The sequence below is a fragment of the Sminthopsis crassicaudata genome, chromosome 6 (genome assembly GCF_048593235.1).
Source record: "Sminthopsis crassicaudata isolate SCR6 chromosome 6, ASM4859323v1, whole genome shotgun sequence".
Lineage (NCBI taxonomy): Eukaryota > Metazoa > Chordata > Mammalia > Dasyuromorphia > Dasyuridae > Sminthopsis > Sminthopsis crassicaudata.
The window spans coordinates 81,359,169-81,647,526 of NC_133622.1; the positions used below are offsets into that span (position 1 = coordinate 81,359,169).

Sequence of the window (288,358 nt, forward strand, 5' to 3'; positions counted from 1 at the left end):
TATAGTAATAGAAATGGAGAGGCCACTTCTATGGGGACAGAATTTAATTAAACCTCAAAGAAAAACAAGATGAAAGATGTAGACATCAATATTGTAAGCTATTTGATGAATCATTATTAAAATCTGCTAATTGATGAAAACAGGATAATACTAATAGGTTACTATAACATCTAAATCACTTGTACTAAATTCTCTCCCATAATTCCCCCAATCCCTCCTGATGACATAAGTTTTCTACCCACTATTTCCACTATTGGTTGTAATTTTTTTTTGATAGGCATGTTTTATTCATCCTTTTCTTTAAACAGGTTAACCAAAGATACAGACAATATTCAATAAAATAAAATAAAATAGGTGAAGTGAATTTTCAAGAGACTGAGATGTCACATGCTACATTTAACCTAATTTTATTCATGCTTGCTTTGAGATGGGGAATAGATCATTCAGTAAAAAACATACACTAAAAACAAAATATGTCTTACCATATACAACTTTTAACCTACAATAATGATGTAATTTAATCACGTCCATGCACACAAGTCTAACATTACAAATTTTTAAAAAAGTAAACACAATTAAGACTTCTAAGAGCATTTTATAATAAAGTAATTCCTAATTTTTCCTTGTAGATAGATCAAGCACCTCCAAAATACAAATTCCTATACACAGTGAGCACTTTACTTAACATAAACACTTAGGTAATTGAGTATGTGAACAGCCTCAGAACAAGCTGACATTATAATATTCAGCTAGGTAGGCAACAAACCATAGTGCCAAATGGAAAAACTTTATTTGCAAATAAATTTCAAAAAACTAAGTTTATTTTTTATAATTAAATGCAGAAAATATGCTGATTTGCTAAAATAAATAAGATGTGGTGTATTAACACTTCACTATAAAGAATGCATACCAGAACACTTATAAACAGAGAATAATTCTTATTAACACTGGCTAAATAGAAGTGCATATTGTGAAGCACTATGGGCGGTACATGTTTTGCCAAATACTTCTGTTACCTTGAGGTAGATAACACATGTATACCAAATTCGGCATTCATTTTCAGTTGCTGCTGGTATCATGTGTTTTAAGAAATGTGTACAGCACATATATTGTATCTAGGTTATATTGTAACACATGTAAAATGTATGGGATTACCTGCCATGGTGGGGAGGGAGTGGAGGGAGGGAGGGGATAATTTGGAAAAATGAAAAAAAAAAAAAAAGAAATGTGTACAGTATGAAAAACTTGAAAATACTCATGAATGAAAAATTTCTTAGGAAAAAATAGATATTTTCATGCAATTAAGTACAATCTCACTGTGTAAATTTCAAGGCAAGATTTTTTTTTCCCTGTAAAACAGATAACTGTTTTACTGAGAGAATGTTTTTACTTGGCTTAGTGCATTTCTTTTGTCTCCTCCTGCATTGCATTATTTTGCTCTATTCTTTAATTTTGTGTGCAAACGACATGCCAGTTTAAAATGAAAACTATTTCATGTATAAAAAGTAATTCTGGATTTTTAAAAACCAAGAATTAATGAAATCCATACTAAAATGACACCATCTGATTCAAGTAAAAAATGACTTATACTAGTAATAAAAAAGACAAAACACATTTCATGAATACAAAAAAGAACTGTCTGCTGAGTGTTTTAGTTCAGATGTTTCAGAATGCTGCTGTATGTTTTATGGGGAATCTGGTGAGAAGATTTCATAGCAGAAGGTATTAATGTGGCCTGTATTGATTTAAGTGGTAAACCAACTGGACTATGGAGCTGTGGGATACCTACAGACTCAAGCTGTTTGTTAAAGAGGAACTCCCCACTGTTGTTAAGAAAACCCTCCTCACTTTCTCTTTCCCCAAACTTGCCACCCTCTACTGGCTCAGTTTCTAGCATTTCAGTATCTTCCTTCCTGCTAAAGAACTTGTCCCAGTAACTGGTGTATGTGTTTTCCTTCTCAATTTGCTCATCTTTTCTTACTTCACAACAAAACTGATCTATGAGAAAACATTCCTCCCCACCACTTACATACTGGCTTTCCCAAGAAGACTGATACAAAGCTTCTCTAACTGTGCCAAATTTGCCATTCCTTTTTCTTGCTTTTCCTGGCTTACTGACTTTGATATCAAAGTTTTCAATTCTAGTTGGGACACTGAGCTATTCAAGTCATTTAATTTATCAACAACATCAGTAGACAAATGTTGTGAAGTAAGTTGAATAGTTCCTGCAATAAAGGAATCAAAATCAAATCCTTGATTCTTCTCCTTTCTTTTTCAACCAGTTGCTGTGATGCTTCCTCAAGAGCTATTTGAGCTTTAACCAATCCATTCCTTTCACATTTTGACTTGCCTTTCTTATCAGATTTTTCTTTGCTTTGTTCTTTCCAATTAGAAAGAGCTATAATAATTTTGGGTTCATAGTAATGATTAACTTCACTCTCTCTCCAAACTAAATTATCTAAATATGATGATGACCTCATATTGTAGTTACAAGTGTAGCTGCATTCCAGATCACAATACTTATTTTCATGATTATCTGAATACTGCCAACAAGGCTCAGTAGAGAAATGGGTATCAAAGGCAGGATCCTTCAGATACTTTTCACAATCTCCATCCAAATATTTCTGAGGATCTATCCACTTGTACTTCCTCTTCATTAGTGACATCAGAAAGAGCCCTTGGGTCATGCTGAACTTCATCAATATCAAAATTGTTGTGTATAGTCCAGTCATGGTCTGAAAATTGACAATCATGGTACTTCTCCCAATTATACATGTGACTATGAGTTTCATCCATGAGCAAAATATCAACTTCATCTTCAATGTGAAAAGGATGGCTTGAAATTGGTTCATCCATTGGAAAGGAATAAATGCTCATATAAGGATGGGACAGAGCTTCTTCTGCTGTCAATTGATCCATGGGACTAAATGTCAAAATTTGCTCCAGGAAGTCCAGTGCTTCATAACTAATTCCTGGAAGCAGCTGAATTAAAGATTTGTGTGGCTCAGTCATATCATTTTTTATGTAAACCAGGATTACACTGAAAAGTTCCTAACAATCTTCCTCATGTACAATAGGAATAGATTCTAATATCAGCTACATTTGTTCAAGTTCATGTGCACCTGCAAAGAGGGTTTTCCCAGTCAGCATTTCAGCAAAGATGCATCCTGCAGCCCACATGTCAATGGCTTAATATAGTTAGTAGGAGAAAGTAAAAGTTGTGGAGATCTGTACCATTTAGTAACCAATCCTTCAGAAAGATGACTCTTATGTAAATAATGGGGATCCATAATCCGGGCAAGACCAAAATCACCTATCTTCAGCACCAAGTCTTCAGTATTAATGAAAAGATTTGCTGGTTTGAGATCTCTGTGCAGTACATTTGCAGAATGAATATACTTGATACCCACATAGCAGCTGATTCATGAAAAGCCTGGCATGCTCCTCAAGTAAAGGGTCCTGCTCTAGCACATTAGCCAAGGATGTCTCCATGTACTCCTGAACAATGTAAACACTGTTCAGCTCTGTCAGAGAGCCCACATCATCTGTTAACTGACTTCCACTGGGACCAAGAATTTCAAATACTTTCACAATGTTATCGTAGTTGAGTCTTCTAATAATTTTGATTTCTCATAAAGCATGTTTAACACTCTGGGGATCTGTAAGTACAATTTTCTTGACAGCCACTCTTTTGTCACAGTCATTATCGACAGCAGAAAAAACTAAGCCATTGCCACCACAACCCAGCGGTTTTAAGTCCATATATCGAGAGCCCAGATCAAAACCATGAATGTTCATGAGACTTTCAAACTTTTCTGCCATTTTGAGACACTTAGTATTATTTTTCCTTTCAAACTGATGAACTTGTGTAAACACGGAAGGAAACTGGCATCAAAAAGAAAGATCTTTCCAAAAGGGAGAAAAATAATTCTGCTTCCACTGCAAGATGGTTTCTTGATACTCAATGCATATGTGCCAACCAGGCCTAGTGAGTTCCCTTCAAATTTACAACTTTTAAGCTCTAACTCATACTGAGAATTAGAAAGATTGCAGTATCCATAACTCAAGATAGGGGCAGCAACTCTGCAAACATTTAAAGAAAACACTCAAGAAACTCAAACAGAATGAATTGACATACTATGCACTCAGCTTTACTGTGCTAAAGGAGTTAACATTTAACAAAAAAGTGAATAAATATGCACACAATAGGCTTCTCTGAACATTCTCCTCACAGTGTAGATACATTCAGTGTTAGACTGGTCCTGAGCAGCAACATTTCTAGGGTGCCAGTAAGCACTACGTTAGTTTTGTTTCTTTTCCTCCTTTGTTTGTTTACTGTTTATTTGACCAGGAAGCTCTGGCAGCTGTTGGTTTACAGACGATGTCTTTTGTTAGTGATCAGGTGGCTCCAGCTCAACACAATCACAATCTAAGCTACCATCCATCTTATTTTGTGACAACGGGACTTCTTCAACTCATCGAGGCAGTGCAGGGGCCACAGACAGCCCCTAAGGTCGGCTCTGGTCTCCAGAGGTGTTGGCGGCAGCAGCGTGTCCAAGGCTCTCACTTTGCCGCAGTCGCCACCATGTAATCCCACCCAAGAGAGAGGTACAGGTTGTAATTTTACTTGTGACCTACTCCATCTCACTGGCCAAGGTGAGGGAATTAAAATATTTCTTGACCCTCATTTTCATTTTCAGATTTCTTCTACCCTTATTATTTGGCCATCTTTCCTGCTTTGAGGTTTATTCAATAAATATTTATCATCCAATCAAAATTCTTGTAACTGTTTTCCACCAATCTCCAGAACATCTAATTTTCCACAATAGGTTCAGTGCCTGGTTTACAATCCTTCTTCTGTAAGTTTTGCCCTCTGGCAGTTGAATATACCTATAGATACTCCTCGAAACACTATAACTTTATAGTTCCTCAATTTCCTAATTTTCTATGATCTACTTCTTTGATTTGTTATGCCACAGTCTCCTTGAGATGTTCTACCTCAGTTTCCTTGCACTAGTTTCCCTTATTGTCCTGACTGAGTTTCCCTGAATTATTCTATCTCAGTTTCCTTAACTGTTCTGCCTCAGTCCCTTAAGTTGTAAACCCCCCCTGGTTCATTTGCTCTAAGGTTATAAATTGTCAATGGGAGATGAGGAGCAGATCAGACTTTCTGGCTCCTAGCTCCATCTGCCCTCAAGAATTTATGACATTTCCCCTCTAAAATATTCTAAAAGATAAGATTATCTCCGATACTTCACTGACATCTTTACTTCTGTTTATTCGAACTTCCTGACTCTGGCTTTTAGTAAGAATTTACAGCCTCCCCCCATCCTGACAGAACCAAGTGGTTCTAACTTTTCCCGCTCTTCTTCTTTTCTTTGTCTGAAAAGCTATAAAAGGGTTTTTCATTCCCCCATTCATTACTGGATACTTAGAGACGAGAGTCCTGTCCAGTCAATTAAACTCTCCAATTAATAAAATATTAAAAACTCTCTAATCTCTATCTTGCCTCAGTTTCTCCAGCATTACAGATTCAATCTCAACTGCATACAGAGATTGTTATATCCATGATTTTACCATCACCCACAAATATACTTTCATATTCATGAAAACTGAAATTCTTTCTCTGATAGCAATTACTATCCTACTTCTCCCTTTACCTTTTAATCTTTAACACAAATGAGAATTTCAATACCTACTCTGTCAGTAATTAAAAAAAAATAACTTGCAGTTAATGTTTTTCATCAGCAAAAATCTGCCTTTCTGCTCTTCCCCTATTTTTCCTACCTTCATATGAGAATTAAGGAAAAACAAATCTATTGTTACAACATGTATGGAGAAGCTAAATTGCCACATTACATGTTAAAAAATTATGACTGATTTTGTGCTCTGAGCTTTTCATTTCTCTCTCCAGAAGTATGGAGCATACTTTATCATCACTTACTCTTTATATAAATAAATAAGTGAATAAAGTGTGTGTGTGTGTGTGTGTGTGTGTGTGTGTGTGTGTGTGTGTATGTATGTGTGTGTGTGTGTGTGTGTGTGAATTATAATCATGGTTAGTCATTACAATGATCAAAATTCCTAATTTTTCAAAGCTGTTTGTCTTTACCATATTGTTATCTTTGTATAAATGGTCATCCTGCTATGTCTCATATGAACTGGTAAATCATCTTCACATAGATCTTCACATAGAATAAGAATCATATTTATCCTTGTTTAGTTCTTTATCAATCCATATTTAACTTTTTATGTTTCTCTTTATTCCTGTGTTCAGAACTGCTACATAATTCAAGTTTTTTTTTAATCAGAAATGTTTGAAAAGCTCTCTATTTCATTTTAAAGTTGCATTTCCTACAATGTAGGATTGTACTAAGTTTTCCTAGCTAAATTATCCTCCCTATAAGCCTATATGTCTTTGCCATGTGAAATATGCTACTCCAAGCTCTCTGCTCCTTTATGGTAGTGGATGCTAAATCATATGTCATACTGACTGTGATTCCTTAGCAATTGAAGTCTTTCTTTCTTGCTGCTTTCAGTATTGTTATCTTACTTGGAAGTTCTGAATTTTCACTAGAAAATACTGGCAGTTTTCATTTTCTGATTTCTTTGAAGTAGTGAGAAGTGAATTATTTCTATAATTTTAGCTTTTCCTTTGGATCTAATATATATTGGTGCACTTCTTTTTTTTTTTTTTTTTTTTTAAGATTCCTTGAAATAGAATGTCTAGGCCTTTTTAAAACCATGGCATTAAACAGGTGCATTAAACATGGCATTAAAAAGATGCTATTGGATAGAACTATAAAACAAAATAACTAAATACGAAGGCATAAAAGGTCAAGAATATCATGGAAAATAATGAATAGAAGTATGAATAGAGGAGACTTAGTAGAATTCCCAAACTTATCTACAAAATGTAAATCATTAAAATGGTATTAGTTAAAAAGAGAAAGCTTTATTAGTGTAACAGTTTAGCTATACAATATACGGAAATAAATATATCTAGTATACCTAGTTACCTAGTATCTAGTATCTAGTAGTATATATAAACTGGTATCTAGTATCTAGTATAAAAATCTCAGCTGCTAGTATAGGGTATCATTGGTAAACAGAAATCTATTGTGAAATTTGGAAACATTATGAAAGGGATTAGATTTAGACTAGTACTTCACTTATATTAATATGAAGCATATATATATATATAAATACACATATACATATACATATACATATACATAAATGCACACATATACACATATATATGCCTCTAGATATAAAGATCATAATATAAGTAGATTAAAGAAACAAAACTTGCCTATCAAATATTTGATAGAAGGTAAAGGACAAAGAATCGTAGAAGATAAAATCAATAATTTTCATCACATAAAATCTTAAAGATTGTTTTGTATTAATTCAATAAGTGAAAATTAAAAAGAAAAAACATGGAGGAAAGCAAAACTGTTAAGGGACAGGTCAATTCTCCAAGACCCTCCATAGCTGTGGATCATAACATCTGAAGGAGTTGCATCTAAAGGGCTGAAACTCTGAATAGGTGCACTGGAATCAGACAACCAAGCACTTAAGGCTAATTACCTATTGGACAATGACTCTAGTAGCACGTGTTTGCAATTGCTCTTCTCTCAGTTAATGTTGGCTCACTGTTTGGGGTTAAGAGAATTGTAGGTAAAGATTAGAGGGTAGAATGAGAGAGGCAAGAGTACTTCACTTGGCTGCAAGAAGAGGAGGAGAAAAATGTGAAGATTCTGAACTCTAGAATCAAGGAGGGATCCTTGGCAAAACTCCTGGCAGTTTTGTCCATCTCCTTCACTTCTCCCCCTAAAGACCAAGGACTTTTGTTTATCCTGACTCTGGCTGATCCTGAGGCCTCTTATAAGACAAACAGGAAACTTGCTTTGTTAAGAGCTAAACTAATAGCTCTCATTTTCTAGCTGAAATGGGGCAGAAATTAGGAAACGATTCTCCCCAATCCCAACCCCACTCTGAAGGAGATCTACAGGAAGTATACTCAGACTGATATGTAATGTGGGAGCAGATTGATTGACTTGTGGATACATTAGAATGTATGTCCCCTTGGTTCTTCATGGAAGAAGAAACAGAGGGAGATAATTGGAAACTAATAGTAGATCAACTATGTGAATGTTATATGGTAATGGTCCTGATTCAATTTCTAAGGAAACATTCTATATTTATAATTTAATACAATTGGCCTTAACAAATCCTACAAGTTCTAGAAAAAAGAAAAGTTTTAAGAATAGTCAGATGAGAAAGTGTGAGGAAAAAGAGGAAGACAAAGGAGAGATTAATGGCAATATTGCCAGAGGGCATGAGGACTTATGTGAATTTGTAGGATATGGTAATTCTCTCTCTCAGAGCCCAGCTTCAACTGTGCCTACACCAGAGCAGACTCTTGCCCCCCCCCCCCCATCAACTTCATCAATAGGAGGGAGGAGGAGGAGTGAGAGGGGCAGTGATATCACCAGCACCTCCCCCACCCCAGCAATCACCCCCTGCTATGACTAGATTGCAAAAGGCACTACTTAAAGACACAGAAGAAGGGCAGAATACAGCTGATTTGAGAATAGAAATGTATACTGTAATTCACAGTTTAACTCTTCAGGTCAAGAAAGTAGAAGATACACTCCTTTTGATCTAGAAATCATCAAAGACTTGAAAAAGGCTTGCATTCCTTATGAGGCTACATCATCTTATGTTAAGATGTTATTACAGAATTTGGCCTACTATGTGTCAAATGTGACTGGAAATCTATAGCAAGGACATGCTTAGAACCTGGACAAAACTTGTTGTGGCTTTCTGAATATAGTGAGCTCTGTAGGATACAAGCCCAAGGAAATAGTCAAAATAGAGGTAATACTCCAATCACCTATGACCAACTAACAGGTGTAGGTTTTTTTGCAGACACTTCAATACAGATTAATTACAGCATAATTACTTCTGCTGCTACAAAAGCATGGGGTTTTATTCAGGTAAACAGGACAAAGGAGAGACCTTCATGAAAATAGCATGAGGGCCAAATAAATCCTTTGCTAATTTTGTGCCATATTTGCAGACAGCTGTCATATGAACTATTGATGAAAATGCAGCAACAGAAATTATGATAAGACAACTTGCTAAAGAAAATGCTAATAAGGTTTATAAAAGAATTATACTAGGACTACACAATGATGCTCCTTTAGAAGAGATCATAAGACACTGTGCCACAATGGGCACAAATATTTTTTATAGCTAAGCTATGATGCAGACTTCCCAAGATCCGAAAATGGGAAGACAGGGCCCCTTTTGGCAAGGGCATTGCAGAGAGACTCGATAATGCTTTCAATATGGTAAAGTAGGGCATCTGAAAGGTCAATGTTGGCATACAGAAAGAGTGAGAAAATAGGGTGGGAGAACAACACCCAATACCCCATGTCAAAAATGAACAGAGGTTTCTATTGGGCATCAAAATGTAGACTGATTCAGGGAATCAAGATGAAGTGCCCAGCCCCAGGGCCCAAGGCAAAAAATACTTGGGGCATGATGGCAGCCAATGCTACACCCAGAGTCTTTAGAAGTTCAATAGCCAGGTATGATCAATCGGCCAGGAAGAAATCTGATGAGACAAAGGGATTACACAATCAATCAGCCAGGAAGCAACCCGATGGGAAAAAGGGATTACAATTGGGGAGAACAGAGTTGCATGCATCTGGGACAACTAAAATACCCCCTGGAGAGGTGAACTCTGTTCCTCTCCAACCTATGGATCCCTTGCCTCCAGGCACAGTAGGCTTGACCATTTTACCTCCTGAGAGTACTTACATAACAGTGTTCATCCATGTACTGATTTGGGAAACTGGAGAATGTGTAGATAATATTCCAGTCACTAATACAGGTAGACAATGTGTGACTGATCAACCAGGAGAAGTAGTAGCATCAGGTTTACTGATACAGACTCCTAATAGGCAATTTTCTGATAGTTGCCCAGATTCTGACACTAAGCAACAGAATCCAGGAATATTCGGACAGCAGCTATGACAGCTGACTGACCTATACTCACTATCTATATAAATGGCATACCATTAAAAGGACTGGTGGACATAGGTGCAGATCACACAATCATTAGAGGTGTCAACTGGTACAATCACTGGGCAAAGATTAAAGCAGACACCTACATGTCTGGTGTAGGAGGATCAATGCCAGCTGAAGTTAGTGCTACTCCTTTGAGATGAATTTTTGAAGGCAAAATAGGAGTTTTTACTCCTTTTATAGTTTAAAAAATCCCCATCAATTTGTGGGGAAGAGTCATTTTATAAGTTAGGATTACAAATGAGTACTTCAGTTTTTTAGGCAGGGCTGCTGTTGAAGGCCTGCAAATACTCTCACCTGTTCCTATTCAGTGGAAAACTGATACAGTTGTATAGATAGAAGAGTGGCCCTTGGCCAAAGATAAAATTAAGGCCTTATTAGATATAGTTCAGAAGCAACTTGACCAAGGACACTTACAACCTTCTCTATGTCCTTGGATTTCCCCAGTATTGTTGTAACAAAGAAATCTGAAAAATGGAGGATGTTGATTGATTTAAGAAAAGTAAATGAACAGATAGAAACTATGGGAACTCTTCAGCCTGGACTTCCATCTCCTACTCAGTTGCCTAGAAAATGGCCTCTTTGGGTTATAGACAGTAAGGATTGCTTCTATTCTATCCCTCAAGATAAGGAGGATATGAAAAGATTTGCCTTTTCATTGCCCAGCATTAATTTAACTGAGCCTTATAAAAGATATGAATGGATAGTTTTGACACAGGGAATGAAAAGCATCCCTACTATGTGTCAAATGTATGTTGCTGCTGCTCTTACTCAAGTAAGAAAAGCATTTCCAAAAGTAAAGTTATTACATTACATGGATGATATATTGGGATGTGCACCTGAGAAACAAATGTTAGAAGCATGTCTACAAAAGACCATAGAAATGCTAAGGAACTACAAATTGCATATAGCTCCAGAAAAAATTCAAATACATGCTCCTTTTTAATATTTGGGATATGAAGTATACCCTAAGGTGCTTACAGTACAAAAACTTTCTTTAAGAACAGACAAGTTGAACACCTTAAATGACTTTCAGAAATTGATAGGAGATGTCCAGTGGATGCATCCAGTGTTAAGCTTAACTACCTATCAATTACAACAATTATATGACATTTTAAGGAAAGATACTGCTTTAAACTCACATACCAGCTTACAAAAGGAGATCAAGAGGCTTTGAGAGAAGTTGAATTGGCTTTCTCCAATGTGTTTGAAAGAGTCACTCAGAAACCCTTGGAAATATCAGTTTTTGCTAAAAAAAAAAAAAAAAAAAAAAAGAGGCCCCCACAGCAGTCCTTCATCAAGGAGACAGTGTGATAGAGTGGGTGAATCTCCCAGTACAACCAGAACAAAGCCTTACTCCTTACCCAGTGCTTGTGGCTAGAATTTTACTAAAGGCCATTAATAGAGTAGTACAATTATCTGGATAAGACCTGACAAGATATACACCTTTTATACTAATGCACAAATTAATATATGCTGTGAAACTATCCCAGAGTGGCAAATTTTATTAGCCATGGCTCCAAATTTTACACATGGGTCTCCATTAAAGATAACCAGACTATTACATAATTGGCTATGGATTTTTGAACAAAAGGTTTCTAAATTTCCTCTTAAAGGACCAACTATCTTTAGAGATACATCCAAATGTAATATTTGTGCTGTATGCTCTCATGCCTTAATTAGAAAGAGAATAGTCAGAATTCCTTTTCAGTTCACTCAGCAGAATGAATTGCATATAATCATTCTAGCTCTTGCTTATTATCCAGGAGATATAAATATAAATATAATATCTGATTCAGCCTATTCAGTAGGTGTGGTACAAAGAATTGCCACAACCCAAATAAAATTTGTAGCTTCCAATACATATCAGCTCTTTAAGGAACTTCAAGAGCAAGTGAGAAAGCATTTAGGTAAGATTTATATCTTGCATGTCCACTCACATAGTGGACTTCCAGGTCCTATTTTGATGGTAATTCAAAGACAGATAGTATTCTAACCATGTTGGCCAATACTCCTTTATTTCAAGACAAGAATCTTATTTTAAATATCATCAGGCGGCTGGAGCTTTACATTTACAATTTAGAATAACAAAAGAAGAAGCTAGGATTATAGTAAAAACCTATACAGCTTGCCTTCCTTTTCATGCTCCTAAGCTCCCTCCAGGGAAAAACTCTCATGGTTTGAGACCCAATGAAATTTGGCAAATGGATGTGACCCATTATAAATCTTTTGGTCCTCTGTCTTTTATCCATGTTTTAGTAGACACCTTTTCAGGATTCACTTTTGCAATACCAGCAGCAAAAGAGACAGCCGAATGGTCACTCAATTCCTTATACAAGCATTTACAATTAAAGGTGTTATACAAGCAGATAATATACCTGCATATACTTCTTTTTTATATAGCTTTTTAATTTACAAGATATATGCAGAGGTAATTTTTCAACATTGACAACTGCAAAACCTCTTGTTCCAACTTTTTCTCTCCTTCTCCCCACCCCTTCCCCCAAATGGGAGGCTGACCAATGCATGTTAAATATGTTAAAGTATACATTAATACAATATATGTATACATGTCCAAACAGTTATTTTGCTGAACAAAAAGAATCAGACTTTGAAATACTGTATAATTAGCCTGTGAAGGAAATAAAAAATACAGGTGGACAAAAATAGAGGGATTGGGAATTCTACATAGTGGTTCATAATCATCTCCCAGCATTCTTTCTTTGCATATACTTCTAAACATTTTGCACACTCTTGTGCCCAGTATCAGATTGTACACACCACTGGCATACCCTTTAATCGTCAAGGAGAGGGAATTGTAGAGAGCAGAAACAGAGACATTAAAAAAACTCCTCTAAAAATAAAAGAAAGGGGGAGTCAGAGGTAAATCTAGAGAACTTCTAAATCTAGCTCTTTATACTATTAACTTTTTGATTTTTGAGAAAGATGCACTGGCTCTGGCAGACAGGTTTTATAAGCCACCAGAAGGGCAATGTCCAGTGTGAGCAGCTCCACTATCTTTAGATAATTGCAAAGCTGTGTGGAGAGATTCAGAAAGTGGTGAATGGAAGGGACCAGATAGGTTAACTGCTTGGGGGAGAGGGTTTGCTTGCATCTCTACAGATGGAGAAGGAATCAGATGGGTGCTAACGAGACATATTCACCTTGTCCATCAGAAAGAGATGGAGCAGACCCTTGAAATGAAGGAGAAGATCCAAGAAGCATCCATTGGTTCCATAGTTGACTGTGCCATCACTGAAGGGAAATCCCAGTTATGGCATTTGACTCATGGACATCAAAAATTGTTGGTCTTCAAAACCCTCAGGAATCATTGCAATCGCTGAGACATTGTTATAGGACTTGAAGAGCCTCAGGAATCATTGGATTCTCTGAAAAATAAGACTGTTGCAGGATTTCAAAATCTGCAAAAATCATTGAATTCCCTAAAACATAAAAAGACCATTGAAGGACTTCAAAAACTTTCAGGGATCATTGGATTCTCTGACATGTGAAGTAATGGACAATAGATTGGTTTTGGACTATCTTTTGGCTGCTGAAGAAGGCATATGTATGATTGTTATTTACATATCCTCCTTCTAGGACTTCTGAAAATCTTTTAAAAGACCATGTTGATTTATATTGTTTGTTATATTATTACTTTCTTGTACAATTCATATTTGTTACACCACATTGAGCCTGCACTGGCTGTGGGGAGAGTTACCACTAATAGCCTGTGTGTTATTGCTATGTGCTTGTGTAATACCTCCCATGCTGATGGGTTTGTGCATACCTGTTTCTAGTAAGACCCTTCAGCCCAGAAACCTACTAACAATATCTGGTTTGACTCCCCAATTCCCTTTGGAGTTTTTCATCTATCTTCCTGAGAAGTCTGGGAGGGCATGATCATCTCCTTTTTAGCGCTTTCACCTCCCTTCCTGAGATGTCAGGGGGTGTGATCACCTCCTTTTGGGGGTTCTCACTTTCCTGAGAAAGCAGGGATGGCATGACGCCTATATTCTAAAACAAAAGAAAGTAGGAGATGTAAAGGGCTGAAACTCTGAATAGGTGCACTTGAATTAGATAAACAAGTACTTAAGGCTAATTACCTATCAGACAATGACTCTATTATTATATGTTTGGAATTGCTCTTCTCTCAGTTAATGCTGGCTCAATGTTTGGGGTTAAGATAATTTTAGGTAAAGATTAGAGGGTGGAGTGAGAGAGGCAAGAGAACTTCACTTGGCTGCAGGATGAGGAGGAGAAAAGTGTAGAGATTCTGGACTCTAGAATCAAAGAGGGTTCCTTGGCAAAACTCCTGGAAGTTTTGTGCATCTCCTTCACTTCTTCCTCTAAAGACCAAGAACTTTTGCTTATCCTGACTCTGGCTGATCCTGAGGCCACCAGGGAATTAGCTTGGACTTTATAGTTTCAAGGCAGCCTTTGCTGACACACAGGTGTTGCAGACTGGGAATGAAATAAATTGGAGGCAGAGAGCAGAGGAGAGAGGTCAGAAAATGCAACAGCCTCTCAGTCAGAGAGGTCAGATAACAACAACTGCCTCTCAATCTCCTTGTATCATCTTCTCACATGAGAAGATCCATTCTGGGTTGGATCTCCAGCAGCCACTGTCAGGTGGCTCCCATGCATTCCAACAGTTCTCCCATGTATTACAACATATAGTGACTAAATGTGAGGCAAGAATTACAAGAAGAACCAGAGCTGTTCATGAGAAGGATCCTTCCAGAGTTAAGGAAGTTGAGCCCTGGTAAGACTTTTTTAGTCGGGGTAATTAAATGGGGCTGCACATCAAAGGGCTGAGCCAGGAGACTGATGAAAGATTTAAATGCCTGTTCTGAATACAGTCCTCTTCTCCATTTGAAAGTTTTCCTCCTTGATATTTCATAAGATCAACACCTATTACAACCATCCAGAAGTGATAGTGCTGCTTACATTCTCAGTGTGCAGACCATGCTGTGGGGGGTAAATAACAGCACACACACACACACACACACACACACACACACACACACACATAAATATATATATGTATATATACATATATATATATATTTATGTGTGTGTATATATATGTATATATGTATATATATTTATGTGTATATATATATGTGTATATATATATATACATATATATATATATATGTATATATATATACACATACATACATACATATATACATATGGGGAATTGTTAAGGAACAGGTAAATTCTCTGAGAGCCTCCACAACTGTGGATCATAGCATCTGATACAAGGCAGCCTTTGCTGACACAGGCATTGTGGATTGGGAATGAGATAAATTGGAGGTAGAGGGAAGAGGAGAGAGATCAGACAATGCAATGGCCTCAAGAGGAGATCCATTCTGGGTTGGATCTCCACCAGCCATTATTAGGCGGCTTCTGTGTATTCCAACAGCTCTCCCATGTATTCTAACACAAAACCATGAAAATTTATAGCAAGTATTTCAGAAAAAAAGGTTTTATTTCTAATATTCATATATATATATATGAAAATGACTCTGTTTTACAAGAATAAGAATCATTATAGAATTCAGAATTATCTAAGATGATGGCTAGGTAGTCCTGAAGGAAAGTAATTGAATGTATCTAAAGACATTTGAAAAAGTCTCTACTACTAATCAGAGAAATGCAAATTAAATTGATTCTGAGATTTCACTTCACACACATCAAATTTGTAAAGATGGACCCTCCCTGTGCTACAAAAAAAATCATGTTGGATAAAATATGGGGAAAAAAAAGATATTAACCTATTTTTGATGGATGTAATAATTCTGGAGAAGAATGTGGAAATACGCACAGAAAATTACTAAAAAGCATTTGTGCTTTGACCCACATACAATGAAACACACACACACACACACCCAAAAAAATTTATAGCCATTTTATAGTTTAAAATACTGTAAACTAGAGAAATAGCTATTGAGAAATAATTGAATAGTGGTTTGTGAATTAACATAATAATATTGAGCTATAGTAAATGAGACAATAGATTATTTTGGAGAGAAATGGAAACATATATGAATTGTTCAAAATAAAGTGAACTGTCCCAGAGGAAGAATTTATATGATAAAATCAGCATTATAAAAATTAATATTTAGAATTTTAATAAACTAATGAAAAATCGAAATTAGTAGAACCTGGAGAATGATACATATAGTAATAACAAAGTAAAGACAAACAACTTTGAAAAATTTTAAAACTATTATTTACTTAATGACTATCCATAATTCCAGAAGCCTAACTAATAATATAAAATTATTCACCTCCTGAAAGATCTAATCAATTTATTGTACAGAATGAAACACATTGAATGAAAGTTTTTAATCTAAGAAATAAATTATGAATAATTCTTGGTTGTTATTCACTTTTGACCACACTTTACTGTGTGCTTCAGTGTAACTAATCCCATCTCATTTGGGGATGGAATAATCCTGAACATGCTTAATTTTCCTACATTCACATGCTACAAAATCTTTAGAAGTTATTGAAGCATGCTCTTCATTAACCACAACTTTAAAAATTTTTTGAGTAATATCCATTCTCAAAAATCACAGAATCAAAAACAACAGAAAACCTATGAAACATGAATATGACATGAAATCCATCATTCAATGAACAGAGAATGATATATACTTGAATAACCTAATTCAATAGTTTCTTCTAGTAAACATCAGACCTTTGAATCAGCTTATTTCCAAAAGTATTCAAGAATGACCTTTGAATTCACAAAATGAATCCATTTCTAATTTATTATCTATTCAAAATATTTGTCCACTATTGTTGTACATTTCCAAAAATAAGTACTTGATATCTAAATCAATTATTCATTGATAGTTTACTGATTCATAATTTAATTTTAAAATATTAAAAATAAAGTGATTTAGTGATAATAGACTGTTAAGGACCATCCCAAGGTGAAGGGGCAGACTGGCCATAATATCTGGAGGAATTGCAAATTACTGACACAGATGTTGTTTGTAGACTGGGAATGAAATAAATTGGAGGCAGAGGGATGAGGTCAGAGATCAGACAACTCAACTGCTTTTCAATGGAGAGGTCAGAGAACAGCAACTGCCACTCAGTCTCCTTGTATCATCATCATCCTCTCACATGAAGAGATCCATTCTATAGGCTTGAGTTAGACCTCTAGCAGCCACTGGCAGGTGGCTCCTGTATCGCAATATGTGGTGCCCGAACAGGGAATAAGAAGCAGCATCTGAGAGCTACTTGTGTGATAGGATCCTCCCAAAGTTCCTTTGGTTACCCAGGAGAAGGAAAGGGAAAAGAGACCTGGTAAAGCCTTTTTTAGTTGGGGTAATTCCAGGAGACTAATGAGAGGCTTAAATTTTTTTGAAAATTTGCCTTCATGATATCTCACAAGATCAACACCTGCTATAGTTTTTCACCCTACAACCATCCAGAGGTGAAATTGCTGCTTGCATTTCTCAATGTGTGGACTCAGATAACAGCAAGTACACAAACTTACTATGCTGTGTATGGGAGAAATAAAACAAAAAAAAAAAAAGGGGGAATTGTTAAGAACCATGCCTGGATGAAGGGGCAGGTCAATTCTCTGAGAGCCTCCACAGCTGTGAATCATAACATCTGAAGGAATTGCAAAGCAGTCTTTACTGACATAGATGTTGCGGACTGGGAATAAATAAATTGTAGGCAGAGGGAAGAGGTCAGTGGTCAGAGAACAGCAACTGCCTCTCATTCTCCTTATATCATCATCATCCTCTCACATGAAGAGATCCATTCTACAGGTATGAGTTAGAACTCCAGCAGCCACTGACAGGTGGCTCCCATATCACAACAATAGACCAAATGTACATGGGAAAAACTCACAAATAATTTGAAATTGACTTTCTAAGAGAGCAGTTTTGTAATGATATGGCCCCTAAACTCTTAAAAATTATTATACCACCTGTTTGGGTAGGTTGAAATGGGAACACTGAAACTATTCTACCTGATCAGTGATTTTTGTAGTTAAAGACTAAGATTTTCTATATCAAAACAAGTGAAAAAATTAAAAAAAACTTACTTAATACAAATGCATAAACAGAGTTGGATTACAAAAGAAGATATGAAATACATATATGTTATGGGATTATCCAATTGGAAAAGTGAGCCATTATTTTCTGCCTCAATGCTTACTTGTATCATGTCTATCCAAAAATATATAAGCTATTGAAAGATTAATTAAATAATTTATACAGAATATTTTGTTTGTATATGGATGAATGAATCATCCTCTTTAGTTAACAGTGATAAAGGACCAATTTAATCTAAAACAGAAATATTTTGGGATGATAAGTAAGACTAGCTCATCTAATTGACATAAAATCCTGCATGTACGTGTCTCAATATAAGAAAACACATATTGCAAATAAAATAGAATATGCATTTGTACATTTCTTATTGCTTTATTTTATGCTTCCATTAGAGGAAATATTACTTTCACACATGACTAACTCATCTAAGCTTAGAGCAGGTTTGTTGTGAAAGGGTCATGGTGGAAATTTTGGAAAGCAGGAGAATGTCATTTTTGATCCTATTTCATGAGGTGCTGCAGGTTTTAGAATCCTGTTGATTTAGAAATTCTGCAGAGAGTGTGAACGAAGTGACAGATTAAAGAGAACTGCTTTTTAAAGTGCTGGAAACTTACTGGTGTGCTGCTATTCTCTGTTGTATCTTGTTGCCATAGAAACTAGTGTCTGCTTTGTTAAAAAGGAGTTCCGTTGTTGTGAGTCCCTACTGTTTCCAAAGATCATCCTGGTGCTGCAAGGAACAAGATGTTACTCCATGGGCAACAGGGCACAGTTGAATTCAGACTTTACTGGAGAGGATATTAATATCTGCTACTCTCAGAGCTTTGACTTCATTACACATATATGCAAAGTCAGTGTACCAATGTACCAATCTCAGAATTGAACCAGCAAAAGGGAGGAAATTAAACACAAACTCTTGCCTTTTGTATATTAACTAATATTTCTAGCACTATTTTTTATTGAGTTCTCACTCAATATTCAAATGGAAAAATGCTATCAGTTATTCCCTTGAGGGAAAAATAGCATAATGCTCCATTTTGCCACAGAAGATAAGTGAATTCATGGCCCTTTCAGATGGCAACTCAAGGCCATATCTGTACTGTAGTAGGTTTGACCATCTGCCTAGCAAAAAAAAAGAATTGTAGTACAATGAACGTTGGAGAAAGAATATTTGCTTATGTCCAGTGTGTTTATTTTTGATATACATACCAATAGTTTCTTATGATATTTCTCATGTATTATTCTGTCCAATTTTATAAAAATCCAATTTTTTTACTAGCTACTCTCAACGTTCTGAAAACTTATAGAGAAGTATGTGTCACAGATCTCATTATTATACCATAACCCTCCTCTTCCTACTATCTCTCTACATTCCATCATTTATAGTGTATCAATGTGAAGTGACTCATTGTTGATATCTAGTCTCAAATATTGTTATTTGACTCTATTATTATTAATTGTAATTTATTATATAATACACATTATTATTAAGACTATTGTGTTATCCGAATGTAACTCTCTTACTCTAAACATTAAGCTTTGTTTGAACCATATTTTAAAATGATACTTTTACGAATGGCAATCATGTTGCTGTTTGAATACTGTTGCTGCTAATAATTACTTATTTAATATTCTGAGGCATCTGGGAGTTGTGGTAATATTAGATTGGTATCAGGTAGATCTGCATCCGGATTCCTTCCTCTGAAACTTCCTTCATGGCTCAATACAAATGATTTTAACTCTTTTTTCATATAATAATACAATTTATGTTCTATGCTATATCTAGGACCCTAGGAAAATAATTACTGTAGCATTGTATTTTATGTTAACTAGAAGTTTTTGTGCCATATGACATATAAAGAAGGCTTAACTCACATATAACATGCTTATATATTTGATCTGGGATTTTGTCCTCCATATCTCCAAGGGAGACTGCAATTTCCACTTTTGATGAGAACTGGAGTAGCGCCATGTTACCATTGCCAACAGCTTAGTTGGGTAGAAGTTGGCAGATTGTAGGACTTCAGTAGGTGGGAAATTTCTCCTTCACTCTCCTATGTCCAAGAGAGATAATGGGTGATATTCATATCTACCTCACATCAAATATATTTTATTCTAAAGGATATGATAAGAGATTTAGAATGAAAAAGGCACTATCCTTGATCTTTCCCAGAAGGAAGATAATTATATTGACAAAATTAGTTTAGATCCTTCTCACAAAAATACTGGTATATTTAATCTCTGTATTTCCTGCTTCCCCTCCCCCTGCACCTTTATCTTTGTCTCTTGGTTGTCTTCACTTCTTTAAAATGCCATTTAAAATTTAATCTAATATGAGAAATATTTCCTGATCCCTCTTAATGTTTTTACATTCCTTCCAATTATCTTCAATTTATCCTTTATAAATGTTATTTGTACTAAATTATTGACATGTCATTTCCCCCATTAGAGTATAAGCTCCTTGAGAGCAAGGACTCTTTTATCTTTCTATGCATCCCTGGTATTCACCATAATGCCTGGCACATGATAAGCACTTAAATGATATTATCTGACTGATCACACAAAAGACCCTTGAAAATAGCATTTATGTCCATTTATCTAAGCCAACAATAAGCAGAAGTCAGGAAGTGATTCAGATTAGAACTGACCAAAGAATACACAGTGGTAAGGAAGCTCTTCAGTATGAAGTGAGATAAATATTTAAGCTGAACCAGAGAGGGAACACTTTTACAATGGAAAGAGGGGATTATTTTGAGAAGTCTTTAGTTTTCAGAAACTGAAAGTCAAAGACTAGGTTTTTCTCTTCATATCAATGTACACCTAACAATGGAGTAGCCTACCTTAAAAGCCCTTTAATATTCTTAACAATATCTTTTCTTTAGGAATCCAGGTTTGCAGCATCACAGGATTTCATTCTATTAGTCAAGGAAGAGTCACATTCCATTGCCATACTAAAGATGCACTAAAATCTGGCAACCTTTAGAGAATGGAGGTGATATATTTATAATCTCATTTCAAACTCCTATCAACTTGCCAAAACATGTAATCCAAAAACTTGTCATTTCCCTCTTCTGGTGGAGAAAACTGAAGTTCAGACCAGTTAAGCAATATACTTAAATTTATGAACCTTGTAAATGATTGTTCCATTCTTTGAATCATTTCTTCTGAAACCGTAATCATTCAAAAAAAGAAAATATGTATAAGTATACAGTGTCATATAGAATTCTTTTTTTCTCAAAACCAACTACAATAACAACAACAACAAACATGTGGCTCATTGGGAACTTTGCTTTTGAATATAAATAAATCAGGTAGAAAATGTCTGATATAATTTCCATTTAATAGGATTGTTTATGCATTTGAAATTACTTTTCACAATTTGGAGTTTAAGGGCTAATAAATATTTTCCTTGATTTCATATTCATTCTACTACTTTGGAGCAGTATGTGTGGGAAAAATACCCTATATGTATGTATGTATGTGTGGGAAAATGTCCTATTTGGAGATTTTGAAGTAAGTTTTCATTGTTGAAAATGATTTATATGGATTCTTCCCAAAAAAGAGAACTTTATATTCTTCAATTTCTTTTCTCTTCAGTGTAAGTCAAGACCACTCTAATAATTTATTATTTATTTAGTAAGTTATAGTCCCTTTGTATCCTGCTTAGATCAACCAATATTGGGGATATTTTATTCAATTCTGTGCATGACAGTTTGAGAAGGAAATTAATAGTCTGAAGAGAACCTATTGAAAGAAACTGAAATATTTATAGCCTGTGAAGGTATATATACATGAAGGTATGAGAGTTGTCTTCATGTATTTGAAGAGCTATTCTTTAGGCAAGGGATCTGACTTGTCCTATTTGGTCCTATGAATGCAGAACTATGAGGAATGAGAAGTTACAAGGACGCAAATGTACATTTAATTTCAGGGAAAATACAAAACAAAATCTTTTTTCAAAGCAATTTTTACTACCTCACAGGACAATAGAATATTTTGGGAGGTAATTAATTCTCCCTCTTGGAAGTCTTCAAACAGGCTGTATGATCATATGTTAGATACTTATAGAGGAAACACTTTTAGGGAAAGAATTGGACCAAATGAGTGCTCTTCCAACTCTCTTCTAAGATTCTGTAATTTCATCATTGCATATATGTATATATCCAGAGAGATAAGAAAGAGTTTATATCCGCAAGGAAATTATAATTTAGAAGGGAATTGTGTACATGTGTGTAATCAATTAAGAAGCTATACTGTGATTAGAACATGAATGAATTTTAAGCAAAACCACCCCAGGCAGAAGAAAACAAAATAAGTTTTATAGTCAAATACTCTCTGAGCTGAGTATAGAAGAATATATCGAATTTCTGCAAATGAAAGAAGTCTCAGATGTTACCTCTGATATGGATATCGTTTTCTCAATTTTTAACAGAAACCAATTTTCTGCTACTATCACATTCCCTGGATTCTGAATAGTTATAGACCAGTATATGCTCATGGTAGAAGAGTATTTAGTAAATTTTTGAAATCACAAACTACCTATTATATATAAAAAACTACTTGTTAATCACTAGTCTTACAAACTTCTTTCCTTTTCAAAAATTTTTTGCTAGTCAGGGATATGGAAATTTATGTGAAAGTGAGTATGGTAAAGTAGAATAGCATGGTACATTAATAGGATGTATTTACATGAGGAAATCTATGGGCAAAAGCGGGGAAGTATGGTGAAAGACATTTGGACAAAGATTGATAAAGACCAAAATAGAAGACATATTGGCATCAGAGCAGTGGAATAGTTTAGAAGTTCAGAGTGTGGAATAGTTTAGAAGTTTGGGAACCAATTCACAAGCTATCCATAGGGGCGTAATACACATAATAGTGATTAGTTGCTTTCTTTTTATCTCTTCTGCCCAATGTAGTTATCAATTGTTTGATTTGTTTTAAAATAAATTTTATTCTTGAAAGGAAGAAGGAGCAAATAAGGAAGACTGCTATTCTGTCCTTGATCCATATTACCAACAAAGAAAAAGTCGTTGATGGTGTAAAAAATGAAGGAGAATTTTGTGGCTACCTGATTATAGAAGTTGTGATAGATGACAAGAGCAATGCTGAGATTAGTATTACATGTATTCTACATATGTAAGAGAGTTGATATTAGGGGAAGAAGAGGTAAAATGATAATAATTAAAATTCTACAGGGTAAGTCATGTCAATAGGGATGGGAAACTTTAAAAAAGAGAACCCCAGGGAAAAAAAAAAAAGAATTCTGAGAAAGAAAAAAAAAAGGACCTGTTTGAAAAGAATGAAACGTATGGAGAGGGGAAATCTCTAGGTTAAATATTTCAAAGGTATCTTCAGAAGTTGGAAACAGAATAAATACAGAAATGTAGCAAGAGTATTGAAGTATGCCTGAGATGGGTATGCTTATATCAGAGGAAGAATAACCTTCTTGATGCTGGAGTTAATCAGAGTTAAACCTTAATGCTGACCTCCATGTTTGAGTCTTGTGACCTAATATTATCAACATTCATTTTTCTTCTAAACTTGAACTCACAAATAGCCCTTACTACTCATTCATTTATTTATCTATCTATTTATTCTTGTGTGCTGCCAAATACATTGGGGGAAATTTAATAGCCATACTGACTGGACTCATTACTAATGAATGTTATCACAGGTGTCCAAAAACATTTACTATATTTGTGTTGATTCCTTGCCATGTTGCTTAGACTTTCTTTCTTTTCTCACATCAAGCCAATCATATTATTCCATTACTCTCAGTCTTAGCAATGAACCTGACCACCTATTTTACAAAAAACAAAACAAAACTAAAACATGGAGAGATTCTATATGTGTTCTGCTCTCTTGTTTTATTCCTTAAACTTTTCAACATTATGTCTGATTTTCCCCTCCAATAATGAGTCCATATAGGGGAAAATAGTATTTTCTTCTCTAAAGCCTGTACATCTATTTGTCCCTTTAGTGACTGTCCTTTTGTGAGGGAGAAATTCCAATGTTTCCATCCAACATGCTAATTAGCTCTCTTGTTTTTAGTCATTTTTAAATTTGAGAAGTGTTCCTCTCCATTTCCTCTGATAATTTATATATTTGATCATTCCCTCTTTTTCTAATATTCAAGTTCTTTTTATCCACTGGCTTTATCACAAAAGCCTATGCAAATGTTTAGATCTCCCTTAAAATGCCTCTATTCATCTCTCCTATTCACTGATATTGTCCTTTATCTCATCTCTTTTTTTATAGCTAGAAAAAGGGAGCTATATTGCTCAGTTTCGTGAACTTCTCATTACTTTGCAAACTGGCTTCCAAGTCTAACCACTCAAGTCCAACTGCTCTCTTCATGTTATTGGCAATTTCATAATTTTTAAATTCAGCAGGCCTTTCTCAGAACTCATTCATTCTGACATTTCTGTAGTATTTAAAACCATGCATAACCACTTGTTTTGGACACTCTCTTCTCCATCGTTCTCAACTGGTTTTCATCATATTTGTACTCCTTAGTTTCTTTTGATGAATCCGCATGATCCTGGATCTATTTTTATACCATACATGGGGATTGCCTAGAACGCTTGTCTTGGGCCCTCTTCTTTTTTCTTTTACCCTTTCTCAGCTTTTTATATTCTTTCACAACTCCACCAACAAGTCATCAGTGTCCCAGTTTTCCCACATCCCCTCCAACATTCATCATCATTTGTTCCTGTCATCTTATCCAATCTGACTGGAGTTCAGTGGTATCTCAGAGTTCTTTTAATTTGCATTTCTCTGATCAGTAGTGATTTGGAACACTCTTTCATATGAGTGGATATAGTTTCAATTTCATCATCTGAGAATTGTCTGTTCATATCCTTTGACTATTTATCAATTGGAGAATGGTTTGATTTCTTATAAATTAGAGTCAGTTCTCTATATATTTTGGAAATGAGGCCTTTTTCAGAACTTTTAACTATAAATATATTTTCCCAATTAGTTACTTCCCTTCTAATCTTGTTTGCACTAGTTTTGTTTGTACAAAAGCTTTTTAATTTGGTGTAATCAAAATCCTCTATTTTATGATCAATAATGATCTCTAGTTCTCCTCTGGTCATAAATTCCTTCCTCCTCCACAAGTCTGAGAAGTAAACTATCCTATGTTCCTCTAAACTATTTATGATCTCATTCTTTATGCTTAAATCATGGACCCATCTTGATCTTATCTTGGTATAAGGTGTTAAGTGTGGGTCCATATCTAATTTCTGCCATACTAATTTCCAGTTTTCCCACCAGTTTTTTTTTTTCAAATAATGAATTCTTATCCCAAAAGTTGGTATCTTTAGGTTTGTCAAACACTAGATTCTGATTGGTATAGCACTAAATAAATAGATTAGTTTAGGGAGTATTGTGATCTTGAGTATATTCACTCAGCCTATCCACAAGCACTTAATGTTTTTCCAATTATTTAAATCTGACTTTATTTTTGTGACAAGTGTTTTGTAATTTTGCTCATATAATTCCTGACTTTTCTATGGTAGATGGATTCCCAAATATCTTATACTCTCAACATTTGTTTTGAATGGAATTTCTCTTTGTGTCTCTTGTTGCATTTTGTTGCTGATGTTTAAAAATGCTGAGGATTCATGTGGATTTATTTTATATCCAGCAACTTGGCTAAAGTTGTGAATTATTTCTAATAACTTCTTATTAGAATCTCTGGAGTTGTCTAAGTATACCATCATATAATTTGCAAAGAGTGATAGTTTGATTTACTCATTACCTACTCTTATTCCTTTAATCTCTTTCTCAACTCTTATTGCCGAGGCTAGCATTTCTAATACAATATTGAATAGTAATGGTGATAGTGGGCAACCTTGTTTCACTCCTGATCTTACTGGGAAAGATTCTAGCTTATCTCCATTGCATATGATGCTTACTAACGGTTTTAAATATATGCTCCTTTTTAAGGAATAGTCCATTTATTCCTATACTCTCAAGTGTTTTTCGTAGGAATGGATGTTGGATTTTATCAAATGCTTTTTCTGCATCTATTGAGATGATCATATGGTTTTTATTAATTTAATTATTAATATGGTCAATTATACTAATAGTTTTCCTAATATTAAACCAGCCCTGCATTCCTGGTATAAATCCTACTTGATGATAATGTATTATCCTGGGGGTGATTTTCTGAAGTCTTTTTGCTAATATCTTATTTAAGATTTTAGCAGCAATATTCATTAAGGAGATTGGTCTATAGTTTTCTTTCTCAGTTTTCAATCTACCTGGTTTAGGTATCAGTACCATGTCTGTGTCATAAAAGGAATTTCGTAGGACTCCTACAATCCCTATTTTTTTCAAATAGTTTATATAGCATTGGAGTTCATTGTTCTTTAAATGTTTGGTAGAATTCACATGTAAATCCATCTGGTCCTGGGGATATTTTCTTGGGGAGTTGGTTAATAGCTTGTTCTATTTCTTTTTCTGAAATGGGACTATTTAAGTAATTGACTTCCTCCTCTGTTAATCTAGGAAGCCTATATTTTTGGAGGCAGTCATCCATTTCACTTAAATTATCAAATTTATTGGCATAAAGTTGGGCAAAATAACTCCTCATTATTGCTCTAATTTCCTCTTCATTGGTGGAAAGATCCCCCTTTTCATTTATAAGACTAACAATTGATTTTCCTCTTTCCTTTTTCTGATCAGATTTACCAAAGGCTTATCTATTTTATTTGCTTTTTTCACAAAACCAACTCTTAGTTTTACTTATTAATTCAATTTTTTTTACTTTCAATATTATTGATTTCTCCTTTTAATTTTAGAAATTTCAAGTTTAGTATTTGGTTGGGGGTTTTTAATTTGGTCGTTTTCTAGCTTTTTAAGTTGCAGGCCCAATTCATTGATCTTCTCTTTCTCTGTTTTATTCAAGTAAGCCTCTCAAAATATAAAATTTCCCCTTATTACCACTTTAGCTGCATCCCACAAATTTTGGTATGATGTCTCATCATTGTCATTATCTTGGGTGAAATTATTAATAGTTTCTATAATTTGCTGCTTCACCCAATCATTCTTTAAGATGAGATTATTTAATTTCCAATTACTTTTTGGTCTATTTTCCATTAACTTCTTGTTGAATATGGTTTTTATAGCATTGTGATCTGAGAAGAAAGCATTTACTAGTTCTGCCTTCCTGCATTTAATTTTGAGATCTTTATGCCCTAATATATGGTCAATTTTTGTATAGGTTCCATGTACTGCTGAAAAGAAAGTATAATCCTTCCTATCACCATTCAGTTTTCTCCAAAGATCTATCATACCTAATTTTTCTAATGTTCTATTTACCTCCGTAAATTCTTTCTTATTTGTTTTGTGGTTTGATTTATCTAGTTCTGAGAGTGCAATGTTGAGATCTCCCACTATTATAGTTTTGCTGTCTATTTCTTCTTGCAACTCTCTTAACTTCTCCTTTAGGAAGTTAGATGCTATATTACTTGGTGCATATATATTTAATATTGATATGGCTTCATTGTCTATGCTACCTGTTAGCAGGATATAGTTTGCTTCCTTATCTCTTTTAATTAGATCAATTTCTGCTTTTGGTTGGTCTGAGATAAGAATGGCCACCCCTGCTTTTTTGCCTTTACCTGAAGCATAATAGATTCTGTTTCAGCCTTTTACCTTTACTCTGTAAGTATCTCCCTGCTTTAAATGTGTTTCCTGTAAGCAACATATTGTAGGGTTCTGACTTTTGATCCAATCTACTATCTGCCCCTGCTTAATAGGAGAGTTCATCCCATTCACATTTACAGTTAAGGTTACTAATTCTGTATTTCCTGCCATCTTATTATCTCCAGATTATACTTCCCCCCCCCCCCCCTTGTCCCACCTGAACCCTTTCCCCAATATTAAACTTGTGGGCCCCACTTGTGTCACACAGCCCTCCCTTTTTAGTGTCCCTCCCCCCTCCTTCCAAGTCCCTTCCCTTTTCTTGTGCCCTTCCCTTATTCCCTTTTTAATTTTCCCTTTTCCTCTCTCCCCTTTTAATGAGGTGAGAGAGAATTCTCTGAAAAACAAATATGTTAATTATTTCCTCTTTGAGCCTACTCTGATGTAGTAAATTTTCTTTGCTTGTTCCTGAGATGTATTTTCCCTCTTTTCATCTCCCCTTTACCTGTTTTCTGATACTATCACTTCCCTTTCTACTTCCCTTTTTTATATTTGTAAAATCAAATTATACATGTGGACTTTCTGTATATCCACAACAGAAATACTGTTCTCAAGAGTTCCTTTTACCTTTTTATGCTTCTCTTGAGTCTTGTGGATATTATTTAAGTCTGGTTTTTTTCTTAGAAACAAATGGAATTCCTCTGTTTCATTAAATGCCCATCTTCTTCCATGGAAGAAAATGCTAAACTTAGCTGAGAAGTTTATTCCTGGCTACATTCCAAGTTCTCTTGTCTTTTGGACTATCAGATCCCAGGCCCTTTGATCCTTTAATGTGGATGCAGCCAGGTCTTGATTGATCCTTATTTACGTACCTCAATATTTGAATTGTTTTTTTTTTTTTCCTGGCTGCTTGCATTATTTTTTTCTTTAGTTTGATAGTTTTGCAGCTTAGCCACAATATTTCGTGGAGGTTTTTTTTTTTTTGGGGGGGGGTGGTCTTTTTCAGAAAGTGTTCAATGAATTCTTTCAATGCCTATTTTCCCTTCTGTTTCTATTATCTCTGGACAATTCTCTTTGATGATTTCCTGTAAAATAAAATCTAGACTCTTTTTTTCATCATAACTTTCAGGAAGTTCAATGATCCTCAAATTATCTCTCCTAGATCTGTTTTCCAGGTCTAGAGATTTTCCCAATAAATATTTGACGTTATTCTTCAGCTTTTCCTTTTTGTTTTATTTTGTTTGAATGATTCTTAATAAATCATTCATTTCTATTTGTTCAGTCCTAATTTTCAATGAGTTATTGTCTTCATTCACTTTTTTAAAAATTTCTTTTTGTATATGACTAAATGAGTTTTTAAATGAATTATTTTGCTCTGTGGAATTTTTTTCCATTTCACTAATTTTTTTTTTTTAGCGAGTTATTTTCTTTTTCCAATTCACAAATCCTACTTTCTTGAGAATTCTTTATCTTTTCCAATTCAGAAATCCTACTTTCCTGTGATTTTTAAACTTTTTCCAATTCACAAATTTTGTTTCCCTGCATTTCCTGTGAATTCTTTATCTTTTCCAATTCAAATTTCAGGACATTGTTACTCTCTAACATAGCTTCTCTTTCCTTTGCTCATTTATCTTCTAACTCTTTTTCCAGGTCTTTAATATTCTCTTCTAGAAGAGAGTTATGTGATGGGGGCCAGGTAACATTCCCCTTCAGGGCATTATATGGAGACTGTCTGCTGTTAGCCTCCTCGGGTTAGAGATCAGTTCTTTTTCTATACAGAAGCTGTCAATCATTCTCTTCAATTTCTTACTCATTTTTTATAATTTGAGGGGTCTGCTTTCTGATTAAGGGGTTCCCAGCTTCCTCTACAGAACAGAGATATGAAAGGCCACTATCTTGTGAACCAGATGGAAAAGGTATGAGGGTGCTGTGGAAGAGAGTTCCCTCCTCCTCCTCTGGAAGTGGTTCAGAGCTGGCTTTAGGTGTGCCTAGTAAAGGACCCCCGTTTTGTAGCCTAGCAACTGCCCTAAGGCTAGAGGCTGAACAGTGAAAGGGTCACAATCCCAGGCCAAAGCCCCCCCTTTTTTGCAGGATAAAAAATAAATCCACCTAAATCCTCAGCATTTTTATATATTACCAACACAATCCAACAGCAAGAGATACAAAGAGAAATTCCATTCAAAATAACGGTTGATAGTATAAAATATTTGGGAATATATCTGCCAAAGGAGAGTCAGGAATTATATGAGCAATATTACAAAACACTTGCCACAAAAATAAAGTCAGATTTAAATAATTGGAAAGACATTCAGTGCTCTTGGATAGGCCGAGCGAATATAATTAAGATGACAATACTCCCTAAACTAATCTACTTATTTAGTGCTATACCAATCAGACTTCCAAGAAACTATTTTAATGACCTAGAAAAAATAACAACAGAATTTATATGGAACAACAAAAAGTCGAGAATTTCAAGGGAAGTAATGAAAAAAAAAATTAAGTGAAGGTGGTCTAGCTGTACCTGATCTAGAACTGTATTATAAAGCAACAGTAACCAAAACCATTTGGTATTGGCTAAGAAATAGACTAGTTGATCAGTGGCATAGGTTAGGTTCACAGGGCAAGATAGTGAATAAAAATAGCAATTTAGTGTTTGACAAACCCAAAGATCCCAAATTTTGGGATAAGAATTCATTATTTGACAAAAACTAGTGGGAAAACTGTAAATTAGTATGGCAGAAACTAGGCATGGACCCACATTTAACACCACATACTAAGATAAGATTAAAATGGGTCCAAGATTTAGGCATAAGGAACGAGATAATAAATATATTGGAGGAACATGGGATGTTTTACCTCTCAGACTTGTGAAGGAGGAAGGAGTTTGTGTCCAAGGGAGAACTAGAGACCATTATTGATCACAAAATAGAACATTTTCATTACACCAAATTAAAAAGTTTCTGCACAAACAAAACTAATGCAAACAAGATTAGAAGGGAAGTAACAAATTGGGAAAACATTTTTACAGTTAAAGGTTCTGATAAAGGCCTCATCTTCAAAATATACAGAGAATTGACTTTAATTTATAAGAAATCAAGCCATTTTCCAATTGATAAATGGTCAAAGGATATGAACAGACTATTTTCAGATGATGAAATTAAAACTATTTCCACTCATATGAAAGAGTGTTCCAAATCATTATTGATCAGAGAAATGCAAATTAAGACAACTCTGAGATATCATTACACACCTGTCAGATTGGCTAAGATGACAGGAATAAATTACGCTGAATGTTGGAGGGGCTGTGGGAAAACTGGGACACTGATGCATTGTTGGTGGAGTTGTGAAAGAATCCAACCATTCTGGAGAGAGCAATCTGGAATTATGCCCAAAAAGTTATAAAAATGTGCATACCCTTTGACCCAACCATACTACTACTGGGCTTATATCCCAAGGAAATACTAAAGAAGGGAAAGGGACCTGCATGTGCCAAAATGTTTGTGGCAGCCCTTTTCTTAGTGGCTAGAAGCTGGAAGATGAATGGATGTCCATCAATTGGAGAATGGTTGGGTAAATTATGGTATATGAATGTTATGGAATATTATTGTTCTGTAAGAAATGACCAACAGGAGAAATACAGAGAGCCTTGGAGAGACTTACATCAACTGATGCTGAGTAAAACGAGCAGAACCGGAAGATCATTATACACTTCAACAATGATACTGTATGAGGATGTATTCTGATGGAAGTGGATATCTTCAACATAGAGAAGAGCTAATCCAATTCCAATTGATCAATGATGGACAGAATCAGCTACATCCAGAAAAGGAACACTGGGAAATGAGTGTAAACTGTTAATTTTACCTTCTGAATCCAATTTTTCTTGTGTAACAAGAGAACTGTATAGATCTGCACACATATATTGTATCTAGGAAATACTTTAACATGTTTAACATGTATATGACTACCTGCCATCTAGGGGAGGGGGTGGAGGGAGGGATGGGAAAAGTTGTAATAGAAGTGAGTGCAAGGAACAATGGTGTAAAATTTACCCATGACTTTATTCTGTCAATAAAAAGCTATTAAAAAAAAAAAAGAATTTAGCTGCTGCACCACTTGGTGCATATATGTTTAATATTGATTCTGCTTCATTATTGATGCTACCCTTTAGCAGGATATAATGCCCTTTCTTATCTCTTTTAATTAGATCAATTTTTATTTTTGCTAGATCTGAAATGAGGATGGCTACCCCTGCTTTTTTGGCTTTGCTTGAAGCATAGTAGATTCTGCTCCACCCTTTTACTTTTAGTTTGAATGTATCACCCTGTTTCAGGTGTATTTCTTGTAAACAACATACAGTAGGATTCTGACTTTTAATCCAGTCTGCTAACTGCTTCCTCTTTATGAGGGGGTTTACCCCATTCACATTTATGGTTAGAATGACTAATTCTATATTGCTTGCCATCCTGTTAACCCCTTTCTCCTTTCCTTACCTCTTACCCCCCCTACCCAGTATTAACCTTGTGAACACCACTTGCTTTTCACAGCCCTCCCTTTTTAGTTTCCCTCCCCCACCTTAAAGTTCCTCCCCTTATTTTACCCCTTTTCCTAACAATTTCTGTATTCCCTTTGCCTTAGCTTACTCCTTCCCTCTCACTTTTCAATGAAGTGGAAGAAGTTTCACCATAAATCGAATATGTCTATTGATACACCCTATGTTCATCTCCCTCCTTTCTTTCTCTCAGATATAATAGTTTATCTTTGCCTCTTCATGAGATATAGTACCACCACTTTACACTTTTTTATGATATAATTTCCTTTCTACCTCTAGTTTCTAGGACAAATTATACATGTGTTCTTTACATATCTTTATGGCAGAAATATTGTTCTCAAGATTTCTTTTTACCTTTTTAGAAATCTCTTGAGTTTTGTATTTGAAGATCAAACATTTCATGTAGGTCTGGTTTTTTCATCAAGAATAGATGGAATTCATTTATTTCGTTAAATGTCCATCTTCTTCCCTGGAAAAGGATGCTCATTTTTGCTGGGTAAGTTATTCTTGGCTGCGTACCAAATTCCTTAGCCTTTTGGAATATCTTGTTCCAGGCCCTTCCTTCTTTTAATGTGGACTCTGCTAGATCCTAGGTTATCCTTATTGTGGCTCCTCCTTATCTGAGTTGCTTTTTTCTAGCAGCTTCCAATATTTTTTTCTTTGTCTGATAGTTCTTGAACTTGGCCACTATATTTCTTGGCATTTTGATTTTAGGATCCCTTTCAGTAGGTGACCGATGAATTTTTTCAATGTCTATTTTACCCTCTGTTTCCAAAATATCTGGGCAATTCTCTTTGATAATTTCCTCGAAAATAGTGTCCAAGCTCTTTTTTTCCTCACATTTTTCAGGGAGTCCAATTATTCTCAAATTGTCTCTCCTGGATCTGTTTTCCAGGTCTGTTGTCTTTCTAATAAGGTACTTGACATTTTTTCAATTGTTTCATTTCTCTGGTTTTGCTTGACTATTTCTTGGTTTCTTGATTCATTCATTTCTACTTGTTCGAGTCTAATTTTTAATGATGTATTTTCTTCACTCACTTTTTAAATATCTTTTTGTAATTGCCCAATTGTGTTTTTAAGTGAGTTTTTTCCTTCTATGGAATTTTTTTCCATTTTATCCATTTTATTTTTTAGAGAGCTGTTTTCTTTATCCAGCTCACTAATCCTATTTTCCTTGGTGTTGTTTACCATTTCTAATTCACTAATTTTATTTCTCAATGATTTGTTTTCTTTATCCACTCTGTCTTTAAATGCATGGAATGACTTCTCCAGGCTCTCTTGCCAAGCTTCCCTTTCCTTTTTCCATTTCTCTTCTAGCTCTCTTGTGAGAGCCTTTTTGATTTCCTCTATGAGATTCTTTTGTATTGAGGAGCAGATTATATCCTCCTTAGGGGATTCCTCTGGGGACAGTCTGTTTTTAGTCTCCTCAGTATTTGAAGCCTGCTCTCTCTCCATACAGAAGCTGTCAATGGTTAGAGCCCTTTTGAATTTTTTCTTCATTTTGTCAGAGCAGGAATTTAAGAAAACAATTTGACAAGAGAAACAATTGGTCTGTTTTTTGGGGGATGGGCCTGGATGGTGTTAATGGGCTTCTTCTACAGACTGGGGGGGGAGGGCAGCAGCAAGCCACTAACATGACAGTGATGGCTGTGCTGCGTCTGCGCTCTGAGCCTCTGAGAACTCACTGAGTCACTCTGGGTGAGGGTGGGGGTGGCCGGTTTCGAAAGATGCTAGCTTTTCTGGATTTTATTCTTCACCTAGGGGTTTACACCCTCTCCACTGCTCCTGGCTTGCTGCCAAGATGAAATATCCACACTGGGGTAATAGTCTTTTTGCAGAAATGGCAGAGATAGTACCTCTCCCCCCTCTGGTCTGAGCTGTGTGAGCTGCCTGTCTCGCCCTGGCTTGCCTGCCCTCAGTCTGTATCCAGTCTGTTTGCCCCTCCCCCGAGCAAACACAGACTTTCTCTGGCGAATTTCAAGGATGTCTTCAATTGGTGATTATTTGTGGGTTTCTTTTCTGGTCAAGCATTAATTCCGAGGCTTGTCATGAATTAAGTCCTGAGAGAAAACACAGAGCTCAAGCAGCTGTCTGCCTCCACACCACCATCTTGGCCAGAAGTCCAGCTTCTTTCATTTTAGATTTCATTTAGAGGCTTGAATCAATTTTGTTTTCAAGAAAAATAGGAGGTGGGAGATCTCAGGCTTCTTTATGCCTTTTCTCTCCTTTCTTGGCTCTGCCCCCACAAATGATCTATTTTTAGAGAAGATGCCATGATTATGTTGGTGACAATGGTGCCTGCCAGATATACTTTTAGTGAATGGTTATCATAGCAACAATTGCTCACAAGATATCACAGATTTTGTGATGTCTTATTTCCCTTGGCTTTCCTTTATGATTTCCTGTAAAAAATGTGTAGGTTCTTTTTTTCATAATGGCTTTCTGTAATATTCTCTCTAAAATGTAATGTTCTCTAGAAAAATGTTTCTTAGGGGCTTCTGGGAGCAGCTTTCATTTCAGTTCAGTAATCACCACACGAGTAGCCAAGGTTAAAATGCAAATCCTTTTTTGCGTCCTTCAAAGTCTTGTCTCCTTTCCTGGTGCCTAGTTAGTTTTCTTATAATCCAGATCCTTTATTACCTCCTTCCTGGGGCTGGGCAGCTTTCTGGAGAGCCTTCCAGAATCTTGGTTTCAGTGGAGAAGTGAAGGAAGAGAGCCTGCCACAACTGTTCTGTCTTCCCTCATTCTGATTCTGGCTGAGTTTGTTTGAACTTATATCCTCTCTAATCAAAGGTGTGAATCTTGTAGAATTATAGTAAGTACTAAACATGTACTGAACTAGAGAACTGTTAAACACCATGCTAAATACCCATTGTCTCTATTAATTCCACTGACTTAGTACCTTGTAAGAATCCTTTATTTCAAGTTCAGAGTTCTGGCCCATGGCAGTTATCAGGAAGCCCAATAATCCTTATATTATCTCTCTTAGGTCTATTTTCCAGGTCAGTTGTTTTGCCTAGGAAGTAGTTCATATTTTCTTCTATTTTTTTTCATTTTTTTGTTTTTGTTTGACTGATTCTTGAAGTCTTTTTTGTCATTCACATCCATTTGTTCAATTCTAATTTTTAGTGTGTTATTTTCTTCAGTTACCTTTTTTAGCTTTTTTTTGGCTAATTGAATTGTTTTGGTCATTGAATTTTTTTTCCATTTTACAAATTTTGTTTTTCAATGAATTGGTATCTTTTTCATACTTTTTTTGTAGGTATTATATTCTTGTTTCCATTCCTTCTTGCAACGATCTCATTTCCTTTCCCCGTTTTTCTTCTAACTATATTTTAAGATACCTTATACAATCTTCCAAGAAAGAGTTGTGAAATAGGGACCAGCTCATATCTCCCTTTGGGGCTTCATCTGGAGTTGATTTGCCTTTAGGAATCTCAGGATTTAAGGTCTGTTCTTTTCTCTCCATAAAAGCTGTCTATAGTGAGAGTTCTTTTGGGTCTTTTGCTCATTTTTTTAAGGCTCGAGTTCTGCTCAATTCAAAGGAGTGACAGCTGTTATAATTTGCCCTGGGGCAGGTCTGCTGATTGACTTTTGGTGCTGGGTAATGGCAGCTAGGTTCAGTGTTCTTCTGGGGCTCTGTGGTTTACAACTCCCCTTTTGTAGCAAATCTGCCAAATTACCAGCTTGCAACCAGGACAAAGTAGCCTAAGAGGCTCACAGAAGATTCTGAGGTACATGGAAGCTACAACACTCTGACTCCCCATTCCAACTTCTTGCCTAGGTCTCCTTGTGCTGCAGTCTGGGCTTGGCTTCCCCTTGCCCATTTGAAACAGTTCTGTTCTGAAGTTCTTCCAGGGTATCGTCTTCTGGGAGTGTATAGTGTTGTACTCCAAATATTTTTAGGTTCTTTGACTCCAAAACCAATTTAGAGGCTTTACCTGCTGTTGGTTTGAGAAAAGGTTAGAGGAGGCCACAGAAAGTCATGTCTACTCTCTGTCATCTTGGCTCCACTCCCATTTCCCTTCACTGATAAGACTAGGCTTCCGTCTAAGTATTATACATCTGTTCTATATGGTTCCAATTTGTTATCTTCACTCATGGCTATAAGGTCTGTAAAAATTATTTGAATTAGCAGTGCCTTACTCTGTATAAATTCATTTCCCTTTTAACTGTCTTCCTTTTTAAAGGCAATGTTTTTCCATCCTTCTTTATGGTGTTACAATTGAATTCTTATCTTAAACCATTATTGCTCTTTACTGCTTGAAAAGAACATCATGTGTTTGATGACTGAGTTTCTTTAGTCTCCTCCTAGGGATTGTTATATATAAATTAAGCTTTCCAAAAGATGGTGGCATTCAAAATCAATGTCTTTATCTTTGTTCCTTTATTTTTCAATTGAAAATGTATTTAAACAGATTGGTTTGCTATATTCTCATGCAGTATGTTCTCATCTTTATCTTTTCTTCTAATTTAGTATTGATTTTGAATTCTATTCTTCCTGGTCAATAATCTAAATTTGCATAGCTGAATGTAAAATGTCAACAACATTGGTAATCTGCTGGGTTTTATCCAACTATGAGTCAATTTCATCTTATGTGATTTTTTTTTTTTGCCTCTTTTTATGGCCATAACTTCTAACCCTATTTTAAAAAATAATCTGTTGTGATGATATATCCATTTAATTTTATATCTATTGGTATATTTATATTTAATTTTATATCTATTGGTATATATATATGTATATAGATATATCTATTTACTTTTATGTTTTTTTTTTTTTACATTTACCACTTTTGTTTTTTTTTATCCACATCTATATTTCCCTTCTTACTCTAAATATAAATAATGAAATTTAAACAATATGTCAACCATTTTAGAAATTTCTCCACTTTTCTTCACAGTATATTTTGTTGCAATTAAATTAAATTAAATTTCAATTATAGACATTGATCTGTTTACTTATAGATTTCATTGTATTATTAGTCAGTCATCGTTGATTCTTTGTGATCCTATTTGGGTTTTTTTTAGTTAAGTTATTAGAGTGATTTGCCATTTCCTTCTCTAGCTCATTTTAGAGATAAAGAAAAAATATGCAATGTTAAATGACTTCCCCAGGGTTACACAGCTATTAAGTGGCTGAGGCTAATCATTGTAAGTCAAAGTCACCAAAAATTCTATTAAATGCTGTTTCTATTTACCTTTGAATTTAGAATGAAATCAATTCTTTTATTGCTACTTTGAGGTAATTCATGAGCTGTAACTGCCTGGATATATTATTTGAAAACATAGCCTTTTCGATTTTTTGAAAAACAGAAAATAGAAAGTAAATGTCTGATTTCAATTAGTTTATTGATAGTGACTGCTAGGGAAACTGAGAATTTACAAGATCATGTCCATCAAATTAGCTTGATTAAAATCTCAGAAAAAGACTCTCAACATCAAGATTATTATTTTTTCACGTCTAATGTAAATGAGTGGACTACAGTTTACCATAATTGTCTTTTTTCACTTTATCAACATCTTTGATCATATCCAAAATTTTGTTAGGGTTTGGAGAACCTAGTTATACAGTTTCCATTAGAATAGTCTGTTGAATACAGGCTTCATGGCAGTAGGAAACTATTATTTCTTGTCTGTCTTTGATTTGTTAAAAAATACATTTTTATGTATCACTGGATAAATACTCTGCTCATTATAGTTATCATTAAAGACATGCTATTATGTTTCTACTATGTAATTGGTTTTATTGAACAGATATCAATTTCTGTGAGTGAACCTTTGATACTGAATTGCTATGAAAAAAACCAAAAATCCTCACTTTCCATATAATCATCTGAATTTTCATTTCTACCTACAAATTAGTAATCCCCAGTCTTGGTTAATCAAGTATAGTCAAATAGACTTATTTGGATGACTAACAGGAAAAGTGAAGTGAGTCATGACAATATAATTGGTACATTCTAGACCTCTGGGGGTAATATAGTTAGTCAGACATACTCTGTATCTGTAAGTGGATAAAGTGACTGATTCCTGATTGTTGTACTACTCTATCAGAACTAAATTTCACCATGTTAATCTGTCTTTTAAAAAAAATCAGCTTGACATTTTTTAAGCACAAGTTAATGGTAGGTATAAATAGCTTATCTGTCTAGCTATCATACTGTGCTCTTCCTAGACTGAAGACTTTCTCTAAATACTGAGAAACTATTACATTGCCTTTACTCAGAGCATAGGAATATGAGATAATATCATCATAAAGTTATTATTGAAACTGAATACTTAATAGTCTAAAGAAACATGATGTATAATGAAATTTTCAGGAGAAAAAAGCCCACTTTCCTCAATGGAAGAAATAACATGTTCTAAATATAAGAAACGCTTGTCTTAATGAAAATTATAATAATATAATGGCAAAGAGAAAGATACTGGTTGATTTTCAATAGGAATTTTAATGATTTCAGTGTTAGGATAAGAAGTAAAAATTTTCAAAGTGGTATTGTTACGTTCCTTTAATGCTTATAAATTTAGATAGCATTCAGGAAATAGTGGTTGAATATTCTTTGAAAGGATATTTAAGCTTATGCTTAAAAATTCAATTTAATTTAACAAGTATTTATTAAGTTTCCATTGGTTTTAAGTCATATTCTTATCTACATAATATATGTTTCATGTAACTAATGGGACTTGGAAACAGAACAACCTTGGACTCAATTCTCTTTTGCCATTATGAACTCAACCAAACCATGTGATCATAGGAATCAGTTCATTGTAATTCAATTCAATAACTATTTATTAGGTTCCTGCCATATAACAGACACTCTGCTAGGCCCAATTGAGTGTAAAGTGTCAAAATTAAACAGTCCTCACCCTCAAGGAACTTATAGACTACTAGACCATAGTTTGAGTTCAGCTTTTAAACTGGCTTCCACATTTTTAAAAATAATCTTCTAAGACAACCTTCTCACTTTTTTTTTTGAAAATTACTAGTAATTCTGTTATGCTTGATGAGAACCAGGTTGGAAAGCCAATTTTTATTTCAGCTCTGAATTCAATTTTCTTTTCTACTATACCATGTCTTGATTATCTCTGAACCTCAGTTTCTTCATTGGTAAAAAGATTATACCTATTTTTTTCTTCTTTTTTATACTAATGGCTTTTTTTATTTTTTGAAAATACATGCAAAGATTGTTTTAAACATTCACCTTTGCAAAACATTGTGTTCCAAAATTTTCTCCTTCCCTCCCCACTTCGCCACTCCTCTAGACAGCAAATAATCTAATATAGGTTAAACATGCAACTCTTCCAAACGTATTTCCACATTTCTCATGCTGCACCAAAAAGATTAGATCAAAAGAGAAAGAATGAGAAAGAAAGAAAAAAATCAAGCAAGCAAATAACAACAACAAAAATGAAAATACTATGTTGTGATCCAGACTCAGTTTCCATAGTCTTCTTTCTAGGTATAGATGGCTCTCTTCATCACAAGACTATAAGAACTGTCTGAATTAGCTCATTATTGAAAAGAGCCACATCCATCAGAATTGATCACTATATAATCTTCTTGTTGACATGTACAGTGACATCCAATATCTTCTCATTTTATTTAGAATCAGTTGATGTAAGCCTTTCTAAAAATCATCCCGCTGGTCATTTCTTACAAAACAATAATGTTCCATAACATACATATACTATAATTTATTCAGCCATTCTCCAGTTGATATGCATCCACTCTGTTTCTATTTCCTTGCCACTAGAAAAAGGGCTGCTACAAATATTTTTCCACATATAGGTCCTTTTCACTTATGATCTCTTAGAAACACTAATGGATCAAATGATATGCATAATTTGATAATCCTTTGTGCTTAGTTTCAAACTGATCTTCATAATGATTGGATCAGTTCACAACTCCACCAATCAGTGTCCTAGTTTTCCCACATCCCCTCCAACATTTTTCATTATCTTTTCCTATTATCTTAACCATTCTGAGAGGTGTGAGGTAGTATTCTAGAGTTATCTTAATTTGTATTTCTCTAATCAATAGTGATTTAGAGCATTTTTTCATATAAAGAGGAAAGGCTTCAATTTCTTCATTTAAAGTGTCTATTCATATGCTTTGAGCTTTTATCAATTGGAGAATGGATTGTATTCTTATAAATTTGAGTTACCTCTTCTTATATTTTAGAAATGAGGCCTTTATCAGAACCTGTGGATATAATCCCCCTCCCCAGTTTTCTGCTTTTCTTCTATTCTTGTCTGCATTAGTTTTATTTGTACAAAAACTTTAATTTAATATAATCAAAATTATCCATGTTGTATTTCATAATGTTCTCTAATTCTTTTTTGGCCATAAATTTTTTCCTTGTGTACAGATCTGAGAAACAGATTATTTCTTCTAATTTGCTCATAATATCATCCTTGATATCTAAATCATGAATTCATTTCAACTCTATCTTGGTAAAGGGTATAAGATGTTGGTCAATGCTTAGCTTCTGCCATATTACTTTCCAGTTTCCCAGCAATTTTTGTCGTATTGTAAATTCTTATCCCAGAAGCTAGAGTTGCTGGGTTTATCAAATACTACAATACAGTAGTCACTAATTATGGTGTCTTATGAACTTAACTTATTTCACTGATCCACTACTCTATTTCTTATGGAGTACCAAATGGTTTTGATGATCACTGCTGTATAATAGAGTTTTAGTTATGGAACAGCTAGCCACCTTCATTTTCAATTATTTTTCATTAATTCCCTTGAAATTCTTGAACTTTTGTTGTTGCAGATGAATTTTGTTATTGTTTTTTTCTAGCACTATAAATTAATTTCTTGAGAATTTGATTGGTATGCCACTGAATAAGTAGATTGTTAGAATTGCCATTTTTATTATATTAGCTCAGTCTATCCTTGAGTGCTTGATATTCTTCCAGTTCTTTAGATGTTTTTATTTGTTTTTATTTTATTTGTTTGAAAAATGTTTTGTAATTGTATTCATATAGTTCCTAGGTTTATCTTGGAAAGTAGACTCCCATATTATTTTTATAATTACAGTTATTTTAAATGGAATTAAAATCTCTTGCTGGACTTTGTTGATAACATATAGAAAAACCAATGATTTATTTGGATTTATTTTGTATACTGCAATTTTACTAAAGTTGTTAATTGTTTCAAATAATTTTTAGTGTATTCGCTAAGTATGCCATCATGTCATTGGCTAAGAGTGATAATTTTATTTCCTCATTATCTACTATAATTCCTTCAAGTTCCCTTTCTTCTCTTATTGAAAAGGTAACATTTCTAATCCAATGTTGAATAGTAATGGTGATAGTGGGCAACCTTATTTCAGCCCTGACCTTATTGAGAATGCTTATAGTTTATTCCCAATTTTGCACTTATTTTTCACAATTGTTTTGAAGATTTAATGTAATAGTTCACATGGCGGTCTTAGCACCATAAAATTTCATATGAATTGTAAACTACTGCTACTGCTATTACTACTATGGTTGTTATTTCTACAACTACAACAAAAACATGACTATCATTATTTTAATTATAATTATTTCTATAATTAAATGAAGAGATAAACAGAACTAATAACTAAAGTATGAACTTGCCCTAATGCCACTAAGTAAAGGCAACTGTAGCATAGTATATCCCTAAATGTAGATTACTTAAAATTACATTTTCTATTTTGTTGTCTATTAAAATATATATTGTCTTTACTGGGAAAAACATTCATTGTATATTGTAGTCCCTACTAGCTTCTTTAAATGATAATTGTTATAGGTGGATTATGTTTTCTGATTTTTTTTTAGAAGGGCCCTATCCTGAGTCAGTATTATCATAAATGAGGATTCTTAGGAAGGTCCATTGATTTATTCTGCTATAGATTATCCTTCATAATCAAGTTATGAAAAGCAAACAGTGACTCATTATTCCCTAAACATATGAGTTAAAAATCTTCATTTGTAGATAGTCATTTATTATTCTAATAAAGCCAATGTATCTGTGATTTTATTCATTTGGATAGACACTTCAAAATGATGTCCCTTGGATCGTGATATCCAATTTTTGTCATGGAAAGATTTAAAAATTTCTGAAAATCTTTCATATTTTCTTAACATTGTGCATGTATATAGAGCAAACAAATACCTCAAATAGTAAAAAGAAGAAGTATTTTAGTTTTTACAGAACACAAACAAGTGTTATTGAAGTGGAGTGGGAGAAGGGAAGCTGATAAATTAAGATGATAAAGCACTAATTCTATAGAAATGGGTAAATCCACGTGCATGGTGATATGTTCTATAGAGGAAATGGGTCATATTGGATGGGGTTCATCAGTTATACAGTTGCTAAGCAACAAATCAGTGAGCTGAGAATGAATTGCTTTGTTGAAAACGCATCACAAAATATGACTGAAGAAAATTTCAGCTAAAATAATTATTAAGTATTCTAATTAGGAGGATAAGGATGACAAATCCAGAATAATGAAGTGTAGAATACTAAAATGTATTCTTAATAATTTAGATGTAGTTTGGCTTTGTAGCATCAATGGAGTACAATAGAAGGAGCCCTGAACTTAGAGTTAGGAGAGACCTGGGTTCAAATATTTTCTCTAATACTGACTAGCATGTGTGACTAGAGTCTAGTCAAGCCAGGGCCAAAACAAACCAAAACATGTATTACATGGCAGATATTAAACTGAGCATTGGTCAAAACACAACTTCCTGATTGTCACTCTGCCAACTAGAAGTGGAGATAATAAAACTTATATATATCCTAAAAGGTTGATATCAAACTCAGATGAGACAATAGATGTAAAGTGCTTCCAGCATCTTCAAATGCTCTCCAAATGTCAGGTATTATTACTGAAATATGCAGAATCCTAGATCTCTTGAAGAGGTTGCAGATCTGGTCCCTCAGATCAGAAATAAGGTATAAAACTACTTTCCTTATCTCATAAGGGATACTTTTCTTTGAATAAATATTATTTCTCAAGTATGGATAAATAATTTGAAGGCATAAGGTAAGCAGTATTTTGAACAGCTCTGAGGTGATCCACACCTGTGGTAACTATAAACCATTGTGACTGATGTAGATAGTCCTGAAGTTTTAGTTTTTAACTTTATTTTTCATTTAGCTATCTTATTTTGGTCCCTTGTTATAAAAAAGATTGTAATCCTTTCATGTAAGTTTGTTTTGAAGGGAACAACAGGAAAAAAGCATGAAGTCATTTGTTGCCTCTGGAATTTGTGATAGACACACTAGGGGAAGGTAGAAAGGGAGAAGGTAGAGAAATGTGAGGTTAGGGATGATGAAATCAAATGTTATCTTTCTACTTTCAATATATTTACTAATGCTACTCTTGCTGATTATCACTCTACACTTATCAGCAAATGACTACTGAAATATTTATTCAAGTTAATACTGCTTTTGTTTAAAAAGCAAAAACCTATCACCCTAGCAATACTAGCAGTGGCAAATTTTGCCCATATAATTATTTTGACCTTTTTATAGCTAGAGCTAGAGTTATCATCTGAATCCAAGGTATTCACAGGTTCTTTCTCATGCTCCTTTTCTCTCCTTCCCTCCCTCCCTTCCTACTTTTCCCCTCCCTTTCCCTCATGTATGCCTGTCTGTCAGTTTCTCTGTGTTTTCTGTCTGTCTGTCTCTGTTTTTATCTCTATCTTTCTCTGTCTGCATCTCTGTCTCTTTGTGTTCTTCTATGTCTCTCTATCTCTTTATCTCTCTCCCTATCTGTCTCTTTCACTCTTTGCCAAATAATATTCCTATTTTGCAACCTAATTCCATCCTCAATGGTATTACTTAATACCAAAAATAAAGATACTATTTTAAAAGCCAAAATAAATGAAGAAAGTTCTTATTGTTTTTCTTGTTGGTGCTTTTATAACTTGGTCAATTTGGGAATTTATCTACACATTGATATAAATTACTTATAAGAACCTAAGGATAAAATTGAAAGCTAAATTTAAACCCTTTTCTCCAAGGTATTTGCATTTTAGCAATTATTACATTTTTTACATAAAGAATTATATGCTCAAGGGTAGGATTTCAGTAATGAGTTGTGTCTTGGGGTTTGAATACCCCCTGAAGTCGCAATTATAGACTGTTAGACCTAGAGGGTATCTTAGAGATCATTTATGTACAGCAATTTTGTTAGGACAGTTCTAGGACTTTATAAACCAGCTGCCTACAAGAAGGGACATTTTCTGCCAAAACAGCTAATTAATTGTTAATTTAGACAGTGAAGTTGATCACACACTTTATTTATGTGCTGCATCCAATTAATCTATCCTGACCCAGCAGACAGCTGTCAACTATCAATGACCATATGTCATAAAATGAAGTTCCAAGTCAATATGTTTTGCCTTGTCCCCTTGGGGACGGTCATTGCAAAAGAATGGAAATAGGAGATAGAGATTTTGTGTGAGGAAAAAAATAAGGATAGATCCTAGGCCTTTGTCTTACTACTAGATTTCAGTTGCTCTGGACGACAGAGTGACAGTCATTACTTTGCCAAGATCTTCTTCACTTCAGTTCCTCACTTGAATTCCTCACTTCCTTACACATCACTCTTGTGATATCATTGATCCTCTTAGAGAATAAAAGATGAACAGTAGTAGCAAGGATGGATAACAGTGCATAAAGAGTGCAGTAACATAAAAATAAGCCATCTAGATGGCACAGTAGATAGAGCACTAGCCCTGGAGTCAGGAACACCTGAGTTCAAATCTGGGCTTCAGACATTAGTTATATGATCCTCCTGAAGTCACTTAATCTTTTTTGCCTCAGTTTCTCATCTCTAAAATGAGTTGGAGAAGGGAAAGCAAATACTTCTGTAATTTTGCCAAGAAAAGTCTAAATAGGGTCAAAAAGTGGGACAAGAATGAAATGACTCAACAACTGAGAAAAATTATCTTATTTTAAAATAACTAATTTTATATGTAGGACCCAGAGATTTTCTTTTTGCTTTTCATTCAAAACCCAATTTCTTTTTTTGTTGTTTTATTTTATTAAAGCTTTTTTTTTTTATTTTCGAACATATGCATGGATAATTTTTCAACATTGACCCTTATAAAAAATTGTGTTATGAATTTTCTCCTCCTCCCCACCACATCCCCTAGATGGCAAGTAATCTAATATTTGATAAACAGGTTAAAATATATTAAATCCAATATATGTATACATATTCATCCAATTATCTTGCTGCGCAAGAAAAAACAGATCAAAAAGCAAAAAATAAAAAAGAGTAAGAAAAGAAAATGCAAGCAAACAACAATAAAAAGAGTGAAAAAGCTATGTTGTGGTCTATATTCAGTTCCCATAGTCCTTTCTCTGGGTGCAGATGGCTCTCTTCACAAGATCATTGGAACTGGCCTTAATCATTTCATTGTTGGAAAGAACAAAGTCCATCAGAATTGATCATCATATAATCTTATTGTTGCTGTATATAATGGTCTCCAGGATCTCCTCATTTCACTTAGCTTCAATTAATGTAAGTCTCTCAAAGTCTCTCTAAAATCATCCTGCTGATTGTTTCTTACAAAACAATAATATTCCATAACAATTATATACCATAATTTATTCAGCCATTCTTCAGTGATGGGCATCCACTCAGTTTTCAGTTTCTTGCCACTACAAAAACAGCTGCCACAAATATTTTTGCACTTGTGGGTCCCTTTCCTTCATTTAAGATCTCTTTGGGACATAAACCCAGTAGAAACACTGCTAAATACTGTACATGTATATGTTCATGTAACACTGTACATAAAGGGTATGTACAATTTGATAACTTTCTGAGCAAAGTTCCAAATTGTTCTCCATAATGGCTGGATCCATTCACAATGTCACCATCCATGTTAGTGTCCCAGTTTTCCCACATTCTCTCCAAAATTCATCATTATTTTTTCACATAATTTTAGCCAATCTGAAACGTGTGTAGTGTTGTCTTAATTTGCATAGAATCCAGTTTTCTTAACCGTGCCAAAAATTCCTCTCACACAATCTTATCTAGGTGGAATTCTTACCATAACCTTACTATTCTTCAACTTAAGTAGGGTAGAGTGAAGAAGAGATTCTTTTATATAGCTTGCTGGGAGTGCTGACATGATCAAAGTCACATACCTATCCATTCATTAGAAAAATTCCACTTCTCATAACTACAATCAATTTCTTATTAATTGTTAATCAATTAGAGTTGATTTCTAGCCATCAGAGATACACCCCCTTTCCAAAGTTATTTAAATATTCAGCAAATTCCATGCATAGACTTTGGTTGTTAAGAGAAATCACAGACTTTAATTTATTGATTATTCAGTGGTATAACTAATAAAGTGGGCATAATTAAAAGTGGTTATAATTACCCAGAGATGCTGTCTCACAAACTTTTCATTTATCCCACAACAAATTGCATAAAAGTTCTGGTAAGGTAGAGTTGGATAAGTTTGTCAAGAACTTAAGATGCTAAAGAAATTACAAATCATACAAATGTATTTTGATTCTAGAGGCAATAGGGAGCTTCTGAAGTAATGGAATGAAAACTGTACCTTAGGAAAATCTCTTTGGCAATTGAGTGCAGGATGGATAGAGGAAGGAAGAGACTTGAAGAAGTAGACCAATTTAGTGGCTATTATTAAGTATCCATGAACAACATAAATCTAATGACAATAGGAACAAAGTGGTAGACTGGGAATTTTTTGTTGATTTGTTTTGAATTCTTGACTTCTGTTGCTTTCAAAGAATTTCATTATTTTTAGTTTTGTAAAGTAATTATTTGGTAATTTGCTTGATGACAATGAATAAACAAATCAATTAACTTAGTAAAGAGAAGAGATAAAGAAAGGAGGACATAGACAAAGAGATAAAGGAACAGAGAGAAAGAGAGGGAAAGAGAAAGAGAAAGAGAAGGAGGGATGGAGAGAGGGAGAGAGAGAGAGTTTTACTATGAAACAGGTAAGTGGTGAAATCTTAAACGCTCTTACTTTTTTTACAGAAAAGTTTCTCAAGCTGGAGATATGACCACATATTAAATGTATGTAAGGCCATGAAAAACTTAGCAACCGTAAAAGTTATCAAATTTTCCATTAATATTTATTTCTTTGTATTAAAATAAATAATTACATTCATCTCAGTAGTTTGCAAATTTTGTCTTTACTAAATGATAAAATTATAGGTCTATTTTTTAAATATTAGATTGATTAATTAATAAACTCTTAAAATAATAGCTTTTATTTTCAAAATATTTGCAAAGTTAGTTTTCAATGTTCATTCTTGCAAAAAACCTTGTGTTCCAAATTTTTGTTCCTTTCCTTACCTTTACTCACTTCTTAGGCAGTAAGTAACCCAATATATGTTTTAAAAAATGCAATTCTTATTTTTGTCTCTTCTTTTTTCTAGTAAATTTATTTTTTTTAATACATATTACTTGATGAATCATGTTGAGAGAGAAAAAATCAGAGCAAAAGGGAAAATCCAGGGGAGAGATTAAACACACACACACACACACACACACACACACACACACAGGAAAAAGAAGTAAACATGGCAAGCGTTGATTCACATTCAGTTTCCTTAGTTATTTTTCTGGATGCAGGTAATTTTCTGTTCAAAGTCTATTGGGATTGCTTTGAATCACTGAACCACTAAGAAGAACCAAGTCTTTCATAGTTGATCATCACACATTCTTGCTGTTATATTGTACAATGTGTTCCTGGTTCTGCTTGTTTCACTCAGCATCAGTTCATTTAAATTTGTCCAGGCTGTTTTAAGATCAGTTTGTTCATCCTTTTTATAGAACAATAATATTCCATTATCTTCATATATCACAACTTGTTCAGCCAATCCCCAACTGATAAGCATCTACATATTTTCTTTTTTTTTTCAATGATTTATTTTTTTTCAAGATAACAAGGTAAATTTTTATTTTTTTATTTTTTTAATTTATTTTTTAAATTTTATAATTATAAATTTTTTGACAGTATCTATGCATGAGTACTTTTATAACATTATCCTTTGTATTCATTTTTCCAAATTTCCAAATTTTCCCCTTCCTCCCCCTACTCCCTCCCCTAAATGACAGGCAATCCCATACATTTTTACATGTGTTACAGTATAACCTAGATACAATATATGTGTGTAAATCCAATTTTCTTGTTGCACGTTAAGTATTAGATTCCGAAGGTATGAGTAACCTGGGTAGATAGACATTAGTGCTAATAATTTACATTCACTTCCCAGTGCTCCTTCTCTGGGTATAGTTGTTTCTGTCCATCATTGATCAACTGGAAGTGAGTTGGATCTTCTTTATGTTGAAGATATCCACTTCCATCAGAATACATCTTCATACAGCATTGTTGTTAAAGTGCATCTACATAGTTTCTAATTCTTTGCTACCACAAAAAGAGATGCTACAAACATTGTTGCACATCTGTATCCTATTTCATCCTTTAAGATTTCCTTGGGGTACAGACCTTATAATGGCATTGTTGGATCAAACAGTATGCTCAGTTTTATAACCCTTTGAGTATAGTTCCAAATTGCTCTTCAGAATGATTGGATCACTTCACAACTCTACCAAAAATGCATTAGTGTATCACTTTTCCCACTTCCTCTCCAACTTTTATCATTATCTTTTCCTGCCTTCATAGTCAACATCAAAGGTATAAGATGATACCTCAGAATTGTTTTAATTTGCATTTCACTAATAAATAGTGATTTAGAGCATTTATTATATAAGTATAGATGGCTTTAATTTCATCCTCTAAATATTTTCTGCTCATATCTTTTGATCATTTAGCAATTGGGAAATGAACTTGTGTTCTTATAAATTTGACACTTTTCTTTATATATTTTAGAAATGAGCCCTTTATAAAAAACTGGCTGTAAAGATTTTTTCCTAGCTTTGTACTTCCCTTTTATTCTTGTTTCTGTTGGTTTTGTTTATGTAAAACATTTTTAATTTAGTGTAATCTAAATTGTCAATTTTGCCCTTCTTAATATTTTGTAATTCATTTTTGGTCATAAATATCTCCTTTCCAAAGATCTAATAGGTAAATTATCCCATTTTCTCTTAATTGTTTATGGTATCAACCTTTATGCCCAAATAATATATTCATTTTGACCTTATTTTGGTATGAAGTTGAAATGTAGATCTCTGCCTATATTCTGACATATTATTTTCCTATATAATAATAATAATAATAATAATAATAATAAGTTTCCAGCAATTTTTGTAAAATAGTGAGGTCTTATTCCTGGAGTTTGGGGATATACCAAATACCAGAGTGCTATAGGCCTTGTTTCCTGTGGCATGCGTATATAATCTATTCCACTGATTCACCCCTCTATTTTTCAATGAGTTTCAAATGGTTTTCATGACTGCTGCTTCATAATATCATTTTAGATTTGGTATTGCTAAGCTACCATTCTTTTTATTTTTTTCATTAATTCCCTTGATCTTCTTGACCTTTTGTTTTTCCAGATGATTTTTTTTTTTTTACTATTTTTTTCTTAGTTCTATAAAATAATGTTTTGGCAGTTTGATTGGTATGGCATTGAACAAGTAAATCAGTTCAGGCAGAATTGTCATTTTTATTATATTAGTTTGTCTTAGCCATGAACAATTAATATTTTCCCAATTGTTTTGATCTGATTTTACTTGTGTGAGAAGTGTTTTGTAATTGTGCTTATATAGCTCTTGGGCTTTTCTGGCTATGTAGACCTTCAATTATTTTATTTTGTCTACAATCATTTTAAATGGGATTTCTCTTTCTATCTCTTGCTGATGGGCTTTGTCAGTAATATTTAGAAATGGTGATGGTTTATGTGGGTTTATTTTATATTCTGCAACTTTGTTAAAGATGTGAATTATTTTCAGTAGGTTTGGATGATTTTCTAGGATTCTCTAAGTATAGTATAATATCATGTGCAAAGAGTTATTAATTTCCTCATTGCCTATTCAAATTACTTTTATTTCTTTTTCTTTTTTTTTAATTGCTAAAGTCAACATTTCCAGTACAATGTCGAATAATAGTGCTAACAATGGACATCCCTGATCTTGGGTATGCATCCAGCTTCTCTCCATTACAAATTATGTTTCCTGTATTATTATTTTAATTATTTTTTTATTATTTTAAGGAAAACTCCTTTTATCTCTATACTCTTTAGTGCTTTTTATAGGAAGGGATGCTATATTTTTTCAAAAGCTTTTTCTATTGAGATTCTCATATGATTTCTGTTGTTATTTTTATAGATAAGGTCAATTATGGTAATAGTTTTTTTTTTTTTTCTGATATTGAACCAGCCCTGCATTCCTGGTATAAATCCCAGTTGGTTATAGTGTATTATCCTGCTGATAAGTTTCTGTAATCTCATTGCTAAAATTTTATTTAAAAATTTGTCTCAATATTCATTCAGGGTGATAGGTTTGTAATCTTTCTCTGGTTTTTGGCCCTTCCTGGTTTATGTATCCATGCCATATTTGTGTCATAGAAGGAATTTGGGAGTACTCTTTCTTTACCTATTTTTGCAAATAATTTATATATTATTGGAATTAATTATTCTTTATATGTTTGGTAGAATTCCCTTGTTAATCCATCTGGCATTGGGTATTTTTTTCTTAGAAAGTTCATTAATGACATTTTCAATTTCTTTTTCTATAATGGGACTATTTGAGTATTTTATTTCTTCTTTGCTTAACCTGAGTAATTTATATTTTTTGTAAATATTCATCCATTTTGATTAGATTGCCAGAACTTGCTGCCATAGAGTTGAACAAACTAGTTCCTGATTATTGCTTTAATTCCTTTTTTTTATTGTGGTAAGTTCATCCTTTTTGTTTTTGATGCTGTTAATTTGTATTTTTTCTTTCATTTTTCTGATCAAATTAACCCAAAGTTTTATCTCTTTTGTTAGTTTTTTTCCCCCCATAAAACCACCTCAGTTTTGTTTGTTCTATAGTTTTCTTAGTCTCTATTTGATAAATCTCTTCTTGAGTTCCAAGATTTCTAATTTGGTCTTTAATTGAGGGTTTTGAATTTGTTCTTTTTCTACCTTTTTCTGCCTAATTCATTGATCTTCTCTTTCTCTATTTTATTCATGTAGCTATTTAGAGATATAAAATTTTCCCAAAGAACTGCTTTGGCTGCATCCCATAGGTTTTGGTAGGTTGTCTCATTATTATAATTTTCTTAAATGAAATTGTGGATTGTTTCTGTGATTTTTTTGTTTGACTCATTCCTTCTTTAGAATTATATTATTTAGTTTCTGATTGGTTTTTAATCTACCTTTTCTTGCTCCTTTATTGGATATTAGTTTATTAGATTGTGGTTTGAAAAGGAAGCATTTACTATTTCAGTCCTTTTTGCATTTGATTGTGAGGTTTTTATTCCCTAATACATGGTCAATCTTTGTGTAGGTGCCATGTACTGCTGAGAAAAAGGTGTATTTCTTTCTGTCCCTATTCAATTTTCTCTATAGGTTTTATATGACATCCCTCTCTTATTTCCTTCTTGTTTATTTTTTAGTTAAATTAGTCTGATTCTAAAAGGTGAAGGTTGAGGTCCCCCACTAGAATAGTTTTGCTATCTATTTCTTCCTGTAACTGGCTTAAAAGCTTCTCCAGGAATTTGCCTGCTCTACCACTTGGTGCCTATATATTTAGTATCATAATTACTTCATTATTCACTATACCTTTTATCAAAATGGACTTTCCTTATCTCTTTTAATAAGATCAAATTTCACTTTTGCTTTATCTGAGATCAGAATGGCTACCCCTGCTTTTTTGCTTCAGCTGAAGCATAATAAATTCTGTTCCAGCCTTTTATCTTTATTCTGTATGTGTCTCCCTGTATCAAATGTGTTTCTTGTAAACAACATATTGTAGAATTCTGTTTTTGAATCCACTCTAGTATTTACTTTGGTTTTATGAGGGAGTTTATCCCATTAACATGAAAAGTTATGATTACAAACTTTGTATTTTCCTCCATCATATTATCTCCCCTGTATACACGTTTATTCTATCCTTTCACTTTGTACTTAGTAATGTTTTTTTTTTTTTTTTTTATCAACCCCTGCCTCTTATTAGTGGTTGTTTTTCTTTTTTATTTATTTATTTATTTATTTGTTTGTTTGTTTGTTTATTTATTTATTTATTTTTTACCCACTACAACCACTACCTTATAGCTCCTATTACCTTTCTCCTTTCTCTTAAGAGCTTTTTTTTTTTTTTTTTTAGTCCACTTTTATATATATCTTCTATAATACATTCCCCCTTCTCTTACTTTTTTGCCTACAGTTTCTGCCCTGGCTTCTATCCTGCATGGCCCTTTTCTTTTGCTCTTTCTCCTACTACTTCTTTATAGGATTAAGTTATTACTTCTTAGAGCCAAAACTGATGAGATCAAACTTCAGACAATACTCACTCCTCTCCATTTTTTCCTCCCTATTGTGATTTGTCTTTTGAGCCTTTTGGTGTGAATTAATTATCTTATTATACCTTTTCTTTCCTTATTTATCAATACAGACATTTTCCCCATCCCTTAATATCTTTTTCTTTAATATCATTACATCAGAGTTCATTCATAACCAGGCTTTCAATCCATGTGAAGCCCTTTTTGTCTGATCTAGTGTCAGACACAGTTTTGAAGAATTACAGATATTGTTTTCCCATGTAGGGATATAAATATTTTAATCATTATATATATATATATATATATATATATATATATATATATATATATATATATATATATATATATATATATATATATATATATATATATATATATATATATATATGCATATAGATTTTTCCCTGCCTGTTTACCTTGCTGTAATTCTCATGATTCCTGTGTTCATAGATTAAAATTTCTGTGCAGTTATGTTTTTTTTTCAATAGAAATGACTGAAAAGTCTCTCACTTCATTGAAGTCTCATCTCCTCCCCTGAAAGATGAATCTCCTGCATACTTAGTTCTTGGTATAATTCCAGGTCCTTTGCTTCCTGGAATATGTCATTTTACTGTAAAACCTTCCAATTCCTGGATAATCTTGACTGTTGTTCTATAATGTTCTCTTTAAAATGTAATGTTCTCTGTTGAAATATTCTTGGGGTCTCTGGGAACAGCCTTCCTTTCAGTTCAGTAATCACCACAAGTGCAGCCAGGTGTTAAAGTCCAAGTCCTTTATCATCTCTTTCAAAGTCCTATTTCCTTCACTTGGGGCTTGGCTAGTTTTCTGGAGGCCTTCCAGAATCTTGCTTTCAGTGGGGAAGTGAAGGAGGAGAGCCTTCCACCAAGGTAGTGTGAGATGGGATGAATCTGTCTGAGTTCAAGGACTTGCGCTCCAGCCTTCAGTCTCCAGCCTTCTGTCTGCTTGTCTCTGAATCTCTCTGGCTGAAGATTCTAGCTTATAAGCTCCACATTGAGTACAAACCAATCATTTTATTACTAAGAAACCATTATTTGTTGTAGGATTAAATCAATGTTAAACTAAATTTAACCATTGTCTTCTCAATTCCACTTAATTCCTTGTTTCAAGTTCTGGCCCATAACATCTCCTTTTAGGGTTAAATCAATCATACTGAACCATGCCAAATTATATAACTATTGTCTCTATCAATTCCACTGACTTAGTACTTTGTAAGAATCCTTTGTTTCAGAGTTCTGGCCCATAACATTGTTTCTTAATATATAAATTGTTTTTGTCTGGCATCTTGCAGTACTTTTTTTCCTTGAGAGTATAGTTTTGGAGTTTTGCAATATTGTTCTTAGGAGTTTTCTTTGTGGAATTTTTTTCAGAGTTGATTTATGCATTCATTCAGTGAGTATTTCCCCTCTGTTTCTAAAATATTGGGACAGTTTTCCTTCAGGATCTCTTTTAGCATGCTATCCAGGCTCTTTTTTTTTTGGTCATGGCCTTTAGGTAGGACAATAATTTTACAATTATCTCTTCTGGATGTAAAACAGGACCACTATTTTGCCAATGAGGTATTTCACATTTTTTTCCTTTTTTTATTCCTTTTAGTTTTTTTTTTTTTTTTTTGACTAATTGTTGCTGTCTCAGAAAGTTGAGTGAAAGTGGGAGAGCTAGAGCAGCTTCCTGGATTTACTCCACCATCTTGATTTCACCCCTGAAAGTCCATGTGCAAATCTTCTATACATATTTTTGCAATTTTGTTGCACAAGAAAAGAGATTAAAAAGGGAAAAAATGAGAAAGAAACAAAATGTAAACAAACAACAAAAAAGTGACAACACTAGGTTGGGATCCACATTCAGTCCCTATGGTCCTCTTTTTTAATGCAGATGGCTCTCTCCATTAGAAATCTATTGGACCTTCCATGAATCACCTCATTGTCTCCTGGTTCTACTCACTTCATTTAGCATCCATTCATGTAAGTCTCTCTAAGGTATTTCTGAAATCATTCAGCTGATCATTTGTTATAGAACAAAAATATTCCATAACATTCATATACCATAAATTATTCAGCTATTCTCCAGCTGACAGGCATCCACTCAATTTTTAATTCCTTGCCACTACAAAAAAGGGCTATAACAAACATTTTTTGAATATTTAGGTCTCTCTCTCTCTCTCTTTCTCTCTCTCTCTTTCTCTCTCTCTCTCTCTCTCTCTCTCTCTCTCTCTCTCTCTCTCTCTCTCTCTCTCCCTCTCTCTCTCTCTCTCTTCTCTTTTGATCTCTTTGAGATACAGGCCCAATAGAGACACTGCTGGATCAAAGGGTATGCATAATTTTATACTACTTTGTGTCTAGTTCCAAATTGCTCTCCAGAATAGTTTGAACAATGTATTACTATCCCAGTTTTCCCACATGCTCTCCAACATTCAGCATTATCTTTCTTGTCATCTTAGCCAATCTGAGAGATGTATAGTGATATTTCAGAGTTCTCTTGATTTGCATTTAGCTAATCATTACTGATTTATGGTACATTTTAATATGACTAGAAATGGTTTTAATTTCTGCATCTGAAAATTGTCTGTTCATATACTTTGACCATTTATCAGTTGGACAATGGCTTAAATTCTTATAAATTTGAGTCAAAACTCTATATATTTTATGAGAATCTTGGTTATACTTTTTCCTTAGTTTTCTACTTCCCTTATAATCTTTTCTCTGTTGGTTTTGTTTATACAAAATTTTTAAACTTAATATAATCAAAATTATTGATTTTTATTTCATAATGTACTTTGATTTTGGCCATAAATCCCTTCCTTCTCCTCAGATATGAGAGGTAGACTATCCTTTGTTCTTTTACTTTACTTATAGTATCATTCTGTATGATCATTATGGGTTCATGATTTAGATATACACAGTGTTACAAATAAGTTTCTCTATCAAACTAAATATAGCTGATAATCTCTCTTTGAGCCAATCTGATGATATTAATGTTCATACAATGCTCACCACCTTCCTTCTTTCCCTCAGTTGTAATAATTTTGTATTTACTTTTCTTGAAGAAAAACCCCATTTTATCTCCCCTTTCTTCTTCCAGTATAATCCCTTTTCCATCCCTAGTTTCTTTTTATATCATCATACTAAAATCAAAATATGCCTACACCCTCTAAGAATACTCTAAGGATTCTCAAAAATTAAACATATCATATTCTCATTAGGGAAGTAAATATTTTCACATTTTTACAGTTTTTTTTTCTTTCCTTTTTACCTTTTTATGCTTGTCTTGAGTTTTGTATTTGATGATCAAATTTTCTGTGCAATTCACTTAATGTCCATCTTTTGCTCCGAAAGGTAATGTGTAATTTTACTGGACAGTTGATTCTTGGCTGCAATCCCACTTCCTTTGCCTTTCAGAATATCAGATTCCTGGCCATTAGATCCTATAAAGGTGTTAAGTCTTGGGTGATCCTGATTGTGGCTCCTTGATATTTTAAGTGTTTCTGGCTGCTTGTAGTATTTTCTCTCTAATCTGATAATTCTAGAATTAATTACAATATTTCTTGTAATTTTCATTTTGGCATCTCTTTTATAAAGTGATTGGTGGATTCTTTCCATCACTATTTTACCTTCTGATCCTAGGACATCAAGACAGTTTTCCTTGGTAATTTCCTGAAAGATGTTGTCTAGGCTCTTTTTTTTCTTTATGGTTTTTAGGCAGTCCAATAATTCTTAGATAGTCTCTCCAGGATCTATTTTCCAGGTCAATTGTTTTTCAGATGAAGTATTTTACATTTTCTTCTATGTTTTTTTCATTTTTTGGGTTTTGTTTGACTGATTCTTGATGCCTTATTTAGTCATTCACTTCCACTTAATCAATTCTAATTTTTAGTGATTTATTTTGTTCAGTTAGCATTTTTATCTCCTTTTGCATTTGGCCTATTGAACTTTAAAATTAGTTATTGTGTTCATTGGATTTTTTTTCCATTTCATCAATTTTATTTTTAGGGAGTTCTTTTCTTTTTTCATTTTGGCAAATCTATTTTTTAAGGAGTGATTTTCTTCAGACAATTTATGTGTTTCCTTTTCCAAAGCTCTCAATTTTTTCCTCTATTTTTCTTGTAATTTTCTTTTAAGAATCTTTTTGAATTCCTCCAAGAAAATTTGTTTAGTTGAATAGCAACTCATCACTCTTTGAGGTTTGATCTGGCAATATTTTGCCTTTTTTGAGGTCTGTTCTTCCTTTTCTTCATAGCAGCTATTTATGATCAGAGCTCTTTTTTCTTTCTTTGTTTATTTTTAAAGGTTAAGTTCTGCTACTAGAGCAAAGGAAATATTATCTCAAGCTTCCTCTACAGCCAACAGCAGCTTCCTGCTGCAGTGGGGCTGATGTAGGCAGTTTCCTTTTTGTGCTGGGTGTGTATGGTCAAGTCCAGCTTATTATTCTGGATTCAGAAGCTCACTATTTGCTTTCCATTAGAGGTCTCCCATTTAGTTTGTTAATCTAGTGACTTCTCAATCAGAGCAGAGTAGCCAATGCTGCTGTAGTTTGGCTAAAAGCTTCACAGTGCATTTCTCAGGGTGAAGAGGCTTCTCCACCCTGGATTTCCCTGGACTGTGCCTATACTGGACTGCCAACTCTTTGCTTAATTTTTTTTTTTTTTTTTTTTTTTGGCATTCCAGCATTTTATTTTATTTTTTTTATTTTTTTATTTTTTTTATTTTTTTTTATTTTTTTATTATATATATATATATTTTATAATATTATCCCTTGTATTCATTTTTCCAAATTACCCCCCCTCCCTCTATTCCCTCCCCCCGATGACAGGCAATCCCATACATTTTACATGTGTTACAATATAGTCTAGGTACAATACATGTGTGTGAATATCATTTTCTTGTTACACAATAAACATTAGAATCCGAAGGTACATGCAACCTGGGCAGACAGATATTAGTGCTAACAATTTACATTCACTTCCCAGTGTTTCTTCTCTGGGTGTAGCTACCTCTGTCCATCATTGATCAACTGGAAGTGAGTTGGATCTTCTTTATATTGAAGATTTCCACTTCCATCAGAATACATCCTCATACAGTATTGTTGTTGAAGTGTACAGTGATCTTCTGGTTCTGCTCATTTCACTCAGCATCAGTTGATTTAAGTCTCTCCAGGCCTCTCTGTATTCCTCCTGCTGGTCATTTCCTACAGAGCAATAATATTCCATAAGCTTCATATACCACAATTTACCCAACCATTCTCCAACTGATGGACATCCATTCATCTTCCAGTTTCTAGCTACAACAAAAAGAGCTGCCACAAACATTTTGGCACATATATGTCTCTTTCCGCTCTTTAGTATTTCTTTGGGATATAATCCCAGTAGTAGCGCTGCTGGGTCAAAGGGTATGCACAGTTTGATAACTTTTTGGGCATAATTCCAGATTGCTCTCCAGAATGGCTGGATTCTTTCGCAACTCCACCAGCAATGTATTAGTGTCCCAATTTCCCCACATCCCCTCCAACATTTATCATTATTTGTTCCTGTCATCTTAGCCAATCTGACAGGTGTGTAGTGGCATCTCAGAGTGGTCTTAATTTGCATTTCTCTGATCAGTAGTGATTTGGAACACTCCTTCATGTGAGTGGATATAGTTTCAATCTCTTCCCCCGAGAACCGTCTGTTCATATCCTTTGACCATTTATCAATTGGAGAATGGTTCGGTTTCTTATAAATTAGGGTCAGTTCTCTATATATTTTGGAAATGAGACCTTTGTCAGAACCTTTGTTTTTAAAAATATTTTCCCAATTTGTTACTTCCCTTCTAATCTTGTTTGCAATAGTATTATTTGTACAGAAACTTTTCAGTTTGATGTAATCAAAATCTTCTATTTTGTGATCAATAATGATCTCTAGTTCTCCTCTGGTCATAAATTCCTTCCTCCTCCACAAGTCTGAGAGGTAGATTATCCTCTGTTCCTCTAATCTATTTATTATCTCCCTCTTTATGCCTAAATCATGGACCCATTTTGATCTTATCTTGGTATATGGTGTTAAGTGTGGATCCATATCTAATTTCTGCCATACTAATTTCCAGTTTTCCCAACAGTTTTTTCCGAATAATGAATTCTTATCCCTAATGTTGGAATCTTTGGGTTTGTCAAAGATTAGATTGCTATAGATGTACCCTTTTTTGTCCTTTGTATCTAATCTGTTCCACTGATCTACCGGTCTATTTCTTAGCCAATACCAAATGGTTTTGGTGACTGCTGCTATATAATATAGCTTTAGATCAGGTACACTTAGACCACCTTCCTCTGAGTTTTTTTTTTCATTAGTTCCCTTGCAATTCTCCACCTTTTATTCTTCCATATGAATTTTGTTGTTATTTTTTCTAGGTCATTGAAATAGTTTCTTGGGAGTCTGATTGGTATAGCACTAAATAAATAGATTAGTTTGGGGAGTATTGTCATCTTTATTATATTCGCTCGGCCTATCCAAGAGCACTGAATGTCTTTCCAATTATTTAAATCTGATTTTATTTTTGTGGCAAGTGTTTTGTAATTTTTCTCATATAATTCCTGACTTTTCTTTGGTAGATGGATTCCCAAATATTTTATACTCTCAACATTTGTTTGGAATGGAATTTCTCTTTGTATCTCTTGCTGTTGCATTCTGTTAGTGATATATAAAAATTCCGAGGATTTATGTGGATTTATTTTGTATCCTGCCACTTTGCTGAAATTTTGAATTATTTCTAGTAGCTTTTTAGCAGAGTCTTTGGGGTTCTCTAAGTATACCATCATGTCATCTGCAAAAAGTGATAGTTTAATTTCCTCATTTCCTACTCTAATTCCTTGAATCTCTTTCTCGGCTCTTATTGCCGAGGCTAGCGTTTCTAGTACTATATTGAATAGTAATGGTGATAGTGGGCAACCTTGTTTCACTCCTGATCTTACTGGGAAAGGTTGCAGTTTATTTCTATTGCATATTATGCTTACTGAAGGTCTTAAATATATGCTCCTGATTATTCTAAGGAATAGTCCATTTATTCCTATACTCTCAAGAGTTTTTAGTAGGAATGGATGTTGGATTTTGTCAAATGCTTTTTCTGCATCTATTGAGATGATCATATGGTTCTTATTAATTTGATTATTAATATGGTCAATTATATTAATAGTTTTCCTAATATTAAACCAGCCCTGCATTCCTGGAATAAATCCTACTTGATCATAGTGTATTATCTTGGAGATGATTTTCTGAAGTCTTTTTCCTAATATCTTATTTAAGATTTTAGCATCAATATTCATTAAGGAGATTGGTCTATAATTTTCTTTCTCAGTTTTCGATCTACCTGGTTTAGGTATCAGTACCATGTCTGTGTCATAAAAGGAGTTTGGTAGGACTCCTTCATCCCCTATTTTTTCAAATAATTTATATAACATTGGGGCTAATTGTTCTTTAAATGTTTGGTAGAATTCACATATGAATCCATCTGGCCCTGGGGATTTTTTCCTGGGGAGTTGATTAATAGCTTGTTCTATTTCTTTTTCTGAAATGGGACTATTTAAGCAATTTATCTCCTCCTCTGTTAATCTAGGGAGCCTATATTTTTGGAGGAAGTCATCCATTTCACTTAAGTTATCAAATTTATTATTATTTCTCTAATTTCCTCTTCATTGGTGGAAAGATCCCCCTTTTCATTTGTAAGACTATCAATTTGATTTTCCTCTTTCTTTTTTTTGATCAAATTTACCAAAGGTTTATCTATTTTATTGGCTTTTTCATAAAACCAACTCTTGGTTTTATTTATTAATTCAATAGTTTTGTTACTTTCAATTTTATTGATTTCTCCTTTTAATTTTTGTATTTCAAGTTTAATTTTTTGTTGGGGGTTTATAATTTGGTCTTTTTCTAGCCTTTTAAGTTGTAAGCCCAATTCGTTAATCTTTTCTTTCTCTATTTTCTTCAAATAAGCCTCTAAAGATATAAAATTTCCGCTTATTACTGCTTTAGCTGCATCCCAAAGATTTTGATATGATGTCTCATCATTGTCATTATCTTGGGTGAAATTGTTAATTGATTCTATAATTTGCTCTTTCACCCAGTCATTCTTTAAGATGAGATTATTCAGTTTCCAATTACTTTTTGGTCTATTTACCCCTAACTTTTTACTGAATGTAGCTTTTATTGCATTGTGATCTGAGAAGAAGGCATTTATTATTTCTGCCTTCCTACATTTAATTTTGAGATCTTTATGTCCTAATATATGGTCAATTTTTGTATAGGATCCATGAACTGCTGAGAAGAAAGTATATTCCTTTCTATTGCCATTCAGTTTTCTCCAAAGGTCTATCATACCTAGTTTTTCTAATATTCTATTTACTTTTTTAATTTCTTTCTTGTTTGTTTTGTGGTTTGATTTGTCTAAATCTGAGAGTGCAAGGTTGAGATCTCCCACTATTACTGTCTATTTCTTCTTGCAGTTCTCTTAACTTTTTCTTTAGAAAGTTAGATGCTACACCACTTGGTGCATATATGTTTAGTATTGATATGGCTTCATTATTTATGCTACCTTTCAGCAGGATATAGTTTCCTTCCTTATCTTTTTTAACGAGATCTACTTCTGCTTTTGCTTGATCTGAGATAAGGATAGCTACCCCTGCTTTTTTGGCTTTACCTGAAGCATAATAGGATCTGTTCCAACCTTTTACCTTTATTCTGTATGTATCTCCCTGCTTTAAGTGTGTTTCCTGTAGGCAACATATTATAGGGTTCTGCTTTTTGATCCAATCTGCTATCCGTCTGTATTTCCTGCCATCGTATTATCCCCAGATTATGCTTTTTTCCCTTGACCCCCCTGATCCCCCTCCCCGATATTTAATTTACAGACCCCCCTTGTGACGCGCAACCCTCCCTCTTTTTTTTTTTTTAGGATCCCTCCCCCCTCCCTCCAAGTCCCTTCACTTATTCTCCTTTTCCTTTTCCCTTTTCCTCTCCCCCCTTTTAATGAGGTGAGAGAAAATTCTCTGAAAAACAAATATGTTAATTATTTACTCTTTGAGCCTCTCCTGATGAGAGTAAGATTCACACATGATTCTCCCCCTCACTAAGTTCCCTCAGATATGGTGTATTTTCTATGCCTCTTCCTGGGATGTAGTTTCCCTCTTTTTATCACTCCTTCCCCTTTTTCTGAACCAACCTCCTACCCTTTACTACACCCCCCTTTTTTTCTTTTATATCAGTAAAATCAAATTATCCTTGAGTGTTTTTTATATACCCACAACAGAGTTACAGTTCTCAAGGGTTCTGTGTACCTTTTTCTGTTTCTCTTCAGTCTTGTGGATGTAGATCAAATTTTTTGTTTAAGTCTGGTTTTTTTCTTAGAAACATATAGAATTCCTCTGTTTCATTGAATGACCATCTTCTTCCATGGAAAAAGATGCTAAACTTAGCTGGGTAGTTCATTCTTGGTTGCAGTCCTTGATCTTTTGCCTTACGGAATATCAGGTTCCAGGCCCTTCTTTTAATGTGGAGGCAGCCAGATCTTGGGTGACCCTTATTGTGGCACCTTGGTATTTAAATTGTTTTTTTCTAGCTGCTTGCAGGATTTTCTCCTTTGTGTGGTAATTCTGCAGCTTAGCCACTATATTCCGTGGTGTTCTTTTTTTAGGGTCTATTTCAGAAGGAGTTCGATGAATTCTTTCAACATCTACTTTCCCCTCTGTTTCTATTATCTCTGGACAGTTCTCCTTGATAATTTCCTGTAAAATAGAATCTAGGCTCTTTTTTTGGTCATAGTTTTCTGGAAGTCCAATAATCCGCAGATTATCTCTCCTAGATCTATTTTCCAGGTCTATAGATTTTCCCAGTAAGTATTTGACGTTGTTCTCCAGCTTCTCATTTTTTTTTTTTGTTTTGTTTGACTGATTCTTGGGTTCTCTGTGAATCATTCATTTCTATTTGTTCCATCCTTACTTTTAAGGAGTTATTTTCTTCTTTCACAGTTTTTAGTTCTTTTTGTAAATGCCCAATTTCATTTTTAAATGAATTATTTTGCTCTATTGATTTTTTTTCCATTTCCCTATTTTTTTTTTGAGAATTATTTTCTTTTTCCAATTCAGAAATTCTATTTTCTTGAGACTTTTTTATCTTTTCCAATTCAGAAATCCTACTTTCCTGTGTTTTTTTAACCTTTTCTAATTCATAAATTTTGTTTCCCTGCATCTCCTGTGTATTCTTTATTTTTTCCAACTCCAATTTCAGGACGTTGTTATTCTCTATCATAGCTTCCCTTTCCTTTCCCCATTTTTCTTCAATCTCCCTCAATTTTTTAAGAGTTTCTTCTAGGAGAGAGTTATGTGATGGGGGGCAGGAATCGTTCCCCTTTAGGTTGTTATCTGCTGTCTCTCTGCTGTTAATTTCCTCGGGGTTGGATACCCGCTCTTTCTCTGTATAGAAGGAATCTATGGTTTTTCTAGCTTTTTTGCTCATACTTAAAAAATCTTTTGGGGTCTGTCCCTGGGGTAGGAAATTATTTATTTACTTCTTTACCAGCTTTCTCCCAGACCAGATGGATGCAGCGGCTCCTGCTCCTGAGCTAAGATAGAGCTCTGGGAGAGAGTTCCCCACCCCCTCCCTGGAAGTGCCTCAGAGGTGATTAGCACTACTGTGCTTCGAGGGCGTAGAATAGTAAAGACAGCACAAAGCCCAGCCTATGTGTCCGGGTGGGGCGTGGATGTCTGCAGCAGGTGACGTGAAAAGCCCCTGCGCTCAAACTGGAAGTGTCTGCCAGAGACCGCGGTCCCTAGTTCAAAGGTTCCGCTTCTCTGGGACTTCCTGGAGCTGAGTTCCACTCCCTCCAGCTAAACTAGGCAGTGTGTGTTGCCTTGGGCCGTATCCACCCACTTGTCAATCTCTTAACTATTCTCAGGTGGGAGCTGAGGCCACACCCCCTGGTGCCGAGATCTGCTGAGTCACCCCCAGGGTCCGGGGAAAATCTAATCTGAGTTTTAAAATATTTTGGCTTTCTCTTCTGAACTGCTAAATAATTAGCAGAGAAGAGCTAACAGCCCGTGCCAGACTCCTTTACCTCAGTGGCTTCTCTGATCCCAGAGCCCTTCCCAGTGCAATGGGCACAGTGTGCCACTACCCCACCGTCTGTGCTGGTCTCTCTTATTCCTCCCCTGAGAACTGACCTTTCCTGTTGAAACTCCAGATTCTCTTCAGCTGGTAAGTCGTGCTTCCAGTCCTTATGGTATCTATCAGTCCTGAGCTAATTCTGAGACTTAATTTATCTAATTGGTTGTGAGGGAGTGAGGACGTTCACTGAGTCGTGTGTTTCTTCTCCGCCATCTTCCAACTCTTTGCTTAATTGAAGCATATTTTTTGAAGCTCTTCTAAAACATCTTCTGCTAGAAATTTATTATACTGCAAATATTTTTGGTCACTCCAAAACCTATTCAGAGGTTTGGTTTGGTATTGATTCTGAGGGATGCAAAGAAGAGCTCAGACAGAGACATATCTACTTTCTGCTCTCACAGAGTCATGAAGAGTTGGACATAATTGGACAATGGAAAAACAACCTTTTAGTAAGCTACCATAATCATCCACTTGGGATAATAATGATGGCAGAGTCTAATTGGATTGTTACCATTGAGAATACAGAGAATGGTGATAGATGAGAGAAATATTTCAAAAGTAAAAATCTTTTTGATTGATTATTTCTAAGGTGAAGCAGAAGGAAGAATTAAAGATAATTTTAAGGTATTAAGGGTAAAAGCCTTGGTGAATGAATATATATTTGATAGAAAAAGGAAAGTGGAAGTGATTAGCAGTTCTTGCAGATAAGAGAGGAAGTATATACGTATCTAAATGTTCTTGAATCAGCATTTTTTTTTTTGTAGAGCTAATGATTTCAAATTTTTTTTCTATCCTGAATATATGTTATACTTTTAACTTATATGAAAGTTCATTAAACCTTTTTTAGCTACAGTTAAGAACACTTAAAATTTTAATGGGAAATGTTGCTTCAAAGTGTTTCTCCGACTTACATCAACTGATGCTGAGTGAAATGAGCAGAACTAGGAGATCATTATAAACTTCAACAATGATACTGTATGAGGATGTATTCTGATGGAAGTAGATATCTTCAACATAGAGAAGAGCTAATCCAATTCCAAGTGATCAATGATAGACAGAATCAGCTACACCCAGAAAAGGAACACTGGGAAATGAGTGTAAACTGCGAGCATTTTTTTTTGTTTTTCTTCCCAGATTATTTTTACCTTCTGAATACAATTCTTCCTTTGCAACAACACACAACAACAAAATTCGGTTCTGCACATATATGTTGTACCTAGGATATACTATTAGATATTTAATATGTATGGGAATGCCTGCCATCTAGGGGAGGGGGTGGAGGGAAGGAGGGGAAAAATTCAGAACAGAAAGGAGTAAAAGGGATAATGTTGTAAAAAAAAAATTACCTATGCATATGTACTGTCAAAAAAAGTTATAATTATAAAATTAATTTAAAAAAAAAGAAAAGAAAGTGTTTCTCCAAAATGTCCATAAACACAACACTGTATTTTAAGAGCTACAAAATGATTTATCTGAAAAAATACACAGGAGATATTCAGTGAGCTGTTGGGACCCTGTCTTCCCAGAATCAGCAGGAGTCAGGATAATCTAAAGTCTTTATTCTTGGTCTTTTGCAGTAGTGGTCAGGGGATTAGATCTAGCAGTCTCCACACCTCCTTCCTCTCTCTCCACTGGCAGGAGAATGCCTCAATTTCCTATGCCTACTCCACCCACTCATGTCATTTCCCCTTCTTTGTCCATACCCCCCTATATAGCCAGCACAGAATAGTTGGGGAGGGTTATCCTTCAAACATGTTAATCGAGAATTGTCCAATTGGCAATTAGTCTCATGTGCTCCATTATCCAAATGCATTTGCTCAGTTCTAGCCCTTTACAATGATCTATAACTATGGAGAGACATTGGTAATTCATTAATTGTGACAAATGCATTTACTTTTAATGTAACTTTAATGACAAATTTGTTCTTCTGCTGGATATTAGCTATTTAGCAATTTTGTGGAGGTAACATTGCTCATTGGAAAATAATCATCTGAATAGTAATATAGAACACATAACAAAATCTTCTTTTAAAATAATACATAAAACTGGTTAACTGGGAAAAATTACAATCAGAAATTTACAATAAATCTTCATCCTACCATCAACCTAGACTCTAGTCCTTCAAAATAAGATTCATTATTGATGTTAAATCCTTTTCAAAATGAATGTATAATTAAGACAAGCGCACATGTCAATGATTAAACTTGTTTGTTAATCAAAAGTAAACCTGTAAAATATAAGAAACTATTTTATAAAAGAAAAAAGAGGAATGGGAGTGGGACATTTGTGTATTCATTCTCATCTTCAACCCTCAAGGACAACAGCATTTGGTTATTCTGCTTTTGTTGTTATTGGAAGTATTGGCCTGTTTTACTAGCACAGAAACATAAAAGCCTCCTTCCAGGGAAAATATCATTTCTTTCTAGGGTCCCATCTGTTAGTTCATACAAAAGAATAGCTTTTTTTGTTTGTTTTTCATTTTAAAGTGAAACTGATAACATAGCATTATATTTCAGTTAACCATTCTTTATTAAAATTCAGGGGATTAACACTACCACCACAACAATATAATTTAGTTTTTGAGAAAGACTTTTGTGCCTGAAGAAGAGGATCAGGCTCATGCTAAATAAAATATGAATGAATCCAAGTGACATTTTAAAGGAGAAGTGCCCTTTCCTTTCTTGTCTTAATGGTAAGATTATGGGATTATTGCTATATCCTGGTCCTTTCTTTCATTATCCACATATACATATGTACATAGGCATATCCATTCATTTTCCAGTTTCTAGCCACTACAAAAAGGGCTGCCACAAACATTTTGGCACATGCAGGTCCCTTTCCCTTCTTTGGTATTTCCTTGGGATATAAACCCAGTAGTAGCACTACTGGATCAAAGGGTATGCACAGCTTGATAACTTTTTGGGCATAATTCCAGATTGCTTTCCAGAATGGTTGGATTCTTTCAAAATTCCACCAACAATGCATCAGTGTCCTAGTTTTCCCACATCCCCTCCAACATTCATCATTATTTGTTTCTGTCAGATTAGCCAATCTGACAGGTGTGTAGTGGTATTTCAGAGTTGTCTTAATTTGCATTTCTCTGATCAGTAGTGATTTGAAGCACTCTTTCATATGAGTGGAAATAGTTTCAATTTCATCATCTGAAAATTGTCTGTTCATATCCTTTGATCATTTATCAATTGGAGAATGGCTTGATTTCTTATAGAGTCAATTCTCAGAATATTTTGGAGAGGAGGCCTTTATCAGAACCTTTAACTGTAAACATGTTTTCCCAATTTATTACTTCCCTTCTAATCTTGTTTGCATTAGTTTTGTTTATACAAAAACTTCTTAATTTGATATAATCAAAATTTTCTATTTTATGATCAATAATGATCTCTAGTTCTCCTTTGGTCACAAATTCCTTCCTCCTCCACAAGTCTGAGAGGTAAATGATCCTATGTTCCTCTAATTTATTTATGATCTCGTTCTTTATGCCTAAATCATGGACTCATTTTGATCTTATCTTAGTATGTGGTGTTAAGTGTGGGTCCATGCCTAGTTTCTGCCATACTAATTTCCAGTTTACCTAGCAGTTTTTGTCAAATAATGAATTCTTATCCCAAAAGTTGGGATCTTTGGGTTTGTCAAACACTAGATTGCTATTTTTATTCACTATCTTGCCCTGTGAACCTAACCTATTCCACTGATCAACTAGTCTATTTCTTAGCCAATTACCAAATGGTTTTGGTGACTGCTGATTTATAATATAATATAATTCTAGATAAGTACAGCTAGGCCACCTTCATTTGATTTTTTTTCCCATTACTTCCCTTGAAATTCTCGACTTTTTGTTGTTCCATATGAATTCTGTTGTTATTTTTTCTAGGCCATTAAAATAGTTTCTTGGGAGTCTGATTGGTATAGCACTAAATAAATAGATTAGTTTAGGGAGTATTGTCATCTTAAATATATTTGCTCGGCCTATCCAAGAGCACTGAATGTCTTTCCAATTATTTAAATCTGACTTTATTTTTGTGGCAAATGTTTTGTAATTTTGCTCATATAATTCCTGACTTTCCTTTGGTAGATATATTCCCAAATATTTTATACTATCAACCGTTATTTTGAATGGAATTTCTCTTTGTATTTCTTGCTGTTGGATTGTGTTGGTAATGTATAAAAATGCTGAGGATTTATGTGGATTTATTTTGTATCCTGCAACTTTGCTAAAGTTCTGAATTATTTTTAATAGCTTTTTAGCAGAGTGCAAAGAGTGATAGTTTGATTTCCTCATTACCTACTCTAATTCCTTGAATCTCTTTCTTGGCTCTTATTGACTAGGCTAGCATTTCTAGTACAATGTTCAGTAGTAATGGTGATAGTGGGCAACCGTGTTTAACTTCTGATTTTACTTGGAAAGGTTCCAGTTTATCGGAATTACATATGATATTTACTGATGGTTTTAATTATATGCTCCTTATTATTTTAAGGAATAGTCCATTTATTCCTATACTCTCAAGTGTTTATAGTAGGAATAGATGTTAGATTTTATTAAATGCTTTTTCTGCATCTATTGAGATGATCATATGGTTTTTGTTAATTTGGTTATTGATATAGTCGATTATGCTAATAGTTTTCCTAATAATGAACCAGCCTTGCATTCCTGGTATAAATCCCACTTGGTCATAGTGTATTATACTGGGGATGATTTTCTGTAGTCTTTTTGCTAATATTTTATTTAAGATTTTAGCATCACTATTCATTAGGGAGATTGGTCTATAATTTTATTTCTGTTTTCAGCCAAACTGGTTTAGGTATCAGTACCATGTCTAAAAGGAATTTGGTAGGACTCCTTCAATCCCTATTTTTTCAAATAGTTTATATAGCATTGGAGTTAGTTGTTCTTTAAATGTTTGGTAGAATTCACATGTGAATCCATCTGGTCCGGGGATTTTTTTTAGGGAGTTGATTATAGCTTGTTCTATTTCTTTTTCTGAAATGGGACTATTTAGACTATTTACTTCTTCCTCCGTTAATCTGGGCAAGCTATATTTTTGAAAGTATTCTTCCATTTCATTTAAGTTATCAAATTTATTGGTATAAAGTTAGGCAAAATAGCTCCTAACTATTGTTCTAATTTCTTCTTCATTAGTGGTGAGTTCTCCCTTTTTATTTTTAAGACTAACAATTTGCTTTTTCTCTTTCCTTTTTTTAATCAGATTTACTAAGGGTTTGTCTATTTTGTTGGTTTTTTCATAGAACTAACTCTTAGTTTTATTAATTAATTCAATAGTTTTTTTTTTTTTACTTTCAGTTTTATTAATCTCATCGTTTATTTTTAAAGTTTCAAGTTTCATGTTTAAGACAACAAAACAAGTTTTGTTTATTGAGGAGCATATCATATTCCCCCTTAGGGAATTCCTCTGGAGACAGTCTGGTTTTAGTCTCCTCAGGGTTTGAAGTCTGCTCTCTGTCCATACACAAGCTGTCAATGGTTAAAGCCCTTTTAAATTTTTGGTTCATTTTGTCAGAGTGGGAATCAAAGAAAACAAATTGACAAGAGAAACAATTGGTCTGTTTTTTGGGGGGGTGGATGGGGCTGGACGGTGTTTCTGGGCTTCTTCTTCAGACTGTGGGATACATCAGTGAGGCACTAACAGGACAGAGATGGTTGTGCTGTGTTTATGCTCTGAGGCTCTAAGAACTTGCTGAGTCACTCCGGGTGGGAGTGGGGGGGGTCCCAAGACCTTTCCTGGGTTTTATTCTTTACCTTTGGTGTTTACACCTTCTCTGATGATCCTGGCTTGCTGCCAAGATGGAATATCCACACTGGGTTAAAGGTCGTTTTGCTGAAGAGATCACACCCCTCCCCCCTCAGATATGCACAGTGTGACCTGCCTGCCTCGCTCTGGCTGCTTTCCCTCTGTCTGCACCCAGTCTGTTTGTCCCCTCCCCTGAGCAAACACAGACCTTTTGTGGCAAATTTCAAGTTTGTCTTCTGTTGGTGATTATTTGTGGGTTTCTTTTCCGGTCAAGCTTTTATTCTGAGGCTTGTCATGAAGTAAATTCTGAGAGAAAATGGGGAGCTCAAGCAGCTGTCTGCCTCCACGCCGCCATCTTGGCTGGAAGTCCATTCTTCTCTTTTTAAAATTCTGGGCCCATCTTATTACCTATATATAGTGGATAAACTAGGGATGTATGCCCCATCTTTTTGGCACCTATAATCCCTTAAATTTTTAGTAAACTTTCATATACCCTTTATTGAGTATTATATAAAAAAATATAGTATTGATTACATATAGGTATTATATTAATGAGATCAATTATTTTTCCTTCCACAAAATTAAAGACCAAATAGTATACTGAGCTTGAAGTTATAAAGATTTGAATTTAGATTTGCCTTCTTATATACAATGAACAAGTCACTTACGCTCAGTTCTGTAGTCACTGACACAAATAGATCATGATCTAGGATCTAAGATCTAAGATCTAAGATCATGATCTATTGATAAATTGCATTAGTACAAAGAGTTTTCTCATCTGGAAATTTCCTAAGCCAATGAAATCACTGTTCTAGCCCCTGATAATATGATTACTTGCCTGTATTCCCTTGAGAAACTTTTCATATGTCCTGTGAATATGCAAATCCTAAACTGAGAACTTGGTTCTAAATATCTTGATGGACCATTTGCATGAATTTTCCATTCTATTACATGCCTGCAACTGGACAACATATGTTCTTTATTCCCTCTTTTCACTACTCTCAGGATAGGTTTAACTTGTTTGAAAAAGTTATGGCTCTCTGTAGTGTTTTGGGGCTTGATAGTTTGTATAGATGAGGAACTTAAGTGATTTTTCCCATTGTCATACAATTAATAAATGCCTGAGACAGGCCTTAAAATCAAGCTTCCTAACTCCAAGTACTATGTCTCCATATATTACACCAAAATACATCTCATTAGAAAGAAAATAATAGTCTCTGAAGCTTGCTTAGAAAGTTGATCATGGAATTGAACCCTTAACAAGGTGATACAACAGAACAATACCAGTCATTAAAAATAAATGTTCCTTTTGGTTAAATAGGTATCTCTGCTAAGGATTTGATTTATGTAGTCACAGGAACCTTAAACATTTTCAGTGAAGAAATATTGTTCTTGTACTATACTAATTTACATTTGTACATATCAGTATTATTTACATCAGCAGTTGTGAAGACAAACTATTTGAGTCTGGTATCTTGCCCTGATTGGGGTAAATGAATAATAAGCTATCAACAAGGAAAAGAAGAAAAATGCTAAGAGAGGTTATCAGCATTATCTCAACAGTTGGCCTATTTTTTATGACCTGCAGAAGTTTAATATTTTAACAGGTATTGAGAAAGTAATCTTGTCCCCTAGTAATTTGTAGAAAATACTATAAAGGAGTGTCCCTTAGTACTTTCAAAAAAGATTCAATTTAGCAAAATATGAAATTAATTTATATCCCACTTTTACAGAAGGTACTCATAGAATAAAGGAAAACACCTTGTTTTCTACTAGCCCAATTTTTAGCAACTTTTCAGGTCCTTTAATAGTCTTTCTTGACCTGTTCGTATCCATGTGCAGACATCCTGTTTTACATCTCCATAATAACCTTCATTTCGATATCAAGAATTGATGTTTAGATCACATAGTTCCCCATAAACATAATCTTTTTTCCTCTTCCTCAAATCTTGAATCTAACTGAAATTACATACCTTAAGAAGACTGAAGATCAAGAGTTGAACATTGCTAGTGAACAAAGACACATAAAGTAATAATGATGAAAAAACTCATTATCTACTAAGAGTAAATTGCTAAAGAGGGAATAAAGAGGCATTTTCTTATTTTAATTCTTTTTTAGTAAAATAAATGATTTAACATAGACTCCTGTACTTAATGAGGAATCTGCCCTATTTGAACAGAAAACTACCAATGGGGAATCAGTGGTTTCTGTAGCCTGACAATATATCTTCTATTTAGTCATAAGAGTCTCTTCTAAGGGGATTACAAGGACATTCATATAAATAAATACTATGAATACATCCATATGATAAGCATGACATCTGTATTTCTAGTTAAATATTTGAATATTCATAGCAAAAAGGCAAGCCAGTTCACTGGTGTTGTGTTCCTTGTCCAGCTTTTGCTCAGGGGGTGAGTGATTTTCTTTAAGGACCACTTTCCCTTTTAGAAAGCCTATATATATCTTTCCCTCAGAAACAGAGATTTTAAATGATTTTCTTTGAGTTTGTGAAAATTTGTGATAAGAAAAGTTTAAAAAAACTTATTGAAGTAGTTTTACAGATCAAAGAGGTACTGTGGAATTTAAATATGAGATATATTTAAGTTTGCCAAAAGGCTTTCTTGCTTTCTCCAGCCAGTTTTAAGTCACATGTCTGACATATACTACATTGAATCAGCTGGGGAATGCCTTGGTAACCTCTTGGGTCATATAATAAGAGGGAGGAGAATGATGAAAGATAATCATGAGAATAATAGGCAATAATACATACATACTGGCTCTTGATCAAGGAGATTTATATTGCTAAAAGGTTTACAGAAAAAGAAAATAAATTTCTTAATAGAGAAAAATTGAGACCCAGAATGATGTTCATAGAATCATAAAATTTTACACTGAACAGAGAAATTAGAGATCACTTGCTTCAATACTTTCATTCTACAGATAAAGATGTGAAGCCCCTCAAATAAGTGCTAGGATGAAAATGTAATTGGATTTTTTTTTTTCTGAGACAGTTGGGGTTAAATGACTTGCCCAGGTTCACACAGCTGGAAGTGTTAAGTGTTTGAGGTCAGATTTGAACTCAGATCCTTCTGACTTCAGGGCTATTGCTCTATCCACTTAACCACCTAGCTACCCAGAAAATATTTTTAAAATAAAAATATAATACAATATAGGTAATATAAATCTATGGTTTCCTAAGTTAATATGCACTCAAAGGTAAATATATATATATATATACATATATATGCATATATAACATGTAAAATGTATATAAAATATGTAAAATGAATCTCTTAGGAGAAATTTGTGCAAAAGGTGACATGGGACAGGGAAGTTTAAAAAATTATGCTCAAATTATGCTACATAAGTGACTTTACAAGTTAAGATTAACTTTGATCTCTTTCCTTTGAGAGTTTTCATTCTGTAGTTTTTAGTGTATGTTAATGTTTTGTAAGAGACCTATTCTATCTATTCTACCAACCCTCAGATTGCCCCAAGAGAAATAAAAACCCAAAAGAAAATCTGCTCTTTGGGTAACTAGACACTTGCTTACAATCTTCATGCAAAGACCTTGAGGGCAGTTCTGTTTTCACTGGAGAGGTCAGGAATCCCATTTTTAAAATTAGCTGATTAAGCTACTGCCATATCACCAGTTAAGATGGAAACCAGTTTATTCATGAAAGTAGTTGGTCACAAGAGTTACAAACAGGAAATAAAAGAACACCCACCCAGCATCTTTCTTCTACTAAGCATGGAAAGTGAAAGTATTTTTAGGAATTTAAGTAAAAGGGCTAAATTTCTGTTTCTGCCAGTAGCAAGCAATAGCTAAGTAAAACTACCAGTTATCCACCTTATTAGAAGAGTGAATAAAAGAGTTAGAAGAATATGTCTCTATTATCTATCTGGGTTAGCAGGAAGGAAATATTCTTTGGAAGAACAAAAGAATTGTAATTGCTCCAGAGAAAATTGAGAAGAAAAAGAATCTGAAGAGACATAGAGAACTCCCATCCCATGATAGATTTAAAGGGTAGAAGAATGTGAAAAAAAGAAGAAAAAAATACCAGTGCACACTTCAAAATACACAATAGTTATAAAGCTATTCTCATAATGTGTGCAACTGAGCATGGAGAAAGTGGCTTCTTATGTGCTAGTTAATAATTGCAAGAATCCCTGAGAAAGATTAGCAAGTAGTGGTTAGAGGTAGAAATGAAATGTGTGTGGGTAGTTTCATAACTTTCTGCTAAGTTGGCATATGCAGAATATTAAGGAAAGACTAGTATCTCTCTGTCTGGTATGAGAGCTACTGAGATTTTTTTTAAGGTCTGCTATCTACTTTTGGTTTCTGTATGGTTTAATGCTGGTTAAACCATTTCAACAGATGGGTAAAACAGGTTAAAGGTAACTGATGGGTCTCAAATCTCTTGGTGAGTTATCGGGGTGACTCCTCTAATCAGGTGAAGACTTGCCTGGAAGGATGGGAGGATAGGAGCAATGTGTTTCATTCGGCCATGAAAGTGGGAGAATCAGGCACTGTGGAAAAACTTAGAGCTTGCAAGGTTAGATCATGAAGACACTAAGGTAATTTATTGCATACTGAGCTTTCTCAATTATCTTTACTTTTGTCTTGCCCTTGGTCCCTGATGATTCTGGGAGAGAGATAGAAAGGCTGACAACTTGGGATAATTTTTTCTCGATTAAATACAAATTAAATACAAGTCAAAAGATATCACCCATATCTTTTTACTTGCCTTAAAGTTCTTTTATGACTGGCAAGTGATAAAGTAGTAGGTGTGGTTATATTAGGATCAATAGGCACAAGCCTGTATGTATATGGCTCATAGCATAGGGTCATCTTCTCTCTGGTCTGAAGCAGCGGTGAGATTTGGCAGCTCCCTACATTTCTGAGTCTTTAAAGATGACATTGCTCAACTTCTGTTGTGAGAAACAGGTTAGAAGAGGTGCCCTAAAAATGCTTGCTTCATCTAACCTAACCCTGCTGTACTGCAGTATGGTGAAATTCTACCCTGTGGTTTAAACACATAAACACACAAACACACAAACACAAACTATACAAAAACTTTTGTGACAATGATTCCACTCTTGATACATGAAATGTATGTCCACACTTAAAAACAGCACATAATGCAGCAGGAACAAAGTGGTTGTAGTGGTAGGTGGGGCACCATGAAGCTGCTTGAGGTTTCTCAACCAAATATAATATATTTAGCAAATTCTTATTTCTTTGAAAAGGAGAAAAGGAGTGAACGACAGGCTCATGACAATGTGATTGTCATTTGCAAAAAAAAAAAAAAAAATGCCACATCATCAGCAGCATATATGTTCTTATCATGATGAACCCTAAGGAGGTCAAAGAAAATTTTTATAAAAACCTCATCATCAATATGCTAAAAGAGGGCAAATGTGTAATAGTAAGTGATTTAATGCTAGAATAAGCACTGTTGGTCAGACATGGAGGCAAGTCCTTGGGAGGAATGGTCAAAAACAGCAACATCAATGATCAATTATTACTGAAAATTTGTGCATTTTTTTACCTTCTCATTGCTAACCCTGTCTTTCATTTACCTGAATTCAATAAAATTTCATAGATATACTTTAGCAGCAAAGACATTCAAAGACATTTAATAGACTAGTATTTTAAGAAGAGAAAAGATGTGAGAAAGACACTATGTGGTGCAGAGTGCTGGACTGATTATAGATTTATCCTCTCCAAACTAAACATTCACATTCAATAAAAGGCAACAAAAAGGCCTAAGGCAAGATGACTATGAGAAGACTTAATGTCAACAGATTATAATATTTCTGGGAATGTGACACAATTTATTGCTAAGTTGAAAGGAAAGCTTATCTAATTCATGACTTGCAACAGTGGAGCAAAAAAGGAGTGAGTAACTTTCACAAATTTGGTGTACAGCACTGCATTTATTCATTTGGGCCAGAACACTTAGGAAACAGAAGTGTTGGAATGCAGCTATGGAGGCTCTCGGAGAATTGACCCATCCCTTAACACAGCAGGATTGATTTGATTAAAAGGATGGGGAATTTCAAAAGTTGCTAAAAGAAAATGAGAACTCCAGAAGGTTTACCAGCAGGATTATTTATCCATATCTAAGAAGGTAGCATTTAACTCCAACAAAAGTAAAGTTCAAGCAAAGCTTAGAGACATGTAAGATTCTTGGCTCAGTAAGAAGGCAGATGAAATCAGTTTTACACTGATAGTAATAATTCAAAACACTTTCCTGATGCAGTGTAGGCTACTTATGGGGCAAAGACTTATGGTGCATCTTATCTCCTCAGTGCTAATGGAGTCACATTGTAACAATAAGGACATAATCTTGAAGAGATGGGTTGAGCAGTTCTATGTTATCAGTAGATACCATTGAGCAATCAATAAATCAATGCTGAAGTCATTGATTATATACCATAGATTGAAGTCAAGCACTCTCTAGTTGAACTTTCAACTGAAAAGTAGCTCTTGAAGGTTATAGGCTTCTCACCTATGGTAAAGTACTTGAACCTAATTCTATACCAGCTGAGATTTACAAGACAGGGCTTCCACTACTCATTCTAATGCCAACTCATATCTTTGGGGTTAAATGGCAAAAGAAGATTATATTTTTGAAGATCAAGATTTTTAAACTAATAGTTTTTTTTTTCAAAAAAACCTGCAAAGATAGTTTTCAGCATTCGCCCTTGCAAAACCTTGTGTTCCTAATTTTTCTTCCTCCCTCCCTACTTTACCTCTCCCCTAGACAGCCAGTAATTCAATATATATTAAATACATGCAACTCTTCTAAACATATTTCCACATTTATCATTTATATACCATAATTTATTCAGCCATTGCCTGACTGATGGACATCCATTCAGTTTCCAGTTCCTTAACACTACAACAAGGGCTGTCACAAACATTTTTGCACATATGGGTCCTTTTCCTTTTCTTCATGATCTCTGTGGGACAGAGACCCAGTAGAGATATTACTTATCTTTCACTTAGAAAATGGTGATATAAGGAAACTACTCGAGCTCAACCAGTTTTCCTTGAAAACCACATGAAACCAAGTCTTTGGACAGAGTCTGATGGAATGAAACCACTCTCCAGCTCAAGATAGACTGGAAAAATAGTTTATAGCCACATCATAGAAAACATCATGTCAAGTAGAAGATTGCCCACAAAAAAAAGAAAAAAAAAAGAAAATGTCACACATATATTGTTGTTGTTGTTGTTATTCATTATCATTATTATTGCTTTTACTATTGACAGTGTAACATAATGAATAGATAAATGGTGTCAGAGACAAGAAGACTAGTTCTCATTTAAACTGGCTGTATAACCTTGGATTAGTCAAATTTAAATTCTTAGTATTCTGAACTATATATAGTGATTTAGAAAATTAACTTTACTTAATTATTTTTATTTTAAGCAATATTTTACAGTAGCAGTTCTCACTCAGAGTGTGATATAAAGATATCTTGAAGTCCCGAATATCCTTTTAAGGAGTCCACACAGTCAAAATATTTTTTATAATGGTACTAAGAAATTATTTGCCTATAAAATAATCCTACTTCCATCTACATTTATATGCAAGGTCAGATTTTTTTGTTCATATATTTTAATCAAAAGAACTTATCATAACAGTTTAAATAAGTAGATGTGAGAATCCAGTAGACTTTTATTAAGCCAAATGTGAAGAGGAGCTGCAAAAATATATAAAACAGTGCTATTTTTCCTTCCATTTTTGAAAATGTAGCTATTTTTCATCAACTATTTACATTAACATATAATGGGTTTATCATTGTTGTTTTTAAACAAATCAATAAAACTTTTAAAGCATTTGGCAGTCATAATATCATAAATATTGATTAATATAACCCACATATAACCCACTTGAGGCAGCTGGTAGTGCAATGAATAAAGGATATAGGGTTGGGCCTGTAGTCAAATATATTTGATTTATATCTGGCTTCAGATGTTTTCTATCTATGTGACTCTAGGTACCACTTAATTTCTGTTTTCTTCTGTTTCTTCAACTGTAAAATGGGAATAGTAATAGCACCTATCTTCCAGAGTTTATTGTGAGAATCAATGACATAGTATTCATATAAATAGCTTAGCATTATGCCTTGCACATAATATAAAGATGCTTATTTCCTTTTTTCCACACCCCAAAATAAAAAAAAAAACTCTCTGGGGGTGCTGAATGATTTTTAAGAGTGTAAAGGGGTCTTGAGACCAAAACTGATGGAAAATTATCAGTTATAGGGAACATTCTGACTTACATAGGTCAGTGCACTTACATAGGAAGGGCACTTGGAGCAAGCTACCTGCTATGTGCGAGGTACTGTGTTAAATTAAAATACAATCTCCCCAAGTACAGTTTTTTTTTTTTTTTTTTGTGTTCTTGTATTCCCAACACTCAGTTTAGTGATTTGCAGATAATAGGCACATGCCAAAGTGTTTATATATTCAAAATAAAGTTCAGGGTGCAGAACAGGAGGGGAGAAACATCAAACTAAGTTCAACAAAATTAGTTTATTTTAGGTATTTGTTCTTAATCACAACTGCAGACTATTAATGCTGTAAGAAGAACACGTGTCAATACTGGGTTAAAGGTAATAAAACAATTATGCTATTTAGAAAGCTGCCATTTGGGGCTCCCAGATTTCTATATAGTTTGTTGGTCTTTGAAATACTCAGTGCCCAGTCTTTCTAAAACTGCCCTTCTTAAATATTCAGAATCTCATTTAGATAGCTTCATTGACAGATCCTAGCATTATTTTTTTTTCCTTCCCCCCAACCTTAAAATATCCTTTCTGGACCATCTCAAGGGCATTTCAAACATCTTGACCTAAATCATTCATTTCACATGGGAGCACAATTTCATTATTGTTCAAATTAATTAGCAATCTGTCTTCTGGATTCCCACATTTCAATTTATCCCTATTAATAAGCTTTCTCTCTGTGTCTCTATGGGCCTCCAGATATATTTTCAAACCCTTTCTTTGTTAATCCTTTTTATTGGTATTTGTATTTTTCCAATTTACTAACATCCCTAGGAGAGAAAACTTAATGCTTCTTACACCTAATGTATCTGTCTTTAGAAATAATATACATCCACACAATTAGAACGAGAAAACCTGACGACTAAAAGGCTTTCAGAAAAGACTTTCTTTTGATTTTCTTGGCAATCTTGGCAGATTTCATTTATAAAACTTTCAGATGTGATATATTTGAGATGAATCATGGAACAGAACATAACCTCTGTGAGTAAAGAAATAGGATTTTAGTCTTTTGATATTAGGTGAATAGGTTTATGGGCCATACAATTAATAAAAATAGTTTTCTCTTATCAGGTAAAGAAATTGAGTGATTAAGAATGTTTAGATTTTACTTTGTCATGACAAAGGATTGTTATACATAAAAAGGATTGTGAAGGCATTGTAATTGCCCAAATCCATACATTGCATTAACACTTAAATCATCAAAATGCTTATCAGGCATTATCCATGCTGTATTCTGTTACATATGCTCTAAATAGATAATAATACCATGTCGAGCTGTATAGTATCTCTATGTCAAGCAAGCATGAAGCAACATTATAAAAGTGAAACTGCTATCCATTGTATTTACAGTTAACAATCAGTAATGAAAGCAAATATTACAGTAGCTGCAATTTAGACCTGCTAGATTGGGAATATAGATTATTTGCTGACAGCCTTGAATTAAATCTGATCCCTTCCTTGATTCATTCTTTGATGAATATGAGTAAAATTAAATATAATATAGAGCAACCTAATCCCAAATCATTATAAATAAATGTGCTTGGGTAAAAATTGTAAATCTAGAGCTAGTAATGAAGTTTTTAGCAATATTATCTCAGAGGAAAATAACTACATTGTGTGAATGAATTAGGCAAACATATTGCTTGCTTCCTCCAAAGAATTTTTAAAATCTATCTACATATATGTGTTTGTATATGTATTCTCAAATACTTAGAAGTATTGTGATATTATTAGTGAGTATGTTTCCTAAAATGAAGCAGTTGAGTAACCCATATATCTTTGCCTATCTTCTACATCTTTTGTCCCCTCTTCACTTTCTCTTGATATTTCAATCTCTCTAATGGTTTTTCCTCACTTTTAATGAATGACTAACTAATCTTCCTTTTTAACCCTCCATTCCTATGATTACATACATCTTCATGGTTTCTTATTTGTTACATATTACAACAGCTCACATCTACTCACCAGGTAGTTTTATATAACATTTTCTATTCCCTCTGAGTAATGATTTAGATTTAATTTTCTAAATATTGAAAAATTCCATAACTCAAAATGTCTGCCTGCTTGCTTGTCTGACTATCTACCCCTAAGTAACATACATATGCATATGCAATTATGCATGTATATATGTAAAATGAATTTGACACTTTCAGGTATTTCAAGGATCTGTGATTTTGTCAGTATAGACATGATCTAAATCAATGGAGATGTCAACCTTTTTTCCACTTTTAACTACTCTTTCAAACAACTTAGGAATTTGTCTTTCAGAATTTTAGTGCTTGAATCATTTATCACCTATAGACCTGTAACATGTTTTCATAGCATTTACTATTATCAATCTTTTCTGATTCCTAGGGCTTTGCCGTGTCAACGAATTCTACCAACTTGCCTCCTCTGAGGCCTTCAGAAGCCTCTGGACACAATTTCTTTAATTGTAGTTTAATAACCAATAGCATGCTCAAGAACAGCCATGTGCAAACTTAAAGCCTTTATTATACCTGCTCACATAATGCCCTGACTTGTTAACTCCCTAGTGAACACCTGGTCTGAAGACCCATGTGTTCACTATCAACCTCCTTACCTCTCTTGGCTATCCATCCACTTGTTTCAGCTACCCAGAATAAAGAGAGTGATGTGCTGCCTGCAGTGGGCTTCTAAAGGGTCTGTGAGGTCACACACACACAGCCAATCAGCAAGAGAGCTGTCTCCCATTAAGAAGATCCCATCCAAGGGGCATTCCTTGGCCACAGAGTACTTCCGGGCCACTCAAATCTCCTCTTGCATTGTGGCCACCCATTTAAAGGACTCTTACATATGCCTTCTCTTGTTTTGCTGGAACTGCTCATCTCATCAAGCTAAACTTTTAGCATCAGTTATAGTTCACTTGATCCATGAGATGACAGTGTTATGCCCAAGGAGGTATGAAGCAGCAGATCAATAAACAGAAGTATGACAATGAGAACTAGGCTCAACAGTGGCCAAGTGTTCAACCCATTCATTAAAGTCATACTCAGGGAAGTAATATGCCAAAGAGGTTGGATGCTAATGAGGTAGGATGTCAACAATGAGGTAGCAGAAAGGCCTGGAGAGACTTACATGAACTGATGCTGAATAAAATGAGCAGGACCAGGAGATCATTATATACTTCAACAACAATCCTATATGATGATCAATTCTAATGGACGTGGCCCTCTTCAACAATGAGATCAAGCTAATCAGTTCTAATAAAGCAGTAATGAACTGAACCAGCTACACCCAGTGAAAGAACTCTGGGAGATGACTATGAACCACTACATAGAATTCCCAGTCCCTCAATTTTTGTCCTTCAGCATTTATTTCCTTCACAGGCTAATTATACACTATTTCAAAGTCTGATTCTTTTTGTACAGCAAAACAACTGTTTGGACATATATACATATATTGTATTTAATTTATACTTTAACATATTTAACATGTATTGGTCAACCTGCCATTTGGGGGAGAGGGGGAAGGAGGGGGAAAATTGGAACAAAAGGTTTGGTAATTGTCAATGCTGTAAAATTACCCATGCATATATCATGTAAATAAAAAGCTATATATAATTTTAAAAAAAGAAAGCAAAAAAACCAAAAAAAAACAAAAAACAAACCACAACACAATGAGGTAGGATGTCAACAAGGTAAAATATCACAATTCTAGTTCACAATTAAATATCAGTGAGGTAGGGTACCACAATCCTAGTTACAGTTGTCACAATTCTATTGCACTTATCACAATTCTAGTTTGTCACAATTCTATTGTACTTATCACAATTCTAGTTTGTCACGATTCTATTGGACTTTTTATTTTTATTGTCACAGTTTTAGTTTGTCACAATTCTATTGTACTTGTATACATCCTTTAAAAAAACATAGATAAAGGTGCAAAACACAGAGAAATGTGCATACAAGCAAAGTCATATCCTGTAACATTGCCTCAGTAACATTGGCAGGTGGGTGTGTTGGTTTTTCACCCACTAATTTAGAGGCATAGTCCTTAAATAGGAAACATAAGGCAAAGCTTCTCCCCAGGCTACCATATAATGAGTAGCCATGCAAGAAGCACACAGGCCAATTTTCCATTTACAGTTTTTATATTGCATATCACCCAAGACAGTCCATTTTAGCTGCTACACTGGAGCTGTGTCTTCTGTCTGTGGTGTCATGAATCAAGAGAGACATTGCTGCCATCAGCATCTGGAGGATTGCTGATATCTGGCTGGTCCCTCTGGGCTGTTGTCTGGTTCTTCTCTTGAATCCCCAAGTCATGAATCTCTGGTGGGGATCCACTCCTCTGCTGTTGGATCTATATCTAAAATGAAAAGAATGTAACTGGGGCCCCAAACCCTGACCTAATTCGGACCTTTCCAGGTGCTATTCAGGCCTTTCCACATCACTGTGGAAAGAAAGTTCTTGTCTTTGTCGTTAGTCTGTCAATTAGCTGCACTTTCTACGTGTGCCAGAAGTGCATAGTGCATTGCTAAGGTAAAATCCAAAGAGTTTAAACATATAAAACTGAAATAATTTAAAAATGTAAAGTCAAAGGAATTTAAAAATATAAAATTCAAAGAATTTAAAACCAAAATAATTTTAAAATATAAAATCAAAAGAATTTAAAAATGTAAAATCAAAAGAATTTAAAAATTGCAAGCAATCACATGTATGTATTGCCACTTCTTGTGCATATCCCAAAACTCCATTCTCTTGTTGAAAAGGGAACATCTTGGGGATAATATAAATAGTCTATCTAGTAATGACCTGGCTAGTAGGGTTATAGGAAATGCCAATGGAATGGGCAAAGTCAAATTCAATGCAAAAAGACGTACAGGCAGAAGATTCATAAGCCAATCCATAACCTGTCTAAATGCATGTGAGATTAACTTGATAAATAAATGTTTTGAACTTCACTAGACAGGTGCTACTTTCTGATACTGCTTTCCTCTTGAATGAATGTCTTGGACAAACTATATATGTGATTATATATATGCATAATATTTATATACATACACATAAATATATATACATATACTTATATATAGAGAGAGAGAGAGAGAGAGAGAGAGAGAGAGAGAGAGAGAGAGAGAGAGAGAGAGAGAGAGAGAGAGAGAGAGAGAGAGAGAGGATAATTTGGGCACTGAATGAAATAGAAAAACAACAATATTCTAAATTTCCTTCAGGATACTAAAAAACTCCTTAAATAATTCCAAGCCTCCCATGGGGAAAAAAGGTCCATCTTTAAACTCACTTTCTTCTGATGCTAGTGTATGATAGAAAAATTAGAAGTAAATAAGAGGACAATGAAAAGGTACATAGGTATGAGCAGGCTACAATCCTTCTTCATAGCTATTCTTTGAGAATAAAATATCATCAGGTTAGTGTATGATGAAGAGAAGATTGACTGTGCATGCAGTGAAGGTAAAGTATGACTAGGATAGAGAGTCATCCAACACATTGTTTAGACCCACTTGGCAAATATTGGAGAATAAGGACAAGAATTAAGTGAACAGGCAGACACAGCTGAATTGTGATCACATCTTTGAGAAGCATTCCAATTTTTTAAATGTTATTCAGGCTTATCAGTCCTCCTATGATGGAGTCTTTGCAACATGATCACAAACACCTGCCTCCCCCAATAAGGTTGATTTTAGCCTCCTTTAATTAGCTGTCCTACTAATGTAAAAATTAAAGACTGAGATGGTTGCTTTTTTTCCCATCACTCTTTCTGTTGTGTCTTTTTTTGTGCTTAACCATAGTATTCACCCATAGCACAGATACAATGAAATAAACTGAACTTCCTTATCCTGCTCATATTTTTATTCTAGCTCCAAGAAATAGGTCTGAGGGTTTGTGTTTCTGTCCTATGTTATTTGTCCTTCCCATTTCCAAGTGCCAGCAGTGATCCCCATTAGAAATGAGAATTAGAGACAAAATAACTTTGAATTCAGGCTTCTAGGTGGGGTGGTACAGATGGTCAGCCTGGTATGGAAAGTTATGAGAAGGGTTGGATAAAGTACGGAAGCTAGGAAGCCTGAGTATCAAGGAAACAGAAAAAGTTTTGAACTTAAAAGTAGGACTATGCTCTATGGGGACCAAGCTGAACTATGAACCTAATCTCTTTCTGCTTTTTAGTGTGAGGTGGCATGAGAGGAAGGAGGAGAATTATGCCTCTTATATGTTGAGAAAGTTAGTAAATTTGTAATTATATTTTTGAGACCTGGGGGGCTGGAATCATTAGTAGAGGACCTAGTTATCTATGATTCCCCATTAAGAGTACTTGAAAACCCTGGTAGAGGAATCATTAAATAGAACATATCTGGACTTCAGGTAATAAGGGCCAGAGTGATTAGTGTTACTTTGAAATTTGAATTTTAATTTATTTAAATTATTTAAATTGTAATATAATTTATATTTTTATATTATTTAGATTAAATTTATATTAAAAAATTTCTTTCTGTATCATCACACCCCTTTCCTGAGTGCTTTCCTTTATAACAAAGATTTTTTTTTAAATGGAAAAAAAATTTTCACATCTGTGTTTCACAATATTTCATATCTGTGGGCTTCATTTTACAAAGCAGTAGAGGAAAAGTACCTTTTCATACTTTGTGGGGGGCAACCTTAATTGTTCTTTGCAGTTTAGTAACATTCATTTTCAATTGTTTTGTAGTTATTGAGTAATATTCAAGTTTCTGTGATCCTAATAGATCACATATCCACTGAACATCCAAGTATATAGGTTAGCTAAATCAGTGGACATTGGTTTCAGGGTCATGTTGGATGACCTGAGCGAGACTGGGTTCACTTTGTAGTTTGGGGCTTTTATTCAAGTCTGAAACAGATAGGAGTATGCTTTATATCCTCATATAGTAGCTTCACACTTCATAGGATAGTTTGAGCATGGGAAGAGAGATGAAAGGAATGTTGTTGGTATTACCACTAAAGTTTATTTCTATTCTTCTTAGTGAAGAGGAATGGGAGCCAAATCACATAGGCTCCCCTATGGAGATACTACTTTCTGGATTTTTCTTTTTGACTGTTTTATGTCTGTTATTACTGACCTAGACAGTTCTCCGAGTTTCCCTCAGAGCCAATTTCTATAGTCTATGCCATGTATCTCTTTGATACACCTATAGATGCATAATGAAGAGTCTTTGGTTTCCTGGAACATCAGCATCACAGCTCTCTTAGAAAACATCAGAGGCCTTAGAATCATTAGGTAATTAATATGTACAATGTGCAAGAAGTCATCAAGCTTTCCAAAAATCATTAGTGCCTATTTATAACAGCCTCAGTGAAATGAGAAACTAACATATCCATTAGAAAGATCTTTACCTCCACAGCTGTTTTAACCTACAGAGAAAAATAGAGCAAATCATTGGGAAAAAGTTCCATTTCATGGAATGCAGCTTTTAATGGGACCTTTTTAGAAAGAGGCTAATGTGTATTTTTATCGATGTCCCACTAAGGGATAGCCTTCCGTTCACAGGAGTTTCAAGTGGTCCAGCAATCTACCTACTTTCCCAATCAATTTTGAATACCAGGGAGACAGGGGAAATAGCTACTGAATTGCTTAGGTGTGGTGACAATTAGGTCATAGATTTGTGCTGCAATTTGTCTTCAAAAAATACAACATCTACTAGAGTAAATTGTAGCTGAGATAAATGGACTTACTTAACAGCAAAACTCCAATAGTCTATTACCCAAGACCATAGGTTAATAAAGCCATGGGAAAATTTGCAAAATGTCTAGTGAGCCATGACATAACTCATTCTCTTGTCCTTTCACAAAGGAGAGGAATTTAGCATGTTTGTCTACATTTTAGTGATAGTTAATATAGCAAGCATTTATGAAATACTTCATGCCAAAAATTGTGCTAAGGTCTAGATATTCAGAATGAAATATGAGATAGTCCCTGTACTCATTTTACTGGAAAAAAAAACTTTTAATTGTCTTCAAGTCAAGAGAATGAAATATGTAAAGAAAAAAATCATCTATTGAAGATTTTAACTCCTCAAAATTAAACTGTTACAATAGTTTTCTGGTTGTTCCTCTTCTATCATCTACTCTTTCTCCACTGTGGCCATAGAAAGACTATAAAAAGCAAATTCCTGGCAATTCAGTCTGGTATTCTCATAGTTATATGTCTCATTAAGTTAAAGATATACGAGGTTCTAAAGTTTTCCAAGTTCACAATTGCCAGCTAGTCCAGCTTTCTTTTCTTTGCAGTGGTTTGCCATTTCCTTTCTTAGCTCATTTACAGATGAAGAACTGAGGACATGTATTGAATTTCTTTTACTTTGTCATCCATGTGAATTCAACCAGGTGATTGACTTCTTTGAGTCTCAGTTTCTTTATCTGTAAAATGAGGGCATTTGACTAGATAGTTTCAAATATCCTTTCAGTTCAATACCTTTGATCCTGAGAACTCTGGATTTACTTTAGCATCTATAAAAAGTAAAGATATGTAATGCTATCTGTTCATCTTGCTCTATTCAGCTGTTATTTCCACCTTGTTTTCTTCTTACTTAAAAAAAATCCATCCTTTTCAAAAAATGGGCTTCCAAGTCACATTATCCTAGATATTTTCATATGTGGCATTTTTATTTGTTTATTATCATCTTCAAATATACTTCTTGTTTATTTTTCCTTCTTTTCTTCCTCGTGTGTGTGTGTGTGTTTGTGTGTGTGTGTGTGTGTGTGTGTGTGTGTGTGTGTGTGTGTATCTATCTTTCCCACCCAATCTTGGAAGGACAGGGACTACTCAAAGACCATTTCCACTCTGGTCATACAGAAAGTTTGATCTGCTTCATTTTTGTCCTAGATCAGCTGCCCCCCTACTTAGATAACTTGGTATGTCTCTCTACTCCTAAAGAGTCACCATAGTTCTACTGAGTTGAGTGAAGATACTACATCAATTTCAGTTCACTGAAGCTCAGTACTCCAGAGCTTAAGAGATCTCCCAGCCCCAGTTGGCCAGGTAGCAAAGATTTTAGCTATGAATCACCCACCTAATGCTCTTTTTCCTTCATTTAAAAAAAACTTCCATGTATTTGAAATGCTACTTACACACATGCAACATTTTGGTTTAAAGTAAATGAGTCTTAAGAAACCTGTTTCAAGTTATTCTAATTATAGTAGAAAAGTAAATTTAAACTCTTTGTTTTCTTTCAGAAACATTTTTGAGACGCATTTTTCCTGTAAAATTTTGTTCCTTCTCTTCTTTTGATTTAGTCTCATTTCTAGTGATCCTCTTTTTATTTCTCCACTGAGGTAGAAAAATGGAAATTCTAAGCCATAACCAAATTGAAAAAAATATATAAAGTTCTTTCATTGTTTTGTGATGGATAATATCTGAAGGGGGAAGAATGTCTTCTCTCCTATAGCTGCTTTTCTTGTACTCAGATATTGTTTGTGCATGCTAGGTCTTATGGATGTGATTAGGCACTATGGTCTCATTTTAATTTTCCATAGCAAATCACATTCAGATCTTTGACATGCATCCAGCTCAGCTTAGTTCATGTAAATAGATTCCCATGCTCTTACAAATAGGCACACATGTTCCCCTATTCCTGATCTGAACCTTTCTGAGTTTGACAATAATGGCATAATTCCAGGACCTGGTTAGGCAATGAGGGATGTAGGGGTTGTTAAATGGAAAGTCAAAAATAGCATTTAGATTTTTAGTTTCATCAACATAAACAACTAGGCCATTGTCTAATCTGATCAGGCTTTTCTAAGTCAAATCCATTTGGCACCCATGGATTGGAATACCATGGATGGAACACCACACAGATGCTGAGATGAGTATTTTTTGAAGCATGGAAACTAAACAGGCTTTAAATCCATTTCCATCCCTAAGGTTATCCAGGAGGCCTCTTTGAAAGCATTTGAAAAAAAAAAAAAAAGAGAAAGCATTTGCAGAACATATTTTTAATCAGACCTTGTTTTACATAAAAGTCATTGTTGAGAGATGCAGATATCCTATTAAATTTTCCACAAAACCAAAAATCTTGACAAATATATAAATCACAACATGAGTAAATCCCCAGTGAGGCTGAAGGTTGAGAGTGGGAAGTCCATTTTATTTTTATTTATCTTTCTTGTCTTTGTATCTTCAGTGTGTAGTATGATGCTCTGATTGCCACACAGGATTTAATTGGAATATGAAACCTCTCAGATCATTACATTGAGTTTGGAGTGACACATTTTTTTTATTTAATATTTTTTATTTACCAGATATATGCATGGGTAATTTCACAACATTGACAATTGCCAAACCTTTTGTTTTAATTTTTCCCCTCCCCCCATGGCAGGTTGACCTATACATGTTAAATATGTTAAAGTATAAATTAAATACAATATATGTATACATGTCCAGACAGTTGTTTTGCTGTACAAAAAGAATCGGATTTTGAAATAGTGTACAACTAACCTCTGAAGGAAATCAAAAATGCAGGTGGACAAAAATAGAGGGATTGGGAATTCTATGCAGTGGTTCAGTCATCTCCCAGAGTTCTTTCACTGGGTATAGCTGGTTCAGTTCATTACTGCTCTATTGGAACTGATTTAGTTCATCTCATTGTTGAAAATGGCCACGTCCATCAGAATTGATCATCATATAGTATTATTGTTGAAGTATACAACGATCTCTTGGTCCTGCTCATTTTACTCAGCATTGGAATATGAAAGTGGAGTGACACATTTTCAAAAAGACATTCACAAGTTGGTGTGTATCTAAAGCAAGGAACCTTAACAATTTTTTTTAATCTAATGTATCCTTTGTACCCTTCTTTAGAATAATGTTATCATTTCGTAAAATTGTATTTATTTTATTCTGAATGTAAGGAATAAAAGAAGCATTAATGATGTATACAATAAGAATAATGTTTTTAAATGCATAGTACAGTGAAAGGACATGAAAACGAGCTATTTAAAGGGTATGGGGATATTTACTCTGAAATAAAGACTGTGTTAAGAGAGGAAGGATGAGCCAGAAGTAGATTTCTATTCATTTATATCAGGGGTCCTCAAACTATGGTCCATGTGCCAGATGCGGCCTGCTGAGGACATTTATGCTGCCAGCAGGATTATGGCAAAATCAGACTGGAAGTGATGTTCTACCTAAACTCAAGTTAGCAACTCACACTTCTGGCATTGGGCTGAGGCGGCAGAGACAAGAGTGTGAGGCAATACTGAGGTGAGGTGAGTTCCCAGGCAGGGGTGTATGGTGTGAGAAAGGGAGAGAGATGCAGAAGATGGAGAACTGAGGGCCCCTGGCCTTGTAAAGTAACGGAAGCCACCACAACACACAAGCGCAAGGGATGTACAGTGCATGCTGCTCATGTCACGGCTGCTGCAGGGGGAATATATGGGCTGTGTCTGGTGCACGGGTATAGTAACAGTTAGTACTACAAGCCCCAGCTTGACTCTATCATTGTCATTATGCTATAATGACAACGTAACGGATTCCATGTTGCAGTACTGACTGCTATTGTTGCTCAGAGTGAGGCTCCTGTACAAGGCCATGGCCCTGTATCCATAGTGCCCTCATGTCTGACTGCTGTGGTCACCAGTTTTATCATCGGGTGTATGTTCTGTCGTTTCATAAAGAGATGGAATATTGCTAACATATGTCATCACCTTATAATCACTGGGGGTCTGACCTTAGTGCCCCCCACTTATCCTGAGTATGAGGGGGTGCAGAGCTGGTGTACTGCTTCATCCTCCTCCAGATTCTTATGGGACCTCCCCATACACTTGTGCAGCTTCAAGTCATATGATGACCTCCCCTGGAAGCCCCAATATATGATTTGTCACTTAAGCTCATTCTGTACATACAGTATATCGTGTAGTTTATACATAAATGCAGTCTTGCCTGAGATTATGATCAATTATGAGTGCAGCACGTACAATCATGCAGCACTGGATCATGAGAATTGATCCCAAGATTCAGTGGAAGCCAGGGCATTTGGGAGGGCTGCCTGAGCAGTGACTTGTGTGCAGTGAAGGTCTGAAGCAGGAGAGAGAGTGGGAAATGGAGGGATCACAGCACAGAGACAGCTTGGAGGAAGTTGGGCATTGCAGTCTGTATGTCTCTGTGTGGGCAAAATGATTGCTAGTATATTGTTTTTGTAGCGCTGTATATATATACATATATGTATATGTATTTTACTAATAGCAATTTGGAATCCCTTAGAAATAATGATGTCAAGAAAAAGAAAAATTGACTTGGAGTGTAGGGTATTCAAAGAAAAGTGGACTTATGATTACTTTTTCATGCAGTACAAGGAAAGAGCTGTATGTCTGATATGCCAAAATATAGTGTCTGTGTTCAAAGAATATAATTTGCATTGACACTATGAAACTCAACATAAAGACAAATATGATTGTTTGGTTGGAGAAGTGAGAAAAGATAAAATATTAAAACTGAAAAATACATTGACAGTTCAGCAAAATATTTTTGTGAAGCAGAAGCAGCTAAATATTTCATCACTGCGAGCAAGTTTTCAAGTAGTCAAGCTAATAGCATGCACTGGGCGATCATTTGTGGAGGGAGAATTTGTTAAAAAATAATTTCTTTCTGTTGCTAAAGAGATGTGTCCAGAGAAGGCCGATTTATTTAGTACAGTGACTCTTTCAGGACCTACAATTACACAGAAGATTGAAGAAATGGGAGACAATCTGCACCAGAATTTGCAAAACTCCACAAAAAACATTCATACTTTTCCTTGGCACTTGACGAAAGCAATGATGTTCGTGATTTTGCACAACTTCTAATTTTTATTCATGGGATGAATGATTGTTTTGCAGTTATAGAAGAGCTTGCTGCACTGCAAAGCATCAAAGGAACAACTACAAGAGAGGGCATCTATGAAAAGGTTTGCCAAACTATGAATGGTTTGGAGCTGAACTGGACTATACTAGCCAGTGTGACAACCGATGGTGTCCCTAGCATGGTGGGGTCTAAGAAAGGAGTAATTGCTCGCATATTAATTAAGAGATGGACAAACATAACCATTCTCATCCTATAGCCATGCACTGCCTCATCCACCAACAAAGGCTGTGTAGTAAATCACTGAAGTGGGACTCTGTTATTAAAATGGTGGTATCTTGTGTTAACTTCATTAGAGCTAATGCAATAAATCACAGATAATTTCAGGAATTTCTGTCTGAGCTAAATGTTTAGTATGAAAATGTTCTATATCATACAGAAGTCATTTGGCTGAGTTGAGGGAGAGTTTTGAAATGTTTCTATGACTTACTTCCACAGATTACAACTTTTCTGCTTTCAAAAAACAAAGAAGTACCAGAGCTCAATGATGCAGAATGGAAATAACACTTTGCCTTTCTGACAGATGTAACAGAGCTACTCAACAATTTCAATATGCAACTTCAAGGAAAGGGGAAGCTCATCTGTGATATGCAATCACATGTCAAAGCATTTGAAGCAAAATTAGTCCTCCTCATCAAACAGATGAAGGGGAAAACTTCTGCCATCTCCCAACAACTCAAAATCTGTTAGCAGAAAAAACGCTGATTGCATTCCCAAACAAAACATGTGTGGATTCATTGAAAAATTGCAAAAGGAATTCCAATTTAGATTTAAAGAGCTTCATCTCCATGAACAGGACATGAACAGTTTTTCCATAACCCATTTTCTATTGACGTTGAAAATGTGGATACAATTTACCAAATGGAACTAGTTGAATTGCAGAATTGTGACTCTGAAAGACGCATTCAAGTCAAACAGCCTTCATAATTTCTATCCATCTCTCCCCTCTGACATATATCCTCATCTCAGGAACCATGCACTCAAAATGGAAACCTTCTTTGGCAGCACTTATGTCTGTGAACAGCTTTTTCTAGAATGAAACATTTAAAATCTCCAACCAGATCAAGACTCACGGATGCACACTTGCATCACTTGTTATGACTAGCAGTGACAAATATGGAACCAGACATTGACCATCTCATTGGCCAAAAGTAGGCCCATGGTTCCCATTGAAATACTGGTAAGTTTGCTGATTTAACTTTACTTCATTTTAAATATTGTATTTGTTTCTATTTTGTTTCTTCACTTCCAAATAAGATATATACTCATGCATAGGAATTTGTTCATAGTTTTTGTTTTTACTATAGTCTGGCCCTCCAACAGTTTGAGGGACAGTGAACTGGCCCCCTATTTAAAAAGTTTGAGGACCACTGATTTATATGTTGCTTTTTTTTTTAACTCAATAGGAAATGAAGCGATCAATGCAACAATTTGGTCCTACTCCTCTTAAACTAAAAACCATGGCTGGGGAAAGCTAAGTCACTCAGTTCTTTGTACTGTGAATTTTTGTATTCACTTCAGACATTATCTACCTTATTACTGTAGCCTCCCTTCATCATTCTTCATTTCTACTTCTTTTTCTGACTGTTCCACTTAACATCCCCAAGAACTTCCCTAACTAAAGGGAAGTCCTTGTTACTAGTCCCCTCTATGTGCCATATTCTCTCTTCATATTTACTAACCCCTTAGCAATATAAGTTCCAGGCTTTTCATTAGGATGTTAGAATAAGTAGTTGAAGAACAACTCTCATAAGTATTCAGCAAGAACCAAAAAAAAAAAATAAAATCTAAGAACTATAAGAAGAAATTAAAGTACATTTTTCTATCTCTTTTCCAAACAAAGAGATGACTAGACATCAATAGGTGCTAGGAATTGTATTCAACAGAAAAAGTCTGGTTCCAGAACACAACCAACAAAAACTTTATGGTGCCAGGATTAAGGAAAAGCAGAGAAGCCTAGAAATTGAAACTGAGTATTAGGGGCAGGAAGTCTGGAGCCTGGAAAAGTTGTAGAGGAAAATTGTTGGAGCTTGTAGCCATTTCTCTCTACATGAGAATCAGACCTTAGAACCTCACAGAATTTACACTCTGAAGGTAATTAATTGAGTTATGTCCTAGATTTGACTGTCTCAGATTGCCTTGGTATAGCTCAGCCTCATTTACTGCATCTTGTCTCTTCCTTACTTCTCTACCCTTCACCCATCATTGTAATTCACCTTGGTGCAGAGATTCCCTAGTTACCTGCAGCTCACGTATTTGAAGAACTCCAAGAGCATTGCCAAAATCCCATAAAATAGAGATAAGTACCAAAGGCCAGCCCACCATTATCAAAAAACAAATTGCAATTCGAGGTGTAAGACTGGGAAAATGAATATACAAAACAACAAATATACAAAACAACAATAACAACAACAACAACAACAAAAAACTTGGATGATAAAGAGACATTAGGTATGAAATGGATACTTTAAATTATATTAAATATATTAAAAAAGTTTTGTAGAAATAGAACAAATGTAACAAAGATCAGCAGGAAAGCAGAAAATTATGGGGGGGGGTAAGTGGGGAAGGAAGTATTATAGACAGCTTCTCATATGAAGGTCTCGTTACAGAATATAAAAAATTTTGTAAAATCTTGAAGAATATAAGTCATTTCTCAGTTGATAAATGGTCAAAAGATATGAATAGGTAGTTTTTGGAGGAAGAAATTAAAAGTTCTGATGCTCTAAATCAATACTGATTAGAGAAATGCAAATTAAAATAACCTTTAGATATCATTTTGCCTACTAGATTGGATAAGATGATTAAAGATGAAAGCAAGAAATCTTAGAAAGAATGTGGCAAAATTGGGAGATTAATTTATTGTTGGTAAAATTGTGAACTGATACACAAATCATTTTGGAAAGCAATTTGGAATTGTGCCTAAGTATTTATTAACCTATCTATCCTCTTTGACCCAGTAATATCTCTACTAGGCATCTTTACAAAGATGATTAGGAAAAAAGGAAAAAGAACCTATATGTTTTACAACATTTATAGCAAGTCTCTTTGTTGTGGCAAATAATCAGAAATTTCAGGGATGCCCATCAATTGGGGAATGGCTGAACAACTTGTAATATATGATTGTGATGGAATAGTACTGTGCTATACGAAATGATGAACTTGATGATCTTAGGAAAATATAGATAGACTTGCACAAAATTATGAAGAACAAAATAAGTGTAAGGAAGAGAATGTTGTATATATTAATAGTAGGATTTTTTTAAGAATGACTTTTAGTGATTAAGTTATTTTGACCATTATAAATACCCAGAGTAACTACAAAGGACATGTGAAGAAAGATATTCACTGTATACAGAGCAAAAATATCTTTGTACATATTTGTATTTGATGCTAGTCATCTCCAGGGTAGAGGAGAGGAAAGGAAGGGAAAAAATGGGGAAACAAAAAGAAATTTACTTGATAACTTTATTAAATATTTAAGAGGAATAGCAAGTTGCACATGATAATTTCAACTGAAATCACGTTTTTTATTAAACTACATTATTGAAATACTTGTTTTATTCCACAAATTCTTAAAAATATGCTAAAATAATTTTTAAAATCATTAGGTAGAAAGGGATGTTCAAGACCTACATCATCTATAGGCAATGTCTCAAAGAAAATCACAAATTTACCCCAAGCTTTACTGAAATTATTGAGAGAAATAAGAATTTAATTATTAAAATAATGAATGATATTAATTTAATTAAATCTTTGGCAAAAAAAAAAATGGAAAAAGAATTATCAGCCTACTGCAGTAAGTGTAAAATTTGTTCCGCTGGTCAAACTACTTGAAAATTAGAGTGAATCATCCAAAGTTCTTTGGCTTCATAGGATAAAAAAGAAAGATTATACTAAAATCAAAGACTAAAATAATAGCAAAAAAAAAAAGATAGAATTTCCTATTTAAAAAAAAAATGGCTTGGAAAACAGATTATGCTTAAAAGTATTCCACTCTCTAAAAACCTCAACTATTGAAGGAAAATTCAAAAAAATCACGAATAAAAATGGTTCAGACTTATTAGAACCAGAGGACAAAATGAAAGTAAAATGGATCTACTGGTCACCTTTTAAAAGAAAACTCCCAAATGAAAACTGTCAGAAATATCAATTGGTCAGTTAATATTTATAAAATACCTATTCTGTACCAGACTTTATGCTAAGTGGTGGCTATCGTGGCTAAAATTTTAAATGTTCAAGTCAAAGAATGAAATATTACAAGCAGCTAGAAATAAAGAGTTCAGTTACCAAGGAATATGAAATTATATTGTTCCTGCAAAATTTTCACATGATTTGATTGGAAATAATTTAGGCAAAAAAGTATCTCTCTGTTCTCCAGGATATTAAGGCAACAAAATATATGTGCATGTTCCAAGGACTTGTATTGTATTATTTTGTTGGGCTTGAGGGGCAGATCTGTGATTTAATCTATATTGGGGATTCCTGATGAGGAAATTCCAACTATCAATACATATCAAAAATGTTAGTGGCTTGTCCCTGGTGCTGTAATCTGAATGTATCAGCAGTGAGAACTGACTTCATATTTTTTTTGACTCAAAGGTCAACTATTAACTTTAACAAATTGTCTCCCATATAGTTTTATTGTTGTTTAGGATATTTTTCTGTCCTGACTACTATTCATGATGCCTTTTGGAGTTTTCTTAGCAAAAATACTAAAGTATTTTGCCATTTCTTTCTCCAGCTCATTTTACAGATGAAGAAACTGAGGCCACAAGGACTAAGGAGCCAAGAGTTACACAATAAGTAAGACATCTGAACAAGATTTGAACTCAGGAAAATGAGTCTTCCTGACTCTAGGTTCAATGTTCTATCCACTGTATAGTCCAGCTAAACCTCTCCCTTATTATTATGAGGAATTAAAGGATGAAACTGTTGAGTTTCTCAAGGAGACCCCAAAAGGTTGTGATTACAGACTGGTGTTGCAAAGTGTCTCAAAAGATTTGCAAGTTTGAATCCATCTTCTAGCCAAGGGGCAAAGTTTATTGTAATTGTAATGCCAATTGACATGGACTGAGTTCCAAAAGGATTTAGCAAAGAAGCAGGAAAAAGAAAATAAATTTATAGGATAAAATTAGAGAGACCAGAGTTTCATGATACTTATTTGCTAATTTTATGGTTTACAGGTAGGTTTGAGGGATGGTCTATTCACTATTGTCTCAGGAACTTGGTTATCACTGACCAGAAGATTAACTATCTGACAATAGAGTGAGAATTATTGAAAACAAATTGTTAGAATAATAGCACTCTAAGGTCAGAGGACCTCAGGATCACTGCTATATCTTCTTTAAAATCTAGGGGAAGAAATATATAACTATATTATTATATTTCTAAAGCTGAAAGACTTTAGAATCATTGACAGACAGATTGTTAGAACAATAGCACTCTAGGGTCACAGGAGCTCAGGATCACTGCTATATTTCCCTTAGAAGCTATACAGCCTACATCCATTCAAACCTATATCCATTAAATAACATAATTGACAATCTTGTCCTTTTCCATTTTGTTAACAGCTAGAGCACTCAATTATCCCAATAACTTTTCATACTTCATTCACCCACCTGTGGTTTCCTGGGATAGATCTGGTTCACATAGACTAAACTTTGTCATACATCGTCATTCTTCCTATCAGATCTCATCTCTCTATGATTGTATATGTTTTTCACTTCTGAACCTCTCTATCAAACAGAGCAGAAATTTGTAACTGCCCATGTTGTCTTCTGACATGACCACATGATTTAGTACTTCTTTATATCTTTAATTTGATAAAAGTAAATATACCTAAACTTTTCTATAACCTATCCAAATTAATTTTACTAAAATTGTATCTCAATATGAGAGCTGGATTTGGAATTAGAATCCAGATTTCTATCCTGTCTTTGCTTTTTGCATATGGTTTAAGAAGGTGGGGAGGGAAACAATAACATTTTTTTTTAATAGCCTTTCTCTTAAAAGAGGTTATTATCTGTTAAAAAGAATTTAGTTGAGGAAAAAAATATCTAAGCCCCTGTTAACTCTGAGACTATGATCCTCTGTCCTATGATCCCAAATCTCATTCTTTCTGCCATGACGTATTACAGAGAAATTCATATTTGTTCTTCCTCCTCAGACCAGACCTGTCCTTTTTTAGCAATCAATGTGAATTTGAAAACTGTCTTTATGGCTTGAACAATCCAGAGACTAAAATAAACCCTCCAGGGACTACTGAAATGAAAAATAACCTAAGAGAAAAGAACACAAACAAAAGAGGATTCTAGGCAGCAATTCATTATCTCCACAAGTCCAGGAGGAAGTGGGTTGTGGGCATTCATTATCTCCACAGTTTGGGGGAGGGGTGGAGGTGATCTAAATAAGTAGTTCTTATTCTTTTTTGTTGTTGTTGTTTCCATAGAATATCTTTGACTGATTGTGCTACCTGCTGAAAGAAGGCTTAGACACAATCCTATCATTTCTCCATTTCTCTGATCACTTCAGGAAAGGAAGGGCCCCTCTATTTACTCAAAACAGTTTACTTTTTCTTATTGCCAATTCTGGCCTGCAATGTTTGAACCCCCTGTTCAAGGTCAAACTAGCTCTCACAGAAATATTTGATGATTTATTCCTCTACCTTCAGGTTCTGTAACCTAAATATCTTGTCAGCCTAGCACCTGCAAAATACAACATGGAAGAAAGGGTCCATCCAATATAAAGTTTAGTAAAGACAAGTGTCCAGAGAAATTTGCATTTAAGGAAGTGGGTTGTGTAATGTCAGCAGAATTTTTAAGAGCCTATCTAGCCTCCTGAGAATACAAAGTTATCATAAATATTAATAGTCAATGTACATCTACAGGGCTTTTAAAAATTAGAGTTGTGCTGCACAAGCCACTTAAGTGAAACAGAAATGAGCATATATAATAAATTCCTGTTGAAGGATTTTGTTTGCTTTTCTAGACCTGTGAATTCTTTAATACAAGGACTCCATCTTTTCAAATTCTCTCCAACCCATAGTTTTTTTGTTTTTTGATTTTTGGTTTTTTTAAAATTGTATTTATTTATAATTTTTTCACAGTATATATGCATGAGTAATTTTTTAAAAATAATATTATCCCTTGTATTCATTTTTCCAAATTATCCCCTCTCCCTCTACTCCCTCCCCTTGATGACAGGCAATCCCATACATTTTACATATGTTACAATATAACCTAGATACAATATATGTGTGTAAATCCAATTTTCTTGTTGTACCTTAAGTGTTAGATTCCGAAGGTGTAAGTAACCTGGGTAGAAAGACAGTAGTGCTAACAAGTTACATTCACTTCCCAGTGTTCCTTCTCTGGGTGTAGTTGTTTCTGTCCATCATTGATCAACTGGAAGTGAGTTGGATCTTCTTTATGTTGAAGATTTCCACTTCCATCAGAATACATCTGCATACAACATTGAAGAGTACAGCGATCTTCTGGTTCTATTCATTTCACTCAACATCAGTTCATGTAAGTCTCTCCAAGCCTCTCTGTATTCCTCCTGCTGGTCATTTCTTACAGAGCAATAATATTCCATAACCTTCATATACCATATACCATAATTTACCCAACCGTTCTCCATTTGATGGGCATCCATTCATCTTCCAGTTTCTAGCCACTATGAAAAGAGCTGCCACAAACATTTTGGTATTTCTTTGGGATATAACCCCAATAGCAGCAATGCTGGATCAAAGGGTATGCACAGTTTGATAACTTTTGGGGCATAGTTCCAGATTGCTTTCCAGAATGGCTGGATTCTTTCACAACTCCACCAACAATGTATTAGTGTCCCAGTTTTCCCACATCCCCTCCAACATTCATCATTATTTGTTCCTGTCATCTTAGCCAATCTGATAGGTGTGTAGTGGTATCTCGGAGTTGTCTTAATTTGCATTTCTCTGATCAGTAGTGATTTGGAACACTCTTTCATATGAGTGGATATAATTTCAATTTCATCATCTGAGAATTGTCTGTTCATATCCTTTGACCATTTATCAATTGGAGAATGGTTCGGTTTCTTATAAATTAGGGTCAGTTCTCTATATATTTTGGAAATGAGACCTTTGTCAGAACCTTTGCTTTTAAAAATATTTTCCCAATTTGTTACTTCCCTTCTAATCTTGTTTGCATTAGTATTGTTTGTACAGAAACTTTTTAGTTTGATGTAATCAAAATCTTCTATTTTGTGATCAATAATGATCTCTAGTTCTCCTCTGGTCATAAATTCCTTCCTCCTCCACAGGTCTGAGAGGTAGATTATTCTCTGTCGCTCTAATCTATTTATGATCTCATTCTTTATGCCTTAATTAAGGATTCATTTTGATCTTATCTTGGTATATGGTGTTAAGTGTGGATCCATATCTAATTTCTACCATACTAATTTCCAGTTTTCCCAACAGTTTTTTCCAAATAATGAATTTTTATCCCTAATGTTGGTATCTTTGGGTTTGTCAAAGACTAGATTGCTATAGATGTCCCCTTTTTTGTCCTTTGTATCTAATCTGTTCCACTGATCGACTGGTCTATTTCTTAGCCAATACCAAATGGTTTTGGTGACTGCTGCTATATAATATAGCTTTAGATCAGGTACACTTAGACCACCTTCATCTGATTTTATTTTTATTAGTTCCCTTGCAATTCTCGGCCTTTTATTCTTCCATATGAATTTTGTTGTTATTTTTTCTAGGTCATTAAAATAGTTTCTTGGGAGTCTGATTGTTATAGGACTAATAAATAGATTAGTTTGGGGAGTATTGTCATCTTTATTATATTTGCTCGGCCTATCCAAGAGCACTGAATGTCTTTCCAATTGGGCAGTATCTGTTTTACAAATTAAAAAATTTACATAAAACAATAAGAAGTTAGATGACTTGCTCAGGGTCTCAAAGCTGGTAAGTATCCAAGGAAAGAACTTTTTGATTAAGGTTGGCTCTGTACTCACTACAGCAGACAACCCTCTCTTGTATGTAGTAGATCATTGAAATTTAAAGACCTTTGATGAAATGAACTTCTGGATTTCCTTCAAAGCACAACTCAAATGCCATTTCTACTTGAAGCCTTTCTCAGATTATTAGTGTTCTCCTCTCTCTCTCTCTCTCTCTCTCTCTCTCTCTCTCTCTCTCTCTCTCTCTCTCTCTCTCTCTCTCATCCCTGCTTCTCTTCTGCAAAATAAAAATAAAAAAAAACACCCTCCAAGTCATTTTCATAAAACAAATATCAACTTCATCTTATTATTTAACAAGCCCCAGTATTGAAATATGACATCTAATATGAAATAACATCTAATTTAATGTAAAGTTAGACTTCTGGAGGGTCAGTGTGAAGCTGAAGTCCAATCTGAAGAGTGCAAAGGACTAAAATCTATCTGATATTTGAAATAGTTGGGCCTAGATAACAGAGAATATGAGATCTAATGAGGACTTGATTGCCATCCAAAAATCAATGCTAGCCTGTCATATGGAAGAGAAAACAAACTTTTGCTACTTGGTAGCATAGTATATAACTAGGAAGAAGTAAAAGTTAGGTAGAACAATTTATGATTCAATTCAAGGACATAATTTCTCAAAAATTGTACTTGTAAAAAATTAAAATGGATGCATTATGAGGTAATGGTATGGCTCATCATTCTCAGAGTTCAAGCAAATGATGGATGACTACTTTCAGGGGACTGCTATTTAGGATAGTTCTGATATCCATTTGCTTTCTCATTATGAAGTTGTATGATTTGATGAAGGAAAGGAATTCATTTTTTGCTGATTAATGAATTCTTCAAGACCACTTGGAAACATTTCATCACTGGGAATTTTTTGATAGTAAATAGCCTTTGGAAAAAAAAAAAGAATTATTTTGTTCTCCTATTGTATCCTCATTTCTATTTCAAGCCTATGATTGCACAGAAGTGAAGAATTATCTATTTGCCAGATTCCAGATTCCTACAATATGTTGTTTACAAAAAGCACATGTATAGAGATGCACACAAAATAAAGATAAAAGGAGTAGACTATATTATGCAGCAACTAAAATTAACAACAACCAAAAAAAAAATAGTACTAGTAATCTTGATCTCAGAAAAAGTGAAAGAAAAACAGATATTAAAAGAAAACTATATCTTGCTAACAGGTACAATCGATAATGAAGTCATACGAACAGTAAATACAAAAATAACACATTATAGCATCCAAATTCTTAGAGAAGTTAAGTGAGTTAATGGAAGAAATAGACAATAAAACTACATTAGTCGGGGATCTCAATCTCTCCTCAGAACTTGAAAAATCTAACCATATAATGAATAAGAAATTAAGGAGCTGAATAGAATTTTAGAAAAAATTAGATATTATATACCTCTGGAGAAAAGGAAATAGGATTCTCTCAGTGATACATAGACCTTAAACAAAAATTAGGCAAGTATTAGAGCAAAAATCTCCCTATCAAATGAAGAAAAGCAAAAATAGTAATACAACATTTGCATATTATTTTGAAATAAAAATAACAAGTAATAATGGACCAGGGAAATAAAAACTAAAAACTACTTGGAACCTAAATAATCTAATCCTAATGATTGAGTGGGTCAAACAACTAATAAGAAAAACAACCAATAATTTCATCAAAGAGAATGACAATAATGAGACAACATACCAAAATTTATGGGATGCAACTAAAACAATTCTTAGGTGAAATTATATTTCTCTAAATGTTTACATGAATAAAATAGAGAAAAAGGAGATCAGTGATTTGGGCATTTAACTAAAAAATCTAGAAAAAGAATACATTTTTAAAAACCAATTAGATACCAAATTAGAAATTTAGAAAATCATAAAAAATTAATAAAAATGAAAGTAAGAAAACTATTGAAGTAATAAACAAAACTAAGCTTGATTTATGGGGAAAAATAATAAAATGGATAAATCCTTCATTAATTTGATTAGAACAAAAGAAAACTAAATTACTGGTATCAAGTGAAAAGTATGATTTCACCACTAAATATGGGGAAGTTAAAGCAAAAATTAGGAGCTACTTTGCCCAATTGTTTGCCAATAAATTTGATAATTTAAGTGAAATGGATGAATATTTGCAAAAACATAAACAGCCCAGAAGATATCAAATATTTAAATAATTCATTTTACAAAAAGAAATTAAACAGAGCATTCATGAACTCCCTTAGCAAATGGATTGACAAGTGAATTCTACCAACTGTTTAAAGAACAATTAATTCCAATACTATATAAATTATTTGGAAAAATAGACAAAGAAGGAAACATACCTAACTCATTTTATGACACAAATATGGTGTCAGGAACAGTCAAAGCAAAGAAAAAATCTTATAGACTAATTTTCCAATGAATATTGATGCAAGTATTTTAAATATAATTTTAGCAAAAAATTTGTCAGCTGTATAATATGCTATAATCAAGAATTAATGGATGATTCAATATTAGGGAAACTACCAGTATAATGAAAAATATCAATAACAAAAATTAACAGAAATCATATTATTATCTCAATAGATGCAGAAAAATTTGTGAAAATACAGCATCCATTTCTATTAAAAATACTAGAGAACATAGGAATGCATGGAGGTTTCCTTAAAATGATATACACTATTTATCTAAAACATCAGCAAGCATTATCTGTAATGAGGATAAGCTAGAAGCCTTCCAAATAAGATTAGAGGTGAAACAAAAATGCCCATTATCATCACTCTTACTTAATATTGTACTAGAAGTGTTTACTTGAGCAATGAGAAGAAAAATAAATGGAAAGAATTCAAATAAAGAATGAGGAAACAAAACTCCACATTTTGGGAAAGATATGATTATCTACTTAAGGAATCTTAAATAATTAATTATAAAACTATTTAAAATAATTAATAACTTTAGTAAAGTTTTGGGATATAAAATAAACCCATATATATTATCAGTATTTTTATATATGACAACAAAACCTAGTAGTAAGAGATAGAGAAATTACTGTTGACAATATAAAATATTCAGGAGTCTACTGGCCAAGATAAACCCAGGAATCATAGGAATACAATTACAAATCACTTATTACACTGCTGGAACTCTGTCTTCCCAGAAATCAGCCAGAGTCAGGCTAATCAAAAGTCTTTATTCTTGGTCTTTTGAGGTAGCCGACAGGGGATTAGATCTAGTAATCTCCACACCACCTTCCTCTCTCTCCACTGCCAGGAGAATGCCTCAATTTCCTCCTCTTACTCCACCCACACGCGTCACTTCCCCTTTTTTGTCCCACCAATTGAACCAGCACAGAATAGTTGGGGAGGGTCATCCTTCAAACATGTTATTAGAGAATTGTCCAATTGGCAATTAGTCTCATGTTCTCCATTATCTAAGTGCATTTGCTCAGTTCTAGCCCTTTACATTATAAAAATAAAACCGTATCTAACCAATTGGGAAAATATCAATTATCATGAGCTGGCAAAGCTAGTATAATAAAAATCACAATCCTGTCTAAATTAACTGGCTTCTTGAGTTCCATAACAATCAGGCTACCAAAAAATTATTTCATAGAGCTAGAAAAAATAATAACAAATTTCAACTACAAAAAAGGTCAGGAATATCAAAGGTATTAATTTTAAAAAATGCATTAAGAAAGTGCTCATCAGATTTAAAGCTATATGCATCAATTATCAAAACTGTTTAATACTGCCTAAAAAAGAGTGATGGATCAGTGGAATAGGTTTCCTACTATAGAAAATCTATATTAACAAATTACCATAATAATCTGCTGTTTGATAAACCCAAAGATTCTAGCTTCTGTAATAATAATTCAGTATTTCAAAGAAACTGCTGGGAAAACTGGAAAACAGAGTGGCAAAAACTACATAAAACCCAGTATCTAACAATGCATTAGAGCAAAAATGGATTATTTGGATATAAAGCATTTTACCAGAGGCAAATAGGAGAGCAAGGAATAGTTGACCTGTCTGGTCTTTGGATTATGGGGATAATCATGGCCAAAAATAAGATAGAAAACATTATGAAATGTAAAATGAATAATTTTGGATTACATTATAAAAAAAAAAAAAAACGTTGTTTACACAAACAAAACCAATGCAACCAAGATTAGAGTAAGTTTGAACTATGCCCCAAAGTCAATCAAACTGTGCATACTCCTTGATTGAGCAGTCCTACTACTAGGTCTATATTCAAAACAGATATTATAAAAGGAGAAAGGACCAATATTTACAAAAACATTTACTGCAGCCCTTTTTGTGGTGGCAAAGATTTGGAAATTAAAGGAATGCCCATATGGGGAATAGCTGAATAAGTTGTGGAATATGAATGTAATGGAGTACAATTTTGCTAAACAAACAAATAAATGAAAGAATGAACAAATAAAAAAAGATGACGACCAAGTATATTTCAGAAAAACTTTAAAGATTTTATGAACTGATGGTGAGTGAAGTGAGCAAAGTCAGGAAAACATTTTAAACAGTAACAGTTATACTATGTGGTGATCAAGTATGATAGACTTAACTATTCTCAGCATGAAATTGTTCCAAACAGTTCCAAGGTACTCATGATGGAAAATGCTAACAACATGTGAAGAAATAATGATGAAGTCAAGTACAGATCAAAAGTTTGCTATTTTAGCTTTTTTTGTGTGTATTCTTTGCTTTTTCTTTCTCATTTTTCCCTTTTGATCTGAATCTTTTTGCACACCATAACTAATGTGGAAATATGTTTTGTATGATTGTACCTGCATTACCTATATCAAATCTTTTTTTTTCCTTGGGAAGTAGGGAAAAAATAAAGGAAAAATAAAATGTAGTTCAAAATCATACAAAGATGAATGTTGAAAACTATATACGAAATTAAAAAACAATCACATCTATAGGTATAACATGAAATGGTAAGTCCCCTAAGCCTAAATATCAGGATGTATTTTGCCTGCTAATCTTAACCCACCAGGCCCCTCAAAATTGAAATTCCAAGTCTATACAGACAGCATCATCAATCTCTCCCTTCTGGCACACAATCCTAGACTAAAGATACAATATAGACCATGATATAGTCATGTTAGAAAGCAGACTTAGGATTTAATTTATAATTTTTTAAACTTTATTTCCATTAGTCTATTTCCATTGACATAAATTTGTCCAAATACTTAATTTTACTAGTCTAAGGAAGAAAAATAAATGAAAAAAATTTGACATGATATACAAACCAAAGTAAGGATAAATTTCATAGAGAATACATTGAAGATTCAGTCAAGGTTATTAAAATTGGAGAGGATTTTGTATAAAATTAGAAAATGAGGTGGCACAGTGGTTAGAGCAACTGAGTCTGGAATTAGGAAGAACTAAATTCAAATTGAGCCTCGGATATTCACTCAGATATTTTTTCCTCATCTCTAAAATAGGGAAAAAATAATAGCACCTATCTTGAATGATTGTTGTGAATATCAAATGAGATATACTTGTAATGTTCATTAGCACAGTGACCAGCACTTAAGAAGCACTATTTGAATGTTAGCTATAATTATGATAGCTAATTTGTAAAATTGAGCCCTTCTTTCCAAGAAATCATGACTTATTCTCTTCTTGGAAAACTCAAATGAATTATAAAATGTTTATATAAAGTCACTTAAATGTGATTAATTACATAACCGTTACCATTATTCCTTCCTAGTTTTAATACTTCTAAAAGTTTCTTTAATTGCCAAATATTTGAGAAGGCATATCTGCACAGAATTACAAAGAACTCTGTCCCCAATTAAAGTAAGTCCAAACTCCAATTTATAAGATTTTATAAATTAATAGTAGAAAGGGATCTCAGAGGTCTTAGTGACTCATTTCACTGATGAGGAAACTGAGGCAGGATAAGTGATTTGTTCGAAGTCATATAAGTGATAAGGAACAGAGCTAATAATGAAAAATAAGGGACTAAATACATATACATATATATGCATATTTGTTTAATGTATGAGTGACCATCTCACCTGTGAAAGGTCGAGTCCCCATCACTTCTGGTGACAAATATTCCCATTAGAGTACTTTCCATGTAGTGCTGAATCTATATTACAGCTAGCTCCTTTGAGACTTGTGCTATGGCGTCTTCATCATGACTATGCACAATAGTGTGTCCTCCAATGATGAACTATCCCTTTCACACTTCCCACTTGGTCCTTGTCCCATGACAGAGTGGAGAAAGGTGCTCTTTTACTGAGTATTAGCCACTAAACAAACTACAATGGATAAGTCATTCAATAGGTTTTGAAAAGAATGTCTTTATCCACTCAAGACTTCTCTTTTCCTTTCTATTAAGCATATCCGATTCTCTGAGCTCTTCCTGGGAATTCCCATGGAGATTTTCTTTCCATTTTACCTTAGCTTAGTGGTTACTACATTTGTATGTCATTTATGGAATTTATGATATAACTTCATCAATTCCAAGTGCTTAATCACTTTTGTAGGGCTCTATTCTAGTCTTGGGCTCAACCAAATTTGCTTTTTTTTTTTTCCCTCACTCCCATTTAGAATAATTCCCCACATTTTTCAGAGATGCATTGGAGGAAAAAACAAAACAAAACAAAACAAAACAAAAAAAACTGAGTTATCTTATGTGTTCTAGCCCCTAGAGAAGTTATGATAATTTGATTTTTCATAGTAAGATAGTGGGAGTAGGTGCTATAAGTAAATCAGAGACTAGACCTCAAAATTCTAGCTATCTTTTTTACTATGAATTTTTTTCCCCCTGAACACAAATGACCACATAACAATCCCCCAATTTTTTTGCCCCAATGTTGGTGAGTATCTCATAAACTTGAGAGATCTGAAGTCATTGAGAGGTTCATGTGACTTGCAGTGAAAATGAATTTTTCTTCTTTGCAGCTATTGCCATGTTTCTCTAATTAGATGATCAGAGTTGGACGGATATCAATGCCAAGGCATGTCAGAAAATAAGGCTCTTGAATGAGATTTTCTGATTGTGGAGAACTAAAGTGAAAGTGAAATACTTGTTTATGCTTTATGTCACTGAGTGCTTTTTGTCACTGAGTGCTTATGAACCAGCATGTCTTACATATGGTAACCTGATTTTGATGTCATTTTAAAAAGTAATTATTTTAAATGAATCAATAGAAATTATGCTTGAAATATAGATCTAACATTAAATAACCTCACATCTACAAGTAACTTAGGATCCTCACACATTTAAAGCAATAAGGACTGTTTAAAAAAAAAAATGAATTTACTGCTCCAAAGTGCTACTTGCCAAGGGTAACAGAACTAATAAATGAGAGAATCCACACTTGGCCTATTATTTTTAAGACATCGAAAAATGTTCTTTCCATCAATTCCCTAGCCTTACAACCTCCTAAACACATGTTTCCTGGACAACATCTTGTGTTGTGACCTTGCCTCATCCTGGGTATGTTATCCCACTGACACTATGGGGACACGATATTTATGGGGAAATGTATGACTAGATTATAGACATCTACTGGACATTTAAATGGTTTCTACACAATAACTCAAAGATGATTGGAGGGAGTGAGAGGTCAGGGTTCACATTATGGCCTTTATTTGTACAAATTCTTCCCTATTTTATCTCCACCTGAATATAGCAGATTTTCTCCTACAAGCTAATACTTACACAAATGTTCCTAAAGGCCTCAGCCTGGATATCTCAAGTTTTATATTGGTCCACAAACATATCAGGTGTTCCTTAATACATAGGTTCTCTGAAGCAATAACCTGAACCTCTTCTTTTACTAGTATTATAAATCATGAGTATTATATAGTTCAGGAGGCAAGACTAGAACTACAAGAGGAGAGGTTACTTGACTTTCTAAGCAGTGGTTAAGTGAATGTCTAAGGCCAAATTTGAATTAAGATCTTTCTGAAATGCCACAGGATAGAACCAACCCACAAGGAGATTTCTGTTAAATCTGTTTGATGAAAACAATATATATTTGGAATAATGCAATCTGGATCTTAATCCTATTTACTCAGTGCCAACCTTTGAGAAATCCTTTGGGCCTGAACTTCTTTATCTGAAAGTGAGGACAATTGGATTAATTGTTTCTGACTCTTTCAGTATGATCCAAGAAAATACAAACTGCAAACTATTTAAAAGTAAAAAAAGCATTCATATTAATTTTAACAAATTAATAGCAAGGAATTTTTTTGCCTCCTCCTAAAATTCCTTTCTTCAGTGTACTTGGTATTTTGTTGTTATGATATATATATATATATATATATATATATATATATTTGAATTAAGCTAGAGTGATATAAAATATAGGTATAAGAAAGATAAGGCAATAAAGTCAGTTCTGATCTAATTAGAAATGTTTACTAGTTTCCCAAATTACTGTAATTTTAGAGACACAGTGCTATCATCGGGAATTAGATTTCTTTACTGATGATATAATGAGCTTTTACAAGTCAAAATTGCAACAATTCTCTATCTTTTAAAGTAGGTTTGAAGATCATGTTGATAAATACCCTTTATAGCTTTCTTAACATTGAAGCTGCTGTTACAACATTTTCTCCTATAGTTAATTATAGAACACATATATGGAAGAATTTTGCTAATTGAAGGTGAGCTATACAGATTTCTTTTTAAGTCTTCTTGCAAACTCAGTTGTAATTTACATATTATTTCACAAGATAAAAATATTTAGAAGCGACTATTTCCTTTCCTAAGCTATCTAAAGTCAGCTGGTTTCATCTGTACAATAGTCTTAAAGGAGCAAATGACCTCAGAAATTATCTGGTCCAAACCTGTCATTTTACAGATGAAGAAGCAGCACAAAGAAGTTAAATGGCTTGTAGAAGACCCTACAGAAGAGATAGATAAAGGACAATTGACTCCAATTCTAGTGGATTATGGTATTTAGATAATGTTATGGATAAGTGTTGGAGGTGGAATCAGGGAGACCAGAATGCATATACCTTAAAAACTTACTTCTTTTGTGATCCTGGACAAGGCACTTAACTTCTGAACATGAATAGAGGAAAATATTAACACCTACCTTCCAGAATTGTTGTAAGAATCAAATGAAATAACATATGTAATTGTTTGGCAAATCTTAAAACCACATATAAATGCTAACTATCTTACTTAGGGTTTAAAAAATGAAGAAGCCTCTCCAATCAGTTTATGAAGAAATGTTTATCTCATGCCCATATTATTTGGTGTCCAGTCTGTCTGTCAGTTGACTCCAGATTCAACGTGGTGCTAGTTGCCATGGAAGCAGTAAGCATAGTACCTATCCTCTACAATTTGATTTAAACTATTCCTAATTAGCAGTACTCCTTCATCAATGTACTTCATCGGTGCTTCAGATGAACTACACAATATTCAGTGTTCTGAACTCAGCTGAATCTTTGACATCTTTGTGACATTCAAATTGTTCCCAGTCTCTTAAATGTATTTGTCTTACATCTCTTTGTAAGTCCCATTCTTCAGCAAAATGCTGCCATTAAATAATTATTCTATACATACTACTATTTATCAATTCTTCCTCTTGATGAAATCTGTCTTCATATTTTTGTTTCTTTGTATTTGCTGAGACAATTAGGATTAAGTGACTTGCCCAGGGACACACAGCTAGGAAGTGTTTAGTGTCTGAGATACAGATTTAAACTCAGGTCCTCCTGATTTCAGGCTGGTATCTTCATAGGTGTTTTTATGGTTAATTTGGATGACTGTAATAGACAAATAAACTTGTTCACTCAAAGTCACTGTTGAAACAAGATTTCTATGACTATACAACGTTCTTTTAGGCCTTATTTCATTCTTCTATATTTTGTGCAAAACTTTGTTATGTAAGAAATAATGAACTCAATAATTCTAGAAAAAGAGCTTACCTTTCTATCATGATTTAAATTCTATCAGTATAGGGAATAAAGCAACCAATCAACCAACATTTATTAATCATCTTCTATATGACAGGGCCTGTAGTAGGCACCTGGATTACAAATATAAATAATGAAACAATCTTTATTATAATGTACTTTAATAGGTCATTTTCATCTTTCAAGAAATGATAGATATGTGATTTATTCATGAAAGAATGTTTATTGAACAATTTTGAAGTCATAATTTCAAGTACATTACATTAAAAATTTAAGGTGACCAGAAGCAACTAAAAGAAATGTTATAAAACACAAAACATAATTTCTAAATTGTATACTATGATTTCTATTTAAAGTAATAATGTACTAGATTTATAGCTAAAAGGACCATAGGAGTTATCTACTTCAACACCCAGTCAAGAAAACTGAGAGATTAAATAATTTGTCCCAAGAGGTTAAGTAATCTATCCCAGACAAGTTAAGTAATTTGTCTCAAATTGCACATTTAATAGTAGAATACAAAACCTAGAAAGGACATTGAAGAATATTACCTTCTGTAACTTTGTTTTACAAAACGAGACCATTGAGATCTAATAATATTCTTGTGTTTCAGATTCAGATTCTTTCCTTTATATAATGGTAACTCATGTACTCTAGGAACTCCAAGAAGTTGATAAGATTTTATGGAGGAGCTGGACTAGGCCAATATGACTGGATAATATGTAAAGAATTGAGAAGAGAAGAGCAGCTGTTTTTTTAGGGGCATTGGTATAAGCAAAACAAAGAGAAAACAATGACTAGACCTATATAATTGCAATGAAAGTTCATCTGGATGAGTAATCAGCATATCACTAGTAGGAAGGGAAGAGTATTTGCTAATAATTATATTACACTTTATTGGAGTAGCTAGGTGGCTTTGTGGATAGAGTAACTAACCTGGAATCAGAAAGACTCAACTTTCTGAGTATTAATCTGCCGTCAGCTATTTAGTAGCTGTATGATACTGGGCAGGTCACTTAACCCTATTTTGTATCAGTTTCCTCCTATATATAATGAGTTGGAGGAGGAAAATGAAAATCATTTCAATATATTTGCCAAGAAAACCCCAACTGATATCATGAAGAGTTTGACACAATTGAAATGGCTGAAAAACAAAAATCACACTATTAATTTATATACATTTTCTCTTCTAATCCTTACCACAACCCTGGAGGAAGATACAACAAACATTATCAGTACTATTTTACAAATTAAAATACTGACAGAAGGAATAGAGTGGGGGCAAATAACAGAGAGCTTTGAAAGTCACTCAGAGCACTTTAGACTACATGTAAGCTAGGTCCCAATTAGTAGAATAATAAATCTTGTGAAGTGGTTGCAAGTATTTTAAAGTTATAAATAGGTAAAATATGGCAATTGGTTCCAACCCAGTGGAAATATGTGGTGTGAATTCTAATGATTTGACTGCTTCCCAGGATTTATTATTTGAAATCATTGAGATTTACCTATGTTGTCAATAGCCAATCATTTTCAGCTTTTGGTCAGAAAAATGACATGAATAAATGCAAGTATAAAGTCGATGAAGTTATACAGCAGTCAGTAGGCACATTCAAGATATAAGAGACTAAGCACAGGTGGGATTAGAATGAATGGCACTGATCATTTCAGCAGGTATGAAAGTGGGTTTAGTCTAAGTTGAACATCATAGGAAATGGGGGACATGGAATTTTTCTAAGAAAAAATAAAAGTTGGTAAAGATAGACTAAGAAGAAAAGCATAGAATTAAAAGATTGCGATGGGTACCTTTTGACAAACACATTCTTGATTAGAATATAAGCTCCTTGAGGACAAGGCTATTTTTGACCCTTTCTTTTGATTGCTAGCACTTTGTATTGTATGTGAAATATAATAATATGTAGTAAATATTTATTGATAAAAGGACATTCAGAATTTCAGATATTTTGGCTTTCTGCCTTAAATGTTATATTTGTAATAAAGGTAACATCATTAGAATTTGTAATTTATTGAAGTAAACATAGGCAATAGAGGCAAGTGCACTACAAAAGGGATATAGCAATATTTATTTTGCTTTATTTCCATGGTATCTCACAGAATTAGAGATCTATGAATCTCCAAATTAACTAAAGATAGAGAAGAACATGCTGAATAATATTATATTACTAGTTCTAAAGAAATCTCTCTCTTCTGGTCCTAGCTAAGCTGGTGGGAGGTGCCCACAGATGGCTTCATGTTTATGTCCTGTATTGCATGAAAACTGGCAGCATTGTGGTTTTGTCATGCTCAGTTTCAGTCAAGAGAAACATGGATCAGGAGTCTGGCAAGAAATGTTAGATTAAAGGGAAAGCCAAGTATTGTTTTATGATTGTGTTTGGAGGTGGTCCAAAAACACTGTTCTATAGTTATTCAACTAGGCTTTTTTTTTTAAGAGAACCTGCAGAATCTCAATCAGCAATTCTGTTGAGTTAGTTCCTCAAAACATGCCTCAGTTAGGAAAAAAAAAAAACAAAACATATATATATATATATATATATGTGTGTGTGTGTGTGTGTGTGTGTGTGTGTGTGTGTGTATATATATATATATATATATATATAATTCACTTTCAAATAAATTTTGTAAAGATAAGTTTTGTTGAGGTGTGAAGAGACCTTAAGGTAAGGTAGTTAGGTGGTACAGTGAATAGAGTGCCAGGCCTGATATCAGGAAAACTCATATTTCTGAGTTGAAATATGGCCCTAAACACTTAGTAGTTGTGTTATTCTGGGAAAGCCACTTAATTATGTCTGCCTTAATTTTCTATATCTGTAAAATGACCTGGGGAAGGAAATGGCAAAGCATTCAGTATTTTTGCCAAGAAAATTCCAAATAGGGTCAAGAAGAGTTAAACATGACTGAAAAACTACTAAACAACAAATGTAAAGACCCAAGGAACTCAGGAGACAAGGCCCTTTAGGAAAGGGATCCAATGGTATCCCAAAGTCTGTAATATGAAGACATTTTATCAAGGATAGCATCAGGATAATGCTGAACTAGAGAGAAACTTAATGCAGGGTGAGGAGGCAGTGGAAGAGACTTTTCATTTAATGTTTCTTGCTTACTGATAAAGAGAATTTTATTTTAAAATAGTGTGTCAAGAGCCGTCTCACATAACTTAGTTTCTTTTTCTGATTCGAGTAGATACCACAAGAGCTTTGAGGTTTGTATCTAGTCATGTGGAACTCAGCTCTAAATAGCTTGTGTCTTAAGAGGAAGAGATTCATTACTAGTCATTGATCAATAAAAAATGTTAGATTTAAATGGCAATATCCTTGCCCTCTAGATTCTCTTTCCTTGTAGCTGGAAATCTTATGGATATTATTTAAACGAATTTCACATGAGAAACTAGCAAAAGGAGGATTGGCTTACTAGGTTCTTCACTCTAGCCACTCTTGGCCATGAACAAAGAGTATACTCTTTGTTCATATATAGATATAGATATAGATATAGATATAGATATAGATATAGATATAGATATAGATATAGATATAGATATAGATATAGATATAGATATAGATATAGATATAGATAGATAGATATAGTATTTATACCTATGTAATACATATATATAGTATTTTCATATATATATGTATATATATATGTGTGTGTGTATATATATATATATATATATATGTATTAGTCAGAGCTAATTGGTGGCAAAGGAAAATGAGTCTTCTATACTAATTCCAGTTCTTTTAAAGCTAATGATTACCAACACAAAGAAGAGAACAAGCTCTTGTGTAGCTTACCAAAATACATCTACTTTAAATGATAATCTGGGAGACATAGAATATATCCACAAGAACTAAGAACTTTGATAGTTATAAGACTCAACTTACTCAGAAGAGAATAACAGTAATAATTTGCACTTGTAAATCTTTCTGCTGATCTATGTTTGTGGGTCTTTTATGTGTTAAGCCTTTCTTTTGTATTTAGTTAATATCTGTCCTACACACACACACACACACACACACACACACACACACACACACACACATACACACACATACACACACACACACACATACACATATTCATGTCTATTTTAGTAACATTCTATGACCCTCTTTATAGAGATCCTAGATATGAGTCTCAACCTAAATTTTAAATATGTTACCAGAGCATTAGGGGTGGAAGTTAGATAGCCTATTTCTTCTTTCATTTGAGGACAAGCATTCCCAAAATGATTCTTGTCAGGGCCATATGCCTGGTCCAGAGCTTACATGTTACTCTTTGGGAAGGAGAAAATAAACATAGTATTTCAATCCCATGGCAATAAGTGGATTATCAATTCGTTTTATCTCCTTTTGTGCTCCACTGTCTCCTTATTGTTAGAAAGAGAAGCTAATAGAGTCTGCAGACTATAGACCAGTAACTTTAACTTTAATTCCTAGCAAATTCATAGAGCATATTTAAGGGATATTAAGAAATATCTCAAAAAGGACTCAGTAATCATAGAGAATAGGCTGGCTTCATCAAGAATATATAATACTATGCCAAACCTGTTTTGTTTTTGTTTTTCACTGTTACCAAAATGGTAGATAGGATTGGAGAGTAATATAGATATAGTTTACTTAGATTTTTTAGTAAAGCATTTGATAAATTTTATTGTTATTCTTCTGGAAATATAAAGAGATATAGATCACACTATAATTAAAGTGGATTTTCCACCAGTGGAATGACGACTTTTGTGACTCATAAATTAGTCATAGTCTGACACCAACTATGCAAAAGATTTCTGGTGAAATGTCCCAGAAATACTTTCCTGGCCCTGTGCTGTTTAACTTTTGTTTTATAGTGTCTTAGATAAAAGCACAGATGGCATGTTTATCAAACTTGTTTATTTCACAAAACTGTATAAAATAGATAACCCTGTCTGTTTAAATCAATGAAATGTTGAAATGTTAGACTGAATTAAATAGAATGACATTAAATAGGTCAAATATAAAATTTTCCTCTTGGGTTCGAGAAATTGACTGAGATTGAGATAGACTATTTAGACAGGTAGGTGATTAACTAGGTTAGTTTTGTGTCATTAAAACCCAGAGAAGATAGTATTGAGGAGGAATGGGTGGTTAACACTGTCAAATGCTAATAAAGAGGACAAGAAAAATGAGGACATTGTAAAAGGCCTTTAGGAATTAGCATTTAAGTAAATTAGAAGCCAGATTTTTAAAGAGTTAAGAAGAAATAAGAAGCAACAAGTATAAAAAGGAGAAGAGAAAGGGAAGAATAGGGGAATAGATTAATGGTCAAATAAAAGATTTTAAAAACTGGGGCAATCTGCTCATGTTTTGAAGGCAGGTCACAGGAAACAATAAAGATTATATATTAGAAAAGTGAATGAATATTTGAATGAATAAGCTCCTGAAGGAGATAAGAGGGGACCAATGATGAAAATTAAGAGATTGATCTTGACAAGGACTACCTTTTCCTCTACTTTAAAAGTGAGATTTTTATTATTATATTAACAAAAATGTGTTTCTCTCTCCCACATCTCAATCTCATTCTGAAAATTAAAGTGTACACATACTTTAGTTATGTGAATATTCAGTCTATCAAACTAACCCCATTATTGTAATGCTGGAGAAACTGAGGCAAAATAGAGATAAGTTAACATTAATAAAAATGAAAAAAAAAAAGACTAAGACTTCCAAATTCAATCTGAACTAATGAGATAAGGGGTAGAGAAGAAGTGCCTAAGGTAAATTGAATAATGATTATGGTTTCCCATTCATTCAGGTATTTTGAGAAAAATTTACCAGTTTCCCAAGTTTCCTATCTCTTCCTCCCTTTTGTTTCTCATGGAAAGGAATTATCAAATAACCATCCTACATATAAATCCCAAAAGTGAATCAAAATTCTTATACATAACAGATTAGTACAGTAATTTTCTTAAAAATCCCTCAAACATAACTATACAGTTTTTAACAAATCCCATCCCAAATCTTAAACACATATTAATAGATAACCCAATCAGTGTTCCCAAATTCCCCATATCAGTCCAAAGTACACTAAGAGCAGGGATGATGGTCTCTCAAAAACTGCTTCATACTGAGGATGGGCCAAGATGCTCAGTCCAGGAGAGGATGGGTGTGGTGTGCTGTCTGCTACCAAAACTTCAAATGGGCCAATCCGTGTCCCAGAAGGGGTTCAATAATTTATAATTTGACCAAAATCTAGAACAAAAAAACCCATAAATCTAACAAATAGAGATTAGAACAGTCTGAGATAGAAAATCTTGGTTCACAAGACTGCTATAAAATGTGAAGAGCCAGCAACCTCCCATGTGAAGAGATAAGTTTGCTTCATAGTACAAAAGGTTGTCCTCTATATTCCCAATAAATAAAACAGCAGCTATATTTCACAGACCATTGTTAATTGTCCTCTTATCATTTAGAATCCTTAAAAAAAAATACAAATCTCCAGTAACATACAGATAACCAGGCTAAAAATACTTATTTGGCCAAGTATTTAGGATATGATTACATATAACCAGGTTCGAAACTGCAAGGTATAACATTTAATCAGTTTGGTAAATAACAAGGTATGACATAATTGAATTGCTTTAACAGTTTCTATTGACCATTGCTCTGATTATAGAAATCAGTCACAGGAGGAAAAAATACATGGACATAACTGTAATATAACATAAGTAATCAAAACTGATCCCTAAGCAAATAGCTTTAACACAGTTTTACTCCAGATAACTGTTCCAATGGAGGTTTAAAACTTCCAAATAACATTAACCACAAGCCCAAGAAATTTTACTTCAAATAACAAATCCCATCAACCAAAGTTCCAAATAAATCCCAAACAGATTTTTTACCATGATCTTATATTGATCACAGTAAGCAATTTGTCTCAGTAAGTTCACAACTTAGAGCAATTATCATATTCAATTAGATGTTTCATAAGTGAACATTATGCATACAAACCAGTTTACTTTAAAAATATCCAATATATAAACAAATATCTCAAATTGCATATTGTCCATAATGGAAACATTTTCAATAGAACAAAGGAAAAAAATAACTATTATGTTCAGAGGCCCTTTAAATAACCTCAAGATGACCCAATACAATCAATTAAAACTTATACAGAATATCCTAATACCACATAAAAGAATCTGAAAGTTTCTTTAAAATAACACACAGATTAGGGGCTATCTGGAAACCTTAGAATAGTCCGGAGAGAAGTTATTGCAGCTCTAGAGTTAACTAACAGAACAGACACACAAGTCCTAATTAGCTCCATTGCTAAAGAAACAGAAAGCAGTGTGTGTATGTGTGTGGGGGGGATGAGTTGAAACTTTACCTTTGAAGACAAAGTATCCTCTCCAGTTTCTCCCTCCTCCACCTCTTCTTTCTACTCCCAAATATCTTCCTAATAGTTTTCTTTCTTCCTGAAATCATGCAAACCTTTAATTGCTCCTACAAATCAATCCTTCATAAATCATCTGCGTTCTCCTCTCCTTTTCCCTTCAAAACTTTTAAGATTCACAATATGGTGAATAGCTAAATAACTCCATAAAGCATAACTTACAATAGTAACAAATAAACTGAATCAAACCAAATACAGGTTTTTTTAAGTTTTTCTTTTCTTTTTTTTTTTTTTTTTTTTTTTTTCTTCTGCCTTAGTGGCTGCAACTGAAAACTGATCTCTTCCCTGGAGACTCTGGAAACAAATCCAGAGGGCCAGCCTCTCCAGGCCAAGAACCCAGATCTCCAGCCACTCCCCATTTTTGAGTTTATATATTGACAATTTATAACTTTAGAGTAAATAGCTCTGAGTTATATCAGTCTTAATGAACTGGAGGGGACAGGGTTTGCAACTAAGGGGATTGAGGCAGAACAGTTAAGGAAACTGAGGCAGGACCAATTAGGGAAACTGAGGCAGAACAATTAGAAAAACTGAGACAGAACACAGAACAATTAGAGAAACTGAGTCAAGACAATAAAAGATAACTGTGGCACAATACTATAAATCCAACTATTACTGTCTTTACAAATGTCACAAAGCATATGCCAATAGATTTAGTACTATCTTGGAATATGATGTTCCATCTTCCAGTGTCTTTTCTTTTTAACTCATCATGCACACATAATGCCAAATCATGGCTGATCTCATTGCTTTTTACTCAGATAGCTTCAGTGTAATAGCTTCAGTGTGTTCTTGTTGTCTATTCAACAAAATGTAAACTCCTAGCGTAATATTTATAACTTTCTATAATCAAGACTTTACAAAGTACTTTACTCCCTTTCAGGTATTCTTCAGTCCAATCATATTAGTGGACTAGAAGAATCCTATATATGCCTTTACATCTATCACTTCAAAATTGTTGCCCAGATTCTCCTTCAACCCCAAGAGTAATCTAACTCATTGCTCCTTGCAACTCCATCTCCCTTTAAAGCTTTGTTCAGTTATTGCCTTTAGCACTACACATTTTTGACTTTTTTTGAGTACCTTGCAAATATTGAAATTAGTCTGTGTATCTTCCCTATTTACTTATTCAAATACAAGTGTTATTCATCTATCTAAACCCATCCTGCTAATGACATGTTCCTCTAGTCTTTGAAGGAAACATGTAGAAAGAAGATTGAATTTAAAGAAAGATTTTCCCTCAATTTTCATAGTTGTAAGCTGTTGGAGAGCTGTAGAGCAACTAGGTGGCAGTTTCGACATACAATCAGGAACTCGTCTTCTAAATCCAAGTCACTAAACACTGTCTACCTCAATCTACATATCTGTAAAATAATCTGGAGAAGGATATGGTTAACCACTCCAGTATATTTACCCCAAAAAGCCCCATATGTGGTCATAAAGTGTTGTGCAGTACTGAAAAATGACTGAAAGATATTGGGAAAGACATCTAAACTCCCTGGCTCTTCTATTCTTTATTTTTTAAAAAGATGGTTAAAGGAGATGATCTCTAAGATTTCTTCCATTCTAAATCTATGATCTTAGGGCAGGCACTATTTCAGTTTTCTTTGTGTATGCTCAATGCATAGCATAGTGCCAGCACATAGCAAGTGGTTTTAAATGTTTGTTGAATTTTAATTGAATTGTATTCATTTTCAAATGCTGGTATCATGAGCAAATTCTTAAAGAATTTTTGATATCTCTTTATTCTCTCTCTCTCTCTCTCTCTCTCTCTCTCTCTCTCTCTCTCTCTCTATATATATATATATATATATATATATATATATGTATGTATATAAATTCCCTAATGCATGAGTGTAGCATAGCATTAGAAGGTTGAATATTTGGCATTTCCTTTTAGTAATATGATTTGATTTAAATGATGAATCATTTGATGAAATGATTCCATCACATCTCTATTCTAAGATAAGCTAGTGTGTTGTCTGTCAAGCAAGACTTTAATAAATATTTAGAGGGTTTTGTTTGCAGGCTCCCTGAAATTAGGCTGAAAATAGTAGGTGCTTATGATTTTTCTCAGAGGCACTGAATTATGGTTAAAAAAAGAAAAAAAAATACAGTGTGCTGCTACAATTTGGTCACTGATTGAAGCTTAAGGCTTAAACTTAATTCAATTGTGCTGTGATATCATGAACATGGATGCTAATTCTATAAGTGCATTTCAAAGAATATCCAAGCTTTCTCATCATTTTTGTTCTTATTTATTCTTTTCTTTAAATTATCTAACAGAGAGGAGATCTTCCAATGATTCCTTGATTATTTCTTGAATTCCATTGAAACACTTGCACTGTCCATCTTTTTTCTATTAACCTACCCACTGCTTATAGAAATGAATGAAACAACAATGACAATAACTTGTTACAGCATTTGTATACAGCACTTATAATGTGCCAGATACTGTGTTAGGAGTTTACATTTATTATCTTATTTGATCCTCATAGCAACAAAGAGATAATATTATTACCCCCAGAAGAAACTTAGGTAAATAAAACTTAAATGTTTTTGCCCATGGTCACATAAATAGTAAATGTCTGGGATTGGATTTGAACTCATGTCTTCCTGATTCCAGATCTATAATTCAATCCACTGTGGTATCTTATCTGCTTCAGAAGAAAGAATGAAATAATAAACATTTATTCAGTACTTACCATGTATAAAGTGTTATATTGAGCCCTGGAGTGTTAAATAGAAAAATAAAATAATCCCAGCACAAAAGGAACTTATATTCTAATAGAAAGAATACATAGAGGAAGTATCTCAGCTGCAAGTCAGATAGAAAGGCAAATCAGAATAAAGCAGATAGTAATATATCTCCTAGATATATCTCCTTTAATGTAATTTTCATTAATAAAAAATATTTCTAGCAATTCAAAGTGCTAGCAAGAATTTCCCCCCCCCCCATAGGTCTTTAGTAGCTATAGATATAAGGAATTGAGAGAATGGAAGGAGGAGATACTATACTTACAGAGGCAGATGAAAAGTCACATTTTTGAAAAAGGTTGCTTTCCTTAATGATGATCATAGGGACCAAATTGGAAGCAAGACAAATGATCTAGGAGAAGCTGATATTCCTGGTCTAAGTTGTTCATTGGCAGTAGTTGATGTAGCCAGTGCTAGAGATGGCAATTCCCTTCTCAACAAGGGTTGCTCCCCTTGATGATGGTTATTTCAAGGCTGAAAATAGGACTAGTGGAATGGGAGATGAGATTTGGACTTTTGATTCCTGGACATTCTCTAACAGAGTGAGGAAAAGGGATGATTTGGATGGAAAACGTAGTTTTATCTGTCTGGAGCAAACTATCCTATCTCTTCTCCACAATGCCCTATTATTTTACTTAGGCTACATTGTATGCCCTTTCTTTGTCATTTTATTAGCACTTGGGTGTGGGGATGTGGTGCAAGGATGTTAAGCCCCTTTCTTCAGAGTTTTCCCTTCTGAATGTTGTTCTAGGTTTCAAACTGAGATCTGGATAGTGACTCAGTCACAAGTAAAAACCCATAATATATGCCATTGATGAGAGTGTATGATGTAGTGCATAGAGCATTATAATAGGAGCTGGGAACATCTGTATTCCAATGGAGGGAATTGACAATGCTATCTTTACCTGTGTAACCCTGAGCAAATCACTGACCTTTTTTTAAATCAACTTATTGTAAAAAAAGGGATTGACTTTATGATCTCTTATAGTCCCTTCTAACTTTAAATGTATGATTTTTTGTTTCCCTTGTCAAACACATAATCATGAATAATATCCATAAGACTATTTAAATCCTTCATGGATTTCTTCAGTGTTTCTGAAGGCAACAACATTCCCTATTTTTTCCTTTCTTTCTGAAGTTATGGTATTTGATATTTCAAAGTGAAAAGAGAATATATATATAATATAATCTTTTGTAGCCAAAAACAAATGGGGATTGTTGGAAGTGATATGTGCTTTTTAAAATTGTCTTTCTACTATATTTTAGATCATTATTCATGTGAAGAACTCATATGAAATATAGATAAATAATGATAACTGAATTCATCAATTCATAGGAATATATTCTTCATCCTTTTTTTCTTTTCATAATATTATTAGGATGTTAATAAACATGGATCAATTTTTATCTCACTTTAATGTTTTAAATAAATTTCAATACCCCAAAACAGCATTTCTATACAGATAATAGAATATAATAGGATTTTCTTTTCTAAAAATGTGTATCTCTATTTCATATCACTTGCTTTTAAAAATAAGCATATGCCTTCTATTATTTCTAGAACCATCCTTTTCTGGTCAGAATTCCAAATTTCCTTTTTTCCCTTGTGTGCTCTTTTATTGTAGGAAGTTTATTTATTTTAATACAAATTGTTTTTGAATCATGTTGAGAGAGAAAAATCAGAGCCAAAGGAAAAAAAAAAAAACATGGGAGAAATAAAAAAAAAAAAAAAAAAAGAAAAGAAGTGAACATAACATGTGTTGATTTACATTCTGTCTTCTTAGATCTTTTTTGGGCTGCTGATGGCATATTCTGTCCAAAGTTCATTGGGATTTCTTTGGATTAATAAATCACTGAGAAGAACCAATGCTTTCATAGTTGATCATCTCACTTTCTTGCTGTTATTGTATAAGATGTATTCATGGTTCTGCTTGTTTCACTTAGTATCAGTTCATGTAAATCTTTTCAGGCCTTTCTTGTTCATCTTTTATAGAACAATAATATTCCATTACCTTCACATACCATAGCTTGTTCAACCATTCCCCAACTGATGGACATTCACTCCTTTTCCAGTTCTATGCTACCACAAAAAGAGCTGCTACAAATATTTTTGCAGATGTGGATCCTTTTCCCTTCTTTCTAACTTCCTTGGGGTAGAGACTTAGTAATGACACTGCTGAGTGTCATAGTTTCAGAGTGCTCTCCGGAATGGTTGAATCATTTCACAATTCCACTAATAATGCATTAGTGTCCCGGTTTTCCCACAGCCCCTCTAACATTTATCATTATCTTTTCCTGTTTTATTAGCCAATTTGAGAAGTATGAAGTGGTACCTCAGAGTTGTTTTAATTTGCACTTCTCTAATCTAATAATTTAGAGCATTTTTTCATATAACTAAAGACTTCAATTTCTTCATCTAAAAATTATCTATTCATATCTTTTATCATTTGGGGAATGGCATTCTTATAAATTTGACACAGTTCTTTATATATTTTAGAAATAAGACAGTTATCAGAAATATTAGCTGTAAAGATTTTTTCTCTCAACTATGTTGTTCCCTTTTAATTTTGTTTCTGTTGGCTTTTTTGTGCAAAAATTTTTAGTTTAATGTAATCAAAGTTGTCCATTTTGCCTTTCATACTGAGCTTCTTTGGTCATAAATTCCTCCCTTCTCCAAAGATCTGATAGGTAGGTAAATTAGCCTGCGTTCTCCTAATTTGTTTATCGGCATCATCCTTTATGCTCAAATCAGGTTTTCATTTTGACCTTATTTTGATATAGGATGGGAGATAAAGGTCTATGCGAAATATCTGACATAATTTTTCAGTTTTCCCAGAAATTTTTGTCAAATAGTGAATTCTTATTCCAGAAGCTGGAGTTTGGGGGTTTATCAAATACTAGGTTGCTATAGGCTTTAATTATTATGGTATGTGTATTTAATATATTCCACAGATCCACTATTCTATTTCTTAGCCAGTACCAAATGGTTTTGATTATTGCTACTTTATAACATAGTTTTAGGTTATTACTGCTAAGCCACTATCATTTGTATTTTTTTTTCATTAATTCCCTTGACATTCTTGATCTTTTGTTCTTCCAGATGAATTTTGTAATGATTTTTTCTAGTTCTATAAAATAATGTTTTAGCAGTTTGATTTAGCAGTGATGATTTAGCAGATGACATTGAACAAGTAGATTAATTTAGGCAGAATTGTCATTTTTTTATTATATTAGCTTGGTCCAGCCATGAACAATTGATATTTTTCAAATTTCAAATTCAAATCTGATTTTATTTGTGTGAGAAGTGTTTTACAATTGTATTCATATATGAATTTCATATATGAATTTATCTTTGCAGGTAGACCCTCCCAATTATTTTATTTTGTCTACAGTAATTTTAAATGGAATTTATCTTTTTATCTCTTGCTGAAGGACCTGGCAGTAACATACAGAAAATGCTCATAATTTGTGTGGGTATAAAGCTGTGAATTGTTTCCAATAAGTTTAGATTTTTGGATGATTTTTTTTAAAGCTTCTCAAAATATATCAGCATATCCTCTGCAAAAACTGATAGTTTTATTTCCTCATTGCCTATTCTAATACTTTAAATTTCTTTTTCTTTTCTTATTGCTACAGCCAACATTTCTAGTACAATGTTTAATAATAGTGGTAATAATGGGCATCTTTGTTTTACCTTAGATTTTACTGGGAATGAGTCTATCTTCTCTCCATTATAAATTATGATTGTTGTAGGGTTTAGATAGATGCTGATTTCTATTTTAAGGAAAGTTCATTTTATCATTATGCTCTCTAGTGTTTTTAATAGGAATATGTGTTATATTTTCTCAAAAGCTTTTTCTGCATTTATTGAGATTATTGTATGATTTCTGTTAGTTTTGTTATTTATATGGTCAATTATGGTAACAGTTTTCTTGGTAATGAACCAGCCCTCCAGTCCTGGTACAAATCCCACTTGGCCATAGTGTATTATCTTACTGATAAGTTGCTGTAATCTCCTTTCTAATATTTTATTTAAAATTTTTGCATCAATATTTATTAGGGAGATGACTCTGTAATTTTCTTTCTCTGTTTTGGCCCTTCCTGGTTTAGATATCAGCACCATATTTGTGCCATAGAGGGAATTTGGCAGTATTCCTTCTTTATCTTTTTACAAAGAGTTTATATAGTATTTCAATTGATTGTTCTTTAAATATTTAGTAAAATTCACTTGTGAATTTCTGTCTCTAGAGATATTTTTTTCTTAGGGAGTTCATTAATGACTTGTTCAACTTATTTTTCTGAAATGGGACTATTTATTTTATTTCCCATTTTATTTATCTGGGCAATTTATATTTTTGTAAATATTCATCAATTTCAGTTAGATTGCTTCTATCCTTGTTCCTCCCTTTTCTTTTCCTCTTTTTCCTCCTACTTCTTTATAGGTTTAAAGAAATTCCATTATCCAACTTAATGATTAATTCAGAGCTAAATCTGATAAGATCAAACTTCACAGACTTTCCTCCCTTCCTTCCCTCCCCTCCCCCAGTCTTCAATAGGTCTTTTGAGCCTCTTGGTGTAAGCTAATTGTCCAATTATATCTTCCCTTTCCTCTTTTCCCACCCTTTAATATTTTTTCTTTTATGTCATCACATCTGAATAAATTCATAATCACACCCTCAGTCCTCAGCCCACCTTTGCCTGCCCTGTTGACAGATACAATTTTCAGGAATTATAGATCCTGCTTTCCCATCTAGACTTGTAAATAATTTAATGTCTAAATATATATTTTCCCCTGTTTACTTTTCTATGGTTTTCGTGAGTCCTGTGTTTGTAGATTAAATTTCCTGCTTACTTCTGTTTTTTTCAATACAAATGATTGAAAATCTCTTACTTCACTGTAGCTCCATCTCCTCCAGTGAAAGATGCTATTCAGTCTCTCTGAGTAGTTAGTTCTTGGTTGTAATCCTAGGTCTTTTGCCTTTCAGAATATGATATTCTAGGCCACCCAATTCTTAATTATAGAATCTGCTAGATCATGGGTAATCCCAACTTTTGCCCCTTGATATTTGAATTGTTTTTGATGGAGGACTGGAAGCTGCTCCACTGATTTGCTCCCCTACTGAGCCAGTGAGAATGGCTTTCTGACTATTATCTTGGCTCCACCCTTTCTGACTTTATCTTGGCTCCACCCTACATTTCTGGCTTAAAAAACAAAAACAAAAGCAAACAAACAAACAAATAAACAAAAAGAAAAAAAAATAACCCATTCCCTTGCTAACTCTATCCCCCTCTTATTTGGTATCTTCTAGTAACTCCTAATTCTTTTCTTCAGAGTAAATAACATCAATTCCTTTAACTATTCTTTGTATGACTAGGCCTGATGGCATTTTGTCATGATGGAGGCTCTCTTAGACATTTTCTAAATTGTCAGTGTTCTTTCTAAAATTTAGGTTCCACAATGAATCAAATTCATCAAATATGCTCTGAACAAGATAGAATACAGTAAAATAATCACTTCTCTTATTTAAGAAACAGATTTCTCTTTATATATGTTAAAGACATATTAGGACACAAATGTTGGCTATCTTCTCATCCTTTTCACTCTTATTGTGCTGCATGTTATAAAAGTAAGTTAAATTTAAAACAAAACCCACTAAATCATCATTTTTTACATTAACTTGTCTATTTACACTTTTATTTGTGAAGCTAATATTTTAACCCAAGTGTGAAGCAATCATTTTCACTAAATTTTTAATTACAAAATGTTAGTTAGTAAGTGTTTATTATAATGAACTGCATTTTTTTTTTGGATAAAATAACATTTATACAAAATAGGAATTTTATTACATGGAACCATTTAAGTTTAATTAGATTTTTAACTTGGACTTGAACTTGAGAGTACTCAATCCAAATACAGTTTTAACAACATTTATTTAGTTTTTTTTTTTTTTTCCTGTTACATGTAAAAAAAATTATCATTTTTTACAGCTGGGTTCTAGATTCTCTCCTTTCCTTCCTTCCATCTTCCCATCAGATTGAAAATGCAAGCAATTCAATACATTTTATTTTTATATATCCTTGTAAAACATTTCTATAATAGTCATGTCACTGTGAACGAAAATATATACCCTAAAACAAACAAACACAATATAAAACAAACAAAAATAAAAAAAAGACCCAACACAAAAGCAATGACAACAAAAAAAATTTCAAAAAAAATTTTTTATGTATGCTTCGATTTTTATTCAGATACCATCAGTTCTTTCTCCAGGGGATGAATATAATTGCCTTTGGGCATTGTCTTGCTGAGAATAACTAAATAATTTACAACTGATTAGCTTATAATTTTTCTGTTGTTTTGTGCATAGTACATTTCTTTTTGTATTAGCTCCTGGAAGTCTTTCCAGATTTTCCCAAGAGCCTCATGCTCATCATTTCTTATAGCATAATAATATTCAATCATAATTATATAACCACAATTCGTTCTTATACCAACTGATGAGCATCCCCTCAATTTCTAATTCTTTGACCCCAGAAAAGAGGTGATATTAATATTTTGTATATATACATAATTTTCCTCTGTGTGAGTGTCTGAGATTTGTATGTGTTTTCATCTTTTTTGGAATACAGACCTAGTAGTAGCATTACTAGATCAAAGGACATGCATGATTTTATAGCCCTTTGGGCACAGTTCCAAATTACTCTATAGAATGGTTAAATCAATTCATAACTATAACAATATACCAGTGCATTAATAATTCATTTTCTCCATAGCCCCTCTACCAATTATAATTTTTCTTTTTCCGTCCTATTAGCCAATATCATAGGTATGAGATAGTACCTCAAAATTGTTTTAATTTGCACTTCTCCCATAATTAGTTAATTAGAGCATTTTTCCATATGGATTTATAGCTGTAATTATTTCACCGGAAAACTATTGATATCTTTTGATCATTTATCAATTGTACAATATCTCTTATTTTTATACATTTAATTTGTTTCCTATATATTTGAAAATGATTTGGAGAAACTTGCATCAAAATTTTTTTTCATAATTATTATCACTAACTATATTATCCCTCCCCATTATTCTATTCTATCTCCTTGCACCCTGTCCCTTCTCAAAAGTGTTTTGTTTCTGAGGAACTCCCATCAATTTTCCCTTCTATCATCCTTCCTCCTTATTTTATCTTATATCCTTCCCTTCCTACTTTTGCAAAGGGTAAGATAAATTTCTATAGCCAACTGGGTGTGTATTTTATTCCTGTTTAAGCCAAATCTGATGAATAAGCTTCATTAACTCTCCGTTACCTCTCTTCTTTTTCCCTCAATGTAAAATTATTTTCTTGTCTCTTTTATGTTTATAATTTACCACATTCTATCTTTCCTTTCTCATAATACCTATCTTTCTCACCCCTTAATTATTCATTTTAAAGATGTTCTCCTTTTATATTCAACACACACTTGGCTTCTCTGCCTATATACTCTTTCTACTGGTCCTAATAATGAGAAAGTTATTATGTTACAATTATCTTCTTCCCATGTAAGAATGAAAAGAGCTCACATTATTGAGTTCTTTATATCTCTTTCTTTTTACCTTTCTATGCTTCCTTTGAATCTTGAATTTGAAAGTCAATTTTCTATATAGAGTTGTTGTTTTTTTTCATCCTTGAAAGTCCTTTATTTCATTGAATATCTTTTTTTCTCTGAAAAATAATGTACAGTTTTTCTGAGTAGTAATTCTTGATTGCAATTCAAGCTCTTTTGCTTTCTGGAATATTATATTCCAAACCTTCTGATCCTTTCATGGAGAAGCTAATGCGTCTTATGTAGTGGTTCCAAGTATACTTGAACTGTTTCTTTCCAAATGCTTGTAATATTTTCTCCTTTACTTGGAAATTCTAAAATTTGGATAAAATACTCCTGGCAGTTTTTATTTTGAGATATTTTTCAGGAGGTGACAGGTATATTTATTATATTTCTATTTTACATTTTTGACTCTAGAATATAAGGGTAGTTTTCTTTGGTAATTTCTTGAAAGTAATAGCTAAGCTCTTTTGAAAATCATAGCTTTCCAGTAAGTCTGATAATTTTAAAATTTTCTTTCTTGGATCTATTTTTCAAACCTGTTGTTTTCCCAAAGGAATATTTAACACTGTCTTTTATTTTTTCATGATTTTGTTTTTGCTATATAGTTTCTTGATTATCAAAAAGATCACTAGCTTTCATTTGCTCAATTTTGATTTGTTAAGAGTTATTTTCTTCAGTGAATGTTTTCACTTCCTTTTTCATTTGGTCAATTCTACTTTTTAATGAGTCATTTGTTTTTAGCAAAATTTTGTTTCTCTTTTTCCATTTAGCCCATCCTGCTTCTTAAGGCATTCTTCTATTATTGTTCTTTTTGTACTTTCTTTACCATTTGCTTTGCTTTTGGTTAGTTTGCTTTTGAGATGTTAATTTCTTTAGTATTTCTTTTAGTCTTTACAAAGCTGTTAGCATATTTATTCAAGATTTTCTTTTATCACTATCAGTTCTCTGCCCTACTTTTTTTCTCCCCTTCTTATTTGACTTTCAAAATTCTTTTTTGAGCTTTGCCATAGCCTGAGATCAATTCATAATTTTCTTGGAAGCTTTGTATATAGGAACTTTGACAGTTTTTTAAAATCTTTTTTTGAGTGTGCATTTTGATTTTCTTTGTTACCATAGTAACTTTCTGAGGTCAGATTTTTGTAAATAGTGTTTGCTCATTTCCCCAGCCTATTGCTTGACTTTTACTTCTGTGTTAAAGTAGGGCTCTGTTTTGAGGGTAGAGGGTACATTGTTCCAAGTTTCAGGGGTTTTGTGAAGCTGTTTCCAGAGATATTTCTAGATACCTCTAAGTTTTTAGTGCTTCTAAGGAAATATTATTTAAACAGAGATGTTTTCTATTCTCTTGGCCTATGCTCTGCTCTGTGAGCAATCACAAGCAATTTTTTTTTTCTCTGAAACTGTGAGGAAGATGACTGCTCCACTGTGGCTTCAAGCTCTAATACACTATTGCTAGTGCTTCTCCTTGCCCTGGGACTATGTTCAGGATTATGACCTGGATCTGAGTATGGGAAAAGCAAGAGAGTTCTGCCTCAGTACTAGCAAAGAAACTTCCATGGATTCTTTTCACACCAGTTGTTTGACTCCTTTATCGGCAATGGACTGAGAATTCCAGAAACTACCATTTGGTTTCCACCTTTAAATCCACTGTACTTTTTAGTAGTATCACATTTCATGTCAGACACTAATTCATTAGCCTTATTTTTAAGGCCTTACTTATTGTTAGAATTCTTACAAGGTGCTAAGTCACTGGAATAGATAGAGACAATAATTATCTAATTTAGTATGGTACTTAACAGTTCTCTAGTTCAGTAATATACTTACTAGAATTCCACAAGATTCATAACTTTAAGAAAGCATACTTTCAAGGAGCTCCCACAAGCCCAGGGAGAACCCGGAAGCCCACTCTCTTGAAGGTGGAGTTCATTCCAACTTCCACTTTTGTGCTGGCTGGAGACATTGGGAGGGCTTCAGGAGATTCAGAGTCAGAATTTAGTTGAAGAGATTCACAAGCTGGGCAGAAGGAAGGAAGACAGAGAAGTGGTGGCAGCCTGTCCTGTGGAGAACACTGAAACCAAGATCCGGAAGGCCTCCAGAAAACTAGCCAAGCCCCAAGTGAAGGAGATGAGATTTGGAAATAGACAGTAAAGGATTTTGACTGCTGGCTGCATTTGGGATTATTGAACTGAACTGAAACTAAGACTGCTCCCAGAAGCTCCCCAAGAAATTTGCTCACAGAGAACGATTACAATTTAGAGAACAGAATATTACACTTAGGGACCAGCTACTTAGTAAATCCTTCCTTATCACCAGATAAAGAAAAGATTGCTGCTTCTTTAAATCTCTAATTTTTTTCTTTGGACTTCTGTTTACTTATTCATCCCTAGATTTCTTTCTTCTTTCTTGGCTCTATTTAATTTTTGCTCAATCTTAAGAGCAAATTCAAATACTCATCCCCTGCAAAGGCTTTAATTATTTTCCTTTTGGAAATATTCTTCCTAGTTAGATATCATGCTTTGTTTTCTTTTGCAAAAACAGCTTATATACTATTGCTTATTTTGAAAACACACATAGACATACCCCCACACACACACACACACACACACAATGTTTTGTTTCCTCCAAGAGAATGAAAGTTTTTTGAATTCAGAGATTATTTAATTTGTTTATTTATCACAGTATCGAACATATATTAACATAACTACACAATAATGTCTAACATATTTAATAAATACTTTCTGAGTAATATCTGATAGGTATTACAATTATATGTATTTCTTATTCTTGAATAGAATAAAAAATTAATTGGTATATGTACTCCTTTTGCAATATAAAATCATATTCTGTTCATGACTCTTGTCCTGGACAATGCTTATCCATTTTTTTCTTTTCTTTTTTTTTTTCCTGAGGCAATTAGGGTTAAGTGACTTGCCCAGGGTCACCCAGCTAGGAAATGTTAAGTGTTTGAGGTCACATTTGAACTCAGGTCCTCCTGACTTCAGGACTGGTACTATTCACTGCACCAGCTAGCTGCCCCAATTTTTCTTTTTTATATAAAACTTAAGGGAGGATTCCCCCAAGACAAATGAGTCATTTTGCTAACGTGTGTGTGTATTCACACTTATACATATATGTGTGTATATGTAAATATATATATATAGATAGATAGATATAATATTAAATATTAAACATATTTATATATGTATAGGAAAAGCAAGGCATTGTTGCTTACTGAGCCATTTTATAATTTTTAACTTTTGTTTCTCCTTGCATTTTTGATTGGGCAGGTCTGATAGTATTCAATATTTCTCACACTTTTGCAGTATAAGATATTGTTTTGAAATTTTCCTTATGTTATCTAGTCCAAACGCCTCCTCAGCTTCAATATTGGACCCTATTCATTATGCATCTTCAACAAATACCCAAGATATTTATACTGCTTGAACAAATCAATTGGGTTATACATATAAATATAAGTTTAATATGAAAAACATATATTTTTATCCATTTTGATTACTTCCTGCACATACTACAACATTGTGTAGGTGCTTATTCTAATTCCATTCTAATAATCATAGATTTTATTGAAAAAACTTTCTATTGTTCTGGAGCCAGGTATAATTAGTATGATGTCATTCATGAATAGTATCATTTGGGAGAAAATGATAATGATGTAGAATTCTTCTATTTCTCTGTGACAGTTATATAATATTAAATACCTTTTTGGTTTTTAAAACTCTTAGGATGATGCCACAGAATACATTACAAAAAACAATCCAATACAGAATACATTTGCATACAAATGAATATATTTGAATCATTTCAAATTTCTTAAGCTTTCAAATTGATGTCATTTGAGTAATGAAATATTTTTCAAATAATAGAAGTATAAATAAAATCACAATTAATAATGCACATATATTTATATTGAAATATAAATTAGTTTAGCTGTAACTGGAAGATCATGATCTGAACATTCTAAATTTAGACCTATACTAAGAAAAAAACAAGCCCAGTGATTTTTTAGAGGGAAGTGGGAAGTGGGGGAGGAAACTACTAAACAATTTAGAAACCCTATATTCTCTTTCCTTTTGTTATTTTGGTAATTCAAATAATTTCAGATTAAAATGTCAAGATAATTTGCATAATTGTACTCAAGTTGTTTTCTTATTCTCTGAGACCTTATTATCTGCATGATGTTTACCTTATGGGTGAATTATCACGCCACCCACATCCATTTTCTGTCTTAAGACAGTATTATATGCCATTCAGAATTGTCATGACTTATCCTCAACTATTCAGTACCTATTGAAATCAAGTTCAGCAAAAACTCATTACATGCCTAATATGTGTAAATCCTTGTCTTAGACAATGCCAGAAATGAAAAGAAAGACAAAAAGCCATCCCACCTGAAGTTTATAATCTCAAAAGAAATATGGAATCCAGTGCAGAAATAATTAGAGCCTTCTCAACTAACTCCTTTAAAGTAGTACTCTTTACCTATTATATCCTTCCCAAAATGAAATAAGTCATAGATATAGAGGTAGATCATCTAATCTAACTTCTTTATTATAAAGATTTGGAATCTATATAATTTGTACTCCTGAAACATTGCTTTTATACTATATCAAGCCACCTCTAATCTACATAACGATTCTTTTTTTAACTTTTTTTTATAAATTTTTATAATTATAACATTTTCTTTGACAGTACCTATTCATAGGTAATTTTTTTTTTTTTACAACATTATCCGTTGTACTCCCTTCTGTTCCAAAATTTTCCCCTCCTTCCCTTCATCCCCTCCCCTAGATGGCAGGCATTCCCATACATATTAAATATTTTATAGTATTTTATAATATATCCTAGGTCATAACAATTCTTTATATGGGTGATTTTATTTTTGTGAAGTCCATTCTATTTCTGTCTTCCAGCAACATTAATGGTAAAGAACTCACCATAATGTTAGAATCTTCCCATGTAACTTTTTGGCACTGGAGTAATAATTTAGATTTATGTCATTGAACAGCTAGCTCAAACTGACCTTCATTGACAGGTTAGAAGAAGAATGAACATTGACTTAGAAGTTTTGATTTAGAACCACCATTTATTTCATAATGACTTAGCAGAATAACTTTAAAACAGCCCTGATCATTTAACCATATTGACAGCTCTTCTCTTATCTCCAAATGAGGAAGTTTTAAGTTTACTGGTGTAGTTTAAAGAATTGTCTATTTTCAAAACTCCCAAAATTGATATCACTGCAAAAAAATCTTTAGAGCAGGTCTTTTATGGTGGCACAAAATTGGAAATTAAAAGGCTGCCCATCAATTACAGAATAGCTGTGGTATATGAGTGCAATGGATACTATTGTTCTATAGAAAATGATTGAGCAGACACATTTCAGAAGAACTTGGAAATATTTACATGAACTGATGCAGAGTAAAGTGAGCAGAACTAGGAAAACATTGTACATAGTAATAGAAACATTGTGTAATAATTATTGTTGATAGGTTTAACTCTTCTCAGTTATCCAAGATTTGTGATGAAAAAATGTTATCTACATCTAGAAAAAGAACTGTGGAGACTGAATGTCAGTTGAGGTATACTATTTTCACTTTTTCTTTGCTTTTTTGTGGTTTTCCCATTTTGTTCTGATTTTCCTTTTACAACATGACTAGTTTGGAAATATGTTTAAAACGATTGTACAAATAACTTATATCAGCTTTTTGATATCTTGGGAAGAGGAGAGGAAAGAAAGAAAAAATTAGAACTCAAAATCTTGCAAAATAAATGTTGAAAACTATCATTTCATGTCATTGGGAAAAAATACTGTTAAGTAATTGGTTTTTAAAAGTCACCATAGTTCTCCTTTGGGATATTTAACTACATTCTAAAGTCTCATCAGAGCTCAATTCCTCAACCATCAGCATGAATGGCACCAGATTTTTGGGAAGGACAACCGATCTAAGAGTCTTATGGGCAAAATATTAAAATGATTACTATTTAGTTGCTTGCCCTAGACAGCTGGACTGATAGACTTCTAATTTAATTAAGCCCATGCACAATTCAATAAATCATATACTTTGGTCCTTTATCAAAGGACATTCAAGACCAGTTCTACTATGAGTATTTTCAGAGAAGAGCCATGAAAAGGTGCCCCCTCTCTAAACTATATGGCATAATGTGAGGCCACAGTTATAAATGCATTGTTAAGGAATTCAAGGAACCTGATTGGATTAAAATAAAGTTACTGCTGCTTATTGCCTTTATCATTATGAACAAGTTCCTTAATTCTCTAGGTTTTAGTTTACTGTTCTATAAAATGAATATATTAAACTAGAGAACTAGTCAAGGCCATTCTATCAATGATAGATAGATAGATAGATAGATAGATAGATAGATAGATAGATAGATAGATTTGAATTGAATGTTTTTCTTTATGCAATTTGTGCTATAATATCTTAGAATACTTTGAAATTCTCAGAGAATATTTTAAAATGTAACACTCTATAATTAACTAATTAAAAAGGAAAAAAACTTTACAAGGCAATAATTTTATTTAAATATGAATATTACACAAGAGATGTAAAATCTAGGAAACAGAATTCATTCATTAATTTGCAGTTCTAATAAATTAAAAATTTTGAGTGTAAACATAATTTTAAAGTGCAAACCAAACCCAACTTTGACACTAACACAAAAATATTTACCTCTCTCTATTAATGACTGTACTTTTCCTTTCCCTAGATTTTCTGCATATTAAAAACCGAACTCTATTGCACATTATCTATAGAGCTTGCCTAATATTCCAAATTCCCTTGGTGTCACATCAACATTTCTCACTCATTAGATAGTATAATGTCATTAACAATTAACCTCAGTGCATACTTAACAGTTAAACATGCTTGTGCATTAGATCTAGAATGGTATGGAAAAGAATGTGTGTTGGGGGGTGGGAGGAAGAAAAATATTGAAGATAACAGAGAACTTGGCTTCTGTACTCTGCTACCTGCTTAACAACAACCCCTCTGGCTATGCCAAGAGCTCTGAATGTGCTCAACACATTCATTTTTCCTGATTTTATTACAAATTGGAGCAAGCATAGTTAAGACTTTTAAAAGAACATGTTATATTGTCTTCTTTTTAAAAAAAGTTTATTTACTTTTAGTACATATTGCTTTATGAATCATGTTGGGAGAAAATTTGCTCTCCAGAATGGTTGGATCATTTCACAATTCCACTAATAATATATTAGTATCCCACTTTTCCCACATCCCCTCCATCATTTATCATTATCTTTTCCTGTCATCTTAGCCAATCTGAGAAGTATGAAGTAGTACCTCAGAGTTGTTTTAATTTGTATTTCTCTAATCAATAGTGATTTAGAGCATTTTTTCATATAATTATAAATGGCTTTCTTTTCATCATCTGAAAATTGTCTGTTCATATCCTTTGACCATATATCAATTGGGGAGTACTATTATATTCTTAAAGAGAGAGGGATCAAATGGTGCAACATTCTATGTCAAATTAAAAAAAATAATAATAATAAAAATGATTGCCCTGCTAGGATGTATGTTTTACATACATTTGAAATCCTGCTACTAGGAAAGGCTGAGACTGGTACATTTTTTGAATGTGGGAATTCTGAGAACTAGTGGACTTAAAGTAATTTACAGTTTGTGTTGTCTAATACCAGTACTGTAAGCCTCTGAGAATAAAGGGTCAAAGGATGCATAAACAGAGCTAGATTGTCAAAACAGAAAGTTGAAACTTCCTTGTTAACCAGCAGTAGGATTAGGCCTGTAAGTAAATATTGACCTTCCATATGGTTCAAGATAGAAAGACTTGATCTCAAAGAAAAACAAAAATAACAAAAAATAACAAAAATAACAACAAAGAAAAATCAAAGTTAGAATAGGAAGGAGAAAAAAAAAAGGGGTTGGAAGAATAGGGGAAAAGAAAAGGAGGAGGAGAGGAGAGGAGAAGGAAGAGAAAAAGAATGAGAAGCCTGAGCTGTCATTTTGATTAGATACTACTCAAAAATTGCCTTCATTCTGGGTATAGCTTACAAATTCCAGGGTAGGTTCAGCCTTTCCTATTTTCTATCTCTTTATATGACAATACAATGCAGTGTCCCTGATCCGCAACAATAAAAACTATAACAGCAAAAGAAACATAATTTTATTATAAGAAAATTTAATCAAGTTGCTCCATTCTGCTAAATATTTGGTTGTATTGTTTGTAATAAAATTATTATCATATTCTGTAGTTGTGTTTTTATTAATAGAGATTCGTCCATCCATTTCCCAATGTGCACCACATTGATTTTTGTATACTAAAAATTTTCAGTACACGATTTATAACAAAAGCTACCATTGATCAAAATTGATGCTTTCTTCTCCCCCCCCTTTCATAATATGTCAGAAGAAGTGAGTGAAAGGATTTTGGATGCAATTTGCTATCCAAGTATTTATTTCTCCTCTCTAGCCCCCATAGATTATTTTATAGTTTTAAAAGAGATTTCCTTGTCAATTTAGAAAATAAAGTGTATAGAGACTTAATAGGAGGGTGAATTATTGGCAGTAATAAGTGAAGAATAGGAAGAAAGAATGAATGCTATTTATGAACTTAGTGACCCTATTCTTTCCATTAATATTTTTAGAGGCATCTAATAATATAGTAGCCTGAGAGCCAGCTTGGAATCAAGGAGATGTATATTATCCTCTTTACAAACTTTCCTCTTATATAAACTTCACTTTGTGACCATGGATAAATTCCTTAAACTTTCAGGTTTTTTTTCCAGGTTTTAAAGTAGCTAATGCTAAATACAAATAAAATGATGGGAGCAGTTTCCACACTTGGAGTTTCATATATCAGTGCCATCACAAGTTAATACCTTTCCTCTATCCCCTTGAAAAAAAAATCCTTATCAAATAGATTGAAAAGTTTCATAATGATAGGACCAACACAGTCAAAATGTCTAGAAAATGATCAGAAATTATGGGTCACTTAGCTAGAAAGACTAGAAAAAAAGTAGAGATCAAGATCATTCATATGATTTCCGAGACAATTAGTTAAATTTATCAGTATAAACTCAGGACTTTTCAGGAGTAAGCGTGGGAAACTTATTGGTTGAATAGTGCCAGATGACACTTCTGTCTTAAGAGTGAAAAATTCATGAGGTTCATTTCATTCCCTGAGTGAAATTCAACTTCTCTGTTTATGAAATAAAAAAAAAAGACAGAGAGAGGATGACTTCAAGATATTAGCAGCATTTCTCCAAATTTGTTAAGATAGCTCTACTTACATTTGACCTCAATTGAGTGTCACTATATGGTCACAGAAACCATGAACAAAGAAGAGATGAAGTACTGAACACAGCATTAGTTGAACATTTAGAATGCTTAGTACTGACATTATCAAACTCATTTTCTTGTTTTAAGAAGATAACAGAAAAAAATGGCAACATCAAAATGTTTATCTCTGAAACAATAACAGCTCAATAAGTGGAAATGTTCTTGTAATAAAGATAAGAAACAAGTTTATATTTTCCTCATTATATTGAAATAAAGTATATTGTTCCTTGTCCAAGAAACTAATATTATTTTATCATATGAAAAATCAGCATGTTTAGCAGTTTATTTAAGTTAAATTGTGTTCTTCCTTATTTTTTTTCCAATCTGGCATCTGGTCAATATTTGAATTTGTCTCAAATAATGCCATTATTCCATATTGTAGAGTATGGCTTTAATAAACACAATAAAATAAAAAAAGCAAACAAAGCAAAACAAGTAAGCCCTGGAATGGGAGAGACAGGCAGACTGGCTGAAAGATTTTATCACCTCACAGTTATACAATATAGTGCTTTGCAAAGCTCTACAATTTTGTCACAAAAGACAATTAGATATAATTATCTCCCTTTCATAATAATTGAGGTACAGACAGGTTAAGTGAGTCCTCCGTGCCCAGACCAATAATAAATGTCAGACTCAGGATTTGAAATCTTTCTTCTTATTCTAAATCATGGGGCTCTGCACCTTCGTATAGAAATTTGTTGTGGAAGCCAACTATTAGGTTTTAATCAACCTTGTGGTTCAATTCAATTTCAGAACTAAAATATTATCAACTCCATAATACCCATGAGAAAATTAACTGCAGAAGATGCACTTCAAACTTTGCTTTCCCCATAAAGGTAGTATCCTAGAGTGAGAACTGGAAGCAGCCCCACACTACTAGGTCACCCCTTCATTTTACATACCATGAACTTAGATCTGAACTCTGAGTGTAGAACCTTGCATCGTATAAACATGTGAATTGTTTCTTAAATATATTCCCTAGCATTTTCTTACACTAAATTTTCCCCTCCCACCTTTTAGTCCACCATATTGGCTGATGCTACCTTCCTTTACACATTCAGCAAATATTTATTAATATCTACCATTCAAATTGCACTATGCTATGAATTGGAAATTTATGTAGTTTAGTTACTTTAATAGCTGGGTGATTCTCAGTAACCTCACTATCCTTATCAATAAAATCTTGTATACCTCTTGTTGAAATGGAATAATACATGTGAGTAAGTGATAGGCCTTTCCACCATATGTTGTTGTTTAGTCAACTAGCTGTGTCTAACTCTTTGTTATCCGATTTAGGGTTTTCTTGGCAAAGAGACTGGAGTAGCTAGTAATTTCTTTTTCCAATCTCATAATACAGATGAGAAAACTGAGGCAAACAACATGAAGCGACTTATCCATGGTCATATAGATAGTAAGTATTGGAGGTCATATTTGAATTCAGATTCTCCTAATTTCAGATCCATTATTCTATCTACTGTGCCACCTAGCTGCTCTAAAGTTGAGAGCCTAAACCACTGCATGAATGTTAGCTATGGACTTTATTTTCTGACCTAACTTCCTATCCATCTTTAATAAAAAGTTCCACTGATTTCAATGCTTATAAAAAATTAACAGGTGTACAGGTGCACCCAGAATGAAGTTCATTTTATAAATGGGGAACATATGACCCAGAAAGTGTCCCTAATGTCTACAGTCACACAAGAATTAGTAAGTAGCTGAATAAGAATTTAAATTTAGGTCTTCTGACATTAAAGCCAATATTCTTGCCCTTGTTCCATACTCATCTCCTTTAAAAATATGTTGCCTTGACATGAACATTTGATGAAGAAATAACTGCATGAGGTGCCTACAGTGAGGGAATTAAGGTTCCATAAAGAAACTGGTAATATTGTTCTTCTGTGTCATAGATGCATGTCCTTTCAACCCTATATGTAACATTTCTTTCTTTCTTTTTTTTTTTACTTTTATGGAAGTGTTATACTTTATTCTAACTTAATAGTTCTTCCTTCTTGAGTCAGTGAATGTACCATTTGGAAATGGCTACTGCAAAAAATAGATGATGAAATGTGAGTAAAGAAAGGAAAGATTTAAAATTTCTGTTTTATCAGTTTTAAATTATTTCCAATTAAAACCTATATATATGTATATATACATATATACTACTTATATATACATATATATGCAAATATATACACATTATATATATATGTATGTATATTAAGCATTTTTCTGTTTGCTAATGGCTGACTTCATCACAAAAAATTTTTAAATGCATTGTATATATCTATATGGACTGGTTCAGGATGAAAGAAATAAAACTAATGCTTCTATAATATCTTTATAATATCAAGAGAAATTGAGAAAGCAAGTTCTACTCCTATCCCTTTGGATAGACTACTCTGCATGCATAGGATAACATGTACAGGAGTAGCATAGAATGGGAATGCATTGAAGGACGGTGATATGTTATATCAATGAGATCATAGGTTGATTTGAATGATGAATATGCATTATTCTCTTAAGAAATTCATTTAAAGAAAAGCTATTCTATGGTGCTATAACTGTGTGTGGTTATGTGTTGCTGTCAGAGAAAATGAGACAGATATACAGAGAAAGATGAGAGAAAGAAGACAAGAGAAGAGGAAGTCAAAAGGAGAGGAAAAGAGAGGAGAAAAGGAGAGAGGAGAAGAAAGAGGAGAAAGAAAATAAAAGATGAAAAATGGAAGATAAAAAGGGAAAGGGAGAAAAAAGGGGCAGTCACAGTTTAATTATTTAAAATCTATACTTCAAAAGACATACTTTTTTTGCTCTTTTGACCCATGATATCTTATTTGCCATGGAGGTTAATCTACACCTCAGGTGATGCTATTGCCTGACTGTGAAAATATGAGGAAAAGTTCAAAGGAACATTATTGCTCTGTGAATCTTTGCTCTACAGTTGATGCAAGTATAATCATCAAAGCAGCAAACATTTCCTTTTACTCTTGACTATGCTGGAAATGTCAGAAAATTAAAAGAGAATTTAAATATCACTGTTGGATGTAGAAGAAACTAGAAATGTGATCATCCATTTGTTCAACAGATGTGGGCTTAACCATATCCAAGGTCCTATGTGAGGGGGGCAAATAAACAACGTGTAAAGCATTTACAATGTAGTAGAAGAGTTAAGAAATGGAGCAGGAAACAATATGCAGAATATAAGTACAGAGCAGAAGTACAAAGTGCTGTGTAGGCTCAAATGTAGGATTGATAACTCCTTTTCCAAGAAAAATCATATGGAACAAATGGAGTATTATCTAGGGTGGTACTTTAATTGCTAGAGGTAAATTTTAGGGGTGATGCCATAAGAAACAGGGCTGACCTTGGAAATGTACCTGGCCAGAAAGTTGAGCACTTATTTATGATTATTTTCTTCCTTACTAACTCATGTATACCATGTAAGGTGTGGAGAGTTTATGCTTTGTCTCAGTATAGAGAATACTTATAAAGATACAATTACACTGTCTTGAGATGTTGAATTGCAAAAGTATTGATTTATATGAATAGATTCATCAAAAGTACACAGCAAAAAGCTTAAATGTTCAAGAAAATTACATATAGAGAGAAGGAAAGAGAAAAGAAGAGAGAGGGAGAGGGAGAAAAAAAAGAGGTCAGAGGAAGAGAGAAAGGGACAGAGACAGAGACAGGGACCAGGGCAGGAACAGGGACAAGAAGAGGATGAGAGAGAGAGAGAGAGAGAGAGAGAGAGAGAGAGAGAGAGAGAGAGAGAGAGAGAGAGGAAAAGAGAGAAAGAGAAAGAGAGAGAGAGAGAGAGAGAGAGAGAGAGAGAGAGAGAGAGAGAGAGAGAGAGAGAGAGAGGAAAAGAGAGAGAGAGAGAGAGAGAGAGAGAGAGGAAAAGAGAGAGAGAGAGAGAGAGAGAGAGAGAGAGAGAGAGAGAGAGAGAGAGAGGAAAAGAGAGAGAGAGAGAGAGAGAGAGAGAGAGAGAGAGAGAGAGAGAGAGAGAGAGAGAGAGAGAGAGAGAGACAGAGAGAGAGAGAGAGAGAGAGAGAGAGAGAGAGAGAGAGAGAGAGAGAGAGAGAGAGATCACTCTTATAAGGGAAAACACCATACATGTATTTCCTTAAAAATGAGAGAAACCAGCCATATTCTTTTTTGGTCTTTGTTAACCAAAGCTTGTGTTTCCTTTTCAACAAATTTATTCGATAAACAAAAGATGTGTAATTCACTTAGATAATTATTCTGCCCCAAGAATTTGAGAGCCTAGGACAGCTTTACAGAAGATGGGATGTAATAAAATAGAATAAGAACATAAGTTGAGAATCACAGAATTTCAGAATTGAAAAATAGAGATCCTCTTCGTATGTGAACAGGAATAGTTATTGGCAACTCTCTAAGAAGTCATTCAGCTTCAAAGTGAAAAATAATACTCTCTGAGCTACTACTATATTCCATGAAGTGAAGTTCAGCTCTTTGAATTTATTGTTTCATTTGATATTCACAATGAACTCTGAGGTATTGTTATTTTGTATTTGAAAAAAACTGAGGCAGAGTAAGGTCAAGTGATTTTTCTGGGATTGGACAAAAAGTAACCATCTGCATTATGTGTGTATGTATGTGTGTGTGTGCATGTGTGTGTGTGTGTCTGTGTGTATGTGTGCATGTGTGCACATATACACATTCACATAGATATATCTATATCTATATACATGCGTTTCTCCCTATCCAATTATAAATTAAATTAGAACAGTAATTAATTCTGCAACAGAATTGCAAGACAATATAAGCAGCTGATACTGACTTTGTTTTTATTGTTTTATATAGGCATCAGGGAAACCATGATGGGCACTGTTAAAAAGAGTTGACAGGTTTGATGTATGTACTTAGAATAAAGGGGATTAAGGAAAAACAAGCAAAAATTTTTTCACTTAATCATATTGCAGTTCAAGTTTGAGAAAAATTCATGTATAGAAACTACCATAGAACAATACGATGAAGAGAGTATATAAAAACATCTATCAGCAGAATGGAGCAGGCTATGCATTCTTGCATTGCCAACTCTATTTAGTGTCAATGAAGAGTCAGGCGCAGTTCTGGAAAACCAATTGTCTCTTTAAGAGCTAAATCTTATTTGTACACAGCATTAGCAAGAATCCCAAGGCAACAATGAAAACATTATTATATTTTTCTCAAGGATTGCTTGGGAATCTGTGTATGATTCTCATTGACATTAATGGGAGTTCTATAGAAAGCCTTATTCATATCATTTTGAAATATGTAAGTGGGAACATCAAGTTCCTAGAGAAGTGTTATGTGCTTGTGGAAATTGTATCACAAAACTTTCATGTTTTCTTTGTATGCATGAAGAATTTAATACTCTATGAGTACATCTGCATTATGCTTAAAAAAAAAAAAGCTGGGGAGGATGATGTGAGTTCAATCAATCATAAGTGGCAAAAGAAAAAAAATCAGTCACATCGGTTATTAGACATGTTTCAGGTTAAAAAAAAAAAGATGTTTTGCTGAATTTTTCATTTTTCAACTCAGTGTACTGAGACCATATTATTGTATCATCTGTAAAAGTCAATTGATTCCTAAAGTGCTTTAAAGGTTCATGGAGCATCAGATAAAAAAGAGACCCTAGAGAATAAGTGACATCTACCTTTTTTTCTGGAAAACAAACAAACAAACAGTTTTAAGCATTATAAAGCATTAAACATTATATAATTTTAGCATTATAAAAGATTTGCATACTGAACCTTAAGATATATAGGTAGAAAATTAAGAAATGTATGGAATAAAACAAGACAATGTAATATAAAGAAATACCTCTTAGGGAGTCATAGAAACTATGCAGGTAGATGGCGAAGTAGATAGAATATTGGACTTGAAGTCAGAAAGATCTAGTTTAAGTCATGCCTCATGTACTTAATATTTGTGTGATAGAGGCAAGTCCCTCTACCTCTTTCATCCTCAATTCTTTCATATATAAAATAGGGATAAAGCACCTAATTTATCTACCTATCACACCTATTTTTTGAGCACCTACTTTACAGAGTGATTATGAGGAATAGATAACAAATAGAAGATATTTGAAAAGTGATGTACATGGTAGCTATTATTAGTGATTATTATTATTAAAGAGACATCTAGAAGATTGTTTTCTTTTGTCTTCTACTTTGAGTATATGTACTTAATGAAAAGCAGAAGAAATTGGTAACTGTTACCAAAAGTCAAAAAAATATATAAAAGAGGTTACCTTCTTAATCTTCACCTATGATCATTCAAAATTTCAACAAACATTGTTGACAAACAATAAAACAACACAGGACAACAATATGGAAAAGGGATTGCTGTTGCTGTTCAGTTGTTTTTCATTTGTGTCTGATTCTTTATAATTCTATTTAGGGTTTTCTTGGCAAAGATGCCAGAGTAGTTTGCCATTTCCTTCTCCAGATCATGTTTATAGATGAAACTGAAAAATATAGGACTAAGTGACTTGCCCAGGGACTCACAATTACTATGTCTCTGAAGGCAGACTTGAACTCATGAAAATGAGTTTTTTGGATTTTACATCTGGCACTCTATTTTATGCCACTTGCTACCAAGTAAAGTCATTAGACTTGTTCTTTTGGACAATGGAGGGAAGAAGTGGCAATAGTGTCTGGACATTTCAGAGAAACAGAGCTTAGACATAGGTTTTATTTTATTTTATTTTTATATTTATTTTGTTATTTCATTTTTTAAAAAAATATTATTTTTTATTATAGCTAAGGGTAATTTTTCAGCATTGACAGTTGCAAACCTTTTGTTCCAACTTTACCCCTCCTTCCCCCCACCCCCTCCCCCAGATGGCAGCTAGACTAATACATATTAAATATGTTAAAGTATATGTTAACTACAATATATATACATATACATGTTCACACAGTTATTTCACTGCACAAAAAGAACTGGACTTTGAAATAGTGTACAATTAACATTTGAAGGAAAACAAAAATGTAGGTGGACAAAAATAGAGGGAGTGCAAATTCTATGTAGTGGTTCACACTCATTTTTCTGAGTTCTCTCCCTGAGTGTAGCTGATTCAATTCATTACTGTTATATTGGAGCTGATTTGTTTCATCTCATTGTTGAAGAGAGCCACATGCATCAGAATTGATCATCATATAGTGTTGAAGTATATAATGATCTCCTGGTCCTGCTCATTTCACTCAACATCAGTTCATGTAAGTCTCTCCCAGGCCTTCCTGAAATCATCCTGCTGGTCATTTCTTTTTTTTTTTTTTTTTTTTTATAGTTTTTATTTACCAAATATATGCATGGGTAATTTTACAACATTGATAATTGGCAAACCTTTTGTTCCAATTTTCCCCTCCTTCTCCCCCCTTCCCCAGATGGCAGGTTGACCAATACATGTTTAAAATGTTAAATTATAAATTAAATACAACATATGTATACATGTCCAAACAGTTATTTTGTTGTACAAAACAAATCAGACTAAATAAATAAATACTTCAGAAAAAAAAAAAAAAAAAAAAAAACGAATCAGACTTTGAAATAGTGTACAATTAACCTGTGAAAGAAATAAAAAATGCAGGTAGACAAACATAGAGGGATTGGGAATTCTATGTAGTGGTTCATAGTCATCTCCCAGAGTTCTTTCTCTGGGTGTAGCTGATTCAGTTCATTACTGCTCTATTGGAACTGATTTGGTTCATCTCATTGTTGAAGAGGGCCACATTCATCAGACTTGATCATCATATAGTATTGTTGTTGAAGTATATAATGATCTCCTGTTCCTGCTTATTTCACTCAGCATCAGTTCATGTAAATCTCTCTAGGCCTTTCTGAAATCATCCTGTTGATTATTTATTACAAAATAATAATATTCCATAATATTCATATACCACAATTTATTCAGCCATTCTGCAATTGATGGGCATCCACTCAGTTTCCAGTTTCTGGCCACTACAAAGAGGGCTGCCACAAACATTGTTGCACAGACAGGTCCCTTTCCCTTTTTTAAGATCTCTTTGGGATATACGCCCAGTGGTAACACTGCTGGATCAAAGATATGCACAGTTTGCTAACTTTTTGAGCATAGTTCCAAATTGCTCTCCAGAATGGCTGGATGTATTCACAGTTCCACCAACAATGAAAATTGAAATTCTGTCTTAAAGTTCTATTAAGATTTGAAGGTCATTAAGCTGGTATGCTAGCTCAAGCTCTTATTTTTGAAAATCTACTTTCATGGCGGAGCCAAGATGGCAGAGAAGAAACACACGACACTGTGAACGTCCTCACTCCCTCACAATCAATTAGATAAATTAAGCCTCAAAATAAGCCCTGGACTGATAGATACCATAAGGACTGGAAGCACGACTTACCAGCTGAAGAGAATCTGGAGTTTCAACAGAAAAGGTCAGTTCCCAGGGGAGGAAGAAGAGAGGCCAGCACAGACAGCTGGGTGCTAGCATACAGCACCGATGGCGCTGGGGAGGGCTCTGGGATCAGAGAAGCCACTGAGATAAAGGAATCTGGCACAGGCTGTTAGCTCTGCTCTGCTAATTATTTAGCAGTTCAGAAGAGAAAGCTAAAATACCTTAAAAATTCAGATAGATTAGATTTTCCCCGGATCCTGGGGGTGACTCAGCAGATCTCTGTACCAGGGGGTGTGGCCTCAGCTACCTCCTGAGAATAGTTAAGAGATTGACAAGTGGGTGGATACGGCCCAAGGCAACACACACTGCCTAGTTTAGCTGGAGGGAGTGGAACTCAGCTCCAGAAAGTCCCAGAGAAGCGGAACCTTTGAACTAGGGACTGCTGTTTCTGGTAGACACTTCCAGTTTGAGCGCAGGGGCTTTTCACATCACCTGCTGCAGACATCCACGCCCCACCGGGACACATAGGCTAGGCTTTGTGCTGCCTTTACTGTTCAGTCTCAAACCTCAGGGAAGCCGCTAAAACACAGCGCCCTCAGGGCACAGCAGTGCTAGTCACCTCTGAGGCACTTCCAGGGAGGGTGGGGAACTCTCTCCCAGAGCTCTATCTTAGCTCAGGCGCTAGAGCCGCTGCATCCATCTGGGAGGAAGCTGGTAAAGAAGTAAATAAATAATTTCCTACCCCAGGGACAGACCCCAAAAGATTTTTTAAATATGAGCAAAAAAGCCAAAAAAACCATAGATTCCTTCTACACAGAGAAAGAGCGGGTATCCAACCCCGAGGAAGTTAACAGCAGAGAGACAGCAGATAACAACCTAAAGGGGAACGATTCCTGCCCCCCATCACATAACTCTCTCCTTGAAGAGACTATTAAAAAATTAAGGGAGTTTGAAGAAAAATGGGGAAAGGAAAGGGAAGCTATGATAGAGAATAACAATGTCCTGAAATTGGAGTTGGAAAAAATAAAGAATACACAGGAGATGCAGGGAAACAAAATTTATAAATTAGAAAAGGTTAAAAAATCACAGGAAAGTAGGATTTCTGAATTGGAAAAGATAAAAAAGTCTCAAGAAAATAGAATTTCTGAATTGGAAAAAGAAAATAATTCTCAAAAAAAAAAATTAGGGAAATGGAAAAAAAATCAATAGAGCAAAATAATTCATTTAAAAACTAAATTGGGCATTTACAAAAAGAACTAAAAACTGTGAAAGAAGAAAATAACTCCTTAAAAGTCAGGATGGAACAAATAGAAATGAATGACTCACAGAGAACCCAAGAATCAGTCAAACAAAACAAAAAAAAAAAGAGAAGCTGGAGAACAAAGTCAAATACTTACTGGGAAAATCTATAGACCTGGAAAATAGATCTAGGAGAGATAATCTGCGGATCATTGGACTTCCAGAAAACTATGACCAAAAAAAGAGCCTAGATTCTATTTTACAGGAAATTATCAAAGAGAACTGTCCAGAGATAATAGAAACAGAAGGGAAAGTAGATGTGGAAAGAATTCATCGAACTCCTTCTGAAATAGACCCTAAAAAAAGAACACCACGGAATATAGTGGCTAAGCTGCAGAATTACCACACAAAGGAGAAAATCCTGCAAGCAGCTAGAAAAAAACAATTTAAATACCAAGGGGCCACAATAAGGGTCACTCAAGATCTGGCTGCCTCCACATTAAAAGATAGAAGGGCCTGGAACCTGATATTCTGTAAGGCAAAAGATCAAGGACTGCAACCAAGAATGAACTACCCAGCTAAGTTTAGCATCTTTTTCCATGGAAGAAGATGGTCATTCAATGAAACAGAGGAATTCTACATGTTTCTAAGAAAAAAACCAGACTTAAACAAAAAATTTGATCTACATCCACAAGACTGAAGAGAAACAGAAAAAGGTACACAGAACCCTTGAGAACTGTAACTCTGTTGTGGGTATATAAAAAGTACTCAAGGATCATTTGATTTTACTGATATAAAAGAAAAAAAGGGGGGGTGTAGTAAAGGGAAGGAGGTCGGTTCAGAAAAAGGGGAAGGAATGATAAAAAGAGGGAAACTACATCCCAGGAAGAGGCATAGAAAATACACCATATCTGAGGGAACTTAGTGAGGGGGAGAATCATTGTGTGAATCTTACTCTCATCAGGAGAGGCTCAAAGAATAAATAATTAACATATTTATTTTGCAGAGAATTTTCTCTCACCTCATTAAAAGGGGGGAGAGGAAAAGGGAAAAGGAAAAGGAGAATAAGTGAAGGGACTTGGAGGGAGGGGGGAGGGATACTAAAAAAAAAAAAGAGAGGGTTGCGCGTCACAAGGGGGGTCTGTAAATTAAATATCGGGGAGGGGGATCGGGGGGTTAAGGGAAAAAGCATAATCTGGGGATAATATGATGGCAGGAAATACAGAATTAGTAATTTTAACTGTAAATGTAAATGGGATGAACGATCCCATCAAACGGAGACGGAAAGCAGATTGGATCAAAAAGCAGAACCCTACAATATGTTGTCTACAGGAAACACACTTAAAGCAGGGAGATACATACAGAATAAAGGTAAAAGGTTGGAACACAGCCTATTATGCTTCAGGTAAAGCCAAAAAAGCAGGGGTAGCTATCCTTATCTCAGATCAAGCAAAAGCAGAAGTAGAGCTTGTTAAAAAAGATAAGGAAGGAATCTATATCCTGCTGAAAGGTAGCATAAATAATGAAGCCATATCAATACTAAACATATATGCACCAAGTGGTATAGCATCTAACTTTCTGAAGGAAAAGTTAAGAGAATTGCAAGAAGAAATAGACAGTAAAACTATAATAGTGGGAGATCTCAACCTTGCACTCTCAGATTTAGACAAATCAAACCACAAAACAAACAAGAAAGAAATTAAAAAAGTAAATAGAACATTAGAAAAACTAGGTATGATAGACCTTTGGAGAAAACTGAATGGCAATAGAAAGGAATATACTTTCTTCTCAGCAGTTCATGGATCCTATACAAAAATAGACCATATATTAGGACATAAAGATCTCAAAATTAAATGTAGGAAGGCAGAAATAATAAATGCCTTCTTCTCAGACCACAATGCAATAAAAGCTACATTCAGTAAAAAGTTAGGGGTAAATAAACCAAAAAGTAATTGGAAACTAAATAATCTCATCTTAAAGAATGACTGGGTGAAAGAGCAAATTATAGAAACAATTAACAATTTCACCCAAGATAATGACAATGATGAGACATCATACCAAAATCTGTGGAATGCAGCTAAAGCAGTAATAAGGGGAAATTTTAGATCTTTAGAGGCTTATTTGAAGAAAATAGAGAAAGAGAAGATTAACGAATTGGGCTTACAACTTAAAAGGCTAGAAAAAGACCAAATTATAAACCCCCAACCAAAAATTAAACTTGAAATACAAAAATTAAAAGGAGAAATCAATAATATTGAAAGTAAAAAAACTATTGAATTAATAAATAAAACCAAGAGTTGGTTTTATGAAAAAGCCAACAAAATAGATAAACCTTTGGTAAATTTGATCAAAAAAAAGAAAGAGGAAAATCAAATTGATAGTCTTACAAATGAAAAGGGGGATCTTTCCACCAATGAAGAGGAAATTAGAGAAATAATAAGGAGTTACTTTGCCCAACTTTATGCCAATAAATTTAATAACTTAAGTGAAATGGATGACTTCCTCCAAAAATATAGGCTCCCTAGATTAACAGAGGAGGAGATAAATTGCTTAAATAGTCCCATTTCAGAAAAAGAAATAGAACAAGCTATTAATCAACTCCCCAGGAAAAAATCCCCAGGACCAGATGGATTCACATGTGAATTCTACCAAACATTTAAAGAACAATTAGCCCCAATGTTATATAACTTATTTGAAAAAATAGGGGATGAAGGAGTCCTACCAAACTCCTTTTATGACACAGACATGGTACTGATACCTAAACCAGGTAGAGCGAAAACTGAGAAAGAAAATTATAGACCAATCTCCTTAATGAATATTGATGCTAAAATCTTAAATAAGATATTAGCAAAAAGACTTCAGAAAATCATCTCCAGGATAATACACTATGATCAAGTAGGATTTATTCCAGGAATGCAGGGCTGGTTTAATATTAGGAAAACTATTAACATAATTGACCATATTAATAATCAAATTAATAAGAACCATATGATCATCTCAATAGATGCAGAAAAAGCATTTGACAAAATCCAACATCCATTCCTACTAAAAACTCTTGAGAGTATAGGAATAAATGGACTATTCCTTAGAATAATCAGGAGCATATATTTAAGACCTTCAGTAAGTATAATATGCAATAGAAATAAACTGCAACCTTTCCCAGTAAGATCAGGAGTGAAACAAGGTTGCCCACTATCACCATTACTATTCAATATAGTATTAAAAACGCTAGCCTCGACAATAAGAGCTGAGAAAGAGATTCAAGGAATTAGAGTAGGAAATGAGGAAATCAAACTATCACTTTTTGCAGATGACATGATGGTATACTTAGAGAACCCCAAAGACTCTGCTAAAAAGCTACTAGAAATAATTCAAAATTTCAGCAAAGTGGCAGGATACAAAATAAATCCACATAAATCCTCGGCATTTTTATATATCACTAACAAAATGCAACAGCAAGAGATACAAAGAGAAATTCCATTCCAAACAAATGTTGAGAGTATAAAGTATTTGGGAATCCATCTACCAAAGAAAAGTCAGGAATTATATGAGAAAAATTACAAAACACTTGCCACAAAAATAAAATCAGATTTAAATAATTGGAAAGACATTCAATGCTCTTGGATAGGCCGAGCGAATATAATAAAGATGACAATACTCCCCAAACTAATCTATTTATTTAGTGCTATACCAATCAGACTCCCAAGAAACTATTTCAATGACCTAGAAAAAATAACAACAAAATTCATATGGAAGAATAAAAGGTCGAGAATTGCAAGGGAACTAATGAAAAAAAACTCAGAGGAAGGTGGTCTAAGTGTACCTGATCTAAAGCTATATTATATAGCAGCAGTCACCAAAACCATTTGGTATTGGCTAAGAAATAGACCGGTAGATCAGTGGAATAGATTAGATACAAAGGACAAAAAAGGGTACATCTATAGCAATCTAATCTTTGACAAACCCAAAGATACCAATATTAGGGATAAAAATTCATTATTCGGAAAAAACTGTTGGGAAAACTGGAAATTAGTATGGCAGAAATTAGATATGGATCCACACTTAACACCATATACCAAGATAAGATCAAAATGGGTCCATGATTTAGGCATAAAGAGGGAGATAATAAATAGATTAGAGGAACAGAGGATAGTCTACCTCTCAGACCTGTGGAGGAGGAAGGAATTTATGACCAGAGGAGAACTAGAGATCATTATTGATCACAAAATAGAAGATTTTGATTACATCAAACTAAAAAGTTTCTGTACAAATAATACTAATGCAAACAATATTAGAAGGGAAGTAACAAATTGGGAAAATATTTTTAAAAGCAAAGGTTCTGACAAAGGTCTCATTTCCAAAATATATAGAGAACTGACCCTAATTTATAAGAAACCGAACCATTCTCCAATTGATAAATGGTCAAAGGATATGAACAGACAATTCTCAGATGAAGAAATTGAAACTATATCCACTCACATGAAAGAGTGTTCCAAATCACTACTGATCAGAGAAATGCAAATTAAGACAACTCTGAGATACCACTACACACCTGTCAGATTGGCTAAGATGACAGGAACAAATAATGATGAATGTTGGAGGGGGTGTGGGGAAACTGGGACACTAATACATTGCTGGTGGAGTTGTGAAAGAAGCCAGCCATTCTGGAGAGCAATCTGGAATTATGCCCAAAAAGTTATCAAACTGTGCATACCCTTTGACCCAGCAGCGCTACTACTGGGCTTATATCCCAAAGAAATACTAAAGAGCGGAAAGAGACATATATGTGCCAAAATGTTTGGGGCAGCTCTTTTTGTTGTAGCTAGAAACTGGAAGATGAATGGATGTCCATCAGTTGGAAAATAATTGGGTAAATTATAGTATATGAAGGTTATGGAATATTATTGCTCAGTAAGAAATGACCAGCAGGAGGAATACAGAGAGGCCTGGAGAGACTTAAATCAACTGATGCTGAGTGAAATGAGCAGAACCAGAAGATCACTGTACACCTCAACAACAATACTGTATGAGGATGTATTCTGATGGAAGTGGAAATCTTCAACATAAAGAAGATCCAACTCACTTCCAGTTGATCAATGATGGACAGAGGTAGCTACACCCAGAGAAGAAACACTGGGAAGTGAATGTAAATTTTTAGCACTAATATCTGTCTGCCCAGGTTGCATGTACCTTTGGAATCTAATGTTTATTGTGCAACAAGAAAATGATATTCACATACATGTATTGTATCTAGACTATATAGTAACACATGTAAAATGTATGGGATTGCCTGTTATCGGGGGGAGAGAATAGAGGGAGGGGGGGATAATTTGGAAAAATGAATACAAGGGATAATATTATAAAAAAAAAAAAAAGAAAAAAAAAAAAGAAAATCTACTTTCACATTGATAAAGTCAGTCATTAAACAATTGAGATACTGAAGATAAGACTGGCAATCCAAGAGTTAGAGATAGCAAAAATCCTATATGACCCTTGGCAAATCTCTCTTGGCCTCAAGTCACTTATTCTATAAACTGCCTAAACTAGATCATTACCTTTAAGTTTTTTCACCCCTAATTTCTTCTTGACAATCCATTAACCACTATCCTTTGAATATGATTGTTTAATTAGTCATGCTCCATTTATCCTACTATCATATTATTCCATTTTCCCCATCATATTCTCAAGGACATAGTGAAAGATTTTCAAATATGCTTTGTTCAAATCAATGTCAATAGAATTCCTGTGATTGACTTGATTCTTAAGCCTTTTGAAAAAAAAATAGAGATTAATTTAACAAGAATTTTTAATGCACCCATTATGATTCCTAGTGATCAACACTTTCTTTTACAAGAACACAAAAGTTATGTAATCTATTCCTTTCCTTTGCCAAGCATTGCCATCAAATTTCCTGGCTTTTTGTTTCTGGAGTACACCCTTTATCACCTTGAAAAAAATCAGGTATTCTACAGACTTTTACTTTAAGTTATTATTCATGTTCCTCACCTTTAGGTTGATGACCTCTCCCTCTTAGGGAAATAGGCTGTTCCTAAGAAGGAATCCTAATGTTAAGAAGCATTAGGAGGTTCTTTTCTTTAACGCTACCTACTCAAGTTCCCATTATACCATGTTTGTCCCCACTGTTAGTCCCCAAAGATTAAAGTCCCATTTGAAATGAACCATCTAACATACTGACCATAAGAAATCATGGTAGACTAAAGAGTCATACTAAAATAACTTCTATTTCTTTTTTGATGGCTTAACCAGATCAATCAGGAGAATGCTATTGACAATTATTTTCAGTCATATCAGATTTCATGACCCCATTTGGGATTTTACTGTCATAGATACTAGACTGATTCACCATTTTCTTCTCCAGCTCACTTTACAGATGTGACAATTGAGACAAACAAGCTGAAGTAAGTTTCCTGGATTCACACAGCTAGAAGTGTATGAGAATACATTTGAATTCAAGAGTCAGGATTCTAGGCCCAGAGTTTTATCCAAAGTGCCACATCACTACCTAATAAGAATAAATAAGGAATGTTTTGTTTAGTCAATTAGTCTTGACTCTTTATTACCCTGTAGACCATAACAAATTTCTTTGAATTTTCTTAGCAAAGCTGCTATATTAGTTTCCATTTCTTTCTCCAGTGGATTAAGAAAAATAAAATTTTATTTACCTTGAGTCAGACACAGCTAATAAATGTCAGAAACAAGATTTGAATTCAGGTCTTTCTTACTCAAATGATTTCTATCTAATTTTCACCCCACCAAGATGAGTCTGATTGTATACTGTTTCTGGATCCTTCAGGCCATTCCACAAAGCTAATAAAACAATTCATGACCTTCCAGAACTCCTATTGATTTGGTCTATTAACCTTTCTGTAAGTAAGCCCCAAAGTCCTTCACCTCAAATCACAAAACAAAATTCCAGCAAAGACAGAAACAGTAGACTATGTTTGTGTGTCATCATATCAGCTCAGGAGGGAGACATCCCAAAGCCCCTCTAATACTGTATTTCAGGGACCTATAATTGTTCTTTTTTCTGCAGAGAAAAGTTCCCCTGGTTTGGCAGTCTTTGTAAATATACCCCAGTTCCAATTACATAGTCAATCAACCATATATATTTTTTTTTCATCATGTGTTTGGCAGAATGGAATCAGCTACAAAACCTCTGTATATATTCAGATTGTGGAGTAGGGTTTTTCCATTTACATAACATCATGCCTTTACAGAAACACATTCACAACCTCTTCTAAGTAGGGAATTAAGATAGATTCCTCAGCCCTCTTGTACAAAGAAACCAGATAGGAGGCAATAACTGGAGCCTTTCCTTAAGTAAAGACAAATGGAATAAAACCTGCAAGCTTTGAGAAATACAGCATTCAAGATGAGTTTTCTTCATTTTCTTTTCCAACACAGTTATCGGCAGGTGAACTATATTAGATGCCATTTATATTCTATTTTTCTAGGTGCCAAGTATCGATGTGAGTTACCTCTAGAATGCCATGTGTGTATTTTTTCTAACAAAGAGGGAACCAACCACACATCATTGATTCAGTTTTCACTGACTTAGAATTTCGTCAATCTCTGTCCTTGTAAATGAAGACTAAAGTATCAAGAAAACATTATCCAGGAACTAGTCAGAAAAAGGACTTCTATCTGTTACAAGGAAACTGTTATCTCAACTATGGATCAGACTTAGATAGAGGTTTGAATAAGGAGCTTCCAGGTTCAGCCTGGCAGGAGTTGGACAGGTTTTACATTATTGGCTGACATTATCATTTTTCCCCTTCCTGCCACAGCAGTATTTGTAAATGACACTGCCTGTGACTGATGATGCCAGGGATAAACAATAAGCAGTGGCTGAAGAAATGGATGAAAAGAAGCTTTGTTGGCATGGGAAAGAAGTGCAGTGCTTCCTCATCCTATCAGAACTGATGCTTTGTGAATTACTGATCTCTGTCATGAGCTGGAAAGCCAGCAGGAGAAATACACAATAGGCTGATTAAAGTGCTCTGAATGTAACAAAGATTTGTAATCAGCAATGGGTGGACTTTTCCCTGTCAGTTTTACTAACACACTCATCTTTCTTTGACTGAAAGGAGGTTACATTATGTAAAATGGATCCACATCAATCATGGAATCACAAAATGCTATTAAAACACAAGCATTAATGAATATGAGGTTATGAGGGTGTGTCTTACAAATCAATTTTGAAATGATTTGGAACAAATTGATACTGCTTTCCATTAACTTTCTATAGCACCCCTCCTACCATCTCTTAAGTCAAAAGGTAGGTACTAGGAGTGGGTCAGTTTGTTAGTGAATAAAATTATAATAAGTGAAGATTAGTTTCAAGATTTCTATCTGACAAACTGCTGTAGCAATTTGAAATATAACCCAAAACTTCATTTTCTCAATTTCATTGCCAAAAAGAAAGAACTGAACAAATCTAATAATATAGAAATTTTATTTCATATAGAAATTTCTAATTAAACATATAAATATGTGCTTATTCATCTTCTTGTCAGTGTTTAAAAGAACTGCTCTTGTTTCTCTGGTGGAAAACTGTAGGTTTTTTAATATAGAAGGGAAAAGATTTGTACTAGACAGTGATGTGAGAAGCAGTTTGGCATGAACTTTGCAGAAAGAAATTAGGGCAGGGGAAGGAAATGATGATTGCCTTGTACCAGTTAGCTTTTTATTCTCTAGCCACTTTCTAGGACATGAATTAATAGTAAAGCTCCAAAGAGGGCCCAGGAATAAATGGAGAATGCTTATGAAAGCAGGGAGAAAAGGGAAATGTGGCCAGAGGATCACCATCTTCAATAGTCCAGGACTGGATCAGAGGTAAATGAGAAAACATCACTAGGAACTACTGAGGACCACAAACATTTATGTTAACCTCGGTAACTGAAGAAGTACTCAGAGACATTTGAATCTGAGCCATTGAACTTTGTATTTCTGGACTCCTAGAAATTAGAATATATGCTGAAGAAAGTTAATTTGGACTGTTTGATTTGGGAGGATTTATGAACCATAGAACTCAGAGTAGTGTGAATCTTTGATATGCTGACTTTATTCATTTGTACTTATATCATTAAAGAACCATATCCATCAATGTTATATTTTTGTGAATTGTGTTATTGTTGACTCATTTTGGTTTCCTTTGATTCTTTGTGACCCCATTTGATGTTTTCTTGGTCAAAAAAGAAAAAAAAATGCGAGTACTCTCCATTGAAACGAAATAGGGAAGAGATGGATGGTACAATTTTGCCAGTAAGTGTGGGACCTTGAACCATGAGTCTGATCAGAGAAAGCTCAAACTCTTACGGTAAAGAAGTGAATATTGTTGTAATTAATAGAGAGGTAACTAGCTGTCTGAGAGTCACAAAGAGCTTAGCATTATAAAAGAGCACATTTTGGTATTGGGTAAGAGTTAAAATCCAGGGATTTTAGATAGCACTTGGCCTTTTTTTTTTTTTTTTTTTTTTTTTTTTTACAAAATAAAATCAGGCAGGTGGACAGGTTTGAGGGCTCCTGGGTGGTTTGAATTAGATTAAGAATACATTAGATTGAAATTCTGCCTCTCGCATGCATAGCTCTTGAAGAAAGTATCTCAGATGACAGGCTCCAAAACGGTCTGTGGATTGTAGAGGAAAATAAAACAAAACAAAACAAAAAACCGTGGTCCTACAGAAACTAAAATATGTTATCAGTAGGAATTAGTAATTTAGATATTGATCCTTTTTTAGCTCTCTTGTTGTCTGCATATAACAAAGAATCAAAAAGAAATTCAGAGGGAGTTTTGTAGTATGTAATTTGTAATTTTTTAAATTAGGAAATACATATTGAAAACCTTCTTAATATAGAATACTATGTCTCTATATCACTGTAGCACAATTCCAACTAATCACCTTCACTGATTCCATAAACTTTATAAACTTCAATTAAAAAATTAGTTGAATATTTGCTTATAGACAGATGTAGACATAGCTTAATTACATGTGCATATGTAAAATATGTAAAGTAAATAATATATGTACATGTAGATAATATCTAACAAATTATATATAAACATGTATAGATAAGAATTGTATACATCTATATTAAACAGATATTTCATGTAAACACACATATACACACGGTCTTTCCATTGCCTCACCCTTGGCAGTAAGGAAAGAAATTTAAGATGATCTCAATGAAACTCAGAGATGCTTTTTTGCCTTTTCACATCCATCATAGCTAGGCCTATTTAAACTTCAACTAAAGGTTATAAATTTAAAACTTTTTCCTCATCCTCCTTCTATATTAATTCTTTGAAAAGCACATTAAGAAAATAGCCCACCTCCCACCTGCACTTCTAGCTATCCCCTGGGAATAATCATTAGTCTCTCTAACTTCCACACAAAATCAATGCCAATAAATCAGAATCCACTGCCTTCTGTATTATTTTCTCTTCCTGTCAGATGGGTTCCCTTTTGTCCCAGTGAATGAATAGAATGAAAATAAACTAAGCTCCTGAGAGGACTTCATGGAGCAAACCCACTTCAACATGCTGGTAACACCCATCAACCTGTTTAATCATTCCTCCTGCCTTCATATTCACTCATAAAGTCAAAACCAAAATTGAATCACTATGCCTTAACAGCATCTCCTTGCCTAACTGGGCATAACTTACTCAATATGAACAAGAAAGATCCCATTCTAAATGCTCATAAATACCCTCCTGCCATACTTTTGTGGGGGAAATATCCTTGATATTCCCTTTCAGTTAAGCTACTGAAAACCGATTTTATGTGCTGTCATAATTCTTAAGCTTTACTTTATCTCCCCACTCTTCTTCAATATCACTGAGTTGAAACCAAGGAATTCTGCAGGGGGATGCAGAATTTTATAAATAACTGGAAAAATAATCTGAATGCTATAGCCCAAGTTCTGACAATGGAGATGATGATGATGTAGTAAGGAGGTCAGATTCCTCCTGCAATATTGTCAGTCCTGATGGAGAGGCCCTTAAGAGGGTTATGGAAGTAAAGCTTTTGAAAGAAGAGTTCTGTGGGAGGCAAAGATGCCAAAAGAGAAAAATTGAGAGAAAACATTTGTAAATAGTTCTAAATGAACACCCACATTGCTTCCTTGCTAAGAAGTCTGAGAAGGGAGCGGGGGGAAGTCTTTAGTGTGGGAGTTTATCATTTCTAAATCAAAAGGATAATAGAAATGTAATTTGATGTTTTATAGAATAACTCAAGTGAATATTTGAGACAGAAGGCAAATTTATGAGACCATCTGCTATAACAATCCATCAGAGGAAAAATGACCATAACCCAGATTGAGATAAACTAACACCCCATTACTCTCACAACTTTCAATAAGTTCAGCTCACTTATTCTATATCTAAGAGTGAAATTGGGATCTTTTTATCTTTCTTTTTCTGCCCTTTGCCAACAAGACTGAAAGTTATAATTTATAAGTACCTATTTTTTGTTCTAGGTTGTTGGTTAAATGCCTAAGCTACAATTTGGTATTTAATTCCTGCTTAGCACGTAGATCTGGTACAGCTAGGCCACATTCATTTGATTTTTTTTTTTTTTTATTAGTTCCCTGAAAAGTCTTGATCTTTTGTTCTTCCAGATGAATTTTGTTGTTATTTTTTCTAGATCATGAAAATAATTTTTGGGAGTCTGATTGGAATAGCACTAAATAAATAGATTCATTTAGGTAATATTGTCATCTTTATTATATTTGCTCAACCTATCCAAGAGCACTTAATATTTTTCCTGATTGCCCCTTCCTTTCTGAAATATTCTTCCTCCTTATCACCTTCTCCTGGCTTCTATGATTTCCTGTACTGTTAGTGAAAATTCCACATTTTATAAGAAACTTTTCCTGAATACCCCCTAATACTAGGACTTTCATTGTTAGAGTATCCCCAATTCATGATTCTCATTCTTCTTTGTACACGATTGTTTTTATGTTTTCTTCTCCATGTAATTGTGAATTCTATGAGAATAGGAATAATTTTTCCTTTATATCCTCAGCATTTAGCATTATACCTAGCACATAGTAGATGGTTAATATGTGCTTTTTGACTTTACTTGTCAACTCAATATTAAGAGAAACTCTCTCCTTTAGTTCTGTTCTCACAGGCATTTCAACAGAGGTTGACTAGGTAGCTCAATGAATAAAATATTGGACTCAGATTTTGAAAGACTTATCTTTATGATTTTAAATCTGATCTCAGACTCTTACTTAGTACTTGTTTGACCCTGAGTAAGTCATTCAGCCCTGTTCGCTTCAGTTTCCTTACCAAAAAAAAGAAGCTGAAGAAGGAAGTAGCAAAATCTTTGGCAAGAAAATCTCAAATGAGGTCACAAAGAATGACACAACTAAGTCTATTGGTCATTAGCAGACTTATAAAGACAATCAATTCACATCCATAAACTATTCAGACTCTAACCAGTTAAGTTTTTAGTTTTTCCTATCTATCTAATAGATATCTATTTCTTTATCTAATAACCTGAAAAGGTGTTAGCACATTTCATTTTTTAATTATGCAATGTTATTTATGTATAAAGTATAAGGAAAGAGAGAGAAACTGTTAAAAGGATTCATTTATCCAAAACTTATAAGACAACAAAACATTAGAGTTGGTGTAGAAGAATGCAAAATACATATAAACAACTATAATATAAGGCAAATTAAAAGGAAAAGTCCAATTATATTACCAGAGAATTTAACAAAGATAAGATCCTTCCATGTGGGAAATTTAAGTTTCTCCTCATTACAACCTATCTTCCAATCCCCTGTCAAGTTGATCTTCACAAATTTAGATGAATATATTTAATTAACTCCACTGGTTCTACCACTAATTTCTCTCTCTATGAGGGGCACTGCTTATTTCATGAGTCTTGAAGTATTGATTATGTAACTCCATCTACTTAAAATCTTTTTTGGTGATATATTTCCATGAATTCTAATTATAAAAATATCATGAAATAATGGATACAATAAAACATGTTTTGACTAACAAAATAAAATGGAATGAATTTGTTAGAAAAATGCTAAAATAGATACTAAGCTTTACATATCCTCACAATTCCTCCCTGACCTCAGTAATTTTTATTAGTCTACAACTATGGCTGCTTAAATTATTTGTCCATGTCCTCCATAAATGTCTTGAAGCTGTCATTTGTCAATGTAGATTGACAAAATATACATACATACATACATACATACATATATATATATACACACATACACACATACACACATACTCTCTGACTCACAAACTCCTGGAAAATCAAAACAAGTGAGATCAAGGAACTGAGCAAGAGATCAACAAATCACTTATATCTCTGCTTTTCTGTTCACAGTTCTGTCATACATAGCAACATACTATGCTTCATGCGAATTGTTTTTAAGTTGAAAGGATGCTAGCTTGGACTTTATGGATCTCTGGGAAATCTTCATTGAGCTTTCATTATTGAAATAGTGGAATGGAGTCAAGAGAAGGTGAGGCACTGGAAGAGACTTCTCTATTATTTTCCTCCTGTCCCTGAACTGCTTCAACATCTAGACATTTTTCCTTTTTATTCATTCATTCATTCATTTTTATTGTAATAAGTTTATTTATTTTTAATGCACATTGCTTTATGAATCTTGTTGTGAGAGAAAAATCTGAGCAAAAGAGAAAAACCATGGGAGAGATAAAAAAAAATAAAAGAAAAAAAAATGAATACAGGATGTGCTGATTTACATTGTCTCTTTAGTTCTTTTTTCTGAATGCAGAAGGCTTTTTGTATTACTAAAATATTGAGGACCAGATCTTTCATAGTTGATCATTACACATTCTTCATGTTATTGTGTATAAAGTTGTAATGCTCAGCCTAGCTTTCTGGAGGGCCTTAGGACCAGTCTTGGTCTCAGCAGAATAAATACCATGAGAATGGACAAGAATAGAGTCCAAAGTCTTTATTGTCTCCTTTACAGTCTGTGCCTATCATAGTCTGATTCAGTCTCCTCCAACAGTCTGCCAATCTGCCAGTATGACTTCTGTCTGATTTCCTGTCCCCAATTCTTATATACCTTATTACAATTACATCATTACAGCATACTGAATATGTGTGAACTAGAGAACTATTACATCACCATATTAAGTAATAAATATATATTTGAACTGGAGAACCATTGTCTCATTAATTCCTCTGAGTTAACACCTTGTTTCAAATATATTTCTGCAGAGTTCTGGCTCTATACACAATGTATTCTTGGTTCTGTTTGTTTCACTCAGCATCAGTTCATGTAAATCTTTCCAGGCATTTCTATAATCAACTTATTTATCATTTTTATAGAGAAAAAATATTTCATTATTTTCATGGACCACAGCTAGTTCGGCCAATCCCCAATTGATGGGCATTCACTCCTTTTCCACTTCTTTGTCATCACAAAAAGAACTGCTACAAACATTTTTTGCACATCTGGGTCCTTTTCTCTCCTTTATGATTTCCTTGGAATACAGACCCAATAATGGCACTGCTGGCTCAAAGGGTATTCACAATTCTATAGCCCTTTGGTCATAGTTCCAGAATGTTCTCCAGAATGGTTGGATCATTTAACAACTTCACCAACAATTCATTAGTGTACCGGTTTTCCCATATCCCCTCCAACATTTATCATTATCTTTTCCTGTCATCTTAGCCAATCTGAGAGATGTAAGGTGGTACCTCAGAGTTGTTTTAATTTGCATTTCTCTAATCAATAGTGATTTAGAGCATTTTGTCATATAACATATAGATGACTTTAATTTCTTCATCTGAAATTTGTTCATATCCTTTATATCAATTGGGGAGTGACTTGTATTCTTATAAATTTGACAGTTCTTTATATATTTTAGAAATGAGACCTTTATCAGAAATACTGGCTATAAATATTTTTCCTCAGCTTTGTACTTCCTTTTTAGTCTTGTTTTTGTTGGTTTTGTTTGTGCAAAACTTTTTAATTAAATGTAATCAAAGTTATCCATTTTGCCTTTCATAGTGTTCTTTAGTTTCTTCTTTGATCTTAAATTCCTCCCTTCTCCTCCCTGATTGGCAGGCTTTCTTCTTCTCCTAATTTGTTTATGGCATCATCCTTTATGCCCAAATCAAGTACACATTTCAACCTTATTTGGATATGGGGTGTGAGATGTAGCTCTATGCTGATTTTCTGACATATTACTTTCCAGTTTTCACAGCATTTTTTGTCAAATAGTGAGTTCTTATTCCAGAAGTGGGAGTTTGGGGTTTTATCAAATACTATATTGCTATAGGCCTTGATTATTGTGTCATGTGTATTTAATCTATTCTACTGATCCATTACTCTATTTCTATCTTAACTCATTTAGATTGTGATTTTCATTAGTCTGGAGTTTAATTGTATGGTCCTAATATTTGTCCAATTGCCACAATAGTGAATGGAATTGTGAAGATAATATTGGATTTCAAGACAAAAATGTGAGTTTGAATCTTAACTCCATTATCTTTATATAAGTAATAATGAGCCAATAATTTATTGTCTCTAAGCTTTAGTTGAGAGTGTTGGCCTAGGAGACTTCTAACTTCCTGTCTTCTAAATTTAAAATCCTATGAACTATCTTGGCACAGGTATCATTCATCCCCTAACTTTCCAGGTTACTGAGAGTTATAGAACAGTTAGTCACTGTGATTCTCCTTGGCTGCCTGATTGTATTACATCCATTACAGAATAATTTCTAGTGTAGTATAGAGCACACAATAGAATTCAGTCTAAGTTCCCCCATGTATTCAGACAAATGAAGCAATTACATATCCTTTTAAAGAATAATCCCTTTGTTACTCACTGACCTGGTGTCCTTAATTTGAACACTACTTTTAGCAAAATATTTATTTCCCAGGAGCATTTAATCATTAAAATTTATTGAAAAGGTTCCTTACTTTCCCATTAGCTATAGCAATTACATCCACAGAAAAGAAAAACTGTTTTTAGAAAGTTTGGATAATCTTATTAATTTTTATCTGTTATTTAAAGGCAGTTGTAATTTTTACTTACAAAGATAAAAATGCTATCCTCACAATCTTGGATTTTCTTTATCATGAAACTTAAATTTTATAATACCTTACTTAAAAGGCTGTGAAGGATGATGCCATGATGTAGCAGAAAGAGAACTGGTTTGGGGTTTGAGGATCAGCTGGGACGTTTAACAGTTAAATGACCACATCTCTCTAAACTTGTTTTCACATCTGTAAAATGAAGTTAATAATAATACTAATACTGTTCTAAGTGTATCCTAGTGGGTAAAGTGCTTTGCAAATCTTCCAAAGATCATATAAATGTGAATAATTGCTCTTGACATGAATATTTAATAGACTTTATCTTCTATGCCAAGTCTGTATTAGCCATATGATCAGTGAATGATTATAAATGTGTTTATTCCTTTAAGAGTAGTATTTAGCAGATAGATATTTGAAATTCTTTAGTAAATGTTTCTCATTATTCATTTTATGAAGTAAAAACAATGATATGGGCAGGAGTTATTGATGTTTGTTCTTCCATAAGGATAGTCATCCTTGGAGTTAAAAGAAGCTCTGATATAATTATTATTTAAGACATTTTGGTCATTAAGGATGCTAATAAACTTAAATACATCTGAAAAACAATGAGGGGGCAGGAGAAATTAATTTTGGTGGATTAAAATTGCAATTTTTGGAGTTATATGACCTAAGTTTACATATTACTTATTACTTATATGATATTAAGCAAATTCTAGCCTCCCTGTAAGTTAATTTCCTCATCTGTAAAATGAGGAGTTGAACTTTTTATTTTTTCTAAAGTCTATTTTAAACCTATGCTGTGCATATAAAACATGCATTTATATACATGATATATGAATATAGCTACACACAAAATGTTCAATTAATATAAACTATATAATACTTATATAATATATTTTATACATACATCTGTGTATTTCTTGGTTTTGAATTAGAACTTTGGTTACTTTATCTCTGCTTCTCTCCAAGACATGGTATCTAGTTTTAAATGGACCTTTAGGCTATTTAATTCCTGTTAAATAAACAAATATTAAAAATAGGAAATGGACAAAACATTGACATCAACTTTTTTTTAACTACCCAATGTATTCATTAATTTAAGTGTTACAAGGAAGAATCTTGGAATTACAAATTTCCAACTGGGAAGAACCTTTAAACAAACACATTCTAGCCTATAACTGAGAAGGAAATTCTATTAAACTACATCAGGCAGATGGTCATTCTATCCACTATGCCATATAGCTATCCCATGTCTGATGTTTCCATAGTGATATACTCTTGTTTGGATTCTACCTAGTTAGTATCTGATATACTATACAAGATGTGTGTAGTCAGTCAGTCAGTCAGTAAGCATTTAGTAATGCTTATAGCTCCAAGTATCAAAAGCTATGTTGAGTGAGATAAAAGACAGTTCTTGCCCTTGAGTATCTCACAAGATAACATCAAAGTCATGTAAGAAAATGAAGGTGAAAAGTACTGTTAGAGCTGGATTGTGTATAAAAAGTGCCAGGTTTGGAATCAAGAAAACCTGGATTCCAGCTAGGATTCTAAATAAATCACATGCTCCCTGGATTTCTAATATCAAGTTGATCACTGACCCCAAAACTCACCTTTTGAACACTGACTTTATCCCTGTGAAGCTATAAATAGCAAAACAGCAAAATACCATTAAAAATTCTGGTGTCCCAGAAAATAAAGGATAGCCCCATGCTGGTTATCAATAGAGTATAGCATGTAGTTAAACTGTACAGGGCATCTTCCAATAAGGACATCATCAAGGAAATGTGTGCTGAACAGAGAATAGGCAATTTTTAGAGTTTGAAGGCTAACGGGCAGATAATCATGGTGTCATACTTTTAGTACCCAATTTTGAAAGAACCTGGGAATGGAGGCTTTTTGAAGGGTTGATGAAAAGATAAAGACAAGAATTACACAGGATTAGAAGACAACTTCTGAGCAATAGATTGAATTTTAAATTCAATGTTTGGAGGGAAATAGTAAGCATTAATGAATAAATATGATCTATAGGTCATCTTGTAAGGAAGAAAAGAATTACAATATGCTCAGTAAAAAATGGAATGATTTGATAGGAGATGTGGATTAGTAGAAAAGGATGAGGAAATCTAAACTCTCAGGAAAACTGCTTATGAATAAAATACAGTGAAAATACTTTCTAAAGGAGTAGAATAGATCGATGGATAGTTTTCTGCTATCATAGGAAATACATGTTAAATCACCCTGTAGCCCCTGACTCTATTTGAATTGGACACTGCTGGCTAGAGAACTTGTTATCTACAATATTTTTTTCAGCTGCTACTCATAATAGAGGCACCTAACTACTCAGTGAATTTTCCATTTAGTGCATAAACTACAATTTCCTTTTATATTCCAACTTCTATTTCCTAGAATAAATGCTTCTCTGGAACTATTATAAGAATTCTTGAACTTAATGTCAAACAGCATAATTTTTTTTTCTGAAGATTTTAACCAGAGACAATAGATGACCATTCATTTCCTGACTATTGAGGCATCCCAAAGAGCAAGTAGAAAGCTTGTGTTGTAGTTGGCTATTGTCTAGCTTTGCTTCAATACCTAAAGAAATTAATACATAGATAAATTCTGAGAGGGAAACAGAAAACAAGCTGAAAATGATTTCAAAAGTTTCTTTGAGAACAAAACATGAAGAAAATCATTTTTGCATTATTCTTTTGGCTTTTATTGAGGGCCTGTGTAAGGCTTTTATTTTTAAAATATCCAAAACTTTCATCCAAAGCAGGGTGAGAATCAACATGGCTGAATCTTACCTCCTCCAAAAAAGTGTCAGTTGAGCATCCTTAAATACAGAACAGGAGTTTCATACATACTAAGTATATCAAAGGCCTCTCAATAGAAGCCAACCCCCTTCACAAGGACATATTAGGAAGCTGACAAAATATGTCAAAACAGATGCAGGACAAGTGAAAAAAAAGTATGTTTCCACGCATTTGGAAATGCCTTTTTCTCTTGAAAGCATTAGTGTAGACCCATGGTTCTTATCCTGTTTTGTGCCATTTGGCAGTCTCATGAAGTTTGTGGACCAATTCTCAGAATAACATTAGTTACCTACTTACATAATCAAAGGAAATGAAGGCACTGAAAAAAAAAATCCCATTTTGAGTTAGTGAAAATACAAATGCTTCCCCAACCATCCAAATTAACTGATGCCCTTAAATCTATCCTCAGATGCCTGATTTACAAACTTCACTGATAAACTTATCTAGGCATTGATGATCTTACTAGTCTTCTTGTCTGCCTTCTTAGAAGTCCAGTTATCTTGTTATCTATGTTAAGTTCTTCTATAGGGATGATTGTAAAACAAGGTGGTTCTCTTCCTGTCTTTTCTCTATTATTCATTTTTCTGATTTGGAAACTTTCCTTGAAAAACTGTCCATATGGGCTTAGGTACAGAGAGTAGTATTCACTAGGAGAATACAGATTCCTGGGAGTGATTTATTTGTCTCTGAGATCAGCAAGAGAGAAGTAGGATTGATCTTTTATGATGTTTGTATTAAAACTAATTGGTATTAATGGCCTGGACTAGATATGTATTTAGTAATGATGTGATAGATAATTTTGACTTATCTAAAAATGTAGTTCTGAGACAAATCTCATTGTTATCCCATTAGCATTACATATAAGGGGAAAATGTACCCTCACAAAAGATTCTGATGTGAATCAGAAAATGTAAAGCATTTTAAATTTTAAAAATCTGATCAAAATTCATTGGTTTTGTGTGGGAAGACAGTCACACTAATGCAATGATCATGGAACTGTAAATTATCCCAACCTTTTTAGGAAAAGAAATTAAAGTAAATAAGAAAAGTTACTAAACTTTTCACATCCTTTCACTGAGTAATCCCTATCACTTGGGATTTGTTTCTAAATCCATAAAATGAGTAAGCTATGGTTTCTCAGGACTTTTCAAGTTCTAAATTATGAACCTATGATCCAAAGAGTTCAAAGACAGAAATAAATTCTTCATATATAACAAAAACATTCCCTGCTACAAAAAGCTGGGAATAAAGTGGGTGATCATTGTACCACAATGTACCACAAATTGTGGTACATTAAAGTTAGAGAATTATAGAATTTGTGAATATAGGGGATAAAAAAAAAACACAGAACTATTTGAATTGATATAGAGTAAAGTAAACAGAATCAAGAGAGAAATAACCATAACACTATTAATACAATAAACATTTAAGTCTGGATATCCAATGATCATTCTTGATCCTAGAGAATAAATAATAAAAATAATTCCTATCTTCTTACCAGAGGGCAAGAGAATGTGGTTAATGGGGGTATATTATATACATTTTCAGGTATGTTTACTGGATAGGTTAATTTTCCTTAACTCTTTTTATTTGTTACCAAGAAGGTTACAATATTTAATATGGGGTAGCCATAGGTGGTACAGTGGTTAGAACACTGTACCTGTAGTCAGAAATACCTGAGTTCAAATCTGGCCCCAGATATTTACTATGTTGCCTTAGAAAAGTTTCTTAACCTTAAACCTTCTTAACCTCAATTTCCTCATTTATAAAATTGAGATAATAATAGTACTTACTCCCCAAAGTTGTTAGGATAAAATGAAGTAATACTTGTGAAGTCCTTTGCAAACATTGAAATACTTTGCAAATGCTAGTTTTCATCAATATCATCATTATCATGTGCCATAAATACAAAAGGCATAAATAAAATTATTTTAAACATATGCATTTACAGATATACATATATTTAAGAGTTTGTACAATGGATAATTGTAATGTCTCTCTCATAGGAATGTCATAAGGGTCAAACAAAATGGTACATTTAAAGCGTTTTGAAGTACTAATAAAACCTATGTGATGCTGGCTTATTCTTGTTGCTGCTGCTACTGTTGTGACTCTTAATACTATACGCCCAAATATGAAATTGGGCAAGGTATTTTAGCTTCTTAGCCTCATTTTGCTCATCAATAACATTGAGAAGGGGAGAACAAATTATCCCTAAAGTCTTTTAAAGTTTTTAAAACTTACCTCCACCAAAAATTAACCAAAAATGATATAGATACATACATAAAGAAATCATTGCTTTTGATTCAGTCATTTCACTTCTGGAATGACAGGAGTCCATATAGGGAAAGAACACTAAAGTGAATTATTTTGAGTAAGATACAAGGAAAAGTGTGATGATTGTGAAATCATAGGCCCTGGGCTCAACTTTTGATTCTGATATTATTTATTTATTTAGGTTTCTAATCGTATATACTTTATTTATTTATTTTTAACAAAGCTTTTTATTTTCAAAACATGCATGGATAATTTTTGACATTTACCCTTGCAAAACCTTGTGTTCCAAATTTTTTCCTCTCCTTTTCCCCAAACTTCTTCCCTAGATGGCAAATAATCCAATATGTTAAACATGTGCAATACTTCAATACATATTTCCACAAATATTATGCTGTACATACACACACAGACCAAAAAGGAAAAAAAAAAATGAGAAAGAAAGCAAAATGCAAGCAAAGAAAAACAAAAAGAGTGAAAATACTATGTTGTGACCCACACTCAGTTCCCACAATCCTTTGAGTGCCGATGGTTCTCTTCATCACAAGATCAATGAAGGTGGCCTGAATCATCTCACTGTTGAAGAGAGCCATGTCCATCAGAATTAATCATCATATAATTTTGCTGTTGCCATGTGTAATGATCTCATGCTGCTGCTCATTTCACATAGTCTCAGTTCATGTCAGTCTCTCAGGCCTTTCTGAAATCATCCTTCTTTCTGATGGTTTCTTATAGAACAATAATATTCCATAACATTCATATACTATAATTTATTCGACTGTTGGCATTCACTCAGTGTCCAGTTTCTTGCCACTATACAAAGGGCTGCCACAAACATTTTTGTACATATGGGTCCCTTTCCCTTCTTTAATATCTCTTTGCCATACAAGCCCAGTAGAAACACTGCTGGATCAAAAGTTGTGCACAGTTTGATAGCCCTTTTTTAAAAAAATCACTAACCTCTTTGGTACCCAGTTTCATCATTTATAAACTTTGGGGTTTGAATTGAATGACATCTAAGGTTCTTTTCTAGTGCAACCTCTAGGCTTGTATAAAGTTTTCCTGGTTGAATTAAACTGAAATCAATAGAATAGTTGTGATACTAACTGCTCTGACGCCTTGCTATTGACATTCTTCATTTGGAGATTTAAATAGGGAAATCTTAAAAAAACAAAAAACAAAAACAAACTACAACAAAAATAACAAAAACCTCTTCATTTGTAATAAAGCACACACATAATCAAGAAAGTGGCTATTCTCTTCAATAGAGTCAATTCTGGGTATGTCTTCTCTCCACACCTGTGCTCTAATCATAATAATGGTGATATTCGGCTATACTGCTCAGCCCTCTTGTAACAATCAACCTGACTTTTCTATGACTGTGACTTTCTTTTAAGAGAGAATTAGATTAGCAATGTAGTCCCCCAAGTAATTCTTGTCACACGATTGGGTGCTACAAAACTATTGGATACATAGATGTAATTTCTCTGACCTTCATTTCTTCCCTTTGTAAATGGAGTTAAATAATCACTATAACTCCTCCTAACTACATATCCTATCATCCTGAAAAAAAAGAAAAATGAGTTTTAAAGTAATACTGAGAAGATAATAATTTGGAATTTATGGCCAAAGCACTGATGTGTTAATGGGAAAGAGATATAATATGCAATATTAGAGGACCCTGAAACAAAGATTTCAGTTGACAGAAATATTTACAAAGGATATAGCTTTAGTTGAAATGTAATAAAGATAGAAAAGAATATCACATTCACCTTTAATTTCAGTAAAATTTACCTGATAAGCCCATGGATCTTTGTATACCTACTTCAATAGCAAAAGCAACTCCTGGTATGAAAACTGTCTTTTCCAATGCAGATTGACATCTCCTCTGCAACTTTAGTAATCAATATGATCAATAGAAAGCTTGTTCTGGTTTCCCAAAGAAGCATGGGAAATGGGATTTGAAGAAGAGAGAGAAAGAGATAATACATAATAAATAGGTGATTGATGAATAGATGGATAGATAGCATAAACTTTGTCAGTGGTTCTTAACCTGACATTTTAAAATTTGATAATTATTTAAAAACATTTAATTAAAATATATTGATGATTATGGTTTTATTCAACTATTTTTATTAAACTATTCTGAAATTGGATCCATAGTTTTCACCAGACAACTAATAGATCATGGTCTAGCACACACACACACACACACACACACACACACACACACACACACACACACACAAAGTATAAGAATTGTTGTTCCATAGGTTCTATAGATAGTTCTATAAAATTCAACAGAATTAATACTCAACTTACATAAGTGTATATGTATGTATATATTAGTGTAGAGCAACACTCTGTGAGCATACCTATAAATACTCCAATGATATTTTTTATTTTTTAACTGGTAAAAAGGGAGAACAGCAACAACAACAATAAACAACAATAACTCTGATATATCCTAGATAAAATTAAAAAGAAGTTTGATTCAGTATATATGGTGATGGACTTTTCTAATATACAAATATATTTACAGGGTCTTTTCATTTAAAGGGTAATTGAAACTAAGATGGAATCTCTATACACCCAAATATTATTACCTGAGTCTGCGATGTGGCACTATCTCAGAACCCATGAGTGGGTTTTCACACTGAATTTCACAGGTATGGCTCAATGTAAGTTTTTTGAAGGCAGAAACTGTTTAAGCCTTTCTCTATAATGCCAGTACCTACTTCAGTTCCAGGCACTTAGTAAGCATTTTAAAAAATAATTGGTTAGTTGATTTTTTTGATTGATTGTTTGCTTGATTGAAAATAACGACAAAAACAGTAACAAAAACAGAAACTAATAAAGAATATGGGAGTTCATTTACATGGTCATCAGCCACCAGGGCTTCATTTGAATCAATTTTGCTTTCTTTTTTTGCCAAACATTTTCATCAGCATCCTATTTGGAATTCATCTCTGTTGACTCCAGCAGATCATTAACAACTGAAGATGTCATATGAATCCAAAGCCTAATAGGAAACACAAATAGATCAATTTAATTTCATGCAATATGGCAAAACCATTTTACTAATGCATCCCAAAGATAAAATATGCACAGTGCACAAATGTTGTGGTTTTTTTTCTTTACAGAATGTCATGCCATTTGTTCTTTAAAAGCCACCATTCATCCCCCTAGAGGTCCTATAGCTGCTTCAAACAAGAAGGTTACTTTCATCTCAAAACTTTTGGTGTAGTCTGCCCTCTGATTTGCATAGTCTGTGTGACCTGTAACAATCCCTTTTCACTGTTCCAGGCAAATCACTAATAGAGTAATTTGTACAATAAGTTGTCCATCTGAATTGGGAGAGAAAGTCTGGTCACCAATGAATTAAGAGAGTCCCAAGCAAAATATTTTCAATTGGTTTTGTACTTTATTCAAAACCCCTAGAGTATCAGTGAGAAGAAGCCACAGTTCAGATTAAGGACTGCTCTGTTTACACAGGCCTTGTCTTAAGCTAAAAGCCTATTTCTTTATGGAATGTACTATTTAAAAGTCATTATTGATTACACAACAAAATCCCAGAAGAGATACAAAAGCCAGCTCGGAAGCCCAGTCATTTCCTCATGGAGTATAAATGACACTCCTTGAAACTGCTTATGTATGCAGACATAAGAGTGCACTTAGTAGCTGTAATTACAGCTTTTACAGCACTCTAATTAAACACCACATCTATCATCTATATTGTCTGCTTAGCTGGAAATGGTATAAATCAGTCTGAAGAAAAACAGACAGCAAGTTGTTTCTCCTTTCCCACCTGCTGATTTTTACAGTAAACAAGGAAGGGCCGTAGGAAGGAAAAAAAGTCTTCCTGGATCAGAATGTGATAAATGATGTGATTTTCTGGTCCCTATGCTTCTTGGCTCATAGAGAAAAAAATCCAACACCTATTTGTATGATATAATTAGAGAAGGATGGATATTATTTTTGAGGGATTAAAATTTATCTTGTTAGTTTAGGATTATCTCTACTTCTAGAGTAAAGAATCTTGTGACTTAATATTATACATTAAGTGGAAAGGTAGAGTATATAAAATATTCTGAATTCCAATCTTATTTGACTTCAAATTTTAGTTTAAATATGGCCTATTCTTTCTCTATTTAAAATTCTATCTTTCACCTCCAAGTATTTACATAAGCATTCCCTTTTGTTGGGGATCTCTGCTGACTCATCTTCACCTTGGTAAAGAGAATCTATTTTTTCCCTCAAAGCATAGCTGAGGTTTCATCTTCAAATATGAGAACTTTCCTCTTCCAACACCCTCCATGTTAGGCTTTTTATCCCATGAAATTCATAGATCAGGGTTTATCCTAAGCCACCGACCTCCTGGTAATAGTAAAGAACATAAGGCAGAGGAAAGTAATGCAATTCTCTTCTATTTGGGACTGACATTAGTGTTCACCCTTCCTCTTAGACTGAGCCTGGCCTTCCTCTCCCAATGGGGCCTCTTTTTTTTTGCTTATAATACTGCTAGCAAAGCTTGATTTCAAAGAGTAATGGTGGATAACAAGAGGGAAAAAAAAAAAGAAAAAGCAGATTCTTTCTATATCCCAGAAAAAATGCTGCACATTGCAATTGATGCATCTTATTCCAACATCTCTGATTCTGAAAAGGCATGCCATTTTTATTCCTCTCAAGCCTCTGGTGTGTCTGCCTCTGCAAACCTGACAATCTGGAGGGCCCTCAGAGTTGTACAGTTGAAGGTCCATCATGTCTGGTGCATAGTAGGCAGGTAATAAATGTTTTTGAATGAATGACTTTTTCAGTTTACTTTGTATATACTTAATATTTATTCGTCTGTGTCTCCTTACTAGTAGAACATAAGTTTCTTGAAAGAAGAATTTGTTTTTTTTGTTTTGTTTTGTTTTGTTTTAATCAATCTTCAAAATAAAGTATAGTATAAGTAGGCACTTCATACATGCATCTTAAATTGAATTGAACTGAGTGTTACCTTCTTTCTCTGGTCATAATTTCCCTTAATTTAAAAGGAGTTAAATGAAAATGAGAGATCATGCTTTTGTCTTTTCCAATAATAGCTTTTTTTACTTCTCTTTTGCCTTTTATCAAAGAGTCTTCAAGTGATTTGCAAACATTAATCTTTTTCCCTTGCTAGGAGGGAAATAATGGATACATTAGTCAGTGACATCAGATGGTTGGCATTGTTTCCTGAAGATGCAATAAAATGGCACCATGGGGCTAACTGCACATAACTACATTATGTATTCCCTGGAGCTCCAATTATACAGTTCTAAAGGCCCTCCAGATTATCAAGTGTGGAGAGATAGACACCAGAGGCTTGAGAGGAAAAGGGATGAGACATACCTTTTCAGAATCAAGATACCGGGATAAGACACACAAACTGAACTATGAGGCAATTTGTTTCTGAGATATGGAAAAAACAAACAAACTATTCTTTCCCTTTTTCCTTTTTGTTGCCTATCATTTCTCTTTAAAATCAACTTTTGTTTGTAGCATTATAGACAAAAAAAGAAATTCCATTTGGAGAGGAAGATGCTGGTCAATATTCTTCAGTCCATAAGGAAATGTTAGCACTCGTGTGAGTCCCTGATAGAAGAGAACTGCAATATTTTGCTCCATCTGATGTTCTTTATTATTATTAAAAGGCTGGTGGCTTAGGATTAGTTAGCTTATAGATCCCATTATTCTATAGCTGAAGGTAGCCAGGCGATGAACTAAAGTGAATGCTGAACTTGGAGTTCAGGAAAATATGACTTCAATTTGGATATTTATTATGCATAAAATAGAGATAATAATAGCATATATTTCAAAGTGTTAGTATTAGAATCCAATGAGACAATTGTAAAGTTCTTTGTGAAGTTCAAAAAGCATTATATACATAAATATAATTATTGTTATTACAATTTTTGTTATTAGAATGATCATCATCATCCTCAGCCATAGATTAACTTTAGTGTCCCCTTGAGCTGACCACTGAAGCCATGGGGAAGGAGAAGGAAGTATTCAATCTCTTTGATAAGCTCTCAAGGTAAAATTATTTGAGACTCAATAAGACAAATATTGGAGACCGCCTCATTGACTCCAGCCAGACTTCTGAATCTGTTAGTGGGTCCCCTCAAAGTCAGCTCACAGGAGGAGAGCAAGCATGGATCTGGAGACTGACAGAACAGCAGCAGGTGGTAAGCAGGGACATTGCCAGCATGACTTCTTCATTCTGTGTCCACTGCCAGATGGAACACTGCATAAGAGGAGGGGATAGCTGTGAGAGCATAAGTTCTTTTCAACAGCAGGCTCAATCTCCTTTCAATTCTTGCCTGGCTCAAACAAAAGAGATGAAGTCACAATTTGTCCAGTACTTTGTACTATTTCCTCCTTCCACTTCTGAGAGTTCAGGGAGAATAAACATGAGGAAAAGTGGTTCGGCATAAATAATATAAAACCAGAGACTGCCTTTGATGCTTCAGATAGGCCCAAATCCAAGTCATCCATGATGCTTTCAAATTTGCTAAATATTATCTAGCTCAATGTTGTTTAGATTCACCCCAGAGAAAGGGAAATAAGTCTATTACCATGACTCATCACTTTTCTGTTAAATATCACCTGCCTCAATATCTTCCAACCATGCTTATCTCTTTATCTTTATCCTCCCAAACTTAGCCAATAAAAGATGATATGATACATTGGAAAGAATACTGTAATTAGAGTTGGTTTCTCTGAACTCCTAGAGTATGAGAGCCAACGTCTGTTATATCTCCTAAATTTTTGGTAATATTAAAAAATTAGCTGATGAGTTTCTGTTGCAATTAAATTTTGGCTTGTGGCTGTCAAAACTGCCCTTCTTAATGAAATTGAGTAATCTTTTGCATTTTAATATTTATTAATAGGCTTAGAATAGTAGTCTTGCTTTGTATGTGGAGCTTCTTTGTATTAAAGGGTAAAGAAGCAGAAGACCCAGGTTCAAATACGGGTACTACCATTATCACCTATGGGATTTGGAGGAAATTACTTAGTTTCTGTGATTTTTTTTTCCCCAACAGGGGGATAACTCTCAGGTACTTTTAAGTTGTAATTCAATGATTCCACATCCTCAGGTGGAATCCCAAACCAGCCACTTCTAATTTACATAACCTTGGGAAAGTATTTTACTACTCTGGATCTGAGTTTTCTCATCAATAAAAAGAGGGACTTGGACAAGATGATTTTCTAAATTTACTTCTACATCTAAATCTATGAACTTTTATTTACCAGCTCTCTTTTAGCATGGGCTTTTAATCTAAACTTAAAACCACAAGAGCTGAAAACATCATCAAAAAGAAGGAAGAGAAGACAGCTCAGAATATAGAGCCTTTGGGGATATTCAAAGTTAGAGTATATATGGACCACTCAAAAGGGGAAAGTGGAAAAGATTTGGCCCATAGGAAATGGCAGAACATTGTCATGAAGTAAAGAAAGGGGAGAAGATTGAAGAAGAAATGTAGGTAGTCAGTGATGTATGTGTGTACATATGTATACACAAAACATACATACATATAATGACCCTTTAAATTTTTTGTCTATAATTGGAGCTCAGATGGTGGAATAAAGGCAGGAAATCTGCCCCCCAAAACCACTCCAAATTCCTTTGAATCATTATTCTGAACAGATTTGAAAGAGCCAGAACACCCAAAAAGTTAGAATAGAATATTTTCCAGCTAAAGACAAGTTAGGTCAGCAGGAAAATTCTGTGGCACCAGAGTGGGAGTCCAGCTCTTAGTCCCAGTGCAGGCACCCCAGCTCAACCCCAGCCCTGGCTCCAACCCAGCCCTGACCCCATGTGAACAAAGGAAGAACAGGTACAAGGGCTTCTGCATCAGAAACAGTACTGGTGGCTTCCAGATATTCTCAGCCCAGAGACACCAAAGATGATTTGGACAGTCAGCAGGAAGGGTTTGTCAGCATGGCAGCCTTGGGAAACCAGCATACTGGGAGTGTGAGCAGTAGTGGCTGTGGCAACTTCAGGAGACCTCAAATCACCAATGTTTCTTTTACTAGCACTGAAGAAAGACTGTTGCTTTAGTACACTAGTTTTTAAAGCTACAGTGGGTAGAGATATTCCTAATTGTTCCAGGGCAGAAAAGAGTGCTTATGGTCCAGTCCCTAGAAGGATCTCTGAAAACATCTGAACAAAACCCCTAAAGCTTGGGACAGAGCCCTACTTTAAGAAAGAGTTAAAAGCTGAATAGGTTAGGAAAATGAGCAGACAACAAAAAAAGTTTCTGATGACAAGGAATATCAAAACGAATACTCAGAAGAAAATAAGAAAGTCGAAGCTCTTACATCCAAAGACTCCAAGAAAAATAAGAATTAGTTTCATGGTATGGAAGAGCTAAAAAAGGATTTTGGAAATTAAGTGAGAAAGATAGAGGAACAATTATGAAGAAAATTGAAAATGGTATAAAAGGAAATATAAAAACTTAATGAAGGAGCAGCTAGATGGCACAATGGATAGAGCACCAGGCCTGAAATCAGGAGGACCTGAGTTCAAATCTGGCCACAGACACTTAGTATTTCCTAGCTGTATGACCCTGGGCAAGTCGCTTAACTTCAATTGCCTCAGCAAAACAAATAAACAACAACAACAACAACAACAAAAATCTTAATGAAGGGAAGAATGCCTTAAAAAGCCAAACTGACCAAATGGGAATGGAGGTTCAAAAGCTTACTGAGGAAAAGAAAAATTCCTTAAAAATTAGAATTGAGCGAATGTAAGATAATGACTTTATGAAAAATCAAGATACAACACACCAAAACCAAAAAAATGAATAAAAGAGAAAAAAAATGAAATATTTCACTGGAAAAACAACTGATTTGGAAAATAGATCTAGGAGAGATAATTTGAAAATTATTGATCCACCTGAAAGTCCTGGATATCATCTTTCAAGAAATTATCAAGTAAAATTGTCCTGCTGTTGTAGAACCAGAGGGTAAAACAGAAATTGAAAGAATTCACCAATCACTTTCTGAAAGAGATCTCAAAATGAAAACTCCTGTGAATGGTATAGCCAAATTCTGGAACTCCTAGATAAAGGATGAAATATTGAAAGCATCCAGAAAGATAAAAAACATTCAAGTATAGTGGAACCACAGTCAGGATAACTTGTAACTCTAGAACTTTCTCATTATTGTGTATACAATATATATAATATACATACATATTGAGTATATATAGGCAGAGGACACAGATGTGAGTTGAATATGAGGAATAATGTATTTTAAAAATCCAAATTATGGGATGAAAGAGGAATGCACTGGAAGAAAGGAAAAAGGAAAAGTCAAATTTTATAAAGCATGAAAAACTTTTACAAAGGATGGGAAGAGGGAAAAAAATAGATTGAGAAAATAGATTAAACCTTACTCTCATGATAGCTGGTTCAAAGAGGAAATCCCATATGTACTCAATATGTATATAGAAATCTGAAATACCCTGTAGGAAAATGGGAAGGGAAATTGAGGAATTGAAGAAAGGGGGAGGGTGATAGAAAAGAGTATATATTGGGGGAGGGAATGGTCAGTAGCAAAATACTTTTGAGGAGGAACAGAGTGAAAGGAAAAAAGAGAATAAAATAAATGGGGTTGGAAATCTAGTTATCAATAGCAATTTTAAAAAAGAATTTCCTAGTAAGTTTCTCTGATAATACCTCATTTTTCAAACATAAAGGGAAGTGAATCAAATTGATGATAAAAAAAATAAGAGCCATACACTGATTGATGAATGATCTAAGTATATAAACATGCCCAAAGTGCTATAATAAAAGATACATATCTTTTGGCCTAACAATATCACTACTAGGCATGAATAACAAAAGAGATTTTGGGGAAAAAAAAGAAAGAAAAAGGACCTATATGTACAAAAATGTTTGTAGCAGCTCTCTTCTCCAGGAAAAAAAAAAAAAAAAGAAAAAAGAAAAAAATGGAATTGAGGGGATGTCCATCAATGGGGAATGTCTGAATAAATTGTGGTATGATGATTTTAATGGAATATTATTGTTCTATAGGAAATAATGATAAAGATATTTTCAGAAAACCTGGAAAATCCTCCATGAACTCAAGCAAAGTGAAAGCATATGTATAAATAATAGTAATGTTTTGGAATGACCAGTTGTAGATGACTTTGCTATTTTCAGTAGTACAATGATCCACGACTGCTCTGAAGATTTATTATGTGTGTGTGTGTGTGTGTGTGTGTGCCCTTGTCTTTTACTGTCTTTCTAGCTCTGTCTCTCTGTCTCTTTGTCTCCCTGCCTCTATGACTTTTACATGGGCTTTTTACAATATGACTTTTATGGAAATTTTTTGTATAACTTCAAATGAGGTTTCTTAATGATACCTGGGGGTGGGGATAAGGTTGATAATTTAGAGCTCAATATTTAAAATGTTAAAATATTTTAAATACAAATGTAAAAACAAGCAAACAAAAAAGAATGTCTTTTCCTAAAGAACAAATTTTGGGTTTATTTTAGGAAAGGTTTTGAATTTGGATTGAATCCTAGAAGAACATTTTTATACTATGCAAGGTCAATTACCTGTATTCCATGGATTTAGAATTTGAATAGAGCTTAGAAGACCCTTTAGTCTTATCTCTCATTATTATTCTTATCATTGGTACATAATTGTGGTAAAGAACAGTAAAATGGTCTGGGATATAGGACGTTATCTAGCTAGATGTTTTTGTATGTTTCTCATATATATATATATATATATATATATATATATATATATATATATAATATGAATGATATTTCAGCTGCTATATGTGTTTTTCCTCTAAGTACTTCTCAATCTCTGAAATATTCTCTATTAATGAAATTTTTCTTTTGTTCCTGAATATTCTCCCCTCTCTTGACTTCCAAAATAACACTTCATCCAGGATCTGCTATATATCTCTGTTCAATTTTAATCATCTCTATTTAATAATTTCCTATTTTCATTCCCTAACTATGGTTATCCACCAAGGCTCTGACACTGTTCTCTTTTCTTTCTGTCTATACTCATTGATTTAATCAGCTCCCATTGTTTCATCTATCATCTCTATATGTTTAATTCCTAAATCTATATTCTAGCCTCAAGTTCCCTCTTGAAGTCTAGTCCTCGGTTGCCAACTGCATATTGAGCAATTCTATGTAGATGGCTTACAGGCATCCCAAACTTAACTTCCCTAAAAGAGAACTCATGACTCTTTTTAACAGCGAAATGATTCAAGACAGTTCCAGTGGGCATGTGATGAAGAGAGCCATCTGTATCCAAAAAGAAGAATTGTGGATCATGACATAATATTTTTACTCTTTTTGTTGATGTTTGCTTGCATTTCATTTTCTTTCTTGTTTTTTTTTTTATACAAAAATGGCAAGTCATTATCTTTTTCATTATCTTTCTCAACCTTCCCTACTTCTGTTGAGCATGCCAGCATCTTTCTAATTATTAAAGTTCACAAACCTGAAATAATTTTACATTTGCTTCTCCTTCATTACCTTCTTACCCCATATCCAACCAATGGTTCAGTCTTCTTATTTCTGTTTCATCTTAATACAAATTTAGTGAAATTTAGACTAAAACATATAACACAAGGAAACAAGATGCACAAGATATCATGACAGGTTTATTGAAGAGATACAATTACAACAAATAAAAGCAGCCAGGAAGGCTGGAAACTGGTCAAGTCCACTAGAGCCTCTGATGGAACTGGACACTTAGAATCAGTAACATATGGTGTGACTTTATGGAATTTTTATTTGGGTTGAGTAAATATATTGAAGGGAGTAAGAGAGGACTCTGAAGTCTATTGCTGAAGAACTGTTGTTGATTAATTTTAGACTGAATGGAAATGAAAGACCCACTCCTGAGGAACTTAGGGAGAGCTGATTTTCAAACACTCTACTGTGGGGAAGGGGCTTTTGGCTATTACAAGTAATCTTATTTTAATTTATTTTGACCTTGTGACTTAGGGGATTTGATCTTCCTTAGGGCTTCATCATTTAGTGGGGTGGGAAGGCTTTTGAACTCCCTATATACTACATTTGCAATGGCTATCAAATTTCTCAAGAATGAAATTCAGAATCATCACACTAGTATTTTATGCCCTTTAAAAGTTATTTGACATTGCTCCTTTCACATGATAAAAGAAGAATGCCTTGTATGAAAATAGTATGGAAGGAAATCATGTGACTAAGAAATGATACATCTTATAGAGTCAAATTGGGTTTTTAAACATTATCATCATGCCTCCACCAGAATCTTATATCAAAGATGTGTTCAACATAAAGTTTAATAACTTTCAGAAGGGTTGTAAACCCAACTAATACTGATATAACACTTAATAGTAAGCAAAAGGCTATGATGTACAGCTATTGGTATCCATACTTGATAAGTGAATACTAAACTGGAAAGAGGGATGGTATATTTATTTATTTCCTGATTTTTTATTTATTTATTCATAGTTGTTGTTTTATCTTCAACTGTGTATACACATATATTTTGTATAAATTGCCAGTCCTAGAAGGAGCATGTTGATTCTTATTATTCCTTCAGCAGCCCTGGGACTTTAAAAATAGCATTCTCTCAATAGCCACCACTGCCCTAAATATACTATCTTTATTAGTATTATTATTTATTAGATCATAAGCTAGACTGTCCTATTTTGTTTTATACATTATCTTCCACACTTAACAGTGCCTGGCACAAAGTGAGTACTTAATAAATGCTCTTTTATCCATTCATACTTTATCATAATGGATACATACACAACATATATACATAGTATACAAATTCTTTTCTATAACTAGTTGCCATCAAGGAGTTTACATTCTGTTGCTACAAACAGTATGCAAACATAAACTTATGTACAGCTTATTATAAAGATGTATACAAAGTAAATAAAATGTAATTTGAGAGGAAAATTGGGGACATCAAGAAAGGCTTCCATTGAGAGTCAAGGGAAATTGAAGACAAGGCTTAAGGAGAGAAGAGAAGTTTTGGAACATCTGCTGTGGGCAATGCAATAAAGAGATGGCAGATAGCAACTCTGAATCATATTGTTGAGTGGACTAAGAAATATGAGTTGATGAAGCATAAGCCAAGAGAAATATCAATTCAAGGAAACTTTCTCCCTTCTTGTTAATAGCCTTCTAGTTTCTTGGTTGATGGAGGGTAGAGTTGATAGGGCAAGAACATTTATTCACAAAGGTTGTTTCTTTCCAAATACAGAGGAACTGTGTTGAAGAGTGGAGATAAGGGAGTTGGGCTAGAACATTTCTTAAGATGCTCCATAATGAATGATCCTATTATTTTTTGACAACATGTCTGATAATTGCTGTTATTGTGATTTATTTTTTCCTTTTTTCACAGTGGGATAAGCCATTACTTTTGTGCAATACTTTCAAATATTACTTGTAGGTTTACAGCATCTGATTATATACATATTCTATTGCTTAGTGACACTTTAAATCGGAGCAGAAGTAAGTATGGGTAAGCTCACAATTATATACACATACACACATGTATAAACACACATACATTATAATATTGTAAGAATATAACATAAATGAGATAATAATAAACCACAAGTTCATTATTTGTCCCTCTTCTCCCAATCTCTTCATGGAACTTCCGAGAACAAAAGACTGAAAATTCAGCTTGTCCTTATTCCAAGCTACTAAATTCGTATGGTTCTCAGTCTAGAGGAGTGATTTGCTCACTGAAGAAACATCTTCTCTTTCTCCCATTCTACCTCAATTTGAAACTTCTTTGGCAATTCCCCAAGCCTTAATTATTATTTGCTAAATTCCTCTGGTATTTCTTGGATGACATCATAACCTGATAAGCTCTCATATAATATTCTGATTAATATAGTCTTCAGCATAATTAGTATTCAATAATTGATGGGCAGGAACTCACAACCCTTTACTTTGTGGTCAAGTGAAAACAGAGGGACAAGTGTAGAGTTTCTGAAGATTATGGTCCACAGCAAAGGCCAAGTGTAATGATTTTTCTTCTTTATAATAGCATAAATGTTTTCCTACATATAGTGTATAGTTTTCTACCTACAATTTTCAAATTTTGTTGTGTTGTGTTAGAAACATAGTACCAAGAAGCTCTAATAATGGTAGCTCATATATATATACAACTTTTAAGATTTACAAAATACTTTATATTCTCTCATTTAATCCTGTCAACAATCCTATGAAGTTGGCAACTATACTAACCCTATGTATAGTTGGAGAAACTAAATTACAGAGTTAGAAATTAAGTAATTTATAATTACATGTTTAATAAATGGGAAACCTTGAAATTGAATCCAAGTTCTAGGACTCTGAGTATATCATTTTGTATACTATATACCATTCTATCTACCCAAAGTAACCATGACCTTTTTTATCTTGCTCCTAAAGGCAATTCTTCCTTTTTGCAAAGCATCAATTTTTTAAACAAATGTTATTGGAAAACTATGTTTTTCAAAGAGAACCATATTTTAAAACAACCGAAGGGCAACACCATGACAACTAATGCCTTGTTCTCCCAAATGGAAAGCTTAATGATGATTTGAAAGAATAAATATCAGAGACAGATTCACACTATTAAAAATGGGATGTTAAAGTTTTCAATTTTTGATAGACATGTAAAAGATTTGAATTCTTGAAATAGCAGTCCTTTTTTTTCTCCTTAAAAGCAAAGATTATTCATGACCTTAAGATTGACTAGAAGTTTACTCCCAAAGAACAGTAATTTCAGCTCACATTAAGCCAAACAAGAGAAACAATACTTTGAACATTTTTTTAAATAGAATAGAACATGATGTCTCAAAATGAAAATGCAGCATCCAAAGTGGAGAGAGAGCTTTACTCCAAGTCATAGATCTTGCATTTACCTCCTCATTCCTGCTCTTTATTCACACTCAGTCACATGGTAGTCACTTGCCAAATACTATTTCTGCCTCCATAACATAGTATCACAGAATTATAAAATTTGAGATTTTTAAGGAATCTGAGGAGTCAGCAAGCCCAGCCCTTTTTGAAAAGAAAGCCCCAATATAATATATAGAGCATTTCTTGCATCTCTTCATTTTTTTTTCCAGCCTCATTGCTCTGGTTTGGTCACTCACTTGGATTATATATATAGTTTTAGCCTCCAAATTGGTTACTCTGCTTGATATTCATCTGCTAAGCAAAACTCAATAGAAAGTGACTGAATTACAGATGCTCATGTACATAGGGCAGATAAGTGGTCGAGTAGAATGAGTTCCAAGAATGGAAGTCACGAAAAACTGATCTTCCTGAGTTCAAAGTCTGCCACAGACACTTATTATCTATGTGAACTTGGGCAAGGCACTTAACCTAGTTTGCCTCAGTTTCCTCATCAGTAAAATGTCCTGGACAAGGAAATTGGAGAACACTTGAATTTCTTTGCCAAGAAAACCCCAAATGGGGTCATGAAGGGTCAGATATGATTGAAATGACTGAACAACAAAATAAGATATACAGACATTATGTGGAATTATGATTCTTAGTCACTTTCTGGGGAACTGTGATGTCAAAAGATTAAGAACTTAGTGTTGGAGGATGATATGGGAGAAAGAGCTTCTACAACCCTTAAACAAATGTCAGAAGGAAGTCTGGAACAACAAGTCTAACACAAGGGTGAAATATATGATCAGATAGAAGAAAACAGGGGTTCTCAAACTACAGCCTGTGGGCCAGATGCGGTCCGCTGAGGACGTTTATGCGGCCCAGCTGGTTATGACAAATGGGCTGAGGGGCGGAGACAGAGTGTGAGTTTTTGTTTTTACTATAGTCTGGCCCTCCCACAGTCTGAGGTACAGTGAACTGGCCCCCTATTTAAAAAGTTTGAGGACCACTGAACTAAACCAACCAAGATTTTAAGCCTTTTGCTTTAAAAATATATGCATGGATAATTTTTTAACACTAACCCTTGCAAAACCCTTGTGTTCCAATTCTCCCTCTTCCACCTTCCCCTCTTCCCCCTTCCCCTCGACTAGATGACAAGTAATCCAATATATGTTAAACATGGTGAAATATATATGTTAAATCCAATATATACATACATATTTATACAATTATCTTGCTGCAAAAGCAAAAACAAAACAAAGAGAATAAAATGAGAAAGAAAATAAAATGCAAGCAAACAACAAAAAGAATGAAAATGTTATGTTGTTATCCACATTCAGTTCCCACAGTCCTTTCTCTCTGGGTGTAGATGACTCTATTCATTACACGATCATTGGAATTGGTCTGAATCATCTCATTGTTAAAAAGAGCCATGTCTGTCAGAAATGATCATCGTATAATCTTGTTGCCATGTATAATGATTTCTTGTTTGTTCTCATTTCATTTAACATCAGTTCATGTAAGTGTCTCCAGGCCTCTCTGAAATCATCCTGCAGATCATTTCCTATAGAACAATAATATTCCACAACATTCATATACCATAACTTATTCAACCATTCTCTAACTGATGGAGAAACTCAGTTTCCAGTTTCTTACCAGTCAAAGAGGGCTGCCACAGATATTTTTGCACATGAACCAACCAAGTTTTAAAGAACCTCTAGTTACCTCTTGTAATATCACTCATTCTGGTTATTAAAGGACCCTAGATAAAACTACAGTTGAATGTTACCAGAAGAAGAATAATGACACTTGAGTCAAAAGATTGATTTCAAAATGATTGGGGTTTGAAGAACTTATCCCCCTCTTAACATTTTTTGTAAAGACAGTAGAGACTTAGCTATATAAGTGTTTTTAAGTAACTTCGAATGATTATTATTTGGCATTGATCTAAAATTTTGTATGTTTTATTATGTGTGCACATACTTCTTACAGCTGTCTTCTGAGCTAGCTCATTATCATTAAACATATTTTATAGTTGAGATAATAAGGGCACAGAGAGGTTAAATGATTTGCTTGGAGTCTCACACAGTAAATCAATGGTGCAGAAAGGATTAATACTTAATGTTCAGGGCCACACAACAATTCAATGCTAGAATGAGATCTATAATATAGACTTCCATTCTTCTGTTTCTTTCCTGACTTATCATCAAGCGGCTTCTCTCTTTTATTAGTCTGTGTATGTATATGCACACATGTATAAATACATACCTATTTGTGTGCACATGCACTCAAATGTATGTGTGTTGTATATGTAGTATTGGTAAATACATACATGTGTATACATATCTGCATGCATATACATAAGCAAGCATATATAGATATGCATGCATGTGTGTATGTATTCATATAAACATACATACATGTGCCTGAATACATACATGTATGGGTATATAATGTGTGTAAATTTATGTTGTGACCTGGGTTCCCATTCTGTTTCTGATATTCACTATCTAACTTTATCTCCCTTCACCTGTTTCCTCATTTACAAAACCAGAGGATTGGACTAAAGAGCATGAGTTCTCTTGTAGCTCTAAATCTATGATGCTATACTCATTATATCCTCTTTTAATAGAAAATTAACACTTACAGAGAAAAGGGAAGATGTTTAACTATTTCCATTCAAAACACAAAAAACAAATGTCAGTTCCAGGTACCTTGTTTATACAACTGTTTGCTTTCCAATTTAGTTTATTTTGCAAAACCTAAAATATTAACAGATTCTCTATCAAGACACATTCTGAGAATAGGAATGGGAAAGACAATGGGACCAGGAGAGACTTAAGTATGAATCCTGCTTTTAACACTTTATGATGGGTAATGTCTGAAATTTAGGATCCTCATTTGTAAAAATCAGCATAATAATAATACCTATGTTTGTATATTTACTATTACTTGAAATGCCTAATGTCCAGCATACACTTGGTCAGCCAATAAATATTTATTAAGTGCCTATTATGTGCTAGTCATTGTGCTAAGTATGAAGGTACAAAGAAAGACTAGAGGTAGTTCCCTGACCCCAAAACTAATTTTTTCTGGTTTTGAGTATCATGTTTAATAGGATATTTTATTATATTTTTATATAGGATATTATATTATATTTTATTATATCTTTTTATTGACAAAACATATGCATGGGTAATTTTCCAACATTGACCGTTGCAAAAACTTCTGTTCTCCTTCCCTCTACCCCCTTCCCTAGATGGCAGGTTGTCCCATACATGTTAAGTATGCTTAAGTATATGCTAAATACAATATATGTATACATATTTATATAGTTGTCTTGTTACACAAGAAACATTGGATTTAGAAAGAAGGTAAAAATAACCTGGGAAGAAAAACAAAAATTCAAGCAAACAATAACAGAAAGAGTGTAAATGCTATTTTGTGGTCCACACTCATTTCCCAGTGTTCTTTCGCTGGGTGTAGCTGGTTGTGTTCATTACTGATCAATTGAAACTGATTTGGATCCTCTCATTGCCACTTCCACCAGAATTGATCATATAGGATTTTATTATTATTATTATTATTATTATTATTATTATTATTATTATTATTATTATTATTGTTGTTGTTGTTGTTGTTGTTGTTATTTATAGCTTTTTATTTACAAGATATATGCATGGGTAATTTTACAGCACTGAAAATTGCCAAGCCTTTTGTTCCAATTTTTCCCCTCCTTCCTCCCAACCCCTTCCCCCAGATGGCAGATTGACCAAAACATGTTACATATGTTAAAGTATAAATTAAATACAATATATGTATACATGTCCAGTTATTTTGCTGTACAAAAAGAATTGGACTTTGAAATAGTGTACAATTAGCCTGTGAAGGAAATAAAAAATGGAGACAGACAAAAATAGGGGTATTAGGAATTCTATGTAGTGGTTCATAGTCATCTTCCAGAGTTCTTTCAGTGGGTGTAGCTGGTTCAGTTCATTACTCCTCTATTTGAACTGATTTGGTTCATCTCATTGATGAAGATGGCCATGTCCATCAGAATTGATCATCACTCAAACAGTATTGTTGTTGCCGTGTATAATGATCTCCTGGTTCTACTCATTTCACTCAGCATCAGTTCATGTAGGCCTCTCTGAAATTATCCTGCTGGTCATTTCTTACAGAAAAATAATATTCCATAACATTCATATACCACAATTTACCCAGCCATTCTCCAATTGATGGACATCCAATTTCTAGCCACTACAAAAATGGGCTGCCACAAACATTTTTGCACATGGTGATCCCTTTCCTCTCTTTAAGATCTCTTTGGGATATAAGCCCAGTAGTAACACTGCTGGATCAAAGGGTATGCACAGTTTGACAACTTTTTGAACATAGTTCCAAATTGCTCTCCAGAATCCTGACCTCAAAACTATTAAAAATGCAATCTAAAAGTCTAGTTATAAACGATTTTTTTTCAAAAATAAATCCATTAACCCCAGCTTAAGAATCCCTGCATTAGAAATTCAGAACAATCCTATGAGATAAGCATTATTATTGTCACCATCTTAAGGCTCAAGAAACTTAGGCCTAGAGAATTAAGTGACTTAGGCAAACACCTTCTCATACACTTGGTCCACAACCATTCATTTTAACAATTCAATGTTACAAACATGCCTTAAATATATCTCAAGTACCAGGGACTGTGCTGACTACTGGTGAATTCTCAGTCAGTGAAAATAGATTGGCCTGGTATAGCCCCATCTCTATAGCATCCATATATGACTTATGTCATTTTTGTTCAGTTGTTTCAAACTCTTTGTGACTTCATTTGGAAGTTTCTTGGCATAGAAATTTGAGTGGTTTTCCATTTCCTTCTCTAGCTCATTTTACAAATGAGGAAACCAAGGCACAGAGGATTAGGTAACTTCCCAAGGGTCACACAGCTAGTAAATGTCTGAGGTTAGATTTGAATTCTGGTCTTCCTAGCCACAGAGCTGGTACTCTATTTCCTGCATCACTTAGCTGCTTATATTATTTGTAGATCACATATTACCAGCCCTTAATCCAATTCTTCCCTCATTCTCCATGCCTCTTAGCTTCTTGTTGGAAGGTACAGAGTTAAGTTACCTATAGTTCTGCCCATTGTTCCTCATTCTTTATGAGGCAATTTAGGAAATTCTCTCAATTCATTGGTTCCAAATATACATGTATAGATTATAAAACAATTTCCTATTATTGCTATAGTGGCTTTTTCTAAAACTGTGAGTTGAAGTCCTAAGGGGCACTAAATCTCTGACAAGGTCACAGATGTCTCCCTTCTCCCATAAACACATGATTATAGGGTACTTTTGAGTGTGCCAACATGGAGGAGGAAAGCCAAGATGCTGCTCAAGCTCTCCAAGTTTCCCTTCAAAAACCATATAAAACCAAGTCTCTGAACAGTCTAATGAAATGAACTCACTCTCCAACTCAGGATAGACTGGAAAAACTTCAAAGAAAGTCAGTCTCACTAGGGTGAAAAGGGTGTTCAGCCCAGCTCAGACAAACTTTGGGAAAGCTAGAGAGAGGGCTTTAATCACAGCAAATCAGCAAGTAAGACCCTCAGTCCTAGATCAGCAAAGGAGCAAAATAGTGGGGAAGCATAGAGTTCCAGCTCAGAAGGCAAACTCTTGACAAACTAGGCAGTTTCCTGAAAAGAGCAGGCAAAGTTACCTCCTGCAAACACAAAGGCCTCTGTGCTCAAAGCCAAGGCTCAGAGCTGCACAGAAAACGTGGGATAGCATCTCCTTTACCCCAGAAGCAGAGCTCCACCCTAAAAGTAAAAAAACAAAAAACAACAACAACAAAAAAAAAACAATAAAATAGGAAATAACAAAAGAAAAGAAAAAAAAAATGAGCAAGAAACAGAAAAGAAGCTTGACCATACAAAGCTATTATTATGACAGGGCAGACCAAAATGTCTACTGAATAAATCTCAAAGAGTGATGTGATTTTGTCTTAAGATTCTTGGGAGTCCTCATAAAATACTTCAAAAGGCAAATAAAAGAAGAAAAATAAAAATGAGAAAGAAAATGAGATATATGCATGAGAGAATCAGCAGCTTGGAAAAGAAAAGGGAGAAAGGTATCTGAAAAACACAACTCCTGAAAAAGTAGAATCAACCAAATGGAAAAAAAGAGATGCAAAAGATAACTGAAGAAAGTTGCACATTAAAATCAGAACAGGGAAAAAGGAATTTAATGATTCTGTGGGACAGCAAGAATCCATCAAACAAATTAAAAAGAATGAAGCAATGGTGAAATAACTCATTAGAAAAAACCTGACCTGGAAAATAGATCCAAAAAAGACAGTTTAAAAATTATTGGCCGTCAGAAGACCATGACCAAAAAAAGAGTTTGGATAACATTCTTCAAGAGATCATTGAGGAAAACTGCCTCAATATTCTAGAAACAGAGGGGCAAATGATCATTGAAAGAATCCATTGATCACCTCTAGAAAGAGATCTCACAAGGAAAACCCAAAAGAACATTGTTGTGAAATTCCCAAACGACAATCTCAAGGGAAAAAAATATTGCACACTGCCAAGCAAAAATGATTTAAATATCAAGGAAACAATCGGGATTACCCAAGTTCTGGCAGCTTTTACAATTTACAATAAAGGATCAGAGGCCCGGAACACCATATTCTGGAAGGCAAAGAACCTAGGGTTACTACTAAAAGTTAACTACCCAGTGAGAGCATCATCTTTCATAGGATGAGATGGAACTTCAATGAAGTAAAAAATTTGAAATTCTGAAACTTAAAAAAGAGATTAATAAAACTGAAACTAAGAAAACTATGGAAATAAGAAACTAAAAGTTGGTTTTATGAAAAACACCAACAAAATAAACTTTTGGTTAATTTGATTAGGAAAAGGAAAGAACAAAACCAAATCACCAGCATCAAAAATGAACTTACCACCAATGACAAAGAGATTAAAGCAATAATTAGGAGCTATTTTTTTTTTATTTTATATATATATATATATTTTATAATATTATCCTGTTAGGATTACTAAGTGAGAACTCAGGTTGTCTGGATGGTGACAAGGTGAGAATTCAGGTTTTCTGGACAATTACAAGGTGAGAACTCAGGTTGACTTGATAGAGGGGGCAAGCTCATTGGCTGGGGTGGTTCTTCCCAGAAGCCCTTGCATTATCCCACGCCCATTCTCTGGGAGAATAAAAGAGAGGACTCTCAGAGAAAGAAGAAGACTCTCTGCATTACATCAGGCCTGACGGGGCTCTCTGCAGGAAGGGAAGTCACTTCTAAGGACAAGAGTTAACAGCAACTGCCTGGAGACAACGGTTCACTACAGGAAGAAGAATCTGTCTTAGAGATTTGAGTAGACACAGCAGATCTCTTCCCAGAGAGCGATCCAGCAGCTTCTAGAGACGACAGCTCACTACAATTGGCGCCCAACGTGGGGCAAGGACTTTTGCTTATCCTGACAAGAGGAGCTAGACCAGACCTTCGCAATTTGGCGCCCGAACAGGGACAGACACAGTCCTGATTCCAGTGGAAAAGCTTCCGATCTAGATCTCAGTCTCTCTGACCCAGAACCGTGAGTAACGAGGAAACTTTGTTAAAGATTAAGTGAGCGTGCTAATAGATAAATAAGGAACTTAACTTGTTAAGGGCTAAACCAGGAATCTCTTATAGCTGAAATGGGGCAGATGTTAGCTATATTCAATCCCTGGACCTCAGCCGACTCATCCCCAGCCCCAGAAGAAACCTCAGCTCCACCCCCATTCAGGAGTGGTACTATAGAGAGTATAATCAAGATAATTGAGGAGCAGAGTTTACTTGTAACCTGGGTACAGATTGCTAAACTCTTGGCTGCATTAAGACGTACATCCCCTTGGTTCTTAGAGGAAGAAAAGATAGATGTAGATAAATGGAAGCTAGTGGGATATGAAATGAAAGAATTTCAAGCAAAAAATGGGCCTCATTCAATTTCTGCAGAAGTATTTTATATCTACAACATAGTTCAATTAGCCTTAAACTATCAAGCAAGTTGTAGGAAAAGGAAAAGTTCTAAAAATGAACAGAGGAGGAAGTGTGAGGAAAAAAGGAAAGATCAAGATCTTTCCCTAGAGCAAGAGGATTTAAATGAGGAATTATGGTATGATTCTCTTGAAGAAGCTTCAACCCTGCCTAGAGAACAGATTATTGACAGGCCCACATCAACCCCACCTTCAGAGATGGAGGAAGAAAGAGGGGAAGAGGCAGAAACACAAACAGAATTGCCTGTGAAGAAGCCTAAGCCTATGACAAGATTAGAAAAAGCATTGGTTAAAGCTAAGAGAGAAGGACAGGATATAAGTGATTTTATACATGCATATCCTGTGATTGAAAATACTGACTCTGTAGGTAAAAAAAGGAGAAGATATGCACCTTTAAATTTGAATACAATTAAGGATTTGAAAAAAGGTTGTACCCTTTATGGGGCTACATCAGCTTATGTCAAAATGTTACTAGATGGTTTGTCTTATGAAGTCCTAACCCCGAATGATTGGAAATCCATAGCAAGGACATGTCTGGAACCTGGAGAAAATTTATTATGGCTTGCGGAATTTCATGAATTATGTAAAATTCAAGTCAGATGCAATTTGGAAATAGGAGTTAACACACAATTCACTTTTGAGCACTTAGCTGGTGAAGGTCAGTATGGAGAGAATTCGGAACAGATTAATTATACCATGACAATATATGAGCAAATTGCTAAGGCTGCGATAAAAGCTTGGGGTGTCCTTCCTGGACAGAAAGATCGTGGAGAGGCTTTCACTAAAATACAGCAAGGTCCCAATGAACCTTTTGCAGATTTTGTGGGACGTTTGCAAACTGCTGTCAAAAGAACTATTGGAGAAAATTCAGCTACAGAAATAATGACCAGACATCTGGCTAAGGAAAATGCCAATGAGATTTGCAAAAGAATTATATGGGGATTAGACAAAGATGCTCCTTTAGAGGAGATCATAAGACGCTGTGCTACAGTGGGAACAAATGCTTTTTACACCCGGACAATGATGAATGTGGAAAGACAGGGTCCCTCCTGGCAAGGGCCTTCTAGAGAAACTCGGCAATGTTTTCAATGTGGAAAAATTGGACATCTAAGAGCTCAGTGTAGGTATGGAGATACAGTGAGAAGACAGGGTGAAAGAAGACCTAAAACCCCATGTCCAAAATGCAACAAAGGACTCCATTGGGCATCAGAGTGTAGAATAATTCAGGGAAATGGGATGAGGGGCCCAGGTCCAGGGCCCCAGGCAAAAAAGACTTGGGGCATGATGGCAGTTGATGTTACACCCAAAGAACCTTTAGAAGGTCAGGACTCTGATTTGATCAACCAGCAGAAAAGCAATCACATGGCAGAACGGGATTACCTGATAAGTGAGCCAAAAGGCAATCCGATTGCAAAAATGGATTACACTTGGGGAGAATACAGGCCTTTTAAACCAACAGGGCTGTGTTCAGTGCAAACAATTCCAATGTAATTGCCAGATGATGAGAAGAGATTTAAAAAGTGGTAAATAGAAGGAAATTATATAGGTTGGCTGCCTGGGGGAAAGGGTTTGCTTGTATTTCTTCAGCAGGAGAAGGAATCAGATGGGTGCCAACGAGTCATATTCGCCTTGTCCACCAGAGAGAGACAGAAAAAGAGAAAGACCTCAAAATAAAGGAGAAGATCTAAGAAACATCTGACACTGAAAGAGCATGGATAATAAGAAGACTGTTAAAGAACTTTAAAAACCAACAGGAATCATTGGACTTCCTCACACAAGATGAGACTAATGGACAATGGACTTATGGACATTTATAAATTTTCAATTTATGATTATTTGATTATGATTATGTTATATACTTCTAGCATGTGTTATGTTACTATGTTACTATGTGCTTATGTAATTCATGTAATTATCTGTAATACTTCCCATATTGATGGATTTATGTTTCAAGGTCATTTATGTAATTATCTGTAATACTTCCCATATTGATGGATTTATGTTTCAAGGTCATGACTGTCCTATGTTCTAAATCAAAAGAAAGGGGGAGATGTTAGGATTACTAAGTGAGAACTCAGGTTGTCTGGATGGTGACAAGGTGAGAATTCAGGTTTTCTGGACAATTACAAGGTGAGAACTCAGGTTGACTTGATAGAGGGGGCAAGCTCATTGGCTGGGGTGGTTCTTCCCAGAAGCCCTTGCATTATCCCACGCCCATTCTCTGGGAGAATAAAAGAGAGGACTCTCAGAGAAAGAAGAAGACTCTCTGCATTACATCAGGCCTGACGGGGCTCTCTGCAGGAAGGGAAGTCACTTCTAAGGAGAAGAGTTAACAGCAACTGCCTGGAGACAACGGTTCACTACAGGAAGAAGAATCTGTCTTAGAGATTTGAGTAGACACAGCAGATCTCTTCCCAGAGAGCGATCCAGCAGCTTCTGGAGACGACAATCGCTACATTATCCCTTGTATTCATTTTTCCAAATTACCCCCCCTCCCTCTATTCCCTCCCCCCGACGACAGGCAATACCATACATTTTACATGTGTTACAATATAGTCTAGGTACAATACATGTGTGCGAATATCATTTTCTTGTTGCACAATAAACATTAGAATCCGAAGGTACATGCAACCTGGGCAGACAGATATTAGTGCTAACAATTTTCATTCCCCTCCCAGTGTTTCTTCTCTGGGTGTAGCTACCTCTGTCCATCATTGATCAACTGGAAGTGAGTTGGATCTTCTTTATGTTGAAGATTTCCACTTCCATCAGAATACATCCTCATACAGTATTGTTGTTGAAGTGTACAGTGATCTTCTGGTTCTGCTCATTTCACTCAGCATCAGTTGATTTAAGTCTCTCCAGGCCTCTCTATATTCCTCCTGCTGGTCATTTCTTACCGAGCAATAATATTCCATAACCTTCATATACCACAATTTACCCAACCATTCTCCAACTGATGGACATCCATTCATCTTCCAGTTTCTAGCTACAACAAAAAGAGCTGCCACAAACATTTTGGCACATATATGTCTCTTTCCGCTCTTTAGTATTTCTTTGGGATATAAGCCCAGTAGTAGCGCTGCTGGGTCAAAGGGTATGCACAGTTTGATAACTTTTTGGGCATAATTCCAGATTGCTCTCCAGAATGGCTGGATTCTTTCACAACTCCACCAGCAATGTATTAGTGTCCCAATTTCCCCACATCCCCTCCAACATTTGTCATTATTTGTTCCTGTCATCTTAGCCAATCTGACAGGTGTGTAGTGGTATCTCAGAGTGGTCTTAATTTGCATTTCTCTGATCAGTAGTGATTTGGAACACTCTTTCATGTGAGTGGATATAGTTTCAATTTCTTCCTCTGAGAATTGTCTGTTCATATCCTTTGACCATTTATCAATTGGAGAATGGTTCGGTTTCTTATAAATTAGGGTCAGTTCTCTATATATTTTGGAAATGAGACCTTTGTCAGAACCTTTATTTTTAAAAATATTTTCCCAATTTGTTACTTCCCTTCTAATCTTGTTTGCATTAGTATTATTTGTACAGAAACTTTTTAGTTTGATGTAATCAAAATCTTCTATTTTGTGATCAATAATGATCTCTAGTTCTCCTCTGGTCATAAATTCCTTCCTCCTCCACAAGTCTGAGAGGTAGATTATCCTCTGTTCCTCTAATCTATTTATTATCTCATTCTTTATGCCTAAATCATGGACCCATTTTGATCTTATCTTGGTATATGGTGTTAAGTGTGGATCCATATCTAATTTCTGCCATACTAATTTCCAGTTTTCCCAACAGTTTTTTCCGAATAATGAATTTTTATCCCTAATGTTGGAATCTTTGGGTTTGTCAAAGATTAGATTGCTATAGATGTACCCTTTTTTGTCCTTTGTATCTAATCTGTTCCACTGATCTACCGGTCTATTTCTTAGCCAATACCAAATGGTTTTGGTGACTGCTGCTATATAATATAGCTTTAGATCAGGTACACTTAGACCACCTTCCTCTGAGTTTTTTTTCATTAGTTCCCTTGCAATTCTTGACCTTTTATTCTTCCATATGAATTTTGTTGTTATTTTTTCTAGGTCATTAAAATAGTTTCTTGGGAGTCTGATTGGTATAGCACTAAATAAATAGATTAGTTTGGGGAGTATTGTCATCTTTATTATATTCGCTCGGCCTATCCAAGAGCACTGAATGTCTTTCCAATTATTTAAATCTGATTTTATTTTTGTGGCAAGTGTTTTGTAATTTTTCTCATATAATTCCTGACTTTTCTTTGGTAGATGGATTCCCAAATATTTTATACTCTCAACATTTGTTTGGAATGGAATTTCTCTTTGTATCTCTTGCTGTTGCATTTTGTTAGTGATATATAAAAATGCCGAGGATTTATGTGGATTTATTTTGTATCCTGCCACTTTGCTGAAATTTTGAATTATTTCTAGTAGCTTTTTAGCAGAGTCTTTGGGGTTCTCTAAGTATACCATCATGTCATCTGCAAAAAGTGATAGTTTAATTTCCTCATTTCCTACTCTAATTCCTTGAATCTCTTTCTCGGCTCTTATTGCCGAGGCTAGCGTTTCTAGTACTATATTGAATAGTAATGGTGATAGTGGGCAACCTTGTTTCACTCCTGATCTTACTGGGAAAGGTTGCAGTTTATTTCTATTGCATATTATGCTTACTGACGGTCTTAAATATATACTCCTGATTATTCTAAGGAATAATCCATTTATTCCTATACTCTCAAGAGTTTTTAGTAGGAATGGATGTTGGATTTTGTCAAATGCTTTTTCTGCATCTATTGAGATGATCATATGGTTCTTATTAATTTGATTATTAATATGGTCAATTATATTAATAGTTTTCCTAATATTAAACCAGCCCTGCATTCCTGGAATAAATCCTACTTGATCATAGTGTATTATCTTGGAGATGATTTTCTGAAGTCTTTTTGCTAATATCTTATTTAAGATTTTAGCATCAATATTCATTAAGGAGATTGGTCTATAATTTTCTTTCTCAGTTTTCGATCTACCAGGTTTAGGTATCAGTACCATGTCTGTGTCATAAAAGGAGTTTGGTAGGACTCCTTCATCCCCTATTTTTTCAAATAATTTATATAACATTGGGGCTAATTGTTCTTTAAATGTTTGGTAGAATTCACATGTGAATCCATCTGGCCCTGGGGAATTTTTCCTGGGGAGTTGATTAATAGCTTGTTCTATTTCTTTTTCTGAAATGGGACTATTTAAGCAATTTATCTCCTCCTCTGTTAATCTAGGGAGCCTATATTTTTGGAGAAAGTCATCCATTTCACTTAAGTTATCAAATTTATTGGCATAAAGTTGGGCTAAGTAACTCCTTATTATTTCTCTAATTTCCTCTTCATTGGTGGAAAGATCCCCCTTTTCATTTGTAAGACTATCAATTTGATTTTCCTCTTTCTTTTTTTTGATCAAATTTACCAAAGGTTTATCTATTTTATTGGCTTTTTCATAAAACCAACTCTTGGTTTTATTTATTAATTCAATAGTTTTTTTACTTTCAATTTTATTGATTTCTCCTTTTAATTTTTGTATTTCGAGTTTAATTTTTGGTTGGGGGTTTATAATTTGGTCTTTTTCTAGCCTTTTAAGTTGTAAGCCCAATTCGTTAATCTTCTCTTTCTCAATTTTCTTCAAATAAGCCTCTAAAGATATAAAATTTCCCCTTATTACTGCTTTAGCTGCATCCCAAAGATTTTGATATGATGTCTCATCATTATCATTATCTTGGGTGAAATTGTTAATTGTTTCTATAATTTGCTCTTTCACCCAGTCATTCTTTAAGATGAGATTATTCAGTTTCCAATTACTTTTTGGTCTATTTACCCCTAACTTTTTACTGAATGTAGCTTTTATTGCATTGTGATCTGAGAAGAAGGCATTTATTATTTCTGCCTTCCTACATTTAATTTTGAGATCTTTATGTCCTAATATATGGTCAATTTTTGTATAGGATCCATGAACTGCTGAGAAGAAAGTATATTCCTTCCTATTGCCATTCAGTTTTCTCCAAAGGTCTATCATACCTAGTTTTTCTAATGTTCTATTTACTTTTTTAATTTCTTTCTTGTTTGTTTTGTGGTTTGATTTGTCTAAATCTGAGAGTGCAAGGTTGAGATCTCCCACTATTATAGTTTTACTGTCTATTTCTTCTTGCAGTTCTCTTAACTTTTCCTTTAGAAAGTTAGATGCTATACCACTTGGTGCATATATGTTTAGTATTGATATGGCTTCATTATTTATGCTACCTTTCAGCAGGATATAGTTTCCTTCCTTATCTTTTTTAACGAGATCTACTTCTGCTTTTGCTTGATCTGAGATAAGGATAGCTACCCCTGCTTTTTTGGCTTTACCTGAAGCATAATAGGCTCTGTTCCAACCTTTTACCTTTACTCTGTATGTATCTCCCTGCTTTAAGTGTGTTTCCTGTAGGCAACATATTGTAGGGTTCTGCTTTTTGATCCAATCTGCTATCCGTCTCCGTTTGATGGGATCGTTCATCCCATTTACATTTACAGTTAAAATTACTAATTCTGTATTTCCTGCCGTCGTATTATCCCCAGATTATACTTTTTTCCCTTGACCCCCCCTGATCCCCCTCCCCGATATTTAATTTACAGACCCCCCTTGTGACGCGCAACCCTCCCTCTTTTTTTTTTTTTTTTTTTTTTAGGATCCCTCCCCCCTCCCTCCAAGTCCCTTCACTTATTCTCCTTTTCCTCTCCCCCCTTTTAATGAGGTGAGAGAAAATTCTCTGAAAAACAAATATGTTAATTATTTACTCTTTGAGCCTCTTCTGATGAGAGTAAGATTCACACAATGATTCTCCCCCTCACTAAGTTCCCTCAGATATGGTGTATTTTCTATGTCTCTTCCTGGGATGTAGTTTCCCTCTTTTTATCACTCCTTCCCCTTTTTCTGACCTGACCTCCTTCCCTTTACTACACCCCCCTTTTTTTCTTTTATATCAGTAAAATCAAATTATCCTTGAGTATTTTTATATACCCACAACAGAGTTACAGTTCTCAAGGGTTCTGTGTACCTTTTTCTGTTTCTCTTCAGTCTTGTGGATGTAGATCAAATTTTTTGTTTAAGTCTGGTTTTTTTCTTAGAAACATATAGAATTCCTCTGTTTCATTGAATGACCATCTTCTTCCATGGAAAAAGATGCTAAACTTAGCTGGGTAGTTCATTCTTGGTTGCAGTCCTTGATCTTTTGCCTTTCGGAATATCAGGTTCCAGGCCCTTCTATCTTTTAATGTGGAGGCAGCCAGATCTTGGGTGACCCTTATTGTGGCACCTTGGTATTTAAATTGTTTTTTTCTAGCTGCTTGCAGGATTTTCTCCTTTGTGTGGTAATTCTGCAGCTTAGCCACAATATTCCGTGGTGTTCTTTTTTTAGGGTCTATTTCAGAAGGAGTTCGATGAATTCTTTCCACATCTACTTTCCCTTCTGTTTCTATTATCTCTGGACAGTTCTCTTTGATAATTTCCTGTAAAATAGAATCTAGGCTCTTTTTTTGGTCATAGTTTTCTGGAAGTCCAATAATCCGCAGATTATCTCTCCTAGATCTATTTTCCAGGTCTATAGATTTTCCCAGTAAGTATTTGACGTTGTTCTCCAGCTTCTCATTTTTTTTGTTTTGTTTGACTGATTCTTGGGTTCTCTGTGAATCATTCATTTCTATTTGTTCCATCCTGACTTTTAAGGAGTTATTTTCTTCTTTCACAGTTTTTAGTTCTTTTTGTAAATGCCCAATTTCGTTTTTAAATGAATTATTTTGCTCTATTGAATTTTTTTCCATTTCCCTAATTTTTTTTTTTGAGAATTATTTTCTTTTTCCAATTCAGAAATTCTATTTTCTTGAGACTTTTTTATCTTTTCCAATTCAGAAATCCTACTTTCCTGTGTTTTTTTAACCTTTTCTAATTCACTAATTTTGTTTCCCTGCATCTCCTGTGAATTCTTTATTTTTTCCAACTCCAATTTCAGGACGTTGTTATTCTCTATCATAACTTCCCTTTCCTTGCCCCATTTTTCTTCGATCTCCCTCAATTTTTTAAGAGCTTCTTCTAGGAGAGAGTTATGTGATGGGGGGCAGGAATCGTTCCCCTTTAGGTTGTTGTCTGCTGATTCTCTGCTGTCAACTTCCTCGGGGTTGGTTACCCGCTCTTTCTCTGTATAGAAGGAATCTATAGTTTTTCTAGCTTTTTTGCTCATACTTAAAAAAATGTTTTGGGGTCTGTCCCTGGGGTAGGAAATTATTTACTTCTTTACCAGCTTCCTCCCAGACCGGATGGATGCAGCGGCTCCTGCGCCTGAGCTAAGATAGAGCTCTGGGAGAGAGCTCCCCACCCCCTCCCTGGAGATGCCTCAGAGGTGATTAGCACTACTGTGCTTCGAGGGCGTAGAATAGTGAAGACAGCAGGAAGCCCAGCCTATGTGTCCGGGTGGGGAGTGGATGTCTGCAGCAGGTGACGTGAGAAGCCCCTGCGCTCAAACTGGAAGTGTCTGCCAGAAACCGCGGTCCCCAGTTCAAAGGTTCCGCTTCTCTGGGACTTCCTGGAGCTGAGTTCCACTCCCTCCAGCTATGCTAGGCAGTGTGTGTTGCCTTGGGCCGTATCCACCCACTTGTCAATCTCTTAACTATTCTCAGGTGGTAGCTGAGGCCACACCCCCTGGTGCCGAGTCAGCTGAGTCACCCCCCAGATCGGGGAGAATCTAATTTGAGTTTTAAAATATTTTGGCTTTCTCTTCTGAACTGCTAAATAATTAGCAGAGAAGAGCTAACAGCCTGTGCCAGATTCCTTTACCTCAGTGGCTTCTCTGATCCCAGAGCCCTTCCCAGCGCAATGGGCGCAGTGTGCCCCTACCCCACCGTCTGTGGTGGTCTTTCTTATTCCTCCCCTGAGAACTGACCTTTTCTGTTGAAACTCCAGATTCTCTTCAGCTGGTAAGTCGTGCTTCCAGTCCTTGTGGTATCTATCAGTCCTGAGCTAATTTTGAGACTTAATTTATCTAATTGGTTGTGAGGGAGTGAGGACTTTCACTGAGTCGTGTGTTTCTTCTCCGCCATCTTGGCTCCGCCCCCCCCAATTAGGAGCTATTTTGTCCAACTGTATGGCAACAAGTCTGACAATATAACTGAAAAGATCAATACATAGAAAAATATAAATTCCCAGATTAACAGAAGAAGATATAAAGTACTTAAATACTCCTTTTTTAGAAAAAGAAACTTAACAAGCCATTAATGAAATCCCTAAGAAAACATCTCCAGGGCCAGATGGATCCAAAAGTGAATTATACCAAATATTTAAAGAACCATTAATTTCAATATTATATAAACTGTTGGGGAAAATAAGTTAAAAAGGAGTATTGCCAAATTCCTTCTGTAACTCAAATATGATATTGCTACCCAAAGAGAGGATCCAAAGCACAAAAAGAAAATTACAGATGCATCTCCTTAATTAATATTGACATACAAATTTTAAATAAAATATTAACAAAGACATTACAGTAACTTATCATCAGGACCACGTGGAATTTATATCAGGAATGCAGGACTGGTTCAATTTCAGAAAGCCTATTACAATAATCAACCATTTCAAATAACAAAACCAACAGAAATCATATGACAATCTCCATACATATAGAAAAACATTTTGATAAAATACAGCACCCATTCCTATTAAAAACACTAGAAAATATGGAAATAAAAAGAGCTTCCCTTAAAAATAAAAAGTAGTAATTTTCTAGAACCATCAGCAAGCATTATTTGTAAGGGAGAGAATCTGGCTGCATTCCCAACAAGATGAAAGGTGAAACAAGGATGCCCATTATTACCATTAATATTCAATATTGTGCTAGAAATATTGACTTTAGCAATAACAACAACAAAAAAGAAATTAAACAAATTAAACTAAGCATTGAGAAATAAAATTTTCACTTTTTGCAGATAATTTGATGATATGCTTAGACAATCCTAGAAAATCATCCAAAAGCTTCTCAAAACAATTTTTGCTTTAGCAAAGTTGCAGGATATAAAATAAACCCACACAAATTATCAGCATTTCTCTATATTGCTGACAAAGCTCATCAACAAGAAGTACAAATTCCATTTAAAATTACTGTGCACAAAATAAAATTTGGGGGACAGGTGGAGTTACCTGACAAGACAAATCCAAGAACTATATGAACCCAATTACAAAATACTTTTCACACAAAGTAATTGGGAAAATATCAGTTGCTCTTAGGTAGGCCGAGCTAATATAATTAAAATGACAATTCTGCTTAAATTGGTCTACTTGTTCAGTGCCATACCAATTAAACTGCCAAAACATTATTTTGTAGAACTAGGAAAAAATAATAACAAAATTCATCTGGAAGAACAAAAGGTCAAGAATATCAAGGGAATTAATGAAAAAAAAAAATACAAAGGGTAGTGGCTTAGCACTACCAAACCTAAAACCGTATTATAAAGCACCAGTGATCAAAACCATTTGGTACTGGCTAAGAAACAGAGTGGTGAATCAGTGGAATAGATTAGCTACACATGACACAATAATCTAGGTGTATTATGATCTAGTATTTGATAAATCCCCAAACTCTAGCTTCTGGAATAAGAGTTCACTATTTGACAAAAATTGTTCCAAAATCTGGAAAACAATATGTCAGAAACTTGGCAGTGACCTACATCTCATACTGCATACTGCAAATAAGGTCAGACTTGGGCATAAAGAATGATATTATAAACAAATTAGAAAAACAAGGGATAATTTACGTTTCTGATTTTTGGAGAAGGAATTGATGAACAAAATAATTGCTAGAGAATATTTAAAGGTAAAACTGACAACTTTGTTGTTTTTGCACAAGCAAAACCAACAGAAACAAGATAAAAAGAGAAGTACAAAGGTGGGGATTATATATATGAAAAAATGCTCAAAATCACTATTGATTAAACAAATGCAAATTTAAGCATCATTGAGGTACACCTCACAGCTCTCAGATTGGTTAAGATTATAGGAAAATATAATGATAAATATTGGAGAAGATATGGAAAACTTGGGACACTAATGCTTTGTTGATGGCATTGTGAAATGATTCAACCATTCTGGAGAGCATTCTGGAACTATGCCTAAAGGACTATAAAACTGTGCATATCCTTTGACCCAGGAGTGCAATTACTGAATCTATATCCCAAGGAAATCATAAAGGAGGAAAAAAAGGATCCTTATGTGCCAAAATGTTTCTACCTGTTCTTTTTGTGGTAGCAAAGAATTAGAAAAGGAGTGGATTTCCAACAACTGAGGAATGGCTAAACAAATTGTGGTTCATGAAGATAATAGAATATTACTGCTCTATAAAAAATGATGAGTAAGTTAATTATAGAAAGGCGTGAAAAGATTTTTTTATTAATTTTATAATTATAGCATTTTTTGACAGTACATATGCAGAGGTAATTTTTTTTCCCAACATTATCCCTTGTACTCCCTTCTGTTCTGAGTTTTTCCCCTCCTTCCCTCCACATCCTCCCCTAGATGGCAGGCATTCCTATGCATATTAAATATCTTATAGTATATCCTAGGTACAATATATATGTGCAGAACCGAATTTTGTTGTTGTTGTTGTTGTTGCAAAGGAAGAATTGTATTCTGAAAGTAAAAATAATCTGGGAAGATTTCAGAAAAAGAAATAGAACAAGCTATTAATCAACTCCCCAGGAAAAAATCCCCAGGGCCAGATGGATTCACATGTGAATTCTACCAAACATTTAAAGAACAATTAGCCCCAATGTTATATAAATTATTTGAAAAAATAGGGGATGAAGGAGTCCTACCAAACTCCTTTTATGACACAGACATGGTACTGATACCTAAACCTGGTAGATCGAAAACTGAGAAAGAAAATTATAGACCAATCTCCTTAATGAATATTGATGCTAAAATCTTAAATAAGATATTAGCAAAAAGACTTCAGAAAATCATCTCCAAGATAATACACTATGATCAAGTAGGATTTATTCCAGGAATGCAGGGCTGGTTTAATATTAGGAAAACTATTAATATAATTGACCATATTAATAATCAAATTAATAAGAACCATATGATCATCTCAATAGATGCAGAAAAAGCATTTGACAAAATCCAACATCCATTCCTACTAAAAACTCTTGAGAGTATAGGAATAAATGGATTATTCCTTAGAATAATCAGGAGTATATATTTAAGACCGTCAGTAAGCATAATATGCAACAGAAATAAACTGCAACCTTTCCCAGTTAGATCAGGAGTGAAACAAGGTTGCCCACTATCACCATTACTATTCAATATAGTACTAGAAACGCTAGTCTCGGCTATAAGAGCCGAGAAAGAGATTCAAGGAAGTAGAGTAGGAAATGAGGAAATTAAACTATCACTTTTTGCAGATGACATGATGGTATACTTAGAGAACCCCAAAGACTCTGCTAAAAAGCTACTAGAAATAATTCAAAATTTCAGCAAAGTGGCAGGATACAAAATAAATCCACATAAATCCTCGGCATTTTTATATATCACTAACAAAATGCAACAGCAAGAGATACAAAGAGAAATTCCATTCCAAACAAATGTTGAGAGTATAAAATATTTGGGAATCCATCTACCAAAGAAAAGTCAGGAATTATATGAGAAAAATTACAAAACACTTGCCACAAAAATAAAATCAGATTTAAATAATTGGAAAGACATTCAGTGCTCTTGGATAGGCCGAGCGAATATAATAAAGATGACAATACTCCCCAAACTAATCTATTTATTTAGTGCTATACCAATCAGACTCCCAAGAAACTATTTTAATGACCTAGAAAAAATAACAACAAAATTCATATGGAAGAATAAAAGGTCAAGAATTGCAAGGGAACTAATGAAAAAAAACTCAGAAGAAGGAGGTCTAAGTGTACCTGATCTAAAGCTATATTATATAGCAGCAGTCACCAAAACCATTTGGTATTGGCTAAGAAATAGACCGGTAGATCAGTGGAACAGATTAGATACAAAGGACAAAAAAGGGTACATCTATAGCAATCTAATCTTTGACAAACCCAAAGATTCCAACATTAGGGATAAAAATTCATTATTCGGAAAAAACTGTTGGGAAAACTGGAAATTAGTATGGCAGAAATTAGATATGGATCCACACTTAACACCATATACCAAGATAAGATCAAAATGGGTCCATGATTTAGGCATAAAGAATGAGATAATAAATAGATTAGAGGAACAGAGGATAATCTACCTCTCAGACTTGTGGAGGAGGAAGGAATTTATGACCAGAGGAGAACTAGAGATCATTATTGATCACAAAATAGAAGATTTTGATTACATCAAACTAAAAAGCTTCTGTACAAATAATACTAATGCAAACAAGATTAGAAGGGAAGTAACAAATTGGGAAAATATTTTTAAAAACAAAGGTTCTGACAAAGGTCTCATTTCCAAAATATATAGAGAACTGACCATAACTTATAAGAAACCGAACCATTCTCCAATTGATAAATGGTCAAAGGATATGAACAGACAATTCTCAGAGGAAGAAATTGAAACTATATCCACTCACATGAAAGAGTGTTCCAAATCACTACTGATCAGAGAAATGCAAATTAAGACCACTCTGAGATACCACTACACACCTGTCAGATTGGCTAAGATGACAGGAACAAATAATGACAAATGTTGTAGGGGATGTGGGGAAATTGGGACACTAATACATTGCTGGTGGAGTTGTGAAAGAATCCAGCCATTCTGGAGAGCAATCTGGAATTATGCCCAAAAAGTTATCAAACTGTGCATACCCTTTGACCCAGCAGCGCTACTACTGGGATTATATCCCAAAGAAATACTAAAGAGCGGAAAGAGTCATATATGTGCCAAAATGTTTGTGGCAGCTCTTTTTGTTGTAGCTAGAAACTGGAAGATGAATGGATGTCCATCAGTTGGAGAATGGTTGGGTAAATTGTGGTATATGAAGGTTATGGAATATTATTGCTCGGTAAGAAATGACCAGCAGGAGGAATATAGAGAGGCCTGGAGAGACTTAAATCAACTGATGCTGAGTGAAATGAGCAGAACCAGAAGATCACTGTACACTTCAACAACAATACTGTATGAGGATGTATTCTGATGGAAGTGGAAATCTTCAACATAAAGAAGATCCAACTCACTTCCAGTTGATCAATGATGGACAGAGGTAGCTACACCCAGAGAAGAAACACTGGGAGGGGAATGTAAATTGTTAGCACTAATATCTGTCTGCCCAGGTTGCATGTACCTTCGGATTCTAATGTTTATTGTGCAACAAGAAAATGATATTCACACACATGTATTGTACCTAGACTATATTGTAACACATGTAAAATGTATGGTATTGCCTGTCGTCGGGGGGAGGGAATAGAGGGAGGGGGGTAATTTGGAAAAATGAATACAAGGGATAATATTATAAAATATATATATATATATATATATATATATATATATATATATATATATATAAAATAAAAAAATAAAAAATATAAAAAAAAATAATCTGGGAAGAAAAACAAAAAAAAACCAAAAAAATGCTCACAGTTTACACTCATTTCCCAGTGTTCCTTTTCTGGGTGTAGCTGATTCTGTTCATCATTGATCAAATGAAATTGGATTACCTCTTCTCTATGTTGAAGATATCCACTTCCATCAGAATACATCCTCATACAGTATCATTGTTGAATTGTATAATGATCTCCTAGTTCTGCTCGTTTCACTAAGCATCAGTTGATGTAAGTCTCTCCAAGCCTCTCTGTTTACTCTTGTAAACATTGGTCATTTCTTACAGAACAATAATATTAAGTAACATTCATATACCATAATTTATCCAACCATTCTCCAAATGATGGGCATCCATTCATTTTCCAGTTTCTAGCCACTACAAAAAGGGCTGCCATAAACATTTTGGCACATACAGGTCCCTTTCCCTTCTTTAGTATTTCCTTGGGATATAAGCCCAGTAGTAGCACTCCTGGGTCAAAGGGGATGCACATTTTGATAACTTTTTGGGCATAATTCCAGATTGCTCTCCAGAATGGTTGGATTCTTTAACAACTCCATCAGTGTCCCAGTTTTGCCACAGCCCCTCCAACATTCAGCGTTATTTGTTCCTGTCATCTTAGCCAATCTGATAGGTGTGTAGTGGTATCTCAGAGTTGTCTTAATTTTCATTTCTCTGATCAATAGTGATTTGCAACACTCTTTCATATGAGTGGAAATAGTTTTAATTTCATCATCTGAAAATTGCCTGTTCATATCATTTGACCATTTACTAATTGGAGAATGGCTTGATTTCTTATAAATTGAAGTCAATTCTCTGTATATTTTGGAGATGAGGCCTTTATCAGAACCTTTAACTGTAAAAATGTTTTCCCAATTTGCTACTTCTCTCTTGTTTGCATTAGTTTTGTTTGTGCAAAAACTTTTTAATTTGATGTAATCAAAATTTTCTATTTTGTGATCAATAATGATCTCTAGTTCTCGTTTGGACACAAATTCCTTCATCCTCCACAAGTCTGAGAGATAAACTATCCTATGTTGCTCTAATTTATTTATGATCCCATTCTTTATACCTAAATCTTGGGCCCATTTTAATCTTATCTTAGTATGTGGTGTTAAATGTGGATCCATGCTTAGTTTCTGCCATACTAATTTCCAGTTTTCCCAGCAGTTTTTGTCAAATAATGAATTCTTATCCCAAAAGTTGGGATCTTTGGGTTTGTCTAACACTAGATTGCTATTTTTAGTCACTATCTTGCCCTGTGAACCTAACCTATTCCACTGATCAACTAGTCTATTTCTTAGCCAATACCAAATGGTTTTGGTAACTATTGCTTTATAATATAGTTCTAGATCAGGTACAGCTAGACCACCTTCCTTTATTTTTTTTTTTTTTCATTACTTCCCTTGAAATTCTCCACCTTTTGTTGTTCCATATGAATTCTGTTGTTATTTTTTCTAGGTCATTAAAATATTTTCTTGGGAGTCTGATTGGTATAGCACTAAATAAATAGATTAGTTTAGGGAGTATTGTCATCTTAATTATATCACTCGGCCTATCCAAGAGCACTCAATGTCTTTCCAATTATTTAAATCTGACTTTATTTTTGTGGCAAGTGTTTTGTAATTTTGCTCATATAATTCCAGACTTTCCTTTGGTAGATATATTCCCAAATATTTTATACTATCGAAAATTATTTTGAATGGAATTTCTCTTTGTATCTCTTGCTGTTAGATTGTGTTGGTAATGTATAAAAATGCTGAGGATTTATGTGGATTTATTTTGTATCCTGCAACTTTGCTAAAGTTCTGAATTATTTCTAATAGCTTTTTAGCAGAGTCTTTGGGGTTCTCTAAGTATACCATCATGTCATCTGCAAAGAGTGACAGTTTGATTTCCTCATTTACTACTCTAATTCCTTGAATCTCTTTCTGGGCTCTTATTGCCGAGGCTAGTGTTTCTAGCACTATATTGAATAGTAATGGAGATAGTGGGCAACCTTGTTTCACTCCTGATCTTACAGGGAAAGGTTCCAGTTTATCGCCATTACATATGTTTACTGATGGTTTTAAATATATGCTCCATATTATTTTAAGGAATAGTCCATTTATTCCTATACTCGCAAGTGATTTTAGTAGGAATGGATGTTGGATTTTATCAAATGCTTTTTCTGCATCTATTGAGATGATCATATTTTTTTTATTACTTTTATTATTAATATGGTCAATTATACTAATCGTTTTCCTACTATTAAACCAGCCCTGCATTCCTGGTATAAATCCACCTTGGTCATAGTGTATTATCCTGGGGATGATTTTCTGAAGTATTTTTGCTAATATCTTATTTAAGATTTTAGCATTAATATTCATTAAGGAGATTGGTGTATAGTTTTCTTTCTCAGTTTTCAATCTACCTGGTTTAGGTATCAGTACCATGTCTGTGTCATAAAAGGAATTTGGTAGGATTCAATCCCTATTTTTTCAAATAGTTTATATAGCATTGGAGTTAGTTGTTCTTTAAATATTTGGTAGACTTCACGTAAATCCATCTGGTCCTGGGGATTTTTTCCTAGGAAGTTGGTTAATACCTTGTACCATTTATTTTTCCGAAATGGGACTATTTAGACTACTTACTTCTTCCTCTGTTAATCTAGGCAAACTATATTTTTGAAGGTATACTTCCATTTCATTTGATTTATCGAATTTATTGGCATAAAGTTGAACAAAGTAGCTCCTAACTATTGTTCTAAATTATTAGAACATTAGTGGTGAGTTCTCCCTTTCATTTTCAAGACTAACAATTTGCTTTTCCTATTTCCTTTTTTTAATCAGATTTATTAAGGGTTTATCTATTTTGTTGGTTTTTTCATAGAACCAACTCTTAGTTTTATTAATTAATTCAATAGTTTTTTTACTTTCAATTTTATTAATCTCACCTTTTATTTTTAGAATTTCAAGTTTCATGTTTGTCTTGGAGGTTTTTAATTTGTTCCTTTTCTAGCAATTTTAGTTGTAGGCCCAATTTGTTGACCCTCTCTTTCTCTATTTTTTGCAAGTAGGCCTCTAGAGATATAAAACTTCCCCTTATTACTGCTTTGGCTGTATCCCACACATTTTGGTAAGATGTCTCATTATTGCCATTTTCTTGGGTGAAGTTATTAATTATGTCTATGATTTGCTGTTTCACCCAATCATTCTTTAGTATAAGATTATTTAGTTTCCAATTATTTTTTGGTCTATTTTCCCCTGGCTTTTTATTGAATGTAATTTTCATTGCATTGTGGTCTGAAAAGGATGCATTTACTATTTCTGCCTTACTGCATTTGATTTTGAGGTTTTTATGTCCTAGTATATGATCAATTTTTGTATAGGTTCCATGAACTGCTGAGAAGAAAGTATACTCCTTTCTCTCTCCATTTAGCTTTCACCAAAGATCTATCATATCAAACTTTTCTAGTTCTATTCTATTTACCTCTTTGACATCTTTCTTATTTATTTTGTGGTTTGATTTATCTAATTCTGAGAGTGCAATATTGAGATCTCCTGCTATTATAGTTTTGCTGTCTATTTCTTTTTGCAACTCTCTTAATTTCTCTTTTAAGAATTTAAATGTTGTACCACTTGGTGCTTATATGTTTAATATTGATATTTCTTCATTATCTATGCTTCTCTTTAGCAGGATATAATCCCCTTCCTTATCTCTTTTAATTAGATCAATTTTTGTTTTTGCTTGATCTGAGATGAGGATGGCTACCTCTGCTTTTTTGGCTTCACCTGAAGCATAGTAGATTCTGCTCCAACCTTTTACTTTTAGTTTGAATGTATCACCCTGTTTCAGGTGTTTCCTGTAAACAACATATAGTAGGATTCTGACTTTTAATCCAGTCTGCTAACTGTGTGCTCTTTATGAGGGAGTTTACCCCTTCACATTTATGGTTAGAATGACTAATTCTATATTGCTTGCCATCCTGATAACACCTGCTTATGCTTTTCTCCTTTCCTTCCCTCTTACCCCCCTACCCAGTATTAAACTTGTGAACACCACTTGCTTTTCACAGCCCTCCCTTTTTAGTATTCCTCCCTCACCTTAAAGTTCCTTTTCCTATTTTACCCCTTTTTCTTACAATTTCTGTATTGCCTTCCCCTTAGCTTACACTTTCCCTCTCACTTTTCAATGCAGTGGAAGAAGTTTCACCATAAATTGAATATCTCTATTGATACACACTATGTTCATCTCCCACCTTTCTTTTTCTCAGATATATAGGTTACCTTTGCCTCTTCATGAGATGTAGTACCATCACTTTACTTTACTCTCTTTTATGATATAATTTCCTTTCCACTTCTAGTTTCTAGGACAAATTATACATATGTTCTTTACATATTTTTATGGCAGAACTATAGTTCTCAAGATTTCTTTTTACCTTTTTAGAAATCTCTTGAATTCTGTATTTGAAGATCAAACATTTTATGTAGGTCTGTTTTTTCATCAAGAATAGGTGGAATTCATTTATTTCATTAAATGTCCATCTTCTTCCCTGGAAAAGGATGATCATTTTTGCTGGGTAAGTTATTCTTGGCTGCATACCAAGTTCCTTAGCCTTTTGGAATATCATGTTCCAGGCCCTTCCTTCTTTTAATGTGGACGCTGCTAGATCCTGGGTTATTCTTATTGTGTCTCCTCCATATCTGAATTGCTTTTTTCTAGCAGATTCCAGTATTTTTTTGTTCCTCTGATGGTTCTTAAACTTGGCCAGTATATTTCTTGGCATTTTGATTTTAGGGTCCCTTTCAGCAGGTGATTGATGAATTTTTTCAATGTCTATTTTACCCTCTGTTTTCAAAATGTCTGGGCAGTTCTCTTTGATAATTTCCTGGAAAATAGTGTCCAGACTCTTTTTTTCCTCACATTTTTCAGGAAGTCCAATTATTCTCAAATTGACTCTCCTGGATCTGTTTTCCAGGTCTGTTGTCTTTCCCAATAAGGTACTTGACATTCTTTTCAATTGTTTTGTTTTTCTGGTTATGCTTGACTACTTCTTGATTTCTCCTTGAGTCATTCATTTCTATTTGTTCGAGTCTAATTTTCAATGATGTATTTTCTTCACTCACTTTTTTTATATCTTTTTGTAATTGTCCAATTGAGTTTTTAAGTGAGTTTTTTTCTTCTGTGGAATTTTTTTCCATTTTATCAATTTTATTTTTTAGAGAGCTGTTTTCTTTTTCCAGCTCACTAATCCTGTTTTCCTTAGAGTTGTTTACCTTTTCTAATTCACTAATTTTATTTCTCAATGATTTGATCTCTTTATCCACTCTGGATAACTTCTCTAGACTCTCTTGCCAAGCTTCCCTTTCCTTTTCCCATTTCTCTTCTAGTTCTCTTGTGAGAGCCTTTTTTATTTCCTCTATGAGATTCTTTTGTTTTGAGGAACAGATCATATCCCCCTTAGGGGATTCCTCTGGAGACAATCTGCTTTTAGTGTCCTCAGTATTTGAAGTCTGCTCTCTCTCCATACAGAAGCTGTCAATGGTTTGAATTTTTTGTTCATTTTGTCAGAGCAAGACTCAAAGAAACAAATTGACAAGAGAAACAATTGGTCTGTTTTGGGGGGGATGAGGCTGGATGGTGTTAACGGGCTTTCTCTACAGAGTGAGGGGGACAGCAGCAAGGCTCTAACAGGACAGTGATGGCTGTGCTGTGTCTGCACTCTGAGGCTCTAAGAATGCGCTGAGACACTCCGGGTAGGGGTGGGGGAGGCCAGGTCCCGAGAGACACTAGCTTTCTGGGGTTTTATTCTTCACCTCCGGTAATTACACCTTCTCTGCTGCTCCTGGCTTGCTGCCAATATGGAACATCCACTTTGGGGTAAAAGTCATTTCTCAGAAATAGAAGAGATCATACCCCTCCCCACTCTGGTCTTTTGTGTGAGCTGCCTGTCTCACTCTGGCTGCCTGCCCTTAGTCTGTGCCCAGTCTGTTCGACCCTCTCCCGAGCAAACACAGATCTTCTCTGGTGAATTTCCAGGATGTCTTCTGTTGGTGATTATTTGTGGGTTTCTTTTCTGGTCAGGCATTAATTCTGAGGCTTGCCATGAAGTAAGTCCTGAGAGAAAACACGGAGCTCAAGCAGCTGTCTGCTTCCATGCTGCCATCTTGGCCAGAAGTCCTGAAAAGATTTTCATGAGCTGATGCTGAGTGAAATGAACAGAACCAAGAATATATTGTACACAATAATATCAAGAATGTGTAATGATCAATCATCAAAGACTTGGTCTTCAGTAGTTCAGTGATACAAATAACCCTCTGCATCCAGAAACAGAAGTAAGGATGTAAATCAACACCTACTAGGTTCATTTCTTTTTTCTATTTTTTCTCTCTCCCATGTTTTTTTTTTTTGCTCTGATTTTTCTTTTCCAACATGATTCATAAAGCAATGTGTATTAAAAATAAACACATTTACTAAGAAAAAAAAACACATTGTGTGTGCTCCCCACTGAGGCAGGGAGATCAAATATTGAGACTTGTTTCTTGTTGAAATATTTTCTTCTTTCCCCTTATGAGGAACAACAATATTTTCTTCAAAGCTATCCCTATGAAGTTGCCATCTTTCTTCAGCTTAACTCCCCTGGCATTCCATAATACAAGGATGAAAACTTAAACATCCTCTAATGTCAAGTCTCAGAGAGCCTCATTTGGAAAAGAGAATATATATACTCAATAATTCTTTGAATGCTGGCAGATCCAGAAGTTGAGTTCACCCTTAAGAAAAGAATAACCTAAGTAAGCATACAAAGATTAGTAATACTGATTTATTCCCCAAATCTGATTCTGATTTCTAATACAGAATCAAAATGTCCAAACTTCTGAGTTCAGGAAGATCATTAGTCCCCAGACCCAACTTGACTTGCAATTATTCTTTTTATAATGTTTTTGTTTCTTGCTTTGCTTCAGCTTGTTTAGAAACATAGTTATTTACTCTGTACCATATGTTTTTTTTTTTTTTTTCTGTTAATCCTCAAGAATAATTAACTAGATTGAACAATGAGACTATGGGCTCAAATATTATCTTATTAGCTATTTCATTTTAGCATAGTCACATACTTTCTGCATGCCCTAGTTTCTTTGTCTATCAAATATGCTTTCCCTAGATATCACCTAGGGAATGGGAGAGAATAAAATGAATTGATAGATACAGAAATAGCTTTAAAAGTTAAAAACAAAATTCATTATAAAAAGAATGTATTAACATTTCCCTTGAAATGTAAAGGATCTTTGTTCTAATTGCCTAACCCAGTATCTACTATGTAGGAACTTTTAAAATTCTAAATTCAATGGGAGTCCCATGATGGTTAGAAAAGTTATATAACCAGTAATTATTAGCTCTTATTATAAAAGTTGGGTTTCATAAGGCTAGATATAAAAAGTTAGAAATGCAGCATGGAATAGTGTAAAGTATACACTTTTCAGAATCTGAAGTCCAGCTCTATTTTTTCAACTGTCTATATTGCCTTGGGCAGGTCACTTAATAATTTTACCAAGGTCTTCTACTACATCCAGGAACACCTCCAATCATCTTGAAATATATCTTTCCTCTGGATCCAGGTGGTTTTAGAGGAGAAAGTGAGACTGGACTTTACAAATCCCAACCTCACCTAAATCCAATTCGTTTGCATGCTATAGTTCGCTACTCTGATGTTAGGGTCATCTACCAGAACTATGGACAAACAACTACTTATTCTTATACTCAATTTGCTTATTCAATAAAATGGGGATAATAATAATGTTCTACAATTTCAAAGTGATAAATTTTTTAAAAACTTAATAATTATAAAGTTGTTCATAACTTAGTGTGAGTTATTAACATGAGACTATCCTAATTGTCAGAAATAGAATGTAGAACAAAATGGACTTATCTGGAATGGCCAGCTAAAGAAAAAAAGATGCTTACCCTGTTACCCTCTATCACATTCTCATCTCTATTATTTCCTGAAAGCTTAAACATTGATTTTCCCTACTAGAATGAAAGTTTTGTGAGGGTAGGGATTATTTTGCTTGTATTTTTATCTCCATTGTTTAACATAGTACTTATAGAAAATCTATGTTTTTATCCATCCATCCATTTAATAATTCATTCATTTATTCATCTATTATCAATCTATCCAACTATCATCCATCCATCTATCTTACTATCTAAGCATTATTCCTGAATCGTTTCTAGGTCCACCTCACTTATAAGATCAGAAATAATTGAACATAATAGAAATTCCTAAATGGAACTATATCTTTGAATTTTACCAACTGACTATTTACAAAAAAAATCCAATAATGTAGTCAGTACCTTGAGACTCTGTACCTGTTTATACGACAGCATCAAGATATATCACTGGATTACTCAACAAGAAAGGTAGCTGATTGGAAAGTACTTAATTGAATTTACTGTCATTATTTTGTCAAATGAATCTACAATCATTGTCACTGTCTACTATCTTGAACAATTGTGCAATTATGAGAAAGAACCTCTGAAGGGAGAAAAATACAAACTATTTTGTGCTAATGGGACCCCCGGAGAGATTCATCACTAATGCCAACAATTAACATAGGTGGCCACTTGCTAGACATACCAAGGACCAAGTGATTACTACAGACAAGATGTATTAAAGGGAAATAATTAAGCTGTGCTTTAATTACAAGGAACACTCCTCACAGTCCTATGGGGTGGGCAATTTAATCATTATCCCCATTTCACAAAGTAGAAAACAGGTTTGATATATAATTTTAGATCCTTGGTATTCTAAGTCCGGATTCAGCCCCTTACTTCTACTACCTTCTATTATTCCACTGTGCTACCTAGCAACTTGATAACTTCCTCTATCAAGCTAAAATTCATAAATAATATTAATCTCCCAGGTTCTGGTATTAAATGGTGGACTGAAGAAGGAATCTTCTGAAACCTTGTTGAGGGGATGGCAGGGTAATAGCAGCAGCAGCCACTCTCATAGCAGGGACTCTGCAACAAGGCTCCAAGCCTGGGACAATCCACCAACAAGACCCCACCCTTCTGCAAGCCAGCAGCAGCTCCTGGACAAGTGAACAATTTCTGTACCACAGCAACAGTTATATCCCAACAACCCCTCTACCAGAGCAAGCCATCAACTAGCCTTGATCTCATTGCTGACGAATAGTGAAGTCCTACCCAGGGATAGACCAACAGTGAAACATACCCCTGGGACTTGCCAGCAGAGAAACTCCATTTTTCATAGCAACCCAAGAGCAGGGCTCCATCACTGGGGCAAATCAGTAATAAGGTCCCTCTTCCAGCTTGAATTACCAGAAAGACTCCAATATAGATCATAATAACCTAGCAGCAAGCCCCCACCCTAGGTGCAAACAAGCAGCTAAAATCCACATTCAGGGGAAGCCAAATGGGAAGCCTCATCCCCAATACAAGTCTGAAGGGAACCCTATCCTACAGAAAAAACAAGCAGCTAACTCTGAAAACCAGTGAAAGCCAACAGTAAGACTTTTGAATCCCAAAACAAAAAAAGTGGGACAATGCAATGCCAGAGCTCAAGTATTACATAAAAAACACTAAGATACAAAAAAGGCAGAAAAATGGGGGGGGGGGGAAAAAGCTTGACTATCAAAATATTATGGTGATAGGGATGATCAAGACATGAACTTAGAAGAGAACAACACTGTTGAAATGACTATATGTAAAACCTCAAAGAAAAAAAAAAAATATATATATATATATATATATATAATTTGGTCTCAGTCCCAAAAAGAATTCCTGGAATTCTTTAAAAGGATTTTACAATGTAAATTACAGAAGTAAAAGAAAAATTGGAAAAACAATTGAGAGTAATGTGGGAAACTCATAAAAAAAAAATATAAAGTCTGGACAAGCTCTCTGAAGGACCTTGAGATCAGCCTGAATCCTTAGTCTTAGTGGAGAAGTGATGAAAGGCAGTCTAGCCACCACAAGGCTGGTCAAAGATGGCGTCCAGAGTCTGGAATCTGGAGTCTCCAGTCTTCTCTGTGTCTAAGGCTGAGAGACTCTTCTGTGTCTGAGACTCCCTTAAATACTTCAGTTCGTTTACATCAGTACAACACACTGAGCATGATCAACCATTACATTACTATATCATTAAGTAAACATTTAAAGAACCATTATCTCACACTGAGTAGGTGCTTAACTATAAGTACCCTGCTGTTCTTGATTCAACTCTTCAGAGTTCAGGCCCTCTATATCTCCAGTTTCTTTTGTTTTAGAACACAGGTGGTCACACCCTCCTTGACTTTTCAGGAAGGGAGGTGAAAACACCAAAGGGAAATGGGGTCAAACCAGATATCATTAGTGGGTTTCCTCTGGGCTGAAATTGAAACAGGTGTACATAAATCCATCAACATGATAGGTATTACACAAACACATGGTAATATAACACAGGCTAGTAGTGATGTAACAAACATGAATCAACATGAGGAATTATGTAAATAATAATCACACATACACCTTCTTCAGCAGCCAAGAGATAGTCCAAAGCCAATCTATTGTCCATTACTTCACATGTCAAGGAATCCAATGATTCCTGCAAGTTTTGAAGTCTTGAAACAGTTTTATTATGTGTTAGGAAATCCAATTATTTCTGCAGATTTTTAAGTCCTACAACACTCTCATCATGTCTCAGGGAATCCAATGATTCCTGCTGGTTTTGAAGTCCTGCAACAGTCTCATCAACAATTTTTGATGTTCATGAATCAATTGCCATACATATAGGATTAACTGTCAGGCTCTTTCAGTGGCACACATCAGAGATGGAACCACCCAATGTTTCTTGTTTGTTTCAAGAGTCTGCTCCATCTCTCTCCAGTAGACATGGTAAATAAGACTCATTGGCACCCATCTGATTCCTTCTCCATTTGTAGAGATAGATCCAAGCAAACCCTCTCCTCCAAGCACTTAACCTCTCTGGTCCCTTTCATCCACCACTTTCTGGATCTGTCTATATCACCTGGCGATTATGGAAAGATAGTGGAGTTGCTCGCACTGGATACTGTCCTTCTTGGGTGGGGGGGAGGGGGGAGGTAATAAAACCTGCCTGCCAGAGCCAGTATGCCTTTGATAAAAATTTAAAAAACCCTTTTCTTTAAAAATCCATTGTCAATTATGTAATAGCCAGGATATCTTTAATGAAAACCCATGTGTAAAATTTGGAGCTGTGACCTATAAAAGTTCTCTCTCTGTGATGGTTTCACAGCATACATTAATTTGTGCATTAGTATAAAAGGTATATATCTTGTCATGTCTAATAGCAAATAATTATACTGCTCACTTAATGGTCTTTAATAAAATTCTAGCCAGAAGTACTGGGTAAGGAGTAAGGCTTTGGTCTGATTGTGCTGGGAAGTTCACCCACTCTATCACACTGTCTCCTTGATGAAGGACTGCTATGGCTGGCTCTTTTGAGGTAAAAACTGATATTTGCAAGGGTTTTTGAGTGACTACATTGGATAAAGGCATTTAAACTTCTCTCAAAGCCTCTTGAGCTTCTTTTGTAAGCTGGCATGGTGAATTTAAAGCATTGTCTCCCCTTAAAATGACATATAATGATTGTAATTTCTGAAAAGTCATTTAAAGTGTATGTTTTTAAAGAAAGTTTTTGTATTATAAACACCTTAGGGTATACTTCATATCCTAAATATTGAAAAAGAGCAAGTATTTGAATTTTTTCTGGAGCTATATGCAATTTGTAGTTCCTTAGTGTTTCTATAGTCTTTTGTAGACCTTCTTCTTCTAACTTTTTCTAACATTTGCTTCTCAGGTTCATGCCCCAAGATATCATCTATGTAATGTAACAACATAACTTTTAGAAATGCTTTTCTTACTGGAGCAAGAGCAACATCAATATACATTTGATACATTGTAGGGCTATTTTTCATTCCCTGTGGCAAAATTTTCCATTCATATCTTTTATAAGGCTCAGCTAAATTAACACTGGGTTTTGAAAAGGCAAATCTTTTCATGTCTTCCTTATTTAGAGGGATAGAATAGAAACAATCCTTAATATCTGTAACCCCATTCTCTATGAAATTGAGTAGGAAATGGAAGTCCAGGCTAAAGAGTTCCCATAATTTTCATCTGTTCATTTACTTTTCTTAAATCAGTCAACATCCTCCATTTTCCAGATTTTTTTTTTTTTTTTTTACAACAAATACAGGGGGATTCCAAAGACTTAGAGAAGATTGTAAGTGTCCTTGGTCAAATTGCTCTTGTACTATATCTAATAAGGCCTGGGTTTTTCACTTGATAAGGGCCACTGTTGTACCTACATGGTGCATCAGTTTTCCATTCAATGGGAACAGGTGAGAATGCAGCAGCACTGCTTAAAAAGCCAAAGTGCTCAGTTATAATCCTAACTGTTGTAAGATGTCTCTGCCCCATAAATTGATGGGGAATTTTTCAATTATAAAAGGAGTAAAAACTCCTGTTTCACTTTCAAAAGTCCATCTCAAAGGGGTAGCACTAACTTCAGCTGCTATTAATCCTCCTATGCCAGATATATACGTGTTTTCCTTAATCTTTGGCCAATGACTGGGCCAATTGGCACCTCTAATGACTATGATCTGCACTTGTATCTACCAATCCTTCCAATGGTATTCCATTTACATATATAGTGAGCATAGGTCAATCAGCTATAACAGCTGCATTCCAGAATATTCCTGGATTCTGTTGCTTGGAGTCAAAAATCTGGGCAACTATCACCAGATTGCCTATCAGGAGTGTATATTAGTAAACCTGATGCTATTACTTTTCCTGAGTGATAAGTCATACATTGTCTACCTCTATTAGTGACTGAGATATTAGCTACCAGTTTTCCAAATCAGTGTATGGATGGAAGCACTCTCAGGAGGTAAAATGGCCAAGTTTACTATGCCTGGAGGCAAAGGATCCATAGTCCAGACAGGGACAGATTTCACCTCTTAGGGGATATCTCAGTAGTTCCAGCTGCATACAACTCTATTCTCCCCAATTTTAATCTCTCTTTTTTTCCCATCAGATTACTTCTCAGCTGATTGATCATATGGGAGTACTGAACTTCTAAAGTCTTTCTGTGTGTAACATGGGCTGCCATCATGCCCCAAGTGTTTTTTGCCTTGGGCCCTGATTTGAGTCCTGCTTCCAATTTCCCTGAATCATTCTACATTCTAATGCCCATTGGAAACCTTTATTTCATTTTGGACATGAGGTTTTGGGTCTTGTTCTCTTACTCTGTTTTTTCACTCTATATTTATGCCAACATTGAGCTTTCAAATGTCCTATTTTAACACATTGAAAGCACTGACAAGTCTCTTTGGAAGTCCCTTGCCAAATGGGATCCTGTCTTCCTATGTTCAGATCTTGAGAAGTTTGTATTGTAGCCTGGGTATAAAACTGTGGCACAGTGTCTTATGATCTCATCTAAAGAAGGATCCTTGTGTAATCCTAGGATAATTCTTCTACAAACCTCATTAGCATTTTCCTTAGAAAGTTGTCTTATCATAATTTCTGTTGCTGCATTTTCACCAATAGTTCATATGACAGCTGTCTGCAGATGTCCCACAAAATCAGCAAAGGGTTCATTTGGACCTTGTGCTATTTTCGTGACCTCTTACCCTCTATCTTGTCTTCCTGGGAGGGTGCCCTATGCTTTGAAAGCAGCAGCAGCAAGTTGATTATATGCTGTCAAAGGGTAATTAATCTACTCTAAAGTGTCTGCATAAGGACCTAAACCTGCCAGTTGGTCAAAGGTGACTGGTATATTAACTCCAGGTTGCATATTTCACTGGGTTTATATTCTACTGAATTCACTATACTCAGAAAGCCACAAGTTTTGTCCAGGTTCTAAGCATGTCTTTGCTATAGATTTCCAATCATTAGGGATTAAAACTTCAAAAGCCAAATTCTCTAATAACATCTTAACATAAGACAATGTAGACACATAAAGAGTGCAAGCCTTTTTCAGGTCTTTGATAATTTTCAGATGTGCATCTTCTTTTTTCTTGACCTGAAGTGTCAAACTCTTCAATCACAGGGTATACTTCTATTCTCAAATCAGATGTATCCTGTCCTTCCTTTTTAGCTTTAATTGGTACCTTTTATAATAGTGTAACAGGGGGTTGACAAAGCTGCTTCATGGATGGTGCTGATGGTGTCACTGTCCTTCCCACTACTCCTCCTTTCTCCCCCCCAAGAAAGTAAAATTAAGGAAGGAGTGTCAAGAGATCAGGAATGCCCTGAGGACACTTTGCTTGTTAAAATTAAGCTGTGAAAATGATAGGCACCACACTCTTTAAGCTGATCAGCATGGTATTTGAAATATTGAATTTGGTCTAATTGGCTATACGTTGTCAGTAGCATGCCCCTCCTCCTGTTCTTTCTCCTCACACTTCCTTATCTGGCTGTCCACCTTAAAACTTTTCCTTTTTTTAGAACTTGTGGGTTTCTTCAAAGCAATTGTATTATGTTGTAGGTAAGGAATGTTTCTTCAGGAATTGAATTAGGACCAATAACTTTGTAATATTCAATTAGTTGCTTTCCCACTAGTTTCCACATATCTGGCTTTAATTTTTCTTCTGCAGAGAACCAAGGAGACATGTACTCTAATATATTTAAGAGCCCAGTGATCTGCTTCTGAGTTATCAACAAACTTTGCTTCTTTATTAACCTAATTATGCATTCTACACACTTGCACTGGAGTGGGGGAGGCTCTTTTCTTAGTATTTACCCATTTCAGTTGAAAAACGAAAGTGACTAGTTTAGACCATACCAAAGTTTCCTGCTTGTCTATTTTTATATTCAATTTATTTCTGGGTACTTTATTTATTTCTGGGACTTTTGCTAAAATGGGTTTACACTAATAAGCAACTCAGTGGGCATTCCTGATTAGGAATTAGCAGAGATAGATTGACAGGTCCTTGGTTATGTTGGGTTTGTCCTGGCCTGAGCTGGGAAGTAGTGCCAGGGACTAATCTTTAGCTCAATAGAGGACAATGACCATGCCCCAGGCTGAGATTTCCAAATGAATGAGATTACTTATCAGGGAGTTTCCCCTATAGGAGGGTGGGGCCCCTACCAGAGGCCTAGAGGTTTTGAGATCTAGGACTACCCTTCCCTCAAAAACTCTTTTCCAACCCTTCACACACATCCCCACCAATGATTAAAGAGGATACAGTTTATATCATCAGGATTCCAATCAAGAATTACCCACCAAGAAGAATCAAATATAATGTTTCAGAAGAGAAATGGATATTTAAAGAAATAGAAGACTTTCACATTTTTCTTATTAAAAGACCAGAACTGAAGAAAAAATAAATAAACAAATAATTCAAATACGAGACTCAAGAGAAACATAAAAAAAAACCAAAAACCAAAAAAAAAAAAAAAAAAAAAACAAACATTTTCTCACTAGTACATGATACCCATCATGTGTTAGGACATAAAACCTCAGAACCAAAGGCAGAAAAGGTAAATGTAGCCTTTTCATATCCTAATGTGATAAAAATTGCATCCAATAATGAAAAGAGAGATTTTTATATTAACTGGAAATTAAATAATCTAATCCTAAAATAAGTGGATGAAAAATGATGATTTAATTAAAGAAAATGACAATGAGACAACATACAACAAATTTATGGGTGCAGCCAAATTGTTACTGGAAAATGTATGTCTCTAATTGCTTACATCAAGAAAATAGAGTAAAAGCAGATCAATAAATTGGACACACAACCAAAAAAGATAGAATTATTTTAAAAACCTCAATTAAACACCAAATTGGAAATTCTGAAAATCAAAGGAGAAATTAATAAAATTGAAAATAAGAAAAACATTGAATGAATAAATAAAACTAGAAGCTGATTTAATGGGAATAAACATCCAATAAAATAAATCAATTATTGATTAATTTGATTAAAAATTAAAGTCAAATTACTTTCATCAAAAAATGAAAGTGGTGAATTCATCTCCAAAAAAGAAATTAAAACAATTCTTAGACATTATTTTGCCCAATTTTATGCCAATAAATTTGACAGTCTAAATGAAATGGTTGAATATCTACAAAAATATAAATTATCCAAATTTACAGAAGAATAAATAAAATATTTAAATAACCCAATTTTAGAAAAAGAAATAGAACAAGCCTTCAACAGATGTCTTAAGGGAAAAAATCCTCCAGAACCAGATAGATTCACAAGCTAATTCTATAAAACATTATTGAACAATTAATCCTAATACTATGTAAAATATTTGAAAAAATAGACAAAAGAATCATACCCAATTCCTTTTACAACACAAATATGGTGCTGATATTTAAACCAAGAGAGTCAAAACAGAGAAAAAAAAAATGATAGACCAAATTCTCTAATGAATATGGATGTGAAAATTTTAAATAAAACATCAGCTACAGTAAAGGATTTTTTACAAGGATTTTTTTTTTTTAAACAAGGATTATATACTATAGGCAATTTCATCATCACAGGGATATGCACATAGCCAGCATCCCCAAAAAATGCTGATTTCAATGAATTCTATTTGCCAGATAGGGAAAGAAGAATACAAAATAGAACAAAATGTGTGGATGCTATTTTGTGCTTTATTATGTTACAAACAACTAAAGATCATTGTCATTGCGGAATCTTTGAGTAAAAGAAAATGAAAAAGACTTTGGCATAATAGGAATACAAAAGGCAAAGTTTTATTACTAAGTCTGATGCATGATTCAAGTAACACAAAATTTATCCCAGGCCTGGAAGCAAGAAAAGTGATCCCAAATTAACTTTTTAAGGCAAGTTTAATCAGAGAATAAAACATTAAAAAAAAAAAAAAAAAACCAAAAAAAAAAAAAAAAAACAACAACTTTATACGTTGAAACAAGACACCCTGCATTGAGAGAAATCCCAAAACTAAACCCAATCTCATTAAATTCTATTTTATAAGTACCCTCAACACATGAAGCAAAGCCCCTGTTCCCCAATCTTGCAGCCTTGCCCATGATTATCAAATGTATGGCCTTGTAGTAGGTGTGATTGTTGGCTTTTTTTTTTTTTTTTTAAGAATTTTCTTCACTATGGAATAATCATTTTTTGGTTTGTTTTTCATCTTACTAGGAAAATATTTCTCATGCATATAATAGTTACTGAATTTTAGAAGGAAGTTCAGTGAAATTTATATTGGCTTTGGAGCCATTGGAAGTATATGCATTTAAAATAACTACCTGTATGACCTTGAACAAATCAATTAACCTCAATTCCTCAAATCAACCTAGAAGACATTGGAATAAGTATTATTTGAAGTTAATTCCAGCTATGAATCTATCATGTCATATAAGGCACTGCCTTATCCCACTTCCTAGTCCTTCTCAAATTTCTAGATTCTACTTTTCTATCTTTTAAAGTGTATATTTTTTGCATATATTTATATGGGTAAATTATGTTTCCTGATAGAATTTAAAATCTTTAAGGACAGCATTGCAGATGCTTCTTTTTTACTTTTGTATCTCTAGCACTTAACTTAATACTTGACATACAGTAGATATTTACTAAATACTAATTGACTGATTTCACAATACTAGGGAAAGGTATGGAATCTACTTTCACTGCAAAATGATAAAATAGAGATACTCTACAAATACTCATAATGCCTTCTTTAATTTGTCAGTGTGTCCCTAATTATTCTCAGGTAATACTTGCCTGTTTGGTTAAAAAAAATGGAATTAAATATACTGATTCCAATGATAATCAGTTAAAATTACATATCAGAAGACTCTCTAACAATAATGATACTGAAAACATGGGAAAAGAATAGTAGTAAGTTGAAAACTTTTTAAATAGGAAAAATTAAAGAAAAAGTTCTTAGTATAGTAGATCGTTTGGACAACTTTAGATCATTACTTTTTAAAATGTTTTCACTTGCTCAGGATACAAAAAAGAGTTCATCCTGTTGCTGCCATGGTATCTCTAAATATTTCTATTTTTTCCTTCATTCACATCTGTTCCATTTAATGAATTACCAGATCCCCATTAGTCTGATCAAAATTCTAAGGGACCTAGCTATATAAATATTACACAAATGTGGATTGCGTCTTGGAGGAATGGTTTGGAAACAAAATATATAATGATGTAGCTGATGTAGACATCAAAAGTTGGGGTTTGGTCATATGAAGAATTCACAAAGGCCATTCTCTTTGGGAAAATGTAGATTTATTTAGGCGAATAGATTACAGACAAAATAAAGAAATGCAATAGACATAAAGAATGGTACATGTGAAATAGAGTGGGAGAGCAAAAAAAAGGGTTTAACCAGGAGAAAGGAAATACCCCATTGGGTTGGGCCATGCCCTTAGCTGGCAGACTAAATCCTGAAAAGGACTTAGCACTCTAAAGAAGTTAGTATAAGAAAGCAAGGTGGAGTTAGAAGAGAATGCATGGCATGGAGGAGGGGTAATGGGAAAAAAACACATAATGCAGAGTGCCATGGTGGTTTGATTCAAAGGAAGGAAATGAGCACAGCATGGCCATCAGTAGATTATATAGGGAGCATTTAACCTCAAGGACATGACTGGGATTTCTGACAGGACATGGCAAGGTGAGGCTGCCCAATACCCCTACAGAGAGTGGGCATCAGGGGTTTGATATAATTTGGAATTTTTGACTGGAAACCTCCCCAATGGGTGGGACCAAGGAGCTAAACTGATCCCTATCATTACCTTCTCCCTGTCTGCTTCAGGGATCAATTTTTCAATCTCTCTGCCCAACACACCAACATTCAGGACTTCATCAATGTGGAGCAAAGATAAAAGCTGCATTGTACACACACACTCACTCAACAATAACATAACTTAAGACAACTGCTATTTCATCTCCTTTCTGGATAAATAGTTTAGGTCGAAAATTGTCTCGGAGATAAGAATCAAATACTGGGTAAATATGTCAAGACTGCAAGTTCATAGTAGACTCAGGAACAATATTGACAATATTTATTATTTAGCATGTAATGTGTTAATTATTTTAAATGTTTAATGTATGCAAGAAACATAAGAACAAAATCCCTACCTAATAGGATCATAATATAAATATGAATCCTGAAATAAGGCATGCTAAACTATTGCTTTTCCTCCTCCTCCAATGTTCTTTGTATGAATGATGCTATTTCTCAATATATTTGCAGAAAATATCAATTTAGTTCTATTCAATTCAACAGGAGCCAGGCATATGCAAAATTCGAGGGATGCAAAAGCAAAAAGAAAACAGTCCCTGACCTTAAAGAAGTTTATCATTAAGAGAGAGTATAATATGTATACAAGAAAGGTTTATTTTTATTTTTTAAACCTGACCTATGATTTCAATAGGATAAGAAATTCCTCAGAAGGAAACTCCCTCTAATAGTTCAGACTATCATCTATTTTTCAATTCAAAGCTTTAGGCAGTTTACATGAACATTGAGACATTAAAGAACTTGCTTCTCTATAATTTAAACCCAGTTCTTCCTGATTCCCAGCCTAGCTTTTTATTGTTGCTGTTTTTTTCCACCCTATCTGTTTACCACATCCACATGCTATATTGCTTCTACATATACATAAATACATATACATGTATGTGTGTATGTGCATATGCATGTATGTATGTAGTTATTTTTAGTTGTTTCCAATTCTTTGTGAGCCTATTTGAAGTTTTCTTGGCAAAAGATATTGGAGTGGCTTGTCATTTCCTTCTCCAGCTCATTTTACAGAAGGAGAAACTGAGGGAAACAGGGATTAAATGACCTGATTAGGGTCACACAAAGAGTAAGTTATTTGTGAAGGAGTCAAAATTAAAATTAGCAAAATAAGGAAAAGAAAAATATTAAGATAGGAAAAGGAAAATATCAAAATAATGATAAAATATAAGGAGATTAGTTTGAAATAATGGTCAGATGAGGAAACAAATGCTCAAATGAAATTTGAACATTATTTTCAAATAGGGAAAGATAGACCGTATGGAACAGATAAATGAGTCAAAAACCAAGCAGGTACAGAATAAGAAATAAATCAAATGTGTAATTAGCATATATATATATATATATATATATATATATATATATATATATATATATAAATTATGAAAAGAAATAGTTATGATTAGAAAGGAATGAAGTGCTGAATTCAGGAATAGAGAAATAAAATAGATTTGAATGAATGACAACCTAGAGAAGAGATACAGAAAGACATAAAAATCTGTTTGTGTCAGAGAAAGAAAGAGATGGGAGTGAAGATGGGAGAGATGAGGTCAAATGTGGTCAAAGGATATATTTTTAATTTCCTGAAGGGAAGAGATGTGAAATGGAAGGCCAAAGCAGAGAGGATTTCTATAGAGAGAATAATACCTGATTAGACTAGAGATAAGGGTTTTATATGGCTTGAGAGAGGATTGTGATGGATGTGGCTTGAAAGTCTAATGGCATGGATGATTTCAAAGACTAGTGTACCTAACACTTTCACAATTCAGAGCATTTTTGTACAAAACACAGAAGGCCTTTCCTTCTCACACTTATTCTCTTACCCTTGTGTTCTTCTACTTTTTTCAATTAAAAATTACTATATATCTATATATATATACACACACACACACATACATAAAAACATATTTATTTATTTATATTTATATAGAAGCAACATAGTATGTGGGTGTGGTAAAAAGCTAGGGTGGGGGAAAAAATACAATAAAAACTATGGTGAGAATCAGGAAGAACTGGGTTTAAGTCCTGTTTTTCTACAACCCTGAGCAAGTTCCTTAATCTCTTAGTGTTCAATGAAGCTGTCTAATCAGGCATTAGATTAGAGATAACAGCTTTATATGGCTTCAGAGAGGATTGTGATGCATGTACCTTGAAAAGTGTAATGGCTTGGATGATTTCAAAGACTTGTGCACATAATACTTTTACAATTTGGGGCATTTTTGTACCAAAAACAGAAGGCATTTCTTTCTCACTCTTATTCTTATGTTTTTGTTTTTGTTTTTGTTTTTGTTTTTTTTTGTTTTTTTTTCCCCCTTAGAAGGTTAGTTTCATAGATTATGGAGTTGGATAATAAAAAGACAGATTTTGCTATGAAGGGTCTAGTGACTTTAAGAGACTGCCTTTTTTAATCTTTTTTTTATATCATAATATTTTTATGTCATAATTATTTTTGTTTATCTCCATCCCCCTTCTCTAGGAAATCTTTCTTTATAATAGAGTAAATAAAGTTGATTGAGTAAAACTGACTGATATATTCAAAAACATTCAATAATTATGAAACCACACACATATCTTCACAGCCCCTCTAACTAAGGGGGGAAAAGAGGAAATTGCATTTCCTCATGGCTTTTCTGGGACCAAAATTGCCCTACAGAAATATACATAGTTCAGTTTCATTTTACGGCTCTTTTCATTTCTATTTCAAAAGACATTGGCTATATCATTTTCCTGATTCTACTACTGACTTAACATCAATTTATATAAAACTGCCTATATATCTACTACCCACCCATTCCTTCATTTTATCGGGTCTCTTTATATATTGTGATAATATTCCATTATAGTCATATAACAAGTTCTTTAGCTATTTTCCAATCAATGTGTACCTACTCTGTTTTTACTATTGCAAAGATTGCTACCATGAGTATTTTGCTTTCTATAGAGCAATTTTCTTTCTGCCATTGGTTATTTTGATGTATACCATTGTAGAGGGATCCCTGGATAAATAAATATCTACTGGTTTTTTTTTTTTGTTTGTTTTTTTTTTTTTACTTTCAAATGAAATGTAAGGAAAGGTTGATTACAAATTGTTTCTAATGTCTTTCTTCCCATGATAAATAAATTAAAAAAAAATCTTCCCTTAAGGTAATGGCATTCCTTTGTTCCCATAACCCTTCAAAAATTGACTCTATAGTTTTTTTAAGTGAAATATAAGTCATATTTTGATGTTCATTTCTCATATTATGAATATTATGAAGCAATCACTAAATTCTTCTTTTTTTGGTAATTCTTTTGCAAAGTAGTTGTTCATATAATTTGACTATTGTATTGAATGGGGAGTGACTTCTGTTCTGACAAATTTTTAGATAGCATATCTATTTGTAATTTTGTGGTTTGTGGTGTAAAATACTGGATTAAACTATTATGTTTAGCCAAATTGCTCTTTATTTTTCCTAACAATTCTTATTGAATAAAGGAATTTTCCTCTGAACATTTTAGGAGTTAGGTTTATTCAATACTAAGTTTTTGAGTTCAATCTTTTCTACTTTTTCCATTATTTAATTGGAACCAAACTTTTTGATGGCTATGTCTTGGTAATATGACATTCTATGACACTCCTTATTGGTTATATGCTTCGGTTTATTCTCATCCAACAAGGAAAACTCCATTGCCTTCTATGAAAAAATCACTTTTAATGTTTTGAAAAAATATTGTGCTACATGTTTTACTAATATAGAGAGATATTGGTAAGAAAACAACAGATTTTTATTTCCATGAGAAGAAACAGGTCGTTAAAGATGTTTTTAAATTTCTATATAGTAATCCAGCCCATTTTTCTCCTTCTAAATTTCTATAAAAGGTACATATACTTATGGGTAAATTATGTAAATATCCATCCAAATCCATATTATATTTTTAGAAATAACCTTTTTTTTATTCATTAGGGATTTATTTTTAGTATTGAATTTTTTTTCCCCTAATTGATGACTAGGCTTAATTTTTCTTAGTGGTAATGACTGTCTTCAAAAGACTCTACAATCTTCTAAATTTTGGCACACCCAGAATAATGTTTTAGTTTTTTTTTTTTTTTTTTTTTTACTTTTTAAAATTATTTTATCTTTTCTAGTTATATATGTATATTAATTTTTACAATACACTTTTTATGAATCATGATGGAAGAAAAAAATCAGAACAAAAGAGAAAAACCATGAGAGAGAGAAAAAAAAAAAAAACAGAAAAAAAAAGTGAATGTGAATGTGGTATGTGTTAATTTACATTCAATCTCCATAGTTGTTTTTCTGGATACAGATGGCATTTTATATCCAAAGTTCACTGGTGGATGGGATGGGATGGAAGTGAAGCCAAGCTGGCAGAGAGTAGACAGGCTTTCTTTGAGCTCTTCCTGATTTTCCTAAGACAACACCAGATCAAGCCTCTGGACAATTTTATGAGTGATAGAACTTACAAATATTGGGAGTATAACAAATTTCCAGCAGAAGATATGTTAGAAGAATTTCAGGAAAGGTCTCTCTGAATCAGGAAGGGGGTGGGGAAGAGATGGCTCAGTTTAGGTGCAGCACAGGGAGACACAGTGTAGAGAGGCCTGTGCATGCCTGAGAATCTATTGGGAGACTCTTAGCCAAATTAAAGCAGCATTGCTTACTCTATCCTGGTTCAGAAGCCAATGGATCAACAGACTAGCTTTGAGACATCCAACACAACTACAGAAGGCAAATATTGAACCCCAAACCACAGAGTAGCATGGAATTTGCCCATACCTACCCGGCATAGCAAGAAAGTCAGCAGAACAGCCCCAGGGTAATGTGAAGCCACTATCACTTGTAGAGGGAGCTTGGGACAATAATCCCTTTGCTCTAACAGTAAACCTCAATCTTTAAAAATGAGCAAAAAAGCAGAAAGAGCTCTGACCATAGATAGCTATTATGAAGACAAGGTCTTCATAAGATCAGATTTCAAACTATGGTGACACTAAGGGTAAAATATCTCCAGAGTAGTATGAATTTGTATCCACCTCACAAAGCTCTCTTGGAAGAATTTAAAAGCTATCTTAAAAGAGAGTTAGAAGAAAAGAGAAGAGTTAAAAGAGAAATTAGAGGAAAGGAATTAAGAGCTTTGTGGGGAAAAAAAAAAAAAAAAAACTTCAGAAATTCTTTGAAGAAAATCATTCCTTTACAATAGATTTTATGAAATGGAAAAAGAAAACAATTTCTGAAAAAGCACAATTGATAAAATGGAAACTGAGAATAACTCCATAAAAATAGAATTGAAGAAATGGAAAAAAAAAATCTAATGAACAAAACAACTCATTTTAAGGTTTAGATGGCTAAATGTAAAAGGAAGTAAGGCTAATTAAAGAAAAGAATTGATTAAAAATTAGAATTGAATAAATTGAAGTGAATGACTATTTACTTATATAGACTAATTGAAACATCAAGAATTAGTTAAACAAAACCAAAAAAGATGAAAAAAATAAAAGAAAATGTAAAATACCTCATCAGAAAAACAAATGACCTAGAAAATAGACCCAGGAGAAACAATCTAAGAATTATTGGACTACCTGAAAATCATGATGAAAAAAAAAGAAACTAGACAACATCATTTAAAAAATCAGCAAGGGAAACTGTGCTGATGTCCTAGAATTAGAGGTTAAAATAACCATAGAAAGAATCTCCTATTCACCTTCTGAAAGAGACCCCAAAATGAAAACTCCAAGGAATATTATTGCTAAATTATAGAATTGTCAGATCAAGGAAAAAAATGCTACAAGTAGCCACAAAACAAACAAACAAACAAACTAACGAACAAACACCAAGGAGCCAAAATCAGAATTACCCAGGATATAGCAACTTCTACTTTAAGGGATTGAGGGCCCTAAAATATGATTCCAGAGGGCAAAGTAGCTTGGAATGCAGACAAGAATCAATTATCCAGCAAAATTAATCATTATCTTTAAGGGAAAATAAGATAGACATTTAATGAGGAATTTCATTTATTTATGATGTAAAGACTAGAGATGAACAGAAAATTTGATGTTCAAATACAGAACTTAAAAGAAGCATAAAAAAGAAAGAAAAAAGCTTTTTTTTTTAAAGGTTAAACTGTTTACAGCCCTCTATGGGAAGATGATATGTTTAATTCTTGAGAACTGTATCTTTGTTAGGGATATACTTAGAGGGTATAGGTATAAGCTGACTTTACTATGGATGATATAAAAAAGAGACAATAGGTGGAAAAAGGATTACATTGGAAGAAGAGGAAAGGGAAGGTAAAATGGGATTAGTTACATCACAGGAAAAGACATATTACAATTGAAAGAAAGAAAGGAGGGGATGAGCATTGTATGAACTTTAATCTCATCATATTTAGCTATAAGAGAGATTTTCAAACATTTGATTTTGATTTAGTTTGATAAGAGAAATTTATCCATTCCATAGGAAAGTAATAGGGGAAAGGGAAAAGAAAAGGGGAAAGTTAATAGAAAAGAGAACATAAGTAGAAGGGAGAAAAGATAAGAAAGGAGGAAGGGACTGTACAAGTGAAGGACAGATTGAGGAAGGTAGTGGTCAGAACCAAAAGACTGGGAAGAAAGGAAAAGGGGAAAGGAGAGAGAAAAGAATAACTATGGAGAAATAAGATGGCAAGAAATATAGAGTTAGTCACTTTAAATGTGAATGTGAATGGGATGAATGCTCTCATAAAATGGAAGTGAATAGCAGAGTAGATTAAAAAACTGAATCCTACAATATTTTGTTAACAAGAAACACATTTTAAGCAGAGTGATATATAGGTACAAACAGGAAAAATAGCTACATAGAAAGGTAAAAGGTTGAAGCAGAACCTATTATACTTCAGCTGTAATAAAAACAAACAAACAAACAGGGGTAGTTATCCTGAACTTAGATCAATAAAAGCAAAAATAAATCTAATTAAAAGAAATAAAGAAGTAAACTACATTTTGCTAAAGGGTGCCATAAATAATGAGGTAATATCAATACTTAAATATATATGCACCAAAATGATACGGCATCTAAATTCCTAATGGAGAACTTAAAAGAACTTAAAAGCAAAACTATACTGGTGGGGGATCTCAACTTTGCTCTCTCAAAACTAGATAAATTATGAAAGAAATAAGGAAGAAGTTAAGGATAGAATTGTAGAATAGTTGGGTATGATAGACCTTTGAAGAAAATTGAATGGGGAAAGGAAGTAAAATACTTTTTGCTCAGTGTTACATGGAACCTACACAAAAATCAACCATGTGTTAGGACATAAAACCTTCAAAATTAAATGCACAAATATAGAAATAGTAAATTCATCTTTTTCAGATCATGATGCAATAAAAATTACATATACCAAAGGGCCAGGGGAAAATAGACTAAAAATTAATTGGAAACTAAATAATCTAATCTTAAAGAATGAGTGGGTACAACACTAGAGTTTATTGGGATTGCCTTGGATCACTGAAGCATTGAAAAGAACTGTCTTTCATAGCTGATTATTGCACAATCTTGCTATTGTTATGTACAATGTATTCCTGGTTCTGCTTGTTTCACTCAGCTTCAGTTATTGTAAATCTTTCCAGACTTTTCTAAAATCAGCTTGTGAATCATTTTTTTTAATAGAAAAATGGAATTCCATTACCTTCATATACAAGCACTTATTCAGCCATTCCCTGATTGATGGGCATCTACACATTTTCCAGTCCTTTGCTACCACAAAAAAAGCTGCTACAAACTTTTTTCCTCATATGGGTCTTTTCACCTCCTTTATGATTTTCTTGGGATACAGACTGTATCTCACATAATGGGGCTGCTGGGTCAAAGGGTTTACACAGTTTTTAGCACTTTGGGTATAATTCCAAATTGCTCTCCAAAATAGTTGGATCATTTCACAAGTTCACCAACAATGTATTAGGGTCCCAGTTTTCTTACATCCCTTCCAACATATTTCAATATCTTTTTTTGTTATTTTATCCAATCTGAGAGGTATTAGGTGGTACCTCAGAGTTGTTTTAATTTGCATTTCTCTAATCAATAGTCACATGACTATAGATGACATTAATTTTATAATATGATAATTATCTGTTCATATACTTTGATCATTTATCAATTGGAGAATGACTTGTATTCTTATAAATTTGACACTGTTCATTATATATTTTAGAAAAGAGATGTTTCTCAAAAATGCTGTTGTAAAAATTTTCCCCCAGCTTTAAACTTCCCTTTTAGTCTTGTTTGCATTGCATTTTTTTTTTTTGCGCAATAGTTTTTTTAATTTAATATCATCAAAATTGTCCATTTTGCTTTCATAATGTTCTCTAGTTCTTCTTTGATCATAAATTCCTCCTTTTCTCCAAGATCTGATTTGTAAATTATCCTTTGCTCTTCCAATTTGCTTAGGGTATCATGTAGCCATTTTGTTCTTATTTTGGTATGGCTTGTGTGAGGAATCCTAATGAATAAGGAATCTTAAGTAAGTCTCAGTCATATCTTTTGCTTAACATTTTGCTGAGAATATGAGAACATGTTTGCAGTTATCTGATGAAATGCCAGGGAGGCACAGAAGGGTTAACCACTGTTCTGGTGCCTTAATTGATGAGTATCCTTTATAGTAAGCCTGTGTTTACCCTGGAAACTTTGTCAGTTCCTGGAGTAAACATAATCATCCTAATGAATGAACAAATATTTTCCTTGGTGGGCCTCTTGTGAGGGAGCATTTAGTATTTGGGAGGCTGCTACATTTCAAGAGTTACTTATCAAATGAGAAGATTTAGCATCATGTTTTCTTTGTTCTCAACCTATAAAAACCCCTTAGTGGAAAGGAACTTTGAAGATATGGGTTAAGAAGTCTTATACAAACATATCTAGTATGGTTCCCACTCAAGACTCTGGATATTTGTAGTCAAAGAATTCAGATATTAGTACTTCCTTGGAATGGTGATAATTTATGTTGTATGTTGTTTATTTATTATAGTTTTTTCTAGCTCTAGAAAATAATTTTGGGCAGTATGATTGGTATGGCATTGAACACTTGTTCTAATTTAGATAGAATTATCATTTTTATTATATTAGTTTGGCTTACCCATTAGCAATTGATATTTTTTCCAATTGTTCAAATCTGATTTTATTTGTGTGAGAAGTGTTTTATAATTGTGGCCCAGCATAATGTTGCAGCCAGCATAATATTATCTATAAACAAAAGTATCAAGAAAATTTCTCTAAAAATAGAGAAACCATCTTCTTAAACTTTCACTTTTTTATTCTTTCCATTATGGAGTTTACATAGTGTTTTATAACTTCCCTGATGTTTATGACCCAATTTCATCAGGGAAATGTGAATTATGAAGAGAAAATGGGAAAGTCAAGTAAATAAGAGTGAGAGATAAGAAAAGGAGCTTTCCACAGCTATCATTGCAATATAAAGAAAACTAAAGGTAGTTCTCTGATACATAGGGTGAACCTTGTATGACAAACTAACATGAGCGCTTAGACAAGATGGACAGGCAGATATGAGTGGTGCTGTTCATCACTGTTGGGAGCATGGCTCCCTTTTGAGTATTGGAGTAATATACTTAGAAGTATATCTGGAAGTATCATTTCTAGTTTATTTTTAAAAATTCGTTATTGCTCTAATAATTCTAGGCCTATGGTCATTCTAAAAGCATTTTATGTTTTTTATTGTTTTCTGATATGATTAATTTATAATTTGATTACATTTGTAAATTAGTGGACATTTAGATTACCTGGGGTATTTTAAATAAATCATTATGTGTCTATAGATGTAGATTATTATGTCTCTTTTTTTGCTGATGTTTGTTTTAAATTTCTTGCTTTTGGCTTTTTACTATCATTAGCATTTCTAGTAATGCTTTAAATTATACTGAGAGGAAGATATATATTTGTTTTTTGCCAGACCTAATGCAACTAATCATAATTATAGGCAGAATAAGTCTTATCTCTTTATGGTTTGAAAAGAGTTTGCTGCGTATTATCTCTTGATCTTTACAAAAGGCTCTGAGGAAAGTATAACTATTGATTGAAAAAGTTCTCACTGTACTCAGTTGAAAAAAGAAATGGTAGCTTTTGATTTTAGACATTTTTGTTCATATGTATCATATACATACAGTGAAAATGATCCTGTTTTAGCTTTGATTTTTCAGTATTTTTACTATAAATTTGTGCTGTGATTTTTCAAGGACATTAGTTTTTTTGACTGTTCATGTAAGTATGTGGCTTTGGTTGTTTAAAATATGATTAATTATGCTAATTATTTTCAAATATTTAACTATTCTTGTATCTTCAGAAAAAATTCAACTTTGAAATAGTTATATATACATATATATATACATATATAATATACCTATATATTGTATATACACATACTCCTGCAAATTAACAAATGAATAAATGCATAAACACATATACATATTCATAATATTGTTATTTTTTACATTAATATCAGCAATATTTGTCTATATTTCTTTTAATCTGACTTATCCATCCCTGGTTTAGGTATTTGAACTATATTTGTCTCTTTGAAGGAGTTTCGTAAAATTTATTTTCTCAGTATTGAAAATATTTTTACACTATATCTGTGTGTATTTATATGTATATAAGTTAATCTTATTTATATGTAATAAACATATAGAAATGTAACAATATGATATTAATATGTCAGCACATATAAGATATAACATATGAATAAAATTTTTAAAAATATATATGTATATTTATACCACTCTTTAAATTTTAATTGGATTCATTTGTAAACCATATGGACCAGATATCCCCCTCTCTCTACACTTTAATGTGGTTTTTTAAAATTATTTGTTCAGTTCCATTTGGAATTTGATCAGTTAAAGCATCTATCTTTTGTTAATTTGATTATTTTGTATTTGTAAGTAATCATCTAATTCTTTAAAAATCATTGTTTTTTAGAAACTAATTGTATAAAGTATTTACTGATTTTTTTATTTCTCCTATACTAATTGTTTATATAATTCATAATCTTTTACTTTACAACTCCATCATTCCACACCTCTCTATCTCTCTATGTATGTATCTATCTGTTTCTTCTGGGTCTGGTTCAGGAGATAATGGTCTTCCATATCTGGTGAATTCTACTAAGATATACACACACACACACACATGTATGTGTATACATATGTACATATATCTGTGCATACACATATGTTTGTATATGCATATATACATATATGTATTGTGTATATACATGCATGTATGTATGCATATATGTATTTGTATATATGTACATATGTATCTTTTTGTTTATGTATGCTTCCATTACCACATACCAATGTTCAGGATTTCTTCTTTTGTACTTCCATTGCATATTTTTTGATTACCTAGATTTCTTTTTATATTGAATGATCAATTATTCTATACTCCTATTTTATAGTTTGTGAGTGTATGTTTTAAGAAATCTTTCTTGAGAGTTCTGTTTTAGTTGCATCTATTAAGATTTTCTTTAATTGTCATTCTTTTCTTTATAGTTCCTAATAATTGTACTTTCTTATTTTTATTATTATGTTGGTTTTCATTATCTCCAGCAAATTGTAACTTTTATTTTTGTTTATATGCTACTTTTTTCTAACTTTATTTAAAGAGTTTGTTTATTTTGTTTCCTTTTTTTACATTTAGTCAATCTTCAATCTTATTAGATTTATAGAATTCATGTTTTTTAATTTAATTTTTATCTTATTCTCATTTATTAATTTTTTACCTCTATATTTACTTTCAAATATATTTTTTAAAAAATAGCTTTATTTTTAGTGTCTCTATCACTTGTTATAGGTTGTCTCTTTTTATATATTTTTTATTTTTGCATTGTTCATTTTAATTTTAAACTTAATTCTCATTCTAATAACTTTTTAATATTTTCTTTTTCTTTTGAAATATTCTGGAGCTTATTTCTCTTGTCTCAATTCTTAGAGAATTTGTAGAACTTACTATCTTCTTATTTTCTTTTGCATCATAACATTTTCTTTCATTTATCTTTTTAATCTAATATTAATTCATTTCAACTTTTAAAAGTATTCATTTTTAATTCTGCTTTTGTGATTCTCACTTATGATTTATCTTCTTGAGAACTGGATTATACATCCAGACCAGTTCACTTGAACTTTTTGTCTTTCCACATTCTCTTTTATTCTTAGTAACTTTTTATATAACTTCTTATTTCACTGTTTGGTCCATTCTTCCACCATTGGGACATGTGCGTGCTTTCTCTTTCATGGATATTCTTAATTTCTTCCATCTGAGAGAAATGAAGCCTGTAAAGCTGCAGAAAGAAAGCCCACTACAACTCTACCTCCCATATCCATTCACTTAGTTGTGGAAGTTCCATCTTCTTCAGACATTACTCTTGTCACTTAGCCTTTCCCCCTGGGGAATTTCCTCTTCTTGGCATATCTGGACAGGACAAATGGTTTATTTCTTTTTATGGAGTATGGAGTAGTTCATGTTGAGTCCCTGCTATAAGAGTATTGGATAAGAACTCATCCTGATAGATGAATCTATTTGATTATTTTGTAATAACCATGCATAGGAAGAAATGGTGGTAGCTAGGCTAAGGCTAAGTAGAAACCTTTGGCTATCTCCCATCTCTAATATCATTTCATGACCCTTTAACTTTGTACTATATTTATACTTACTTATTTTGTTAGTTTGTCTTTTTCTTTGAATTATGAGTATTTTATCCCCATATTTTGTGGTTGTCTGGAGGAGTGTTGCTCAGAATAACTTATCTACCATCCTGCTAATAGTGTGATTTAAAAAACAAATGTGTTTGTTATAAACAATCACATTTTCAGTTCTGATTTGGGGCTCTACTTCTTCCAATTCTCTGCATATGCAGGCTCCTGTCTTCTGTTTTGGGATTTTTACAAACTCTTAAAACACCACAATTTTTGAGGTAGTGTGATATAGTAGAAAAGGGAGACACTGAATCCAAAGTCGCTTTCAAATTCAGTTTTTGTCATTTACTGACTCTGTATTCTTATATGAATCACTTCATTTTTCTGATATCCATTTTATTTATTTGCAAAATGGTGAGAAGAGTTGGAATATTTTTACAATATGTGTTATATTTTAATTATCATCATAAATCATGTTATATAATTATGTCATTTATTAATATTTTGTGCTATGAAATATTTACTACTTTTTAAAATAAATGTACATAATTGAAATAATATAAATTTAATATTTAAATTAATATATCATTACATTATAATTAATATTAATATAGTTTATTGTATAAATATATGAAAAGTTCTCATTTCATGTAAGTTGACCATTTTGCAGACCTTTATGTAAAGTGCTTTTTAAAAAAATGTAGTATGAATTTGCCCATAAGAATAGGGACAAGATTGAGATAGGAAAGACTCCATCCTCTTGCCTATAGAAGAAGGGGGCCTGCACATGGTTCAAGCACACATTGGGGCCTACATGAGAGCAGAAGGAATAACCAGGGGGGAGAGGAGGTAGACACATAGGGACTTGGCAAGAAGTAAAAGGAAGAAGAATTTTGGGGCAGAGAAGGAACGGACAGATAGGGACTTAGTCAAGTAAGGAAATATGACACAAGGGATCAGGAATAGCTTCAAGGTATCTATGGACAGATGGAGGGAATACAAATAAGGGCCTGACACGTGGGTGGGTTGGTGGAGCATGGTCAAAGTCTTATCTTGCATTTGAGGTCTCAAAACAAGCCCCAATCTGGAAGGGATAGAGCAGCAGCAATTGGCTTTCCTCCAGTTCTTTCTTCTGCTTTTACTTGGAATTTTTGTTGTTTGTTTATTTTCTTTTTTGGCAGGTGGTTGCAGAACATCAAGTTGAAGGGCAGAAGTAGAGAGAGAGCAAGGTTATATGCAGTTTTAATTAATTTAGTTTTGTTGTTGTTTTGGGGGGAGAATATAGATTTCTTTCAAAATTCTTTAGATCAAGTCAAATTTGTGGAATGTGAATTTATACAAAGAGAGAACAATATCATCAGTCTATCTCTGAGATAGATCTCTGAGATCTCTTCTATCTCTGAACCTATTACTATATGATCATATCATCTCCAAGTTTCCCTTTGACTGTGAATCCTATTTAAATCCAAGTGGTATTATCTATCTGATACCGACCACCAAAAAAAAAAAAAAACAAAAAAAAAAACTAGACCCTGGAATGTGTAAGGTCTACTGTGTCACTCATATGCTCACCTAATCTCCAAGAAGTGCTAAGATTGTGGAAGTCTTTGTTAAAGATCTCTCCCAATTGGTTCATTCATGATAAGTGGTCTTAAAGGAAGATCTTAGCAGGGAGATGCTGCCCTCATTCCACATACTTGTTACTGAACCATGTGCCACTTGCTCTTTAATTGTCCTACTTGGCCCTCCTACTGGCAAACTTACCTCTTATTTCCAACTTGGTCATCAAAGTCTACCTACTGCACCCAAAAAGGGAGAAAGGGTTTACCCTTTTTCTGCCATCTATCTGTACTCCATTCTTGACTAGGTGGCACTTTGGATAAAGTGCTGGATGTGGAGTGAGAAAGATGTGACTTCAAATTTTGTCCCAGACTCTTATAGTATAACTCTGGTTCAGTCTCTTAACCCATCTCAACCTCAGTTCACTTATTTGTAACATGAAAGAAAATAATAGCCTTTACCTTACAGGTTTGTTGTGAGATATAAATAAGGTTATAAATGTAATGTTTTTTGTAAAGCTGAAAGTGCTTTATAGATAGTAACTATGATGGTGGTAGTGGTAGTGGAGGTGGCAGTGGTGATAAATGTTTTGGTGCCTTTTGTGAATTACTTGTTAATTTACCTATAAACATCCTTTCTCTCACCATTACTTGAAAATTCTTATAAAGGACATAATGTGGATATTTTCCCCATCAGGGACTTGAAGGAACATTTTTCTGAGGCTCTTCTGATTAGTAACATGTGCACTTACAAGCCTTGTTCCAATATTGATATTGGCAGTCTGAGCAATTGACAGGTCTGGCTTGAGGATCATCCCATTTAGAAAGTTGGTATATGTGAAATATCATTTCCATACCTAAAACTATCTGAACAGCTGAATGGGAAGTCCATAAGGAAGACTGAACCATCCCCTTTGCTGGCATCAGTTCAGCTTTTATTTGGTGCAGGTGTACAGCAAAATGGTTTTTTTGGTCTATTTCTATGCACACTAATGATTTGATGGTTTTGAACTTGACCAGCTGTTCAGTCAAACATTTGGTCAATTCAGTAAAAATAGTTTGACTCTTTATATATGTAAAAATATCCTTATGTTTCCAAAGCATCAGCTGCCCTATTTTTTTCCTTTCCAAAGAGTGTGTCTTCTAAGCATGTGATGCCCAAGAAGCAAAAAACAATCCTGTCTCTAACTTTGCAATATCTAGATGAATCATTCAGTATATTAAAGATTTATTGTTGCAGGATAATGGCATCATAGTTTTAGAATAGGGACTTTAATCCTACTCCTGACTTCTTTCTGATAAGAGAACAGAGGTCTGGGAAAGTTAAGGGACACCTGAGATCACACAGCTGTGTTATAAAAGTGTGAGGAAGCCAGATTCTGAAACAACCAACTTCATGTAATCTAAATCCAGTGCCATGAACTTGGATTTCTACAGGATAATTAAATGTTGACCAAAATGCCATTTAAAACCACTATATTCCTTTTCATGATTATAATAAATTGCCTGAATTTTAGAGATGGAAGGTGCATGAGAGATCTTTTATCACATCCATCTCCCTACCCATCTCATTTTGTAGGTGAAGAAATTGAAGACTAACCAGATTAAGTGGTTTGTTCAAGGACACAAAGTTGGAAATGGCAGAATCAGAAATAAATTCAAAATTCATGAATCCTTATTCAGTGGTCTGTCCTTTGTTGTTATCTTTTGGGGGATGGAGATTCTTTGAATAACACCTTTACCAAAATAGGCTTTTTCCTCCCTCAAAAACAAAACAAAACTATCACTCTAGAAATAAAAATGATAGCAATAAAATAATCATAAATTTAAATCATATAAACCTTAACATTGTTTTCTTAAACCATTTTTCCATGTTTTGTCTCACTTCTCTAGGTTATAACTAGGTTTCTCTATATTGTGATTTCCAATTCTAATTCCATTTTTCAGGGAGCAGCATGGTTCGGACATTATAGTTTTTGAATTGGTTTTACAGGTCATTGTCCTTTTGTTTACATGAAGTTATAACTTTCCAAAGGTTTACAAGATTGAAATGGACATTTACTTTAAAAGCTATCTGCTTTGTGATGAAATTAAGTACCTTGTAGGAGCATGAAGAAATAAGCTGCTTAAGAGAACCAACTTGAGTTCAAGAAAAAGTCAGAAAATAACTGCCAATTCACAAGGACATTCCAATGGTGATATTTTTAATGATGCTCAGCTCTTCTGTTGTGCTGATCTGGAAGAATTCAATAGAATGATCTCAATTTCAAAGGACACAACAGAAATAAACACTCTGCTTACTTATAAACATTATGGAGGTAGAGAGTTGAAGTTCAAAGATAAAAGATAAATTGCGTGTTCTATAATTGTGCTTCTTAGAATTCTCTCCAAAGTCATCTTTTTAGAAAGGTCAGAGACTATGCAGTACAGCTTTAACAATGACAACAACAACAATAACTATCATTTTTATAGTATTGATAGTTTGTCGAATATTTCATACATATTACTTTATTTGATCCTTACAATAAGTCTAGGAGGCAAATGCACTTATTATATTTCTTTTATAAGTGAAGAACTTGAGGTTCAGTGCCTCGCCAAAGAGTCAATCAACTAATAAATGTCTGAGTCAACATTTCAACACAAATCCTCTTGACTCCAAGTTTAGCACTCTCTCCAATGTATACTTGGTTGATTTATTGAAGTTAGACACTGGTCTTGGAGGATAGAATTGGGCCCAAATCATAAGTCCAAGACATTATTGTAAGACTCTATAAATACATTATTTAATTTTTCTGTGCCTTAGTTTCCTCATCTGTAAAATAAGTAGAATTGGATTTATAAATCTCTAAGTTCCTGTCTAACTCTGAATCTATGAGTTCATGAGCTGATGAACCCTATAAAAATGGCTCTCCAATGGAGGCTAAGCCATAACTTAACACATTGGAAATTTTAGCCAGAAATAATGCTGGCATTTGCTGAAAGGAAATTGTTATCGTGCATGGCTACTATTGTAGCCTCAGTCTGCTCTTTTTAGTTATGTCACTCCTGCTAAGCCTTCTCCTGCTAGTGATCCAACAGTGTAAATACAGTCTAACGAACCTTAATGAATCTTGTAATTGCAGTCTTTTAACTCCTAAATAAACAGAACATTAAGATAAATGTCCAAAAGTCAGTTTTCTGTTTCCTCTTACACCCTCAAAAAAGCCTCAGTATAAATGCCTGACAGTATTGACGGTAATGTATTATATCTGACTGGACATTTTAGGTTTATGTCCCACAAACAGATGGCTTCCCAATTACTCATATTTGTGATTCCATTTTTAAAGGCATTGCATACACATTGCAGTTTCAATCAGTAAGGCATTTACCTCCCTATTTAGGAGGTTAATTATGAAGCTATGTAGAGCTTTTTTGCCAAGATGAGGATTCAAAACTGTCAGTTTTTTAAAGTCAGTATTTTTAATGCAGTCTAACTTTTCTCTTAGTCTGATTTAGTGTAAAAGTAAAATTATTCAAATGAGACATGATAAGTTAACATAGTGAAAAATTGTTGTCTAAATTATACTTTCATTTCAAATTTTTAACAGCCTAATTCTTGTATTCCAGTTCAGGAAAACAAAACAGCGCACTCTTCAAAACCTGATAAATGAGAAACTCCTTCTGATCCAAGGAAAAGAATCAGATTTTTCCCTCACTGCATAAGGCTTTAGAGGTACCCCTGGAGAGGCTTACTACCTTGATATTCAGTCCATGTGGAGGTAAAATACTGATCCTTCTGCTTAGAAACCCAATAAGAAAGATGATGTATTTTTTTTTATTTTCTTTCTTTCTTTCTTTCTTTCTTTCTTTCTTTCTTTCTTTCTTTCTTTCTTTCTTTCTTTCTTTCTTTCTTTCTTTCTTTCTTTCTTTCTTTCTTTCTTTCTTTCTTTTAGTTTGGGCTGTGCAATAAGAATGATTCTGTTTTGCAAAATATAGTATCTTGGTGATTCTTTTTAATCATACTTACCTGAATTGTAATATATTCTGATCCAGTCCCTTATTTTAACTCTGTGTATCTTTTTGTTTCAAGTGTGTTTCTTATAAAAAATTAATTATTGGATTCTGGTTTTGAATCTACTTTGTTATTTGCTTCTGTTTTATGGGTGAGTTCATCCCAATCACATTCACATTTATGATTATTAAATTTATATATCCCTCCATTCTATTTCACTGTTTATTCTTCTCTTATTCTTTTTTCCCCCTTTTTTCACCATAAATCTGTTTTGCTTCTATTCATTTCATCCTTTAATCTACTCTTTTTTCTATTAGCTCCCCTCCCCACTTCCACTGTTCATTTTTTTTTCCTACTCTCTGTAGGATAAGATAGATTTACATAATCAATTTAGCGTGTATGCTGTTTCCTCTGAGTCAATTCCAAAGAGAGTTAGGTTCAAATGTTTTCTGTTACCAGCATTTTCCCCTTCATTGTAGAAACTCTTCACTCTGCACTTTTTTATGTGATATAATTATGTGATATAAAATGTGATAATAATTTGTATTCTTCTTTCCTCCTTTGCTCTCAGTGATCTCCTTTTTTTCTTTCCTTAATTACATTTTTTTTAAAAATCATTGTATTATAGTCACCTTACATTAGTGCCCTCTCTATAGATATACTTCTTTTAACTGTCCCAGTAAGGATAATTTCTTATGAGTTAGAATTATCATCTTCCCAAAAAGGAATGCAAATATTTTAACCTTCTTGGCTCCTTTATGATTTCTCTTTAATGTTTATTTTTTTCGTGCTTCTCTTGACTCTTGTATTTGAAAGTCAAAATTTTTATTCTCCTCTGGTCTTTTCATCAGGGATGCTTGAAAGTCATGTATTTCATTAAATATCCATTTTTCCTGATTTTTTTTCTGGATAAATTATGATTCCTAGTAATTCTAGCCTCTTTAACTTATTCTAAGCCCTCTAGGCTTTTAATGTAGCAGTTGCTAAATCTTATGTGATCCTAAGTTTGGCTTAACAATATTTTAATTGTTTCTGGCTGTATGGAGTTTTTTTTTTCCTTTTTTTTTTTTTCTTTGAAGTAGGAGCTTTGAAATTTTTTAATCTCTTTTAGGAGATCATTAGTAGATTTTCCCTTCAATTTTTAATTTCCCCCTCTAATTCAGGATGTTTTCCTTAATAATTTATTGAAATATGATGTCTAGGATAATTTTTTTTGTCATGGTTTCATCCAACAATTTTTAACTAATTTCTCTTCAATCATTTTTTCAAATCAGTTGTTTTTCCAATGAGAGTTTCATATTTTCTTCTTTTTTCATTTTTTAAAATTTTGTTTTATCACTTCCTCATATCTCATGGAATAATTAGCTTCCAATTCCCCAATTCTAATTTTAAAGTATTTTTCTTCTTCAATGAGTTGTACCGCCTATTTTCCCAATTGGTCAATTCTATTGTTAAAGATTTATTTTCTTCAATGAATTTTTTTTTAATATCTTCCCATGTGATCAAATCTACTCTTTAAGGCATTCATTTCTTCAGCAGACTTTTGAGCCTCTTATCATTTGGACAATTTTTTAAGGTATTATTTTCTTTACTATTTATTTTTTATTTTTTATTTTTTTGCCTCTTTTACCAAGCTATTGATTTTTTTTTTTTTTCCTGCCAACCTCCTAAGTAGTCTTGAACTGGAAAATTGTCTCACTCAAACTTTTGTTATTTCTGTCCCTCCAGATATTATTTCTTTATTAAATTATTTTGACTCCACCTTCTCTTCTTTTGATCTTTAGAAGTTCATAAAGTCATCTTGTCTGCAACACTACTGTTCAAAGATAAAGGAAGATGAAATAGAAGATATGATATTAATGTATATATTGTATTTTATATATATAGTAGCCATAAATGTAAAGGCAGAGACACTTCAAAATTCCTTTCCCATCAAGGGTCTCATTGCAATTCCTGCCTCTTTATCACATGAAAAAAAGAAAGATTTAGCTTATTCACATCTTTTCAATACACACTGAGGTCTGGCTTTAGAGCCAATTAAAAGGCTTTTCTTCATTACACAGTAGACAGTCACAAGAATATCCATGTATGCTCTGAAACTACATATTTTATATAAATATTCAATAATGGAAAGTATACCATAGAATCATAGAATTCCAGAATACTTGAATTTTACGAGACCTCAAAAATCACCTAGTCGAAGTTGAAGCTATCTTTGAATAAAAACAAAACAAAACAAAAACAAAAACAAAAAAAACTTGTAAGAGACCTAAAGTGGTTTGAAGATATTCAGAGAATGGTATCCACTTTCTCAAGGAGCAGTCAATCCTACTTTGGAACAATCCCAATTCTTATACTAAAAAATAACTTCCTCTTGTTGTTCCATCCAATAAGGACAAGCAGAATTTGCTCATTCTTATTGTTGAGGTTGTTAAATCATTTTCTCATGTTGGACTCTTCATGACCCATTTTTGGTTTTCTTGCAAAGATAATGGAGTAGTTTGCCGTTTCCTTCACCAGATCATTTTATAAATGAGAAAACTGAGGAAAATAGGGTGAAATGACTTGCCCAGAGTCTCATAGCTACCAAATATTTGAAACCAATTAGAACTTAGAAAAATGAGTCTTCTTGACTTTTGGTCTTCATTCAAGGCATCATTCTAACTAACCTGCTATGATCTTGTTGAATTCTGGATTTGTTAGGATAATTCAATGGCACAGTAGATAGAGAATGAACAGAACACGAGGCCTGTCCTAAGTTTGTGATCCTAGGTAATTCATTTAATTGTCTGTTTCAGTTTCCTCATCTATAAAATGGAGATAATACTAGCATTTTCTTCCCCATGTGGTTATGACCATTAAATGAGATATTGTTTGTAAAATGTTTAGCATAATGCTTGGTACATAGCAGGCACTATGTAAATGCCCCATATAAAAGTCTAACTCCTAGCATAGTACTTTGCCCACAAAAAGTACTGAACAAGTATTAATTATTAGGCATAATCACTTTGCGTTTTTCTAAATCTTGTTAGGGATAGTAGTTCTGACTCCTCAATCTTGCAATGCTGGATAGGCTAATCACAATAATCCTATCAGCAGATTGTCTATCATTGCTATGTGTCATGGAATATTCATTACAAAACTTTGGAATAACCTCTAATTCTCTCCAGTATTAGAGTAAAACAGATTCTGGCTTAGACTGAATATGAGGGCACAAGAAGAATCATCAAATGGGAAGCAGTATTGAAATAAAAGTGCAAAGAGCAAGTCCGTTTTCCATGAAAAATTAACCTTTAGGAAGATGTAATTAAGACTAGTTTAAACAAGACTTACTTTATTTCAAAGAGTCAGAGAGATCTCAGCTGTTGAATACCTTCTTAGTGACAATTGAAAAGTAAATATGTGCTCGGTTGAATAATTTATCTGTGTCTCAAATGAGCAATTTTGTAGATGTTTTCTGGGACAAGCTTTCCTTTCATAAAGCCATTTTGATTAGGATGAATAAGTACTGCCAAAATTTCATTTAGCCTCACTAATAATGGTTTTAATGCCTGTATTAAAAAGGGAAAAGGGTCTATAATCAGCGAGACGAGTTATCTTTATTTTTTTTTTCCTTTAGAATATCAGTAATCAAATCTGTTCTCTTTTTCAAAAGCCAACCACTGAATAATGTCTTTGAGATGGTAGGGTCTTGAAAAGAAATAGCATGATAAAATTTGCAAGGAAACTCATCTTCAGTCTGGGGATGGGGAGGAATGAAAAAATTCAGTAATATAAGAACACAATATAGCCAAAGGAGGACTATTTTTTATCTGGCAACATTTTGAAGGGAAAGAGCTTCAAAGAACTAAGTATTTTGCATTCTTTTTAGATCACAGTATTACTTTATAAATGAACTTGAATAATGTAGTATAGGAGAACATACAGATTTTTTGTTGTTGTTGTTTTATGGATTTTTTAGGATTCTTTCTGGAAGCTCTTTGGAGTGTAGGTTTCTTTGGCCTTGAAAATAAGATATCCCATTTTGAAGGAGTCAAGGGTGTGCAGGATAGTAATTTGTCTGAAAATTGTCATATGATCAGCTGACAAAGGACAACAAGGCTTAAGGAAGACATGATTGCTGACTTCAAATATTTAAAGAACTTTTCATTTTATAAGGAAAGTCAAGATATTCTACATAATTCTACTGAGGACAGAAAAAAGTAACAGGAGGCATATATCAGTGCAGTATAGGAATGACCTTTCTAACAGTTATAACCATCCAACTACAAATTAGCTGCTTTGTGATAACTTGAGCTCCTCATTAGTTAAAAAAAAAAAAAATCAAGCAAAAGCTGGATAATGATTTTATTAAGGTATATTTTAGGAGAGATTTTTTCATTCTTGCTGTCTAGTCAAACTATTCTTTTTATTATTCCTCCCATACAGTATCTCATCTCTTCTATTTGTGTCCTTCCTTGCATTGGTTTTTCTGAATATATTACCTCTTTTCCTTCACTTCTTGCAATAACAATTTCCTTTAAGTGTAAATTTAAGTGTCATATTATAAATAAGATCTTTTATCTCCCTGGCTTCTTTAGCTTCCACCCACCAAAATTAATTAACTTACATCTCTTTTGTATATGTGTCTATAACATGTGCAATGTTACACATAAGCATGCACACACACAAATAGATGAAATCTATATATGTAGCAATATCTATCTATCTATCTAGTCTCATTTGATCCTCACAACAAATCTGGAAAGTTACTGCTGTTACTATTATTCTCATTTTACAGTTGAGGAAACTAAGGCAAACAGAGGTTGTGATTTGCCTAAGGTCATACAACTGGTGACTAAAGCAACATTTTAATTCAGGTCTCCTTGAGGTTTGTAACCTCTTGGAGGAAAGAGATTGTTTCATTTTTATCATTATCTTTAGCATTTAGCACAGTGCTTGTCTCAGAATAGCACTTAGTAATTGATTAATTTATTATTGCAAAAAAGTAATATGAATATTTTGGGGCATAGGAACCTTCTTCCCTCCATCATTGACTTTATTGGAGTAGATACCTAATAGCAGCATCTGAGTCAAAAGGAACCAATAGATTATTTTTACAATTAAAAAAAATCACATTTCTTTATGAATAGTTCTCATAATTAAGATTATAATAGTAGTAGTAAAATCACTACTTATCTTCTGTTTCAATGATGTAGTAATAATTAACTTCCACCTTATGTTGGGACCACACAGAACAAAAAGTAGAAGAGAAGAAATAACTTGTGTATGATTAAATGACTGGTTAATATAAGAGTAAAAGCTTGAACTCAGGTTATTCCTGACTCTTGAGTCTTACACTGTTTCAGATATACTGCATGGTGTTACATATATTAAAATGATAGTTGTTCTACAATGAGTTATAGATCAAGATAAAGATGTAGCTGGAGTTATTATAGTGGGAAAGTCTACAGCTTAATTCCCTCCTTTGTCAAATAAAATATTTAGATTATAGTCTTATCTTATACTTATAGTCTTTTATAGTCTGTATACCTTATAGTCTGTTAGCTCTAGACTCTCCCAAAGGATTCAATTAATAAATGGTAAACTTTGAATTATAATATTTTTTTGGAGTTTTCCATGCTAGATTTACTCTAAATTAAATTGGTCAAAACAATATCTATAAATTCACAATCTAGGTAGATACTCTCATGCTCTGTCCTATGCTATCACTGCTTACCACCCTTTGTAATGAGAGAGTTGATTAGAGTCAGAATGATCGATTTCATCTGATTTACTGGAAATTATTTTTATATATAGCACTGTGAGTTTCAGACAATCAAAACAATAATTTTTTTGTTCTAAGCACAATTTAGGAGCAATAGAAAACCAAACTAATTTAATATTGAGAGGAATCTTGTGTTGTGCCAAAAGCCTTGAGTTTGGAAAGAGAGTAAATGAGTTCAGATCTTAGCTAAGTCATATCACATCTGTGATCTTGATTAAATAATTTCCTCTGTCTCAGACTCTGTTTCTTCCTTTGGAAAATGATGGGGTTCTATTAGATGATTGCCAAAGTCTTTTATAGACAAACTGATTTACTATACTTTCGTTGTTTAATGCCCATCTGATTCTGCTACATCAAGTTGGTCATAGCATCATAAAGACTTGGAAAGGCCCTCAGAAGCCATTAAGTCCAATATCCCTATCTTGAGGCTCCTGGTCCAATGTCACATAGATAATGTTAGAAGCTTATTTTGAATATAGGTCCTAGCCAATTATAATCAAATAGAAAAAAAGCTGCAAGTGTCTCCCAAAAGGATACCTCAGGGATACATTGTTAATATAAGTAACTGGTAATGTTCTGTTAAGCTTGAAGGGACAAGGTTTGCCTCCTTGAAATTCAAGCTGCCTTCAGTTTCTTCAAAAATCATTGTCTTCTATAAGGTCTAGAGGTTTTGAATAGGTGAATTGAGTTCATCTTGGTCTTATCAGATATGAAGTGATTTTCTGGATCTGGCAAGCTATTGATATGTTTGAACACTTTTTTATATGAATTAAAGACAGTAATTCATTATATATTTTCTATATTTCTGTAGTTATGTGATTTGACTCTCTGCCCTCTGACTTGACATATTTTATAGAAAAAGTACACTATCAGGAGCCTTTTTGTTTTCTTTTATAAAACCATGTTGGACATCTAAAAGCAAAACAAAACAAAACAAGAAGCAGACAAATTTCTAACTAGTATTATTTAAAGATACTATGATTTGAAATTTCTGCTTCATATTCTGCAAATTCATGTTTTACTAAATTACATTTAAATTGGATACATTGGAAAAATGTTTTTAAGATCTGAAATCTTTAAAAAAGCTTTATTTTTAAATTAAAGCCTTTTATTTTCAAAACATATGTATAGATAATTTTCAACATTCGCCTTTGCAAAACCTTGTGTTCCAAATTTTTTCCCCTCCCTTCCCCCCAAGTCCCTCCCCTGGATGGCAAGTAATCCAATATATGCTAAACATGCACAATTATCATGCTGCCAAAGAAAAATCAGCTCAAAAAGGAAAAAAAAATGAGAAGGAAAATAAAATACAAGCAAACAACAACAAAAATGTGAAAATACTATGTTGTGATTCACATTCCACATAGTGAATGTTCCTATGGAATCACCTTGATATTGAAAAGAGCCACTCCATTAGAATTGATAATAGTGTAATCTTGCTGTTGCTATGTACAATGTTCTCCCGGTTCTATTCACTTTACTCAGCATCAGCTCATGTAAGTCTCTCTAGTCCTCTCTGAAATGATCCTGCTAAATCATTTCCTACAAAACAGTAGTATTCTAAAACGTTCATATAATATAAATTATTCTGCCATTGATGGACATCAATCTGAATTTAAAAGAGGAATGTTCCAAATAAGCTAAATAGTGAAATAATTTTGTTACCCAAAGAAGAATATCATAATCTCTCATAAAATTTAAGTTTTAGAAGAATTTTCATATTTTAATATAGATATATAGTTATATATACTATATTCATGTATCCACATGTATTATACATAAGTATATATACATGTATATCCATAGGTATGAATGGTTTTGAGATGATATACGTGAGCTCTTCATTGAATATCTCTATTTTAAAAATAAACATTTTATTCTAGAGAAGAGGTTCTTAAATTCTTGTTTGTGTCATGGTTCTCTTTGTCAGTCTACCGAAGTCTATGGATTTCTTTTTTAGAATAATGCTTTAAATGCATAAAATTAAAATATAGAGAATCACAACAAAAATAACCCACAAAAAACCCATATTGAAATATAATCATCAAAATATCAAAAGAATGAATGCATGGATAGACTGTTAAAAACATATGATCCAGAAGATCTAATTCAAATAAAGAAGACTTTAAAAGCAATCTTTCTTTTTCATAGTGATATAAGGTTTTTAAAAGTTTATCAACAATGTTCTGACTATAGTATAAACAATCTAGGAAACTGAGAATGAGAGAAGCTTTATCAATTATCGCAAAACTAATAGCAGAGGTGTAATTATTCCATACTCTTTCCTGGTAAAAATTCATTTTTATATTACTTCAGTTTAGGAAAGTAATTCAAATACAGATTGACATTAGCAGTGAATGAACATAAATATAACTTTAATCAAACAGTATTTAAGATTTCCTTATATTTCAGTCTTATGTGCCTTTCCCCCTTTTTGAGTTAAGAAAGAAAAATAGACTTCCCATATAAGGGTAAATGGTTATACTTCAGTTCAGATATTAATAACTTTTGCTCTAAGGGCTGATTGTACATAAATTTACTACTTATTACCCATGGTTATAAATGCTAAATAACTCAATCCTTTCTTATTATTTTTTTTCCCATTCCCATGAAGAACATAACAACTATTAGGACATGTAATTAAGAATCACAAATTTAGCCCAGAGTTGGAAAATATCAGTGTCTATCACCAGCCTGAACAAGAATCCCAAACACATCCTCAACAAGTGTTCATCCAGCTTTTTCTTGAATCCCTAACTCGCTACCTGACAAAACAAGCCATAACACTTAGAGATTGGTCTCATGGTGAGGAAGGATTGACCATTAAAAGAATATACAACATTTCATTGACTATTTTGCAGTATTTTATTACTGTGAAAAAGACCAGGCCATTGCCTCTCTTCTTAAAAAAAAAAAAAAAAAAAGTCAACCCAACTGTCAAACTTTAAAAAACATCTCAACAAGGTGATGAAATTAATTTTCTGAGATGGAGCTAAGCTGGTGAGTCAAAATAAAAACGGTTTAGAGACCTGGAACTTACTATTAAACTGGAGGATAAAAACATACAGGAGGGACTATCCATGGATAAAACTAAGAAAAAAAAAATGAAGTTCAACACAGGTGCAACTATTCTGGTCAGATGAAAGGATATAATTCTGAAGAATAGCTACAGCCTCATTTAATGATCCATTTCAGGGAGAGAGAGAGAGCTCCAGGATCTTTTATGTTCAGCATTTTAAATGCTTCCTCTGGTGTGGGGAATGTTGTAAGATTTTTCTGAGTTGCTGCAGCCTATAATGAGACTTGTCTGGTATTTAAGTCCATAGGAGAGCCTTCATTCTCTTAACACCTTTATATTTTTTTCCCTGAGATATTGTATTTAGCTTTTAGATGAATTGAAAATCAGGTGAAAATGGAAATTGATTGCTTTCATGGGGCCAATTTCTAACTTCTTGGCAACATGAACAATTTCAGTTTTGTTATTAAGCAAAAATTACTTTAAAAAAAATTGCCCACCATGGTGGAGAAATGGTGTTCCCTACTCTAGGGCATTCACTTGCCCTCTCAATCCTGTGATAAAATAAGCAACAACTATATCAACCTCAGCAGGATTTCCACATTCTCAAAAAGAGCTACTGACAGAAGTTTATTTAACAAAAGGTTTTAATATCACTCTAAAATAATATTATATGTGTGTGGGTGTGTATGTATTGTGAATTCAAAGTCATCAGTAAGAAACAGAAGGAGTTCTGGGGAGGAGAAGGTTAGAAAATTGGACAAAAAGTAGAGTATATCTACATACATTAAATAATGCTGCATTATTGTCAAATAAACCAGCATTTCGTTAGTCACCTGATGATGCCTAGCATCATGCTAAGGGCTGAGGATACAAACAAAGGGAAAAAATTATATATATATTCTACCACCTGCAGTGTCCCACATTAGCTTCTTTACTAGGGTTATGACAAGCAAAAATGATAACATTGCCATTTCATAGAAATGACGTCAAGTTACTCTATTTATTCCTTCTCTACTTCCTAATTAGAGAGGTAGATAGTTTCACTCAAGTACAATGTTACTAAGAAAGGCAGAAGAACCTGATTGTTTATTTTCTTCACTATATGTTATGTATTAAATTGTCAGCAAAATATCAGAGATGACCGGTGCTGGTCAGGTTGGATTTCCAAGTAACTCGTAGAGATAGTCACATTTGAAAATAAATACTACTTGTATCACCTTGTTTAATTTGGCTTTACCTCTTTCTTTATCTTCTAAAATAAGGATTTGAATTAAATAGACAGGGAGTGGTAAAGAAAAATAAAATTAAGGTGGGAACAGAGAAAGAGAAACAGAATCAAAGAAACAGAGAGCTAGAGAAAGAATTCATTAAAGATTTATTACATAATAGATACTGTGACAGATATTGCTGCAAATACAGAAAAACAAGACAGACCCTAAATCCAAAGTGTTTTTATCATAATGAAAGAGGATAATGTGTAAAAAAAGAGAAAGAAAATGTGTGACAGAAGTTCAGATGTTGAGGAAGCATGAGCAAGTGAGAAAGACTTTAAATGCCCCCCAAGGTCCTCTCCAATTCTAACATTCATTGATTTTATTATCCAGTAAATGGCTTCCATATAAGCATGGTGAGAGATGCAGATCTGTTAAAAAAAATACATTTTTAAAAGGATACTATTATAAGATCTACAAATATCATATATGAAGGGTAAGAGAAACAGAGAGAGACAGAGACAAAGAGACAGAAAGAGACAGAGACAGAGAAGGACAGAAAGATGGACACACAGAGACAGACACAGACAGATATAGCCAGAGAGAAAGAGATAGAGCAAGAGCAAGAGCGAGAGAGAGACAGAGACAGAGACAGAGACAGAGACAGACAGACAGACAGAGGCAGAGCGAGAGAGACAGACAGAGAGAGAGAGATGGCAGAAAGACACAGAGACACAGAGAGACAGAACAGAGAGAGAGGGACAGAGACAGACATACTCAGACATACACACACATAGACAAAGAGAGAGACAGAGGCAAAGATAGAGAGACAGAGAGAAACAGACATAGACATAGACACAGCTACAGATACAGAAAGACAGAGAGAGAGGAACAGAAACAGACACACCAAGACACAGACAGGGATAGAAACAGTCAGACACACACACAGAGATAAAGAGAGAGAGTGACAAAGACAGAGACAGATACATACAGAGAAAGACAAAGAAAGAGACAGAGACAAAAAGAAAGAGGCAGACAGAGAGACAGAGAAAGAGAGAGACAAACAGACCCAGAGGAAAAGAGATACACACACACACACACACACACACACACACACACACGCACGCACACGCACGCGCACACACACACACACACAGAATAAACATAATGCCTTATATCATGGTATAGCAGGCACAATTGAATTATAGTGCGCTAAGATTTACAAAGGCTACATTTATTTGTTCTGCTGAACCTCATAACATTGATGTATCAATTCTTATTATATGAGTCTCTTTGAAAGCTGCAACAAAACTCATATGTTCAGATGCATTTAATTGTGACAGACAAATTGCCCCAAGTGGAATTTGCCTCTATAGTAAGAGTTTTTAACCTGGATTTGATGAACTTTTTTAATAAATATTTTACAATTATTTCAGTTTTCTTTGTAATTATATTTCTTTTATTTTTTTCATTAAAATATTCTTTGAAAGTGCCTCTAGGCTTCACCAGATTGCCAAAAGGATTGATGATAACAAGACAACAAAAAATGTTTAAGAGCCCTTTCTCTACAAGAATATGAGGTAGTAAGTTCCCTGTCACGGATTGTGTTGCAGCACAGACTGTGTGAACACTTGTCAGGAATGTAATAGCAGAAGGTCATGTAATTGAGGTGACTACAGGACTCAATTATGCCTTTGAACTGAGGTTTTTATGAAATGTTCTTTTCTTCAGTGTGTTTGCTTAGGAGCTGCTGATCAAGCAAATTCTTTAGGCTTTCTGTGCTAAGGTCTGTAAGGTATTTAGTTGCAAAATAAAAATCCAGAGTACCATCTGTACAGTGACCTGTCTAGCCCTATAAGCCAGTGGTATATTCTCTTAGTTTTCTGAAAGGGTAGCCATGAGAAAGGTCTCAAAGCTATAAAACTGTAATAGAATCATAGAATTTGAGCGTTTATAGGGACTTTAGGATCATCTACTCCAATTCCCTCAGTTGACAGTTGAGAAAATTGCAGCCTGGCAAGGTTAAATGACTAAGCCAAAGTCACTCATCTGGTATTTTATTTTCAAAATTGAAAAGGTCCATGGAGGTCTTGAAAGTGTACCCTGACCACCCTTGGCTTTATTCTATCTTGCTTACTAGTACAACTGTAACCATCTACTTAAATTCCTTACCAGTTTATGAACAGTTAGGAGAGTAAGGAAGCTATTTCTTTTGCCTGCTTTTGAAATTGAACTTTGTTGAAAATAGGTGCTTTTTCAACCATTGATTAGACAAGAAATAGAGTATTTTAAAGGCCAAATCTATAAAGACCAAGGAATAAAATATATTTTTTTCTTATTTTTTTATAGCAAGGCAATTGGGGTTAAGTAAATACCATGTCTAAGGCTGGATTTGAACTCAGGTCCTCCTGACTTCAGGGTTAGTATTCTATGTGCCACATAGTTGCCCCAATAAAATCAATTTCAAATATAATTATTAGTACTTTCCAAAGAATAGAAGGTAACAAAGAGAAGTCCATATATGAATTATACACATCAGTACAAGTCTCTTTTTTTGCAACTTATAATCTATTTTTTAAATTAATATTTTATCTTTTTTCAATCAACAAATATTTGTTCTTTTTGGCTCTCCCTGCATAGTAAAGTAAAAATAAAAATTCAAATTGGTTACATCCAAAATTTGTGACTACATCTACATATTACTCCATACTTCTTTGTCAGGAGGCAAATAGCATTGTAAAACCATCAATCTCCCTTGACTCAGCAAAGGACCATATGTACAAAAATATTTAAAGCAACTCTTTTTGTGTTATCAAAAAATGTGTGTCCATCATTTGGTCAATAGCTGAACAAATTGTGATACATTAATATAATGGAACATTATTGTGCTATAAGGAATGACCAGAAGTGACAGTTTCAAGTTGGTAAGATTTGTATGAACTGATACAAAATGAAGTGAATAGGACAAGAATAATGATTTATACAATGATTGTAATATCATAAATATGAATGATTTTGAAAAATTTAAGAACTCTGATCAATTAAAAATTTCTTATAGTCTTACAGCCCTAGATTTTGTTGCCTGAAGCAGGTGTCAAACATAAATCTATAGACCACATGGGACCCACAACATTCCCAAGTACTCAAACCAGAGTAAAATGCAATTGGTAAATATTTGACAAAATAAAATTTTAAAGTACAATAAAATATAGATAATAGCACATTTTAAAAGTAAGTCAATATGCTTCCCATAGAGATCCACATGTAATCATTTAAAATTATTGCAGTGACCCAAAACTTCTCTTTAAAGTCCATCTCTTTAATAACAAAATTATTTCATTATTCTTTTGTGTCTGGGAGTTACAGATCATAATCATTTCTGGGACTTGAAACTGGGGGTCATTCAAAGGATATTGGAGAAAAGCCCGTTTGACATTAGTAGGCTGTAACATATTACAGACAAGGAATTATGGAGAATAACAGAATTACTGGAGAAATATACATGGAAAGGGAAAAATAGATATACTGCTCCTATAGTGAGATTGAAAATTAGATTGAAGTCACTATTTATATCATCACAGTCACAAGAAAGTGAAGAAGCCCTTTTAGCACATTAGATGATCTTGTTGTGGTGAACATATCCATATCAACAAGACAGCAAATTTGTAGTATTGAAGTCTGTTGAGGTGATTTTTCTCTCTTTCCTGGGGAGAAAAACCTCTTAATTTTACTTATAGAAATTATAGCTCACCAAGTTGAAATGAGTACCCCACAGTCACATAGTTATTTTTTTTAATTAAGGCTTTTTCATTTTTTAAACACATGCAGTTTTTAACATTCACCCTTGCAAAAATTCTTCTATTCTAAAAATTCTAAAATTTTTCCTCCTTTTCCCTCCCCTCTCATTTAGATAGCAAATAATCCAATATACAATTCATATATATATATATATATATATATATATATATATATATATATGCCCACAATTATCACATTACACAAGAAAAAGCAGATTAAATAAGAAAAAGTGAGAGAAAAAACAAATTATAAGCAAACAACAACAACAACATGAAAATTCTATGTTGTGATGCACATGTAGTTTCCACAGTCTCTCTCTAAGTGCAGATGGCTCTTTTCATCACAAGACCATTGGAACTGGCCTGAATCACCTCACTATTGAAAAGAGCCACATCCATCACAGTGGATCATCACATAATCTTGTTTTTATTGTGTACAATGTTCTCTTATTTCTACTCATTTCATTCTGAAATCATCCTGCTGATTATTTCTTATAGAACAATAATATTCCATAATATTCATATATTATAACTTATTCAGCCATTTTCCAACTGATGGGCATCCATTCAGTGTCCAGTTCCATGCCACTAGAAAAAGGGCTGCTATAAACATTTTTTTTTTTTTTTGCACATGAGATTTCTTTTCCTTCTTTTATGATCTCTTTGGGATATAAGCCCAGTAGAAACACTGATGGATCAAAGGATATGCACAGTTTGATAGCCCTTTGCATATTGTTCCAAATTGCTCTCCAGAATGTTTGGATCATTTCACTACTGTTCTGGTTTTCCCACATTCTCTCCAACATTCATCATTATCTTTTCCTTGCACTTTATATTTTAACAGTACAAATCTATTCCTTTGGTGATGGTGGGGTCATCACAAATATTATGATATATTGAGAAAAATATGGACTTGTAGTCAAGAGACCTGGACTATACCAAAGATTTTGCAAGTCATTTCCCCTTTGGTAGACCATAATGTCTTCATTTATAAAGTGAAAGAGTTGGACTAGATAATCTCTGAAAGTGCCTTCTGAATCTTTAATTTTTATTCTTCTATATGCCTAGAAATTCTAGAATTCAGGTGCCTTCACATCTTCTATTAATCTCAAAATATTATATTGATTATTTTTATCTTATTTTTTTCATTTATTGTTGCATTTTTAACCATGTCCTTCAGTAAAAAAGAATATTTCAGTAAAACAGGAGTAGGAGATGAGAGAGAGACAGACAGACAGACAGACAGACAGACAGCAGAGAAAGACAGAGACAGAGAGAGAGAGAGAGAGAGAGAGAGAGAGAGAGAGAGAGAGAGAGAGAGAGGGAGGGAGGGAGGGACACAGAGAGACAAAGACAGAGAGACAGAGACTGACAGAGAGGAAGGGACACATACACACACACACACACACACACACACACACACACACAAAACACACACACACACACAGACAGAGAGAAAAAATGAGGGAGACAGAGAGATACAGAGACACAGAAAAAGATGCAGAGAGACAGAAGCAGATAGAAATAGAAACAGGGAAAGGTTTATCCAAGGTTGATTTTTTTCTTGAAATTATTCAAGTTTTTAATACTTTACCTTCATAGAGTTAAAAAAATGAAAGAATAGGGGTTCATGAAAAATGAATATTAGTTAACATCTTTCAAACACATTGTCATTTAGAAAAGTTGAAAGAATCCCTATCCTATATCTTCTTGTTGACTGAAAAGCTAAGCCCTGGATTTGGTTGAAATGTTGTCAACTCCATTTTTAAAGAAATATAAAGTATGCAAATAGTACCGTCACATCCCTGCCTGGTATGTTCTTTTTATGTCATTTATAACAAGTATAATGTAACTTTTAATCATTATGAAACTAGAGTAAGAAGTTATTATATTCTTTAACATTTTTTCAATCATTTATTATATGAATGGGTATATTTCCTTTTTTCACTTAATCAGTTGTATCAGGCATATGCAATCATGACATCTATATATTTAACAAGATTATAAGATGATTATGTATCTTTTTCAATAATCCTGATGGTTCTCTTCTCAAGACCACAGAAATTTTGAAAATAATAGATTAGAAATAAGAACTTAATTTTCCTAAAGAGTAACATTTCCATATTAAAGAAAGAATATAATATAGATATTTCTATTATTGTTAAAATTTTGTTGTTCTTCAAAGTTTGTAAACTATTTCATATCAATTATCTCTTTTGAAACTCATAAATGCCCTTTCTGACAAATATCTCAAAAAAATCTTAGAGTAATTTATAGTGGGTGAGTTTTTTAAAATACCATGTCATAGGAGATAGTCTAGGGAAATATCACCATATAGGAATCTATTACCTTTTAATTATACTACTGAATTAATAAAATAATTATATTAATACATATTGATTTTGATATCACTTACTTTTTTATCCCTTTAAGTAAGTTTATTGAATATTTATGACAATAGAGAAATGAGAGGAAGTATTACCTCTAGAGAACTGAAATTGGAGTTAGCATGGCCTAAATAGCTCCATTACAATATCTTACTCTCCTAGAATACACCAAAAAATAGGATCTGACTAAAATATACTCATCATACCAAAAAGTTAAGGAGGGACAGATCTGGAGCAGAACTTTTCCCTCACACAAAGTCATACTTTCTGAATTGAAGCTATAAAGATAAGCAAATAGGAAGAAAGGGAACAAATCCTACTAGAAATGAAAAGATACTATAAATTAAAAGAACCTAAAGATAAAATCCAAGAAAGAAATGACTTTAAAATAATCATTAATAATCTCAGATAGACCATAAGAATTTGAGGAATAAAATGGAAAAAAATAAGGAAAAGCTGTAACAAGTCAATTAAGAATGAAATTAGAATACTTAAAATAAATAATAAAAATGTGAACAATCTCCCTAAAATAATAAAGCCTAAAGAATAAAACCATCTGAATTCAATGAAACAAGAAGAGATTTTTAAATAAACCAACAATCCCCAAAATTAAAAGAACAAATAATATATCTATAATATTTTGAAAAACAACTAAATGACCTATAAAACTGAGTCAGTAAAGATAATGTAAGAATATTGCTATTAAAATAACCTTTACTTTCTCAAACAGGTAGAACCATAAGGAAATGTAATCACACACACACACACACACACACACACACAGAGAGAGAGAGAGAGAGAGAGAGAGAGACAGAGAGAGAGAGAGAGAGAGATTCCTCTGACTACTTCCTAAAAAAAGGGGAAGGAAGAGCTGAACTACATTCAAAAATGTTACCACCAAAACCAAAACTTTTCAGGAAAAAAAAAATCCCCATAAGAAGCCATGATTAAGGAAATCAAGTATTTGACATATTCAGGATTGTATGACTCAATGGAAACAACAATAAAAAATATTATCTATATACTTTCATACATATATATGCATATATACACATATAATATAAATGTATATTTGACATATATTTATATATAGCAGCCCAAATTCAGAAGACTAAAAACCATGAATAAATTATCTCTCCTTGACCTATTTCTAGGACATTTAAAAAGAATAGATACCTTATACTTCCATTTAAAAAAAAAATTTAACTTTGTTCCAATGTTTTGTTATCAAGTTCTATTTGTTCCATTCTATATTACTCTATGACACTGATGAAGTTTTCTCCCTTATAGTCTAAGCTCTGTACTTACCTTTGTTTTTCCCTAATCTTTTGACTATTTAAAAAATAATGCAGAATAAGCTTAAAAGTGTACCATGTAGACATATTTTTTATTATATATATATATATATTTTATAATATTATCCCTTGTATTCATTTTTCCAAATTACCCCCCCTCCCTCTATTCCCTCCCCCCGACGACAGGCAATACCATACATTTTACATGTGTTACAATATAGTCTAGGTACAATACATGTGTGCGAATATCATTTTCTTGTTGCACAATAAACAATAGAATCCGAAGGTACATGCAACCTGGGCAGACAGATATTAGTGCTAACAATTTTCATTCCCCTCCCAGTGTTTCTTCTCTGGGTGTAGCTACCCCTGTCCATCATTGATCAACTGGAAGTGCGTTGGATCTTCTTTATGTTGAAGATTTCCACTTCCATCAGAATACATCCCCATACAGTATTGTTGTTGAAGTGTACAGTGATCTTCTGGTTCTGCTCATTTCACTCAGCATCAGTTGATTTAAGTCTCTCCAGGCCTCTCTATATTCCTCCTGCTGGTCATTTCTTACCGAGCAATAATATTCCATAACCTTCATATACCACAATTTACCCAACCATTCTCCAACTGATGGACATCCATTCATCTTCCAGTTTCTAGCTACAACAAAAAGAGCTGCCACAAACATATATGTCTCTTTCCGCTCTTTAGTATTTCTTTGGGATATAATCCCAGTAGTAGCGCTGCTGGGTCAAAGGGTATGCACAGTTTGATAACTTTTTGGGCATAATTCCAGATTGCTCTCCAGAATGGCTGGATTCTTTCACAACTCCACCAGCAATGCATCAGTGTCCCAATTTCCCCACATCCCCTCCAACATTTGTCATTATTTGTTCCTGTCATCTTAGCCAATCTGACAGGTGTGTAGTGGTATCTCAGAGTGGTCTTAATTTGCATTTCTCTGATCAGTAGTGATTTGGAACACTCTTTCATGTGAGTGGATATAGTTTCAATTTCTTCCTCTGAGAATTGTCTGTTCATATCCTTTGACCATTTATCAATTGGAGAATGGTTCGGTTTCTTATAAATTATGGTCAGTTCTCTATATATTTTGGAAATGAGACCTTTGTCAGAACCTTTGTTTTTAAAAATATTTTCCCAATTTGTTACTTCCCTTCTAATCTTGTTTGCATTAGTATTATTTGTACAGAAACTTTTTAGTTTGATGTAATCAAAATCTTCTATTTTGTGATCAATAATGATCTCTAGTTCTCCTCTGGTCATAAATTCCTTCCTCCTCCACAAGTCTGAGAGGTAAATTATCCTCTGTTCCTCTAATCTATTTATTATCTCCCTCTTTATGCCTAAATCATGGACCCATTTTGATCTTATCTTGGTATATGGTGTTAAGTGTGGATCCATATCTAATTTCTGCCATACTAATTTCCAGTTTTCCCAACAGTTTTTTCCGAATAATGAATTTTTATCCCTAATGTTGGAATCTTTGGGTTTGTCAAAGATTAGATTGCTATAGATGTACCCTTTTTTGTCCTTTGTATCTAATCTGTTCCACTGATCTACCAGTCTATTTCGTAGCCAATACCAAATGGTTTTGGTGACTGCTGCTATATAATATAGCTTTAGATCAGGTACACTTAGACCACCTTCCTCTGAGTTTTTTTTCATTAGTTCCCTTGCAATTCTTGACCTTTTATTCTTCCATATGAATTTTGTTGTTATTTTTTCTAGGTCATTAAAATAGTTTCTTGGGAGTCTGATTGATATAGCACTAAATAAATAGATTAGTTTGGGGAGTATTGTCATCTTTATTATATTTGCTCGGCCTATCCAAGAGCACTGAATGTCTTTCCAATTATTTAAATCTGATTTTATTTTTGTGGCAAGTGTTTTGTAATTTTTCTCATATAATTCCTGACTTTTCTTTGGTAGATGGATTCCCAAATATTTTATACTCTCAACATTTGTTTGGAATGGAATTTCTCTTTGTATCTCTTGCTGTTGCATTTTGTTAGTGATATATAAAAATGCCGAGGATTTATGTGGATTTATTTTGTATCCTGCCACTTTGCTGAAATTTTGAATTATTTCTAGTAGCTTTTTAGCAGAGTCTTTGGGGTTCTCTAAGTATACCATCATGTCATCTGCAAAAAGTGATAGTTTAATTTCCTCATTTCCTACTCTAATTCCTTGAATCTCTTTCTCGGCGCTTATTGCCGAGGCTAGCGTTTCTAGTACTATATTGAATAGTAATGGTGATAGTGGGCAACCTTGTTTCACTCCTGATCTTACTGGGAAAGGTTGCAGTTTATTTCTATTACATATTATGCTTACTGACGGTCTTAAATATATACTCCTGATTATTCTAAGGAATAATCCATTTATTCCTATACTCTCAAGAGTTTTTAGTAGGAATGGATGTTGGATTTTGTCAAATGCTTTTTCTGCATCTATTGAGATGATCATATGGTTCTTATTAATTTGATTATTAATATGGTCAATTATATTAATAGTTTTCCTAATATTAAACCAGCCCTGCATTCCTGGAATAAATCCTACTTGATCATAGTGTATTATCTTGGAGATGATTTTCTGAAGTCTTTTTGCTAATATCTTATTTAAGATTTTAGCATCAATATTCATTAAGGAGATTGGTCTATAATTTTCTTTCTCAGTTTTCGATCTACCAGGTTTAGGTATCAGTACCATGTCTGTGTCATAAAAGGAGTTTGGTAGGACTCCTTCATCCCCTATTTTTTCAAATAATTTATATAACATTGGGGCTAATTGTTCTTTAAATGTTTGGTAGAATTCACATGTGAATCCATCTGGCCCTGGGGATTTTTTCCTGGGGAGTTGATTAATAGCTTGTTCTATTTCTTTTTCTGAAATGGGACTATTTAAGCAATTTATCTCCTCCTCTGTTAATCTAGGGAGCCTATATTTTTGGAGAAAGTCATCCATTTCACTTAAGTTATCAAATTTATTGGCATAAAGTTGGGCAAAGTAACTCCTTATTATTTCTCTAATTTCCTCTTCATTGGTGGAAAGATCCCCCTTTTCATTTGTAAGACTATCAATTTGATTTTCCTCTTTCTTTTTTTTGATCAAATTTACCAAAGGTTTATCTATTTTATTGGCTTTTTCATAAAACCAACTCTTGGTTTTATTTATTAATTCAATAGTTTTTTTACTTTCAATTTTATTGATTTCTCCTTTTAATTTTTGTATTTCGAGTTTAATTTTTGGTTGGGGGTTTATAATTTGGTCTTTTTCTAGCCTTTTAAGTTGTAAGCCCAATTCGTTAATCTTCTCTTTCTCAATTTTCTTCAAATAAGCCTCTAAAGATATAAAATTTCCCCTTATTACTGCTTTAGCTGCATCCCAAAGATTTTGATATGATGTCTCATCATTATCATTATCTTGGGTGAAATTGTTAATTGTTTCTATAATTTGCTCTTTCACCCAGTCATTCTTTAAGATGAGATTATTCAGTTTCCAATTACTTTTTGGTCTATTTACCCCTAACTTTTTACTGAATGTAGCTTTTATTGCATTGTGATCTGAGAAGAAGGCATTTATTATTTCTGCCTTCCTACATTTAATTTTGAGATCTTTATGTCCTAATATATGGTCAATTTTTGTATAGATCCATGAACTGCTGAGAAGAAAGTATATTCCTTCCTATTGCCATTCAGTTTTCTCCAAAGGTCTATCATACCTAGTTTTTCTAATGTTCTATTTACTTTTTTAATTTCTTTCTTGTTTGTTTTGTGGTTTGATTTGTCTAAATCTGAGAGTGCAAGGTTGAGATCTCCCACTATTATAGTTTTACTGTCTATTTCTTCTTGCAGTTCTCTTAACTTTTCCTTTAGAAAGTTAGATGCTATACCACTTGGTGCATATATGTTTAGTATTGATATGGCTTCATTATTTATGCTACCTTTCAGCAGGATATAGTTTCCTTCCTTATCTTTTTTAACGAGATCTACTTCTGCTTTTGCTTGATCTGAGATAAGGATAGCTACCCCTGCTTTTTTGGCTTTACCTGAAGCATAATAGGCTCTGTTCCAACCTTTTACCTTTACTCTGTATGTATCTCCCTGCTTTAAGTGTGTTTCCTGTAGACAACATATTGTAGGGTTCTGCTTTTTGATCCAATCTGCTATCCGTCTCCGTTTGATGGGATCGTTCATCCCATTTACATTTACAGTTAAAATTACTAATTCTGTGTTTCCTGCCATCGTATTATCCCCAGATTATACTTTTTTCCCTTGACCCCCCTGATCCCCCTCCCCGATATTTAATTTACAGACCCCCCTTGTGACGCACAACCCTCCCTCTTTTTTTTTTTTTTTTTTTTAGGATCCCTCCCCCCTCCCTCAAGTCCCTTCACTTATTCTCCTTTTCCTTTCCCCTTTTCCTCTCCCCCCTTTTAATGAGGTGAGAGAAAATTCTCTGAAAAACAAATATGTTAATTATTTACTCTTTGAGCCTCTTCTGATGAGAGTAAGATTCACACAATGATTCTCCCCCTCACTAAGTTCCCTCAGATATGGTGTATTTTCTATGTCTCTTCCTGGGATGTAGTTTCCCTCTTTTTATCACTCCTTCCCCTTTTTCTGAACCGACCTCCTTCCCTTTACCACACCCCCCTTTTTTTCTTTTATATCAGTAAAATCAAATTATCCTTGAGTATTTTTTATATACCCACAACAGAGTTACAGTTCTCAAGGGTTCTGTGTACCTTTTTCTGTTTCTCTTCAGTCTTGTGGATGTAGATCAAATTTTTTGTTTAAGTCTGTTTTTTTTCTTTGAAACATATAGAATTCCTCTGTTTCATTGAATGACCATCTTCTTCCATGGAAAAAGATGCTAAACTTAGCTGGGTAGTTCATTCTTGGTTGTAGTCCTTGATCTTTTGCCTTTCGGAATATCAGGTTCCAGGCCCTTCTATCTTTTAATGTGGAGGCAGCCAGATCTTGGGTGACCCTTATTGTGGCACCTTGGTATTTAAATTGTTTTTTTCTTGCTGCTTGCAGGATTTTCTCCTTTGTGTGGTAATTCTGCAGCTTAGCCACAATATTCCGTGGTGTTCTTTTTTTAGGGTCTATTTCAGAAGGAGTTCGATGAATTCTTTCCACATCTACTTTCCCTTCTGTTTCTATTATCTCTGGACAGTTCTCTTTGATAATTTCCTGTAAAATAGAATCTAGGCTCTTTTTTTGGTCATAGTTTTCTGGAAGTCCAATAATTCGCAGATTATCTCTCCTAGATCTATTTTCCAGGTCTATAGATTTTCCCAGTAAGTATTTGACGTTGTTCTCCAGCTTCTCATTTTTTTTGTTTTGTTTGACTGATTCTTGGGTTCTCTGTGAATCATTCATTTCTATTTGTTCCATCCTGACTTTTAAGGAGTTATTTTCTTCTTTCACAGTTTTTAGTTCTTTTTGTAAATGCCCAATTTCGTTTTTAAATGAATTATTTTGCTCTATTGAGTTTTTTTCCATTTCCCTAATTTTTTTTTTTGAGAATTATTTTCTTTTTCCAATTCAGAAATTCTATTTTCTTGAGACTTTTTTATCTTTTCCAATTCAGAAATCCTACTTTCCTGTGTTTTTTTAACCTTTTCTAATTCACTAATTTTGTTTCCCTGCATCTCCTGTGAATTCTTTATTTTTTCCAACTCCAATTTCAGGACGTTGTTATTCTCTATCATAACTTCCCTTTCTTTTCCCCATTTTTCTTCGATCTCCCTCAATTTTTTAAGAGCTTCTTCTAGGAGAGAGTTATGTGATGGGGGGCAGGAATCGTTCCCCTTTAGGTTGTTATCTTCTGAATCTTTGCTGTTAACTTCCTCGGGGTTGGATACCCGCTCTTTCTCTGTATAGAAGGAATCTATGGTTTTTCTAGCTTTCTTGCTCATACTTAAAAAAAATCTTTTGGGGTCTGTCCCTGGGGTAGGAAATTATTTACTTCTTTACCAGCTTCCTCCCAGACCGGATGGATGCAGCGGCTCCTGAGCCTGAGCTAAGAGAGAGCTCTGGGAGAGAGTTCCCCACCCCCTCCCTGGAAGTGCCTCAGAGGTGATTAGCACTACTGTGCTTCGAGGGCGTAGAATAGTGAAGACAGCAAGAAGCCCAGCCTATGTGTCCGGGTGGGGAGTGGATGTCTGCAGCAGGTGACGTGAGAAGCCCCTGCGCTCAAACTGGAAGTGTCTGCCAGAAACCGCGGTCCCTAGTTCAAAGGTTCCGCTTCTCTGGGACTTCCTGGAGCTGAGTTCCACTCCCTCCAGCTAAGCTAGGCAGTGTGTGTTGCCTTGGGCCGTATCCACCCACTTGTCAATCTCTTAACTATTCTCAGGTGGTAGCTGAGGCCACACCCCCTGGTGCCGAGTCTGTTGAGTCACCCCCAGGGTCCGGGGAAAATCTAATCTGAGTTTTAAAATATTTTGGCTTTCTCTTCTGAACTGCTAAATAATTAGCAGAGAAGAGCTAACAGCCTGTGCCAGATTCCTTTACCTCAGTGGCTTCTCTGATCCCAGAGCCCCTCCCAGCGCAATGGGCGCAGTGTGCCCCTACCCCACCGTCTGTGCTGGTCTTTCTTCTTCCTCCCCTGAGAACTGACCTTTCCTGTTGAAACTCCAGATTCTCTTCCGCTGGTAAGTCGTGCTTCCAGTCCTTGTGGTGTCTATCCGTCCTGAGCTAATTCTGAGACTTAATTTATCTAATTGGTTGTGAGGGAGTGAGGACGTTCACTGAGTCGTGTGTTTCTTCTCCGCCATCTTGGCTCCGCCAGACATATTTTTTACAGAGCCATATTATTAAATGTACCATGAATATATATATATATATATATATATATATATATATATATATATATATATATATATATATATATATATATATATATATATATATGTATTTTCATATATATATATATATATATATATATATATATATATATATACATACATTTAAACATACATTTAAATATGTATGTATAGTAAGGCATATCTTACTAGATACAAACAGGTGATAAATTAGATGAACAGATGATAGGTAGATGGATATATCTAGATCTATAGATATACTCATATATCTATGGGTGTGTTTTGCAATTCATACTTGGTCATGCATTTATACTTCTGAAATAGGAAAATGCTATAAATCAAGAGTTGATTCATTGTTTTATTGCTTGTCCAGATCTCAGAAAGTGATAAACCAAGTTTTGATAATATAAATTAAGCTTAAAAGTGTCATGCAGACATTTTTCTTTTCAGAGAACTAATTATTAAATATAGATATATGTGAATATGCATACCTACACAGGCATAGATGTTGAGAAAGAAAATCAGAAAAATGATAAATAGACAGAAAGATATTGTGAATTCCTTGAGAATAGGTGCAGTCTTTTGCATTTTTCATATACCTAATTAGCATAGTTCCTGGCATCTATTAGAGGTTTAATAAATTGATTATAATTATGTAATATGGAGTGAGATTTTTGCTAAAATGAGTAGTTTTTGTGTACTTTCAACACTACTCTTAGGATTAGAAATTGAGGAGATGCCATCAGTTGAGGAGTTACTGAATAACTTGTGACATGTGATGGTGATAGAATACTATTGTCCTAAAGGAAGCCTACTATTTAAAGAAGCAGAAATGTTTCATTGCATCCATCCCTTTCAATATCACCCCTAATTCTGCCCCCACCTAACACACACAATGAGCCAGTTTTAGTATAGTCTTCTCTTTCACGTTCTCTTAAAAATGTTTACTAATTTTCAGTAATTGCAAAACAACCCTGTTTTTCCCCTACATAAATACTTTCACATTGGAGATCATTTGGCTCTCTCCCTCTCCCCATCCTCTCTCTTCCTCATCAAAAAAAACTCCTCTTCTTTCTCTCCTTCTGCAGGACATTATATACCACTGAATCCAACTCTCTCATTTTGCAATTGATAAATGAAAGCCTGGAGGAATTAAATGATTTTTCCAAGGTCACACAGAAATAATGAACACATCCCATATTTATATAGTGCTGAAGGTTTCAAAAAACACTGCTATCACAACTCTGTGAACTAATAGTATAAACACTTACTTGATTCACAGGTTACGACCTAAGCCATAGTTTTAAAAAAAAATTATTTTCAAATGTTTACACAGTTACTGTCTGAGGTGGTGTATCAGTTCAGTGGCTCAAGACCTTGTACAGTGTAGACTTGAGTGCTCCTAGATAGCCCATGTAAAAATAAGTGGGAAGTATTAGATTGATTGAACAGAATTGCAGCCACTATTCTGGGAGGTTGGGAGAATGATGTCATTAATCAAAATAGGAAAATTAGGAGAAGATATCTTCTGGTGGAAATGCAGAGCTCTGACGTGCATTGATTTTGTTAAACCCATTTTCCTATTTTGATAGCATTTCAAAATTAGGAATATAACTAAATGAGCTGTCCCATAGAAAGTTTGAGTAACCAGTTAATAACAAAGCGGAGATATTCTAACAACCCTTTGCAAGATGTACCTTGTGGTTTTTATTATAAACTGAATTTAAGCTTTAATGGAATGAGGAAGAACATCTAATCCAATCCCTTCATTTTATCAATGAGGAATGAGTCACCAGAGAGGGAGAAGTGACTTAATTAGGATCATATTTAGAGTAAGAAAGAGTCAGTATTCACACCCATATCCACTCTCTCCAAATACAGTACTTTTCTGTGCCATTCTGTCTTTTGATGTTATTTATTTATACAGAAGGTAAACCTCAGGAATCTAATAATTACTGCATTTATGGTTCTCAGCATTTCCTCTTCTCACAATTTTGAAGAGACTGTGTTAATTGTGTGACACTTTCAAACTCAGTGTAGAGCTGAATTTTGTCTTATTCCATTATTACTTATACTTTATAGAAAGTGTACTTGTTTATACATTCTACCTTTTAGATTCTCTCTGTGCCAGCAGCTTCTGTGCTAGAAGGAAAAACAAAAACAAAAAAGCTACAGAGGAGCTTTTCTCTATCTGCTTTTTTATCAGAGGGAGGATACTTTTGCTTTCTAATGACTTTGAACATGGTCAGTTTTTCTTTTCTTTCCTTCTTGGAAGGCTTAATAGCACTGGCTATCTGACCTCCTTTACTTTCCCAAGACTGAAGCTTCAGAAAATCCCTCCAGAAATCAGAGAAGAATAATACAGGGGCAAAAGAGTAAGCTTCCTCTGTCTATTATAGCAGCAACTGCCAGTTGCTATGTTCTTGCATTAAATTGTCCCTCATTCCTTGCTTGCCTGATTTTTTTTCTTGTTTGTCTGCATATAATTGTTTAGACTTTACCGTTACCTGGTGTACAAGCTTTCTTCCCTGTCAGGTCTCTTTTCAAAGGGACTTTTTTTTTTTTTGTTTCAACTCCCTTTTAAAGGCATTTTTCACCATGGATAAAAATTAATGTAATGGATATGGCTAGGCTAGAATCAGGAGATCATTTTAACTTTCTTCTTAATTTTATGTGTCACCTCAAACAAGAAGCTATTACTACAAAGAGTCTTCTTTTCCTCAGTGGTAAAATAAGGTAGAGGGAGGATGAACTCAAGGATTCCTAAAATTCAATGATTTTAGTTTTTGGATTTTTAAAAAATATATCAATTATTAAATAAAATATAAAAATATTTGCTTATTACCTTCTGGCACTTAAAGTCAAAGAAATCTAAATTCAAATCTACCTCATTTAGCTAGGTGAGGCTAAGCTACTCATGTAACTTTTGTCAGCCTCAACTTAATTTGTTAAGTGAAGGGATTAGATTTGATGGCTTCAAAGTTCCCTTCCAGTTCCAACTCTATGATCCTGTGACAAAAATTACCCTACAATAATCATGGATTCCTGTTTAAAATGTGCTCCAGTAGAATTTCCTAGTGAATTATGAGGAGAATCCTTTAGAGTTTAAAACATGATGTCACTGGTAATAGTGCTCCATTGATACAGAAAAAAAAAATAATAATAATTCATCCATTCTTTTTCATTCTTTGTAATTCTTCTCCCTCTCTTTCTGTAGATCCTCTATAATGTACACATTTGGTACAGAAAAGAATATTTCCCACGTTGCCTTAACTTGGAGCAGAAGCTAGAGAAAGACCTTGTGCCCATTTCACTGCTATTTATTGGGAAAAGAACATTTTCTAGGAAAACAAAGGAGGAAGATTTCTAACATATTAATGACCATATAGAACAGACAAAAAAGTTGTAGGTGGTTGTTGTAATGAGGGACAGGAAAGGGGGAAACCCCATTTCTCGGCCCATAGATAGTAAGATAATCCCATGAAGCACAGTGTCCCCTGTAAATGAATTTATAGGCCCCAAAACCTAGATTGATAAATAAAAGGTTTATTATAGAAATTTGGAAGTAAAGCTCAGGTAGAAAGACGCCAGGGCCAGAGGTGGCCGCTGGGCGGGCAGGAACCCTTACATGGCTGGAAGGATACCATGTGTTGGGGGGAAGGGCTCCTGCAAAGAGAGCACTCTGGCTCACTTCTTTTATACCTAGAAAATGATGGGCGGTACCCCTAAGTTCTTGGAGGGCTTTTCAGTTAGCTCAGATCATGTGAGGGCTGGGGGAGCTGAGCTAATAGTGGGGCTGGGCCCCGATATTCAAAGGGTGCCTTTGATCAGGATTTGTGAATCAAGGTCAGCCATGGGTGGGGCAATTAGAAAGGAATTTTAAAGGGACCTCAACCCCCATCAGTTGGACAGCAGCAGAGGAAGATTAAGCTTTTCTCCTTAACTCTCCTAGCCCCTCTCTTCATATTAAGCTAGTTTTTTTTCTTTATTTTTTTTTTTTTCCCCTTAAATGTTATTGAGGCTTTCCCCATTACTTGGTGGGTTTAAGAGGCTAAAGGTTCAGACTACAATGTCACTTCCTTATCACCTGAGTAAAAGGGGCCTTTTGGATAACCTCTGGGTGTCTCCTTTTGTTCACTTATCAAGCCTAAATTTGAGACTGGCCTGGTATCAGATCCAGCCTGAAAGAGGACAAGAGAAAAGAAGAGGGACAATAAATATTTATGTACTGCTTTCTATGGCCAAGCACATACTAAGTGCTTTTTTTTTTTTTTTTTTTCCCCCAAATATTAGAAATAAGGTTGGGAGTAAGCATTTCTATAGCACCTACTATGCCTCAGGGACTATGCTAAGTGCTTTAAAAAACAAACAAACAAACAAACAAACAAACAAAAACATGTATTATTGGAGGGAAGGCAGGTATTTATATTGTGCTTAGTACTTGACCGGAACTTGCATAATGTTTTATAAGCATCTCTTATTCCTCACAAGGACATAGTTAGATGGGTGGGGGTGTTTTTCCCATGAGGAAAGGAGCAAAAAAGGTTGTGACTTCCCCAATCTTAGACTGGATGTGAACTTGGTATCCTGATTCTAGGCCTAGCACTTGAACTATTGTACCAGCAGCTGCTTCTACTAATTGGTGTGATCAGCAAGATTGGGGTATGGTCAGCATGATGAAGTAGGGGATGGGTGCTACAGAAAAAAGGCATCTCAAGAGAGAACTTTGTGCCTCAGGTAATGCTTTTGGTTAAGACTGTAGTGATGATGGTTGTTTTCTTTCAGCTTCACTCACCTTCTCCAGCCTGGAAGATAATGGAGTAACTGACTGTGGTCATTGAACAAGAAAAGTAATATATATTTCAGTTTTTAAAATAATTTAATAATTATTAAACTGCAAAAGCTCCCTAGCATTGGTAAGCTTTCTAGCCTGGTACTTTAACCTCTCCCAAGTTCTACTAGAAAAACAAACAAACAAACAACACAACTATAAACTCTTTATACTTCAAAGGAGCCTGAAGGGATTGAGTTTTGGAAGAAAGAGTGATTCCATTCATTATGTATTGTTTACAAGAAACACACTTTGAAAAATAAATCAAGGGAGTGGAACAGAATTTATTATGCCTCAGGTATATTTTATATTTATGGTTTATATATTTTGTTTTATTGTATGCAGATTATAATCCTGATTTTAGATTAAAAATAGATGTGATTAAAAAAAGAGATGAGTGCAAAAGCTAGAAAATAATTAAAGATAAGATGCATAACAAAATAATATCAATATGAATTGGGGAGAATGATTCTTCATCACATTTTCCATTTTAAGGGACAAAGATAGTTTTTTAGGGACTTTAAAATCTTCCCCTCCCCCACTGAAAAATGAGTTTTCTAAAGGTATACATAAAATTATTTACATGTCAAATGAGCTATATTAAAATATTTGCTTAGAACTATTTTAGGAACATTAAGTGATTAATAAGATAAAGACTGTCTGTAAATCATTGCTTTTATACAATGCAAATTTATTTTTTCAGCTTGGAATATTTCAGCTGAAAATATTGATGAATATATAATTATAACAGCATTTCAATGCTGTAAAATAATTATTATTGGTGAATACAATTTCTAACTTGCCTATAATGAAAACAATAAAAATGTCAAGGTTGAATAATATGAAATTTCACATTTTATGGATTTTTTCATAGAGACTAAAATGAGAAGTCATAGTAAAAGTATCTTGAAGAAACATACAGATTGTTCAAGATGTATTATTTTTCATTAGTACCTTGTACAGTGCCTATATGGAATATTGAATATCTGTTGAATTTGAAAATTTAACTTTTAGAGGGAGAAGTATAGTTTAGGTTAATCTCCAAATCTGTCATTTGTTAGTCATGTGATCCTGAACAAGTTACTTTGCTGAGGTTCAAAAGGAGACCTGAAGAGTGCTAGGATCACAGACTGGTGTCCCAAGGTGTCTGAAAAGAATTTTCAGGTTTGAACCCATCTTCAAGTCAAGGGGCAATGTTTATAGTAATTGTAACAGCAAGGAAATTCAAAAAGAATTTAGCAAAGAACAGGAGCAAGAAGACAAATTTATCCAGTTCTTTGTGTCACTGATATGCTAATTTTATCAAGTGATATTCAGTTGACCAAGTAGTTGGAATTTCATGACTTTTTATGAAACACTTCTCACAAGTAGATTAGAAATGCTGGGGCCAAATATGAGCAAAGAAAAAAAAAAAGGATAATTAAAAGTAGAGTTAATTAATATGGAGACTACTAGGGACAGTAACCAAGAACCCCATCCAAAGGAAGACTTGGTGGGGTAGATGAGGTTATCATGAATGTCTCACATCCAGTCAGTTTTTCCTAGGATAAATTCTAAAGAACATTTTTCCAACATCCATCCCTGCTTTTGTTTCTTCAAAGGAAGAGTGGAGGAGTGAAATTATATCTAGTGAAAGGAGTGCTGTGGCCTAGGGTGCAAACACCATAACATTTAAAAGGCATTAAGCACTGGGTAGAGAGGATGACACAGAGTGGAGATAATAATTAATCTTAAGTGGATATGATTTCTTTTAGCAAAACCTTGGAACCTTTTCAGTGTTACAACAGAAGGCTTTTACACAATTAGTAAAGGTGTCAACAAAAAAACCAAAAGCAGTTTGAAGACCCCGTGAGGATGTATATATCTAAAATCTATCTACCAATTTCCCCCTGGGTATGTACTCCTGCTCCAGATGGACTTCAAGATGGGGGGTTTAACAGCCCATTCATGATTTACCTGGGCACAAACTGGACAGGCCTGACAGATCCGGATTGTGACCAGTAAAAATAGGTTTCACAAGAGATTGGAGAGCATTTTTTTTTTTTCCCCAAGTGAGTAGCTTAATATAGACCTAAGGAAAGTTTACACTGACTGGCCTTTGAGAATAGAAGTTGTCCTGAAAGTGTTTGAAAACACCCAGAAGGGATAAGGATGTATCTCCATTTTTTTTTTTTTCCCATCAAGGACTCATTCCTGGGAGCAATATGAAAGGGTGTAGGAGTTGGGGAATTAAAGGTACCATGGCCAGAGGCAAACAGGCAATAACCAGTCTGTTTCTCTTGCTCTGAAGTGAATCTCTCTTAAGAGATTCCTTTAAGAAACATAACAGAAACTTCCCTAGGTCCATGGACAACTTGCAATAATTGTAGAATTTCCCCTGCATACTTTACTTAATGGAGGAATCTCTCTTTCTCTCTCTTTTTCTATCAAAAGTCCCTTTTCTTTCCATATAGCCCCATGAGAAGGGAAAACATGAAAGGCCTACTTGGAGTCAGTATGGATGTTCCCTCTCACTCCTTTCCCCAAGTCTAAAGCTCTGTGAGGGCAAAATGCTCTGAACTCACTGGGGGATTAAAACCTCCAAAGGTTGACCTCGAGTGAGCTTAGCAGCTTCCTCAATTAAAAGTGCTGGGGAGCCACTGCTCTAAGACTGGAGGGTCATCCTAAAGACACCAAGTTTTTAAGAAGTATGGGATAGGATCCCAGGGACTGAGTCAACATCCCTAGGATCTAGTTCTAGCTTTCATCAATATACAGAGTAAAAGGCTTTAGGTAGGACTATGGTAAGGTAGAGAGAAGTTTAGCTTTCAGAGTCTTGCCCTGATCAGGGTTGCATATGGGGGAAATTGTGTCAGGGTCTTGAATAGATTCACAGAAGTTGGAAATAACCAAAGTTAGGTCTTCAGACAAATTCAATTGCCATTTGGTTATTTTTCCAATTCACACAAACCATTTCTCTTTTGTGCGTCAGGAAAGGGTTAAGGTGCCAGTTTTTACTGTAACAGGGTCCTCAGAAGTCTGACTCTTGATAGTTCAAAAGCAGGCTGTTTGTTGCCCGAGTTTTTTAAGTAGCAGGGATCTGCTTTTCTGTTTTTTCTAAAGTTCTCAAACTCTTAAATCTTCTGTTAATATTCAGTACAAATAGATCACAATTTACATATCCCTTTTGTGGGCTTTTATTAGAGTTTCTTTAAAATTGCTTTTACTGTCATGTCTCAAATAACAAATTTCACTGAACTGAATATATTTTCTTTCTCTCCCTCTCATCCCTTTGTCCATGTATCCGTGCTTCAGTCAGGAAAGAAGAAAAGGAGGAAGAAAGAGAAAGAGACTCTTTCTTCTATGCACTATCCTTCTAGTCCTGGTCCTAGTCTTAATTTATTCAATATAAGTTAAAATTCATATAGTATTTATTTTATGTGAAGAAATTTTACAATTATGTGATCTTTACAACAACCACTTTACAACAACAATCTTTACAAATCAGAAAACTGGGCAGAGATAAAATAATTTGCCATAAATTACATAGCTAATATATATTTGCAACTGAAACACAATAGTTGGCTTACCAAATGCAGAGAGGCTGACTGGCTTTTCATGTCTCACTGACATGGTGGGTGGTGATGGGAGCATCTGGATTCTTCCCATGCCATTGCTGGACAGAACCTGCTGAAGGCTGGGGTGAGGTAGTGCCATGATCTCCCTTTGATGGTAGTTTCAGGTGCCAGGGCACAAGAAATGCTGACCATGGAACCTGACCTCCACTCCATTCCCATTCCTCCAAGCTGAGTTGGGAAGGTGTTTGGGCAAAGTTATGTGGGGACCCCATGGCTGTTACTGTTCTCCCTATTTCTACAGATGAGGGAGAATTTGAGTTTCCTTACAATTCTTTAGGATTCTCTTTTCTTGGAACTTGAGCTATATCAATCTTGTTAGCAATCCCCACAACTGAGATACACTTAGGAATGGAGTATGCTGAGTGATCAGAGTTGTAGAGAAGGTCCCTTAATATCTTCTGGGATCCTTTCCCAATGGAGCAAAAGGGGACTCCAGACAAGATAGGAGTCAAGGAAAGGTTAGCAAAAAGTTACCATTCATTTTCTTTTTCACTACCTTCTTTCAGATTGGGGTAAGTTCATGGAATTATCCCCATTGTTCCAGGAATTTTTCTTTCAATCTTAAAATGACTAATTGCCATACTTCTTAATCATTATTTTCCAAACCTCTAGAATCTGCTAAAGTGTTATTTTGGGGATCCATAATTTTAATTATCTAACTCTATTTCTGTAGCCCCAAGCTTGCCCAGAACTTATGTCCACAGGAAAAAGTCAGGCTTTTTCCTCTTTTAAGGCAGGAGTCAAGAGTGTTAAGAAATCTTTCCCAGCATTCCAAATACAGCATAGAAGTTTTTCTTGCTGTATGCATTTTAAATTTTTCCAGGTAACAGAATCTAGCTCACAGAACAAACATGACACAGACATTCTGCACAGAGGTGCAGACATAACTAAAATGACATAAAAGAGAATTGTCCCATCTTTCTTTGCCAAAAGCCATCCTATACCACTTCATCTCCTCTGGTGCTCCAGAGAAGGTAAAAAGTTTGCGTATGTTCCCTAGGAACTTTGCCAAAAATTGCAAGAAATTCCTAAGTCTGGTTGTCCTAAGTCATGACAACCCAAACAAACTTCTCCCAGTTTCTTAGAGTGTCCCAGCTATATGATAGAGGGAAAAAAAAACTTACCTGGATAAGGAGAAAATGAAGTCAGGGGAGGCCAATCTCTCCCTATATGGGCCACCAAATACTGAAATTCAGAAGGAGATTTGCAAGAGGTTTGCATTGCAGACCAGTGAAACAAAGTGGCTCAAAAGAATTTGTAAACTTGAATCCATCTTCAATCCAAGGGGCAAAGATTATTGTAACACCCAATTGAAGCAGACTAAATTCCAAAAGAATTTAGCAAAGAACCAGGAGCAAGAAGAGAGATCTATCCAGTTCTTCATATAGCTAATATGCTCATTTATGGCTTAGAGGTAGAACTGAGGAGTGGTCTCAGGAACTTGGTAATTACTACTGAAAGTCAGCAATGTTTGTAGGACTATCCTAAGACCAAAAGACTTAGAATCATTGGCAGACAGATTGTTACAAAAATATCATTCTAAGTGAAGAAGTGATCCCAAAACTCTAAAACTCCTTCTTTGAAGGAGAAAATCTTCAAATCTGCCTCAGTGAGGGTCCCTGCCCTAGGGAAACAAGATAAACAGCTTCATTCTGTTATCTAAGTGGGGCTGATTCAGTCCTGAGCTAAAAGAATTCCAACTCTATTCAATTAAAGAAACTCATTCAATTCTATTACTATTCCAGCTCATGCTGAAACCCAGTTTATAGATGAGCCAATTTGGGTTGTCCCAGACCCCACTAAGACCCAATATAACAGCTTCCTGCAAGGACAGTCTTTTGCAGATGGACCTTGGTAGCTCACTCAGCTGCCAGGACTTTCTGTCCACTGAAAACTGCATTCTCCATTTTCCATAGATCTATATATAGACTATGGAAGTTAGTCTCTTGGTAAACTGGTTTCTATCTAACAATAAACTTTCATTTTGCAACTAATAATTCAGGAATGAGTGAATTCTTTTACTCCTAAAACCTGCAGCCAATTTAAAGGGGATTCTTAACAATTCTCTTATAGCCACTAATCTAGACCACTCAAAAAGCATCATAAGGTCAGGGGATCTTAGGATTACTGCTGTAGTTCCCTTAGAAGCTATACCCCATTGAACTTTATTTTTCTTTGCCTCAGTTGTTGTTTTTTCATTGGTATACCTGGGATAATAATATAGGTAATACCAACCTTCTATAGACTTATAAGAAAAGTGCTTTGTAAATCTAAGAATTATAAGCAAAGTTGAGTTTTTAGGAACTAATATTTCAATCACATGTTTTATATATTCCAAATCAAATTTATTAAACTGTAATTTCTAAATGACCAACTTTATCTAAATTTAATATTTAACAGCCAACTAGGCTACCTATTGTCAACATTCCCATTATCATTTCTTCATATAAGTAAGTAGGATCAATGTATGCTAGCATCCTGTATAAATACTGATTCTTCTCTAATGTCCCAGACCATCAAATCTGAGAATAATTTTCTTGTCCTTTGAATTTCTGTAAGATAGAATTTAAAAGAAAAATGTTAGGAAGGACCTCATTTCCTAGTGTTATATCAGGAAGCATGGATCCCATGATATAGATCATTTAGACTACTTCCAAAAGTAAACTGAGCAGTAAAGAGAGTTCCCAAAGCATTTAACAATGTGAAAACTACTAATTAGTAGGTCCGAGTAGCATGTGGCAGATGAGACTATTCTGCCATGTTTGGAATTTTATATTCACTCCTTATCTTCCTAGAAAAGGTTTCCTTTTCCTCTCTCAGAATTTGCTTCAAACCCTTCCTTTGATGATTACAGAAAAAAATGTGAGCAATTTACCCATTCTGTGACTTTGTTAATAACAATCTTAATCTCCCCAAACCGAAGTATCCTCTTTCTTCCCATTTTAAAGTCCAGCTCATATTCTGACTTTTCCATGAAGTCTTCTTTCCTTCTGAAATTTCATTTTATTTACTATCTACATCATTCATTTTTTACCTCTAACTATCTATCTATCTATCTACCTACATATATATATATATATGAAATTATAACTAGGTATTCATCAAGAGAACTTTTGATTTAGTAACTCATCTTGCATATACCTTAAGATGACAGTGATTATTTGTTAAAATACAGTACATTCCACGGAGCTAGAGATCTGCACTTTGGCCCCTTTTTAAAGATGCCTTGCTTAGAAAACATGATGAGCAAACCTGTTCTCTAAATGAAACATTCTCCAAATATTTATAGAAACTGGGGAGAATGGATTCTTTTATTTTTTTTTTAATTATGGAATAAAACAAGAATTTTCATAACATCGTATGATCAAAAGGACTTTTGATAGGGGTTAAGAAGTGAGTAGTTTCCAGCCCTATACACATCCACGTATTTCCTGTAACATCTGTTAGCAGTCCTGTCTCCTGTAGAAGAAACACATTACAGTGAGAAACTTCATTTTTATCACTTGAGACTAGAATCTCTAGATCTTCCATTTCTGGCTGCATTTTTTCCTGCCTTTGTAGTATATAAATATTGAATAGCAGCTAGCAATCCTGAAAAACAAATGTTTTCATCCATTATAGTTACCACTTGTGTTGAGTTCATAACTTTGAGTTTCAGCTAACCATAAGGAGATTTCCATAACAATGTCCTTTCTTTTATTGAATTAATTTTATAATTATAACATTTTTGAGAGTACATATGCGTAGATAATTTTTTACAACATTATCCATTGTACTCCCTTCTGTTCCGAATTTTTCCCCTCCTTCCCTCCACCCCCTCCCCTAGATGGTAGGCATTCCCATACATATTAAATATCTTATAGTATATCCTAGGTACAATATATATGTGCAGAACTGAATTTTGTTGTTGTTGCAAAGGAAGAATTGTATTCGGAAGGTAAAAATAATCTGGGAAGAAAAACAAAAATGTTAACAGTTTACACTCATTTCCCAGTGTTCCTTTTCTAGGTGTAGCTGATTCTGTCCATCATTGATCAATTGGAATTGGATTAGCTCTTCTCTATGTTGAAGATATCCACTTCCATCAGAATACATCCTCATACAGTATCATGGTTGACGTGTATAATGATTTCCTAGTTCTGCTCATTTCACTCAGCATCAGTTCATGTAAATCTCTCCAAACCTCTCTATATAAATCTTGCTGGTCTTTTCTTACAGAACAATAATATTCCATAACATTCATATACCATAATTTGCCCAATCACTCTCCAATTGATGGGCATCCGTTAGTGTACAGTTCCTAGCCACTACAAAAAGGGCTGCCACAAACATTTTAGCACATACAGGTCCCTTTCCCTTCTTTAGTATTTCCTTGGGATATAAGCCCAGTAGTAGCACTGCTGGATCAAAGGGTACGCACAGTTTGATAACTTTTTGGGCATAATTCCAGATTGCTCTCCAGAATGGTTGGATTCTATCACAACTCCACCAATAATGCATCAGTGACCCAGTTTTTCCATATCCCCTCCAACATTCATCATTATTTGTTCCTGTCATCTTAGCCAATCTGACAGGTATGTAGTGGTATCTCAGAGTTGTTTTAATTTGCATTTCTCTGATCAATAGCTATTTGGAACACTCTTTCATATGAGTGGAAAGAGTTTTAATTTCATCATATGAAAATTGTTCATATCCTTTGATCATTTATCAATTGGAGAATGGCTTGATTTCTTATAAATTAAAGTCAATTCTCTGTATATTTTGGAGATGAGGCCTTTATCAGAACCTTTAACTGTAAAAATGTTTTCCCAATTTGTTACTTCCCTTCTAATCTTGTTTTCATTAGTTTTGTTTGTACAAAAGCTTTTTAATTTGATGTAATCAAAATTTTCTAGTTTGTGATTAATAATGATCTTTAGTTCTCCTTTGGTCACAAATCCCTACCTCCTCCACAAGTCTGAGAGGTAAACTATGCTATGCTCCTCTAATGTATTTATGATCTAGTTCTTTATGCCTAAATCATGGACCCATTTTGATCTTATCTTAGTATGTGGTGTTAAAGGTGGGTCCATGCCTAGTTTCTGCCATACTAATTTCCAGTTTTCCCAGCAGATTTTTCAAATAATGAATTCTTATCCCAAAAGTTGGGATCTTTGGGTTTGTCTAACACTAGATTACTATTTTTAGTCACTATCTTGCCCTGTGAACCTAACCTATTCCACTGATCAATTAGTCTATTTCTTAGCCAATACCAAATGGTTTTGGTGACTGCTGCTTTATAATAAAGTTCTAGATCAGGTACAGCTAGGCCACCTTCATTTGATTTTTTTTTTCATTATTTCCCTTGAAATTCTCAATCTTTTGTTCTTCCATATGAATTTTGGTGTTATTTTTTGTAAGTCATTAAAATAGTTTCTTGGGAGTCTGGTATAGCACTAAATAAATAGATTAGTTTGGGGAGTATTGTCATCTTGATTATGTTCACTAGGACTATCCAAGAGCACTTAATGTCTTTCCAATTATTTAAGTCTGACTTTATTTTTGTGGCAAGTGTTTTGTAATTTTGCTCATATAATTCCTGACTTTCCTTTGGTAGATATATTCCCAAATATTTTATACTATCGACCATTATTTTGAATGGAATTTCTCTTTATATCATTTGATGTTGGATTGTGTTGGTAATGTATAAAAATGCTGAGAATTTATGTGTATTTATTTTGTATCCTGCAACTTTGCTAAAGTTCTGAATTATTTCTAATAGATTTTTAGCAGAGCCTTTGGGGTTCTCTAAGTATACCATCATGTCATCTGCAGAGTGATAGTTTGATTTCCTCATTTCCTACTCTAATTCCTTGTATCTCTTTCTGGGCTCTTATGGCCGAAGCTAGCATTTCTAGTACAATATTGAATAGTAATGGTGATAGTGGGTAACCTTGTTTCACTCATGATCTTACTGGGAAAGGTTCCAATTTATTGCCATTACATATGATGTTTACTGACGGTTTTAAATATATGCTCATTATTTTAAGGAATAGTCCATTTATTCCTATACTCTCAAGTGTTTTTAGTAGGAATGGATGTTGGATTTTATCAAATGCTTTTTGTGCATGTATTGAGATGATTTTTTGTTAATTTGGTTATTGATATGGTCGATTATGCTAATAGTTTTCCTAATATTGAATCAGCCCTGCATTCCTGGTATAAATCTTCCTTGGTCATAGTGTATTGTCCTGGGGATGATTTTCTGAAGTATTTTTGCTAATATCTTATTTAAGATTTTAGCATCAATATTCATTAAGGAGATTGGTGTATAGTTTTCTTTCTCAGTTTTCAATCTACCTGGTTTAGGTATCAGTACCATGTCTGTGTCATAAAAGGAATTTGGTAGGACTCCTTCAATCCCTATTTTTTCTAATAGTTTATATAGCATTGGAGTTAGTTGCTCTTTAAATTTTTGGTATACTTCACATGTAAATCTATCTGGTCCTAGGGATTTTTTCTTAGGGAGTTGGTTAATAGCTTGTTTTATTTATTTATTTTTTTTCTGAAATGGGACTATTTAGACTATTTACTTCTTCCTCTGTTAATCTAGGCAAGCTATATGTTTGAAGGTATTCTTCCATTTCATTTAAGTTATCGAATTTCTTGGCATAAAGTTGATCAAAGTAGCTCCTAACTATTGTTCTAATTTCCTCTTCATTAGTGGTGAGTTCTCTCTTTTCATTTTCAAGACTAACAATTTGCTTTTCCTCTTTCCTTTTTTTAATCAGATTTACTAAGGGTTTATCTATTTTGTTGGTTTTTTCATAGAACCAACTCTTAGTTTTATTAATTAATTCAATAGTTTTGTTTTTTTTTTTTAACTTTCAATTTTATTAATCTCACCTTTTATTTTTAGTATTTCAAGTTTCATGTTTGTCTGGGGGGTTTTAATTTGTTCCTTTTCTAGCAATTTTAGTTATAAGCCCAATTTGTTGATCCTCTCTTTCTCTATTTTATGCAAGTAGGCCTCTAAAGATATAAAACTTCCTCTTAGTACTGCTTTGACTGTATCCCACACATTTTGGTATGATGTCTCATTATTGTCATTTTCTTGGGTGAAGTTATTAATTATGTCTATGATTTGCTGTTTTACCCAATCATTCTTTAGCATAAGATTATTTAGTTTCCAATTATTTTTCGTCTATTTTCCCCTAGCTTTTTATTGAATGTAATTTTCATTGCATTGTGGTCTGGAAAGGATGCATGTACTATTTCTGCCTCACTGCATTTGATTTTGAGGTTTTTATGTCCTAGTATATGATCAATTTTTGTATAGGTTCCATGAACTGCTGAGAAGAAAGTGTACTCCTTTCAGTCTCCATTTAGCTTTCGCCAAAGATCTATCATATCAAACTTTTCTAGTATTCTATTTAACTTTTTGAGTTCTTTCTTATTTATTTTGTGGTTTGATTTATCTAATTCTGAGAGGGCAAGGTTGAGATCTCCCACTATTATAGTTTAGCTGTCTATTTCATCTTGCAGCTCTCTTAATTTCTCTTTTAAGAATTTAGATGCTACACCACTTGGGACATATATGTTTAATATTGATACTGCTTTATTATATATGCTACCCTTTAGCAAGATATAAATGCCCTTCCTTATCTCTTTTAATTAGATCAATTTTTGTTTTTGCAAGATATGAAATGAGGATGGCTACCCCTACTTTTTTGGCTTTGCCTGAAGCATAGTAGATTCTGCTCCACCATTTTACTTTTATTCTGAATGTATTACCCTGTTTTAGGGTATTTCCTGTAATCAACATATAGTAGGATTCTGGCTTTTAATCCAATCTGCTAACTGCTTCCTCTTTTGGGGGAGTTTACCCCATTCACATTTATGGTTAGAATGACTAATTCTATTTTGCTTGCCATCCTGTTAACCCTCTGCTTATGCTTTTCTCCTTTCCTTCCCTCTTACCCCCCTACCCAGTATTAAACTTGTGAACACCACTTGCTTTTCACAGCCCTCCCTTTTTAGTATCCCTCCCGCACCTTGAAGTTCCTCCCCCTATTTTACCCCTTTTCCTCACAATTTCTGTATTCTCTTCCCCTTAGCTTACTCCTTCCTACCCACTTTTCAATGAAGTGGAAGAAGTTTCACAATAAAACAAATATGTCTATTGATACACACTATGTTCATCACCCTCCTTTTTTTCTCTCAGATATAATAGGTTACCTTTACCTCTTCATGACATGTAGTACCACCATTTTGCCCTTTTTCATGATATAATTTCCTTTCCACCTCTAGTTTCTAGGACAAATTATACATGTGTTCTTTACATATCTTTATGGCAGAAATATAGTTCTCAAGATTTCTTTTTATCTTTTTAGAAATCTTGAGTTCTGTATTTGAAGATCAAACATTTTGTGTATGTCTGTTTTTTTCATCAAGAATAGATGGAATTCATTTATTTCGTTAAATATCCATCTTCTTCCCTGGAAAATGATGCTCATTTTTGCTGGGTAAGTTAATCTTGGTTGCATACCAAGTATTTCAGCCTTTCGGAATATTATGTTCCAGGCCCTTCATTCTTTTAATGTGGATGCTACTAGATCCTGGGTTATCCTTATTGTGTCTCCTCCATATCTGAATTGCTTTTTTCTAGCAGATTCCAGTATTTTTTCGTTTGTCTGATGATTCTTGAACTTGGCCAGTATATTTCTTGGCATTTTGATTTTAGGGTCCCTTTCAGTAGGTGATCAATGAATTTTTTCAATTTCTATTTTACCTTCTGTTTCCAAAACGTCTGGGCAGTTCTCTTTGATAATTTCCTGGAAAATAGTGTCCAGAATCTTTTTTTCTTCACATTTTTCAGGGAGTCTGATTATTTTCAAATTGTCTCTCATGGATCTGTTTTTCAGGTCTGTTGTCTTTCCAATAAGGTACTTGACATTCTTTTCATTTGTTATGTTTTTCTGGTTTTGCTTGACTACTTCTTGGTTTCTCCTTGAGTCATTCATTTCTACTCGTTCTAGTCTAATTTTCAAAGATACATTTTCTTCACTCACTTTTTTTATATCTTTTTGTAATTGGCCAATTGAGTTTTTAAGTCAGTTTTTTTTTCTTCTATGGAATTTTTTTCCATTTCATCCATTTTTTTTTACAGAGCTGTTTTCTTTTTCCAGCTCACTAATCCTGTTTTCCTTGTAGTGGTTTACCTTTTCTGTTTCACTAATTTTGTTTTTCAATGATTTGATTTCTTTATCCACTCTATATTTAAATTCCTGGGATGACTTTTCTAGACTCTCTTGCCAAGCTTCCCTTTCCTTTTCCCATTTCTCTACTAGATCTCTTGTGAGAACCTTTTTGATTTCCTCTATGAGAGTCTTATGTATTGAGGCGCAGATCATATCCCTGTTAGGGGATTCCTCTGGAGGCAGTCTGCTTTTAGTATCCTCAGGGTTTGAAGTCTGCTCTCTATCTATACAGAAGCTGTCAATGGTTAGAGCCCTTTTAAATTTTTTGTTCATTTTGTCAGAGTGGGAAATCGAAGAAAACAAATTAATAAGTGAAACAATTGGTCTGTTTTGGGGGGGCAAAGGGGGGATATAGGTGGACCTTGTTACTGGGCTTCCTCTACAGACTGTGGGAGACAGCAGTGAGGCACTAACAGGCAGTGATGGCTGGGCTGTGTCTACACTCTGAGGCTCTAAGAATGAGTTGAGTCTCTCTGGGTGGGGGTGGGGGTGGCCGTGTCCTGAGAGACGCTAACTTTCTGGGGTTTTATTCTTTACCTACAGTGTTTACACCTTCTCTGCTGCTCTGGCTTGCTTCCAAGACAGAATATCCACACTGGGGTAAAAGTCACTTTCGAAGAAACGGAAGAGATAGCACCCCTCCCCCCTCAGTTCTGCACAGTATGAGTTGCCTCCCTAGCTCTGGCTGCCTGCCCTCAGTCTACACCCAGTCTGTGCATCCCCTCCCCCGAGCAAACACAGACCTTTTCTGGTGGACCTTTTCTGGCGAATTTCAAGGTTGTCTTCTGTTGGTGATCATTTGTGGGTTTCTTTTCCCATCAAGCATTAAGGCTTGTTATGAAGTAAATTCTGAGAGAAAAAGCAGAGCTCAAACAGCTGTTTGCCTCCTCTCCATCATCTTGGCTGAAACTCCCTCCTAATACTGAATTTCAAGGAAATCTTTAATATAAACCATACTTAAACTTTGTTTAAATGTTTTTTCTTTGTTTTGTTTTGTTTTGTTTTTTGGTTGGTTTGTTTTTAATTTCTTGAAGATACTGGAGATTCTGTGGTAGAGTAAAGACACTATAATTGACTTACTCACTGTAACCTTTTTCTGGAAAATAACAGTCCTGGGGCTTATTTACAAAGAAGCTGTTTATATTATTATTGTCTGTGTTATGAATTCCTTTAAGAAATGCCACTGTGTTACTCTCTACTTTTGCAAGAGAATCTTTGATTTCTTTCTATTTATCACCAATCCACTAACAATATTTCTAAATAGAGAAAGCATAATGGCTTTTATGGTTATTTGGGTACTAAAGAAAATTATTTCACCCATTGTAATATTGAAAAAGAATTTTTAATATAATGGAAGTGTTTGCAATACAATGAATTTTTTTTGTCAGTTGATTATTAAGATAATTTGCCCCAGAAGTTTTTATTTCTCTTTATTTCATTTTTTTTTTTTTTGCCAAATTTTTCCAGGCTATAATATCTTTTTTTTAAAAAGCAAAACTCAACCCCTTCATTTTTAAGATGAAGAAACTAAGTAATTTTTTCAAGATCATAGAAGTATAACATATATGCATATTTTCAATTCATATGATTAAATATTTATGCCATATGTCGGAGTTGTGATTTCATCCTTATAGGTGACTTCTGCTGTGAAAATTCCCTCCACTACTTCATAGTACCACAGAAATAACTTGTGTATCATTTGACTTAAACAAAAATTCTTCATTAAAATAACCTTGACTGAGAGATATAATAACCACTTCATTTACAATAAAAGGCCCACCTGTAATGGAATGGAAGACTATGGAAGACTAAAGATTTCTAAAAAAACTATTTGTGAAATGATGGTTTCCTTTTTACCCTTTGCATTGTATCCTTGAAATAGTAAAGCAAACAAAGAAAATTAAAGTCCATGGCATGACTAATCTTAATTTACATTATTTGCCTTAAGAAAAATTTTTCTTTTAATAGAAAAGAAAGTCACCCCCAACATAAATAGCCTTAATTGTTAGGAAATGGAGAATTATTCAGACAAATAAAAGTAGACACTTTTAAATTTTGTGTGTGTGTGTGTGTGTGTGTGTGTGTGTGTGTGTGTATGTGTGTGCATTGGTGCATGCATGTGCATGAGGCACACCCACAGAGAGAGAGAGATTGATGTATATTTTAATTTTTTTGCATTACCTTCTCCAGACCTTCCTTGTAATTCTATCATTTGTAACAGAGTATGAAAAAAAAAGAAAGAAAACAAATTAAAAATAAAAAAGCAAATGAGCAAAATGAACTAACATAGCAATTAGATCTGATGGCATATGCAAATGCTTTACACCCATAATCCTCACAACTGTAAACAAGAAAAGATATTATAATTTATTTTTTCCTTCAGATTCATTTTCATCTTATAGTTATGCAATTCTATCCCTCCCACTTTTTTTTCATTTTGGGGGGCTCCATTTTTTTCCTTTAATTGTTAAAAAAAATTGAAGTTCTTTCTCCCTTTATTTGGTTCTTCTATCTTGAATTTAGGTGTAAATAACAGTCATTTAAAAATCCTGAATACATAAGACCTTATCCCACTGCTCCTTGGATTTTTGTCTTTTGCATCTTGGAAGGACTGCTGAATTTGGAGTCCTATTCATTTTAAAACAGTCAACTGGTAGCATCTGGACTTTTGAATTTTTCATGTTCCAATACTCTCTAATATTTAATGTGACTTGAAACCTGGAGGCTCTCTTATGAGTGCTTTTAAGGATATTAGACAAGAATTATATATAATTTTTGACAAAAACACTGATTTTGTACCAGACACTACTAATAGTTCATTAGTCATCATGAGAATAGTTCATTCTTCATCTGCGTAAGAGAATATAAGTTATTCTGTTATATTTTCACCACAAAAAAATGGTATGGGTATAATGGAGTGTGTCCCGAACTTGGAAAAAGATAAAAAAAAATGAGGTATCAAAAAAGAAAAGCTAGAAAGAAGTAGAAAAAGGCTTCAAAGGCCATTTAATCTAACCTCTTCATTTTAAAGATTAAGAAGCTATATCAGACAAAACTTAAAAGCTTTGCCCCAGGTCATATAGGCAGTTAACATTAATGTCTGACATGAACTCAGGTCTTCTGATTTCAAGGTCCATCCTCTTTCCACCTTAGCTAGAGGATGCGGATTTATATCTCATTTCTGCTTCTTCCTATTTGTATGAACTGGAACAAACCACTTAACCCATGAGGCACATTTTCCTCATGCATAAAATGGGAATTTGCCTTCCCTCCCTCCTGAGGATATTGTGAGGATCAAATGAAATAATGTATGTAAAGTGCTTTGAGAAATTTAAAGGCTACATAAATTTAAATTATTATTGTTCCCATTGACTCTGCGTCCCATATGCCTGGTTACTAAATCATCTGAGTCTTTCTTTAATCAACAAAACAGAATATTAGCACTTTGGATGCTTGCTGGTGCATTCAAATGTGAATGCTTATCCAGGCCTGACCAATGGCTCACTTGAGACAGCTGATACTTGAGTGAGATGAAAGTGATGGTCTAATGGATGTACACAACCTATCTTTTCCTTTAGGCTCTCTAAACTCTCTTTTTATATTTTTACATATATAAAAAGCTCTTGACCAAATTAATTCATATCCTCTTACCCTTCACTTTGAAATATCATCATTGACTTAATATTTAGTGATAAGACTTAAGCTGTCTTGTCTTTCACAAAACCATAAAGATGCTGTCCATTATTGTACTTATTGTCCAGTGATGCACTTATTTCCCTTCTATAAGTATTCATGTGACATTGCTCCTTGAATATGATGCCAGTTCTATGTTAGTCTCTATGATCAACTTATATGATACCACTGATCATTCTATGAGAGATTTGTGTGTGTGTGTGTGTGTGTGTGTGTGTGTGTGTGTGTGGGTGGGTGGGTGTGGGTGGGTGTGGGGGTGTGTATGTGCTTTTTGCTTTAGGAAACTTAGTGGACAATGTTCAGCTTTAGGAAATTTCCCATGTGCTCAGTAACAATTTTTTTGCTCATTAAAAATGATTTTTGCTCTATTTTTTCTAGTTTCCTCCTGGATGGTATTCTCCAGGGAAGATACAAAAATGTACAAATT

The 288,358-nt window shown here is 34.0% G+C and overlaps 1 pseudogene; it reads right to left on the minus strand.

Annotated features, from left to right (window-relative positions):
- Positions 1-1,234: 1,234 nt before the first annotated feature.
- LOC141545750 (mitogen-activated protein kinase 6 pseudogene) lies at positions 1,235-3,837 on the minus strand (annotated as a pseudogene).
- Between the last annotated feature and the right edge of the window lie 284,521 nt (positions 3,838-288,358).